The sequence below is a fragment of the Chironomus tepperi genome, unplaced genomic scaffold (assembly GCF_022539635.2).
Source record: "Chironomus tepperi strain 1889 unplaced genomic scaffold, CSIRO-AGI_Ctep_v1 contig_34, whole genome shotgun sequence".
Classification (NCBI taxonomy): Eukaryota; Metazoa; Arthropoda; class Insecta; order Diptera; family Chironomidae; genus Chironomus; species Chironomus tepperi.
In genome coordinates this window covers 1654627-1886316 of record NW_027226156.1, presented here as the reverse complement: position 1 = coordinate 1886316, position 231690 = coordinate 1654627, and the positions used below count along the sequence as shown (strand labels likewise).

Sequence of the window (231690 nt, the reverse complement as noted above, 5' to 3'; positions counted from 1 at the left end):
TTATTTGGTTGAATTTGAAACAGGTATGGGGATTGGGAAGTGGGGACAAGACAAAGGTGGCTGTCTAGAGGCTTCAACACGTTTCGGTAAGCTGAGGCAACCACAAAATCTACGAAAATCCACCAAATTCAACTTCAAACCTCTTAACCAATCCAATGTGTCCGGTAAAAAATTTAAAAAATTTGCATAATTTACCATTGGTTTTTCCAGAAGTTCCATCTTTAATATTGCGTTTCAGAATTCTTTTAAAGCTTGCTGTTATTACATTCCTTGTAAATTCCATGACAATCTTCACACCCAGAAACAGAATTTGTAAAAATTTCTTAACTTTCTTGATTTTCCGACCGTAAAATTCGTAAATATTTAGAGAAAGTGATCAATGTTATCCAAAACACCTCACATGACACAATGAAACTGAGCAAATGCTGTAAAATACCGAAAAAGAGTGACACAAACACATCAAAGAAGACAGACATGCGAAATGTGTGAAGATGCTGAGATAACTGGTTTAATAAAAGACTTAATTGCTTGTTCACGTTTGATTTTTTCTTGAAAGTTTTTGAATAGTTTATGATTGTTTCCAATGCTGGAGCAACAGATGTGCTGTTCATTTGATAATCGTGAATGCTACAAATGCGTCATCGACAGTTTGTCTTAATGCCAAATGAGACTGCAAACTGGCCTGAAGTCGAATTTTCAGCCCATTTCTTCCTTCAGAAAAGATTAATTTGATTTATTTATCAAATTGATTAATATTGTTAAACTACAGAGTAGTTTTGACCCCAACACCTCTCCCCCTTCCAATACACCCCTGACTTGAGATTAATTAAATTTACAAAAATAAATCAGTTTTAGTTGAACAATTTTTTATTTTTTTTTTGTCTAGAATCTTTATTGACGTAGCCATGAGTCCGTACATTATGATTTTTATATAACTGTTGCTGTAATTTCAGCGCAACCTTCAAGGGAACCGCGATCCCAAAGTTGGACTGTAATGAAGTAATTTCAGGACATTATCAGTACCTTTTCATATCAAATAGTCTCAATACTTACATTGTACAATTGAGTTTTGGAATGTAGGTGTAATGGCTGGCACTTCTTGCTCAACTCTCCACTCATATTGAACATTTGGTTGTGTTGGACAGAATTGTTGAACATTGTTGACGAACAAGCTGTTGCATCCACTGGAAAAATTAGGAAATTCATCTTCAGTTTACCAATTCTTATCCATAATATTCCTACACTCACTTATCATGTGGTGGAACTGATGGCAATCTCACACGAATTCCAAAAATCCACACAAAACTCTCAACCATCAACTCTTCATGTGTATCTGTGGACGATATGAAGACACTAGCTCTCATAATTTCACCACGATGTACCAAGCATGTATTGGTGACTGTCGAGCAGTCTGGAGACTCAACACGATCTGGTGCTCTCAACGTTGAGTTACATGCACGCCAGAATGCAACCGATGGTGTTGGCAATGCAATTAAGATCACCAAGAAAATTGCTAGGCTTGCAATTGTGGCTGATTTGTTCATTTTTTGTCCTTGAAATTGTGACACTGAATGAGAGGTGAATTGAAGTGCTTTGGTGTTTTATTAAGGAGGTTTATCGAAATTGAGGATTTGCCTATCAGATTGTATTGTTTATTTTTAGTGGTAATTGTTGATAATTTTGATGAATTTAATGCAGAATTGGATAAATAGTTAAGCTTACTTACTTAAATGCTCTATTAATAAATTATTATTATTTTTTGGAGGATTGACCTATGAGTCCCTCCCTAAATACCCTCTTAGCTAAGCTATGGCAGCTGTAGGAATTGCGCATCTCCTAGGTATCAGAGGTGATTTTTGATTGTCAACAAATCGTAAATGACACACGACATAAGAATTGTTCCGACTTGATATCTGTTATAATGAGAAATGCAATCTAAGAACTCTTGGAAAGAGGGCCAACGATGGAGATAATGTTGCAGTTGATATTGGGAATTGGCAAGTGGTAGGCAGTGGATAGAAGTCAACTTTAGGTGACATATATGGAAGGACCATGGATCACAATTGCTTTGTATGGACAACGAAGTAAGTAACTAGGTAAATTGATGCCAAATGAGGCTTCAAATTGACCTGACGGTGGATAGGGGTTCAAACTTCAACTTATACCTTAATCCCCTTACCTCTTCAGTCCATTGATTCAAAATTAATCAAATCAACAAAAAATACTCAATTTTATTTGAATTTTTAACTTTTTTTTTATTATTTTTCTGTCCAGAATCTTTATTGCTGTACTTAACCAAAATGTATTTTTAATCTCTCGTAAACTTTTGACATAGCCATGGTCCATGTATATTCAGTATTTACACAACTGTTGCTGTGACTTCGAGGCATCCTTCAAGGGATCCACGATCCCAAAGTTGGACTGTAATGACAAAAAATAAAAATTGTAAATAAATTGCTCCTAATCACTAGAAATTTTTATCGTCGACCACAAATATTTTCGGTATCTTATCGCAAAGGAAGCACTCAATTTTTGTGTGTTTTACCGACTTTTAAAATTAATCGGTAATTAATATTCTTGTCTTATCAAATTTAAATTTATTAAATCAATTAAACTTTACTGATTAGATTATTTTTGAAAATATTTACATGCAGGTGTGCATTTATGCTATCTCTGAGGATATATATAGCATGTCAACTTTGGAATTGACAGTTGTTACGTAAGGGAGTTGAATGTTTATCAAAAATGGGCAGGTTCGGAGTTGACAGAGGGTCAGTTTGGAGGTATCTCATTTAGAGGCCAATTTTGGGTTGAGCAAGGCATAGAAGAGCGATTAGGTTTGTCTTAGTCTGACCTGAGACCAAATTTCATTGAATCTGACTCACAGCCAGTGTTACTCTAGCCTGACATCCGATTTATTGTCATTTCAACGCCGCATACCTTCCCAAACTGAACCAATCAACTCTTGACCACAGAATCAATAGGAGACATGCTCAGTTCCTTTATATAACAACAGTCTCAATACTTACATTGTACAACTGAGTTTTGGAATGCAGGTGTGATGGTTGGTACTTCTTGCTCAACTCTCCATTCATATTGAACATTTGGGGTTGTTGGACAGAATTGTTGAACATTGTTGACGAACAAGCTGTTGCATCCACTGGAAAATTCAGAAAAAAATGTTTTGAGGTTAGATTTTTTGAGGTTAGAACTGAAATTGCGGTTAAATTGGAAAGATATGTCAAATTTCCTTTAATTGCAATCTACAGTTGATCAATTCTCATTCATAAAAGCCATTGAACCTTTCTACATCCATCTACAACTCCCTGCAATGCCGTACGTCCCTATATTACCACCTATACCCCCAAAACTCACTTGTCATGTGGTGGAACTGCCGGCAATCTCACACGAACACCGAAAATCCATACAAAACTCTCAACCATCAATTCATCATGTGAACCAGGTGATGAGATGAAGACACTAGCTCTCATAACACCGCCACGTTGTACCAAGCAGGTATTTGTGACTGTTGAGCAGTCTGGTGACTCAACACGATCTGGTGGTCTCAATGTTGAGTTACATGGACGCCAGAAAGCGACTGATGGTGTTGGCAATGCAATTAAGATCACCAAGAAAATTGCTAGGCTTGCTACTGCGACTGATTTATTCATGTTGTTGATTCCTTCAATTTTTGACACTGAATGAGATGTAAGTTGATGTGCTTTGGAGTTTTATTGAGGAGGTTTTATCGGAATTGAGGATTAACTGGATGAGAATTGCTGATAAACTGATAGTTTTGTGACGTTTTGTTGGCTGTGCTATCTTATCATGGTTTTGGGGGTAATTGCTGATAATTTTTGGAGAGTTTAAGACAGAAGTGGGTAAATAATGGTTGAGTTGACTGCAAAGATATTGGGTGATGAGGAAGGGGGTCTCTGTGGGGGTCAACGTCAATAAAACAGCCTTTATTAAGCTCATCCATAAATTTTATTACTTTTTGGTATAGTCACACTTAAATACTAATATCCAATAATCCAATATAGTCCACAAAAGTGTCCACCCCTTGGCACCCTTCTTAAGCAACTACACAGCTATTATTCGGCCTATACAAGCACTGATCAACATCCTCATGATAATAAAGACTTCCAGGGCAGTTCATCAAGTATTTATATCCATTGGCACACATATAGAAGGTCCTGCAATTCATCACATTCTGATAATTTCCATCAGCCCGTCCACGACATGAAAATTCAACATTTGGTGTTGTAAAATTAGGTGTCGGTTCCGTTCCAGTTTCAGTTTTATTGAATAATTCACGTCGTGCGGCATTAATCAATGGAAAATGTCCATATCCGCAGTTGTTAGCTGTAAGAACAACAAAAACAGGAAATAATTTATTGATCCAATTGACATTTACAGTCACAATTTACCAAAATCATCCATATCGAGGTCATAAAATGCAATACCGCCAAGGTTCTTTACAGTTATCGCAAAATTGACTTTATCAAGTACTGATTGGACATCATCAAAGCTAATCCACTGATTAACATCATAAACAGCATAAGGTGAACGTGAATCAGCATGATAAAGTCTCCTCCAATTTGAATTGTGCTCTAAATTATAGCAAATTTCATTATAAGGCAGAATTGATGTCTTCCTGATATTTTCAGCTCCGTAATCACCACGATGTCCATTATTGGTGACTGTAGCTCCAACACCATAATTGTAGGCATTTCTTAGTGTATATGAACGTCCATAAGTTGGTATTCCTGGGATGATCTTGTCTAGTGGAAATGCTGAGGATATCCAACTGGATATGATTGATTCGACGGCAAGAGTTGGTTTGTATGACAATGGTCGGAGTGGGGCGTGTGGGACTGAAAATGGATTGGGGTTAGAATATGCTAGAATATGTTCCAGGACGGTGTTAGAGTTGGCTGGACTTTGGGAGTCCTGGACTCCACATGAGACACCTTTTTGGAGTCCGGACCGCTCCACATTAGAATCCTACAAACTCTGGACATAGCCAGATGGCCCCTAACCCTTATATACACCCCTAATAAGTCAATCCTACCTGCATAGCTATACATCCCATCAATATCATACAGCCTCGATATATCCAAATAAACAGAGTCAACCAACTTGTCAATAGCACTCAATTCGTACATGTTTAATGGATTCTGTCCATTTGGTGCCACAGAGATTGTCAAACTTTTATTATAAGCTTTCAAAAGCTTGCTGACTTCTGCTAAAAGCTTAACAAAATTAGTCTTATCAGTTGCTTTTGGGTACGGCCAATACAAGTCGACTCCATCGAAGCTGAAATCTTTCACAAATTGGAAAACTTTGTCAGCAAATGCAACACGTTTGGTGTCGTTGGATGAAAGCTGCTCGAAGATGTTTGATGGAAAGTCGGGACCTCCAATTGAGGCTATTATTTGAAGGTTTGGATTTATTTTTCGATGATACACAAAGTTGTAGATGTAAAATTCATCGACATTGCCGAATTGGGGTTGGTAGATTGTTCCATCGGAATCAGCACTGAAATATCCGTAGACGATGTGAGTGCAGAGGTGGGGGTCGATGTTCTTGACTGTGAATATTCCGAGGCCGTTTCTGTTTGATGCCTGGAATTGGGAATTATTGTATAAAATTTAGGATTTTTTAAAAACTTTAAAACTTAAATTTTTTATATTTTTAATTTTAACTTTTTAATTTTTTTTTTTTTAAATTTTCAATTTTTTTACATTTTTCAATTTTTTTAATTTTTAATTTTTTTTTTTAAAAAAATTAAATTTTTTTTATAAAAACTTAAAATTTAATTTTTTTAAAAAATTGAAATTCATTTTTTTTTTTAAATTTAAAATTTAATTTTTTTGAAATCAAGCAAGTCACACTTACCATCGGGTTCCAAAAGCAAACAAGTTTTTCTAAAATATCAAAGAAAAATTCACATTATTTGAAGTTGAACTGACTAATTGGAAACATAATTGGCATTTAACAATCAATGTTGAAGCTACTGAAACTGAATTTTGTGATTATTGTCACTTACTATCTGCACCGGCGGTCTTCATAGTCGTTAACATAAAAGTCGCAAAAATTAGTAAATATTTTAGGGAATTCATGACTTTTTCTTGGCACTAAATTAAGTAAATTTGAAGTTTTTTCAATTTTTTTAAACCTCTTTAAATTTTTTTAAAATTGCTTTTTTAAGTTTTTAAAATTTTTTAAAATATTTTTTAATTTTTTTTTAAGTTTTAAGATTTTCACGATTTTTTGAATTTTTTTTTAATTGTTAAATTTTTTAATTTGAATATTTTAAAATTTTTAAAATCTTTAAATTAGTTTTTTTTGATTTTTTAAATTTTTTTTTTTTTTTCAAATTCAAAACTTTTTGAAAAATAAGTTTTTTAGTTTTTCAATCAAATTTAAACCCAAACTTTTTATTTTAATTTTAAAAAATTCTAAATTTCACTTTTTTTATTTATTTTCTAAATTTAATAATTTTTAACAAAACTGCAAACACGTTCGACTTTATCGAAAATTTGTAACAGAATAAAATCGAACAAAACAGTATTTTTGCTTATATTGATAAAGAATCTACAAATGAACACATGAATCAGTACAATTAAATGTTTACGACATGCATTGTGTCTCATTTATAGGCTTGCTTATTTCATCAGAAGAAAGAAGAAAAGAACGGTGCAATATTTTGCTTGATTTTGACCGATTTGTTGTGCCTGATAAGATATAAAAAATCACTAGAAATTCCTGTGTCAACAAATTCGCCATTTGAAAAATTTTCGTGGATTTTATTGAGCTGTTTACAAATTTTTTTTTTTTTTTTTGTTTTTTTAATTTTTTTAAAAATTTTTAATTTTTTCAATTTGTCAATTTTTTCAATTTTTTTTTCAATTTTCTTCAACAAAAACAGAAGCAATAAAAATAGATTTTTTTTTTCGATTTTTCTTTTACTATTTCCGTCTATAAAAAGAAAAACTAATTAAGGAAAAGAAAATTCTTCCGTTTTTTTGATGCACCATTGATTGTTCATTGATAAAATTAATTAAATTTACATAGAAAATGAAGGAAAAATTTCGAAGGTTTTTCATTTACTGTTTGACATTTGGAGATTTCGGATGTGTTTTGAGGAATATATTTGAATTAATGAATGACTATATAAGTGGATAATTTGACGAAAATGATAATTTTTTGGAAATTGAAAATTTAAAAAAAAATTAAAATTTTTAAAAAGTTTGAAAAAATTTAAAAATAAAAAATTGATAAACTGAAGTTAAAAAGTGATTTAAATTTAAAATAATTAATTATTTTAAAAAATTTAAAAAATTGAAAAGATTTTCATTAAAAATTAAAATTTTAAAGGATTTTAAAAGAAATTGTTTAAAAAATTGAAATATTAAACAAAAATTAAAGAAGTTTCAAACCAAATAAAATTTGGTTATTTAAATAGCTAATTTAAACCTTAAAAATGGGTAACGTAGTAACAAATGTGCAACAAATCATATCAGGTGACAAAGAGCCCATAACCCCACCTTTAAAACCATTAACAGAACGTCAAATTGAAATTATCAAGAGAACATGGGCTATTCCGTACTCAAAGGTAAGACATTGATAAATCTTAATGACCAAGAACTCCATAACAAGTTGTTAACTCCACTTCAAACTCCCCTCAACTCCATCTTAAAATCAAGTAAATTGAGCGTTTCTTAGAATTGAAAATGAAGCCCCTTAGGTGGAAGGGGTCAATAATTCCCATTTTCTACATCACCTAATATCCAAATAACTCCAAATAATCCATTTTTTACATAAACTTCAGCCAGGAGACTCGGGAGAGATCATCTTATACACATATCTGGAACAATATCCAAATAATCAAGTCAAATTTCAAGCATTCCGAAATACACCACTAGTTATGCTGAAAGGAACTCCTGGATTTCGGAGTCATGCTAGTAAAATTATGTAAAATCTCTTTCAAATTATGCTTAATTCTGAATAGCACAAGTTGGTTAATTTATCCAAAATCCTGCTGACCAGGCTGATTTGACTCAGCCATCAAGTCAGAGTCGACCTTCGGCACGGATTTTGAACAATCAACAATTTGTGCTATTCAGCATAAATAACCAAAATTTCTAATTCTTTCCCAATTTTCCCCAACCAGGGACGTATTTGCAACAGCAATCAACGCCTTAGGAACAGAAAATGGCATTCCAGCCATCGTCAGTCTTGTCACAGAAACTGGAAAATATCACAGACGTCGAGGAATATCAAAAAGGAATTTTATGGAGCTTCGTGGTGTGATTATTCAAATATTAACGACTGTTTGTAGACTAGATGATGAAGGAAAGCAAGCTTGGAGTGACTTAATGGACGTTTTGTATCACATTATATTCAATGTGCTTGATGAGGCTAAAAAAGTGCCTGCAAAGAAGTGAAAAATTGGAATTTTTTGGAAAGAATTTTGGGGAATTTTTGATGAAAAAGTGGAAAATTTTTGGATTTTTGGAGTTATATTCAATAATTAGCAGCAGGTTGAAGGCAGAATTGTGAAATCTTGCAATTTTATAATATTTTTGGATTTTTAAAATTAATTTAATTCTCATAAATTGAAAATTTTGCGTACAAAAATTGTAAAAATTGTGAAAATATGAATATTAAGTAATAAATAAAGCCTTTCAGGCGCTGTCAGTGATTTTAAATAGTTTGGACAGTAAATGTTGACTTTTCTACAAAGTATCACATTTAAGCTTATTGGCAGAGTTCCATTTTAGATCCCGACTTCAATTGGAGTCCACTGGAGTCAGACTTTGGTGTGCAATTATTGTCCAAATCCCAGAATCCACTCAATTCTGCTTTAAAGTCCAGATTTGACACTCCAAAACATCTCCAGCATTTCTAATTAATCAAGACCAATTCAATGATCTCGATTATATCCATAAAGCCAACTTTCAACTGATGAGTCACTAACCAAATGACATAAATGAACGTCATAAATTACAATTATGGAATTCCAACATATTATTGGTTTTTCTGACTATAACAAACAATTGATCAGTCGATTATTGATGGATGGGATATTTTATGTCAAAAAAACTATAAATTCATTCTATTTTAAGCAAGTTAAGGTATTTTTGGAATCGGAACAACCGAGAGGTCGATTTTTAAGTCAACCTAGGACATCAATTCGAGGATATGCTCTAGGACGCCCTTGAATTCCGCCTCAGGTTCGAACCCATCCGACTTACATGACCCACCCAGAGTGTGTGACTGCAACGCACAAATCTTGATATGATTGGGACCTTACTGACTGCATGTGCTGCCCGGAAAAGTCCCAATAACCCCTTAAACACCAATCTAGGTCATCAATAATTCACTCAATTCAGTCTAAAGTCTTTCTAATCAGTCAAAATTCCTTTAAGTTTTCCTTTTTATTACTTCCGATTGCTTCCGTTATCTAACTAAATTGATCTGAAAAAGAAGAAATTGACACCAAAAATGTACAATTAATTTATTCTTTATTTACATAAATATAATTTGTTTACCTCAAAGTTTGTTATTAACCGTTCAATGCTCTGCCCACTTCCTCTATTTAAACGTCTTTCATTGTCATTTTCGTGGAAAAAATCCTTAAAAGAAAGTAGTTTTAAGGTGGAAATGCTCAGTTGTCAGTCAAATTTTGGTACAATAAGTTGTTCATTTGAGTTTTTGTGGATTTTTTGAGATTTGAATCGAATCTACCTTAATAGGCTGTTTTTAATATGAGTGTTGTGACACCAGCGCTGAAATGTTTGACAAATCGTCAAATTGAGCTCATCAAGTGCAATTGGCAGGCGTTAAGTGAGAATGTGAGTAATTGACCATATTTTTGGTTTCAAATGCAAGTTCAGACTTTTGGCGGGTCTGAATTATTATTAGAAGTCGATGTGGACTCGATGCTACATTTCTATAGAAGATCTTCACCGACTTGAGCCTTTCTAAGTTTGAATTTGGTACAAAAACTCACAATTTACTCTAAAATTTCATTAAAGCCTGAAGAATCTGGGCAAGCAATATTTTACACATTTTTGCTGCGTCACCCAGAACATAAGCAACGTTATGCAGCATTCAGGAATATTTCACTCGAAAATTTGAAGGACACTGCTCAAATCAAACGGCATTGCATGAAAATCATGTAAGTTTTTCAAAATTTGTTCAGACATTTCAGACATTTTCCAATTCCAGGACTGTATTTGGAACCGTAATTGATGCGCTCGGTACTGAGAACTGCAAAAGTATCATCTACGATGCCATCGCTGACAATGCTGATTTTCATGGCAAAAAAGGAATCGAAAAAGAGCATTTTAATCAAATTCGAGACATTTTGGTTGAAGTCGTCACAGGAGCTTGCAGTTTGGATGATGAAGGTCAAGAAGCTTGGAATGACTTGATGGATACGATGTATCACATTACATTCAATGTTTTGGATGAATTGAGGAAGTAAATTATTGTGAATTATTAATAGTAGAAATTTATGAATATTAATAAAGGATTATTGAGATTTATGTTGAAATTGTTGATTTTTTGGATTGATTCCCTTCCTTTTCTAAGCATTACTAGAAGCACAAGACGTACAAATGGAATATCTGAAGTTGGAGCCACGCTATTCTTGATATGAGTGTCTACAATAGCTAAAACGTGTGCCTTGGGGGTTCTAATACGTAATGGTGTCATGATGGCTACGTGATGGCTGATTTCGGCCATTCTTGCTTGTTTTTCAGTTACCCAACCATTAAATTGTAACAATTCTCAATTTTTGCAGTCCAATTTGGCAAAAAATCGTCAAAACAGCCTCTGACAATGCACTTTGATGTCTCAAGTTCATTTAATCATATTGACATCCCCTACTAACCTTCAATTCCTTCAATATCCCAATAAATTCCTCTCATCACCCAAAATTCACCTTTAAATCACCAATCGCGTGAATAACTGAACATTTCTTCCAGAACTTTACTGTCTTTTCACATCCTTTAAGTTCCAATTTTCATTATTTTTATTCAATTAATTCCGTTTATCTTCCCAATTTGATCTATAAGACTGAAACCTGACTCTTTTATATTTCTGTAATTTAATTTAACACGATAATCATCATTTTAATGTCAGTCATTAAGCGTTGACATTTTCATGCAATATTTTTGATGTGTTTGGCACTTTTTTGATGATATTTTAGCAAAATGTTTCATTTGATGTGAGAATTTTGTGAGAGCTGGTCAGGATGGTGATGAATTTGAATAAATTTTAAAGATTGTTGAATAGTTGAGTCAAAAAATACCAAAAGTACAAAATGTATCCAAAATTTCCAAGATATTTATGGAGAAACACTCAAACTAGAGTTAATGTAATCAGAACTCCACCTTTAAGGGTGTTGACAGATCGTCAAATCAAAATTATCAAGGATAATTGGAAGATTTTGAACGAGCATGTAAGTTGATGCTTATAGCTTCTTTAGAATCAATTAGAACTCAATGCAGTTAAGCTTTGAAAGGCTATCAGAAACCCGGAAGGTCCATGGTGTTGAAATCCGAACCCAGACCGGCGTGACTACAACCTGAATCTCGATATTATCGATTAAACCTAAGATTAGAGTCACACGAACCCTATGACCATTTTTTGACTCCTTAAGCCGTGTGCCTTCCAAAATTATCAATCTTAAGAAAATTCATCATCAATTTACAGCCAATCTATAACAGTACTAACATATCATTTCTAGCCCATCGAATCAGGTCAAGCCATTTTCTACACCTTTCTGAAGCGATATCCAGAACATAAGAAGAGATATCCAGCATTTAGAAACATGACACTCGAAGAACTCAAGGACACACCACAAATTCGTCATCATTGTGGTCGAATCATGTAAGTTTACCTGAATTCTGCTATGCAATTGCTGATGACGGCAGCTGGCCCCGATCTAGTATCTAAAGAGGAAGTAGGGTGTTGCTATGTCCTCTAAAAGGGTCTCTGAGCTCCTCTGGGTAGCCTCTAAGTCAACTTAATTCAAACTGTAATAAATTTTTCCAGGGAATTCTTCGCCGCAGCCATCGACTCCCTTGGCACAGAACATCAACGCGACGTTCTAGTCACAGCAGTCTAGGACAACGCAGATTATCATGGCAAAAAAGGCATAACAAAGGAACATTTTATTCAAATGCGTGACGTCATGTTGGAGATCATTGCCGGTGCTTGTAAATTAGATGATGAAGGCAAGAAGGCATGGAGTGACTTTATGGATATTTTATATCATATTACATTTAATGTTTTGGATGCATTGAACAAGTGAATTAATAAAGAAATTTTAGGGGGTATTTTGTGAGGTTTTGAAAGTTTTATGATTTGGGGTAATTGTGGCTTAAACTGTAGCTTAATTCTGCATTTTGAGTCCATATGTCATTCAAGTCGACAACAAGCCTTTTTAAAAATCAACCAAAATCTCCATTCCTACTCAAATTTCATCTCCTAAAGCGCCGCAGACACTAAAAATTTTTATTTATTCCAAAATGATCAATTTACATACAGCATAAGACGTAAGTGACACCATAAAATAAGATTAAGAATGAAAAATGAGTAATCGATTGTTGATGTTTGCCGGATAATTTTTTTAAATAATTATTTATAGGAACTAAGATGACTTGACTTTCGTTTGATGTTTTATGAGTCACGAGATCGGCGTGTATTTAGATGATGTAAGTGATTAATTGATAGAGGAAGTATTGGACTTGGTATTGGGATATAGGGGGTAGAAGTGGGTTTCGATGGTAGTTAGGGGGTGTTATGTGAGTTATGGGAAGGTCATGAGCCATGTAAGGGTCACAATTGATCTATAAGGCCAGAAAAGTATGTGAGGGGATGAGAGGGATAGAGTTGACCACCTACCCCACCCGCCCTACCAGGTTCCACTGTATGAATGCGTCCCAGGTGTTGGATAAGTCATCCTAACGGTCGAATTTTGGAGATCATGGCAAATTCAGAATTTCAGAGCAATCCGGCTTCTGTACCGGCGTATTCTGGGGTTAGATGGGGATCAGAGTATATCAGGAGGATCAGGAGGGCCGAATTGATAGAAAAAGCATCCAAAAACATGACAAAAGCCACCTTAAATTTATTAAAAGTATAAAATATTGTTTTGTTTTGCACAAAAAAAAGTGAATTATTTACTGATAAGATTACAGAACTAACGTCTGGAATATAAGCACATGTAAATGCATTTGAGAGCTTCATCGATTCCTTCATTTGTTGTTGCTGACGTCATCACAATTCGATACTAAAAAAACAACAATTTTCATCATATTAAGCCATAAAATAGTCAAATTTATGTCCATACCTCCCATTCATCCTTCTGATTAAGTCCCAATTTCTCAATAATCTCATTCTTATCCATCACATCCACTTCATCAATTTTATTTCCAACAATAATCAACGGCATTGACTGCACATCGTCCATAACCTGCGACAACAGCCATCGTGCATTTCCAATACGTTCTTTGTCGCTTGCATCGATGACAAATACGAGAGCATTTTTGTCTTTGAGATATGAATTGAAGAATTGTTGTACGGGAGCGGAACTGCCGACATCCCAGAATGTCATGGGGAGGTTGTTGAAGAAGATTGTCTCACAATTGCAGCTGAATGTTGGGATTGTTTGGATGAATTCGGAATATTTGAATTGATAGAGAAGGGTTGTCTTTCCGGAGTTTTCGGGGCCAACTGGGGGGTGGGGGAGAGGGGGTTAGGGGTGTGGGATTGATTGAAATTGAAGGGAAATTATTAAAATTGATCAAAATTAAATTCAAATATGATGAAAAAAATTAGAAAAATTTCAGTTTTAAATGTAAAAATTTAAAAAATTTAAAAAAAAAATTCAAATTTTTTAAAAACAAAAATTTCAAATTTTAAAAAAACATAAATTTCAAATTTTAAAGTACAAAAAAATTAAAATTTATTTTTTAAATTCAATTCATTTTTTAAATTTCAAAATTTCAATTTTTCTATCTTTGAAAATTTTAATTTAAAAAATTTGAAAATTTCAATTTTTTTAAACTTGAAAATTCCAATTTTTTTTAAATTTGATAATTCCAATTTTTAAATTTTAAAATTCAAATTTTTTAATTTTAAAAATTCAAAAAATTCAAATTTATATTTTTTTTTAAATTTCAATAAATTGTGAAATTCTTTTAAAAAAATTCAAAATTTTTTTTAGTTCCATTTCCACTTACAAATCAATACTTTTGGTGTAACAGCCATTATTTAAAAACTTGTATCCGGAGTTTTTTCAGTCCTAGGTCAATTTTAACTTAAGGTTTTTGATTGTTTTTCTGTTTTGTTGCAAAAACTAAGTCAATGTTCAGCAGTATGTAACATACGACCTCCAAATTCCTTATCTAACCGGTAAGTGAGCAAATTGTTGTTGACAGCTTTTTCACTCTTTTTTTATTGTCTTTGATTAAATTTCATTTTTTTATTGAATTTTTTTCACTTTTTTTTGTCAAAAAAATTAGATTTGTTTTTTGCAATTTTTGTCAATTTTTTTAAATTTTCTTCAAATTTTGTCAAAATTTTGAATTTTTTTAATTTTTTTTTATTAAATTTAAATTTTATAAAATGTTAAAAATTCTTAAAAAATCAATAAATTAAATCTTAAAATGTCAGCACTTTCTCTGTCAACCGTCAACCAAGGAATACTAATTTAGCTCCCGATTTTTCGTGTATTTCAACTACAACTGTGTGCAATCAGCGACAGCAAATTGTAGCAAGATTAAAAATATTTTTTATCTTAATCGTTTTGCGATAAAATAAACAAAAAAAGCATGTGAGTGAGGAACAAAATTTGACAGTCAAAAGTGTCATCTTTTGGGAGCTTTTTAAAGCTTTTTGAGCTTTTTGGCTTACATCATTATTACAAAACATTACATTCCCTATAGGATTAGTTTGCGATCAGATTCCGTGTGACTGACAATTTTTTATCGAAATTTATCAAAAAAGATAATAAAAAAAAGTTTATCACGATTTTAAAAACTATCGGAAGCAAGGCTAGTCGGGAGTGTGACTTGTTATTAAAAATATTAAAAAATTTTAAAAATTATATAAAAAGTGAAAAAAATTAAAATTGCTAAAAAAAGTTAATAAAAAATAGATAAAAACAGTTAACAAGGTCAATTAATTTAAAAAAAAAAAGTGAATAAAAATTTATGTTTTATTGTTTTTTTTATCAAATACAAATAGTCGATAAGATAAAAATTGCGAGAAAAAAATCTTAAAATTATGGCAAAAAACTTAAAAAGCGAGTATTTTTAAGTTTTTTTAAAATTTTGTTTTAAAAACTATTTTGAGATTTAAAATTAAAATTAAAAAGTTTTTATTGTTCTATTTTTAGTTCAGTGCTAATTAGTTTTATGACGTAAAGTGAAAAATTAAATAATAGAATTTACTACAATGAATTTATAAAATTAGTTATGTTAAAATAAAAGTGAATTTTATTTAAATTAATTTTGAACTTTGTTTTTTAAAATTTAACATTTTTAAAATCATTTAAAGTTTCATAAAATTTTTTTAATATTTTTTTATATTTTTTTAAATTTTTCAAATTTTTCAACTTTTTTCAAATTTTTCAATTTTTTTAATTTTGTAAATTTTTTATATTTTTAACTTAATTTTTAATTATTTTACTGTTTTAATTTAAACAATTTTTTAAAATCTATTTATTTTTAAAATAATTTTAATTTTAAACTAAATATTTGAATCTAAATGCTATTTTTGAAAATATTTTAATTTTTAGAAATTAAAATTAATTTTTTGTTAAAATTTAAATTTTTTTAAATTTTTTTCAATTTAAAACTTTAAATTTCAAACTTTTCTCTTACTTTCTGACACTAAATTTATAAAATGAAAATTCCGACACAACCATTTTAACTTTAATTCCTCTTCTATGTTCAACACTTCCATCTGGTCTATAGAATGTCACCAAGACATCAATATCTATGTCCTGTGGTCCAACGATCACCCGCGTTGATGCCAAAAAGAATCCAGTTGAAACTTTTTGAATTCTAAAAATAATTTTCATTAATTTAAATTTTTAAAATCCGTTAAAAATTCTAAAAACTTACACAAAATCATCAAATCCAGCTTTTTTGATGCTTTCCTTTGTGCTATATGCTCGAACATCCTCAATAACTACGTCATATCGATAATGAGTAGAGATATTCAAATGGAAGATATTGCTGGCTGTACAGTTAGCAATCCTTGATGCAAATGAGATAGAATACAGCCACGGCTTATTGCAATCTTCATCGTAATCGTCATCACCACATGGTGTCCTTAGATGACAGTATCTGGGCATAGAATTGAATTTTAAGGCATTAAGTTATTAAAAATTTGAAAGCTTTTACCTTTCACCGTTACGTTTAACAAGCTTATAGCCTTCATCACACTTGATATTCATGCATTTGTATGATCCTGGAATGTTTAGACACCGACTTGTCTTCTTGTCACATATGCCAGGATATTCTTGACATTCGTCAATATCTAAAGGAAAAAGAAGAATTGTATTTTGAGGATAAGTTCAGTTTCAAGGATGAGTTCAGTTTAAGGATAAGGATCAAGAGTTCAGTTCAGTTCAAGGATGAGTTTAATTTTTCAGTTCGGAGTTAGTTTGAGGACAAGTTCAGTTCAAGGAGTTCAGTTTAAGGAGTTCAGTTTGAGGACAAGTTCAGTTCATGAATGAGTTTAGTTTGAGGATAAGTTCAGTGAATAGATAAGGACAAGTTCAGTACTCACCCGTGCAGTAAGATTCCTCCTTCCTAAATCCAGCAGGACATCTACATTCATAGCTTCCCAAAGTATTAACACATTCACCCTGACACAACTGCTCCCCATGTTCCCTACATTCATCAATATCTTCACAAGTCCTTTGATCCACATTCAGCCTATATCCTTTATCACAAAAGCATTGATATCCACCAATTTTATTAACACATCGATGACTACAATCGTGAATATTCTCAATGCATTCATTGATGTCCCTACAGTAGTTATTGTCATCCTTTCTAAATCCAGCCTTACAATTGCACGTAAATGATCCATTCGTATTAATGCAGTCAGCATTACGACATAAATTCTTATGGATATGACACTCATTGACATCCTCACAACGTCCATATTTATCAATTATAAATCCACGTGGACATATCTTCATCCTACATGCATACGAGCCATGAGTATTGACACAATTGTGCGTGACTGGACATGGATTACTGTCACATTCATTGATATCCACACAAGCCCTTCCTTCAGGTCTAAATCCAGCATCACAATGTGACACCTCACACGTATATCCACCATTACGATTGACACAAATTAGACCTTGTTCACATGGATTGAAGATGCATTCGTCGATGTCTGTAAAGTAAAGTTTAAGTGACTATATATTGGATATGACATCATATTAAGCACATACCAACACATATTCCTTTGTAATTCCTCTCAAATCCTGGATAACATGGCTCAACAGTCACTGGTGTCGTTGATCTTGTTGTTGGCATTGTTGTTACCACAAGTTCCTCACATCGTGCCTTAAATTCACTGAATGAATCCTCACAAAAGTAACTTCCGACTGTGTTGTTGCAGACTTGGCCTATTTCGCAGATCTTTGGGTCTTCATGGCACTCGTTGATGTCTGTAAATTAGGAAGAATAATCAAGAATTAGGTAGAAATTGACAGAAGTAGCACGAATTGGACTCTCATGCCAAGACAAGTCAGTCGAACAATACCAAAACCCGGCATCATGTCAGCATGACTCTGACATGGTGTCGTACTAAACCAAACCCAGCGTAAAGTCAGAGTCACGCTGGATTGGTGCCGGATTCAAACAGAACTTGGCATCAAGTCAGAGTCTCGTCGACCTAACCTTTGCCGGATATAGAGCCGGTCACTTATTATGTAACGATCTTGAAGAAGGGGGAAGGGGGTGAAGGGGGTGAAGGAGGTGAAGTGGGTGGAGGGTGTGAAAGGGTCACGCTCTTGAATAGGCAGGAGGGATGGACAGCCTTATTAAGTAATAAGTCAGCCATTCCCAAATCAAATTCCAAGTCCAACCAACCTTCACAAACTCTCAGCTTCTCATTATATCGATATCCAGCCCTACAAATCTCCAACGGAATGCATTCATAACTTCCAATTGTGTTCCTACATATAGCCTTATTACCACATCCATTATTCTGTATCCGACACTCATCAATGTCCTGACAGTCACCAAAGTCATTCAAAAAATGTCCACCCGGGCATCGTTTCTTTGTCCTCCTTATTTCTTCTGGTGGAAGTCTTGAACCGTCAGCTTTTAAGCATGTCCGTCCATCACGTTGCAGGATGTATCCTCTATTGCATGAGCACTTTTGAACGCCATGCATGATTATGCAGCTATGATCACAGTATCGATTCTCACCGCATGGTTCGGGATTGTTGCCGCTGTTGCGACTGCTTGCCTGGAATCTTGATGGATCTAAAGGTTCACGATGTGCTGGATATTCAAAGTAGTAATTGGTTCCTTTTTGAGGATTTGTGCTGTTTTCGGAACGTAAAAAGACTAAATAGAAATTTGGTGGCTGCATAAAGGATCTTTGTGTCGTTGATTCTTCATTTGACAGCATGAACAGCTTGTCAGTTGTTGCTTGATGTCTATATTTTGGTGGAGATCTTCGGGTTGTTGTTGCTGTGTCAACTTCATTAGTTTCAAAGCTGTCATAGCCAACCTTTAACTTTGATACTGCTTCTGGTAGGAGATAAGGTGCTGGTGTTGTTGGATATGCTGCTGTTGTGGATGTAAATTCATCATAGTCAGCTGGTTTGATTGTTGTTGTTGTGGTTTCGGTTGTTGTGGATTCAGGAACTGTCGTTGTTTGCTGTGTAGTTGTTGTTGGTTCTGACTGAGTAGTTGTTGGCTCTGTAGCTTCGGAACTGGAACTGACTTCATGATATGACGTGTCATTGTCATCATCGCCGTAATCATCGTCGTCGGGATTTGCCTCGTCGGTTTCTTCGTCGTCAGGTAGGAAGACTTCTTCCCGCTTTTTTTCGCAGCATGTCTTTCTGGCATTGATTTCAAGCAGTTCCTCGCCATTGACTTTACTGTTGCAATCGTGACCCTTGGTGGCCATTTGTATGCCGAGGATGCATGCTTTGTGGCATATCTGAAAGGGAAATAAGTATAAAATTTGGTTAAGGATGTAAATGGAACTGGAATCAAGTCAGCACAATGCTGTCCACAGTTGGGAGGCATCCACTTGCGGACGTCTCCAAAATGTCCAAAAGATGATTCTGATGACTTACCGTATATTTAGTGGATGCACTTGGACATGAAGTTCCATTTTGTGCAGCTATGATGCCTTCATTACAGTCTTCCGTCTCGCGTTGCTTCCGGCAACAATATTTGATTTTACTTTTACATTCAATTTGCAAACTTTTGGGTACCGAATGAAGATCGAATGAGGATGCATCGCAGGACTTTTTGGATCGGTTTCTGCCGAAGCTGCAGCAGTCGTTGAGGACTGTTGATTTGGGCTCTAAATTGGAATATTTCAGAAATTTTGAAAAAAATTGAAATTGAAAAAAAAATTGAAAATTTTTTAAAAAAATTAGAAATTCAAAAAAAAATTAAAAAATTGAAAATTTAAAAAAATTACAAAATTTTAAAAATTGAAAAAAATTCAAAATTTTTTAAATAAATTCACCAGAAAAAATAGCTCAAAAAAATAAAATAAAAATTTGCTTGTTGATCTAAAATTTCATATTTCAGTTAATAAATATTCTCAGATTTCATTCAGCTTTTCCTTTGAATTTATTAGAATTTTTCGCTGACATAAAGTGTTATGCTGCACAAATAATGCCGGCTTTTGTTTAAATTTAATAATTTTGATAATTTTAAATTCAAACTGTTGATTTTTTATGTTTTTTTAATTAAATTTCGGAACTATTAATTCAATATTTTGGATTTTTTTAAAACAAAATTCAATTAAGTATCAAATGGGTTTTAAATTTTAAAAATTATATTTAAAAAAAAATCTAAAAAATTCAAATTTTGTTTCACATTTTTTCAAATTTAAATTTTAGTTTTTTTTTATATTTTTTAAATTTTGTTAAAATTTTCCAAAACTTTTCAAGCTTTTCATTTTCTTTGATTTTTTCATTTTTTTTTTTAATTTTAAAATATTTTTTCAATTTTCTTTGAACTCTATTTCAAATCTTTAAATTTTCCACAAATTTCACATTAATTCCACAATTTTTCTAACTTGTCAATCAAAATTGACTTAAAATTCACTAAAAATCCATAATTTTTCTATCAAATCCACTCACCAAATGCTTCACATTGATGCATCCAAAGTGCAAATGTCAGCAGTAAAAGAAACTTGAACCACACCGGATGGGTCATTTTTCAAAAAAAATTCAATTTTTAGTGCTATTCTGACTTATAATTTAAAACTTGTCTTATCCACTTGAAGGCTGAAAAAAGAATAAAAATTTGTAGACAATTGCCGTGCAATTATGTGCAATTGTTAAGGTAATGGAGGTGGTGGGGACAACAAATTTCCACTTTTGTGACTTTGTGCTGAATTTTAAATTTGAGAGAATTATCCTCGAAGAGAAAATTAAATGAAAAAAAAGAGAAAAAAATTAAGAAAATGTAAAAATTGAGATCAAATCGTAAATTTTCAAAGATCACAAAACAATTTTTCTCATCATTTATTATAGTGAAGTGAGTCGGGTCGGTTCCTTAATTTAAATTGTGTGAAATAAATTTTAATTTTTTTTATTTTTTTTTTATTTTTTATTTTTTTTTGCAAACAAATTTCAATTTTGGAAAAAAAAAATTAATTTTAAAAATTAAAAAATTTCAATTTTAAAAATTGAAAAAATTTAAATTTTAAAAATTAAAAAAAAATATTTGATTTAAAAATACAAAAATTTTAATATTAATATAAAATAGTAAAAAAAATTAAAGATTTAAATTTAAACTTAAAAAGTTTCCATTTATTTAAAAATTTAAAAATAAATAAAAAGAATCTAAAAAATCTAAAATTTTTAAAATCCAAACCTTTATTTTTCCCAAATTCCAATAAATTATTCCAATTTTTCCATCTCAAAAAATTTATTAAAATTTTGCAAAATAAAAAAAGAATTAAATTTATTTTTGTCATGCAATTTTTATCTCGTCTCGAATAAAAATAGAAAATAAAATCATCATAAAGTAAACAGAAGTCAGCGTCACTCGAGTGTGCCAAATGTGTAAATTTGTGAAATAATTTCAATTTTTTAAATTGCAAAAAGAAGAAATTTTAAACAAAAAAAAAAAAAGTAATGTCGAAAGTTGAAAAGTTGTTGATTGTAGTTGGATTGGTGATTTGTGCATTTGGATTATCTTGTGGACAAATAGATGCTAACAGTGAGTAAGCCTTTGATTTTTTAATGATTTGGTCAAGTTCAAGTTCAAGTTGTAAATGTCTTTAAAATTGAATTTTTAAAATTTAATTGTTTAAAATAAAGGTTTTTTTTTGAATTTTTCAAATTTTTGAATTTTTAATTTTTTTTTTAAATTTTAAATTTTTAAATTTTTAAATTTTTAAATTTTTAAATTTTTAAATTTTTAAATTTTTAAATTTTTAAATTTTTAAATTTTTAAATTTTTAAATTTTTAAATTTTTTTAAATTGTTTTAAACTTTTTCAATTTTTTTTTTTAAATTTTTAAATTTTTCAAATTTTTAAATTTTTCAAAATTTTTAAATTTTTCAAAATTTTTCAATTTTTTAAATTTTTTCAAATTTGTTTTTAATTTTCAAATTTTTTTTTTATTTTTCAATTTTTTTTTTAATTTTCAAACTTTTTTTTTAAATTGCAAATTTTTTTTTAAATTTTCAAAAATAATCAATTTCAAATTTTGTTGAAGCCAACGATGCCTACAATGACTACAATGACTACGATAGAGAAGATCCAACAAAAGCACAACCAGTCCAAGAAGAGGAAGCAGTTACTAAACTTTACTATACAGTAGGACAGACACCGTCAATAGAGGAACAAATTTCTTGTCATTTTCAAAATAAATCCTATCGAGAAGGTGAAGAATTTCGATTGGGTCCAAACAATTGTTCAATTTGTATGTGCATTGACACTGAAATCAAATGTGATGATGATGAATGCATGGCGGACGTTCCGGAAGTGCCTGAAGTTGTGGAACCTGAACCTGAAAATGGGAATTTTAGTGATATTGTGAGTAAAATTTGCAATTTTTAAAATTGAAAATTCGTTAAAAATAATTCAAAAAAATTGACAAAATTTGCAATTTTTTTCAAAAAAATCCGTTAAAAAAATTCAAAAAAATTGTTAAATTTTGAATTTTTTTCAAAAAAAACCGTTAAAAAATTGAAAAAAAATCAAATTTTATTCCAAAATATCCACAGATCCCCAAAGAGAAGCTTAAACTGCCCGAAATCAACACAACCATAGCCAGTCTCATACCAGAAGCTCATCCAGAAACTCCAAATTCCGAAGGTGAGTTCATTAACATTACACAAAAGTCAAATAAATGTAAACATTTAAATTTATAAAAAATCGAGCTCAACCTTCACATGTTCAGCATATAGTTCAACCTGTATCTATAAATATTTTCTCCAAAATCGCCGGATTATTGTACAAATAAATTGCGCAATAAATTCCCACACAGATGAACTGATCAATTGCGTCTCAATTCTTAGCTGTAGATGGCGACACGGAACCAAGTTTGACATAAAGCTTTAAAGTTCTGACTGAAAATTCTCGAGCATAAATTTGAATCGCGTCATTCGATTCGGTCTAGTCAAGCGTTTCGGGTGGATAAAAGTTGAGTTTTTTTGGAATCAATTGTTGTGAATTTTTGGAAGATTTGTGACCAAAATTTGGTGAAATTTGAATATTCTTGAATAGAACCGGACTAATTCCATACCTGAGTACCAGAAGCTAAGTGACGGATTCTGGATTAATTACCCGACATGGTTAACCAATCCAAAATCCGGCACTAGACGTGCGTGACTCTGGTATTGATTGAGTACGGATTTGAACCAAAATTCGACATCAAGTCAGAGTCAAGACAGTCTGGAGCCTGATATTTAGTCGAACAATCCATTTGTGGCCTTTAAAGCTGCTTAATTTTTAGACTTCACAAGTTTCCTTAGGGGTCAAACAACCCTTAACTCATCTGGATATAGTCATTCCGTGATGCAACCATGATTTGCACCATTGCCTTGGTCTAGCAATGGACGGAAAACTTACCAAAATTATCTATTCGGCTTAAACGATCCAAAATCCAGAGCTAGGATGGCATCGGACGACTCTGGATGATCAAACTAAGTTCAACTACCATGTTAGAGTCATGCCTTATTCAAGTTTTTCAATCAATCATTCAATTTGTCCCATTCAACCTGCATCAAAAGTTCATCAAACTTTCGTCCAAAATTCCAAAATAACAAATTTATTGCTGTTCCGATCAGAAGATTCTTATTTGACAAATATATCACAGTCAAATTAGTGTCAATTTAACAAACATTTTGAATCAATCTAATATCAATTGTGAAACAAAAACAAAAAATTTGGCACGCAAAAATTTATAACTGAAATGCGTGCTGAACATTAAAGTTTGACAATGATTCATGCATAATTTGAGGATATTTTGAGTATTTTGTGTTTTGTTACTTGATGCTGAATATGATTTTGTTTTGACTGGACTCAAATTTGTTTTGGATTTTGGTGATTTTAATAAGTTTGTATCTACTTTCAAACACCAGTAGCAATCTATCGGCATTATATCTCTAAAAGGCAATGTTCATGATCTTTAGAGCTTTGTAACTTATTTGAGTGCAGCGACCATAATTTAAGGCGACGCCTCAAACATAAAGTGTTGATATGGAGAATCGCCTAATCTTTCAGATTTATAGCTCCGCCTCATTTTAAAGCGTTGCTTCATTTTTAAAGCATCGCTTCATTTTTAAAGCGTCACCTCATTTTTAAAGCGTCACCTCATTTTTAAAGCGTCAACTCATTTTTTAAGCATCGCTTTTTGAGGCATAGATTCATTTTGAGGCATCGCTTCATTTTAAGGCATCGCTTCATTTTTAGGCAACACTTCATTTTAAAGTGACGCTCCATTTTAAAGCTTTGCTTCATTTTAAGGTGACGCTTCATTCTAAAGCATCGCTTTGTTTTGATGCATCGCTTCATTTTGAGGCAACACTTCATTTTGAGGTAACGCTTCATTCTAAAGCATCGCTTCAACGCTTCATTCTAAAGCATCGCTTCATTTTAAGGTTATTATTTTGAGGCAACACTTCATTTTAAGGTGACGCTTCATTTTGAGGAATCACTTCATTTTAAGGTGACGCTTCATTCTAAAGCGTCACCTCATTTTTAAAGCGTCAACTCATTTTTAAAGCATCGCTTCATTTTTAAAGCATCGCTTCATTTTGAGGCATAGATTCATTTTGAGGCATTGCTTCATTCTAAAGCATCGCTTCATTTTTAGGCAACACTTCATTTTAAGGTGACGCTTCATTTTTAGGCAACACTTCATTTTAAGGTGACGCTTCATTTTAAAGCATCGCTTTATTTTAAATTTTCACGACTCGCTTCGCTCCGTTCAGGCTCCATTTGTGAGCTTTAAAGCTTTGCTTCATTTAAATTCGAGCTCGGATCACAATTTCGCTTCGTCCGACTGTTCATAGAAAGGGGTTGTCGGATCTCGCTTCATCCGACTTTAATCACTAGTTGTGGGAAAATTTTCAGCTATGCTTTAAATTAAAGCGTTGCCTCATTTTTGAAGTGTTGACTTGAAGCATCGCCTCAAAGTTAAATTTGCTAATTCCTGAAAAGACTGTCTAATCAAAGTCAATTCCACACTTAAATCAATCTTATTTAAAATAACTTAAACAGGCTAAAATGTCAAATTTCTCATCAATTTTGATCATAACAATCATTGCATTTACAAATTCATCCAATTGTTCGATATTTGGTGAGTCAAATTTCAATTTTCATCAATTCCTGCAGTACATAAAGCAATCCACAAAATAAATTTTCAGACAATGAAATCGTCTATGACTTTGCAACTTACGTGGATTACGATGATAACGGCTCACTCACATATGTCGAAGTTCCAAAGCAATTTACATGCATTTATGAAGGCAAATCACTTCGTGAAGATGAAGAATTCAAGTCAGGACCTGATGGATGTCTACATTGTGTCTGTAGAAATAATGAAGTAAATTGTCAGAATATCAATTGTCCATATCCAATTGCTGCTGTTGCTTCAGAGATAAGAAAAGCTGAACAAAAAGTGTTCATTAATGCATCGGCGTTGAGTGCCTTGATTCAATTGGCTGAAGATGAAATTGAGAAGCTTAAAGGAGTTGAGAGTTTTGAGGAACTGTTGAAGGGTTTGGATAGCTGTGAGTATTGAATTTTGCTGGGGAATTGAGGAACACAGGGGTATTAGGTGGGAAGATTTTCACACCTTCACTCGCTTCGGTTCAGGGCAAAATTTAGTGATTGCTCAACCAAGTCCGAACTTCGTTCGAACTGCTTCGCTCGGATCACAGGCGTTAGGATGATTGAGGGTTTATAGCAGGGTAGGCAGGACTCCAATGTAAAGACTGAAAATACAATTCACTCGCTTCGCTCCGTTCAGGTCGCAAAAATTTGTGAGCTTCGCTCAACCAAGTCGAACTGACGTTCGAATTATAAGAGCTCGGAGGGGTAGGTTTAGGGGTCAAACCTTCCCCTCCCCCACACCTCATATCCTTTTATTTGGACAAAATTCTTTGATTTGCTCGAGGTTTTCGAGACATTTTTTGCTGTTTCGTTGGAACCAATCCAAAATTCCATAAGCAACCTTTGACAATTTTTTGTATTTTTTCGCAATAAAATGATCAAAAAATCAACAAAATCTCTAAACAATCGAACCTTATATTCATTCAACAATCACATAATTTGCATAACAATCAAGCAACAGAAAATTGAGAGTGAGTAAAGCTCAAAATTATTGAGAGAGCGTCAAGCATAAAGCTTCATAAAAAGCACGTCTAATATTCTCCAGCACACAATCATTTTTTTTTTCATTCCTTCTCATTCATCTCGTTGATGTCGGGCGTTTCGGTCGGTTGGTTTAAAAATTGATTTATGTGATTAAGTTTGTTGTGGTGAATCGGATTTTGTGCCTTGTTGTGTAAATTTTGGGAGTTTTTGGTGGAAAAGTTGATGAAAATTTTGAGAATTTTTAGGAGTTTTGTGAATTTTTGTCAGTTTTGAAGTTAAATTTGTCATTTTTTGAGGCAAATTTGGATTTTTTCTTTGAAAAATTTTGTGATTTTTTTTTGAAATTTTGGTCATTTTAATGAAAATTTTGACTTTTTTTGTAATTTTTGACAGTTTTTTGAAAATTTTTTGTCAATTTTGAGACAAATTATGAAATTTTAGTGGATATTTTAACAATTTTTCATGCAGATTTTGTCAAATTCTAATCAAAATTTGTTCAAATTCTTTGAAAATTTTGAATTTTTGCTTAAATTTCGACAATTTTCAATAATTTTTGTTGAAAACTTTGAGTAAATTTTGACAATTTTATTGAAAATTTTGCAACAAAAATTTAAAAAATCATAAAAAAAATTCAAATTTCTAATCTCAAAATCTTCTTAAAACTCAACAAAAAATCAAAAAAATTATTGCAAAATTTCTAAAACAAAATAATAAAAATTCATTTCTTCAACATAAAAATTCACCAAAAAAGAAATCCTATCAAGTAACATATGTTTCAAAATTCAAAATAACATCATAAAAAAAACTAAAAATTTTGTCACATAAAACTTATCCTCGATTTTAAAGCTAATCAATCATTTCGTGCGAAAAAAACCAAAGACAAAACTACAAAAAAAAAAAAATATTCGAAAAGATCAAACGAAACTGAAATTTCAAGAAACAAAAAAAAAAAAAATAAAAAGAATCTGACCTTGTTCTATGAGCTGAGAATTCAAGTGACTTGTGGCTGCGTGCTTGACAACTTTTAAAGAATTTTTTACTAAGAAAGTAAACAATTATCGATGTCATAAAATATTTTTTTATAGCTCTTTTATGTGAAAAGATTGTGGTTTTGGCTTTTATGTGCGATTTCTAAGTCAACCCCGATAGTTGGTGAAGTTTTTGAAAAAATTAGGCAAAAAAAAAAATGAAGAAGATTGAGCAAGTTTTGGTCGGTTTAACATCAATTCTATGGATATGTAGTGCTAGTATTATGTGTGAGTATGGGATTCATGTTTGTTGAATGACAATTTTGAGGGATAGGAATTGTTCACTATTTAATGGACCCCCTCCCCCCAACCCCCTCTCCTCGGGTTCTTGGGTTCTTAACTCTTCCTTCTTAACATAATTTGTTCACAAAATTACAAATATTAATGAAAATCGAGCCAAAAATCAGATCTAGATCAGTTTACTTCCCACCCACGTTTGTGTTTTATAATAAGCGACCAACCCAAATGCAAGCGCAGAGGCTCACACGGAGGCCCATGGCTGCGTTTAAAGAACGTCTGTAGACAGCTTAATCTCTCGATAACTTCTGCCAGTTCAAGATATTGACTAACTCAAAATTACAAAACAATTAAAGAAAAAAAAATCCCAAAAATATCTTCATTACTCCATTCATTCATTAACTATGATCTCATGCTTAAATAAAAAACTAAAAAAAAATAATTTCATTCATTCACTGGTGTTTAATCTGCAAGAATCATAAACAATATTGACATTAAAATATTGCCATTAATATTTAACGAACCAGAACCCGACTAGAATTCCTTTAGACTTGTGATTTATTAATTTCCTGTAAGTTCATTTAATGACATTTTTATAGCTGCTAATTTTTGAAAGTTATGGATTTGAGTCATTTGTTTGGGATTGTAGGTTAGGGTGTGTTTGATCTATTACTGCTTGTTGTGAACCCCCAACCCTCCTGCCCCACTTAGAAATTTGTGATTTTGACAATTTTAGAGCATTTTATTGATTTTTTATACAAAAAATTGAAGAAATTTGAGGAAATCTGAGTTGACCCTGATTTAGATCCTTCGAACACTCCGATGCACCCATTTACCCTTGACCCCATCCCAAGAAATCTCTGAAACAGCTTTAAACTATCACAATATCCCGTTTGTTGAACTATCTTAATTACCTCAATAGATAAGCCCATAACTAGCAAAAAAGAGAATCTTAAATTAATCAGTAAAGCAAATACAAGTGAAGCTTAAAAGAAATTAATTACTTTGTTTACAACTTCACACTCCGTACAGTCTACAAACAATAAGATGCAATAAGAAAAGAAATAATAATAATTTGATAAGGATTTGGAGTGTATGATCATGTGTGGGATTAATCATTAAGTGCAATGCATTGTCACGCAAGAATTGGATGCTGAATTGTGTTGATTATTAGGTGATTCTAGTTGCTTGCTTGGCAAAGGCATGAAGAGGGTCTATTGCCAATTTGGATTTAGAGCTGGATCTGAATTAGTTCCCTTTGATTCATTGTACATCGTAAGGAGTTGATGAAACGATTGACCTGTTGGCCTGACTTAAACGGTTCAGTTCAGGCTGGTTACTCTTTTGGAATCAAAGACGTACATCCCTTTAGTAAAGGAGACGTATCCATGTAGAATGAGGTGGAGGAAGGGTTGAGGGTTGGCATGCCACCCTCCACCTCTCCCTAACTTGATAAATCCCTCCTGTCCATGATGATTGAAGTCATAAAGTGTAATGAGAATTTGGAAAGCCAGAGTAATATTTCAGAATATCCGGCTCTAGGCCAGCATAACTCAGTCTTCAAAGTTAAATTCGAAGAATCCCGGTCTCAAGCCAGAGTCAAGTCAGCCTTGAGTTGGATTTTTGACAAATTCTACACCGTTTGCCTTCTGGAAATGCGAATATTTGGCGAATTTGCAAAAATTAAGACGTTCAAATTTACTTTTTCAATTAAAATTTTAAATTCTTTTATTGAGGATGTTAGGTCAAGTAGTAAAGACAATAACAATTAGTCCCTCAATCCTCAGTATTATTTTTATAGTTTTGACATTTTTAACACTAATTTATCAACTCTATTAATAGTTTATATTGCCAAAATTTATGCGAAAAACTGCGCAAAAATTTAAAAATTCACATCACATAAATTCAGACTCTATTTCCATAAATTTTGAGCAACAAGTAGCTTAACATGTGCGTCAATGTACAGCGTAACATTCTCTGTTGTTTCAGGTGGCTTTTATGAATACAAAAAAATAATAAAAAACGTTTAATTATTGTACAATATGCGTGCCTACCCGCAGTTACAATGATCGTAATGAAATTTGATATGGGCATAAAGCATAAAAGTACTGAAATGAAATGAAGCGAGATGCTAAATTGGCCGTTAAACTAGCTAATTTGTTAGACATTAATGTTTATTGTTGAACATTATGTTGGAACTAGAAACTATCAATTAATCATCAAGAATTGCTTTATGTAAATTAGCTGTTGATTGATGTAAGCTTTTCTGACTCATTTTTTGCGATTGAATTTGCGATTATTTGTTTGAATAATTTATGCAGCTTGTCGGTAATATCAATGGATTGACGAGTGTTTGACAAGTAATATTGCTGTTAATGAATGGAAAACAAGTCATGAAATGAGTAATGCTGATTGTTAGCTATTGGCATTTACATTATTTCTTACTTATTTCCTTGGTTAGGGGTGCACAGGGAACGATTGCCATGTTTAGTGAATGTCTGAAGACAGATCTATCTAACAGGGGTTTCCAATGCAGGGGTACATTGAGGAAGAAGGAGGAGGAGGGATATTGAAGAGTTTAACCTTATTTTTGGACAAAAATTCTTTAATTTTCTAGCATTTTTAGGGACAAAAATCCATAAAATCCCTTCTAAAGTGTCACCTAACCGCCAATGTTTGTGGTTACCAGGGGTAAAATAGCTAATTTTACATAATTAGTAAGCATCCCCAAAAAATCGGTCCCCAAAAATAACTAAAAGTCATCATCTTTTAATATCAAATTTTAAGTATCAATAAAAGTTTACATGCCGCTGATAATTAATATCATTTGATGGCATTTAAATAGTTCTTTTTTTTATTAATATATTACTTTAACATTTTCCGCATCTAGTCTGCCTTAAAAGTCACAGATTTTATTTTTATCTATGATAATAATTTTATTTTAGTCCATAAAAAAATAGTTTTAGTAGCAATTAAAAACCTGTGAAACTTTAATGATTATAAATTATGTTTTGTTGCATAATTAAGGAGATTTGAGGAAGTTAGGGAACGATTAAGGCAGTCGTGGACAATCTTATTTAAAAATATACTGTTACCCACCACTGCCTTTGTTCTATAATGGATTTAAGGGGTCTTAAGCTATGTTTATAGCGGTAACGTTCTCATAAGCATGAAATTTTGTATCGACGTAAATTTATCGACATGAAAATCTCAAAAATTCGTATTTTAAACCAATAAATTCAAGTTTATCCACATCAACCATTCAATCCTGAGAACTCCTTGAATTCTGACAACCCCTGATGACCCCTGACGATCCCTGATGATCCATGACGATCCCTTAAGGATCTTTGATGATCCCTGATGACCCCTCTCCCTCACTATGCTCCCAATCCCTCTCCCTAACTCAAATTACACCCAAAAGTATCACGTAAATCCCAAACATTCCACCATCCAACCTTCAAACTTCTGAAAAATTGTAATAAAAAACTTTTCAGAATTTCATATTTAAATAAACAAAAAAAAAAACCTTTTTTTTAAAAATAAATCTCACTTCAATTAAAAACAAACAGACTTCCAGTACATAAAAAAAAGAATATTCAGGTCAAAGTCTTATCACGTAAAGTGTCTTGAACAACATATACGGGTCCAATAATTGTCTAAACATTAATTCAGTCACATCGCATCGTACGCTGAATGAGAAAAAAGTGAAGAATGAGATGCGATAAGGTACGAAAAGTAAGAAATATTTGCACAATGAAGCAATAAAGTATATAAAATATAAAATAAGCGAGGAGAAACAAACCAGATGAGAGAATTTCTTTTTAAGAGCATCGACAACAGAAGCTGTGCAAATAGCGGAAAAAAGTTGAATGAACTAAATTTTATTGAGCAGCGCTAGTTTGGAATTTGAAACGATTTTTTTTTTGGAACTGGAATTTTATTGGCGTAGAAAATTTGATGCTAATTTTTTGTGTTTATGGATCATTATTGGGATTGGTGATTGATGGCAAGGGTTGAGTGATTTTGAGGTGAATTTTAGACATTTTTGACAAATTTATTAGGGTTGAGCAAAGGATGTCAAGAAACAATGAATAGATGAGTTCCGCCTGATAGGGGCACCCAATAAAGGAAAGTTTAGCAGAGCTTTCTTCATTTTGAGGGACAATTCAAGGCTAGTAACCTCTCTGCAGTAGCCTCTATCCAACCTAATATACGAGAAAAAGCTCAACGTTAGTAAGCATCTAACTTGTAGCATATGCAAACAATAGTATGTAAATAGTAAATCTAGGGATATGCTAATTTCATTTAGTCAATCCGCTCTGTAGTGTCACAGCCTATCCGACAGAGCCCTAGTCGCAATTTCCATCGCTTGTCATTCAAATCATTAACAATAAATTATTAAAAATATTTATATTGATATTTTGAAGCTCATCATCCCATATTAGCAAATTTAAACAATAGAATTCGCACAAAACGGTAATAAATTGTTGAATGACTTTTTTTTTGTCCGTCCAAAATTGAAATTCTATAGCAGAGGTGGGCAACCTGTGTGCTGTGGTACACTAGAATGTCTCGGTACACCATGAACCATATGCCGTGTGCTGCTTTGATCAGAAATTGCCATCAAGGTGTGCTCCTAAAAAAAGAAAAGGTTACCCACCACTGGATGGATTCTATCCAATGAATTTGAATTTTTTTGACGATCGAAAAAAAATTCGAAATAAAATAAAAAATGCAAAAAATGTTGATGAGACTATTGACATGTGGCAATGAAAGCATGTGTGTTGGGTGTGATTTAATAGAAAAAAAATAGATGAATATTGAAATTTCGTATTAGACGTGATATGATGATATTATTGACAATTGTACATTGAATTTAGAGGTTTAGTTGGATGGAGATGAAATGTAATATTTAATTTAATTGTTTTAGACTTGAAATGTGTTTTTTTGTGCTGGAGATAATGTGGAATATTAGTTAGAATTAGCAGATAATTTTGTAATATTACTGTTTTAATACATTTAGAATTTAAAATGTATTAAAATTTCAATTTTTTCAAAAATTTTAAATTTTTTTTTTTTAAATTTTTTCAATTTTTTCAATTTTTTAATTTTTTCAATTTTTTCAATTTTTTCAATTTTTTCAATTTTTTGAATTTTTTTTTTTCAATTTTTTCAATTTTTTCAATTTTTTCAATTTTTTCAATTTTTTTTTTTTTCAATTTTTTCAATTTTTTCAATTTTTTATCATAGAAATTCATTTAAAAACCTATATTTAATAGTAAAAATTCATTAGATCTGTGATCTTGTAACCTTGTCAAATAAAGTGATCAAGCCAATAAAATAAAGAATGAAATTCAGACAGCTGAGCTGAATCGTTTTCATGTCAAATATTGATCAAATTAAAAACATCTTATTCGATATAAAAATGCCAATAATTTTGTTCAAATTGTTTTTTAATTTAATGTTTTTTAAATGAATAAAAATTTAAATTTAATTGACAATTATTGAATTGTTAATAAAATGAGAAGCTGCACGAGTTGTTGCATATTTTATAGCTGACTAAACATATCGTAAAGGTTCAATTAGCAATCTGAAATGCAATAAAATGTGAAATTGATAGTTAAATTTATTATTGAATTGTTTGACATTTTCTAAAAAATTGCGGTCAACTAAAAAAATTATTTTTTTGATTTATTATTTTAAAATATGTTTTTTTGTTGATGATTTACGAGACAGGCAATGACCGCTTAAGTGTCAAAAAAAAGTGTGAGATTTTAAAGCCTAATTAAATACAGATTTCAATTTTTTTTTGATTAGAAATTGTGTGGGAAAATATTTTTTAACATTTTTTTCGATTAAAAATACAAAATAAAGAATTTATTTAATGTTCAGCTGTAGTTTTTTGAGTGAATTATTTAGAGATTAATTGAATTTATTGCGACAACTTGAAGACTTTTTCCATAAAGAAACGATATAAATTTTTATAATTCCTTAAAATTTATTCAAGAAATTAAATTTTAAAATTTAAAAAATTGAAAAATTGAAAAAATTTGAAAAAAAAAATTGAAAAATTGAAAAAATTTGAAAATTTAAAAAATTGAAAAATTGAAAAAATTTGAAAATTTTAAATTTCAAAATTTTTAAAAATTAAAATTTCATCCAAAAAACAAACAATCATCAAATTAATTCACAATCATTCACTTAAGACTCAAAAAAAAATATGATAATTTGTAATTTAATGTCAGTGACTGAAAACATTTTTAGCACGGCAATAATTGTAAAAATCGTATTTTTACGACCAAAAAGATAAAAGTAAATAAAAATAAAATTCTTACCCATGAGGCACATAGTCGAGATCTGGAATCATGGAAGTGTCTACAAGATTTAGGGCTGAGGGTTTAGGCAGAGCTTGAAGTCAACTCGACTTAATATAAAATTCCAGTCGATTTTGAGTTCTAGATTTATAGGTGCTGTTAAAGTACTTTCAATCGATTTAGTACTTTCAGCATAAATTGTGCAGCCTATTGATCCACAACCCAGTCTCTCAGCTCACAATGTACCGCAATACCCAAATTTGCAACTAACACAACTTCCGATGCCTCAATGTCTTAATTTAAAGTCCCCAAATGATTCAAATTGCAATCTCACATAATATATCTTATTCTAAGCTTGACATTTGTGGTAATTGCGATATAATGTCAAGTTTATAACTAGACACACAGCCGACTAATCGCAACCAGCTTCATACGAAGTCGTTGTGGTTATTTTTATTTTTATTATCATGATGAGTTAAATTTTGTTGACTTTATTGTGCGAGGAATAGAATTAATTGTTTATGTGCAATTAAAATAACCAGTCTGATGTGACTTTTAGTAAGCCCGAGTAGTGCATGATAGTCATTGGTGCATGATTTTGTCACTATTTTGATGGTAATGGTTCGAATTGTCAGCAATTTGGAAGCCAAACAGTCTTCAAAGCAGAGTTGGTTGGACTTGACTGGAGTCGGACTTTTCAGACCATTTGGAGTCAGGAGGACACTGAAAGTTGGACACCAAATGGGCACTAGAAGTCCAACTCCAATGGAATCCTGCCAACTCTGCTTTGTGAAGCAATAAACATCAAAAATTCATTCACAATCTACTCCACAAAAATTCAGTCATTAACTTAATCCTCACCCAATTCAAAAATTGTGTTTTTCATCATCAAATTTTCTAAAACGACCTTGATTTTTAAATTCTTCATTTTTATTTTTCATTGCCATGAGAAAATAAACTTTATTTTTTGCGATCATTTTGCCTTCTTCTTTTATGCATTTTTGCGCCATCATGTTCAGTGTCGTTTTTTGTTGTGATTTAATCTCAATTTTGAATTTTCTTCCGACAATTTTAATCTTCGATAAAAAGAAAAATTTGTCTTGTTTTAATTATGTTTATTGGTATGACGGTAGATTTAGTTGATTCTTATTAAATTCTGTTGACTCATAAGTCGGTCTATTGACTCATAGGTCGGTCTATTGGCTCATAAGTCGTGTCCATTGACTCACAAGGTGGTCTATTGGCTCACAAGTTGGTCTATTGGCTCACAAGTCAGTCTGTAGACTCACAACTATTGTCTATTGGCTCATAAGTCGGTTTATTGGCTCACAAGTTGGTCTATTGGCTCACAAGTCGGTCCATTGACTTAAAATATTGTCGATTTACTCACAATTTAGTCAGTTAGCTCACAATAAAGACCGTTGGCTTACCCAGTCTGTAATATCCACATAGTAACTTACACCAAACTCAGTCCCTTGTATTTCAAAATATTTCAAATTTCCTGCAGAAAAGAAGACACAAAAAAAATTAATATTTGATATTTCAATATAGATACAGCATGCTGACATAAATACACGCGAAATATTATACACAGGACGTTAAAAAAAATCAACAATCGATGGATGGAGAATAAATCTTTTTTTAAAAAGTATTACGTCAGTGCTACTTTTCCTTCTGTTGATTTATTAAATCATCTTTTGATTTATTTTTGGCATAAATTTTTTACAATTTTCTTCCATTTTTTTGTGTGCGAATTTTGCTTTTTTTTTCCTTCCCAAATGCTCTAATTAATAATAAAATATTGATTGTTGTTGTTGCTTTTTGGGATATATAAATATAATTGTTATCTTACGCGTTGATGCAGCCTTTACAACTTTCGAGAGATTTGATCTTTAAAAATGCCAGAAAAATGCTTTTATTTTCCCATTAAATCACTTTGTTCTTTTCACGTTAAAGGCATTTGGACTTGAAGGGGGTACTTAAGATTTATGATGATCTGTACATTTATCACGAGATTAGTGCTTGGTGATTAAGTTATTTTGTGTGATTGTGGTATCATGTGGGTGACCAAAGGAGGTAGGGGAGGTAGTTATAGTCATTGTTGTCAATGTTTAGGTTTAGGCAGAGCTTGAAGTCGACTTAAGCTGACTCTAGGCTCTGGGTTTAGGTAATGACAAGATAGTGATCAGCCAGGGTGTAAGGGAGAGGGCTAGAAAAATGAATTTCTCCAAAAAGACGAGTTCTAGACATGCCTACACGTAGGTATTGCCTAGACTGAGTCAAAAGCTACCATACTACAGCTAGACATGAGACCTATCTCCCCAACAGGCAAAAAGACATCGAAATGGTCTTTCTATACCAAAAAGCATGCTCTTTGCTTGCTAGGGTCAGACAACTTTAGCACCAAGTCAGCATAAGTCAAGATTTTGGATCGATTAACCAACTTATGCCATTCAAGATTACTTATGACTCAACAGGGTGGCAACCGACATCTAACAAGCACTTCATCATATTTTGATACTTCATTGACGCTTCATCACGTAAATATTTGCATTTATCATCAAGATTAGCAGATAATGTATGATAATTTTCATCCAAACTAGCCAATTCGATGCAAAAAAACCCAAAAAAAAAATATTTTCAAGCATCTGCAGATTAAATAATAAATATTCACAAAAAATACACAGCCTGACTTATGTAAGACTGAAGAAGAATTCTTCAAAATAAACAGCACAACGTTACGCAAACAATTCAACAATTCTCAGTCAACCACGCGATAATTGCAGCCATTCACATCGTAGACACTCAACTATTCATACACATAAATGAGTGCGTAGTGACACCATGACAAATTAACGAAATCATTGTATACGCAAATTGTATGAGGAACTTGATTTATTGTCGGAATTCTTCGACATCTCTTTTTTCATAAAAAATATTAGGCACATTTACAGCTTCTTTTTGTTTTTGTTTTGAGAGACGAGGAGACACGTGCGTGTGTAATTTTACCGCCAATTGTTGATGAATTGGAAGTGATGCTTAAGGTGAAAAGAAAGGGAAATTCTAGGGAGGGCCCCTTGCTGGTCAACTTCATGTCTATGAGCTATATGAGCCAACAATCCAACTAGTGAGCCAATGGTATGAACTGTGAGTAAAAAGACCATGTGTGAAGTGGGAAACTACATATTTGGGGAGGAGGAGAGAGGAGTGTGGTCAAACTGCCTGTGATTGCTCTCATGTCTGGTTTATATTCTCATATATGACAAAGACCATAGCCAGTACGGTTTAAAATGCATATTATTATGAGCTCCTGTATCAACATGTTGATGACTAAATGTCAAAACAACTCAGAGCTGACTTGGTAATAACATTCAGGAGTGATACTTGACTGAAGTCAGAATTCACCAAATTTAAGTTCATGTCGAATGCCTTACTTACTTCGCTAGCCGTACATATCAATTGTGATCCATTTTCGCTCATAGTTGGCATCTGAACCTGATTTTATCGCTGCCTGCCCTTTCCCAATTTCCAATATCAAATGCTACAATGTCTCTTTCAACAGTCTCATTCCAAGAATTCTTTGGCCGTTCCTTAGTCGACTTGTCATGACGCCATGTACCTTCCGGGTTTGTACACGTCTAGACAATATTTTGCTAATTTTGACAGTTAAAAATGAGATTTTAACTCAATGTTGCGTTTGGGACAGTTTATTTATTACGTAACGTCTCTTAGAAATGAGGGGAAGGGGCAGGAGTTGGGTTATAGCTTTAACGATGACTTTATTACAGATATTGAGCAGATGTAGATTTATTGCGTTACATAACAATTGAACGTTCCCTTTTGCAACACAATTCAAAGCCAATTCTCATCCATTTTACCATAATCCAGCATTATACATCTCAACAATATATCACAAATTGAAAAAAGTCACTCGGATCACGACTCTGATGACATTTGCGACTAAGTTTGATATTCGCACAAAAAAACAGTTAATGATATATGCCAATATTTGTATAAATAACTGGATTAAGTCTTTGATAGAATTTACATTCTAATTTGACATTTATAGAACGTGTCTTCGCACCTGATTATGCCGACAGTCAATCCGCATAAATCCGCTATTCCTCCCAAAATGGTCCACAATCGGAATTTAATTAAATTTTTGTGTTTACATCTGATAAAAATAATTCAATTCAATTCCATTGACATGCTAATAAAGTTCTGTGGATGCATATAAAGAAAATTGACACAAAAAGAGAAATAAAAATGTTTGGCAGAGATGAAATAAAAAATTAAATTTATGTTAATGCAAAACAGCACACAACAAAAAATTTATTTTCGCTTTGAAAGTCATAAAATTCTCATTTATTGATGCTCAAAAAAAATAAAAAAAAAATTTGAATTCGCTAGTCACAAGTTGAAACTAGGAAATTAAAAATTTGAAGAGATAAAAGCATTGAAAATGAAGAAATTTAAGAGAGATCAAGTTTGGGAACTGAACTATTGTGAAGGTTTTGAGCGCATTTTTTAAAAAAATTAATTTAGATTAACGTTCAGCCTTAGAGTGACGTTTAGCTTAAGCCTGATGCTAAGCTTGAGACTGATGCTCAGCTTGAGATTTACATTTAGCTTGAGACTGTAGCTTAGCTTGAGACTGTAATTCAGTTTGAGACTGATATTCAACTTGATATTGGCGCTGAGCTTGAAATTGACGCCGAGCTTGAGATTGACACTCAGCTTGAGATTGACGCTCAGTTTGTGAATCTTGCTCAGCTTGAAACTCTTGCTAAGCTTGAGATTGACACTCAGCTTGAAATGGACGCTCAGGTTGAGATTGAAGCTCAGCTTGAGATGTCCGCTCAGCCTGAGATTGACCCTCAAGCTTGTACTTACGATCAGCTTAAGATTAAAACTGTCGCTCATCTTGACAAACCGATTCAATTTCAACTCAAACTCTTCAAAATTAGCTACATAAACAAGCTCATATATCAATAAATTAAAATGTCAACGGTCTCATTTGCTTCCAAAAGACCGATGCTTTGGGGTCGACTTCCTATGACGTAGCACTTTCAAATAGCTTGTCATATAACAACAATCATGACAATTTTAATGAAATGCATGACAATCGATGAATGAGGGATTAACAGTTGTTCCTTAATGTTATCTATCAGATGATCAGTTCCTTATTGTTACCTAACATGTGATCAATCCCCAAACCATTCAATGTTCAAATTCTTCAAATTTTTATTTCTGTCTATTTTTAGCACACAGTAAATATGACACAACGGATCTATTGATTAACTGTTGTAATATCGGCACATATATGCCAAATTGTAGTGATACAGGCATCGATAGTGTTATGGTTAATCCACCAGCTGGTTTATGTCGATCAACAATTAAGCACTGCTGTATGCTTAACAATAAAGAATATTTTGATTCATCATATTTTAAATGTGATCCACAAGAAGAAGAGCTGTTGACATGCTGTGCGGTCTGTAAAATTGGAAATAAAATCAGTGATGTGCCGGCTAATTTTAAATCATTAATGACACATTGTTGTGAGGCACCGCAACCGTTGATACAACATAAACGTGAAAAGCACTCCTGTAGCTTAGGCTATACGTGGAACGACGCGACATCAGCATGTGAAGATGTAGATGAATGTAAAATTAAGAATAATGGATGTTGTGAGTCACAAGATTGTGAGAATACTGATGGCGGGTACCGATGCATACCAAGGCAGGTCTGTAAAGTTGGATATGAGCTGGATGAGGACCTGATGGAATGTCGTGATTATCGATATACAGTCGTTAATGAAACTGAGGAAGTTGAACCAATTCCAATTTTGTCAGTGACTGAAGCTGAGCGTGAAGATCCATACGTTAATGAGCCAATTAAAGTCAATTTGGATTTGGAATGTGAACTTGGTTACCGTTATGACTCAGCAACTGAAAGTTGTCTTGATATTGATGAATGTCTTGAAAGTCCATGTCAGCATAACTGCAAGAATCTTGATGGAAACTTCCAGTGCTTCTGCAGACGAGGCTATAAACCAAATGGAACACTTTGTGAGGATATCGATGAATGTCAGAAGAATCCATGTTCGCATGATTGTGTCAATGTTATGGGATCATTTAGATGTCGTTGTCCAGCTGGAATGGTACTTGGATTTGATAGGAAGAAGTGTATTGGTGAGTAGCTTGGCACTCAGCTTGAGTGATGCTCAGCTTGATTGATGTCCTGATTGACTGAAGCACAGCTTGACTGACGCTCAGCTTGACTGACGCTCAGATTGACTAACGCTAAGCTTGACAGATTCTCAGCTTGATTGACGCTCAGCTTGACTGACGCTCAGCTTGAGTGATGCTCAACTGGACTGACGCTCAGCTTGAGTGACGCTCAGCTGGACTGACGCTCAGCTTGAGTGACGCTCAGCCGGACTGACGCTCAACTTAATTAAATTTCATAATTCAATTTATTTTGTAATTTCAGAAAAAGTATTGAACGCAACCTGTCCAGTACAGTACAAAACTCATAAAACTGTCGATGACAAAGCCTTCCTGTAAGTTCAAAAAGTACCAAAATCTGTTCCTTAATAATTAAATCAAACTTCTTATCTCATTTTAGAAAATGTGTTCGCACGCCATGCGAAGGAGACATTAGCAAATGTAAGGCAATGCCAAAATACTTGACATATAAGAACTTGATACTTCCGAGAAATTTTAAAGTATCTCCACAAGGATATCAAATCTTTAACATTAAAACCAAATCAATTAAAGTCAAAGTTGAACACAAGACGAAAGTGAATGTTGAGTATAAAGGAACGAGAGTCAGGCCGGCAAGTGTTAAGGACTTTAGGTAAATTTTGGAAATTTAATTTAATTAATTTAAGTTTTTTAAATAATTTTTTTTAATTTTAGCATCAAACAAGAGCCAAATCGAATTCTTGTATCGCTGATGCGACCCCTCAGTGGACCCCAAATCTTTACCCTTAATATTAATTTAATTAAAGATGAAACTAAAATAATGGAATCAATTGAGATTAAAATCACTGTTGAATAAAATTAAATAAAATAAAAAAATGTTAAATAATTATTGAAAATTTTTAAAATTGTGTACTAATAAAAAAAAATATTCTAAAAATTTAATTTGAATTTTTTGAATTTTTTATTTAATTTTAAATTTTTTTATTTGATTTCAGAGAAGTTTTCAGGTTTAAAATTAAATAGAAACTTAAATTTAAGGATATTATAAATTTGTAATTATGAAAATGAATTTTTTTTAAAAAATTAAATTTTAAAATTTTAAAATATTTGATTTTGAAAAATTGAAATTAAAAAAATTTAAAAATTTAAAAAATTTGAAAAATTAAAAAAAAAAAAATTTAAAAAATTTAAAAAAATTGAAAAATTTAAAAAATTTAAATAAATTTTAAAAATTTGAAAAATTTAAAAAAATTTGAAAAATTTAAAAATTTAAAAAATTTAAAAAATTTGAAAAATTTAAAAAATTTGAAAAATTTAAAAAATTAAAATATATTTTAAAATTAAAATCTTAAATTCTATTTTCTGAGTGTATTTCAGACTTAAAAATCATTTAAATTCAATTCAGCGTCAATTTAGTGCCAAAAATGCAAGAATTGCTCAACAATTTAAGTCAACTTCACCATACAATTCCATAAATTTCTTCGAATTATCTTCCAAACGATTGAATTTATTATCAACACAGGAATTGCCGATCAATTCAATAATGTTGGCAGATTTCAAATTCTTAATGAATTTATTGGCAATTTTCTGCAATTTATTTTCACTGCCATAAAATTCCTTGATTGAATTTGCAGCAGGCAATAAATTTTCACCAAATGACGTGAGGAAATTTCGATTTAAATTCAAAAATCTTAAATTGCTCAAATCTGCAAAGAGATTTTCGGGAATTTTTGTGATTTTATTGGCTGACAAGTCGATGTGTTGGAGTTCCAGTGCATCTGCAAATGAAAAATTGTCAATTTTATCCAAATTATTGCCAGTGATTCTGATCCAGTTGAGGTTTTTAACAGTTGACAGCTTTTGCAGGTTCGACGACACAATTTCCAGCTTTGAGAGCTTCGGGAAGAAGTTCTGAAGATTTTGTGGAATAAATTGCAGGTTCTGGTTGGTGGACGAGAACTTTGTGACGTCCTTGATGGTCTTTTGTGCTGCATGCTGTCCTGAGATTCTGGCAATCTTCGTATTTTCGCTGCTAATGTCAAAATCTACAGCAATGCAGACATAATCTGAGAATTGAAAAAATTGAAAAAGTTTAAGAAATTGAAAAAATTGAAAAAATTGAAAAAATTGAAAAAATTTAAAAAATTTAAAAAATTGAAAAAATTGAAAAAAATTGAAAAAATTGAAAAAATTTAAAGAATTGAAAAAATTTAAAGAATTGAAAAAATTTAAAGAATTGAAAAAATTGAAAAAATTGAAAAAATTGAAAAAATTTAAAAAATTGAAAAAATTTAAAAAATTGAAAAAATTTAAAAAATTGAAAAAATTTAAATAATTGAAAAAATTGAAAAAAATCAAAAAAAAGCCACTAAGACTTACCATCGCCATCAACCTTAAATTCACACTTCAGGTCAACCTCGACTGTGCAATTCTCAACAAAATGCTCAACCATCGATTCCATTGTCTCATCAGGATACTTCATATCCACACAAATATTTCCAGTCAAGTCCAAAATCATCAAGTTCCTCTGCTGTAAATTCGATCCAATTTGCTTCAATCGATTCTCACTGACTCTTAGTTCCTCTAAATTTCCAAGATTCTCAAATGTTTTCCAATTCAAAATTACAATTTGATTCTGTTCCAGGTTGAGTTCCTTGATATTATGCATAGCTGATATCGCATCTGGAATCTCAGTGAGCTTATTGCCTGACAAGTCCAAAAGTTCACAATTCTTCAAGTCACTAAACGCATTTTGATGGATCACTTGGATCCTATTTCCAGTCAGTGACAAGCTGACTAAGTCACCAAGTTTTTCCAACGACTTTTCACCAATTTTCGTGATTCTTGTGGAACTGATTGTCAAGTTTTGAAGATTTTTGAAGAAAATTCCCAACTTTTCAGGCATAAAATGAACATTTTTACCACGAATTTCCAGTTCCATGACTTGAGCCGGATCAATTTGACTTCCATTGACAATTCTTACAGTTCTTGGTTCCATATTCTCATGCTGTATGATGACGTCATTGGCAACACATGTTGAGTCATAAAAGTCATCACATTCGATGTCAAATTTCTTGACAATTTCCGTCAATTTTTCATATCTTGCCTCACATGGATCAGATGTTGTTGTTGTTGTAGCAATTGCTGTCGTTGCTGGAATTTGTGTTGTGACATGGACTTGACTGTCGGCTTTGCAGGTTGCCAATTCGAGTGATTTTTGGTCTAGAACTGATTCAAGCTTCTCATAAGCAACTTCGAGGTCAAAAAGTGACTTCATGTCCACAGTTGATGAGCAATTTTTGTGGATTTGTGCCTTTAAAGTGTCAATTTGTGTTCGATTCTTGGCTGTCATGTTGATGCAAATGTTTGTCTGAAAATGGACTTCCTTCAGGTCATTCAATCCATCAAAAATATCCTCAGCAATGCTCGTGACTTTATTGAAGAAAATTGAAAAAATTTGCAATTTTTGGTTGTGTTTAAGCAGCTCAAATCCCAAAGTGACCAACTGATTGCTGTGGAACGACAAGCTCTTTAGTTCCGTAAATGGCTTCAAGTCATTCCGTCTGATAACCTTAAGTTTTGACTTCTGTATAGCAATTCCTTCAAGTTTCGGGAAAAATTTCTCAATTCCACTTGGAAAATATTCGCAAGTCTGTTCAAAAATCAGGAAGGCATTGACTCGATTATTTGTGTTGGCACCGACATGCTGACCTTCGACATTTGTTATCAGAACCTTTGATTGGAAATTGACTGACTTGGCACGACACATGTAAGCATCTTTAACGGCAAAGTCCCATCCATCGGAGATAAAGTTGCATTGTAGGGTGACGGAACTGGATACTGTGATGGTGTGGAGGATGAGGAGGAAGATGGTGAGGGTGATGAGGTTGGGTCTGTATGGATATATATAAAAAAAATTTAAATATTTTGAAAAATTGACTAAAAATTCAAATTTAAAGACAAAACTTACCGTCGCATTTTCAGTTCCTTTATTCCAAAATTCCTTTAAATTTCACTTCTATTTCCCTTAATTCAGCAAAAATTCCAACTTTTTCAAAGTCAATTCACAATTAATCAGCTCAATTTCACAGACAACTTAATTCTCGATCTAATCAGCACAAATAGCCGGCAATGAATGAAATGAGAAAGCCGGGAGCATCAAACAATTCATCATACGCGAGAGAAGCAACTCAGAAAGAGACAGAAAAGAGTCATGAATCATGTAAAGAAAATGAGAATGAAATTTGAAACACACTCAGAAATTTGTTGAGACTGTACTGACTGGGGAGATAAGGAAAGAATGCATGGTCAATTAGTTTTAATTATGTGTCGAATAATTTTTGAGATTATTTTGGTGTTTTCTGTCAATTTGGAATTTGATGATCAGATGTGTCGGGTTTCGGGAAGGAATTTTGAGTGCTGGATAGGATTTGGTTGCTTAATGATGTCAATCTTGGGTCTAGCTATAGTTAAGGGAGCCTAAGTACTTGAAAATGACAGAAAAACGCATATTTCAAGCATCTCAAGTGACACATCATGACTTTGACGTTGAAAATGCAATCATCATGACTTCTTGGCAATGTCAGTTCGATTGTAAGTTTTGTGACGCTCATTTGACATCAGGACATCAAGATAAACTTGCATTTACTAACAATATTGTCGTAATTTTGTGTCGTTCAGCCAAATTATCTGAAAAAATTGCCAAAACGTCGTTAAGTAACACAAATAAATAGAATTTGATTCCTTAGGCATAAACATTCAAATATTTCATTTCTTATGAAACAGATGTGACTCAGATGAATGATGTATTGTACATGATATGTGATTTTAAGGTTTATTTTCAATAGTTTGTCGTTTGAATTCAGATATGTTGGTTCCTGAAAAATAAGAAACTGAAATTCCAAAGCGACATGAATGAGAATAGCTTCTAGGGTTCATGATCGTATTTTACAGGATGAGGTCCAATGTTGTAGTCAATCCGGCCTGGAACCTGGCCAATTGTGACCATTTGAACCTTTTTTGAGGTAGCTTTAACATAAAATCCCAGACAATTTTGTTAAAATGACCAAAAATCAACTCATGGTCCAAATTGACTCTGATCCTAGACTAGATTTAATAAATCCAGACCCAGAAGCTTTTTGCTGGATTTCTGGAACGATTAACCAATTTATGATAATGTGAGCCATCCAACTCCGACTCCCAAATCCACCAAAACTCTTACAATTCAATTCAAATTTCTAAATTCTATCCACAATCATAAACACATCAAAACTCTAATTTTGTTTATAAAAACATCGACATCTGACACTCCTTAAATGTTTCAAATGTACAAAAACACACATTTAATTGACTTGAAGCACATTGTAAGCACATTTATAAGGCACTTAACACTGTCGAAAATATGGATTAAAACAGAGCACGTCTGAAGCGTGATGTCATTCCTATGAGAAAATTTAAAAACTTTTCTTCACAATTTACATTCTTTTCATGTTTCTTTTGTGTATTTTTCTTTCAAAAAAAAAAAATTAAAAGAAAAGCATATAAAAAAAAAATCTTTTTTGTTTTGTTTATGAAGAGAAAAAATTTTTATGACGTTCAGTTGCGAGAGAATGATGAAAATTTTCGAATTTGAACTCTTTTTTGGTGACGTCACTTATGCAGGATCGTGTTTTTAGAGGTGTATTCTATTATTTGGCAATTGATTTAGTCAAATTAGTCCAAAATCATAGTCAGTACATTAAGAAATGCCAGAAATAGCATTTTAAAACGTTTGAGGGGATATGGAAGGCTGAAGGGGCTTGTTGACTCAAGTTCCTTACATTTCAAGCCCTACCAGGAGCATAACCTGAAGAATTCAACCTCAAACCTCACCTAACCCACCCTTTGTTCTCCAATCCTCCATCAATCCTAATAAATCGGATGTATCTTCGCATATTCAACCTTTCTGACCATCATAACCTCCTCAACCCTCCTTAATGGCCTTACAAACAAAATCATTACTTCAATCCCAAAAGCCACAACAGAAACTCCACAAAATCCCAGCCAAATTACAAATCCATAACTCAAATCATCAACTGTAAACCTCATCGGCTGCTTATGCTGTTGAAACATTTTAGCATTTCCAATTTTAGAGACAATAAGCTTGTCCATAATTCCACCTTGTACAAAACGTTGAATGACTTTATCCAGCGGATACAAAAAGAAGTGATTTCTCATCATTCCAATGCCGCACTGACTTGTTTCGACCGAGAAGTCAGGCAAGATGTACCAATTTTTTGCAACTCTTCTGACCGACTCGTAAATGTCAATTGTTTCAGGTCGAATGACTAATGAAATCTTGGCTGAGGCATTTTGTGATTGGGTGATGAAGTAGCTGTTGTAGATTTGTTCGGTTGTGTTGGTGATGGTTGGCCTGTGGGAGGGTAAGGAATGGGGGTATTAGGGTTGATAATTTAGAATTTTGAAGGGGGTCGTTCACTTGTTATATAAGGTAGGTGGGTGTAAAGTAGGAGTTAGGAGGTGGCAGGGATGACCCTCATTCCAAGACTCATTACCCCTCAGACCCCCTCCCTTCTCCTTAGCTTCCCCTCCTTAACATCATAACATAACAAGTGAGCGATTCCTTACTCTCACCATGTCTCGTCATCACTACTGATTAATTTGAGTACACGAATAAATTGCGGTCCATCTTTAGCATACAATGTGTAATTCGTGTCCCTCAAATCCTGCAATGTCTTCGGCAGTGAGTGTCTCGGTGCATTTGTCATGAATTCAAACAATTTACTTTGATAGCAGGTCCGAAAAATTAGGCAAAATATGATGAATAGAATGAGAATTAATCTGGCAAAATTGGTCTTTGGCAGCTTGTGCTGAGAAATTCCATAGAATGTGCTGACAATGTTCAGTGACGGAGTTTGAACTTTATGGCCATAAATTCGATTCTGAATGAATTTTGGCATCAAATTGATCACAATAATGGCACAAAAAGCTATGAAAAATGTCAACAGCAACAACATCCATGTGCAGTCATCAAAAGGCAGCCATAGCTTCTCATATGACGTGTACAGCTCGCCAGGTGTAGCCACAATTATATCACGAAATTCAAAAAATGACGTTGTGTCCAGCATTTCCTTCCTTAGATAATTTGTTGCTGTATGTGAAATTTCCATGAACAGCTCAACATTTAAGTCACTGTCTGTGCTGTATGGGATATAATCTATGTTAAAATTAAAGTTCCTTGAGATGCTTTCAAACAGCATCGGAATCATCCCATATAAATGTGTATATCCTGTTTTAGGGTTAATTATGGCTGATCCCCAAATTGTTCGTCCGAATGGCAAAATAAGCTTTAAGGAACAGCCATAAAAGTTTTGAAATTTTTCATAATTTTCCAACTTTTCGGTCCATTTTTGTGTGATTTTGTTGAATGTATTAAGGATGACAATTTGTGGCTCGTTGCATGCTGTGGACGTGAACCATTCAATTGTGACTAAATAAAGGAACTGCTCGTCATTAATCAGCATAAATTCGTAAATTTCAATATGTCCAGACCAATATTTGAGACTTGTGGCTCGAATAAAGGAATAAAGGTCATAACAAAGCAGCTCAAATTCAATATTTGGTAGATAAATCAGGAACTTGAGTGGCTGACGATATTGATTGACTAAAATGTAGTTTTGATGCAATGCAAAGTAGTCATTAGGGGAATCAATCACAAATACAGCAGAATTTGTCAGCTTGTAGGCACCATCGTATGACTTCAATTTATATGAAAATTCCAATGAATTTGTGCTCAATAAATCGGAAATAAAGTCCTGTGGATGTCCATCACTCAAAATAATGTCAAATCTGATTTGATTTTTCACATAAAATTCATCAATAATTTCATGAATTGGATCCGTAATTTTGAAATCTTTCACAATTGGCTTCAGGATTTGGCTGCTTAATGCAACGCAAATCAAAGAAAATTGGAAAATTTCTTGAAAATTCATAAGGAAAATTGTATTTTGGATGGTATTTATTGAACGACTGAAATTTGTTATTAATTAAATATTTTATTAGACATATTTCTTGTGTTATGCTTATCATGTTATCAGATCTGAATTGTATAGGCTGTTTTATATGAGGCCTAGTAAGGGATCTACTCAGGGGGGGAGTTGAAGAGCTTTTTTGAAATTATGGAATTCAATCCCAAAGGCACATGGGGTGACAGAATGGGAAATGAGTGTCTACAGCAGAGTTGGAACGACTTTGAGTGTCCGGACTCGAACAAAGTCCATAGAGTCCCTTTTACTAGAATTTAGACACCATAATGGAGTCCTGTCAACTCTGATCTACGGATCACAAGAGTGTTTTCAATATTCCTGCAAGAGTCAGCCCTCGTTCCCATTTTTTGTAACAAATTCTTCAATTTTCTAGGGTTTTTCATGATTAGGGGTGGAGGGGATTGTTGATGATAGCAATGTTGGCAGGACTCCAATGTGGATACGCCTTAACTGGAGTCTGGACTCCAAAAAAAAGTGAAGTCCGACTCCAAAAAGTCCGAAGAGACAGTAAAGCATTTGCTATTGGTTGCTGGCAAAGGGCTACCATTGATACAGTCAGTTATAGACACCATCTAAAAGAAGCCATGGATACACAGCTGATCAGCATAACCAGTGAAGTAATTAAGTATGTAAATAACCCCATGATTTACCCAAAATTTCACCACAATTCATCAATAACTATATAATTATAAGGATGAATTTTAGCAAATTTCATTTTTCTAACTTTTACTTCCTTAGTCACATCTTTAGATCCTTTCTCAACCCACCCAAAAATAACCTCCCCAACAAAGCAAACCCCACAAACCCCACAACATCCAAGCCAAATTATAAATCCAAAATCCAAGTCTACCATCTTCAGCACTGACCATTCCTTCTCAACAATTACGTCTTCAACATATCTTGGAAAGCAGTCGTCTATAAAATGATCGATTATTCCACCTGACGTCAATTGTTGAGTGATTTTATCGACAATGTCAAGGAGGAAATTGTTTGTTGCAAAGCTGAATCCAACTTGATTGACTTGTAGGGTGTATCTAGGAAGCTTGTACCAATTTATTGACTGTCCTAGGACACTTTTGAAGAGTTTAAGTTGCATTGTCTGAACTATTATGGCTGATTTTGCTGATGCGTTCTGGGATTGTGTTGATATTAGGGATATGAAGGTGTCTTTGGTGATGTATTTGATGTCTGGCCTGGAATGGGATAGAAAAGGTTCAGACAATTTTCTAAAATTCCAAAAATGCCAATTATTTCCAAAAATGGTCACAAAACCAGCACACAACCCCCAATCCTCCCACCTACCATTTCCTTACCAATATTCCTTCTCACTCTCCACAAGGATCTTAAAGAACTTTGGATTCAACGCCGTGTAGACCTTATATCCACCGTTCTTCAGACCCTCAATAGTCTTTGGTGCTGGACGTCTCGGCTCACTTGTCATAAATTCAAACAGTTTACTTTGATAGCAGGTCCGAAAAATCAAACAAAAGAAGACGAACAGTGTGAGGATATATCTAGCAAAACTTGTGTCCGGTAGCTTATATTGAGGAATTCCATAAAATATTCTCACAACATTTTGAGCTGGTGTTTGATTATTGTCACCATAAATTGTCATTTGGACATCATTTGGCATGAAATTTATGAAAAAAATGGCACAAAAAGCCACAATAAAAGTTAATATCAGCAACATCCATGTCCACTCATCAAATGGCAGCCATAGCTTCTCATATGACGTGTACAGCTCACCAGGAGTCGTCACAATTATGTCACGAATTTCCATAAATGTTGATGTCATGTGCAGCGTATCCAAATCGTCTGTCGTAAAGCGAAGAACTTCAAAAAGAATTTCTGGAAGTTTTTCGACTCTTTTGCCATTTTCTAGTGCCAGTATTTGACCTTCGAAATTGACTTTTTCGGATAAAATTTGAAATATTTTCGGTTTAAGTCCAACGACTGTAGATTCCTGGTCATTATCATCAGGTGGCTTGATTGCACCCCAACAAAATCCATCAAGATCCGTTTGCAGACCCATTTTGATGTTGCAGCCATGAAAATTTTGAAATTTTTCATAGTTTTGAAGCTTTTTGCCCCATTTTTGTGCTGTTTTGTTGAATGAATTGAGGATTATGAGTTGTGGCTCATTGCATGCTGTGGCTGTAAACCATTCGATAGTCGCTAGATGCAGGAAGTCAACGTCATTGATGACAATGAACTCAAATTGTTCCATTCGTCCAAATTTATAATTCAATTCTTGAGTTTTTATCAAATTACTAAGGGTAGTGTTCATCATCATCAAGTCACAATCGGCAACAAATACCAAAAATTTCAACTTTTTATGTGCTTCATTAAGCAATTCCGCTCTAAAATGAAGCTGTCCATAGTCAATGCATGTTGATACAAAGAATATTGTGGATGTATACATGCTTATGTCCTTTTTGAGACTTAAAGTGATGGAACTAAGACTCAATGAATGACGATCACTGACTGATGCAAGGAAGAAGTCATAAAAGTCGTTGTAGGACCTAAAGTCCTTCTTAACAATCGCGACTTCATACTGAAGGTCAAGCTTGACAAAAAGTTCATCAACAACGTCACCAAAAGCTGTCAAAATTTGTGAATTTTTTAAGCTTTTATCCTCACAAAAAATAGGAAAAATTAAAGAAAATTGAAGAAATTTCATTAAATTCATATTGTGCCTTACTACAACAATTATTGAACAAGAAGTAAAATTCATATTGGATTTTTTAGGGAATATATTATAAAGGAAATTGATGTACAAGGCCATGAATTAGATAAGATTGATACAATTTGTGATAATATAATGTCAACATTGTCCTCATACTTCATAGGAAACTTGAATTCAGGAAGGAAGGGGAAACTAGGAGTCAATATTATACCCCATATTGTATATATCATGACAATGACGTTGTAAAAGCATTTGGTTTATTTGACGATTTTTCGATGACGATAATCATCATATTATTAACCAGAATCAGGACTTCATTTTGGATTCGGATTCTACAGTAAAAGAACTCGTGGATGACCAAAGAACTCTTGGAAGGAAGCTCTCGATAGAGATAGTGATGCGCTTGGTATTGACAAGTGAAAACCAGCAAAAGAACCAGCTTTAGGCGACCTGCGACTACTGTGGGAGGTTATGGATCACACTTGATCTATCCAAATGATCAAAAACCAATGATAGAGGCAAACTGACCGAGGAGTAGAAAGATAGTCTTTTTTGAGGGGTAGGGAGGTGAAGAGTGGAGGGGATGAAGGGATGAAGATATACTTTCTTGGAAAGACCGGACAGGGGTAAACACTAATTCCTCCTTGAATACACCCCAGGTATGTCCCAGAATACACACCAGGTATATCTCAGCAGCTTGTACCAAGACAGTCATCAATGATGAAAATTCTAAAAATTCTTATAATTTCTCAAAATATTATTCTTTATTCCTAATTTCCATCCTACATCTCTACACACAATTTATCACTTCTGATTTATATTAACATCCCTAATTTTACTACCTTTAGTCTTAGAAATCTGCTTCAAAAGTCCAAAAAATGACTTAACTGCTCCATATTTGAAGTATTTTACATCAAACTCTTTACAAGTCTTCTCCAAAATGTCCTTCAACTGCGGAAGCACAGCTTGATCTAATGTTGGAAATAAATGATGCAATACATGATCGCCAAAGTAGAGAACTGCAATAGGAAGGTTTAATGCTGCTTCTTTTCGGTCGAAAGTTGTCAACATTTGATAAATTCCAAAGTCCATGCTTTTGATGTCGTCGCCTTCATGAACAATTGTTGGACTATGATGACCTCCGCTTACTGCCACTGCGACGAAGAGGAAGCTTGCGAATGCAATAATGATGTTCCATAGAATTAGTGTGTCCAAGAGGTTTGACAATGAGTAGGAAGAACTGCCAAGAAGGAACATGAAGATTGGAGGTAGGAAGACTAAGATTTCATCCCAATGAAGCTTGTAGTTCTTGGCGTAAAAGATTCCGAGGTATCTAAAGGATATAGTAATGGTTATTGGTATTCAGAGCTTAAGTGGGCAGGTTAATTGAATGTCTACTTTTAAGGATGACTAGTAACGTTGTGCTGTGACTTATCATCCTTAGAATCAGTCAAATAGAAGCTTGTTTACTCGGAAATAAGCAGACTCTACATACCTAAAGATGAAACCTCCATGGAATGGAAAGAAATATGAGACAGGCAGAAGCAAGTAGTTGAGAGTCATTTCCAACTTTGACCGGCCGTGAACTGTAAGGATGAATAATTTTAACATTAATACTAAAGAATCAACACAAATGAGTGGTAAATTGGGATTAGAATAGACAAAAAGTCATGACGCAGCCGTGACCGAGACCGAGAATGATAACAAGACTTAACCGTAACCGTGACATCCTCGGTAAGGGTCTCTAGAACTCTTAGACCGATTAAAAACTCATTCGACTAATTACAGCCTGTTCTACTCAACATTACTACCATAAATCCTATTTGTCATAGTTCTTACCTGGAAGCAATTGAACAAATGGTTCAAGGACCGTAATTTCCATATCCGTAAATGAATTTGAATACATATGATGAGACTAAAAGAGATAAAAAGCAACAAAAAATATGTAAAATATTCAAAATATAAACAAAAAAGGTGATTTCAATGTCAAATCGAAATTTGACCATTTGGCAAGGTTAATAGCCTTGTCTTGATGAATAAAGATGATATCAAAATTCAGAGCGATAGGACAGAGTTGATAGGACTCAAATGGGTCTGCATCCGAACTTCATGAAGTTTGAGTCCGGAATCCACCAAGCTTGACCCTGTCTTGAGCCTGACACCGGTTAAATCGTATTTTTTAGACTATTTTAGTCAATACTTCCCGGAATTGTTTGTGACCGACTTCCACAAAACAAGTCATACTCACAATAACATGTGTTGTCCTCCACGTTCGCCATCCAAGCATAACAAAATTAGCATTAAATCTTCGCCAATTATTTCTTTGATGATTAAAGTTATGTGACGTTGGAATGATCCATGCACCGAACTTTGCTGCTAAGGCTATCAACAGTAATTTTGTGTAAAAATCTTCAGCTCTAGCTGCTAATATCGATGCAATGAAGAAGCCACAAAGAACAGCATCAGATGTGGCTTTTGATATCCAAATGACACTTGTGTCTAATGTTGGAAGTGCTGCCATGACTCGACGTTTTAATGTTTTATAGAAGCCGTTCTCGTCATATGTTAAATTGTAGTTCCGTGGTGCATCTGCGTCTTTTTTGAAATATTTTTCCAGTAATTTTGGTGCTATTGGACTAATATGATGTGATTCAAACAGTTCTGTGATGTCTGTGCCCTAAAATTTAACAAATTTCATGAAATTCAGCCTTAAAATCATTCAAAATTCACCAACTTTTGTCATCGATATCCACTCATGTCCACCGGGATGAGTCAATTCAAATCCTTCCAAATCATACAGCTTATCATGAACCCTCCAATACCCTTCAGCATTGTCATCCATCCGTCGACCCTCAAGATAAAGCCAATAACCTTTAATTAGGCTGTCACGGTACGTCGGATACTTATTGAGCACCGATGAATGATCCATTGCTAATTTTTGGATCTAAACACACGAGAAGATGAATCTAAACTGAAGATGATAAAGCATACTAAGCTGAAAAATGGAAAGTATGTGAAACCTGTTTGGTGAATTAATTTTTGCACAGATGAGACAAATATTTTAAGCAGTTTCGGTATAACTGGTAATAAAATAACAAGTTTTAAGGCATAAACATCTTCTTTTATTTATTATTGGGTTACAGTTCTGTTTTGATCAATATTTGGATAAGTATAGGAATACAGCTTACTAGGGGTGATGGTTAAAATAGGAAATGGAGGAAGGTTGACCTCGGACCTCATCGCAACCTTCCTAACGTCATCTTCGCCCTCCTAAGACCATCTCCTCCTTCCTAACCTCATCCGCTCTGTCCTAACGTCTTACCCTCGATCCTAATGTCATCTCCCTCCATCCTAATGTCATCCCCCTCCTACCTAAAGTAATCTTCTACATCCTACTAACGTCATATTCTCTGCCTCATTAACGTCGTAACCCCATTCCGTCTAAAATAGATAATTCCTATGCTTTCAAGTTACTATGAATCCACTACAGTACTTTCATCACCCCCCACAGTCCCCATTTGATCCCCCTCATTTTCTGCTTGCCTTTACCTTATACCTATCAACCCGTTTAACTTCAACTTTTCCTCTAATATCTTTAATCTTACCAATTAACTTCTTAATCTTTGAATATAAAGTCTCACCAATAAACACAACAAAACAAAGTCCACAACATACAAGCCATATAATAAATCCAAATTCCAAGCTTGTTATCCTCAAAATTGACCATTTTTTCTTATCATTAGGCATTTTCATTCCGTTAAAACATTGTCGAAACATGTGATGCATAACACCTGTCGATGTCAATCGCTCAGTTATCTCATTAAATGCATGATATGCATAATTATTGGCTGCAAATGCAAATCCCGTTTGACTGACTTGAAGTGTATAGTCTGGTATAACATGCCATTTACCCTCAACACCATAATTGAGATAGTACATCTCAAGTGTCATTGTTTGTATGATGAGGGCAAGTTTTGCTGATGAATTTTGTGATTGTGTCATTAAAAGGTGTGAATAGTAATCGGGTTCGACTCGAAAGATGTTTGGCCTGTGGAGAAAAAAATGGGGTTAATTGGTACATGTGGTGTATATATTTATTGGTTGATGCTGATTGTTTGCCCACTGACATTTTCCCACTAATCTTTTTACATGCCCACTGGGCCCATTGATTTTTTCCCCATTGATTTTTTCCCACTGGTACGGTGTTTTGACATGGTACTTTTCCCCACTGAATGTATTTTTCCCCACTGGTACGTTTGCCCACTGATACGTTTGCCCACTGATTATATTCCTTCAAAAGCAATGCGTTTGAAGCCCTGCTATGACTGGCTTCATGGCTAGACAAAAATTCTACGCAGGAAGCACTTAGAGATTTGGGGTTTTTGCATTCAATAGCTCAAAATTCGTAGAGGAGGGCTTTATTGTTTTTAGTTGGTAGGATAATAATTGGCGAAAATTCAATTTAAACTCAAAATTAAGACTTTGGAAAGTATAACCGATTATTTTAAAACACACGTCAGAAATAATCTAGAATAACCAGTCACATTAGTCAAGAAGTTAACTTCCAGACACACTATGTCCTTAAAAAAGATCCCACCGACATGCAATACTTACATTCTCGCCTTTTTGCATTTATTGGCTACAACAATCCTTGAGCAATTCTCAGTATGATTAGAGCTAGTGACTATACATTATGGCTATGGTATTCACGAGAGAATTTAAGAAGTGGGGCATGGAATGAAAATGGGCAATCGACATAATCCCGTACATGAGGTGTACATGAAATGATCAGGGGGTCGGTTGGTAGGATAATAATTGGCGAAAATTCAATTTAAACTCAAAATTAAGTGGGTATAACCATACAGTCTATTACCCATCAGAACTTACCAATTAGTCGCATCTTCCTTAAGTAAAGGCACAATATATCTTTCAGACAATTGCGTCACAACACTGTAATCATTTGCATTTAATTCAGCAATAGATCTTGGTGGTGGATGTCTCGGTGCACTTGTCATGAACTCAAATAATTTACTTTGATAGCATGTCCGAAAAATTAAGCAAAAGAAGACAAACAAGATGAGTTTGAATCGTGGAATATTTCTGAATGGTAGCTTGTAATGCGCAATTCCAAAAAATACACTAATGACATTCAGTGCTGGCGTTTGAACTTTATCGCCATAAACTCGTTTTTGTACAAATTTTGGCATATATTTGACAACAAAAATGACAGCAAATGCGACCAGAAATGTAATTTTTAGGAGTTTCCATGTCCAATAATCAAATGGCAGCAATAGCTTCTCATATGATGTGTATAGCTCACCAGGTGTGGATATGATGATGTCACGAATTTCCAAAAATGTTGTGGTTATATGCAGCCATCCCTCTTCTGCTGATAGAATCCTACGAACATCAATGTAGACGTCAGCATTAAATTTAGGTCCAACATTAATTGCAGCTTGATAATTTAATATTTTTGATGCAATTTGAAATAATTCAGGTATAATTCCATAAGTTTCAAGTGTTTTTTGGTCCATTCTACGTGGTTTTAATGATCCCCAACAGAGGATCTTAGTCTGCTCAATCAGACCCAGCTTGAGCGTACATCCGTGATAGTTCCGATATTTTTCATAATTTTCCAACTTTTCTGACCATTTTTGTGTGGCTTTATTGAATGAATTAAGAACGACGAGTTGTGGCTGATTGCATATTTTGGCTGTGAACCATTCGACAGTTGCAAGATGCAGGAACTTACGGTCATTGATGAGGATGAATTCAAATGCTTCCAATTGACTCTGCCTAAATGACAATTTTTGTTCCTTAACAAATTCCCGAATACTTTCATTCAAAAATCCAAGCTGACAATTTTGTATAAAAATTAGAAATTTTAGATTTTTTGGAAATTGATTTTCCAGCTGTGTCGTAAAATGGATGGTCATGTAGTCAATACAATTGTCGACGAAAATAATTGATGGATATTTAATTCCAAATTTAAAATTAAGATCCGATTTCCAAGTATGTAATCTGTATGAATTCAATTCCTTTATTTCAGCTATAAGTTCATTGTCTAAATCATGTCCAAATGTCTCTTTAGCGACTATAATGTCAAATTGTATTTGATTTTTGATGAAAAATTCATCGACAACTTCTTGAAATGGCTTTAATATTAAAGTATTATTTGGAAATGGCTTCAATTTTTGCTCACACGATGCAATTGTAATAAGAAGTAGACACAATTTCCAACAATTCATAATGTCTTCTTTACTTTTGAAGGTTCAAATGAAGAATAAAATGAAAAATCATTAATTTAATAGGTATATTTTAGGCATTGTTAATGATGTTGAACAATATATCTTTAATTTTGATAATGCATGTATAACTAACAGTTTCATGGAAGTAGTTGAATGACCAGGTACTACTTTTGAAGTTGAGCAATGTCAAGTAAGGTCAAGTATGAATGAATAAGGTCAGGTACGGCCAAGTAGGGTCAAATTAGGTCAAATAGTATTAAATTTGGACAAATAAGGTCAAGTGAAGTGATATAAGATTAAATATGGACAAAAAGGGGTCTCATATTGTCAAATATGAGTAATTATGGTATCTAAATAAAATTAGATGCAGTCAACTAGGATCAAGTTTAGTAAAATAAGGCCAAATATGATCAAAAAGGGTTAAGTACGACTAAATAAGGTCACGTGTAGTGAAGTAGGGTCAGATATGGTCAAAAAAAGTTTGATATGCCCAAATAAGGTTCAACTATGGACAAATAAGGCTCAGGTATTTCCAAATAGGGTTAGTTCATGTCAAATAATGTTAATAATGACTAAATAAGGATACTTATGGCTAATTAAGGTCAGATGTAATCAAATAAGGTCAGATAGGGCCAAATAGGGTTTGATATGGTCAAGAATGGATAAATAAGGATCTGGTATATTCTAATAATGCCATATCTTGTCAAATATGAGTAAGTATGACTAAATTGCGTAAGATGAAGTCAGATATGGGTGAAAGGGATCAGGTGGAGCCTAATAGGGTCCAGTTTGGTCGAATAGTGATAATTATGGCTAAATAAGGTCAGAAGCAGTGAAATACAGTCAGGTTTAGTTGAAAAGGTTCATATCTGTTAAAATTGGGTCAATTTTGGTCAAAAAAAGTTTGGTCTGGTTTAATAGGGTCTAATATTGTCGAGTAAGATCAAATATGGCTAATTGTAGTCGTAAAAACTCATGTTTACCTTACTTAATGATAAAAACAGTACTCGAAGTCCACTTGGCTCAATTAAGACGCGTATTCATAGGAGTTGGGGTCAGAAGTCAGACCTTGAGATCACCGTACATCCTGATAACTAAATATCCAGATAACAACAGCAATATTTAAAGCATTTTCTTTGTAATAAGTAAATATTGTTTATTAAATGATAAAAAAAAAAGAAACACAAAAATTGTTTGTCATCATATTATATATTTAAGGGATTGGGTTGTAAGTTGTGCTGTAAACATTCATAATAAATTAATATTTAATATTACATTTTGAAATTCTCATGAAAGTTATGTATTCAGGGTTGGTGAGACACAACTTTAGGGTCGGTCTGCATTGGAGTTTACTGCCTTGTCTCTTAGTTTAAGATTCATCAGACTTGACAGCTTAATTTCCTCAATATCCGTTAAACTTTCGTCAACTCGACACTGACGTTTTACCCGAAAAATGCTCAAATCTGTCAAAATTCCTACCTCATAATCGACTGATCTGGCATTATTGGGTCGAATTTTTGCAAATTGTACCCTTTTGTATGGAATTTTTGACAATTGACATCTCCTTACTAGATGTTCACCAATAAATGCACACGTACAAATAATACAACATCCAATCCATATAACAAATCCAAATTCTAAACTACTAAATTTCAAAATTGACCAATTTTTCTTATCATTTAATTTAAATTTTTTCAATTTTTTACAAGTCGATATCAAATGTTCAAGTATGCCTGCCGATGTACATCGTTGTGTAATTTTATTGAAGTGATTTAACAAAATATGATTTTTACCCAACATAAATCCATAATGATATGTTTGAATAATAAAATTTGGCAATTCATGCCATTTTTGCTTATAATTTGACAAAAGTTTGGACAGTACCGATGCTGAAACAATTACAGCAAGATTAACTGTGCTGTTTTGTGATCTTGTTAAAAGAACATTTTCTATGTATTTATTTTTCGGTTGACCGAAAACGTAAACTTTTGGCCTGTTGAGGAATTAAAGCTTAATTAACATTAATATAGATCAGTTGTGGATGTACACATGCACATGCACACGTGTCAGCTAAGCAATCAAATTTAAACTTACAATTTTTTAAGATCAGATCCAATTAAGCTTCTTAATTCATTGATGTCTAAATCTGAAAGCATTTTATAGTTTCTATCCTTTAGATCCTGAATCGTCTTTGGTGGTGGATGTCGTGGCTCACTTGTCATAAATTCAAATAATTTACTTTGATAGCAGGTCCGGAAAATTAAGCAAAAGAAGACAAAAATGATGAGAATGAACCTTGGCATGTGCCTGACTGGCACTCTATACTGACTAATTCCAAAGAATGTACTGATGACATTCAGCACCGGCGTTTGAACATTTTCACCAAAAATTCGTTCCTGAATAAATTTTGGCATACGTTTAATTATAAATATAGCAATAAATGTAGCCACAAATGTAACATGAAGGAGCTTCCATGTAGCACTATCAAATGGCAACAGCAGCTTCTCATATGACGTATATAACTGTCCAGGTGTCGTTACAACAACATCCTTTTCCATTCCAAATGGTGCTGTTGATTGCATCCCCAAATATTCTACCAATGGTCTTGACATTAACATAACTAATTCAACATCTTGAGCTCGCCATCTGCCTGCATATGCTTCAAAATTGTAAATTTTTGATACCATTTTAATAACATCTGGAATTACTCCTGTCACATTAAAATTTTTACTAATATTGGCAGTTCTTAGCCAACATGTATCAAATAAGCCTTCTTCAAAACCTGCTCTTATTGGACATCCATAAAAGTTTTGAAATTTTTCATAAAATTTCAATGTTTTGTTCCATTTTTGTGTGACTTTATCGAATGTATTTAAGAGGACGAGTTGTGCCTGATTGCATGCTTTTGGTGTATAAAATTCAATTGTCGCTAGGTACAGCTGATTAAGGTCTTTGATGAGTAGATATTCATAATTTTCAGTTGTTCCATAAAGCGATAATGTTGATGGATTTGGAATATAAATATCTAAATTATCTCTAAGGAGGTCGTAGTAGCCCCTCTCAAAAACAAACAAATTCCGCAATGTTTTTGGATATTTATTAATCATTAAGTAGTCATGAGCTCTAACATAGTCATACATTGACTCTACAAAGTATATAACTGATGAACTAACTGTTTTTAAATATAAATTTGCATTTACATCCTTATATTGCAGCTTAAATGGATACATTTCGTTCAGTACAGCCAAATTTATATCATTCATGGTACTAACTGTCTTAATATTACGACAAATTATTTTAACATCAAATCGGATCTCATCTTGGACATAAAATACATCAACAACATCACGAAATGCTTTTGAAACCCAGGAGTAATTTTTTATTGGCTGCATTTTTTTGGCCGCAAATTTGTTACAAAATACTGCAAAAATTAAAGAAAAATGAAGAACTTTATTAAAATTCATTCTATTTTTAGTGGCTTATTTGATGTTTCGACGGTGACTGATTGGGTTATTCTTTGCATTGACAGACACTGCTTGGATTGTAGATTGATAAATAATTTATAAGTTAATTAAGAGGGTTGTTTGCTTTTTATGTGACGGTCTTAGGAAGGGAGAAGGGATGAAGCTGCAAATACTTACCCTAACTAGATGAGCATGCTCATGTGCGTCCTCAACTTAAATATTCTAGAAAGATCATGCTCATGGGAAATCGGAAATTGGCTAGTAGAAGTAAGGGATAGAGCCAGGTTGACGTCAGGTGACTCTTGTGGGAGATCATGGATCGCAATTGATCTGTACAACCAGCCAAGTATGCTTGCAAGCATGCTTTCAACTTACTCTACTCTTGAAAGCAAGCTTTTTGTCAGTTAGGGTCAAATATCCATATCCCAAGTAAACCAATATGCATTAGAATCAGATATCAACTAGAAATTAAGTAGTTATAATGTATTTTTGTTCAACTCGAGTTTCTGTCGAAATTCTGTTACTGACAGGGGAAGGGAGTCAATTTTTCGAGTCACTTAATAAGTAAACTATCCCTAATTATGGTTAAAAAGTATCATGTTTTTATATATCTATCAAATTAATATCAGAACAGTTTCTTTTATCAGATGCAGTGGCGCATGTGCTCTTGAGAGCTTGCCTTACTTGGATGTATTAGTTGAGCATGCTCGCGAGCATTACTCTTTCCTCCCTCTGCTCTTGAAAGCATGCTGATTGCTTGCTAGGGAATCCAATACTTCTTTCCTCTCATATTCCCTGAATATACCTCTGACTGACGACAAAACATGTGCCAGACGCTTGTTCCAACTTTAATTCACAAGATGATAAGTAAAGAGTCACCAAATTTAATATTGAAAATTAATTTATTAAATCAATTAAATTTACATTTAAATTTATAATAATTAAATAAAGTTATTTTTTTTTTTATACAAAATTTTCAAAATCCATCGGCGTCACATCATAATCAGGCTCTTTCTCTTTCGTAACCACCTTCTTACCCTTTAACTGATCATAAAGTGATCCAACAATATACAGACTATAAATCTCAACTGCCGTATACAGCAGTACAAGTATTGCATCACTTATATCAAACATTTTAACCATTGATCTCATTCTGATGATTATAGCAAGGGATATGATGAATAAGATGCATGTGGTTGTGCGTGCTGTGTATCGATAACACTGTATTGACTCCACCTGACGCTATTTAAGAATTATAAAAAAAAAATAGGAAAAAAAATTAAACAAAGAAAAAAAGATTTTGTGAAAATTGATGGAAGTTAATGTGGTGTGAAGTAGAAATTGAAATGTTTAGATTCTTTTGTACCTTATAGACGAGTTTATGAGGAAATTTTCAATTATTTGTTTATTTTTAATTCTCTTTTTTACTTCTTCTTATTTTTCATTCCCCGCATGTAAATTGAGAGCTTTTTACACATGTGTGTGAAATTAAAAGAATTCCCCCAAAAACGACTAAATGTCTTCCTTTTTTTTTGTGTTTCAATGAAGGTCAGGGTTTGCTCAGCTGGATGCCTTCGAACTTCAAACGATTTCAATTTTTTATTACATCTTTTTAATTGTTTTTATACAGTTAATTGAGTTTTAATTGGGTGCTGGGTTTGAAGTTTAGTGCGCATTTTTCTTGATTTCGATGTTTGAGATTTTAGCTTAGAATTGACTAGGAGATGGTGTAATTTGGGGAACATTCGTGAACTACGTAATGCTAAGAATGTCGGTTTTGAGCCTCTCCATCGCTTTAATGCTTACCCACACCCCACTGTAACCCTTTGTTACAAAATCTCGTACCAAAATGTGTAATTGTCTATTGGGTTCATCCACAACTGCAGTTCTGAAGACAAATGACGCATTCCGATAGCCTGGTCAAGATATAAGGTACTGCCATACTCTCTGCCGCTTGCGCATCTAGAATGCAAGTAAAACAGGCCTGTTGTTCTTAACCTGCATGTTATATAATTTCCGAATGTTCTGTGGAAACGCAGCATGACAATATGCAAGGAAAATTGTCATTTAACTAATTGTCGTCAAGAATTCGTAACGGTAATGATGGAATACCTATGTTAGATGTCATAACAGAGAATTTGTGCATGCTTTGAGATTCGACAATTCTGCAATAGAGTTAGATGGAAAGCATTTTGTAGCAACCTAGGCTCCAAGTCGAAGCATGGTTCCAGTAACTAAGTAAGTAAGACTTCTTAGCAAGTTCATTTACAAACTTCGTCATTATGATGTGTTGCTTAAAATGAGCTGAGATGCTTCTGGAAGGAAGCTGTCGATTGAGACAGTATTGCATTCGGTATTGGCAATTGACAGACGGAAGCCAGCGATAGAGCCAGCTTTAGGCGTCATTTGATGGAGGCAATGGATCACAGTTCAGAGGTAAATGTGTAGAGAGGAGTTGAATGATGTTAAAAACTCATATTTCTTGTAACCTCCCGCATCAAGGAAATTACCTCAAAAGGTAAATTTCGATTGAATCAAACATTTATTCCTCAATATTCCAGCTAAAAATGTATTTAAAATTCCGACTCAATTCTTCTTAAAAAAAAAAGGTGAAAAAACTTTAAATATAAAATTTTTCACAAACACGTCCTGCAACTCCTCAATTTTCACCTTAAATCGTTCAAATAAATTTTCAATTTCAATTCAAAATTCACATCCAAAAAAAAAAGAAGTTTTTTTCATTAACACAATCATCAATTTTCCATCATTTATCGAAAACATAAATTTGGAATTTTTTTTTTTTTATCATTTCTCACCTTTAGAACGCCAGACACAAGCAACGCTGAACTTAATCCATAGGCCATAAGTATATAAATTCCAAAATAAATTGATCGAATTGCGTCTGCTTTATTTTGATCTGAAATGTAAATTAAAAGAAGTTTAAATTTCTGTGCGGAGGTCGTTAAGGAGTGCGAAATGCGTGATTATTTTATGTGATTAAGTCTCGATGCTTTGTGGGTTATTGTGAGAAATTGTTGAGGAATTTTCATTTTTTTTTTTGGATTTGATTTGGAAGTTTAGAGGATGATGATGAGGAATTTAAGAGATTTATTGATTTTTTTTAAATTTAAATTGAAATTTTTTAAATTTAAATTGAAAAATTTTATTTTTTTTTAAATTTAAAAACATTTTTAAAAAAAAATGATTAAAAAATTTTTAAAAGTTTAAAATTTAGAAAAATTTATTTTTAAAAAAATTTAAAAAATAAAAATTAAATCCAATTCCATTTTTTCAATTTTTTCAATTTTTCAATTTTTCAATTTTTCAATTTTTCAATTTTTCAATTTTTCAATTTTTCAATTTTTCAATTTTTCAATTTTTCAATTTTTCAATTTTTAAATTTTTCAATTTTTCAATTTTTCAAATTTTCAACTTTTAAAATTTTCAAATTTTCAAATTTTCAATTTTTCAATTTTTCAATTTTTCAATTTTTCAATTTTTCAATTTTTCAATTTTTCAATTTTTCAATTTTTCAATTTTTCAATTTTTCAATTTTTCAATTTTTCAATTTTTCAATTTTTCAATTTTTCAATTTTTCAATTTTTCAATTTTTCAATTTTTCAATTTTTCAATTTTTCAATTTTTCAATTTTTCAATTTTTCAATTTTTCAATTTTTCAATTTTTCAATTTTTCAATTTTTCAATTTTTCAATTTTTCAATTTTTCAATTTTTCAATTTTTCAATTTTTCAATTTTTCAATTTTTCAATTTTTCAATTTTTCAATTTTTCAATTTTTTCAATTTTTAATTTTTTATAAATTCTTCAAATCTAAGCCCAACTTACATTCATTAAACAAAAGCGTAAATCCGCCAGTAATTTTAGCAAATCCATCAATGCACGCCCATATAAGTCGAACTATTCCAATCGTAAATGCACCAAATTCCAAACTAAAGCAGCAACAAAACTTTCTGATGCTCATTTTTGATGTTGCGGAGCTCATTTAGATGCTGTTTTTTATTAGAGATATAATTCGAATTTTTTCATAATTTTTGAATTTTTTATAATTTTTTGAATTTTTTTTTTGCAATTTTTGAATTTTTGTATTAAATTTTTGAGTTCAAAACTTTAAATTTTGAATTATTTTTCACAATTCATCAGTCATTATTAACTTATTTGAGTGTATTTTGAGCACTAAGTTCTCTTTTTTCTTGTTTTAATAATTCACTTCGAGTTTTGTTTATGTTAAATTTATTGAAATATTTTATTGCGCCCGTTTCAAACATTTTTCGGAAGTGTATTCAATACTGTGGAAATTTTTGTTTTTTGAGAATGATTTTTTTTACAATTTTTGCAGTCATTTTTTTGGATAATTTGATCCAGATTCACACATTATTGGTGGAAATGTAAGGTTTTTAAAAATTTGAAAATTTTATTTTTTTAAAAGTTGTTTTTAAAATTTTTAAATTTTAACTTTTTGAATTTTTTTAAATTTTTTTTTGTTTTTCAAATTTTTTTAAACTTTTTAAATTTTTAAAATTTTGAAATTTTAATTTAATTTCACTTTCAACGTTAAATTGTTATATTTTAATTGATTTTGTTATAAATTTTTATTTTTTTTTTGTTCACAATTTCAAAAAATTCCACTTAATTTTCAATACTAAGTGTCGATTCTGCACCGATCGATGTTCATCTGAACAATTTTCATCTCAGGAAAAAGAATTTTCATTTTTAATAATTTGGAAAAAGAAAATTATTTTCTCAGAGAAAAAACTTAAAATTTTTCCACTTTTTTTGAGAGTTGAGAAGATTTATTTTTTGACACCTGTTAAGAAATTTATGCAAAAATAGAAGAAATTTTGAGATTTAATAATAAATTGGTCTTTTGTGTTTTTTTGTTATATTTTTAACTTTATTAATGAGATTGTCATTATTTGTTATTTTTGGTTGAATATTTTTAAAATTTATTGTTGAATTGATCAACTAGAGAACTAAAATTATTAAAACATATTTTTAAATAAATTTAAATTTTGAAAACAATTAAACATAAATATTAAAAAATTGAAAAAATTAAAAAAAATTGAAAAAATTAAAAAAATTGAAAAATTTAAAAATTTGAAAAAATTGAAAAATTGAAAAAATTGAAAAAATTTAAAAATTTGAAAAAGTGAAAAATTTAAAAAATTGAAAAATCTGAAAAAAATTAATTTCAACTTGACTAAAATCAACTTGATTTAAAAAACTTGAAAACCACTTTTTCCTCTCAAATTCTCAATTTATTAATTCTCTCACGAATTTTTTTTCTTTTTTAATATTTCAAAACTCCAACGTTTTCAGGTCTCTCAAAAATATGAATAAACATGAGCACCACCAGAAACACCGGCTACACAGAGAAAAAAAAGCATTAAGTTTTAAAGCAATAAAAGCAGTTCTTTGTGTCGATCTCAGCACTTTTTTTAGTTAATATTGTTTACTTGACGGCAACAGTCGCGAAAACAAATCGGATAAAATATTTTAATTTTGAAAAAATATTGGTGAATTTGAAAAAGGTCAAAAATTATATTTTAATTAAATTTTTAAAAAATGTGGAATTTGGAAAATTTTTAAAAACCTAAAAAATTTAAAAAAAGATTATAAAAATTTTAAGAAACTTTAAAAAATTAAAAAAAAATTTAAAAAAATTAAAAAGATTTAAAAAAAAAAAATTTAAAAAATTTAAAAAAAAAATTTAAAAAATTTAAAAAATTTTAAAAAAAAATTTAAAAAAAAATTTTAAAAATTTAAAAAGATTCAAATTTCCATTCAAAATCATGTCACAATCCATAAAAAAACACGTGTTTTAAGACAAAATAAACTTCAACCATCTCTGCTCTTAAATATCAGAATCCAATACAAATTACGACCTTAACATCCAATCATCTTCACATTAAATCTTAAAACCGGAAAATTAACATTTTCGATATTTCTTTCTTGCACATTTGACCTTCAAAACAGGCAGTTCTTATGGCTCTCTGTTCAAAGTGTATGATTTCATTGTCAAATCAGCTGTCCATGCTGCTTTGTACCTTGAGTTGCTTATTTATAGATTCATAAATGCTAATTTATTGATATTGCATTTAAGATAATCAGAAAAGTTGAATTTTGTGGCACAGCAGTTGACAAAATATGAAGATTTGGATGTTAAGCCATTCTGGTCAATTAGTTGAAATCGTGTTCTGTTAATTAGTATTGCCAAATGCAGTGTTGACTTTATCAACAGTCTTCTGGTTAATTATATCATGGATTACTTACTTACTTCCTTGACGAAGGCGCACAAGGAGGGTCATTGCCTCGTATAGAGCTCGGATAGACTTTAGATGACTTCTGTTAGTTTCTAATTCCCAGCATTTTTGCATCGTTGCTCACACAGTTACCCCATGAGCTTTTAGGTCTACCTAGAGATCTAGTTCCATCAAGAAAATTGTCAATTTAAATATCGAGGCATCATCTGGCCATGGATTAAATCACTAAAAGCTACAATCTTCTCATTTATATGAAAATAATGAATTCAAATCAGGAATGAAGTCATTTTTGTGATGTGAAAGGAAGGAAGGGAGTTAAGGAGTATTTTGTCCAAAGAGGACCTCCTCCCCATTACCTCTGAAGACCCCCTGATGACTCCCTAGATTTGAATATTCAATCAATTGTCAATAATTGGTCAACTATCAAATCAGAGTAGTTCATAATTGACATTTAAGTCTTTCTCATTATCTCGAAGAATTAATTCCTTATTTGATATTTGCATATTTAATGTCATTCAACTTCACATTCTAGTTACTTCCTTGATATAGAATATTCTTTGCCATACTTACTTACTTACTTACTTCGCTGACCGATCAGATCAAGTGTGATTCATGAACCTCTTTCAGTCGGCGCCTGAAGTTGGCACTATCGTTGGTTACTTACTTACTTCCTTGGCTGGGGCGCACGGGGCCCATTGCTGCTTTTAAAGAACGTCTGTAGACAGCTCTATCTTTCGATAACTTCTGCCAATTTGGGATATTGAGAACTCTAGCATCCTTATCAACACAACTAATCCAGGACCTATCGCTGGTTACCGCTTGCCAATTTCCAATTTCAAGTGTGATACTCGACAGCTTCTTAGCCATTTTTATCTTAAATACAGTGTTTCAAAGTTTGTAGATTCACAAAACATTCTAATTAAACTTCTAACATACAAACAGCATGCCTGCATTAATGAACATACTCAAATCATGCGTTTTTCATGCAAATGGACATGCTCACAAAAGTGGCTATACCCAGAATATGCTCTTTGTCTCTTAGAGAACTTCTTAGTCATATCTCAACTTCTTTTGTGTTTTTTTCTGTTTATAACTCAGTTGCTGCTTATTTATTTATTTAATAAGCACAATCGGATGGACGTACGTGACATGACGTAAATAATTATTCATTAAAAAATCTCATTTTATTCTAGTCAATTTAATGAATTAATTAATTTTGTTAGAGTTGTTGGAATAGATTCACATTAATGCTGTCATTCGGTCAATTGAAAAGACTTGACAAGGCACCAGGCTGGCGTGACACTGACAAGGTATCCTAAGCACACACCAAGTCATTGCCACGCCGTCTTGTGGTCGAATTTCTGATCAATTAATCAATTTATGCAATTTGGGTTAAAATCATTCCAAAATTTCTAAACCACAACTTTTTTTAGAAAGCTTAAAATTCAGTGAAATTGAGGACAAATAAGATGAACTAAAAATATTCCAAAAAAAAACAAGAACCACTGTCAAGATCAAGAGCACCATAAACAGACATCACAACGGCAAATCAAGTTCAACAACTTGTTAAACATCATCATCAGAATAGTCAACATAATAAAAAGAATAAACATCAGCAAAACGGCAACTGTACTTGATATTTAATTGTCGACAATTTAATTCACAAGGACGATCACGTCGTGGCTGCTTTTTGTGTTCTTGAAAGTAAATAACCTGAAGATTGAAGGAGGAAAACAGTCATAAATTTATGTGAGTATTAAGTGAATGTTTAGTGACTTTATGGACGGTCTGATAACCTGATTGCATAAAATTAACTATAAATGCATAATTGTGAGTATGTTGCTGATGCATTCAAGGTCATCAAGTGCAACAGATTTGGAAAAGTAACTTTTAGACGTGATTGACGGTTTAAATTAAATTGGAATTAAGTATGTCAGGTCATGGGTGGATTTGTGGCGTATTTAGAGGTTTTAACCCATCTGCACTAACCCCTCCTCCCCCCCTTCCCGCACCATCTCATTCATTCCCCATTTTTGGACAAATTCTTCACCAAAATCCGACATTAGAAGCTCATGGCGTCTATCGACCATGAATAGCTCAAGTTGTCAACAATGCTTATAAATCTCCCATGGCTCTTATTTTGGTGTGTGCCCGTACGGCTGATTTGACTGTGACCTGAACCGTATTTTATCAAATTTGACCTGGAGTCATAGCCGCACTGGGCCAGGGCTGGATATTCGGTCATTTTTACGCTGTTTGTCTTCTGAAATTGAGCCACGGTGCATTCCTGGCACGGCATAGTAGTACACCAAATATGGTAAAGCATGAAACCCAGAACAATCTGCCCCTGGTCCAGGCTACTCAAATTTCAATCAAAATCCCAAAAAAGCAACATCAATTTCAAAACTAAGATCTAAAATGCAGAAATCACAAGACCACAAAAACTCAATCGACCATGAATAGCATCAAGTTAAGTCAACAATGCCAAATTCGCTAATTTTTTTTATCATGATAAAATAGACTCTTATTTTGGTGTGTGCTGTTTATGATCTCATTTAGACTTTATACCTAATGGAGGGAGATTCAGTTGTTATGTAACGCTATTTGGGGATGTTGGAAGGGTTCAGATTTGGATGAGCCTCAAATAGTGAAATATGGAGAGTTAGAAGGGAGTTTCAAAGTGCTCTTGGAAGGTAGCTGTCGATAGATTGCTGAGATACTGTCGAATATTGCATTTGGTATTGTAAATAGGCAGACGTAACCCAGCAATAGAGCCAGCTTTAGGAACGATCTGGGGGAGGCCATGAATCCAAATTGATCTGTCCGACCAACGACCTAAGTAAGCAATTAGAAGAAGCTATCAAAAAAGTCAATTTCCCACGTTACGTAACACCTGCATAGCCCCTTAATCCGATGCTTAACACAGACTTATTTTAATTCTTCGTTGAAGGTCAAACGAGAGACATTTTTTCCGTCATAAACAACTAATTTGAAAGCAATGCAAGAGAACATGTTTTTTGGTAAATTGCTGTATATTTTGGCTGCTGTTGAGGCATTGAACTTTTTTGGAATTTTTATATTTAAATTTTTTTGTGACAAAATTAAAATTTTTATATGCATTTCTTACATAAGATAGTTGGAAGTAATTTCTTGTTATTATGTCCCTTTCACTCTAATAATCAAGGACATCAGGCAGTAAGTGTCAAAAATTAATGTTGTTTTACATAACAAATTATGTTGTTTTTGGACGAGTATAAATTGTTTTATAATTTTATACATGCGACACTTAAGCTTGATGCATTTAATGACTTGATGACCTTTTTGTTGAAACTTGCTCATGTTCTTCGCTGGCTGTACAGATTCATTTTGGTCCATGGTCTATGTCATATGATAATTAAACCTGACTTTATTGCTGGCTTCCGTTTGTTAGCAATTTGTCTACGTTTTTGTAGAAAATAACCAAGAAAATTGAAGAATTATGTTCAAAAATTGAAGGATTGACCCCAAATCACCCTCAAAATATTTCTTTGAATTACATCGGTCATCATGATGCAGTTTAGTCGTCATTAGAATGAGACTAACCAGCAGTCGACTGGAATTGACTTTTCCAGCAATTCTCTACCAAATTGAAGAACGTACTCCAAAAAAGGATACACGGTGGGTAGGAGGTTACCCTGAACAATCCCCTGAATACACCCCTGCAGCATCCTCATCCTCATCCAACACTTCATTCATTCACATTTAATTAAAAACTACACATTAAGATGTGTTTCTGCAGATGTTTAACTGTTTTTACGTTTTAAGTTTGACCCAATTTATAAGACTGTATACTCAACGTTAGTGAACTTCAGCAAACAATTATGTGTCTTTTGCCACTTTTAGTTCAATGACTTGGTTCACTAACTGCGTGATGTTTGTGAAAATATTATGAACTGTGGCTGTTTGCTGAATTTTGCTGAATTTTTGGCAAAATATTTGAACATTTTTGAAGGGTCAGAATGGATTAATTTAGTCAATGAAGTTGGAATTGTGGACAAATTTTTCAGTTCTGGTATTAGAACTTGTCCGAATTCCGGACACATTTTGGTCAGTTTTAAGAACAGGAATGTAGCAAAACTAGTTAAATTACATCACAAAATTGCCAAAAATAGTCAAAAATTCTACAAAAATCTAAATTTCCACTCAATTCCAAACATTCTGACTGCACTTGACCAAGCACTTCCAAGGCCTTTCTGCCAAAACCAAAAAATTGTCATCATCACAATACCAATCATGTCCAATTATGTCCGACATCGAGTATAATTCAATTATTCTTCAATGTCAATGACAAAAATTCCAATGAACTTCCTCTTGGTGCCGAAAAATAATATAGCTGATTTATTTATGTACTTTAAATCCAATACAATTATTCAGCATGTTTTCGTTTGTATTTTAACGGAAAAAATAGTGAAAAAAAAGAGCTGTTGTCAAGGTTGTGTGACTGTTGAGTTTGAGGTTTGTGATTATTTTGCAGTTGATTTGCTGAATGAATTTTGAGAATTGAGAATTGAGGTTTTGTGGATTTTTGGGATTTTTTGAGGGGTTTAACCCCCAGGGGTACCTTTTTAGGCAAAATTCTTCAATTTTCCACAATTTCCTTCCATTTTCTTATGATGGAAGTATGGAGGGTACTTAGAGTATGCGGGTATGTGAAGTATGAAGGGTATGAATTGTATATGGGGTTTGGAGGGTATATGAGCAGATGAGAGGGTAGAATAGTGTGTATGTCTAATTTGACTCAATCTTTCCATTTCAGAATGAAGATTTGCCTCAAAATTGGATCAGATTGTGACCACAATCCAGATGAAGTCATGATTCCATTCACAATGGTTTACTACCTTACAGTATCATTTGTAGTAAGTTCCAATAATTCTCATAAAATCCTCAATTTTTAACCAAAATTTCCAATTTTTTAGGTCCTCATCCAGCTCATCATAATCAGGAAGCTCTTCTACCGTCTCCCAAACAGCGTCAATGACCTCATAATCCTCAAAGCCATCACATTTGCATCATTTCAAGTCATAATATTCAATATTGTTGGCATAGGCGAATCACATGATGACATGCACATCAACTTCCGAATCTTTATTCTCGCATTTCAGCTATTGTCAATTACATTGTTGAGTATTTTGATGATTGTTGGATTTTGTGAGATTCAAAGGGTCAGAAAGTATGATCAAATGGCTGTTACAGATGAGGATGAGATGGAGAGGGGAAATGGAACTGATTTTTATTTTATGAAAGTCAAATTTGTATTTATTGCATTTGGTATGATGTACAGTGCTATACTTGTGGTGAGTTGAGGTTGAATTTATGTCCAAATTTCTAGAAATTAAATTCAAAATATTTTTTAGGTCGGAGTGTCTTTAATCTTCAAATTGATGGAGATATCAGAAGAAACTGGAAATTCGCTAGTGTCATTAACACCATCGATGGAATTTGCTAGGAAATTGACACATGAGGATATTGATATTAGCTTTTAGGATTGGAATTAAATATTTGATAATTAAATCGGGTTTTATCTGGTTGCCTTAGTTAGGATTAAGAGTATAACATGCTTTAAAATACAATTTATGACTATGTGGTTGAAATAGTTAATGATTTGGGTCTCCTGAGGTCATAGTCACGATATCTTCTTGTAATCCAGACCGATACCATGACCGAGACTACCCGGAAGTCTCAATCTCAATCTCGGCATCAAAAGACCTTGCTAATGATGTCTAAATGATCAAAAGATGATCATTATTGAGGAATTAAGAACTGTTAAATTTTTCAAAATTGATGATCCACAGAATATGAATAACTGTCCATATTTAATGTGATACAGCAGAGCTTAAAATCGACTCGTATTTTATATGGAAAAATCGACTCCAATCGACTTAATTTCATATGAAATTCAAGTTGACTTCAAGCTATGTGATATATGTAGTGACCATATGAACCATAAAATAATTGAAAAAGTCGTTTAAAATTTTTAATTGCGAACTATTTTGAATATATGTTTATTTTTATAATAATTTGTAAAATATTGATATGAATAAAATTATACTAATAAGAATTATAATATTGTCTTAGATTGTTTTAAATTTAGTTATACATTAAGTACATAGTAGATTTAGTTTAAAGGTTTTTTTCAGCGCAGACATCCATTTACATTCAAATATGTTAATTATTCTGATTGATGCTAAATAAAAGATTCAAATTAGGAATCTGTCAATAAATCTTTGAAAATCATGCAATCGTGAATTGCTCTTCACTTATTACGTTACGGGAAAAAATCGACTTTTTGACACCTTTTTCAAATGAGGCTTAATCATATCTCGACCCCCTCTAAGAACGTTACATAATAAACATGGATCAGACACTATAAGGCAGTGATGGACAGATGTTCCTTTTTCACGTCACATCTTGATGGTAGGCCTCAACCGAGACTGCACACGACATGTAATTCTTGTCATTTCCTTAAATTCCACTCTCCCTAAAAGGCAATGTGCATACTCACCTAAATGAGCGTGCTCATGAGTTTACTCAATCAATATGACTGGACATGCTCAATTTTGTGAGTATACTTGTAATCATGCAATTTGTCTCTTCGGGACTAGTATGCCGCGACACGCAGATTGCACACCACTTCAATAGTGTCTGACCATGATTATTAAGTGAATTAAGTGAGTTTCCTTTCATATTTGATAATTTGACTAATTTTTTAAGTACATAATATTAATTAAAAATCTAAAACTTAAACCTTTAAAGTTATTAGATAATATTTTGAAAATAAAGCTATTGATCAAGAATCTGACACTGTCCAATTTCGAGAAAACCGTTGAAGTCTTCAAAAAATGCATCAAAGTGTCAGACTCTTGTAACTGAATAGAACGGTGGTGAGCAACTCTTAAGTTTAAGTCACCCACCACTGGATTAGAACTACAAATTATAATAAAAAGCTTCTATTGGGCATCATTTGAGCTAATTATTTTCACTATTTTAATAAGACTTAAGTGCTAATAAGGATTGATAAGCATGGCAGGGTGCGTCCTAAAGGTCCTGATTCCAATAAAAGAAATATCTATATTTCTGACCTCACCACTGTTGATTAAGTTGTTTAATATGACAAACATTGAGCTATTATTAGTTGATTTTGGGTAGTTCCACATATTAGATCATCAATGTGTTGTCAATTTGATTCCAGAAGTCAACTGCTGTATGATCGAATGGGTCATCAAATTTGATGGACATTTTGTCACTAAAGTCCACATAATTGCATCGTAGCTGCTTTGATCCGTGATTGAATTGTTCATTCTTTGTGCATCTGTAGAGTGACTTGTCCTTGATTTTGAGTGGCTTGCTGAAAGGACCTTGGACTCGACCATTTATTAGTAACTCGACCTTCGACCTAGACTCGACCTAAACTCGACCTAGACTCGACCTAAACTCGACCTAGACTCGACCTAGACTCGACCTAGACTCGACGATCTAGACTCTAGACTCGACCGACCTAGACTAGACTCGACCTAGACTCGACCTAGACTCGACCTAGACTCGACCTAGACTCGGCCTAGACTCGATCTAGACTCGAACTAGACTCGACCTAAACTCGACCTAGACTCGACCTAAACTCGACCTAGACTCGACCTAAACTCGACCTAGACTCGACCTAGACTCGACCTAGACTCGACCTAGACTCGACCTAGACTCGACCTAGACTCGACCTAGACTCGACCTAAACTCGACCTAGACTCGACCTAAACTCGACCTAGACTCGACCTAGACTCGACCTAGACTCGACCTAGACTCGACCTAGACTCGACCTAGACTCGACCTAGACTCGACCAAGACTCGACTAGACATGCCCAAATGTATGAACTTACCCAGTAGTAGCAAAGTATGTGAAGTACTTGACAAAATCCTTCCTGAACTTAGCTTCCTTAGACTTTTCATCGAATTCTTGATAGCTCTTAAAGACGGCCGGTGACTTGATCAGATAGACAAGCTCATCACAATGTACAGGCTCATCGTACTTAAATGTATAATCTCCAGCATAAACTCCTGCATACGATAAATTGCCTTTAAATGAGAACTTGTAAAGATATCCGAGACCTTTTTTGTTGCTTTCAGTCATTTGCAGCAGTGTGTTGGCCATCGGTGCCAAGAATGAACGGTCAGTATAAAGTTGGATTAAGCTCTTCATGTCCTCTTTAGCTAACTTCATCCGTCCACCCAAATATCGATCAGCAACCATTTTAAGATGCTCAGCTGTGACAATGTCTGATTTATCCTCAATGTCCAGCAATTTTGGAAATAAATCCTTAAAATTTTCATTCAAAAATTGCAGCAGTGTCGCATTTGAAAAGTATGACAAGGCACGAACACCTCCATCGCCATTCATTATTCCAGTTATGAATGGAACTCGACTATAATTTCCATTTTTCCACATTTTAACTGGATTGTCACATAAGAAGCCTTCCGTTGTGCTGCAATCTTCAATGACTGGTTTTGAGATCACAAGTGGATCAATTGACCAAATTTTAAAGCTATCGGTTGCATCCAAAAGTTTTGTGACATCAACATTTCTCAGTTCCTCGGTTAAATTACTTATTGACATGCCTTGAGCTCCTTGGATTCCGGCAGCATTTGCAAAGTCCCTGGCTTGCTGTAGTGGATCATTAAGGACATACAAATATGGTGCAATTCCATTTCCTGACAGCATAATAGCTTTATTGAATAGATTTTTACTCATGTCGCTCATCATGTGAAGATGGACACTTGATGCACCTGCTGACTGTCCCATTAGTGAGATGTTGTTTGGGTCACCTGGATTAAGTGGGGAAATGATACTTTACTGGATATAATTTAATGATTAAGGCACTGGAAACTGTGCATCAATGCCTTAGAATGACTATTTTGGTCCATTGCAACCCAAACTCACCTCCAAACCTTCCAATATTCTCCTTAACCCACTTCATTGCCATCGCTTGATCTTTTAATCCAAAATTTCCACTCATGTTGTCGTCACCAGTTGATAAGAAGCCCAACGGTCCCAGACGATAACTCATTGTCACAAAAATTACATCTTCAGTATCCATAAAGTAGTCGGCTCCAGTAAATGATGGTCCAGCGTATCCGGCAAAGAATGCACCTGGAAGGGATAACTGTTTAGTTTTACTGGCATTAAAGGTGGGAGATAATAGCGAAATTGTGGATGATTCTGAGGAAACAACTTAATGGTTATGTCTAGCTTGAGCGTATCCACAAGGAAGAGATGAGTTTGTCAAGTTTCTATTCATTTTGAACAAAATGCTTCAATAAGAGTGCTTTAAAGCTAGCAAGATTGAGGCATAAGCTAGACAAATCATCTAACCGAATAGCACAAATCGGATGATTCTGACTTGGCTGCAATCAAGCACCATTCCAGAGTCAAGACATCCCTGCAACGGACTCTGGATCGATTGACCGATTTGCACTATTCATGCTAGTTATCCACCCAAAAGTGAGATCAGCAACTTAATATTTACCTCCATGAATGTACACAATCACTGGCAACGGTCGTTGACATTTTCTGATGCTCTGCTTACACTGTGAAGTGAAGATGATAATAATTATTAGTAAACAAGTAGTTCTATTATTGACATAAGACTTTAAGACAGTGGGTAGCCCTTGTCGACAGTTGAATAAATATTGCTATTTTAAAGCGATTGTGGTTGCGGAGGTTTGAGGCGAGATTTTATATAAGTTCATATAGTTTACTTTCGTGTGAGTGAGGAGCTTGTGTACAGTATTTGGAATCGATTGCTCAGGAAAATCAAAATTGTCTCATAAATCTTGGGCATGTATCTGATTGGATCATGCTAGAGCCCGAAGTAGAATATAAAAAAGTCAACCAAATTTGGCTCTACTTCATGTAAAATGCAAGTTGACTTCGTGATCTGGATCATGCAATTGATCTTGTCGAATAGCACAAGTCAGTTAATCAATCCGAAATCTGGTTCCAGGCCGGCGTGAATCTGTTATGATGCCGGATTTATATTGAACTTTCAAAGGCATCAAGTCAGCATCAAGTCGGCCTATTGTTGAATTTTAGATCGACTAACGGATTTGTCCTAAGCATTCCCATCACTCAATAACTCAACAATCTTAATTTAATTATGCAAAAAAATAAATTAAAAAACAATAAATAACACAGGTAATTTAAATCCATGCGAATCAGGCACAATGAGATGTTAATTATGATGTTAAACTGTAAAAAGGCAGTTAAAAATCAATTAATTCATTTGTGCCCGATGATTTTCATTCTCTCATCTTCCTGTGTGCTAACGATGAAATAAATTGCACGCATGTGAGATATTAAAATTTATTGTAAATTATTATTGAATTATTTTGTGTCATATTTCCGTCTTTGGGATTTTAAATTTCAAATTCAAATTTTAAGAAATTCAAAAAATTTAAGAAAATCAAAAATTTTAAAAAATTTAAAAAAAAAAAAATTCAAAAAATTCAAAAATTTTTAAAATTCTAAAATTAAAAAATTTAAAAATTAAAAATTTTCAAAAAATTTCAAAAATTCCAAAATTTTAAAAAATTAAAAAAAAATAATTTTTTTAAAAAATGTTTAAAAAATTTTAATTGTCACTTCAAATTTCAAAATTAATAAAATTCCAATTTAAAAACTTTAAATATTTTCACTCTAATTCCCGCTCACTCAGCTCTTTAAAAAGTTCAATAGAACGAGCCCCCAAAAACACTTAAATACGTCTAAAATTACGTCAGTAAAAAATAATAATAAATAACAATTGTTTGTTTTTAATTTGGCGTTCAATGCATTCATCGGAAGTTTTGTAATGTTTATATTTATTCGATGTAATATGAGTCAGTTAATAAATTCAACACGTGCTAATTGTAAGCTCATGTCCAATCAGGAATGTTTAAATCAATTTAACGGATTTTTATTTTTATGAGAGTTAATTAAGTGTTTATTGTTATTAAATTAATTAAAATTATTGACGGAAATTAAAATAAATATTTTTAACAAAATTTAAATATTAAAATTTTAAAAAAAGTTTAATTAAAAAAAATTTAAAATTTTGAATTTTAAAAAAATTAAAAATTTGAAATTTTAAAAATTTAAATTTAAAAATCCTTGTTCAATTCAAATTTAATTTTTTTAAATTTTCATTCAATTTAAATTTCAAATTAAATTTCCAAAAATACTCAAAAACCAAATTTTAACAAATCTTCAAATTTCTCTTAACGCAGCCACAATAACCAAATTTCATATATTCAGCATAATTTCAAAATCTTCTTTGCCGAGCCCACAGTGACTTCACATCCATCCACTTAATATGCCTCAAAATTATTCATTCAACAAACAGTTTTAATGACTTAATTTACGGGTTTTTAACTCAAAAAATCTCAAGAGTCACTTGACGAGTTCCACTTGATTTAATGTGAAGCTGAAAACTTACCTTAGGTCGGTAAACGTAGAGGTACAGGCAGTCTTCGACACCCATGACGAACGGATTTTGCAGCAAGTAATTTTTTTGGATGCAAAATGTTTTTTCTTCCGTTGCTAAATAAGGATTGTGTTCGGTGAACTTGTCCGTGAATGGCTCGGGGTCCTGGAAGGAAAAATGGAAATTTTTAAATTTTTTAAATTTTTTCAATTTTTTCAATTTTTTCAATTTTTTCAATTTTTTCAATTTTTTCAATTTTTTCAATTTTTTCAATTTTTTCAATTTTTTCAATTTTTTCAATTTTTTCAATTTTTTCAATTTTTTCAATTTTTTCAATTTTTTCAATTTTTTCAATTTTTTCAATTTTTTCAATTTTTTCAATTTTTTCAATTTTTTCAATTTTTTCAATTTTTTCAATTTTTTCAATTTTTTCAATTTTTTCAATTTTTTCAATTTTTTCAATTTTTTCAATTTTTTCAATTTTTTCAATTTTTTCAATTTTTTCAATTTTTTCAATTTTTTCAATTTTTTCAATTTTTTCAATTTTTTCAATTTTTTCAATTTTTTCAATTTTTTCAATTTTTTCAATTTTTTCAATTTTTTCAATTTTTTCAATTTTTTCAATTTTTTCAATTTTTTCAATTTTTTCAATTTTTTCAATTTTTTCAATTTTTTCAATTTTTTCAATTTTTTCAATTTTTTCAATTTTTTCAATTTTTTCAATTTTTCCAATTTTTTCAAATTTTTCAATTTTTTCAAATTTTTCAATTTTTTCAAATTTTTCAATTTTTTCAATTTTTTCAATTTTTTCAAATTTTTCAATTTTTTCAATTTTTTTAATTTTTTCAATTTTTTTAATTTTTTCAAATTTTTCCCTAAAAATCTCATTATTTAAAAATAATCAATTGGACATGAATAAACGATTATTTTTAGTATTTACAACTCAATATTGATCCACAACTTGACTAGTTCAAACAATCGACAGTTAGTCGAAAATAAAGCTTAAAAAATATGAATGGAAATTTACTAGACACGGAAGCAACAAAAAAAAAGAGGTAAAAAAATAGTGCCAGCTGTTGCTAATGCGTAAAGGCATTGCACCACATGTTTTATCAGCCGTTGGCATTTTGAGTAGTTTTTTTTTTTTTTGCTGCATTTTTTTCTTCTTAAACCTGCCGGCAAAAAATTGAATATTTTGAAATAGAAACTTGAATTTTTAGCGTCTTTAATAATTTAATTCTGACTTTTCTTTGTGCTTGCTGTCTGTTTCTGACGTCTTGTTTGATAACGTCAATGAATTGGAATTTTTGAATATTTTATTGCTTTTTTGTATTAGACAATTTAAAAGCAAAAATTGATAAAGGAATTTGTATTAAAAATTGAGAAAATTGAGAAAATTGAAAAAATTAAAAAAATTGAAAAAATTAAAAAAATTGAAAAAATTGAAAAATTGAAAAAATTGAAAAATTGAAAAAATTGAAAAATTGAAAAAAATGAGAAAAATGAGAAAATTGAAAAATTGGAAAAATTGAGAAAATTGAAAAAATTGAAAAAAATTGAAAAAAATTAAAAAATTGAAAAAAAAATTGAAAAAATTGAAAAAATCGAAAAAATTTGTAAATAATTAAAATTTAAAATTTTTTAACTTCAATATTAAAAAAAATATTTTTAAAATTCACAAAATCCTTCAATTTTAATCACCAAAAATCACTTCCAACTCACCCTCAATCTCAAATTGCCAACAGGAGGCTTAGCAAACGGAATTCCCAAAAATCCATCAAATTCAACCAAATTCGATGTCTTAAATGTTTTTCCAACAATCCATCCATTGCCAGTTTCCACTTTCGGTGCCTTACTTCCCACAATTTCACAATTAAATTCACAAAAACTGACAATTATCAACAAAAAAATTTGCATATTTTTCATAATTTTAAAAAATTGATAAATTGACAAATTTTTTTTAAAAAAAATATTTTTTTTTGTCTTGAATTTTACGTTCTTATTACATGAAGCACTGAATTATGAATGAGAATTCTCACAACAAAACACATTGTTTTATACACAAAAAAAATAATCGAAGAAAAATTGAGCATTTCAGATATTATTGAGATATCATGTAGGTGTTAATGCGTGTGTGTGTGTGTGGATGTGGATAATTTAAATTTTCAATTTTTCCTCATAACTGTTGCACCGTGTAGGAATAACTTAAATACGGATCATGATGATGTTATCAGTCAATATTTTGTTGCCATTTTTATAAGTTAATCCACTTGAAGAAAAAAGCTCATTTTATCAATGAAATTAAAAATAAATATAGATATGAATGAAATGTTTGAAAACAATTGAAATTGCTGTTGGATGTGGGGGATGGAAAGTGAGTGGCGCGTGTCGTTTCTGACTACGTTGGTTCGACTACTGATCTCTTGTTCCTGATCCAAACCCACACCCCCTTTGTTGGACCAAATTCAAGATTTCCCCGCAAACAATTAGAATCGAAGCCAAAGTAAAGCTGTGGAAACGTTCGGAAATGGCGTCTCGACAATTGTGAGAGGGAGGATGGGGATGGATAACTCAGGCTGTTCACTATTTTAGATTTCATTCCTCCAAAACATCCCCCAAATTCCCAACTATCAACTCTGCCAATATCACCTATATTTTTATATAATAATCTCAACTTAATCAACCAATATTGTAATTTTTTGATGATTTTATGCATCCCCAATCCATATCTTATTCACTCAATCTTTCATCATCACCTCACATATGCAGATGCAGATGCAGATCCTCACATGGAGACTCGCTCACATGCAATGAATAATTTTTGGTTTTGTCAAAATTGAAATGAGCAGCATAGGGGTTGACCGATTATTAAATAACACAAAAATGGTTGTTTTGATACCTTGACTTTTTGTACTGAAATGTGTTTAAAAAATAAGAATTTAATATGATACGCATCAATGGCAATAGGAGGCAACACTCTTACCCTAGATTTGAGGATTGAGGTTTGTATCGACCGTAAATTCAGGAGATAAGGGAGGATACCACAAACCATAAAAAATTGAGAAAAAATTCCAAAATAGTTTGATTACCCAAATTAAGAGCGTAGCCAGAAATTGATGGGGAAGGCAAAGGAAGGGATACGAGATTTTTAATGTTTTTTATATAGAATGCAATTATTTACGAGGATATTGAAATTTTTGTCTCGATCCTAGGATCAAAATTGAGAATTTTTTCCATTCACCCTAAACATCCGTCCTTTGAATGTATCCAGGTAGTAAGGAGGGTCTACCAAATAATGTGATGATGAGCACTGTCAATAAAATAAATTTATTATAATTCTCACATTTTTCAGTCTTACTTGATGTAACGTGATTTCTCTTTCTGTTTCATTTGACATCTTGAAAGTAAAATCATTTTTTTTTTGGGTCAGACGGAGATTTTTTTTTGTATATTGATTCTGATTTATTGAAAAAAGGCTTTTTGTGCTGAAATTTATCTTCTTTTATTGAATCTTGCATTTTGATGTGTGATGAGTGTGACGTGTGATGAGATTGAAAGTTGTTGATGGCTTCATTTTGAGATCCTTAAATAAATGTTGAATTTTTGAGTTTTTTGGGTTTGAGAAAGTGGAATTGGAAGTGTGTTTAGGGTATGAGTCACCCCTTACCACCTTCCTTTCCTCACAACACATCAATTGGTGTTCAGCAGCTACTATACTGACCGACATGCTTTCCAAATAGCACACAGCATACAATCAGCAGACTCTACGTCTGAGCCACTATGATTCGAAGACCACAGCACCCAGATTACCCACTACTGCTCTTATAGGGTTCTAACACTGCTCAGTGTCTGTTTATCTCGATAAATCTTCAAAATTCCTCAATATTAACTTCCAAAATTCAAGATTTTCATCAAACTCTAAATCTAACCCACTATATTGCCCACCTGGACACCCCATCCTATGACATCACAATTATTGATTTTAATTCACCAATTTTCAATAAGAAATGCCATAAATCACGCGTGTTTGCATTACTGACACTATTTTAATTTATTTATTATGTTTTAAATATTTTTCAACAATTTTCATTCTTGTAACTTGATCACGTTTAAAGTAATGTGAAGACGGTTAAATTTGTCGGCTTGTGGAAGTTTTTACTTCAAGTAAATTTTGCAATTTTAAAAACATGAGTTTGATAAAATTTAGGTCAACGAACTTTTTGGGGCTCTAGACGATAAAAAGACATGCGGTTTGTTATCTATTTACGCTGATGATTAAGTTTGGATGTGCACGTGAGAAACGTGGACATGAAGTTGTTTGTGAATAGTTAGAGTTTTTCATACAAACCAGCTTGGCTATGGCTCCTGATGATCAATACCAGTTTTTATTCGCATTTTACCATGCCAGTTTTGATGATTATCAGGCAGAAAATAAGAATTGACAGGACTTTGGGAGTCTAGATACCAAAGGTCCAAAATGACGTCTTAACTAGAGTTCAGTCTGCAATGGATGCGCTTCTACTGGAGTCTGGACTCTAATGAAGTCCCTTTCATGATGGATTCCTGCCAATTCTATTTGAAAGTTTGTCAAAATAAACCCATAAAATCTGATGAACTCCTCTAACCCCTAAAACACTTTTGAGCTACAATACGTTTGATATTCTAATATTTATTGATGATTAACAACTGGTAGCTGATGTTTAAGTACAAAAAATTCACGTACAATACAGAAATACCTTCCGTGTTCCACGCAGAAGCTAATACAAGATTGTGTAGATAAATCTACTACAAATGTTTCTACTTATGTTCAACAATTGAAGACAATCAACAGCTATTCGGGTTGTTCGTTGATTAAGGAACACAAGATAATTGTTCGATCGTGAATTCGGCTCTAGGCTGACGTGACTTGGTGCCTGATTCAGTTTATATCCGGAGCAATAAAGTCGACAAATTTGGTGACTACAATCAACCTTGTAGCAACCTAGGATTCAAGTCGGAGTCATCCTTACTTCGATGGTCGTATGCATCAATTGTGATCCATGATCTCCTTCAGATTCCACGTAATGCTGGTGTATCGCTGACTTCCGTTTGCCAAGTGCCTCATTGTCTCTATCCAAGAATTCTTGTGTTATCCACAAGTCATCAACAAGAGGTCATAGCAATTCCATTGGTCCTAGATTATGACATTTTGAGCAAGTCTGCAGCCAGGTGTGAGGGGAGTGTAGTCAAAGTATAGTAAATCATACAGTACCATTACATAACTTTCGAACGATCCCCATCAATATATTAATATAAATATACTAAGGAACTACCTTAACGACTACCTTATGTCGTTTTAAGACATTTTTAACAACCACAATAAAGAATAAGGAATGAAATTTTTTCAATTTTTATTGCTTTCCATCATAAATTGCGAATTAATTCTCAAAGAATATCCAAAAATACCAGCAATTTCAAAAGCACTCAATGAAGTATTTGAGACATTCTACACAACTGATCAGATCCAATTCGACATTGCCATAATATCCAACAAATTGACAGTTTTAAATGAATTTTTATCACAAATTAAAGAACAAAATTCAATAAAATTAAAGTTTTGGGATCCAGAATTGAATGTTGGCATTCATCAATCAACAATTTTCTCAGTGACGTCATGCGAAGATTACGCTCTGGTCCATAAAAATGTCGAATTAAGCAATAAATTTACAAAAAATTTCAAATTCTTTTTTTACATCGAAAATTGCGAATTAAAAATTTTTCAAAATGCTCTCAAATTTCTGATCCGAAAAGTCAACATTTTTGAGGGTCGACTTGAGCATTTTGAGTATCTGCTGATTAATGACGGTCAGTTCCTTCATCTAGCAACAATTGAATGGTTCACAGAAGTCACATGCAATGAGGCACAGCTGAAAATCCTTAATTCATTCAACAAAATCACTCAAAAATGGTCAAAAAAGTTGGAAAATTATGAAAAATTTCAGGATTTTCACGGATGCAAGCTTAACATTTGGATCACAGTCGGTGAAAATGGCGCACTTTGGAGTCGATATGAGTACGATAAAGCATCAAGAACATTAAAAGCTTTTGGATTAATTCCAAATTTTGCTCAATCAATTTCCAAAAATTTAAATTTTCAAATCAGATTCCAGGCAGTCGTCGACAATGCGGAAGTGTGCTTTGAAATTCACAGATTTGAGACATTTCCTGACGAAATGGTTCACATGACTTCATCATTTATGGAGGTTCGTGATGTTATTTTAGCGACTCCAGGCGAGCTTTACAGTCCATATGAGAAGCTGTTGCTGCCATTCGATGACGTCACATGGAAATTGCTTAATTCCACATTTTTAGCTGCTTTTATTGTCATTTTTATCATCAATCGACTGCCAAAATTCATCCAGAATCGAGTTTATGGTGAAAATGTTCAGTCACCGGCCCTGAATGTCGTCAGCACGTTCTTTGGATTCGCACAAATTAAAATTCCAAAATCAATTTTTCCGAGATTTTTGTTAATTTCATTTGTCTTTTTCTGCTTGATATTTCGGACATGCTATCAAAGTAAATTGTTTGAATTTATGACAAGTGAGCCTAGACGTCCACCACCGAGGACTATTGAGGATCTGAGGGATAGAAACTATTCGTTATATTCAACTGGGACGATGTATGAGGTTGAGAAGAAGATGGGTGTTGAGTTGTGGAGATGGTAAGGGGGTGTGGGGGTTATTTGGGGGTTTTTGGGTCGGAAATTTCAAAATTTTGAATTTTAAAATTGAAAAAATTGCATTTTTTAAGATTTTTGAATTTTACAATTGAAAAAATTGAAATTTTCAAGATTTTTGAATTAAAAAAATTAAAAAATTCGAAAAAATTCAAAAAATTCAATTTAAAAATTGAAAAAATTCAAAAAAATTCAAAATTTTAATTAAAAATTCTCAAAATTTCCAATTCCAGGCCACAATACCAAAACATATCCGACAGTCAATTCACCTACTATTTTGTGACTCAATCCCAAAATGGATCAGCCAAAATTTCACTATTAATTCAACAAAATTCGATAATAAATTACGATTCGAAGCTCAAAAGACCTAAATTTTGGTACAAATTAAAGGATTTTTCAGTACAAGTTTCCCAACTTGGATTTGCGTTCCTTGCCAATAATTATTTCCTTAAAATTGCTGAAAAATCAGTTCAGCGATTGACATCAGCTGGAATTATGTTTTGGATGATTGAGAATGAAATTGGAGTTGCTTACAAATTTACACTTAGGAATGAGCCGAAAAAGCTGTCAATTGACAATTTAAATTTTGGATTCATGATTTGGCTTGGATTTTGTGGAATTTCATGTCTGACATTTTTTGGTGAACTTTTTTGGGAATATTTTAAAAGAAAAATTCGAATTTTAGCTGAAAAACGAAGAAATAATGCAATTAGGCTTCAAAATCAATTAATTAGAGGTAGAAATAATAAATTTAGGAAAAGGATGACCAAAAATCGAAGAATAATAATTAAAGTTGGAACCAAAAGACCATTGAATGTCAAATGAATCAAGGTTCTTAATGCAAAGATCAATTCTATTTGAAAATTTGAATAAATTAATGGAATTTTTGAATATTTTATGACTAATTATTACCTTATTGAACTGTACTGAACGGAACTGAGCTGTACTGAACTTTATCGAGCTGTTCTGAACTATATTGAGCTGTTCTGAACTGTACCGAGCTGTTCTGAACTTTATCGAGCTGTTTTGAACTTTGTCGAGCTGTTCTGAACTGTATCGAGCTGTACTGAACTGTACTGAGCTGTTCTGAGCTTTATCGAGCTGTACTGAGCTGTACCGAGCTGTTCTGAACTGTATCGAGCTGTACTAAACTGTCCCGAGCTGTACTGAACTGTATCGAACTTTTTTGAACTGTATCGAGCTGCACTGAACTTTGCCGAGCTGTTCTGAACTGTATCGAGCTGTACTGAACTGTACCGAGCTGCCCTAAACTGTACCAAACTGTGCCGAGCTCTTCCGAATTGTACAAAATTGTATAGAACATTCGAGCTGTTCCGAACTGTCACGAATTATGCCGAACTCTACAAAACTATACCGAATCATAACGAACAATAACGAACGATGCCGAGTCGTGAAGACTTGTTCTGCAATTGATCCAAAATACATTGTAGCATGATTGATTGAATCAATTGTCCTCGAAATGAGCTTTGATACATGCCATATGTCAAAAAGACATGCTGAATCATTTAATTATATTTAAATTTAGAACTATTTTAAGGTTTACCTTTTTATGGTCTATTATCACATTCATGTCATCACAAACACGAGCGTTTAATTGCTGTCTAAGAATATTCAATTATATTGATATAATTTTTCATTCGTATGAAAAACTTGATGGAAAACAGAAGTTTAAATTTAATGAATTTAATGAAATTTTTTTATTTTTCATTAATTTTATTAGCAAATTGTGATAAAATAATGCGTCCAGTGACTGATAATAATGAATTTAATATAATATCAAGTGCATTTCGTGATGTTGTCGATGCTTTTTATATAAAAACTCAAATACAATTTGATGTTGTACTTAGTCAAGAATTTGAAGTTTATTTTTTAGATATATTTTCAAAATTTTTAATGAAAAATCGTGAAGAATTTTCATATAAATTAAGAATATTGATGAATCGTTACATCTGGCTGGATAAATCAGCAATATTCTTTGTTGAATCAGTCATTGACTATAAATTACTTCATAATCGATATCAAATTATTAATTTACATCCAAAACCATTAAAATTTTTAATATTTATTGACAGTTGTAGTCTTAGATATTTGAGTGATAATCTTAGTGTCTTTATACAGACACAGCAAGTCTCATATACTTCCGGAAAACTTTCAATTTTTGAATTTTTGGTCATTAATGATGGAAATTTCTTACATCTTGCGACAATCGAGTGGTTTACTGAGGTTGCATGCAATCAGGTCCAACTAATTGTCCTTAATACATTCAATAAAGTCACACAAAAGTGGACAAAAAAGTTGGAAAATTATGAAAAATTTCAAAATTTTCATGGCTGTGAACTGGATATGGGATTGAAATATCCAGGTAAAATATGTTGGGGATCATTTGTTAATTCATCAATACCCGGCGAGGAAATGCACATAACTGGATTAAAACCAAACATATTTCGTGTATTATCAAGTAAACTCAATTATGAGCCATCCATAAAATTATTAATGGATGATATTGATGCACCGTACATCTATTTTGACATATTAAGAGTCTCAAATTATTTAACTGGATTTTTACACATGACATCAAGTTTTTTGGAAGTACACGACATTGTGCTGATTACACCAGGTGACTTGTACTCACCATATGAGAAGCTATGGCTGCCATTTGATGACACAACATGGACATTTCTATTATTGACATTTCTTATTGCTTATGTTGCCATTTTCATCATCAATCGACTACCAAAATTCATACAAATTCGCGTTTATGGTAAAGATGTTAAGACACCAGCCATGAATGTCATCAGTACATTTTTTGGAATTAATTTACCAAAATTACCAGTCGAGAGCATGCCGCGGTTCATCTTTATCAATTTTGTCATGTTCTGCTTGATATTTCAGACATGCTATCAAAGTAAATTATTTGAATTTATGACGACTGAGCCAAGACGGCAGTCACTTAAGACAATTGAGCAGTTAAAGGATGAGAATTATACAGTTTATCATACATTGCCGGCTAGTTATGTTGAGGAGTTGATTGCTAGTGAGAAGGATAAGTGGTGAGTTTGATTTTGGACAGATTTTGGTCAATGTTGATCAGATTTTAGTCAATTTTGATTAAATTTCAGTCATTTTCCCTCAATTCCTTCATAATTTCCCCTAATTATCTCCTTTTAGGCCCCAAACCGAAGAAATTGAAGAGCCAGACTTCATCACACTCCTAGCAACCCAATCCCAAAATGCATCAGCCAAGCTAGCCCTCATCATCCAAACAATGAGCCTCAAACTCTTCGAACGACTTACACGACAAACTTTAAATTGGAATGAGATTCCCAACTACTCGTTTCAAGTCAGTCAATCAGGATTTGGATTTTTGGCAAATAACTTTTTCTATGCGAATGTGGACAAAGCCACACAGCAGCTAACATCGACAGGCATTATGGATTATTTGGTTGAAGACTGTCTGCCAGCAACAAAAAATACAATAATTGATGATAATTGGTCAGTTTTGACTGTCGAAAGTTTAGGTTTTGGTTTTGTAATTTGGCTTGGATGTTGTGCAGTTTGTGTGATTGCATTTACAGCTGAGTCATTATTTTGGATATTAAAGCATAAAATTGAGAGATTTAGACAAACATTTAGATTGAGAAAGATTAAGGCGGCCAAGGTATATCCAATGAAATTCAATAATGTTAATATTAAGAAAAAATATCCAAATGATAAGCATGTATTTAAAAAGACATCATGTATTGTTGAGGATCTTGAAATTGAGTCTGATATGATGAATGTGACAACAAATGAGGCAGCATGTCTTATTAATAATGAAAAGCTTTTTGTTAAATTGAGGTAGATTTAAGGATTTAAATATCAATTAATTATTGGCAATTTAAAGACATAAATAAATGAATTTTTTGTTGTTGTTTCCAAAATATTGTTGAATTTGGACTTGGTGGCTGCTTTTAACCATAGCAGGCAGAGAGCATGCTCTTAAGAACAGAATATGTTCTCAACATGCTCATAAACATGCTTGGCTAGTATATTTAAGTAAAGTACGCTCATTGAAGCATGCTTTTGGCTGCTAGGGCAACTAAGCACTGTCTGAGTGGCAGGGGTGTATAAAAGAGGGTAGGGGGTGCTTGTGGGGTCAATACACCCTTCAATTTGGAATAATCTTCAATTTTCTATGATTTTTATTTAAAAAAATCACAAAATCCTTACTAAATTTGAGATTTAACCCTTCTGCCTTCCCCTGACTACCACACCCTTACCCTATGTCACCCCTACCCCATTCTGACCCCACCACACCCAAGCGTCAATCCTAATCTCTCAACCAATTACTTTTTTCTTCTTAAATGTAACAAAAAGATCTGAATTAATGATAATTAAACCTAAAATGTCTGTAAACTTGATAATGATCCAAAAATGCAGCACGTACGTGACTTTAGCTTACATTTTCAGTGAAAAGGCAGAAGCTAGTAAATCAAGAAGCAATGAAATTGACAGTTTTACTTCATTTTTTGATTATTTTTGTAGGCTTTAGTGAATCTTCAAATTTGTTGATTAAAAATATTGAAAAATTTGATTTTTCGACTGCCTTAAGTGACGTAATTGATGAATTTTTCATGAAATTCAATGTGCAGTTTGATGTAGTAATTATTAAGGAACATGACTGTCAATTTTGCAATGAAATTTTATCAGTAATAAGTCAACTTAATTCATATTATTTGAGTTCCTTTAGATTAGTGTCACTAAAGAAACGTGGACGGATTGGAATCCTAAAATCTCATATATTTATAATAAATTCATATGAAGGCCTTGGAGCTCTTCATTCTCAAGGTGAATTGCTTAATTTTTATGCAAAAAAGTTGGTATTTTTGACTTATATCCATTACTGTCCATTGGATTACTTAATGAAATATATCAGCCAAATGATTCGAACACAAAAGCTCACTTACGAGCGTGGAAATATTGAGGAATTTGAGTTCATTCTCGTCAATGACGTTGACTTCCTTCATCTTACGTCAATTGAATGGTTCACAGAACAAGCATGCAACAAGCCACAACTCATTGTTTTAAATTCATATAATAAAATCACACAAAATTGGACGAAAAAATTGGAAAATTATGAAAAATTTTACAATTATCATGGCTGTGTGCTTGAAATGGGTCTTCAAAGTACAACCGATGATGTAGGCCAATGCTATGGTGTGGCAATACCTCATAAATATAGCGCCGAAATAGTTGGAGTTAAACCAGAAATATTTAGAGTTTTAGGTCCAGTATTCAATTATGATCCACTAATTGTCATTGTAGATGTAAATGAAGGAATTGGAAATGTTTCCGTATTTCTCCAAATTGCATACGTGCCGATGTTACAGTCATTAAAATTTCATATGACATCGACATTTTTAGAGGTTAAAGAAATTGTCCTTACAACACCAGGAGAGCTTTATACGCCTTATGAGAAGCTATGGTTGCCATTTGATGACATGACATGGATGTTGTTGCTGATGACATTCATGACTGCATTTATATCAATTTTTGTCATTAATCAGTTGTCCAATTTCATCAGATTACGTGTCTTTGGTGAAAATATTCAGACACCAGCCCTAAATGTCATCACGACCTTCTTCGGACTGACTCAATACAAAGTTCCAATCAATGACATTGCCCGCTTTATTCTCATCAACTTTGTGCTGTTTTGTTTAATTTTTCGGACCTGCTATCAAAGTAAATTGTTTGAATTTATGACAAGTGAGCCAAGACGTCCATCACCAACATCCATAGCTGATTTGAAGAACAGAAGCTACAATTTGTATTATCATTCATTCCCAACAATTGTTGAATCATTTATAGCAGATGAAAGGCATTTATGGTGAGTATTTAATGTCTATTTATGGCTATTTAATGTCTATTTGTGGCTATTTAATGTCTATTTATGGTTTCAGGCCTAAAATCCTAATAATTGAGTTTGAGGAACTAACAACATTACTTTTAACTCAATCAAATAACGCATCAGCCAAGGCTTCAATTATTTTAAATACACTTACCTATAAATATTACAGACGTAATTTTAAGAATTCATCAAATTGGAATCAGATACCAGACTTTTCACTTCAAGTCAGTCAAACTGGATTTGGAATTTATCGAAATAATTTCTTTTTAAAAAATCTTGAATATGGAGTTCAAACTTTATTTCAATCTGGTCTAATTGATGCTGAAATTGAAGATTGTTTTAGAATTAAATATAAGAATTTAATCCAAAAGGACTGGTCCGTGCTGACAATTGAAAGACTTAAATTTGGATTTACTATTTATATTGGATGTTGTGTCATATCTGGAATTACATTGCTGGCTGAGATGGTATTTTGGACATTAAGACGAGCTTGTTGTAATATGTGGACAAAAATTAAAATCCAAACTGAAAAGTCGAGTAAAAAATATGCAAAAATTCATCCAAAAGCTGAGCCGGTTGACATTAAAGGCTTTCCAAAGGATCAAAATGTGTTTCGTAGTAGTATGAGGAAGAAGTTTGAGAATTCGAGGCTTGCTAGAGGCGATGTTGTGCATCTGAAAGTGAAGCAGACAGCCAAGCAAAGACCGAGTGACTTTCAAGCTCAACTGTCGAATGTCATGGCTTGTAAGCCAAGCTTGAATATTGAATAGATGCAAAATATTTGAATGATTGGAATTTGTGACTTAAGAGCGTATTTAGATGGGTTTTGCTGGTCAACTCAAGCTTCTCCACTTCCTTTCCTCATGGATTTCTGACTTGACAGCAACAATTAACTTCCTAAGCACTTAATTCTGTCTAAAAGACAATCTTAATCTCAACTAACTACTGTTTTCTATTTAAATGTACAAAAAGATCCAAAATTATTGATAATTAAATCCAAAATGTCTGTAAACTTGATATTGATCCAAAAATGCAGCACATTCGTGACTTTAAGCTACATTTTCAGTGAAAAGTCAGAAGCTAATAAATCAAGAAGCAATGAAATTGGATATTATTGTGTATTTTTTGATCCTTTTTGTAGCTTTTAGTGAACAATTTACGAATTTGTTGATTAAATATTTTGATTATTCCAAAGGCTTTATGGACGTAATTGATGAATTTTTCATTAAACTCAATATACGCTTTGATGTTACAATTATCGATGAGGAATCGATTGAATTTCACAATGAAATTCTATCACAAATCAACAAGCAGAACACATATGAATTAAGCTCATTCAAGGTACAGTCACTAAAAGGCGGTGACTCGTTTGCAAGCTTGAGATCCAGTCTGTTTTTGGCAAACAGTTGTGATGGCTTTATTGTCATTCATTTTCGAGGTTTAATGATGAATCAATATGCTGAAAAACTGAAATTTATGACATTTACTCAAAATTGTCCATTGGAATTTTTAAAGGAATTCCTACTTAAGATGATTCCAACAAACACGCTTACACATCGGGATGGACAAATTGAACAATTTGAGTTTATTCTCATCAATGACTTTGACTTCCTTTATCTTGTGACTATCGAATGGTTCACAGAACAAGCATGCAACAAGCCACAACTCATTGTCCTCAATTCATTCAATAAAATCACACAAAATTGGACTAAAAAGTTGGAAAGTTATGAAAAATTCCATAATTATCATGGCTGCTACCTTGTAATGGGCCTGCATAGTATAAACTTACATAGGCAAGGAGCATGCTTTGGTGTTGTTTTCAAGGATGGAACTAATGATGATGTAGTTGGCTTAAATCCAGATTTATTTAGAATTTTATCAAATAAGCTCAATTATCAGCCTGGAGTAGTTCTTTTAGAGGAAACAATACTAAATGTGACTGTGCACTTTTCAGTTATGCGACTTACGACCATTACAGAGAGAAATTGGTTGCACATGACATCGACATTTTTAGAAACACAGGATATCGTAATGACAACACCTGGAGAACTTTATACGCCTTATGAGAAGTTATGGTTGCCTTTTGATGACATGACATGGATTTTGTTGCTGTTGACATTCATGACTGCATTTATATCAATTTTGGCCATTGCTCAGTTGTCCAATTTCATCAGATTACGGGTTTTTGGTGAGAATATTCAGACACCAGCTCTAAATGTCATCACGACCTTCTTCGGACTGACTCAATACAAAGTTCCAATCAATGACATTGCTCGCTTCATTCTCATCAACTTTGTCCTTTTTTGTTTAATTTTTCGGACCTGCTATCAAAGTAAATTGTTTGAATTTATGACAAGTGAGCCAAGACGTCCATCACCTACATCTATTACTGAATTGAAGAACAGAAGCTACACAGCGTATACATTAGAAAAAATGAAACAAATTGATGTGTTATTAGAAGATGAAAGGCATTTATGGTGAGTATTAACTATTTAAGGCTTTGTGAATCTCAACACCTCAGTTAACCTGAACCTTCCCTATTTTTCGCAGGCCCAAAGTCAAAACAATTGACATTGACATGTTTTTTAATCTAATTTCGACTCAATCGAACAACGCTTCTGCCAAGATTGCAATCATATTACCCTTAATGGTCTATAAAGCATACGAAAGTAATTACGAGAATCCATCAAAATGGTATCGATTACCAGATTATTCACTACAAGTCAGTCAATCTGGATTTGGATTTTTTCCAAATAATTTTTTCTTTGAAAATTTCAACAAAATTGTTCAGCAGCTGACACCGTCGGGAATAATTGAATACAAGATCGGAAGATGTTACTCGAGACAACAAAAGCATTTAAAGCAAAAGAACTGGACTGTCTTGACAATTGATCGACTTAGTTTTGGATTTATCATTTGGCTTGGATGTTGTGGATTGTCTGTGATTGGGCTGCTTGGTGAAATGGTAGTTTGGACATTGAGAAGAGCTGTTGAAGATTTATGGAAAAATGTTAAAATGAAGACTGAAAAGTCGAATAGGAAGTATGCAAAAATTCATCCTAAAGCTGAGGTTAGAGTTAAGATTCAAGGCTATCCAAAAGATCGAAATGTTTTCCACAGCATTTTTAGGAACAATTCTGAGAACTTGATCCTTATCAGTGGAGATGATGTCGATAAGGAGATCAATTAAGCAGTCAGATCAGAAATTCAGAACCGAGCGATTCTCAAGCTTGGTTATAACTGGCACTGTGATTGGACAGCTATTTTGAACCGAGTTCTTGGCGTATAAAAGGAGATCCAGGAGCACAAGGTCGACTCGCCATGGATCACACTTGATCTGTACCCGACTCAATAGAGTGCCAGCGAAGTAAGTAAGCGATTGAGCCAGCGATAAGCAGGAGCCGACTGAGGGAGGTATCCTTGCTTTCTGTTTGGGGTTCCTACTGACCAGCTTTCTTCTTCTACCAGTGTTATGATTGACATACTTCGATATTCCAGCTTATGTATTGAAAAGTATAGCATTTGACCAAATGTTCTTGTCTTGTCACTGTGTCCTGTACGTATCCTAAATCAAATAATTATTGCTTTCTTCTTATAAAAATGTAAAATTAGATATAATTGAAGCTATAAATGTAAAAAAAATTAAATTTACATTTTCAGTGACAAGTCAGTAGTTAATAAACCAAAAAGCAATGAAATTGGATATTTTTGTGCATTTTTTGATAATTTTTGTACCATTTAGTGAGCAAAAAGCAGATTTGCTGATTAAAAATATTGAAAAATTTGACTTTTCGAATGCCTTAAGTGACGTGATTGATGAATTTCTAATAAAATTCAATGTACGGTTTGATGTAGCAATTATTAAGGATCATGACTGTCAATTTTGCAATGAAATTTTATCAGTAATAAGTCAACTTAATTCATATTATTTGAGTTCCTTTAAATTATCGTCCCTAGTGGGTCGTTTACAGTTTGAAAGCATGAGATCCAATATTTTTTTGACCAACAGTTGTAACGGCTTCACGGCTGTCCATTATGAAGGAAAACTTATGAATCAATATGCAAAAAAATTGAAATTTTTAACAATTGCTCAAGACTGTCCATTGGCATATATAAAGCAATTCTTGAGTCGAATGATTAAATCCTATACTCTTTCATATGAGGAAGGACATATCGAACAATTTGAGTTCATTCTCATCAATGACTTTGACTTTCTTCATCTTACGACTATCGAGTGGTTCACAGAAGTAGCATGCAACAGGCCACAGCTGATTATCCTAAATTCATTCAACAAAATCACACAAAAATGGACAAAAAAATTGGAAAATTATGAAAAATTCCAAAATTATCACGGTTGTGAGCTTCTATTGGGCCTACATAGTGTACACGTTAATGCACATGGATTGTGCTTTGGTATTGTTATCGACAATGAAGATGATGATGTAGTATTTGGCTTGATTCCTGATTTGTACAGATTTTTAGCAATAAAACTCAATTATCAGCCTGTAGTTGTTGTTTTAGAGAAAACATATTATTATCCAACCGTGCAAATGGTAGTCATGCGACTTACAACCATAACACAGAAAAATTGGTTGCACATGACATCTACCTTCTTAGAGACACAAGACATCGTAATGACAACACCTGGGGAGCTTTATACGCCTTATGAGAAGCTATGGCTGCCTTTTGATGACATGACATGGATGTTGTTGCTGTTTACATTCATGACCGCATTTATATCAATTTTTGTCATTAATAAGCTGTCCAATTTCATCAGATTACGTGTTTTTGGTGAGCAGATTCAGACACCAGCTCTAAATGTCATCACGACATTCTTTGGACTAGCTCAATACAAAGTTCCAATCAATGATATTGCTCGCTTTATTCTCATCAACTTTGTCCTTTTTTGTTTAATTTTTCGGACCTGCTATCAAAGTAAATTGTTTGAATTTATGACAAGTGAGCCAAGACGTCCACCGCCTAAAACCATTGCTGAATTGAAGAATAAAAGCTACACAGTGTATTCCTTAATTGAAGGAAAATACCTAGATTTATTGCTAGAAAATGAAAGGCATTTATGGTGAGTATTTACGTCTGTTAATCACAAATTGGTAAATTGATCCAAAATCCAGTATCAGACCGGCGTTACTCTGACTTGAAGGTAGATTCAGGGTCATTCCAAGCCGACATGACTATAGCATTAAGTCAGAGTCACTCTAGCATCAAGCCAGAGTCAAACCAACCAGATGTCAGATTTTGGATCGATTTACCTCCTTATTCTATTCAGTCATTGACCTATCCTAATTTTCGCAGGCCAACAGTCATTCCAATTGACGGTGACTTGTTTTTTGTACAATTTTCGGCACAATCGAGCAACGCAACTGCCAGGATTGCATTCATATCATCTTCAATTGTGTATAAATTAGCCAAACGGTGGTTCGAGAATGCCTCAAATTGGCATCAATTACCAGATTATTCACTACAAGTCAGTCAATCTGGAATTGGATTTCGTCCAAATAATTTTTTCTTTGAAAATTTTAATAAAATCATTCAGCAGCTGACACCATCTGGAATACTTGAATCTCTGATTGAGAGATGCTTCCGCAGGGAACGAAAACTTGTTAAGAAAAAGAACTGGTCAGTCTTGACATACGATCGACTTAAATTTGGATTTACCATTTGGCTTGGATGTTGTGCATTGTCTGTGATTGGGCTGCTTGGTGAAATGGTAGTTTGGACATTGAGAAGAGCTGTTGAAAGTTTGTGGAAAAAGGTTACAATTAAGAATGAAAAGGTGGAACAAAAATATGCAAAAATTCATCCTAAAGCTGAGGATGAAGTTGAGATTCAAGGATATCCAAAGGACCAAACTGTTTTTCACAGGATTTTTAAGAACAATTCTGAGGATTTTAGCTGTATCAGTGAAGATGTTGTCGATACGGAGGTGAAGGAGACAGTAACGGTAGAACTTGATAATGAAGAAGGTTTGAATGTGCTTTGTGACATGCTCCTTAAGAAATCTAAATAGTTGAGTAGATAAGAGCACTTGAGGGGTAGTTAAACTGGACGGTCAAATGGTATCAAAGGACTAAATGGTAGAGGTTTGGCCTTACGTTTTAAATTGACCAATATATCGATTCCTGCCTCATAGACTGTCTTAGAATGGCGGAGAAGGATCTAAAAATCGATTTTTCACGTCTTACTCTTATTCATTGTTCTATAATTATGTCAATTTATCTTCATATTTAAGAGCGTGTTACTCGAACTTAGTAACATAAATGGCCTTGCTTTACAGACCCCAATTCTGCACGCGTGTCCAATCTTAAATCAAAATAATAATTGATGTTTTCTTCCTTATGATATTCAATAATAAAGTGACGCATTTGAAGCTATAAATATGAAAGACTTTAACTTACATTTTCAGTTACAAGTCAGAAGCTAATAAGCAATGAAATTGACAAATTTGGTTCATTTTTTGATCATTTTTAGAACATTTGGTGAACAAAATACAAAATTAGTGATGCAAAGTGTTGAAGATTATGATTTTATTCAAGGAATTATGGACGTGATTGATGAATTTCTACTAAAATTCAATATTCTATTTGATGTTATAATTATTAAGGACAATTCCAGTGACTTTCACAATGAAATTCTATCAAAAGTCATCAACATTAATTCATATTATTTAACGACATTTGACATTGTGGATTTAATGAAGGAGAAGAAATTCTTCGTCTCTAGATCATGTCTATTTCTAACCAACACATGCGATGGACTAGCTACAATTCACTATCGTGGATTTTTGAGGAATCAATATGCAAAAAAGTTAAGATTCTTAACATATATCCATAAATGTCAAATGAATATCATTGAGGATAATCTGGATGAAATATTTTATACAAAACACATCGATTACCATCCAGGAACGATTGAGATTTTTGAGTATATTCTCATCAATACCTTTTTTCATCTCTATCTTGTGACTGTCGAATGGTACACAGAAGAAGCATGCAATAAGCCACAACTAATAATTCTCAATTCATTCAATAAAATCACACAAAAATGGGCAAAAAAATTGGAAAATTATGAAAAATTCCAAAATTATCACAACTGTACACTTCGTCTGGGTGTTCAAAGTATAACTTTAGCACCAAGGGGTATTTGTTGGGGTTTTATGTACACTGAAGGACAATCAGCTCTTAAACCTTGGGGCTTAATACCCGATTTATTTAAAATCTTATCAGAAAAGTTCAATTTTCGTCCTGCATTCGTTATGCTTAAAGATGAACTTTTACTTTTGAATGATGTAAATGTTTACTTCCTTGTTATAAGAATTGCATCCCTAGCAGACGAATTTTGGTACCATATGACATCGCCATTTTTAGAGGCTAAGGATATTGTCATTACAACACCAGGAGAACGTTTTACGCCTTATGAGAAGCTATGGTTGCCATTTGATGACATGACATGGAGTTTGTTGCTGTTGACATTCTCAACGGCATTTATATCCATCTTGGTCACAAATCAGTTGCCGAAATTCATCAAATTACGTGTTTTTGGTGAGCAGATTCAGACACCAATTCTTAATGTCCTCACGACTTTTTTTGGACTAGCTCAATACAAGGTTCCAATCAACAACATTGCACGCTTTATGCTCATCAACTTTGTACTGTTCTGTTTAATTTTTCGGACCTGCTATCAAAGTAAATTATTTGAATTTATGACAAGTGAGCCAAGACGTCCACCGCCTAAAACCATTGCTGATTTGAAGAATAAAAGCTACACAGTGTATTCCTCAATTGATGTGACATACGTAGAAAAATTATTAGAAGATGAAAAGCATTTATGGTGAGTATTTACGTCTGTTAATAATTTAAGGCTGTCTAAATAATCCTCGAGACCTCAAATAGCAAAAATTGGGTAATTAGTCCAATATCCGGTATCAGGCTGTCGCTATTCTGACTTGAAGCCGATTTCAGCTTCACCCCAGGTCGGCATGACTCTAGTATTAAGTCAGAGTCATTCTAACATCAAGTCAGAGTCACTCTAGCACTCAAGCCAACCTGATGTCAGATTTTGGATCAATTAACCTACTTGTGCTATTCAAATTGACTTCAACAAGCTTTTTAGTAGACCCCTAATGTGTCATTGACCTTTCCTATTTGTCTTAGGCCTAAAATTCAAGATATTAACATTACAACTTTTTCGAAACTTATTGAGTCTCAAAGGAACAACGTTTCAGCCAAGATTTCACTAATAACAACTTTAATGACTTATAAATCATTTATGAGCAATAAGGATGAAAAAATAGATTGGCAAAAATTACCAGATTATTCACTACAAGTCAGTCAATCAGGATTTGGTTTTGTACCAAATAATTACTTTTTTGATAATGTCAATAAAATTGTTCAGCAATTGAAACCGTCTGGAATACTTGAATCATTGATCGAGAGATGTTTGGGAAACAAGGCAAAGCATTTGAGGAAGAAGCACTGGTCTGTCTTGACGATGGATCGACTTAGTTTTGGATTTACTATTTGGCTTGGATTTTGTGTCATTTCATTGATTGGGCTGCTTGCTGAAATGGTATTTTGGATATTAAGGCGAGCTGTTGAAGATTTGTGGAAAAAGATTGCAATTAAGTATGAAAAAATGGAACCAAAGTATGCAAAAATTCATCCTAAAGCTGATAAAGTTGAGGTTCAAGGATATCCAAAGGACCAAAATGTATTTCGTGTCATTTCCAAGAAGACTTCTAAGGACTCAAGCTGTATCAGCGGAGATGTTGTCGATACTAAGGTCAAACAGACAGTAAAATTTGAGTCAAAGGATTCTCAAACTTAAGTGGCAAGTGGGACAGCTTGTAAATTGATTCTAGGTATTACAATGTTGGATATAGAGGAGGAGATGACTCGACCTTAGTAACATAAATGACCTTGCTTACCACACTTAATTCTGTACGTGCTACATATCTTAAATCAAGTAATTACGGCTTTCTTCTTATAAAATTGTAAAATTATGATATCTGGATATAATCAGTCTGTGATCGAAGCTATAAATATGAAAAGCAATGACTTATACTTTCCAGTAACAAGTCAGCAATGAAACTGACAGTTTTACTTCATTTTTTGATCATTTTTGTAGCTTTTAGTGAGCAAAAGTCAGATTTATTGATTAAAAATATTGAAAATTTTGACTTTTCGAAGGCATTAAGTGACGTAATTGATGAATTTCTAATAAAATTTAATATTGTCTTTGATGTTACAATTATTAAGGAAGAAGCTATTGAATATCACAATGAAATTTTATCAAAAGTCATCAAAATTAATTCATATTATTTAAGTACATTTGACATTGTGGATTTAAGGAAGAAGGCACAATTTGTCGTCTATAGATCATGTCTATTCCTAACCAGCTCATGTGAAGCACTATCTAACATTCATTATCGTGGATTTTTAAGCAATCAATATGCTAAAAAGTTGATATTTTTGACATATGTCGAGTCATGTCCATTAAGCTACTTAAAAAATCATATCAGCAGTATAATTCACACACAAAGGCTTACTTACGGTCGTGGAACTATAGAGGTATTTGAGTTCATTCTCATCAATGACATTGACTTCCTTCATCTTACGTCAATTGAGTGGTTCACAGAAGAAGCTTGCAATAAGCCACAACTTAAAGTCCTTAATTCATTCAATAAAATCACACAAAAATGGACAAAAAAGTTGAAAAATTACGAAAAATTTCAAAATTATCACAACTGTGAGCTTTTTATGGGTCTGCAAAGATTAAAGTCATCTAGTGCTGGCGACTGCTATGGCTTTGTATACAGTCATAAAAATTTAAGACGAACTTTTGGAATAATACCAAAATTATTTAAAATTTTATCAAATAAGCTCAATTATCAGCCTTACGTCATTGTTTTAGAAAAGGAAGCAGTAAATGTCAGCGTATTTTTTGTAATGACACGATTGTCGACCATAACTGATCATGATTGGATGCACATGACGTCAACATTTTTAGAGACAGAGGACGTTGTTCTTACAACCCCTGGAGAGCTTTATACGCCTTATGAGAAGCTATGGCTGCCATTTGATGACATGACATGGATTTTGTTGCTGTTTACATTCATGACTGCATTTACAGCCATTTTTATCACAAATCAGTTGTCTATTTTCATCAGATTACGTGTCATTGGTGAGAATATTCAGACACCAACGCTTAATGTCATCACGACATTCTTTGGATATGCTCAATACAAAGTTCCGATCAACAGCATTGCACGCTTTATTCTCATCAACTTTGTCCTCTTCTGTTTAATTTTTCGGACCTGCTATCAAAGTAAATTATTTGAATTTATGACAAGTGAGCCAAGACGTCCACCACCTAATACCATTGTTGAATTGAAGAACAGAAGCTACACAGTGTATTCAATAACTGGAACTAACATCGTTGAACAATTGATAGAACACGAAAAGCATTTATGGTGAGTATCTGCTCGAAAACTAGCTTTGAGGATGCATTCGAGAGCTTAAGTATACCCGATGAGCATCTCTGCTCTCGAGAGCATTCGCCATGCCTGCTAGTGTCAGTCAGCTATCTGAAAATTATCCAAAAATTTATTAATTCCATTTCAGGCCCGAAGTCAATGCAATTAAGGAAGAAGATTATCCAAAATTCTTTTTTCAGTCCAACAATGCCTCAGCTAAGATTGCAATCATCACAACGTCCATGATATTGAAGTCATACGAACGGAATTGGGATCAAACGACAAAATGGCATCGCATACCAAATTATTCACTTCAAGTCAGTCAATCTGGATTTGGTTTTGTGCCTAACAACTTCTTCTTGGAAAATGTCAACAAAATTATTCAGCAGCTAATTCCAACTGGACTTATTTCATATCATATTGAGTATTGTTTCAGATATCCACAAAAATATTTGAGGAAAAAGCACTGGACTGTTTTGACAATTGATCGACTTAGTTTTGGACTTAACATTTGGATTGGATTTTGTGTCATTTCCGTGATTGCGCTGTTTGGTGAGATGGTATTTTGGACATTAAGACGTGCCATTGAAGAAAATTTTGGAAATAAAACTGAAAAATCAAAACAAAAATTTGCTAAAATTCATCCTAAAGCTGATGAAGTGGAGATTCAAGGATATCCAAAGGATGAAGATTTATTTCGAATGATTAAGAGAATATCAAAGGAACAGATTGACAGAATTGAGGCTGAACTGTTTGATTAATCAATAAGTTAATCGGATGGACAACAAATTAGACTTGAGTATGTCCAGTTGATATAATTGATAATATAAAATAAAGAAATATCATACCCAGCCATAATCGTTTTTTTTAGGGACCCTTACATACTCTGCATCTCTTTCAGCCTGAGGGGTGTCTTACCCTTCATAATCCGGAATATCCTACACAACCCTTTTTGGGGTATCCTACTCTAACCTATCTGGGGTATCCTACCTTACAATATTCGGATTATCCTATCCTACCAAATCTGGAGTATCCTACCCTGAACTATCCTTGATATTCTGCACAACCTTATCTGTTGTATCCTACACAATCACAGAGTATAGTAGGATTACTAGAGTAGAGTTGAGAAAATTTGCTATTATAGGGTAGGGTAGGATATCCTGGGCTATTCCTTCATCATAGCGATGATTATACTTCATTGCGGCTATAAAATGTATTAAGCTTTGAATGCTATCAGTCATTAAAATGTGAATTACATCATTTTTGCTTGCTATTTTCAACTCATCTAATACATTTGAGTAAGCAGTAGTTATTAAAGTTTACATGCCCATATTGAGTCAAAAACAAATGCAGGAGTAGATGGGAAGGTGTGAGTTATACCAAACAATCCATTTCCAGTCACGACCATTTCCAAAATTCCATCCATCAAACATATTTTTCAGTTTATTTTAATAATTGTCAATAAAGTCACAATGAATTTATATAAAAATTTAATATTTCTAATTTTAGTCACACTTTTAGCCTCAAAATCAACATCAGCATTGCCTATACAATTTGCAGATGCCATTATTGACATAATTGATGTCTTTTATGTCCAACAAAACATCACATTTGATATAACAACATTTGGTGAAATATCATCAGACATTGCTGACGTCATAAGTGAAATTGGAAGTCGACAAAGTAAAATTTTAAATTTTTTACTGGATATCCGTCATGTTAGGCATATTAATCCATGGGATCTGACCTTTAATCAGTCATCTATAATTATTACTGATCGTTAGCATGTTGAGACAATTATAAGCCATGCCAGGTTCACAAATGAATTTCCAACGGACCTAAAATTTATCATTTGTCTTGAAAATGTCAATGATTTTGAGTATGAACAGCAGTTGAGGCTGAAAGAGCCAAGAATGTCACAATTTGTATACTTTTTAGCTGATCAGAAGCTGAAAATTGACTTGATGACTTACGAATATTTTGGCGGGATTAATTGCAATGAAAAGTCACTAATGGCACTAAATTCCTTCAATAAAGGAACTCAAAAATGGACAAAGGAACTGAAATTACACAAAAAGTACCAAGACTTCCAGAACTGCATCATCACCGTCAAGTCAAGTCACATTTACTACAATCGACGTCATGATGAACTGTTTACAGGATTTATATTCGATTTTATGGATTGTGTTGGAAAATTAAGAAATTTTAAGGTTCACCGACTGCCGAGTGACTTGAGCCTTAACAGCCTGCAAAAATGTAAAGTCAAATACTTCCGACGACCTGATGTATACCTGATTATAGACTCACTTCAAGGAATTATTAACGAAGATTTTCACATAACCTCAACATTCGCTGAGTCCATCAACAGCTTCATCATCACACCTGCCGAGTCCTATTCAAGCTATGAAAAGATCTTATTGCCATTTGATACCGTAACTTGGTGGATGATCTCATTCACCTTCATATCAGCATTTGCTGTCATTTTTATCATCAATTGTACGTCAATATCAAAGAAAAACATCCTTTATGGACTAAACATCAAAATGCCTGCCCTAAATGTCGCAAGAATATTTTTTGGAATTTCATTGACACAAACACCAAAAGAGTCATTTCCAAGGATTATTGTTGTTGTATTTACATTTTACTGTCTAGTTATTAGGACAGCATATCAAGGTGTATTCTATGAAATGATTACAACAGACATGAGGCGGGACTTGCCATTGACAATTGATGATCTATTTGTGAGGAATTATACAATTTATGTACAAAATGGTTATGGTGGACCAGAGCATTTTGTTGAGACTGTAAGGAAGATGAATGGGTGAGTGTTGGGTTATGGAATTGAGGGTTTAAGGAAAGCTATGGCATGAGTCTGTAGTCAGTAGCTGAAATGCGCCCCGGGGTACATTAGGGCATCAAACCTTGATCTTCCAGAGTCAATAGCTAGGCTACGCCCCGGGGTATGTCCAAAAACTCAAACTTTGCTCCCCAAACCCCAAAAATACCAAAATCCTCACTAAAATCCTCAAACTCTTCATTCCAGTTCCCTCAAAAACATCATCAGAATCAAAGGCTTCGCATTTCTCACGGAAGTCCTCTGCTCAGAATTCTTCACTGGATCATCAAAAAAGGCAGCATTTGCAGACCAGTTTACCCTCGGATACAGTGCAGCAATGTGCAACAAAATGCCATTAATACTCAAAGAAATCTACATGACGTCATCAATGGGAATCACCGTACCAAGAAACAATTTTTTATACCAATCAATTGAAGAGACAATGCAACGTCTAATTCCAGCTGGAATACCACAATATTTATGGATGTATCATTATCAATATTTTTATCGTATTCCACAATATAAGGAATTAAGTATTAAGCCACCACATCTGCTTACTTGGAATGAATTGTCATTTGGATTTGTTTTGTGGTTGGGATCATGTGGAGTTGCTGTTGTGTGTTTTGTGGGGGAATGGGTTAGGTTTTTTGTTTTTGGAATGTTTAGTGGTAATAAGAGAATTGTTGGGCATAGTTTGAAATTTAGGAGAATTGAGAAGGCTTAAGATTCATGTGCGGGAGGCATAATCAGGGTAAGGTAATAGGTTGTCCCACAGGATGACCCACTGGGTGACCTACAGGATAACTTACAGTGTGACCTACAGGGTGATCTACAGGGTGACCAACAGGGTAACCTACAGGATGACCTACAGGGTGACCTACAATGTGAACTACAGGGTGACCCACAGGATGACCCACAACGTGACCTATAGGATGACCTACAGGGTGACCTACAGGATGACCTACATGGTGACAGACAAGATGATCCACAGGGTGACTCACAACCCCTTCTTTTTGGACAAAATTCGTTAATTTTTCAGGAATTTTTCAAGAACAAAATTCAAAAAATAAAACAAAAATTCTTAAAAAAACCGTTAAAATTCAAAAACTTCAATTTTCGAACAAAGCGCTTTTCAACTTTTTCCATTCCAATTCCTCTTCAACTCACAAAACCGGGCATGTCAATAACAAAAGAAAAAGTAAAAATTCCATAGCACAAAATCAAAAAAAGACTCAAATTTAATTTTTATTATTTTATTTGCTATGCGATTATTGTACAAATATTTAATAATAATTTGCATTAATTTAATTTGTTACTATCAATCGATAGACGGTGATTTTGTGTTTGATGACTCAGTGGCTATACTCAAAAATCGTGATGTTTATGAGGGTGAATTTGATAGGAAAACAATTGAGGTAAATGATTTTGAGGATTATTGAATGAAAATGGTGAATTTTTGAGGATCTGCTGCATGTCTACCTGAAGGGTTACCCATCAGAACCTGAATAAAGCTTCAGATGCAGTTTTGGTTCCTAAAATCCATTTTTCCCAATTCTTTCAGAACATTTTCATCTACAATGACTTCTGGGGCAATAACATAACTAAGAAGGACTCCCACAAGAGCTACCGACCACTCACAATACTCACATTCCTAATTGAACGTCATCTAAATGATGGACTCGACAGTCATTCCATGAAACTCGTTAATCTCATCATTCACATTGTCAATTGTTGTCTACTTTTAAATTTTCTACAAGCAGTATTAAGCAGCCGTAAAATGGCATTTATAGCTACAGTTCTGTTCTGTGTTCATCCAATTCACACCGAAAGTGTTTGTGGAATTGTCTCGAGGTCCGACTTGATGGCCTGTTTTGTATTTTTATTATGTGGAATTTTCTATTTTTATGTCTTTCATAAAGGTGAGTTTGAGACTTAATAATGCCTAATCTTATGCTGATCAAGTGTTTTTGCCAATTCCAGACAGTACTGCTATACATTTTAGTCATTCACTCATCTATTTGATAATCATAGGATTAATGTCATTTATAGGAATTTTATTCAAAGAAAATGCGGTCACGATTATGGTAAGGAACAAGTAGACCTCGACTAGACTTCGACTAGACCTCGACTAGGCCTCGACTAGACCTCGACTAGACCTCGACTAGACCTCGACTAGACCTCGACTAGACCTCGACTAGACCTCGACTAGACCTCGACTAGACCTCGACTAGACCTCGACTTGACCTCGACTAGACCTCGACTAGACTTCGACTAGACCGAGACTCAATTTTCCAAGCCTTTTAATCCCCTAACATCTCCTTACAGCCAACCCTTGCCGCACTCGATATAGCTAGAAACCTAAAATCATCAAAAAAATTATCAATCTGCTTCCGATTAGCTTTAATGTTCGTCTTTACATCACTCATTGTCGTCTTTCGTTTATGGATGCAAAATTTTACAACGCCTGAATTTAGAGTCGAAGATAATCCAATTGCAGCTACTGATGACCAAATGACGAGAATATTGAGTCAAAATTTTTTATATTGCTTTAATTTCTACCTTTTATTGATGCCTGATTGGTTGAGTTTTGACTGGAGTTTTGATAGTATTGAGAGGATTGAGGGCATCCAGGATGTGAGGATGATTGGAATTGTGGCATTTTATGGAATGTTGGGAGCATTGGTTGTAAGGAGTTTCAGGAACAGGTAAGAATAAATCAAATGTGCCTTCCTAGTTACACCTGGAAGTTCAAAATTCCCTTTAATTTCAGAAAAATCATGGCAGCCTTAGTCCTACTGATTGTGCCATTTACACCAGCCTTAGGAATCATAAAAGTCGGCTTCGTAATAGCCGAGCGGATCCTTTACATCCCATCAATTGGATTTTCAATTCTCATCGCAATTGGAGCCAAAAAGCTCATCGAAAACATCAAGTATCTTCGACCATACCTTTACATGTTCATAACACTCGTAATCATCATTCACAGCATGAAAACATACACAAGAAGCCTTGATTGGCGAACTGAAAGTCAACTTTTCTTCTCAGCCTTAAAAGTTGTACCAAAAAATGCCAAAGTTTATTACAACATTGCCAGAATCTCATCAGAACATAAGCAGATTGACATGTCGGTCAAATTCTATCGATATGCAATCAGACTGCATCCAAACTACGAGTCAGCACACATGAATCTCGGCAATCTTTATCGTGAATTGAATGAATTTGAAAAGGCAAAATTTCATCTTAAAAAAGCTGTGGAAATCCTCGAAGAATTTCCAACGGCATGGATGAATTTGGGAATTGTTCAGGCAGTCTTAAAGGACTTTGAGTCGAGTGAGCGGAGCTACTTAAAGGCACTGTCATATCGTAAGAATTATGCGAACTGCTACTATAATATGGGCAATTTATACATCGAAATGAAGAACTCAACAGCAGCAATTGAGCATTGGAAGCGTGCAATAACAATCAATCCAGGACATCGTAAGGCATGGTCAAATATTTTGGCATTTTATGACAATCAACGTAATAATCATGAGAATGTCTTGAAATATTCAGAAATTGCATTGACTTATCTGCCAAATGACACAAACATTCTATTCTCAAGGGCCAATACGTTCGGTAAAATGGCAAAGTATGAAGAAGCTGAGAGGATTTTTAAGCAAATTATCGAAGCTGAGCCAAAAAAGTCAATATTTTATGCAAATTTGGGTGTTTTGTATCATCGATGGGGCAAGAAGGAACTGGCTAAAAAGTATTATCAATCAGCATTGGCACTTGATGCGTCATTAAAGAATGCTCAGAGTAATTTGATGAAATTGCAAGGATTTGGAGAGTAGTGATGGAGTCTGGAGGATATGCAGCATGGAGAGATGGGGGTTTGACCCCCTGAATACACCCTTGCCTCATTGGAATCATTCGAAATTTTACAGTATTTCACATTTAAGGACTCAATTTGATATTAATTACGAATATATACTCGACGATACTCGATACTTATTTTTACTAGATATTTAAGGATATTCAACTTTTTTGTATGTAGTATTCAAAGCAGCAATAAACAATTTTGAATCAAAATTTTAACCATGTTACATTGGCAAGTCATTCGAAGCTCATAAGGGTCCATTGGAGTCCATTGTGGTCCATTGGAGTCCATCGTGGTCCATAGAAGTCCATACGGGGTTCATTGGAGACAATAGGGGTCCATTGGAGTCCATAAAGGTCGATTGGAGTCCATAAAGGTCGATTGGAGTCCATAAAGGTCCATTGGAGTCCATAGGGGTCCATTGAAGTCCATACGGGGTCCATTGGAGTCCATACGGGGTCCATTGGAGTCCATACGGGGTCCATTGGAGTCCATACGGGGTTCATTGGAGTCCATACGGGGTTCATTGGAGTCCATACGGGGTCCATTGGAGTCCATACGGGGTCCATTGGAGTCCATACGGGGTCCATTGGAGTCCATACGGGGTCCATTGGAGTCCATACGGGGTCCATTGGAGTCCATACGGGGTCCATTGGAGTCCATACGGGTCCATTGGAGTCCATAGGGGTCCATTGGAGTCCATACGGGGTCCATTGGAGTCCATACGGGGTCCATTGGAGTCCATACGGGGTCCATTGGAGTCCATACGGGGTCCATTGGAGTCCATACGGGGTCCATTGTAATCCATAGGGGTTCATTGGAATTCAAAGGGGTCCATTGGAAGTGCACTTAACCCTAGAAAAGTGAAAAATTGTTTCCAAATCCTAGTGAGAGATGGGAAGAGTGACCCTGCCCACCTCTAACACCTCCTTGTTCATTTTAAACAGCAGTTTTGTATGTCATCTTTTAAATTTCACTAAATTTTATTCGAACAAAAAATAAATATGGAATTTCATATAAAATTAATAACATAATAACAGGAACGTAAAAGGGAAATACAATAACTCTATATGTACAAAATAGTCAGGGGTCACTCACTAATGCTAATGTCAACCTTCATGTCAATCAGTCAACGACCCCCAAATTTTAAGAAAATCTTTATATCACATTTCAATTCTTGTGCATTAGAGCTGAACATCACAAAACTTTTAGTTTTTATCAACTCTGGGAACTAGAAAAGGTCCTGCAAACTACAAATTTATCCTAACTACATCCACATAAAGCTCATCAACATCCATGTCAGCCACAATCATAATCTTATGGCTTCACCGCCTGATCCGGAATTTTCATCATCTAATATCAATGCGGAATGTTCATCGATTGTCTCTTTTTCAGCTAATAATGGAACTTGATATGGCAGTTCACTGGTTGCCCAAAGGTACAAGTCGAGTGTCTTCTCGGTACACTCAGCAATGAATCGTATAAATGGCCGGATGTCACCTTCGTTGGCCATTTGGAGGTAGTTGTAGTATTGAAGCCTTAAAAGAAATTGAATATTTAAGGTCAGTTCCTTTACAAGTCACTCATTATGCTCACCTTTGCTGCTTCTGAATAACAACAGGCGGAAATCCATATCTCATCAATATTGTATTCATCAACAGCCTTGATGTTCGTCCATTTCCATCACTAAATGGATGTATATGCACCAGCTTATAATGTGCAATTGCTGCTTGCTTCACTGGATGTAAATCGTTTGTATAATCGGAATTCAGCCATTGTAGAAAGTCGTCCATAAGCATGTTCAGTTGTGATGGCTTCGGTGGTATGTGTGAACCAACATAGACCTGATTCCGTCTAAACATTCCACCTTCGATTGGATCTACGTGACCTAGGACTCGCTTGTGAATTTCGAGGATGTCGTTGAGGGTTAAAATTTCACTTCTGGAAATGAAAGAGAATTGGAGATTATAGTAAGTGATGTGGAGTTTTTAATGGGGGTGTGGGGACGGCTGCTGGGTAGAGCCAGGGGAAAGAGTCTGGATAGAGTCAGGAGGAAGGGACTGGGCAAAGTCAAAAGGGGAATTGAGTAGAATCAGGGGAATGGGACTGAGTAGGGCAAGGGCAACCAGGGCAAGGGAACTGGGTAGAGCCAGATGAGGGGTACTGGGTAGATCTAGATGATTTGCATTTTAAGGACCATCCCCAAATCCCTCACATCCTACTTACTTAACAAGCGTCGCATTAACATATTTCATAGCCGAATCCAGTCCAAGAATCTCATTATGCTCCTCAACACTTCTGCCACTAACAGCCATATGTGTCTCAAGTACTGATCTAGTCTCAGCTAATGTCATACTGTTGCCCTCAATACCACAGGAATGATAAATATGTAGAATGTATGCCTCTTTTGTAGCTCGCTTCATTGCCGCACTTCTGGCATCAACTTGTGACAGTAAATCACGTTTTTCGTCCAGTCGACGGAGTCGTTCCTCATCGATTGACTGAACGACGGCTGCTGTCTTGTGACGTCTTTCCAGTGCACGCTCGTAATTTGGATCGAAAGATATTGCGCGGTGGTAAAAATGATCAGCTTTAATTATGTCACGTTCCTCTAAAAATAGACCGAATTCGGTTAAAATTCGTGGATTATTTGGCGCTAAGGACAGCGAATGTTGAAAGACTTTGTAGGCTTTGTCAAATTTTCCAGCCTTTTTTAGTTCCATTGCAGCTTTTAAGTTAATTTCCGCCTCCAAATTATTTTCTTCAATTTTTTTAATTTTCTTGACTTTTCCCGGAACTTCAAATCTTAGTGGATCGTAATTAATCTGCAGCTCATGCTCCCGCGGCAGCAAAAACTTTGTTGGCGGTTTTTTGATGTAATTTAACAAAATAAATATCAATATTGAAAGTCCACATATGATGATTGCTAAAATTATTGATTTCTTTCGTTTTGGATATAAATTTTCACTTAGCAGTTCCGTCATTGTGTCCACAACATTCTTAACTTCCGTTTCACTCATGATTTTATCACATTTGGTATGAAAAACTTAAATATTGACTTTTTTTGTGACTTTTTTTATGTCTTAAATACTGAATCAGCTGTAATTGTGGAATGTCAAGTTTGACTTGTTTGGATGGAAACTTTTGAGGTATTCGAACATGCGAAAAGGAGTAATGGCTGGCATGCATGCTAGCATGGGGTCGCATGGAGTCGCATGGAATGGTAATTCTAATTGGAATGAGATATCTAAAAGCCTGAATGTGGTCTAAAGTTCGGGTGCCTATTTAATGCCTTTATTGAGGGATTATGGACAATATCACTTATTATCACATATAGCACAAGAGAGTGCCATGCATAGACATTCTCACTCACACATTCGCTAATTCCGCTCATTTCCAAAAGTCAACGAGATTAATTTTTACCAACATTCAGTCTGTGTCGTCGTCTCTTGACTGTACATTGTAATATTGTCAACTTAATTCCCAAAAATCACAAAAAAATGGACGCTCTAGACTTCACCAAGGAAATCCCATCCTGGCTGGATCAAAACCTTTTCGACACAGCCATCCGATCCTTTGAAGCCGATCCAAATGCAAAAGTAAACAATTTTGACATAAAACCGGCTACAAAACCGGGTGAAAATTTTGCAAGTGCTGTTTTTCGTGCGACAATAAAATTCACATCCAAGTACCAAAAAGACGAGCAGGAAGTGTCGGTGATCATTAAGACACAACCGGTAAATGTTGATTTACCGAATATGGATCATCTTAAAGATCCAACGCTGTTTAGGAATGAAATTGGTGTTTATACAAATGTGCTGGAGAAGATGCAAGAGTTGATAACATCTGTTGGATATACGGATATCATGTGTCCTAGGTATGTGTGGGATAAGAGATGTTGCAGGTCCATAAGTGTCCTAAACCCCCCATAAGTCTCTTTTGAAGTAGCTAGACAATTTTATCCGACCTCAGACTTAACTTTCACTCAATTCTTATCACCAACAATTTTCCAATCACCAGTTCCTTATCACATACCCAATTGTTATGTCACAGAATCCAATCAAATTTCTTATCAAACAATTCAAAACTTAATCATTAAGATATTGCAATTCTGGTAAATTTATGACTCACTTTCCATTTTGTAGACTTGTTTATCAAACAATGACACCAAAGCCGGTGATTATTCTTGAGGATGTAACATCGTCTGGATATGATACAGCATTTAAGACAATGCATGATGATTTTGAAATTTCTAAAAGAATTGTAAGACGATTGGCGAAATTTCATGCTGCAAGCTTTTATCTACAGGATGAACAGGTTTGTGGAGTAATTGATGACGGACTCTAATAGGGAAAGAAAGTGCTTTTGAGGGTTTGATGACCTAGAATGTGTTAGATGGGCATTGGTATCAGCTAACATTTTAATTGAAAGCATGCAATTTGTCTGTTAGGGTTTGTGGTTTGAAGGTTGATGGGAGAAGGATGGGGAAGGATGGAGGGAAGAATGGAGGGAAGGATGGAGGGAAGCATGGAGGGAAGCATGGAGGGAAACATGGGGGGAAACATGGGGGGAAGCATGAAGGGAAGAATAGAGGGAAAGAAGGAGAGAAGGAAAAATGCTGAAATTATCCCCAATATTCTATTTTTCCCCCCAGAAAATCGATGCATCACAATTTGACACATCAATCTACAAACACGACTTCCTACTTGACTTAATGTTTACTGAAAGCTTCGACGTCATTACAGAACTTATGTCAAAATGGGAAGGCTTTCAGCAATTTGTTGAACCAATCAAAAAGTTCAAGACATGTTATGCTGAAATGGGTCTTAAATCATACACACCGACATCAGGCTCAGGTGCATTCAATGTATTAAATCATGGAGATTTTCATTTTAAGAATGTGCTGTATAAGATGACGAATGATGGTAAGGAGATTGAGGATTTTATTGCTGTGAGTATAGAGATGATGAGTTGTTGATATTGATGACTGAAAAGGGTAGTTATGCCTTTCAAGGCGTAAACGTCGACCTCCCACACCACCTGAATACTCCCTTGTCACTTGTTAATGCATATGATTGCCAGAAAGAGATGATTTAACCCTTAACCCTAACCCCTTCATGTCTAACCTCCAAAATAACTCCTATGAGTCCCAGACCCAAAATCCACCTAAAATCCCAAAAAAACCATCAAAAATTCAAAAAATCTCAATCCTCATTTTAGTACGACTATCAAATCTGCTGTTATGCATCTCCAGCCATTGACCTCGTCTACATTCTATACAATTTTGTGTCTGATGAAAACCGGTTCGCACGTTACGATGAATTTCTTGACACTTACCACAAACAATTTGTCGAAGCTCTCAAAAAATTCGGCTACCTTAATAAACCACCAACTTTACTCGACCTTCAAATTGAGATGATGAAGAATGGAAATTTACAGGCACAAATTGGAATTTTCACATTTCCGTACCTAATTCTTGATGTTAGTTCATTTACGGCTGATGATTACGCGGCTGGACCGAGGATGATTAAGATGAAGGCATTCGAAAATGAACGATATAAGAGAGTGATGAAGGAAGCACTTCCAATATTTTTAAGGAAAGGATTTTTTGGAAATTAATGTTGGCACTAGAATGTGATTTGTGGATTTAAGCAATATTTTTAAAATAATAAAGATTTTTTTGGGTATTTTTGGAATATTTTGTTTTATTTATTGGATGTACAGGATGAATTGAAGGCACATAAATGTAAATTTTGGATGATTTTTGGGTTTACAGCAGTTGAACGTCGGTTGATACTTGCCTACTAACTGGAATCATGCTCAAAATTGGAGTCTAGGTTGCTACAAAATGCTTTCCATCTGACCACATCGGTCGATGGCTCTTCGTACAGTTTTAATAGCCTAGGTTCCAAGTTTGAGCATAGTTCCAGTAAGTAGTAAGTAATGTATGCTACTTCATATTCTCTACCAGTACCCCCTTCTTCCTAGCAACGTGTGTAACATAATGATTGAATCTATATCAATATTTGACTTGTCTTAAGGACCAATAAGTGTGGATTTTAATTCATTTAAGCTAGTCTAGCTTGACATTGTATGATTTCCATGTTTACGAACCTAAGTCAATCTAGTTACCCTTAACAGACAAAAGACTTGCTTTGAAGAGCTTGTTCTACTTTAATATACTAGTTAAGCATGCTCGTGAGCTTCCTTTGGTCTCAAAAGCATGCTTTATACCCGCTAAAGTACTCAATCTTAAATCTACGAATCTACAAATCATATTACCCTCAAACTATTCCTCCTTTAAGAGCCTTAAGCTTGCTCTTTAATGGACGATAATTTGAATATTTTGAGGCATTTAAAGTTGTTTCAAAAGCTTCCAATTTTTGGGTGAAATTTTGAGATTTTGATTCCCTTTCGAGAATTTCAAGATCTACTTTAAATCCAGTAAATACTGAATTAATGCATCTTGAGTTGACTTTATTAACGAGTTTTCTGACTTCCGTTGTTGAATTTTTCACACCGTCGTAGATGCAAGCGTTCTTTTGAAGAAGTAGGAAGCTTAATTTACTCATGTGATCAAAGATGTTAGGCTCAATATGAGCAATGTCATTATCATCAAAGTCAATATATTCAATATTTGGATTAAAGTCAAAAAGACCTTCTTCGAGGACTTTAAGGAAGTTGCTGTACAAAATAAGCTCAACCAATTTTGGAAATACCTTTAAATCTTCCTGATGGACTTCCCTTAATTTACTATTTGATATTTGTACCAACTTGATATTATGAAAAAATGACTCTAAATTACGCGGGAAGTAACTGCAATGAAAAGTCCAAATAAAAATAGAATCAACATCCGCATTAGATTTGCCTCGTCTATGTCGTCCATAAACTGACTCTATTACTGCTGATTCTGGATCTCTTATTGCATCAGCGTCGTTGAACTCGCAATGATATGAATTCTTTACGACATTGAAACTGCGAATATCAAAATTACATTCAACTTCTTCTAGGGATGTTGATAGCTTCAAATTGATTCCAATCGCACAAATCACGAATCTGAGGAGAAGAAATTTAAAATTCAACTAAATTCACTTAAATTGACTATAATTGAGGTTTAGCAAATTTACAGAAGAATTTTTGCCATTTTTGTTCCTTATTTTCACTTTTATACTACTTTTTTTCTGCTGACTTTTTATAAATTTCGCTTATTCGCTTATTAGATGCACAAGACACAAACTGTCACAAATCCAGTTGAGACAACACACGATTATAGAATGAACATGAAAATGAAAATGAAGCTAATTTAAATAAAACAAAAAAAGATTACACTTAAACGTGAGCATCAATGAGAGAAAAGAGAATCTGCGGTCATCAAGGGAGTCGGTCATTTATTACTGAGCTCGAATAGTCGTATTTTGACACCCCTGTCCCTCCCTCATTGATTGAAGCTTAACAAAATCTCACTCCGCTGCACTGCTTTTTGGATAAATCTATAATTTGCTGGAACTTTTCGTGAATCTCAAGCTCACATTTGCTACGACCTTCTCGCCCATTCCCTGACTAAACCTCTTCCAACCTCCACTCCTCCTAATTTTAAGACCGTTAAGAAATAAGTGAACGATCCCCAAACGAAGTGTGACTTCTTATCTAACTTGGTTCTTCTTATTGTTTACATACTTTAAATATGGTAAAATTAGAATAATGAATAGCACACGAAGACACTAAAGTCAAAATTGATAACACTTGACAATCAAGTTGTTTTCATAATATTAAATGAGCATTTCTATGGAAATTTGATTATTTTTAAATAATAGATTTCATGTAACCTAAGACCTCTTGGCTATTCACGTGCAATGTGGTCAATTTAGCACATTTAGTCTACTTCCTTGAATATGATAAATTTTGAGAGAATAATCAAAAGTCTGAGATGCAAGACACATACAATTGACAAGTCACAGCCTATTTCAGTCGGACTAGGTCAGTGGTGGACAACCTTTTACTTTTCGGGGCATACCTTGGCACACCTTGAATGGAAGTCGGAAGTCGGAAACGGCATACTGTTCAAGGCATTTTCAGGGCCACAAAAGCAACCATAATAGTGTGCCGCGGCCCTCAGGTTGTCCACTACTGGACAATATCTATCCAAAACTACTTTTTACCGACGAATTTTACGAATCTTTATTTTTTTACATTTTTTCCACATCTTAGTACATATCTCCTTAACCTTCTTCTTAATACTAATTTCAACAATAAATGCAACAGTCGAAAAACAACAACTTCCAAGCCACATATTAAATCCAAATGCTAAATCCTCAATCTTTAGCACTTTTGGTCCACTTTTAAATTTTTCAAATTTTAATTTTTTTGTATAATATTTTTCAGCCAAATACTTCATAATGCCTGTATCAATCAGGCTGTCAATAGTCTTCTTAAACATCCGAAAATAAAATGACGAATCTGAGAATGTAAAGGCCTCATGGGATGTGTAGATATTTTCATTAAGTTGATTCCAGTCAAAATTTGTCCTTTGGTGATTCTCAATGTCATTTTGAAAGAACTCATCAACCCACAGTGCCAATTTTGCTGATGAATTTTGCGATTGTGTTGCAAACATTTCATAAAATTCGAGTATACTTATATCGACTATGTTTAATCTGTAATGGATGATAATAGCAATTAGTAAGGGGCTGTTCACTTATTTGTAGCATTTTTATGGGGTTAGGGGGTCTCTCTAAAGGGGATAGGGTCTCTCTAAGGAGGATAGGGTCTCTCTTAGGAGGATAGGATCTGCCTAAGGATGACAGGGTCTCTATAAGGGTCTAAAAATGAACCACCCCAATACTTACCTTATGTTCTTCCCCCTTTCATACTCATTAATCATATTATGATATTCTTCCCCCTTTCATACTCATTAATCATATTATGATAAAACATAGCATATACATTGTAGTTCGATTCAATCAATTCCTCAGCTGTTCTTGGTGGTAATCGTCTAGGCTCACTTGTCATGAACTCAAACAGCTTATTTTGATAGCAGGTTCGAAAAATCAGACAAAATATGATAAAAAGTGTCAAAATAAATCTCGGAAAATTTTCTTTTGGCAGTAAAGTCTGTGAGATTCCAAAAAATACAGACACAACATTCCATAATGCATTTTGAATTTTACGTCCATAAACCACTTGTTGTGTTGCTCTTGGGAGTCGATTAATGATAAAAATGACAAAGCATGTTGTAAAGAATGTCACAAATAGCATTATCCATGTATCTCGATCGAATGGTAAAGACAGTTTTTCATATGGCGTGTAGCTATCAGCTGGAGTTACAACAATACGTGAACTAACGTCCACAAATGAATTTGACAGTCTTGCATGCCAATCGACGATGTTAATTGAGTCGACATGCAAGAATACTTGCGGTATTTTATAAGTTCCATTAATTGTTACAAAATGGACATTTTCAGGTGAAAGGAAGTACGAGCTGTACGTACTGACAGTGACTGGCTGGTACGCGACCCGAAAATTGTTGACTTTTGATACAATTTCAAATACAATTGGCGATATTCCATGAATATTAAATTGCGTTTGATTTGATGTGACAAAGGCATAGCCAGACACATAAAATACATCAGTTCCGCGCACAGGAACAGGCAACATCAACACCAATTCACATCCATGGTATTGAAGGAATTTTTCATAATTTTTAAGTTTTTTCGTCCATTTCATTGATTTTTTGTCAAATGTATTAAGTCTATTAAGGTGCGCACGATTGCATGCTTGTGGACTAAACCATTCGACTGTTGATAATGTGACGGTATTGACGTCATCATTCGTGATGAAGTAGGAATGGTGAAAGATTAGTGATGAAAAAAGTGTCAAAGTTTCAACTTTTTGGAGCATCCAGTGTGAATTTAGTGCTGAATATGTCAAATTTGGTGCAAATATGAGGAACTTGAAGGGTTGATTTTGGTACCGGGAGATGTAGTAGTGATTCTGAAATAGCTCAAAATTGTTCATGTCCTCTAAAAAGAAGATAGCTGAACGTGGAATTCTGTAATATTGATATAGGTCGTGACTGCCGAACAGCCTTACAATTATTCTGAATTTTTCGTCATTTTTTGATAAGAAATTTGAGAAAATTTTCAATGAAATGTCCGTGTATGTCTTAACAAAATAGACATTAAACTCAATCTTTTCTTTCAGCATAAATTCATTGACAATCTCATGGAGAATATTTGAAATTATTGCAATATCCCTGCTGTTATCGACCAACTCTAGCTGACTAGTTTGACAAAATAAAGTCAAAAAAATTATTTTTAATAAATTTATTTCCATAATGCACGGTCTGGAGCTTAGTTCCTTACTAAATGGATTCTAAAGTCGGACTGAATAAGTATTTTTGGTATCTTGATCAACTTGAAGGATGTCCAACAAATGTTGATGAATTTTTAATTCAAAAATATTGTAAATACTTTTGTGTCATCAAGTAGGGAAGTAAATTGAGGATCAGACAGTTGAAATTGCATTTAGAGTCCATGCTTACATCCTTGGCTGGCCGGAAAGATCCAAAGACTCTCTTAAATGGTGTTTGAAGCTGACTGTATCATTGTCTACCGCAAATACACTGTTCACAGCCAACAGCCTCAGTCCAATAGTTATTTGGTCGCCAAGAGTCCTTATTGAACTAAAATTAGGGCTGTAATCAGAGATTTAAGACTTGAAAGGATAGACTTTTGATCAGACTTGGCAGCTAGCCAAATGCCAAGTGTTCAATTGACTTTGCAAATTGTAGAATACCCTATGGACGGTCAATGACCTCTTGGAAGGAAGCTGTCGATATATTGCCGTTATATTGTCAAATATTGCACTTGATATTGGAAATTGACAGACGAAAACCATCATTAGAGCCAACTTTAGGCAACATCTAAGAGATACCATTAATCACAATTGATCTGTACAGCCAGCGAAGTAAGTAAACCATAAGCAACACATACGCAACATTCTGAGAGCATCGCAAGCAACGTACAACATTTTCTCAGCATATAAATGCTCACGTGAGCAACATTGAGCGAATATTGAGCAGCCACAACAAACTTGACCTTGACTTTATTTTTTTTGCCATGTGCTGTTGTAGATTTATTCGGTCATTCACATGACTTGTTTGATTTCATCTAAAGTCAACTAAATCACACGCTCTATTTTTAGCAACTTTTATGCGAATTATTGGACGTGCCGTGACACACAGATTACTCTTTACAGATCAGTTGTGACTCATTATTCAGCATTAGACAGAATAGTAGACAATCTAGGGACAAATGCTGATTTCAACATAAAGCTATTGTCAATTAATAATTTACTATCTTTAATCTAAGGTATCTTGTGCTTGTTTGTGGCTTTAATTATTATTATTATTATTATTATTTATTTTATTATATTTCTAATAATAAAATAAGTAAATTTCTTTAATATTTAATAAATTCGAGGAATTTTGTTAATCCGATTAATTTTACAATATTGTGTGATTAGAAGCTATTTATGCTCATTCTGGGAAATTTACTTGTTTTACGCATAATGATCGTGAACCTGTTCCTGTACAGAAATAGCTTATTGTGTTTTATGTGGGAATTACAGGTAATTAATCATAGGTTTTGGGTAAGCAGACAATAAGGCATTTGGTATCGATAACTGGCAAAAGGCAGCCAGCAATAGAGCCAATTTTAGACACAATCTATAATGGATAGCAATTGATCTATAAGACCAATAATGTAAAGTAAGTCTCATAACACACTCAGCGTATATCCAAAGATCAAACAAACCCTCACTTTATTTCACATATTTTTTTCTCTTCTCTTTAAGCTTCATATTTTAACGTTTATTGATCTAAAGCAGGCTGTACTTATTGGAATTATTATTTTATTTTGATTTTAAAGACTTGTACTTAGTCGGTATCGATACTTCATGCTTAGCGCATTGAAAATAAAAATAGCATTTAGGTGGAAAAATTGAAAGATTTTATTAAAATTGAAAAAAATTTCAAAAATTATAAATTTAAACAATTTTTGAAAAAATTGAAAACTAAAGAAAATTAAATATTAAAAAAAAATGAAAATTTGAAAAAATTGAAAATTTGAAAAAATTGAAAATTTAAAAAAATTGAAAATTTAAAAAAATTGAAAAGATTAAAAAATTCAAAAAATTAAAAAATTCAAAATTATATAAAGTTTTGAAAAAATATTATAAACAGTGATTTTTCCATCAAAATGCAATAAAATATGCAATTAAAAATTAAAAATCAATAACTTAAAAAATAGCAAATAAATTAAAATAGTGAAAAATTAAATTAAATAAAAATTAAATTATAATAAAAAGTTTAACAAAAAAAATGGGAAACATGATTGAAAAAATATCAGATTTTTGGATAAATGAAGCTGATCCAAGAAGCAAGCAAATGTTCATCATCAAGTCACCATTCCCAATCATTTCTATACTTGTGATATATTTTGTAGTACTTAAGGTAAGAGTATTAAGTTAATGTTTGGAATTTTAGGATTGTAGAGTGGATTTGGTTCTTAATTATTGGATATTTTGGTCAATTTTAATAAAATTTTGACCATTATTGTCTCATTTTGGCTGATTTTGTCGATTTCTAGTCAAAAAATCCCTAAAAACTCAAATTCCAAGCACATTCCCATCTCCATCCAACCTAAAACAGCTCCAATACCCAAAAATCCCTCCAAAACCTCCAACATAAGCATTAAATCCAATAACTAAACATCCATAATACCAAACATAGCCAAACATCAATATCAAGTCAACATTGAACATTCTCTCATTGATTTTAATTCGTTCTCGTTGACTTGATTTTAATCATAATTAATGAAACTTCGTCAACACGTGCACAACATAATTATAAGGCGGTAAAGCAACTCGATCTGCATTTTACTGCTGCATTCTGCATAGAATTGAATGAATTTTTGATTGACATATGACTAACGATAGCTGTTCTGTGGGAGTAGTGAGAAAATTGGGATTTTAATTAGTTAGCCCGAGCAGCACAGTGCGGCGATCCATAGTAAAAAGGACAAAATTCCAGATCATAGTGTCGTCATGACAGCTCTGCATCTTACCTTCAATACGACGACAAAAAAGTCCTCAACCAAAGCCAATGTGCTGCTCGGGTTAAATTTGAACCAAGAAATGATTGAAAAATTGAACAATTTTTAATTTTTTCGTTAATTTCAGCTCATAATCCCATTAATAACCAACAACAAGAAGCATCCACACCTCAGGCATATTTTATCATTTTACTATGTCATCCACAGTGTTCTTAGCATTGCAATAATCCTAATATGGTTTATCGTTGCATTTAAGACGGGTTACAACTTAAGATGTGAGCCAATTAGCTACAGTGATGATTTTTATACTCGACTGGTTAGTATTAAGCATTGTTTGGGGTTTGGTGGGCATTTTTTAGGAAGTTCCTGGCAAGGAGACAATCAGTGGAGAAGTAAGAAGGTCAGGCACCAACCCCTCCTTCCTGAATGTACTCTAAGAATCTATATTTGTGTCTGCAGGACTTTGGGAGTCTAAATTTCAGAAGGAGTCGAGACAATGAGCATATTCACATGATATGGATATGCCATCATGGCACCATGTCTACCTCACAGCCTGTTAAAAAATTCTCAAATTTCACCTCATTTTTTCAGATAATTTTCATGTCGGAAGTCTTTTTATGGTTTAAATTTTCGGAAATGTTGGAGACATTTTTACTGGCAATTGTAAATGGACGTGCACCAATTTTTAACATTCTTCATCATACGCTGTATCCATGGTAAGTAAACATACATACCAAAACCTCAATATTAGGCATAATTTGCTTAAATGTCAAACATTTGCTGATAAATTCAAACTTCCTCTAACCAAAAAATTATGTCAACCTTGCAAATCCAACGACACATGTTAAGAACAAGTTTAAGTATCCAGGGTCGATCCTCTAACTCCTTCCTCTATTGTCACATTTGCCTCATCGACAATTACTCAACTTGAGCATCAAACAGCAAATTTCCTACATGATAATAAAAGTCACATTTGCGTATGAATTTTCGCACTGATTTGCAACAAGTGTGCTGTAATGTATGTGCATTATTGACATCATGTCCGAATGGTAAACAAAGAAAGTAAACATTAAAATGATGCTCAATAAATAGCAGTTAAGTGCACTTCAAAGTTGTGTAATTTTAAGATTCTTCGACGCTTGTTTATTGCGACTCTTGTGTGCTGATTAGGTGCAATTGGCATGTTGAGATGATTGAGGGGATATTGAAGGGAAGTGAAAGTTGGGACTTGAAAGTTCTTTGTCCTGGTGGCAGACAGGGGATCCCCCATCTCCCCTCCTTTGTGGCTATACCCACGACCAATGGAATATCCAAAGATTAGACGATATTTTGGATATACTCTAATATTTGCATACCTAATTCAATGAACGGAAACACTCAGCGATACAGTAAATTCCTTTAAATATTTGTCTTTATAAAAATAAGTCAGAATTTCGAGTCTTATTTGAACTTCAAATTCATTTGTTCCTTTTGTATCGACTGCAAATAGACCATGAGAATTGCGGCAAATTGAAGCTTGTCTGGGCAAACAATTGATGTGTCTCGAAGTCTATATGACGGTATGTGCCGAGACTAAGACAGAGTCCGAGACAGAGACCCGAGACAGAGACCCGAGACAGAGACCCGAGACAGAGACCCGAGACAGAGACCCGAGACAGCGGACCGAGACAAAGGACCGAGACATAGGACCGAGACAGAGACCCGAGACAGAGGACCGAGACAGAGACCCGAGACAGAGACCGAGACAGAGATGGAGAACCGAGACAGAGTCTAAGTCCGTCAATTTAATTTCATAATATCCAATCGACCCCCCAAATCTATAATCTCAAGGTCAAGGTAGATCCAGCATATTCACGATCAACAGTTAATCTTCAATTTACACTGGGTCTTAATGGTTCTGCAATAGCTTAATTAATGACACAATTTTTAACATGCAGTGAAAATTTCAAGAAAAATCTTCGTCAAGGTCACCGTCTGGGCGACGATAATTGAATTTCTCAACATGCTGCATGAAAATAATGGAAAAATATTTTCATTGGAATTAGCTGCTGATTAATAAACAATTAAATACTGTAAATATTTAAGTACATTACTTGTATTGACAGTTATGAGCTTAATAGTTGTTACACATTCTGATGTAATCTGGCTATTGTGCTTATATAACAATGAAAAGAACTCAAATGTGATGATTGCTTGTATAAGCATGTTAAGTAACATGTTGTAAAATGAAACGTGACTAAAATGTTGATATGTTCACGTGTGATGAGATTTGAGTGAGTTTAAGTGGACAATTTTGGGGTTTTTGGGCTTACTGCGAGTCAGAGCTCGATGACAACTTGAGTACGGTCGGGTCTGGACCCTTAAACCCTTTCTATCTATCTGAATATGTCTCTAAGTCAGACAATATTGCACATTGTAGTACATTGCAGTCGCTAAGTCATTATTTGGTCACCAGGTTACCGGCAAGATGTTAAGAAGCCCTGACGGCAACATAACTGCTGTCTTCGATCCATTTTAGGGTCTATTCTGTCAATTCATGCCAAAAACTCCCACGGTAATCACAGCAATCACTCAAAAATTTGTCCATTAAGCAACTATGTAGTTATACACAAATACACCAATTAATTAGTATAGTTATTGAACGTAATTACTTAACTGCTTTTCATGCAGACTATTTTGTTGTACAACAGCTGTTTTACAGCTTGCTGTGCAAAAAATTTTCCCACATTTTCATGCATAATTAATTTTTTTTTTCTCTTCAGCATGCTTGCCATTGGCATTCGCTTCTATCCAGGTAAGTTCATTGTCAAATGTTTCTTGGCGACCGAGGCCTTCAAGAAAAGCTTAGGCTTGGCTAAGCAAGGCTCAGACATTGATTTGAAGACTGTGTGGATGAGTGTCTTAGTCTTAGGCTCAGAACAGAGGATAAAGTGGAATCGACTAGCAAAAATCGGTCAATTCATCCAAAATCAAGTCGGCGTGACTCAGATTCTGGAACACATAATGTTAGGAAACGGATTCGGCTGATATCCAGTACAATAACAGAGTTACTCCATCCTGATGCCGATTTTGGGATCAATTAATCAACCGACTCGTGCTATTTAATTTAATCAAAAATTCATTAAAATTTCAATTCTGAAACCAATTAATATCTAATTTAAGGAGGTAGTCCAGCATTCTTTGCGCTAATCAATTGCATTGAGCATGCATTACTCTACACTGTACTGGCGATGAGGCAAATTTCCAACAAATTCAAGAAATCATGTACATGGTTCAAAAAGTTTCACATCATTTTGTCGGTAAGTGTTTAAATGTTGACTAGTTTTAAGGACTTGCCTGGATTGCTGCACTGCATGTAAGCATCTTAAGTCCCAAGTGAAGCTGTGAAGCAGATTGCAGGACATCAGGATTAGTTCCCAAAAATGACACTAAATGACAACTCAAGATGCAAAACTGAAAAATTTAATATTAACTTTCATTTCGTAGGTCAGTGCTATGCTTGTAAGCATCATCTTTTATATCCAAATGGTAAGTACTTGTGTAGTCTGACAGCATATCTATGGGTGACACTTGACACTGCTATCATTGCTTATGTTGTCACGAATCCGAACAGCACAAAGTAGTCGGCAGGGTCACCAGTGCCTTGAATCGACTGTAAGGCGTGAACTGCCTTTTTGCTCATTTTAACTCAATTTCACAGCAACTCCTATGATTCCAATTCACTAATCCTTATCAAAAAATCTTCCAGGAAACCCGACCCGACTGTGACTTTACAGTTTTCCGCTACTACGTCCTCACATGTCTCTTCATATTCAGTTTCGTTGGAATTTATTTCCGTTGGTCATACATCTTGCAGTCGGACGCATTCGGTGACACTTGGATGATTAAGGCAATAACGAAGGCAAAGATTGAAGGAAAAGGTGCAATGCTGATTTCAAATAAAAATTCATCGAGATTATTTTAGATTTTTTTTTGTAAGCTTTAATAACTTTATTGCCTCAATGGCTTTATGGCTTTAAACTTTAAGTTCTTGCAAATGTAAAATTGTAATCTAAAAACCTCAAATAAAGCATAGATTTTAATGAATAAATTTACTATTGATCAGTGAAGAGGGCGTCTGAGGGAGTCGAGGGCGTCGAGGGCGTCGAGGGCTGGTAAGGGCGTCGAGGGCGTCAAGGGAGTCGAAGGAGTCGAGGGAGTCGAGAGCGTCGAGGGTGTCGAGGGAGTCGAGGGTGTCGATGTAGCTGAGAATTGTCAATTTTACGATAATTATCTGAGCATGTTTTGTAACTGACTCACAAATCATAAATAACAGCTTATGAGCTTTAATGAAAACTCATGTTTTGACTGTCATACTACATGCTGTAGCTCACATGTCTGCAATCATCACGTTCAACAATATGTTTTGTATAAATATGAATAATTTTAATTTAAACAATTTTCAGCACATTTTGAAACATTTTTGCATTCAGTTCATTTAATTTGATCAAATTGTGATGATCAGGCACTGGCTGTGCTTATTTAGTCAAAAATTAGTGCTTAAAGTGAATTTTAATTTCCAAAATTGTTGACATTTCTACCTAAACATGTGGAACATAACCTCAAAATTCAGTTCTACATACCATGACATCTTCTATACCAAAGCAGACCCAAGAATCCGCGATAAATTCCTTATGGGAGATCCAGTATTAATTGTCATAATTTACACAATTTACTTCATTCTCATCAAATTCATCATGCCAAAAATCATGGCTAATCGACAGCCATATCGAGTTAAACATTTTGAGAATTTTCTCATTTCTATACTTTTTGGATCGTCTTTGTACTTCTTTATTGTCTGCGGTAAATATTGGTTATTCCAATATAATTGGAGATGTGAGGCATTGGACAGAAGTGAGTCGCCGATGGCTATGCTGGTAAGTAGAGATTGATATGAAATGGGTGGGAACATAGAGGAGGACCACAGGGGTCTAAGGGGTCGTTGTAAGTCAATGGTGGGCATCCTGTGTGCCGAATATGTTTGGAAATGTCATGGACCGTATGCCGTATGCATATTTGGTCAAGGCTTACCACAGAGATGTGCCCCCAACTCAACCAGTCCATGATAGACTCCAAGCTACCCCTATCCCTCTCAATACTTCAAAGTAAGACCCTAACTCTTCTAATTTTCAACCCCAATTCTCCTTCCACAGCTAGTCAACACATGCCACCTATACCTTATGTCCAAATTTCTCTACATCTTCGAGAGCGTCGTCCTGTCATTAAGGAAGAATCACTCATATATGGAAAATTATTTACTGATTCATCACATTTTCTATCCAATCAGCATTTGGAGTTGCATCAATTATTTTCCAGGCGGTCATGCGACATTTCTTGGATTTGTCAATTCCTTTGCACATGCTGTGATGTTTGGATATCATTTAATTGTTAATAATTTTTTTATAAAATTGAAGCTTTATCGGTACAAGGGTACAGTCAGTGGATTGATGTTGGTGAGTGTCTCTAAGTCAGCTTGACCCTGACTTCATGTCATGACTAACCTTCCTTTCCATTTCAGCTACTACAGTTGCTTCTATTTGTGCCACATGCAGCACAACTATTCTTCAAAAATGACTGCAAATTTCCAAAGGAATATCCAATTTTGGTCTTTTCCATCATATCATTTGCATTTCCATTTACCATGGCTCTTGTGCTGCCAAGTGCAATTAAGTTCCATAAAGGAGATATTACAAGAAGTCACGATGTACAGATGATAAATAGTAATTTGGAGAAGTGTGGGCAGGCATGATGATTGAGATTAGGGTTGGAAGGGATACGGGAGGGTGGATTCCAAAGTCCGACTCTGTTGGAGTCTAATTCCATCAGAGTCGGATCCCAAAATGCCAACTCTGATTGAAATATTCTAAAAAAATTGTACAGATTTGTAATAAATTGTGAAAATTACTGGTTTTATTACTAAGAATCATATTGACATTTGTATTGATCTACAGCATCAACAGAGGAACTAAACACAAGTCGGTTAATCGATCGAAAATCCAGACCTAGTCCGGATGTGGCTCTGACTTGATTTTTGACTATGTCAGGCTCATCCCAGTCTAATATAAAATTTATGATCCATCAACCAACTTGTACTATCAAGCATCCTTAAGCATATTCATCACATCAACTCCACTTCCTTAACAACCATCCGAATCAAATTTATAAAAATCAACACCAACATTTTCTGTAAATATACCAAAGATACAACATGATTAAATGCTATCCATCCCCAATGTGGCCTAACTTACCTTTATTATTGTAATCATAAACCTTAACTCCAGCATAAGCAGCTTCATTAACTGAATACTTTTTCACAGCTTTTAAATCAACGCAATATTCAGTTCCATCAACAAAGTCTTCATAGTAAATATTTACGACTGTTTCCTGCCTTCTTGTGGTTACTTCCTGTAGATGAAATGAGATTATGTTAGTAGATTGTTGTATGAAGTACTAGATTGCTGCATGAACTACTAGATTGTCAACTAAAGTACTAGATTGCTACATAAAGTACTAGATTGATACATGAAGTACTAGATTGTCACATAAAGAACTAGATTGTCACATAAAGTACTAGATTATTACATGAAGTACTAGATTACTACATAAAGTACTAGATTATACAAACCTTAATTTTTTTATCTGTAACTCCAAGTTCCACATGCGACTTGAAAATATATCCACTTGGCATTTCAACTTCATAAACAACATTAACCAAGACAGGATACATTCCAATTTTTCGACGATACGTCACACAGAGTTTTAAGACATCTGTAATTGGATTCTGTGTTTCTCGTCTTTTTGACAGTTTAAGACTGAAAGCATTATCAACGACAGGAACAGTAACAATTCGTTCAAAAATGACAGACAGCGTACAATAGCCACGACCGGAAACAACAGATCGAACTTCCTCAGAACCTTGTGGCATTTCAAGAGTTTGTGGAACGCCTGAATTACCGCCATCAATGTAGATGTCTTGCTTAAATGCACCCTGATTTTTGATTGTGACTTTTAAGGCTGTATTATCAGTTGCTATACGAACACCCATTTGAGCTATCGGTTCCGTAACAACTGATAGATATTTTGTGTCCTGTTTATAGTCATAAACTTGCTTTTTACTCATCAAATAGTATACAATTGGTGCAGCTGTGTTTGTCTCATCCAGTGCGAGGTAGGCTAATGCGACATAGGTTGTGTGCCTGACATCACATTCCTTATCTGTTACACGTAACTTGTAACATTTATTTTTCTCATTGAGCTGTATATAAGCCTTTTCGACGTCCACAAGCAATTCTCGAGCCTTTTCTGGTTTATTGGCTAATGCATACACATATGCAGCTATTGATAATCCATGACGTAATACTTTAAGACGATGTTCATCCTTATCTAAATATCTAAATCCTTTTTCAATAAACATATCATATCTGTCGCCCAAAAACTCACGATGTCTAAGGACGGGAATTAAGGTATAAGCAGTAGCAAAGTATCGTTCTGTGTACACAAATTCAGGTTCACTATCGAGTGCCAATCCATAGTAAAACTTGAAATCATCATGTGAAAATGTTCCGTTACTGTCTTGCATATTCCGTACCATATCAAGATTCTCATATACAGTTTTTAGATCCTTTGGAACTGCACCGATTGTCATAGCTGTTGCAAATATATTTCCTATATTGGATCTGAATGATGCTGTATTTCTATATTTCTGGTGGATGAATGGAATTGAAATTAGAATATATTAGGATATGGCATAGAGGACGTCCTTGTGACTTACATAATTTTGTCCTAATCTAAAAAGCACTCTTTGATACTGTTCAGTTAAATGCTTCTTTGATGGATTCTTCTTTTTGACCTCTAAGTAGCGGAATGTATCAACATTTCTCTTAAACTTGACGGTTCGTTGTTCAAGGCAGTCAAATGGGCTTATGCTGTGGATAATAATAACAATGGAAGTATTTTGGAATTAAATTTGATTTGAAGATTGACGGTTAATCAATTGACGTTGAGACCCTCTGGGTAGAAACGCCTCCCAAATGAGTAGACACGCCTCCCTCTGGGTAGACACGCCTCCCTCTGGGTAGACACGCCTCCCTCTGGGTAGACACGCCTCTTTCTGGGTAGACACGCCTCTTTCTGAGTAGACACGCCTCCCTCTGGGTAGACACCCCTCCCTCTGGGTAGACACGACTCCCTCTGGGTAGACACGCCTCCCTCTGGGTAGTATACGTCTCTTGATAGACAAAACCCTCATCTTCCTGAATATATCCCTAAGTCGAGTTACTAAGTCCTCACGACCCAGTCCTCAGGACTTGGCAACTCGACTCATCCCACCACCCACCCATCCCAACCCAATCAAAACCAAAACTCATACTTACTGCAGCTCTCTTTCCAAATTCATTGTGTCAGTCAAGTAGTCTCCAGTCACAATCACATCAATATTTGATAAATCTTGTGTAAAATTGGCCGTCTGTGTATTTGGATTAGTAGTTCCACCATCCAATTTATAAAAGTCAGACAACACCATGTAAACCTTAATACCAATTGGATCAACAATCAATTTCTTTCGTAAATGATCACGATAAGTTCGTCCACTTGTGCTTCTTGCTTCTGCCTCAACATCAAGTGTCATTAATTTCTGTTTCATTCCTTCAAAGTCATTGTTTAATGGATGTGATCGGATGTAAAAGTGCGTTGTAGCTACACCTTTTGGACCAACAGTAACTTTAGTTGATGCTACACTTCCGTCATTATATTTTGGTTGACATTGTGCATTATATTCAACAAATTGGAACTCCATGCCGTCATTTAAGTTATTAAGTTTCAGGTCAACTGTTATTGTCTCTTTTGTATCGATATAGTTGAAGACGAGGATTTCGAGTTTAAGGACTTCCGTGTATCGGATGGAATATGGCAAGTTCATCTCAACAAAGAATTCGTTCATGACAATCAAGTCCTGTCTTGGTGACAATGCAAGTCCATAATCACTGTTGACAGAAAATGCTGAAATCAGCCACGTGGTCATCGAGTCAGGTGTGATGAATGACTTATCAATCTTTGACTTGCTGCCAACTTCAATTGTCTCGAATATCCAAGTTTCTGGGAAATATTCACGAAGTAAACCGTCGGTGGTTTTTGGGAAATTTGTGGCCGGAAGTCCATTCTGGGTAGGGCTCATATCATCGTCCTTTTCAGTCGGATAATACGTATCAGTTCCACCTTGATTAATAACATAAGTCATTCCACTACGAACACGTGTAACTTCTTCTGGTGTACATACAGTCCACGATGTCATATCATCAATAAGAATCTTATTTTCACCATCATAATTAGCAACAGTCGTAATCACATCTTCCTTTACTATGTCATTGCCATCACGTAGGAAAGTCAGACGCTTGTCAAATGCCAGCATGTAAATTTTAGATTTTGATTTTGTTGAAAATTTGAATTCGACTTCCTCCTTTGTCTTTGCTTTGGCTGTTGAGAGGTCAACTGTGAGCTGGAATGGAAGGGGTAAGGGGATGAATTTAGATTGTTCGAATTTTAGCCCGGGGCGTAGTTGGAAATAGTATGTGGGGGAGTGGACAGGGTGCCGTCAGGGTGAGTATTGAGATCTTGTCTTTAAAAGCCATAGAAAATTGAAAATTTTGGTTTAAAGAAAGAAACGGAGGTGTTAAGGGATGATAGGTGGGAGGGGGTGTTGGTGCATGGAGAGAGGGGGACGGTTCATTAGGTCAGAAGGTGTTAATACCGGTATGGAATTGGAATTTCTCTAAAAAAGCGGAACTTAACCCTAAAACTCAGAAATTTATAGCTCAGTACCCCAGGGAAGTGATCTAACCCCCTAACCTATTCCTACTTACAAAATTAATTCCCAAATTCTCCGTCTTAATCTCATCTTGTCCTTGGTATATTGTCTGTTGATTTCTCACATCATAAACCAAAATTGTTGATTGGGGCATCATCTTGTCATCAACTTCGATCTCAAAGATGCACATTTTTTTCATATTGCACTTGACTTGCTTTGTTAGTGAGTTACCATATCTTGTGACAATTGAATAAACTATGTCATTGAGTGGTTCATCATGAGAGACGTAAATTTTGACAATATCGTAGAGAGCTGGGCTGAAATGTGATGGATGTTAATTAATATGTAGTTAAAAGGTCGAAGGCAGAGGGTGTAGTCAGGGTTATTCAATAAGGAGTAGGGAGTAGGTGGAGAGTGTGGGAAGATTGAGTGCAGGGTGGCCTGGTCATGCGCCTGGAGCTTAAAAGACACTTATTAATGTGAATTGGCATTTCTCAATCTTTTTAAAGTAAGAAGTAAATCTAGCCGAACATCAGCGCATAGGGGGAGGGGGTTGGGGTGTGTGGGTGAGCAGGGTTGGTGTGTATGGATGAGAAGTGGAGCTTGTTACCTCCTAGAGCATTGTACAGCTCTTAATTACTAATCAAACTCAAATTTTAGCAGAAGAGATGAGAACAGAGTTGTCAAGACTCTTACCAGACACACCTTATTAAGCTGAAGAGGGGTGGGAGGTTGAGCATGGGTGTATAACCCCGCCAGACAATTCTAAAGCTAATACTTACTTTGTTGGCGTATGTCTAACATTCAAGACATTAATTCCAACACTAACTTGTCCTTTCTGAATTACTTTACGATACGGTGGACTATTTGGAAACTTAACATCAACAGACAATGCCGTGTAGTCCATTGGCACTTCAAATTCATGCTTATAAACGCCATTTCTTAATATTCCAAGAAAGACAGTATCTCCATATGATCCATTAGCTAATTTATAGGAATAAATCAGTTCTATTTTCTCAAAATGTCCCATAATCTGCTCATTTTTCCAGTTATTGATCATGACCTTTAATGTGAATGGAAATCCAGGTATGAATCTGTCTGTATGTGATACTTTTAATATGTTTTGTTCATCAGAGTGTGCATGGAAGGCAACGGTCTTGTTAAAATGCATTCCACTTGATGGTTCCGTAAAAACGACATAAGCTTCCAGCTCAACTTGAGTATTGGTCTGAACTCCTATGGACCTTAAATTTTTGACGACGACTTTTGGTTCGTAGACATTTCTGAATATTTCTGTTGAATACACGTGCTTATCAATTTTACGTCGTATGGTTACTTCCGCAGTTCCTTTAACAAATTCACCAAATGAGTACTTTGCATAGACTGAATACATTAGGTCTGCATCCTTAAGGACATGAAGCTCTGGTAAGTCAATGTATGGTGCAAATAATGGCAATATGTACTTTTGGACAGCAAATATCTTTGATACAGCCAAGTGTTCCTTCTTATCAACAATGACGGTTATCATCCAGTCACCAAGTGACGTCGATGTGCTTAATGTAAAGTTGTCATCAAATACACCAAAATATTTGTCTTTTTGATTGACAAAATTATAAATTGGACGACCTGACGGGTCAGTGACTGTAACATTGATGCTGTTACGGTGAAATGGATATAAATTCTTGTCGACTGTCAAAATCCTGAACTGCACAACATCTCCTGGCTTATAAATTGGCTTGTCAGTTTGAATAAAATTGTAAAAATTTCCAGTCTTAGTTTGGACGTCAATTTGCTTGGTTGAGCAACGCTGTTCGATTCCAGAACTTGTTGTCACATTTCTCAGTAATGTCATGGTCAAGTCAAAGGATGTGATGTTGCCAAAGTTCCTTTGTATGCTGCCGTACTCAACAGCACCGACTTTTCCATCGACCATGGTGAATGATGCATTTGACGAACGGAACTGAACACCAATATCAGTCTCTTGGGATAATCCAGTTGGAAGTACGGAAAGTCGATAGGCGGCGTCTTCCTGGACAAATTTTGGTGTCCATAAAGTGACAAATCTGTGGAAATTTGAAATATTTGTAGGAAAATTGTGAAAAATGCTCCTATAATTCACAGCACTTACTCAGATTGGACATCTGGAATGTCCACAAACACAAAAAATGCAAAAAATATCAAAAACTTCATCATGTCTGTACTGACTAAATGTAGACACGAGAATGATGTGAAAAACTGTTGATTCATTTTATATTGATGAATTTCCTCAACCAATACACAAGTCACAAGCTCAAATTGCTTGCGTACAGATTAAAATTTCACTTCCTTACTGTTGCTTCAAGCCTTAATCAATAATTATTCAGGTTAATTGATCGATTATCTTACATTGTATGAGAAAAAAGATGTGTAAATGGGCTAAGGAGTTCAAGGAGTAGATCAGTGTATAAAGTATGCACAATTTCACTTTGTTACACAATGTAGATTAGCTGTCATCGACATTATCAAGGTTTAATGAAATGCTTGAAGTTTGGAGAGTTGAAAGGAAGTCTGATGAAGTTGATACTAATGGTAGCTTCAGGTTCTTTTGATTGCAATGATGTCTGGAAGGCACACAACATAGAAATGCAGAGTCTAGTCTCAGAATATCGTGGATTTGGCCTGTATCTGCAATTGGTGATCCTCATGTTTCCTTTTAGGAGCTTCTGTAGCCGAGACCAATATATCCTGACATTGGTCTCAATTATAGTCAATTCCGAGACTTCGATAGAGCAGCTGTCTACTTAGAATCGTTAGAGCAATCTAGTTAAGCATGTGATTTCATCCTATAAATAATGAACATCTGTGCAGGCATTAGAATATATTTGTATAATTTGAAAGATGTAAACATTCAATTCAAGTGTGTAAAAATCAATTTGACATCCCTTCCCACCAGTATCCTCCCACTTCCATTTACGTATATTTCTCTCTTCCTGGATCAATGACCAGAACATCAAAATTGACAAAGTAATGAATTATTAGTGATTATGAATAATCAGCATTAAATGTTACTAAGTTAATTATCACATAATGCTGATACTATTTATATTCTCTATAAAAAGAGGAGTTGTTTGTACTTTACATTGTATTAGTTCCATATTCACTCCGTGTACTATCAATCTCTATTAATTTAATTTTGTATGAAACAAACTGGAGCAATACGATTTAAGAAACAGCAATTATCGCCTTGAAAATTGGTCGAGGTCAGCCGTCAAGGTGCCATAAAATCAGATTTGCAATTGACCATTGATAGGGTGCTCTAGCAGACACGGCGATCGGAAAAATTAATCGAATTCACAACGAAGATCTGAAATTGATCAACAATGTGTAGAGCTTGAAAGTAGTTTGGATCATATACATATGATTGTAGGTCATAAGGGTTGAGTGCAATTTATATAACATTAATCGCAATAATTCCAGTCAGATTTGGTTAGGATCAAAGGTAAAGGCATCTCCATAGGTGTCCGGACTCCCTAAATCATGCCATCACTGCCTCCAACTCATAAGACATGGTCCATTATACATCATATACATTATATTGAAGTTAAGCATCATAATCCCAAAATTAACAGGACAAACAGACAAACTCGATGCATTTCCAACAACTATTATCTCCAACAAATGCAACAAAAAGTGCAAAATCTATAAAAATATACAAAATAACAAGAAAAACATCATTAAGTCATGCAATATTGTAAAAGTCATAATCGCCTTGATTATAAAGTATTTTTTTAAAATCATCCTTGTTTCAGTTCACTTTCTCAGCTTCAATCAATCAGATCAATATGAAGTTGATCCTGAAAATTCTAATTTTTATTGTGGGCTTATCAGTAAGCAAAAGGTATGGATTCCATAGCTTAATATTTATTGTTAAATTTTAAATAATATTAATCCACAGCGAACACGTCTCATTGATTGGATCTCATCATATGCCAACTAATTCTGACTACAAAGTATATTTAGCAGCTCAGGATCTTACTGAGGATTCAATATTAAATGTGACGCTTGAGTCTGATGGTGATGATGGAGTTAGTAAGGTGTTTGAGGGAGTATCTGGTGATTTGTCACAGGAAATTGATTTTCAGGTGAGTTTTGAGTGTAGTGGGGTGTTGAGGAGAGATATAAGGGGTGTGGGTCGGGTTACGTGGCCTGTTCCACTCGGGTATCGAGTCCTGCAAAGCACAAGACACAGAAATGATCAAAAATATGTGACCTGGTCAACGGGACTATTGTCTAGTGTTAATTGACCCAATATCCCGTGCCAGGCTAGCATGACTTAGGCTCCAGGTGGCTCCATACCAAAGTCACACCAACCTGGCTTCATCCTTCCTCAAAATCTCCAAATAAATACCAAAATGTCCAAATCAACATCATTTAACTGACAATTTCATCAATTTATCCCCCACAGCTCCCAAGAAACCATCCGTCATCCTACAAACTCAACATCATCCACAAAAGCAGGACCACAAATAAATGCATGAGACAATCTGTTACAGTCGGTGACACCCGCAATTGTCATATGATTTTTATTCAGCATGACAAGCCAGTCTACAAAAATGGCGACGTAATTAAATTCAGAACTTTTGTATTGGACCGTGACATGCTTCCTTACAGATATACCAGCATGACTGTCACAATTATGGACGGACGTAAAAATGTCATTAAAAGACTTGAAAATGTTCAAACGACGAATTTTGGTGTCTTTGAGGATTACTTGATAGTTTCTGAGTCACCAAATTTGGGCATATGGAGGATTGAGGTTGTTGTGGACGGAATGACAAGATCCAAGCATTTTCCAGTAAAACAGCAGCAAGAAAGTGGAATTGATGTCCTCGTTCAGTCAATGGACAGAGAAGTTCCATTTGATGACATGTATGTGTTACTACAAATTCTAGCCAAAAGCTCCGTCAACAAAGTTTTCACTGGAACTGCAAAAATTTCATGTTCAGCAAGATTCGATGGCAAGGATGAACGCGTGATTGATCGATTCATCAAAAACGTCACACTTCCAGTTGATAAGAATATTGTGTCATTGAGAATTGATAATGATTTAGGTATACAAAGTCCAACGGCTGATATGATTGCTACATTTAAGGTGGAAGTGCTTGAGGACAAGAAATTCCATTTTGAGACGGTCACAGTTGATGTTCCATTGAGAATGTATAGGAATAGATTGGAAGTCGAGCGAAAACCATACTTTAAACCAGGATTTGACTTTGACATGACTATAAAGGCTAAGACACTCAATGGAGATCCTGACAAGTCACTTAGAACACTCACGATGACTGTCGATTATGAAGAATTTGATGAAGAAACTCACAAGTCATCAACAAATAAGCAGTCGTTTAAGTTAATCCTTAAAAATGGTGAACTTTACGTTCCTCTACATCCTACAGAGATTACAAAGTCCATGAAAGTCATCTTTGAATTTGGAAATTCGGAACTGATTGAAAGAATACCAAAAATGGACAATAATGGAGTTGATGAGTATATGCAGGCTACTATTGAGAATAAGAAGTGAGTATAGAGACTTTGAAGGCAGGGTTGCTCAAACTGTGTGCTACGACATACCTTGATGATCAGACACGACCGAAACCGCACACGGCTTATGGTTTATGGCATTCTAAGTGTACCGTACCACACAGTTTAGACAAGCTTGCTATAAAGCATTCTTAATCTTTATTCCCAACCCTTCCATACCCCACAGGCAATCTTATGACACAACTGACATCCTCAATTTAAAAGCAACATCAAGTGGCTCACTTCAGACCTTAAACGTGTTAATCATTGGATCTACAGGTCTCATGTACTCTAAAAGCTATCCAGAAGCACGCGGTAAATCAAATTTCAAGTTCAACTTGCAATTGTCATCGCAAATGAGCCCCGAAGCTTACATATTCGTGTTTTATGCCCGAGCTGAGGATGGAGTTATTATTAGTGATGAACAGCAGATTAGTTTGAAATATACGACTGGAAATATGGTAAGGAGTGGGAAGACGGGAGTTGTTCACAAGCTACGTAACGCTTAATGAATTATGCTTGATAACGTATGCTGGTATACTCAGTATCGTGTACTACCATACGCAAAACCGTATACTAGAGCACTTAATACTGTATAATTGCATACTTAACGCTCTTAGCGGTTATGGGTTACCATTAAACGTAGGGAAGGGGTGTGCAATACACCGATCCTTCACGTTACGTAATTTATGAACGTCCCCTTAATAATCTTCAATTTACATAACATTCTAACTCCAATTCTCATCCCACAGTTGGAAATAACACCAGTAACTCAATCATCAAAACCAGGCGGTTCAGTCACATTCAATATTAAATCAGCAAAGGATTCTCGAGTCTTCCTTACAGCAGTCGACCAAAATGTCGCACTTCTTGGCCGTGGCAATGAAATCTCTCAATTATTCGTATACAGTGAGGTTGCTCGTTATATGAACCAGAACATGAACGGCAATTACAGTGTTGGACGATTCAATTCCTTTGTTTTACAACCATTGGTATCTGGAGTTCCATGTGATTCTAATATGGATAGTGATGTTATGACCAGTCGTCCCACAGGGGATGCAGAAGCTACATTTGAAGACCAAGTAGCACAACAATATTTCCCAAATGTCTGGTTCGACGGACCAATTGACATTAAAAGTGATTTTGGTCAAACAATCCAAAAGCAGGTTCCAAATGATTTCACATCATGGATTGTCTATGGAGTATCAATGCATCCAACAAAAGGATTCGCTGTTGTCAAAAAAGAAGCATCCGTGTCAGTCTACAGTGAAATTGGACTTAGGGTTTACACACCAGAATCAATCGATGACGGTGAGGTACTTAATGTGGAATTTAATGTCTATAACTTCCTTACGACCACACAAGGTGTCCAAGTCATTGCAACTGTTGAAAATGGCGACATTATGGACGAAAGGACAACAACTATAAATAAGAAAACTTGCAAAAAATACACACGCAGATCAAGTCAAACAGCTGTATTTAATCCACAAGTACCAGCCACTTCCATGTCACCAACTCAAAATCTTTTCATTCGACCAACTGGATTAAGTGCAATGAGAATCAAAATCATAGCTACAACCTCGAATGGTGGACATGATGAAGTTACAAGAGTTGTTAGAGTTGAGGATCGTAGGAACATGAAGGAATCAGGAGTTGAGTCGTTTTTGATTGAATTAGGTGACAGCGGATCAGTTCAGCAGAATGTTGTGATGAATTTATCTCCAAATACTGAATTGGTCGATGTCTATGCCATGTTTAGTGGAAATTTACTTGGACCTGTGCTTAAGGATTTACAAATGTATAGGTAAGTGCTGAATTTAATGAATTGTACTCAATATAGTGTACTTGTATACTCAAAAGGGTATACTAGCATACTCAGAAGCGTGTACTAGTATACTCAAAAGCGTATACTAGCATACTCAAAAGCGTATACTTGCATACTCAAAAGCGTATACTGCTATACTCAAAAGCGTGTACTACTATACTCAAAAGCGTATACTACCATACTCAATAGCGTATACTAGCATACTCAAAAGCGTATACTAGCATACTCAAAAGCGTATACTTCTACTCTAATTATTAATCTCAATCCATAATTCCTTCCAGTAATGCCGCTCCAAAAACCAACATGTTCAGGCTGTCCATGATTATTGCCCAGTATCATCAAGTAAGACACGAGACAATTCCAATTGAAATTATGGATGAGATGCTTATGGGCTACCAATATACACTTGAAACCCTACAAAGAGATCAATCACAAGCTGATATATACAAAACATCTTTATTCGTTGCCAATGCTGCATGTAACCTCATTGAGGCTAAGAACTACATTGATGTTAATGATGATGTGATTGAATATGTCCTGGATTTCTTGAAGACTAAACAAACACCAAATGGTGGTTTTGATGACGGTCGTAGTGATGTGATAGATAGTGCAGATGGTTCCTATGGACATATTTTGACAGCTCAGGTCACTTTGGCATTCATTAAGTATCAGAAGTACTCACATAGATACGACGATGTGATTAATAAAGCAATGAGCTTCTTGGACTCATCCAAGCCACAGTTAACAACTGACTATGAGAAGGCACGTATTGCTTACACATTCTCAGCACGTGGTGATCAAGTATCAGCAAAATATTTGACATCCAGCATGACATGTATCTTCGGAAATAATGCAGATTTCCAGGATAAGACGCCATTGTATGTGCAAGTAGCTTCATACTTAATTGAAATTAAGATTATTGATGGTGAAGATCCAAGAATGGAAGTTGAATGGCTGTTGAGACAGAGGAAGCCAGATGGAACCTTCTTCTCGCCACATAACACGTTGGAGGCTATGCGTGCTTTACTAACTTATGCACAGCATAGAAACATCAATGGAATGAACATGCGTGTATCAATTGATGGACGTAATGGAATCGTCACTGATGAAATGGAAATTGTTCGTATGAAACTGGCTCGTAAGGATCAATATAGCCTTAGTGCAACTGGTACTGGACTTGGATATGCAACTGTATACTACACATATGTCCAAAAAGAAACAACAAATCAAGCAAACAGTAACTTCATAGTTAAAGTTGATACCAAAGAAATGAGGGATACAATGCTCGAAATCACTGTTGATGTCAAGTTGGTTGCTGCTGGCATAAGCACATGTAATTTGGCAGTTATTGAGATTGAAATGCCAAGTGGATATCTTTATCATGGACATACTAATGGTGCTCATATTAAGGTAAGTTATGGGTTTTGGTTTAAATTAGATTTGGCAAGAGCTCGACTGACAGGAATAGTAGCTCGACTGACAGGATTTTTAGCTCGACTGACAGGATTTTGAGCTCGACTGACAGGAAAAGTAGCTCGACTGACAGGATTTTTAGCTCGACTGACAGGATTTTGAGCTCGACTGACAGGATTAGTTGCTCGACTGACAGGATTAGTTGCTCGATTGACAAGATTAGTTGCTCGATTGACAGGATTAGCCTTAAAATGAAAGGGGAATTCAATACCCAACAATCCCCGAACCCCTCAAATCAATCAAATTATCAATTTTTATTCCAACTTTTCAGAAAGTCGATCATATGAATGGCAGAACAGTGGTTGTATTCTACATTGGATCATTGGAAGCTAATCAAGTATACAGACATGTCATGCAAGGAGTTAAGATGTATCAAGTTGAAAATACTTCAAAATCAACTGTCTCAGTCTATGACTACTATCGTCCTAGTAAGTATTGAATGTGTAAATTTTGGGTTTTGGTGAAGAGAAAAAAAAGTTAGATGCAAATAGATGCAAATTTGCAAAAAAAACTGCCGACCTGTGCATCTTGGCGAACCTTATTATTTTAATTAGTTTTTGATCATTTTTGCCAATTTTTGATCAATTTTTAAACGGATTTCTTCTAAAATTTTCAGCAAAATTGAAGAATTTCTTCAAAAAATGAAGGGTTGGGTATGGATTGACCCCTATTCGCTCCCATTTCCCCCCTTCTTCAATCCACCTCTGCTTCTATCAATTCAACACCCTCCTTCCATGAAGTTTACACTAATTAATTTTTTTAATTTAATTTTAGGTATAAGAGACGAAATTCAATACGACTACGACGTTAATCAGATGAACTGCAATCCAAGATATTCTGAAGATCAAGCTACAGGACAGAAAAAATCATTCTGGCAAAAAATTGGATAGATTTGAATTTTTAGAACATTATTGTCAATTTATACGTCTAAAATGAACTAAAATTAACAAAAAAAACACGCTTTTAAAAAAGACTAAAAAACTTAAAAGAAAAATGTCCTAAAAAGTAGTAAATAAAAAAAAACGTTTAAAAAAACTTTTTAAAAAACACGCTTTTAAAAAAAACTAAAAAACTTTAAAAGAAAAATGTTCTAAAAAGTAGTAAATAAAAATAAAAAAAACTTAAAAAAATGTTCTAAAAAGTAGGAAATAAAAAAAATCACGCTTCTAAAATAAAACATAAAAATAATAAAAAAAAATTTGAAATTAAGAAAAGAAGCTAAAATATTTTTCCAAAATATTCTTGTGTAGTACAAGAACACTATGACTTAAAAGCGTGGGGCGTTCGAAAGAAGAAGTTAGTGTTAAATGCATAGTAATTTCGCCCCACGCTTTTAAGTCATAGTGTTCTTGTACTACACAAGAATATTTTGGAAAAATATTTTAGCTTCTTTTCTTAATTTCAAATTTTTTTTATTATTTTTATGTTTTATTTTAGAAGCGTGATTTTTTTTATTTCCTACTTTTTAGAACATTTTTTTAAGTTTTTTTTTTTTTTTATTTACTACTTTTTAGAACACTTTTCTTTTAAAGTTTTTTAGTTTTTTTTAAAAGCGTGTTTTTTAAAAAGTTTTTTTTAACGTTTTTTTTTATTTAATACTTTTTAGGACATTTTTCTTTTAAGTTTTTTAGTCTTTTTTAAAAGCGTGTTTTTTAAAAAGTTTTTTTTAACGTTTTTTTTTATTAACTACTTTTTAGTCTCGTTAATCCAAGGAAAATTTTTATTAAACTATTTTTCTACAATCAACAGAAATGTTCAGTTTTCAAGCGTGTTGGAAAATTTTCACGCCTTCACTCGCTTCGCTCCGTTCAGGTCGCAAAAATTTGTGAGCTTCGCTCAACCAAGTCCGAACTTCGTTCGAACTACTTATGTTCGAGCTTCGCTCGAACTATTTTTTTACTAACGATGATGCATAGAGTTTTCTTACGTGTTGGAAAATTTTCACGCCTTCACTCGCTTCGCTCCGTTCAGTTCGCAAAAATTTGTGAGCTTCGCTCAACCAAGTCCGAACTTCGTTCGAACTACTTATATTCGAGCTTCGCTCGAACTATTTTACTAACGATGATGCATAAAGTTTTCTTGCGTGTTGGAAAATTTTCACGCCTTCACTCGCTTCGCTCCGTTCAGGTCGCAAAAATTTGTGAGCTTCGCTCAACCAAGTCCGAACTTCGTTCGAACTACTTATATTCGAGCTTCGCTCGAACTATTTTACTAACGATGATGCATAAAGTTTTCTTACGTGTTGGAAAATTTTCACGCCTTCACTCGCTTCGCTCCGTTCAGGTCGCAAAAATTTGTGAGCTTCGCTCAACCAAGTCCGAACTTCGTTCGAACTACTTATATTCGAGCTTCGCTCGAACTATTTTACTAACGATGATGCATAAAGTTTTCTTACGTGTTGGAAAATTTTCACGCCTTCACTCGCTTCGCTCCGTTCAGGTCGCAAAAATTTGTGAGCTTCGCTCAACCAAGTCCGAACTTCGTTCGAACTACTTATATTCGAGCTTCGCTCGAACTATTTTACTAACGATGATGCATAAAGTTTTCTTACGTGTTGGAAAATTTTCACGCCTTCACTCGCTTCGCTCCGTTCAGGTCGCAAAAATTTGTGAGCTTCGCTCAACCAAGTCCGAACTTCGTTCGAACTACTTATATTCGAGCTTCGCTCGAACTATTTTACTAACGATGATGCATGGAGTTTTCTTACGTGTTGGAAAATTTTCACGCCTTCATTCGCTTCGCTTCGTTCGTCCGACTGTTATTAGGTCACAGGAGTGTCGGACTCCACTTCGCTTCGCTTCGTTCGCCCGACTGTTATTAGGTCACAGTAGTGTCGGACTCCACTTCGCTTCGCTTCGTTCGCCCGACTGTTATTAGGTCACAGTAGTGTCGGACTCCACTTCGCTTCGCTTCGTTCGCCCGACTGTTATTAGGTCACAGGAGTGTCGGACTCCACTTCGCTTCGCTTCGTTCGCCCGACTGTTATTAGGTCACAGCAGTGTCGGACTCCACTTCGCTTCGCTTCGTTCGCCCGACTGTTATTAGGTCACAGTAGTGTCGGACTCCACTTCGCTTCGCTTCGTTCGCCCGACTGTTATTAGGTCACAGGAGTGTCGGACTCCACTTCGCTTCGCTTCGTTCGCCCGACTGTTATTAGGTCACAGGAGTGTCGGACTCCACTTCGCTTCGCTTCGTTCGCCCGACTGTTATTAGGTCACAGTAGTGTCGGACTCCACTTCGCTTCGCTTCGTTCGCCCGACTGTTATTAGGTCACAGGAGTGTCGGACTCCACTTCGCTTCGCTTCGTTCGCCCGACTGTTATTAGGTCACAGTAGTGTCGGACTCCACTTCGCTTCGCTTCGTTCGCCCGACTGTTATTAGGTCACAGGAGTGTCGGACTCCACTTCGCTTCGCTTCGTTCGCCCGACTGTTATTAAGTCACAGGAGTGTCGGACTCCACTTCGCTTCGCTTCGTTCGCCCGACTGTTATTAGGTCACAGTAGTGTCGGACTCCACTTCGCTTCTCTTCGTTCGCCCGACTGTTATTTGGTCACAGTAGTGTCGGACTCCGTTATTATCTCTGTTATTAGAACACAGTAGTATATTTTTACACTCAGTTTACTCGTGATTTGCGTATATTTATAACGCTTTGCGTATATTTATAATGTTTGGATCGGGTTGGAATTTCGCTCGAAAGCAATATATAAAACTCCAAAACAAACTGCTTTGTCTTGTGAAGTATAATCAAATTTGTATTAAAACCGTACAACAGTCTTATACTTATTTCCATACTTGATATTTATACAGTATATTAAGATACAGTAACATCCAGGACCATATTTATGCAGTATATTAAGATCCAGTAACATCCAGGACCATATTTATACAGTATATCAAGATCCAGTAACATTCAGGACCATATTTATACAGTATATTAAGATCCAGTAACATCCAGGACCATATTTATACAGTATATCAAGATCCAGTAACATCCAGGACCATATTTATACAGTATATTAAGATCCAGTAACATCCAGGACCATATTTATACAGTATATTAAGATCCAGTAACATCCAGGACCATATTTGTACAGTATATTAAGATCCAGTAACATCCAGGACCATATTTTTACAGTACATTAAGATCCAGTAACATCCAGGACCATATTTTTACAGTACATTAAGATCCAGTAACATCCAGGACCATATTTGTACAGTATATTAAGATCCAGTAACATCCAGGACCATATTTATACAGTATATCAAGATCAAGTAACATCCAGGACCATATTTGTACAGTATATCAAGATCCAGTAAGATCCAGGCCCATATTTATACAGTATATCAAGATCAAGTAACATTCAGGACCATATTTATACAGTATATCACGATCCAGTAACATCCAGGACCATATTTATACAGTATATCAAGATCAAGTAACATCCAGGACCATATTTTTACAGTACATTAAGATCCAGTAACATCCAGGACCATATTTATACAGTACATTAAGATCCAGTAACATCCAGGACCACATTTATACAGTATAGCAAGATCCAGTAACATCCAGGACCATATTTATACAGTATATTAAGATCCAGTAACATCCAGGACCACATTTATACAGTATAGCAAGATCCAGTAACATCCAGGACCATATTTGTACAGTATATTAAGATCCAGTAACATCCAGGACCATATTTTTACAGTACATTAAGATCCAGTAACATCCAGGACCATATTTGTACAGTATATTAAGATCCATTAACATCCAGGACCATATTTATACAGGATAGCAAGATCCAGTAACATCCAGGTTATTGAAATTGAACAAAATTAACGAATTTTTGAAGATTTGAATGTAACGGTTTTTTTGGAATTCAAATTTTTGTTAAGAATATCCGCGAGAAAATCACTTGTTATATTTTTTGTCTTACTTAAATATCCTGAACAGATTGATATTATAATATAATTAACAATTTATATTATTAATCGATGTTTAATTAATCATATGAATTATTTTCCAGTTTCATAAACAGTCTGGTTAATGTAAATTAAAAATATACATAATTGACAATGGATTTTTTTCAAATTTTTTCCCATATAAAAATTTAAATTAATTAATTAAAATATTAGGAAGCGAGTTAGCGATTTAATGATGACAAAATATCAAATTGCTCTCCGGAACACATACGTATAAAAAAATTCAGCATTATTGGAGCAGTAGAAGTGGTCGAAAAAAGGGTCACAAATTTTGAACGTGACAGAAGGACAGACAGAGCAAGTCAAATAAAAGCGTGTAAAAAGTGGACAAAAATACATTAAAATTAGACATTAACTAGTTTTAATGCATTTATGTCCATTAGAGTGTCTATTGAAATTTGACTGGATTTAATGATTATCCCAAAAATTTATAAAAATTGTAAAATTTCAAAAATTTCGATAAAATATCCACAAAAATTAAATAAAATTCATTAAAAATGCAAATTAAATTTTTTATTCATACTTTTTTTTGTATTTTATTAAATATTTTTTTTTTGATAATAATTTTTTTAACATTTTTAATTAAATTATATTTAAAAAATTCATATTTAAATAATATATAATCCAAAAATATGTTTCTTTTCACTAAATTAAGATCAAAACATATTCAAAATTACTTAATTATTAAATAATAAAATCTCTATTAAAATTAATTTGGTAAAATAATAAACTAAAAGTACTGCTAGGCTGTAAAATTTTATCTTTTTTTTTGTCTACACTGTTGAGGCATATTTTGTGTGTTAGAAAAATAATAATCAAATTATTGGTGTTGAAAATTTCAATTTTTACAATTTTTCTGTATTTGATACTTGGTTATGAGGGGGTCATCAGTAAGGGTTTCAAGAAGTCGAGAAGGTTTGGACGAATTTTTGAGACCGAGACCGTCACTGAGAGCGGGAACGAGAACGAGACTGAGACTGAGATCGATACCAGAGCTGTGACCGAGATCAAGACCAGGACCGAGACCGAAAACAACATAAAAATCGTTACATATTCAGTCTACAAGAGAATTCTTCAAAGTCTCAGCCTTGACAAAACCCCTAGAAGTCTAGATCTCAGTCTCAAGAGCTCTTAGATACCTGAACATTCATTATCGAATGGCTGATACCTAGCTAGACCACTGGATACTCTGTTATATGTAACAGATTATTTTTAGATTTTATTAAACTAGATTTTGCTAACATTTTGGATTATTCCAAAATTTCCTTGAATTTCTACCAATAGAGCTATCTTATCCCCTTGCATCCTCTTCCCTAACGTTGGAATCACCACGCTCAACTGATTATCCATCGACAATTCACCAAATTTGTGCTTGACCCCCTCAAAATACACTCAGTTTCCCCTCATCCTCACATCCAATCGATCCCTCAATATCAACATCCTACTCTCTCATTCCCATGTAATCAGAATGTTCCAGAATGGACCATATGTAGGCTACATGGGTTAGTTCCTAACTCCAAATTGGTACATAAATGAAATGGCTGTCATAATGGTTTGCTATAATTTTATGTTTAAATTTCATTTCTGTACAGATTATGCTTGTTTTGTTTTGTGTGCTTTATGTCACATACTAGATAATAATTCTTTTTTGTCTTACTTACATGCTAAAACCTTAAAGGATATAAAACAATTATTTCCCCGCCCGCAAAAAAAAAGCCACTTTAATTAGCAAAAAATTCTTGAAGTCTTTGAACGGTGCTCTTATCCAGCTGTACCAAGTCAAAGTCAAATGTTGATTTTGTTATCTCATAACATCCAGTTGATGCAATCAGTCTCACTACATGCTGTAAATGATCATTATTCTTAAGTGTTGTGATTTTATGCTTCAAATCCTTCAACTCATCGAGATATTCGGTCGTGACTTTTAAGTCATTTGGTGTGTCGGGTTGCTTATTATTATTTGTGGATTTTGAGGATGAATTTGATGTCGGTGACGGTGACGGTTCCTTTTTGTTGGACTTTGTCGGTGGCGGTGATGCTGATGAATCGCGTTCTTCCTTTTCAGCTGCACGTTTGCGCTTTTTGTCCTCTTTTTCGGTTGATTTTTGGGGTTTTTCGCGGGAATTCTTTGTGTGATGTCTGTCCGGTTCCGGTTGGGGTTTGAACTCGACGACTGGTTCCTCTGGCTTTATTGGAGGACTTTCAATCTCAGAATCACTTGAATTATCACTGACTGGTGGCTTTTCAAATTTAGTCGTGGATTTTGATGATGTTGGGGTTTGGGTACGGACAGGTGCTGGTGCTGGAGCTGGTTGTGGTTGACTTTTTGCTGGTTTTTCCTTCTTTTCCTTTTCTTTTGACTTTTCCTTCTTTTTGTGCTTGTGCTTCCGTTCGGGTTCGACATTTTCATGCTTTTTGACTTCCGGAGGTGCTTTTACTTCCGATGTTGATGGTTTGGGTTTGAAGTTCTTCTCGCGACTTTCTAGTTTACTGCTTGACTCCTCCTTGGTGGACTTTTTAGTCACCGGACTTTCGATATTCTTTTTTGTCTCTTTCTTCTCGCGATCCTTGTCGTAGTTCTTCTTCTTGTTGCTCTTTTTTGTACTCGATGATGTTGGTTGTTGTGATGGCTGCTCGACAACGGGTGGCGGTTGTTTAGGTTGTGAGGATTTTTGGTACTCCTGTGGTGGTTTTGATGGTACTGGCTGTGAACTTGATGGTGGATTTGCTCGAGAGTTTGACGACACTGGTGACGGCGATGCTGCACGTTTTGCTGACTTGTCCTTTTTCTCACTACGGTCTCGGTCGCGTGACTTGTCCTTCTTTGGCTTTTCAGCACTACTTTGGGCATTTCGATCATCGCTCTTTTTAATTTTACTGTCTTTTGGGTCGACGACTGGACTGTGCTTGTGTTTTGACTTTTCCTTGTCTTTGTGACTTGAACTTGATGTCGGTGGCGGCGGTAGCTTCTCTTCCTTTTTATTTGTCACGACTTTTGCACTTGACTTTTCAATTGGATCTCCAAAAAGTTCTGTAAAATAAGATTTTGTTTTATCTTCCGGTCGTTTTGGTTTCTTGATCTCCTGACTGGCACTGCTGCTGCTTGGCTTATAGTCTTTGTTTTTATAGTCACTACTGCCTCCGGACACTTGACATCCGCCTTTCATGCACTTCCTTTTAAAGTCATCTGATGGATTATTAACAATAAATTCCTTAACTTCACTTTTGAACGGCTGGAGGTCGAGGTCGTATGGGAAAGTTACTTTCTTTGGATCGTCGCGGTTTCGTAAGTAGATGTCGATTGTGAGCTCAAAGCCTGCGTAGCCAGATTCTAAAATGGAAATGATGAAATTGTTAGTTTTGGATGAATTAGGTGCTGATTTGAAGCATTGACTCAATATTAAGCATTGACACAATTTTAAGTCTTCAATTTGAAGCATTGACTCAGATTTGAGTCATCAAATTTAAAGCATTGACTCAATTTTAAGTCATCAACTTGAAGCATTGACTCAATTTTAGATCATCAACTTAAAGCATTGACTCAATTTTAAGTCATCGATGTGAAGCATTGACTCAATGTTAAGTCATCGATTTGAAGCATTGACTCAATTTTAAGTCATTAAATTGAAGCATTGACTCAATTTTTGGTCATCGATTTGAAGCATTGACTTAATTTTGAATCTTCAATTTGAAGCATTGCCTCAATTTCGAATCATTGGTCCAGAATAAAGCGCCACTTTAAAATCCAAAAATGAACTAAAATTTCCCAAATGAAAATGGTGGAAAATTGTTCAAATTTTCCCTCGTCGAATATTTTCACCATAGCATTTATCAAAACATAAACAAAGACTTCCGTGCTGGATCTCAAACACATATTTTTATCCGACTCACCTTTAACAACATAAGGAGGCTCCTTAATCACCCGCTTCGGCTTCGGAAATGAATCATGCAAATTAAACACAACCTTCTCGACAAACTGACTAATTTCAATTGAGTCACTTGGACTTTTCACAAACAATTCCCAGTCCTGCAAACAAAAAATATAAAATAATTATAATTTTTTTCCATTTTTCATCGATTTTTGTGTTGATTCTTACGTGCGTAAAGCCGTGCTTTGATGGCTTTGCCTTTCTCTCCGCCGAATGACCAATCTCAAAATGTAATTTTATTGACGACATTTCTCATTGATTTAAAAATTTCTAATTTAACATTTAAAAAAGTTCAATTAAAAAAATATAAATGATGAAAAATGAAATTTCTCTTTCCGTATTTTTGAAGTGCGATGCGGAATCGATGTCAATGTTCTGCATCATCAAAATATTTTGAGAGAATTTACAATGTTTCGGTAGTGATGCGAGAGAGGATTTTGGAGGTTTGAGAGAGGATTTTTGGTGAGAATTGAGAATTGAGTATTGAGGATGTAAACAGAGAGGATGAACTGTTGAGAGTGTTGGATGTAGATGACTTATGTGTTGAATTAGGTAGATTGGGATTCGGTAAACTATTTTGTTTTTGGAATCGATCAAGAATGATTAAAAGTTGACTGTTTAGTTCTGTGATTTACTATCAAGTCACAATATGCTCTCTGCTGCCTCAATCTCCACCCTTACCCGGTATGGAGGTTGCCCGGGGACTAATGCAGTGGTGAGCAACCTTTGCACACCTAGGTTGTACGCCTCAACTGAAACCACACACATCATAAACTGGTGTTTCCCCCGGCACACAGGTTGCACACCACTGACCCAATCCAATCCATCTACTTACCGATCCAGCCACGATTCAAATAAACCTAATCATGATTTTATGTCTTTAAATTGTCAATAATATAATATTTATTAATAAATTATGAATCTACAGTAAAATTTGATATTTATATTTTTTGGGTATTCTTGATACCACAACACGTCCATCCCAAGAGCATGAACAAAAAATCCATGGATCAGCGCTACACCACTCTGCACAATAGACTGAAAATGAAATGGAAATGGAAAGATTTTGTTAATTTTTGAGGTTAAGTCATGAATTTTTAGAGGTTAAGTCATGGATTTTTGATGTTTAGTCAAGAAAATTTGAGGTTAAGTCATGAATTTTAAGGTTAAGTCATGAAAATTTGAGGTTAAGTCATGAATTTTTGATGTTAAGTCATGAATTTTTGAGGTTAAGTCATGAAATTTTACAGTCAAACCATCAATTCCTCACCTGAATCTTCATGCTGCTCAAACTTCTCCAAAACTCCATCCTTAAGTTGACTCTTCCTCGTCTTCAACTGAAATTCTTCCTCAATGTCATCATTGTCATCATCATCCTTATCATTTATGTCCCTCGACATGGTTGACACATTTGTCTCAGAACTACATGAAGCAGCACATGTCAGCAATACCTTCCCATCACTTCCACTTGTGAGAATCAATTGATCATGAAATTTATTGAATGAAACTGAGAAGATCCAGTGCTGATGATCCCGTCGGGAAAACACTGGAGTTTTGTTGTTGCGGATGTCCCTGGATTATGGATAGAAAGTTAGGAACTGTCCAAAATGTTGTCCATAACCTCAAAAAATACTCACCAGATCTTCAGCGTACAGTCATCCCCAACAGTCGCAATAGTAAATGCCTTATTCGGATTCACATCCAAGTCTCTAACAGGCTGTATATGAGCATTCGGTATCTCCCATGCCACATGATTACTCTCCCTAGTGTCATAGCTCTTAACGCCATTCTCATGCATGACCACAAACTGATTCGAGTTGTTCCACTTGCCTCCTGCAAATTTTGCTGAATTTTTACTTGTCATTTCAGCCACAACTTGAGATTTTGACTCAGCACGATTAAAAATCAGCACTTTTGAGTCAATGACGGTCGCCAAAACATTTGTGTTTGTTGGATGAAATTCAGTCGTTTTTATGTCAGTTCCATGTGGTTCCGTTTCGAGTACCTCAACATCCTCAAAGTCTAATGTCTCAACCGATGGATCAAGGAATATATTTTCAGGAATTTTAAGCACAGCTGATTTCATCACTAAATTACTGCTGTAAACAGACGCAAGTAGCTTGTCAGTCGGACAACTTGTCAACTTCCAAATTTCACCTTGTTCATGTGAGAATGTCTTTGTCTTTAACTTATTGTTGTCATCGTCGACTTCCAGGAGATGAATTTGATTCTTACCGTTGATCATTTGAGTTCCGATGAAGAAGCGGATTTCTTCGGCATCTTGTTGGGAGACGAGGCTGCGGGCTTGGAATTCTATGCCGTAGATGATGGACTCCATGTTGAGGGTGGGTGGGGTGTTTGGAGGGTGAGAAGGGAGACTAGAGATGAAGTGGATGTAGGCTGATTTGTCGGGCTCAGCTTGTGATGTTCGGAGATACTTCAAAGAGCCAGTTTACAGGCACGGATCAGTCTGACAGTCAATTCAGTGTTCTGGGGCAATTTGTTGAATTTTCTTCCAATTTTTGATACAATTTGCTTGGAAATTCGACCAAAAAACTCAATTTTGGAGTTGATTCCAGTAATTTACTTGATTCTGAGTTGTAGATTGATGACTGGCCTTATTGTAGTTTGATGAAACCTTATTGCACCTGCTTATTGATCAATTGTTCAGTATTTATGCAAATTTTCCGATTTTTCGTTGAATTTTTGAATGTTTTGCACAATTTACAATGTTTACTTTGACTTAATCTGACTGTTCTTCAACAAAACAGGTTGCTATGATTTCTGATTACAATTTTTATGATGACATATTGTCTTAAATCCTTCAAAATGACAGATAAGATCCAATCTCAACTGTATTATGACTTCAATCCCTAAACTACTTCAAATTACAATATTTTGTACAATTTTTCATTCCAATTTCTCCTTAATTTACTTCATATATTTATTGACAACTTGGTAAAAATTTTGTTCAGAGCTAATTTAGTAAACAAGGGGATTGCGACTTTCTGCATCAATTCTCTCAATTTATTCTCTCTTGATTGACAATATTCTCTCCTATTTTCAATTCTTACGAACAGTTGTTGCTAGAATAAATATTATAAACAATAAAAATTTGTAAAATTTGTGGTTTTTGTTGTCAATTTTTGAGTTTTAGTTTCAAAATTGGGTTTAAAAATACAACAGCTTTTGTCTTGGGTAATCTTTATAAAAGGCAGGGCATAGACTCAAGTTACCCCAAAATATACAGTTGACATATCCAAAACAAAGCAAAACAGGAAATTTGATATAAAATCTCAAGCAAATATTTGTAAATCAGTTCAAAAATGTCAACAAACTACAAAACTTGGTGCCGACTTTGTGGTGATTTAAATGCACAAATATTTGACGATGAGAATTTGTTGGAAGTTACAAAAAAGTTTATTGATGTAAGTACTTTTGATGCATTGTATGATTAAGTGGAATTGACTGATAAGAATTCTCGAAATCGAGACCAAGACTTCCTGTGACTTCAAACCTACTTCGGTCAAATTCCTTGTAATCCGGGTAGGTTGATCTATCAGGAAACTCAAATCGAGTCTTCGGTAGACCCAACTTGAATTTGCTGGAAATCATATAGATCAGAGGTGTCATTAACCACCATAGCCTCTTATAGATGTCCAATTCTTGGATCATTAAAACCTAAATCGAATTCAGAATTGAATTTACTAAGCCTACTTAGATGTTCCTCCCTACCCTACTCTCTCCTGGTAGGTTAAGCTATCCTAGGGTACCATAAGATTGTCCATCCTCTCAGGTCATTTTAGGATTTAGACACTAAAATTGACCCATAGTAAATCATATCCAACTTCATTCCTTAAACCTAAATTTTCACCATCTTTCCAGATCCCCGCCACCCCTCAAATTCTCATTTGCGACGACTGCAACGTCCAACTATCTCAATTCCTTCTTTTTACCATACGAGCCAAAGAAGTCGCCGAAATGTTTAAAGGACTTGATGATGAAGATCCAAATGATTTGTGCATCCGTCGACTAAATGCATACAGAAGTCACTTCAAAATGTCAACGTTTATATCATCAGAAGTTAAGGATTACACTCAGGAACCAGAAATTGAAGAAACATTTGAATTTATTGACGATTCAGACAGTGTTGAGGTTCTAGAGGAACCAGATGGAAATGTTGAGGAAATTTTAATTGAAACTGTCGATGACGATGAGGAACTGGAAGAGATTGTTGAGGAGTATGTCGATGAGGAACTCGAAAATGACGAGAGTCTCGATGATGATAAGACTTTTATGTATCACATGTCCAATTCCAACAAATTATTGAAGCTGTTTACATTCAAATGTCATTTATGTGATCAACCTGTGTATCCAAATATGAAGCTACTAACGGAACATTGCCAAACTGTCCACAATTCACAACCGAGTGTAAAATGTTGCAGCGATGAGTGCGGTAAGATGTTGCAGACTTGGAGGAGATTGTTGATTCATAAAGAGAAGCATTTTCCAAGTGAGGAAGCGATGACTTGCGGGGTGTGTCATACTGTCTTTGCTACTAAGGCTGGATTTGAGAATCATAAGAAGGTAAGCGAGATTGCTGAACATTTCAGCAACACTGAATTCAGCTAAATTATTCAGCGTTGCTGAATTCAGTCAAAATACTAAGCAGTGCTGAATTCAGCTTAGTTACTCAGTTACGCTGAATTCAGCTAAACTACTCAGCTACGCTGAATTCTTCTAAACTACTTAGCAGCGTTGAATTTAGCTGAACTACTCAGCAGTGCTGAATTCAATGTTAAACTCGACCTAATCCGATTTAATCCCATTCAAATTCCAGACCCACGAACGTAATTTCATCTGCAGCTTCTGTGCCAAATCCTTTTCCGAACAAAAAACTCTCAGATTCCACGAAGAGACTCACAGAACTCCACTCGATGCCAGAAAATCCTTCGAATGTCCTCACTGTCACCATAAATTCATTACAAAACAAGCCTGCCAAAATCACATCAGCATGAAGCATGAAAAAGTTGTGACTGTCAATTGTCCTGTCGATGGCTGTGGGAAGGGATTCTTTACGAGAAAAGCCATGTTGGAGCATCAACGGACACATAGGGACAAAACCTTTAGATGTAATAAGTGTAATTTTATGAGTAAGACAAAGTCACAGCTGAATGTTCATCTGGAGAAGCATGTGAAGATTGAGGACAGTGAATTGGGATGTGAAAAGTGTGGAATTGTGTTTGGGAGTGTGAAGAAGCTGAGGATTCATATGAGTGAGTATTGATTGGAAGGTAGAAGCCATAAAATACCTCAGGACATAGTCATGTCTGCTTGAAGTCGGGTTTACTGCTTTCCCAAAGTCATGTGCTGTTCAAGCTGTTTTTTAATGAATTTTGTCCTTTCAGCGTCTCATGATGGTGAGGATTCCTACAACTGCAACAAATGTGATGCCAAATTCAGTGAGAAACAGGAACTATCAAGTCACTATAACATGCATAATGAGCTTTAACGGGTATTGTTCAAGTCTACTTGATTCTGGATGGAATATAGCTCAAGGATTGGTTTGTAAATAGTAGAGGGGTACTAGTGGGGGTTGGGGGTCAATCTCCTACCTCCTACTACCTCCTGTATATAGTCAAATGCTCAATTTTTACCTAAAATGTACTAAAAAATTAGTCAAATAAATATTTAAAATTTTCCAAATTTATTCAAATTTTAGTTCCAAAATTCACATCCCCCACCCTACCCTACTGTGCCCCAAATCCAAGTGCATAGACCTCCTCATCACTCATATTATGTACCCTCCTCAAATGTGTCCTCAATCCTTTATGTTCCGTAAATGCCGATGGACATTTCATGCACTTCTTACTCTTGATTCCTTTATGATATTTCTGATGTGACGTCAGCCATGCTTTTGACGTAAATGCCTTGCCACAAATGTCACACATGAATTTCTGCTTCTCAGCATGCTTTGCTGTGCAGTGCTTGAATAGCTCTTGACATGTTTGGAACTCAATGTTACATTCGACACATTTATTGCCGTCAATTTCACATCCACTGTCGGCCCATCGTAGTCGATCGACTTCCTCCTGTGACATTTGATGGGATGTCCGTAAATGTGAATTGAAGATTTTACGCTGAACGAAGCCTTTACCGCAAAATTTACAATTAAAGTCATTTTGTCCTTTATGCTTCTTCATGTGTGTCTCAAATAGACTCCAAATTGTGAATCGTTTGGTGCATCCGGGATGTTTGCAGATGTATCTGGCTGTATTGAGATGTTGGAGTTCCAGATGCTCTTTTAGGTAGCGCTTGTTGGTAAACACTTTGTTGCAGATCTCACATTGAACCTTGCCTTGGGGTACGACGACTTTTTGCTTCTTTTCTCGCGGTGGTTTGAGGTTCTTCAGGCTGTCGCGTGTCTGTGGATGAGAAGGATTGGAAATTGATTGAATTTTTAGGCTACGAATTGTTGGGGTTTGAGGTTATTTGGGTAAATTGGTCCATTTACCCATCCTGGATTTGAATCTGCCCTAGAGTCCCCTTCAACCCCTAGACCAGGTCAATATCAGCATCAAATTGGTCATAATCCGGGATTCGAACCAAGAACTCCATCCAATTCAATCCCTGGATTCGAACCCCATTTGTCAATCCAGAGAACAAATTAGTCAAATTCCAGGATTTGAACCCAAGACCACATCCAATTCAATCCCTGGGGATTCGAACCCCGCCTATCAAAAATTGATCTAAATTCCCAAATTACAATAATTAATTAAATTTATTCTTTATTTTTTTAATCAAATTTAATTTAAATACAATACTTTTTTTTAATAATTTGCACTATGAAATAAGTTAGTAAGTTAAGCTTCAATTCTCAAGATCTTGTGTATCCTCATTAACATTCCTGCCAAAATGTTCCTCCTGCACCACACGTGGCATATCAAATTGTGGCTCCATTTTCATCATAAACTCATTATTCGGTCTATAAACTTGTGGATTATTCATCCTTAAACTATTATCATCACACATGTTTTTGTAGACAACATCGCCATCCTTGTCCTTAACTCGATGCTTGGCATTTTTAGCTTCATGAAATCTTCTTAGGAACGTGTAGAGCGCAATTGATGCTTCTTCCATATTTAAGTAGGTATTTGGTGTGTTTCTGTTGACTATTTCGTAGAATAGAGAGATGTGACCGACCATGTCTTTGATTGCTAGGCGACCTGAAAGATGGAAATGATTATTGGATGGGTTTTGAGGTTATGTGGTCATCTAAGGTGTGGGTTGGGTCGGGTTTTGTGCCATATAAGGTCAATTCAATTGCAAATCCCTCAAAAATACGAAATTATGCCTCAATCAGCTTGAAAAGCTCTAAAAATTGCAATTTTGAGTGCTAACCCCTCAACTTGACAATATCTTACCCTGAACATTCGTCCATCCAATGGTGCTGAGGAATTCAGGTGCGAAATACAGATTTAGCAATGATCCAACTAACCCAATCTTTGGATTCGTTCTCTTGCTTATGTTTTTGATTTTAGCTGCATAATGTTCAATCTGTAAAGTAAATCGTACAATTAGGACTAAGTTCAAGCCAGCCTCATCCTCCAAGGGTTGGAACTGATCAAATTGACCAAAACTGGACCAAAATTGATCCAAAACTGACCAAAAATGCTCAGCGTGACTCTGACTTGGTACCAGATTCAGTTGAAACTCAGAGCCATGCCAGAATCATCTAATCCAGGTTCCGGATCGATTGACCAACTTATTATCAGTTCCACAACCTCCCATATTTCAAATTCCTTACCATTCTCTCCCTCTTAATTGAGAATTCACTCGAAATTAACGGATTCCTGTCATATTCAATCAAATTTTCTTCCATTTCTGTCAATTCTTGTTCACATGAGATTGCCTTTGGACTTAACTGATCTTCTTCTAATGGATTTTGCATTAATGACACTCCAGTGCCTCTACCTTGCACCATATGCATCAAATAATTGAGTTTTTTCTTGAGATCTCTTAATTGTGTGTTGAAATTTGATTCCATTTGTTTCATTTTCTCGTTTTGGAGTGGCTGGATGTTCTGAAAGTTGATGGGAAAATTATATTAATTCAGGAATTTTAAGTAATCAAGCAGAGTTGGAAGTCAACTTGAGTTTTGTATGGAGTCAAGTATACTTGAGTCAAGTCTGATTGTATAAAATTGACTTGAGTTAAGTTGACTTAAATCAATTCAACTTGAGTCAAGACTACTTAAGTCTATTCAACTTGAGTCAAGTCAACTTAAATCAATTCAACTTGAGTCAAGTCGACTTGAGTCAAGTCAATTTAAGTCAAGTCAACTTGAGAGTCGACATCGAGCTCTCTTATTAAGACACTTACCATTTGAGATTGAGTTTGGAATGATCTTTGTAGATAATTTTGCCTTGAAAATCCCATTGGAGCACCAAATGGCCGATTGTTGAATGAAAATGAAGGCATGAAGTTTGAAGAATGAGGCTGAAATCAAAAGAATTTGTCAAAAATTATCAAAATTAATTCAAAATTTTCAGTCATTTTTACCAGTATTGAAATTTTTATAAGCTAGCAGTTCAGTGGTAATTTTCTTATTCTATCAAAATTTTGGCATGTCTCAACATGACCTCCTATCCATCAATAATAACCTCAACCTCCGGCATTTTCTTATGTCGAACTCTTTTGACAACTTTACCCAATTTATTGTCTTTTGATAAAATTTCATCTTTTTGCTTTTTCCAGCGTTTAATTTGCGACGCATTTACGCCATAATATTCAGCTGCTTTTGACACAGACGTTGCTTCCGCGTACACAATTGCATCGAGTTTATGACACAGTGTGTATGTTCGTCGAGATATTTTTGGTCTTACTGTGGTCGGCGTGTCATTGATGAAAACTTCTTCTGATTCTTTGTGTTCCTGAATTGGATGATTGATTGGAATTTGGAGTTATGCTGGATTTTTGGACAGATTGTCTTCTTTATAAGCTATTAGCCAACAGTCTGAGCTCTTCTGAGTATTTAGATCAGTGTTGTCCAAACTGTGTGCCGCGGCACATCATGTACCATGTCATGAATTGCATGAAATGTGCGGTTTTGGTCGTTGCTTACCATTAAGGAGTGCCGCGACACACAGCTTGACCAACACTGAATCTAAACCTCAATTATCAAGTAAAATTCAAAATTTTGTCCACTAAAGAGCTCAGAAACATTGAATAAAAGCATTACAAATATCAACAACAATTTCTCATACTTGACGAACTCCACTGAGCTAGTAGCTTATAACAAAATTAATTATGGAAAACATACCTGTTGACTATGAGATGAGTTGCTAAAATCTGATGAAAATTTTGTCTTTTTGGCTTGTGGACCTGAATCTGGCTTGAGGTTTCTTTTCTGTAAACGCATATTTTGGAGACGTTTGGTGAGCTCATATGAAGCTGGAATTAAAGAGATTTTGTTACTTTTTTGGAATTTTGGCAGTATTGAAGTGAACAACCTCCTTCGATCCACTTCGACCCTGTACGACCCTAAACGATCTTTTTTGACCTTTCGGTCCTTCTCTGACTCTCTTAGATATTGTCCGATCTTTTTCAACCTTCTACAACCTTCTTCGACCTTTTCTGACCATCTAAGATACTATCCGACCCTCTACGACTTTCTCAGACCCTAATCGAACTTCTACATCACAAAATATCTAAGAATTTAATTCAAATCAACACTTACGAATCTTCTGCCTCAGTATTTTCACTTGATACTGCACCCAATCATCGCCAGGCTTGTTAAAGAATTTAGCAAAATTTTCCGGTTGTTGGAGTGATGGCGGTGGATAGTAAATGTATGGATTTCCATCCTTTGAAAACATCCAACTACTTCGGACCACATAAACGCCTTCACTGTCTTCGACTAATGCAAATGTACTCTAAAATTAAAAAATATGAATTAGATAAATTAGCAAAAATTCAAAATCAGGTATTAACATGGCATATATTAAGGTATGTAATAATATTCAGATAAGACTTGTGCCCTAAACTTCCTATCATTTGAATTTTTGCTTTGAAAATTTTAAAGACACTTACCAAGAAAATTAACTTCTGTTCCTTATCATTTGATTTTAGAAAAATTCACTTGAAAATGTAACAAAAACTCAAATTTTGACTGTTTCCGAGGGCATACTCAGTTCAGAGTTGGCAGGACGTCTGGAGTCCGGACTCCAGTTCTCCAACTCTGACTCAATTATACTAAGTGTCTTTACAAAGGTTGGGTTTGGTATTAATGCCATATTTTAGGGATCTAAGCAGGATATGTAGTAGCTAGGTTCGCAAAGATGCGCAAAGCTTAAGGTTCTATTGTTCAAGGTGCGCTTCTTGATGCGTAGACCTACGCACCCAGGTGCGCAGACCTGCGCATTTACTTTTGGTTTTGGCAAACCCTAGTACTAACCTAGGAACCAGTGTTAACCTAGTATTTACTACTAAAATACTAACTAGAAATTTTCTAGTAGGTAGTATTGAAATGGTAACTAATACTAACTTAATAGCTAGTAATTAGCATCAAACAACCTAGTTTAAAAGCCCAAATACCTTAAAATCATAATCTTCAATTCCCTAAACCTTCAAATCCGAATTCCATGTCCAAAATCAAACCCAATAAATAACTCACCTCATTAATCTCTTCCTCATCAGCATCATGAACGTTCCTCAAATGCCTCGTCAGTCTGTGTGGCACGTTAAAAGCTGAATTACATCCAGGTCTTGGACATGAGTAAAGCCTCTCATTTCTATGTTCAGCTTTATGTGCAACAAGCCTCGATCTCTTCGAAAATGCCTTTGAACATTCATCACATTCGAATTTAGCTGACGAGTCATCATAATCTGGATCATTATCATTAGTTGTGGACTCATCATCATCAGATATTGGTGGATTCATGTCCTCATATTGACCAAAATCATCATCAGCCGTTCCTTCATAATCATCATCATCTTGATTATCAACATGAAAATCATCATCGTGGGTCGACTCATCATCCTTGTCATTGTACGACACAGTTGACCGATTTTGATCAAATTCATTCTTTACAATTGAAACTTCGGTCGATTCCAGTGGATTTGCAAAAATTTTCTCCTCAAATGGCTGTCGCTGCGGGGTGTCTTTGACTTGATTTGAACTCGTACCGGGACTGTAAAGGCTGTAAATTTCGTGACATCGTTTTTTAAAGTTGTAGCAAGCTTTAAGCTCCGATTGACATGATCTGCAGATTGTGTAGTGATTTTGGACTGAAAATTGAGAAATTTTTGTGAATTTTTTTTGTTGTTTTTGACATTTTTAAAGTTTTACCTTTCAATCCGGTGACATCGGTGAACATTTTAGACACCAGACCTGATGATGGCATCGATATTGGACCCGGCGACTCATCGCATGCAACACAATTTGTCTGATTTGACATTTTGACATGAAAATTTGTCAAATTTTTACACTTTTTTAATCTTCTTATGGTTTGTTTGTGACTGAAAAAATTGAAAAAAGAAGCGATGAGGGGTGGGAAAAAAAAGTTTGTGAATATTGAAAGAATTTGTGAGGTTCTGGTGAGAGAGAGAGGAACTGGGAGAGAGAGGAAGACATGAATTCTCTCAATTTACTGTACTGATGATCTGTTTGGTAGATTGTATGAATATTCTTTACATTCCTGAGTATGGAGTATGATTGGTTCAGCTAATGGACTTCAGGTTGACCCTATGGGTGTCCAAAGGTCCTAGGTTCAATCCCAGATCACGTCTAATTTTCAAATCTTTTGTTAAAAATTCATCGTTTTGGTCACAAAGCTCTTTTCGTAGGTTTAAGTGCAATTTTGAGCATTTTTAGGCACATTATGAGTCTTCACTGCAAAGAAAGGGTGGGCAGGGTTCAAATTGTACATTATTAGGCGTTACATCATTATTGAACGTCCCAAAAAATAACCAATTTCAATTTTTTTGTATAATTTTTATTCAATAATTTACGAAATTTGTGTATAAATTCTTTAACATTTTGGACACCAAAACAGCATTAAATTTTGATACATTTATTATATAAAAAAAAGCATTTGATTCACTGGGATTTAATATCAATTTTTTTGATTAGAAAATAATTTAGAGTTTGCCTTAATTTAACTGAATCTCATTTACCTTGTTTAAGTTTGTCACGTCTTATAAAATTGCGATAATTTGATTTTTTTTTTGTCGATTTATGCTCTTGGGTTTTTAATGAGATTTGATAGAGTTTTGTGATATTTTGAGTGGTTTTTGGGACATGATTGGAACTTAGTGGTCACTTTTTGGTGATATTGACTGGATATTCGTCAATGTTGGGATGTAAAATGGTCAATATCGATCAAATTTGTCAAAAAATGATCAAAAATTTGACAATTTTTATGGAAAATGCCAGAAACTGATCAATTTTGATCAAAAATGACCAAAACTTGGACAAATTTGATCAAAAATGATCAAAATTGACCAAAAAATGATCAAAAAACCATCAAAAAATCATTAAAATTATTCAAATTGTGATTTTTAAGTTCCGCAGCCTCATTTGACCCTTTAATTCGGAATCTACTTGACCAACCTTCCAATCAAACGCAATACACCACATATCACCCTCTCAAATCCCACCCAAAATCCTCAAAACAACGAATTCATCAAGAAAATATTCTGAAAAATGAGCGAAATACTCAAAAGCTCCTGTTTCGGTACACTATACCGTCTTATCATCTCCGGAATAGCAAAATAATTTAAAAATATTAAAATTGATAATGAATGAAGCCAAAAATTTTCATCATCATATTTCGTACTTAAGTACATTAAAAGCACACATTGTGTTATTATAAAGACATCCAAAAATAATTTCCAACATTTTTCAATGACTATAAATATGGATAATGTAAGTGATGTGATGATTATAAGGTTTTTAAGATGCCAATAGTCGACATTGTATATTGATAATAGTTGAATATTTATAAGTGGTACATATAAGCAGTTGGACACAAGTGATGATGACTTTTCGTGGAGTAATCTGTGGGATGGGAATTAAATATTGAATTAGATCCAAATTCAGGTCAGAATTTCAAATTGAATTAGAGTCAAATTTAGTCAAAACCCAAAGGTCAAAATTCGGTCAAAATTTGTCGGTCAGAAATTCGGTCAAAAATCAGTCAAGTCCTAGCCAAAAGTTAATCAAAATCTGTCAGTCAAAATTCAGTCAATCGTCAGTCAAAATTCGGTTATAATCAGTCTCGGTCAAAAATTTCAGTAAGTAATTCAGTCAAAAATTCAGCCAAGTTAGTCAATCTGCCATAAATCCACCAAACGGATACTCACATAAGCTTATTCGATGCAATAGGATTAGAATAAATGATCAGTCCCAATAGGAAATGTAATAGAGAGTAAATCAATGTTGAGGTAGCGAAGATCAGCTCATTGTTGCTCTTTTTGATTGCTGTAAGATAAAATATCATAAAATTTTCATTTTTGGGGAATTTAAGGCCAGTTTTCCTTCAAAATATTGAGAATTTCTACTCAAAATTGCAGTTTTTTGTGCAATTTAAAATTTAAATTTGAGAAAAATTCAAAAAAAATAGAAAATTCTTAAGAATTCTCATGAACTTCACTAAAATCCAGCAATTTTTGTCAATATTTCCAATTTTTCACTCAATATTCTACAAAATTTCATTAAAAATTCATAAAATAATCGAAAATTTCCACCATACGCAATTGAACTTCATTAAAATTATCAAAAAACTCCAAAAATCCCATCAAAAACTCACCAAATCCACAAACGCACACGCCTATGACCTGTATCAATGAGGTCTGAAATGAGATTTTCATGACTCAATCCGCTACATGTAGGCAGTCATGACTAAAGATCAACTACAAATTTTGACTGTAACTAAAATTTGCAAAAATATTTGTAAACAAAAAAGTCTCTCCCAAAGGGGCAGGAAATGGTATAAGAGAGAGTCCAGAACCTTACAACTCAGCTGTACCGTTCCACAACTCGTTTGTATTTGTAAAATTGACAAAAAAAAAGAAGAAAAAGAAAAAAAAAGTTTGAGAAAAAAATTGCACAATTTTTTAAAAAAATTCCATGAAATTCGCCAATTTCATGTTGATTTTCACCTAGTGACGTAGATTTTATGGACATTCACGACGTGCAGTCAAAGTTGACGTGAAAAAATTGCATAAAAGTTGATAATTTTACAAAAATTCCACAATTGTTGTTGTTTTTGGAATTTATATTTTTTTTGAAAGATTTTTGTGACTTTTTCTATCGAAAAAGTGAAGCATAAACGACTGCAATCATAATTCTGGAGCCGAGTGGGAGCACCAGGTGAGGATGACGTCCAGTTTGACATTAAAAATTGTCAAATTTGGGGATTTTTTTGCTCTTTTTTTGGAGTTGACACAAAGTTCAGTCACCTTTTCACCTTTAAATTGGTGAAAATTTGCATAAATGAGTCCAAAATTTGCATTTTTTGGACTTAAATTTGAGAAATTTTAATAAATTTTAATCAATTTTATTGGAATTGCCATAAAATTTGCACAATTTGAGGTGATTTTTGGAGATTTATTCAGAAATTATTGATGACATTTATCGATTTACTTTGGAAAGTTTCAACATTGAAGGAATTTTTTTTTTTCATGAATTTTTCAGCCTGTATTTGAAGTTTTCATGACTCATTAATGTTACTGTCTATTTTTTTTTGAGAAAGTACTGTGCAGACTTAGTGCTGCTCAACTAAATTTTTTGACATTTTTTTTTGTGACAAGTGGTTGAATTTTGAGGATTTTTTGGGGAATTTAATGTGAAATTTGGTCTAATTTTGAGGAGATTGTCGAGAATTTATTGAGAGTAATTAAATGTTATGGCAGTGATTCGTGTTTTTTTCTTTGTGGGTGTAACAGCGAGTTTATGTTTGCTGGCAATGCAGAAAGTTGAGATTTATATGAAAATAATGGCAATTTTTTGAAAGAAAATTCAATAAAATTGCAATAAAAATCCAGAAATTTCTTGAAATTTTATGCAATTTTCTACTAAATTCTAAAGTTAAGCACTTAATTCCACATATTCATACCAATTTTCAAAAGTCAGTACCTCAGAAGCCAATAGATACAATTATATAATTCCTAAACACATCATCATCTCCGTTCATCAATCCGTCTAAGTTCTGCTTTCTAGAATGTCCCAAAAAAACCAATTTAACTAGTCATTAACTAGACATTACTTACTTATTTACTTCGCTGGCTGTACAGATCAACTGTGATACATGGTCTCCCTCAGATGTCAATACCTAAATGCTATCCAAACTGGTCTCTATCGACAGCTTCCTTTCAGGAGTTCTTTTAGACATTAACATCCCTTTAAGTAGCTAATACGTTTACTTGAAACTTGAAATTCTTGATATTTAGATGTTTAGTTCGATTTAGTCTCATAGGAAATTTAAGTAGACCTCGCTCTAGTTCAACCTAGGAACTCATGAATCATTATTAGTTCAGTAGCCTAGCTGCCTAATTTTAGCTGAGAAATTGTCCAATTATGTTGAGTGAATTTTAACATAATTTGACCCAAATTGCATCAAATCAGCAATAACTCTGAGACATAAGAATTAATATCCAAATTAACTATCTAGAACGGCTGGCTCGAAAATAGAGCCGTTCACTTATTCAGTCAGGATACATCTTCCCTACGTCTGCTAGTAAGCAGTCACTCATTCAGAGCTTACTTTTGACTCACTTACTAACTTACGTCCTTGGCTGGGCGCACGAAGTCAATTGCCCGCATAGGGAATGTCTGATGAATGTCTTATGACTTTTCATCCAAAATTTAAGTTAAATTAGAGTCACTGATGATTATGCAACGCTTTAAGGATGTTAGAAGGGCAGAAGGTCTCGGTGATTCTCCAAATTACAGTATTAAGCAATCGACCCTTTACCAGAATGTCAACAAAGATTTTCCCATCAAATAATATCAAAATTCCTTCCAAAAAAACTAAAAATCTCATTTAATTTCAGCCCATTGGAGCTGCATATAGCTCCAGAGGAGCATGGTGACATCATAATCGAACTACCCAACGATGAAGTCCAACAATATCCCGTTGAAATGCCAAGTCCATCAATTGACCCGCTAGAAGTTCAACCAGTTCGTAAACGTCAACGACACAACCTCCTCGATGTCTCCAATAAGCCTATTATGCCATCACGAACAAGTGGTCGTATTCGTGTTAAAATGGAAGCAGCTGCCGCAGCCGAACAGCAAAAACAACAAATTCAACAGCAACAACAACTCGTGCAGGCAACGACAGATCAGTCAAAGACAACAGCTGGTGCACCACCCAAGCCACAAGTTGTAATAAAGCATCGACGACGGAGACGGCAGAAGCTGAATGGCGATGCCCTCGGCGAGATACAAATTGACGTTAAGAGACCAAATTCAGTTCTTGTTGATACATCAATTCGAGCACTGCTGACAAATTTTGCATTTTCCCAACTGTCACCAGAAAATCAAAAAATTTTAGTTGAATCACTGCCATTAGTTGATCGACCCGTGTCATCAAGTGATAATGAATCGATTATATTAAATCCGTCGAGTATTAATAATGAATTTTTTAATCGTGCATGTATTGAGTGGCGTGATCGTCTTGCTTATGGTGAATTTACAAATGAACATCAGACGAAGCTTAAAGCTGAACAGGAACGTGACAAGTCAAAAATTGATCCGTGGAAGGCGAGAAATTTTGAGGGTATTTGGGGTATTAAGACTATAAATAAGGAGAATTTGGGTAAGATGCTTGAAAAGAGTGCGATGGAAGTGAAAGGTCGAATGGAACAAGATGATTTTGAGATTCCGGAAGGATATATCAATGAAATGTGGAAAACTGAGGACGAGATGAAGCAAGATCAACAGATGCAGGATGAAAGTGAGCAGCTTGATGACTCTGAGCAGCCAGAAGAGTCAAAAGAGGATGAAGAAGAGGATGAAGATGAGGACGATGAGGATGATGAGGAAGAAGAGCCTGAGATGATGGATCAAGAAGCTGATGAGGATGTAGAAACTACAAACCTTAACACAGTGATGATGGTGAGCTATTTGTAAAGGATCGTCAATGGTTCTTTGTATTAAGTCTTGTGTGAAGGCACCTGAACATTGAGGAATCTTGTATCTAGTGTGAAGGCATCTGAACATTGAAGTCTAATGTGAAAGCACCTGAACATTGAGTCCTTATGCGAAGGCACCTTAACATTGAGTCCTAATGTGAAGGCACCTGAATATTGAGTCCTAATGTGAAGGCACCTTAACATTAAGTCCTAATGTGAAGGCACTTGAACCTTGAGCCCTAATGTGAAGGCACCTGAACTTTGAGATCAAGTTTGAAGGCACCTGAACCTTATTAACAATATTAAACCTTTAAAAATCTTCAAAATTCTAACATATTTCCCAATTTCCTCATTTTAGCCATCACCATCACAGAATCCATCAGTATCAACATCCGTTCCAACTCCACCAGAGACCGTGACATCAACCCAACCTGATATGAATGATACACCACCGCGTAAATCACCATCACCGCCACCACCCATGCAAGTATCAACACCAATTAAATCACTAGAACCACCACTACATCAGCCAGTTATTGCCGAGGCAACAAGTAGTGCCGACGATATACCAACGATCTTAGAAATGGACTCACCAGAACCATCGACATCGAACTTTATAGCTGATGATGATGATGACATAGCAAGTCATGTTGAATTGTCTAGTGACGGTATGCCTACTCAATGGTATCATCAGCATGAACACGATTACCTTAAGAATATTCCTGAGATGGAGCCTGAATCAAGTGGAATGGATATGGAAGGTGTCGGTGACATCATTGATGATACAGCTGGAATTGAACTTATTGAAAATGATAATGCAATTGAGAGTGTCATAAGTGAGAACTTTTCATCGTCATCGCCATCACCTGAACCTCAACACATACAAGAACAACCTCAACAGCAACAGCACATTATCACGACACCAGCAGTCACACGAATCACAAACTATGACACGGAATTACCACAGGAAATTTTCCATAAAAATGAGCCACAGCAGATGAATGCAGCCTCAACATTCTCACCGAATAGCGGTGTTTTAATCAATAATTATATGAAACAGACACATGAGGAGCAGGCACCCGTTGTGGTTGTTGCTGATCCATCACCACAATATAATCAAGTTGTTGTACAAGATGATCATAATGAGGCACAATATACAGATACATATATGATGGATGAGGCTGAAATTGATAGTGGAAATGCTTTTCATGGTGAGTTGATAATTGTGTGAAGGCACCTGAATATTAGAACTCTAATGTGAAGGCACCTGAATATAAGAATTCTAGTGTGAAGGCACCTGAACCTAGGAAATCTAGTGTGAAGGAACCTGAATATTAGAACTCTAGTGTGAAGGCACCTGAATATTTAGAATCCTAGTGTGAAGGCACCTGAACTTTAGAACTCTAGTGTGAAGGCACCTGAATATTTAAAATCCTAGTGTGAAGGCACCTGAACCTTAGAACTCTAGTGTGAAGGCACCTGAACTTTAGAACTCTAGTGTGAAGGCACCTGAACTTTATAATTCTAGTGTGAAGGCACCTGAATATTAGAACTCTAGTGTGAAGGCACCTGAACTTAAGAAATCTTGTGTGAAGGCAACTGAATATTAGAACTAATGTGAAGGCACCTGAACCTTTAAATCTAATCTAACCTCATTTTCATCCTCAATTTTTTCAGAAGAGATTCGCGTTACAATGCCCAAAAATGTCAAACTCGTCGCCTTTCCATCCGGTGTTAATTACATTAAAAATGACAATTATATAATTGAAGAGGTAAGCACCAAACAGAACCTCAACGACTACAACTACAAACCAACTAATAATTTTCAGACACCAAATCAACACCTATCCCAACAAGCCACATCAACACCGACATTTCGTACAAATGGTGCAAATATTCAACCAATTCAAAATTCATATTTTGTTGGAAGTGGAAATACATTTACGTACATTTCGGATATGGGTAATAAGATTGATACATCTGAACCAACGACGAGAATTGTTAAGCAAGAGTCCAACAGTGGACAGGGTCAACCGATGAAGCAGCGAATTATTTATGAAATATCCACTGAGGTAAGCATGGCATAGCTTAAAAGCCTTAAAATCACTAAAAATTGAATCTATTTGTAGCCGAAAGTATCCTACGATCAATCAACACACCACGTAACCTATGCAACACCACCTCAACCAGAAATATTCCATAAAATGGTCAATCATAATGGCACAACAACAATCTATACCGAATCAGCTGGTCCACCGCAAAAGAAGACAATAATACAGCGGAAAAAGCCAAATGATCCATACACCGTCCAAGTGGCACTACAAAGTGTCACAAATAATAATACAATCATTCTCAGACCAATTGGTAATGCAACGACACAACAAATGCAACCACAACCACAAAAATCAATTGTTCATATACATCGTGCACCACAAATAATGCAGACAACGTCACAGCCTGTTCAATTTTTCACAACAACACCGCAACAGACATTCTTGAAGAAGCAGACAGTTATAATTCCACAAATGGCACCGACATCGACAATTAAGACACAACCAAAATACACGACAGTTATTCGTGCACCGGTAGCACCACAAGTCATTACGGCGCCACAACCACAACAACAAGTTACGGCACAACAGTTGACGCCGGTGACAAATTCAAAGATACAACGACCGATACAGAAGCAGAAGGTAATCATGAGTACGAGTAGTTTGCAGCAATATCGAAGCTTTAATCATAAACCAAATGCACATGGATCGAGGAAGCAACTACATCCGCAACATATTATAAGACCAGCACCATCAACGGCTGTTATACCGACGACAACGGTGATTCATCATTCAATGGCAACTGAGGCTAAAGGAAATCAAATTCCAGTGATATTGCCAAGTAATGGGGTAAGTAATATGAGGGGTTTGGATGGAAGGGTGTGAGGGGAGGGAGGGGTTGGCCGTAAAAATTGGGAATTTACACTATAATATTTCAAAATTGCAAGGATTGTCCATGAAAATTGGGATATTTGCCTGCAAAAGTCTTCCAATTTAGAAGGGTTGGCCGAAAAAATCGGGAAATTTCAAAAAATCTATAGTGTCAACATTGATGGGAATGTCCATGAAAATCAGGAAATTTATCACAAAATAGACAAAATTCAAAGGGTTGGTCGTAAAAATAGGGAAATTTACTCAATATTAACTAACATTTTCTCAATAATTTCAGCCCGAGACGTTCACCCACCAAATCCCAGTGAGTCAAGTAGTGTCGGCATCACCGACCGTCGTCACCATCAACAGTGCACCGAATAAAAATATTTTTGTCCGACAAAATCGACCTCCACAGCAGATATTTCAGCCACAACATAATCAACAGATTTTCACCACAACCCAACCAACCCAAGCGACCGTCCTGCAGCAACAGTCGCCCCAGCTACAACAACAAAATCAAATTCAACTCCAAAATCAGTTCTTACAAAATCAGCAAATTTCGCTGCAGCCACGAATGAGAAATTTAAATCATCAACGACCACCGCCAGGCTCGGTGAATTTGGAGCGTAGCTATCAAATTTGTCAAGCTGTCATTCAAAATAGTCCGAATAGACATCAGCTGAATTGTCATTTAAAGCCACCACCGACAAGTTTATTGGGTGGAAGTGCGATGCAGCAGAAGAAATTTTGAGATTCGAATAGAAAAGTTGTGAAAATTTTCGTTGTTAAGTGAGAATTTAAAAAATTGTTGTTAAAAAAATGAGATTTTTTAGTTAAATTTTTTATGGGGGGGTTATGAGGATGGAGTGAGTGTGGGGGACAAAGTGAGATGAAAATCAAAAAGGGGATAAGGAGAGTTGTGAGATTTAGTAGTGAATTTCGAGGAGAAATTTAAAGATTTTAAAAAATTTGAAAATTTGAAAATTTGAAAATTTAAAAAAATTTGAAAATTTTAAAAAAATTGAAAATTAAAAAAAATTTGAAAATTTAAAAAAATTTGAAAAAACTTAAAAACTAAAAATTTTTAAATTTTTTTTTAAATTTGAAATTTTTTAAAAATTTAATATTTTTTAAATTTAAAAATTTTTTTAAATTTTTCAATTTTTTTTAAATTTTCAAATTTTTTAAATTTTTAAATTTTTTTAAATTTTAAATTTTTTTAAATTTTTAAATTTTTTAATTTTTAAATTTTTCAATTTCTCTTTAAAATTCATTTCTAAAACTCACACAAAAAATATAAAAAGTTGTTTTTGAATGCAAAAAATTATAAAAAAATTGAAAGAATTTTTCTACTTTGTGTGAATGAAAAAATATTTAAAAATCTTTTTTTTTGTTAAAGTTTCAATATTTTTACACGAAATAATGTAAAAATTTAATAATTTTTTAAATTCTGTACAAAAATTTTTAAAAAAATTAATAATAATGAGAGAAAAAAATTTATAATTTATGTATAAAAAAAAGTGTAAAAAAAATCGTTAAAAATTCATGAAAAAAACTCCTGATTGTGAAATTATTTTTGCTATGTTTTGCAGACCTGCATTTAAATTAAGTTAAAAATACGCACTAACTATCAAGGCTATCAGTAATAAAATATAGAAAAATTGCAACTTTTTGTACTAAAAATTTGACAGTGAAAATCAATTAAAATTAAAAATTTTGAAAATCCAAACCAGTGAAATTAAATTTTGATTAAAAAAAGTTAAAATTGCTTTCAATTCAGTGCGGTAAAAAAATTCTATAAAATTATAGGAAAAAATATGAAAATCTGAAAAAAATTTAAAATTTGTAAAAAGTAATAAAAATCAAATTTTTTTTATTGTAATTAGCAAATTTATGAATCTTCAATTAGAAAATAATAAAGATAAAAAAATGAATTTAAAATATTAAATTTTATTGTTTTTAAAAAACTTTTTGTTTTATTTTTAATTTTTTTATTTTTTTTTAAATTTTTTTTAAAAAATTGAAAAAAAAAAAAATTTAAAAATTTTAAAAAATTAAAAAAAAATTTAAAATTTAAAAAATCTAAAAAATTTTTTAAACATTTAAAAATTTAAAAAGTTTATGTTTTTAAAAATTTAACATTTTTTTTTAATTTTCAAAATTCTTTAAATTTTTTTTTATATTTTTCAAATTTTTTTTAAATTTTTTTTTTTTTTTAATTTTTTTTATATTTTTTTTTTGAATTTTTGAAATATTTTAATTTAAATTTCTAAAAATTTAAAAAATCTTTTATTTTATTTTTTATTTATAAAAATCTATTTTTATTTCAATTTTTAAAATATTTTAACAATTTGAAAAATATTCAAAAAAAATGTTAAATTTCATGGACTATAAACTATTTTGTGTTATTAATGAATGCATTCTGGTCCATTTTCTAGAAATGTCTCAATATGGAATGGTGAACAAATATGATTGACTGATGGGTCGGGCTACAACATAAGTTAAGGTGCATCACAAAAATCATACAAATTTCTTGTTTATCGTTTGAATTCCTTCAATTTCCTCTTTTGGTAAGTCTGTGTCACCTGAAATTAGACATAATAAATTAGTTGACTTTTGTCTACTTCTTGAATGCCTTCCCGAGCAGCACAAATCGGGTAGTCGACCAATAGGTCCACATGACTCTGGCTTGGTGCTGGATTCGGTTCAAATTGCACCATGCCAAGATCATGCCGACCTGGTACCGAATTTTGGATCTGATGACCAATGTCTGCTTCTTGGGTCTATCCCTTGATAGGAGCTAGACACTCAGCTAAGAATCTAATCCAATAATCCTTACCTAATCCCCAAAACACCTCTGATGGTGCCTCACTGCACTCCTCCTCAGCACCACAATTATTATTCAAATAATCCTCATTCAATTGCTGCTTCTTAGCTTCCTCAATAGCAAACGGATGACTTCCATCACCAGTCCTCAATACTCTCTTCCTGATCAAGTCTTCAGATGCAACCTTCAAGTCTGTCGCCCATCCAAGCCATGCAAAAAAGTCAATAAAAATCATACCAAAATTGTGCCTGTATAATGGCTTCTCAGACACTTTATAATCCCATGGGAATGTATGATGGAAGTTATGCCAGCCTTCACCAAATGTAAATGTTCCATTAAGTAACGAGTCAGATGCAGCAATTGTCTTATCATAAGGCTTCCAATCTCCAATATGTGCAATTGAGTTCGTGCACCAGACAATGTGAAGTGAGAGGACATAACGACAGATGACGGCACAGAAGGCTTGCCAGACTGTAACTTGCCAAAAGTACATGGATATTGCCATTGGGATGAAGAAGCTGAAGATGAAGACTAGCTGGTAGTAGTATCTGGAAGAAAATGGATGGAAATTAGTGGAAAATTGGGGAAAATTGCGGAAAATTGTGGAAAATTCGATAAAATTCAAGAAAATTCGAGAAAAATCATTGAAAAATTGAGGAAAATTCTGGAAAATCCAAGAAAATCCACAAAAATGCTTCAAAATTCCCCAAAAAACCCAAACTTACTTCCTCTGAAACTGCAATACCGGCTCAGCCTCAACATCGCTCATATCGATCTTTGCACCAAACTTTTTCACATCAGGATGCTTCTTACACATCAACCATCCCATATGCGAAAAAAAGAATCCACGATTTGAGTTTGTTGGATCTGCATTAGTGTCGCTGTACTTATGATGAACTCGATGATCACGTACCCACTCAATTGTGTCATTTTCCATTGATATTGTCTGAAGAATCATGAGAAAAACTTGAAGTGGGAAATTTGCTTTGAAGCTACGATGTGACCAGAGCCGATGTGCACCGGCAACAATACCGTATCCAGCGATGAATCCGTAGATTGTGTCTGTAAAAGAAAGGGGAAGAGTTTGGGAATATTTAGTAAGGTTTGGAGTGACTTTTGGATTATGTGGAATGGGAGATTTGGTGAATTGAGGGGTAAGGAGTGGGGTGGGTATGAAAGGGGAGGGTATGCAGGGATAGGGTAAGGGTCAGATGCTCAAATGTACAGTACTGTACTTTCATATAAAAGCAACAATGTACTGTTACAGTATGGCACTTTAGGAGTGTCTGACCCTTGGGATGGGGTACAGGGTTGACCTCCTTACTAAGGTTAAGGAGCGTATTAAGGGGATAGGGGAGCTTGGGGTTATTAACCCCTTCTTTATTGACCGAATCCCCAAATGCACAGCTATTCCCACATGTATCAGTTTCACATAAATGACTCCAACCCACCCTACACCCTCCTGATCATCATCTAGGTATGCCCCTGCCAAGCTTAAACCCCTCAACCTCAGACCCTCCTGATCACTCAATTCATAAATCTTTAATATTGATAAAATCAATGAATCACTTGATTCAGTTTCATAACAGCATATGTCGTAGCTTGTTGCTTGGATTGTCACATAACAGCAACATCGAATATCATAAAATAACCGAAAATTGGATATTAAATATGCGGAAAAGGCCGAAATTGAAAATTACAATATATGATGTCAGGTGTTATGTTAAGATGTGCCAAGGAAAGGAGGGCAAGTCTGTTAATTATACTTTAATTAAGTACAATTGCGTAACTTTTTGTTGTTCAAAAGCTTTTAATGAAAATTGTAAATTTAATTTTGGTACTTACGGAATATAAATAAATCACGATTAAAGAAATGGTAGACTTGAAAGGCACAGTAATGAAGGAACACGAAAGCTGCAACATTTCTCCAAACTATTTCGGTTTTGAATGGTTTTTCGTCAATTTGTTCTGTTGGAATGTGATGGTCGACCTGGAAATTGATTTTAAAATATTTTCACTTTTTTCAAATTTTAAAATTTTTAAGATTTGAAATTTCAAATTTAATTTTTTTTTAAATTTTTTATGATTGATATTTTTTAAATTTTTAAATTTTAGAATTTCAAATTTTTTATATTTTCTAAATTTTAAAAATTCAAATATTTTGAATTTTAAAAACTCGAATTTTAAATTTTTAAATTCAAATGTTTTAAATTTTCAAATTTTAAATTTAAAATTTTAAGATTTTAATTTTTTAATTTCAGTTTTTTAATTTTTTTAAATTTTGAAATTTTGAAATTTTAAATTATTAAAATTTTAATATTTTAACATTTTTAAATTTAAGTTTTGATTAAATTTGAATTTTTAAAATTTTATATTCAAATTTTATTTCTTTTTTTAAGTTGAACCAACTTTAAATGATTTTTTTAAATTTAGAAGTTTTGAATTTTTAAAATTATTAAAAACTAAATTTTAAATATAATTAAAATTTCAATTTTTTCAAAATTTAAAATCGTTATTTTTTTAAAATTTCTTTCTTTTTTTCACTAAAAAAACTTAAAATATCAATTTTTAATTAAACTTTTCAAATTAGTCCAATTATAACTTTTCTAATTTTTCACACCTTATGGCTGCTTATAAGCACATCACGTTGTCGATTTTCTTCTGATCTTGGTGCCATTTCTAGATTTAATTATTATTTAACAATATTCAGTCCAACTTTTCCACTCTTAAAATTAAATAAATTTCCAAACGAGCTTCAATGAAGCCCAACTGATCACTTGTGATGCTCGCGTAGAAATGAGATGTAAGAAAAACTTTACAGCCTGTGATTGTTCAATCATCTTGTTTATGGAATTAGCTCATCTGTCGTACCTTCGCACATTTTTCGGCCTGTGAGAACCACCTGACAATGGAAAAGGCTAGAAATGGTCGTTGAATATTCATGACAATAAAAAATAAGTTACAAAGATTTTTTTCTTCTTCTTCTTCTTCTTCTGTTGATGATAAATGGCTGGCAAGTTTAGTGATTTCGTAAGAAGTGCAATTTTTTGTGTAAAATTTTGAGACATTGTTATTGTTTTTTTTTAGTGGTGTAGATCAAGGTGTTGATTAACTGTGTAATTTTGGCACTAATTAGGGCAATCATTTGGATTTGAACTTGAAACAGACGAGACTGACGAAGATCGACGAAGGCTGACGAAATTTACCGAAGTCTGGCGAAGATTGTCGAAGACTGACGAAGATTAACGAAGACTGACGAAGACTGACGAAGACTGACGAAGACTGACGAAGACTGACGAAGACTGACGAAGACTGACGAAGACTGACGAAGATTGACGAAGATTGACGAAGATTGACGAAGATTGGCGAAGATTGACGAAGACTTACGAAGACTAACGAAGACTAACGAAGACTAACGAAAATTGACGAAGACTGACGAAGATTAACGAAGATTGACGAAGACTGACGAAGATTGACGAAGACTGACGAAGACTGACGAAGACTGACGAAGACTGACGAAGACTGACGAAGACTGACGAAGACTGACGAAGACTGATGAATACTGTCGGACATAATACTTCCAAATCAATCAATCTTCTAAACAACATCTTCTTAGCTGCTGCCAAGGATTCTAGCTCATGTAACCATAAAATTTACATATTCGAATATTTTATTATAATTTTTTACATTTTGCCAATAACAGAACTTGATCTCTACCAACGTTTTTAATGGCACGTCTTCACATTTTTATCATCAGAATTTTTACATAAAGCCCCAAATCAAGTCCATTAGCTTTCCTATTAAATGCTTTTTAATATTCACAAAAAATACAAAAATTTCTCGATTGCCTTGGATGGCGATTTTATTTTTTACATCTTTCTGCTGCTCTCGTGTAATCTTAAAATCGAAAGAATCAAACTATTGACGAGACACATGGCCATGTAAGATCTTGTAAATGTCCGGAAGAAAATCACGTTTTTTTTGGTTTTTTCCCTTCGATATTTTTGATTATTATAAATTATAATTTATATATTTTATGATTTCTGAGAAGCTTTTGAAGATGATATGACAAAAAGTGAATGGAATCGACAGTAACTGAGGAGAAGGTTGGTTCAAATGTTCACAATTTTGATGTAAACCATTAATCTCGTCACATTGTCTTGGATAAAAGCTTTAAGATTGATAATTTTACACAAAAATCCACAAAACTATGGATGAGACGTGACAAAGACTTTATGACTATTTTTTATGTTTTTGCATAACCGAATCTTCTGAATGAATTGTTGTTTAAGTGAAAGTTGTGAATCCGAGTGACACAAATTTACGAGGATGAGTTGATTCGCAAGCCAAATGTACCATTTCTATCAGGAGCGTATCCAAGGGGCTGGTTTCTTGGGATACACTTCGCTAACATCTCGCCAACAGCGACGCATACCCGACGCATACCCAGACGCATACCCGACGCATATCCAGATGCATACCCAGACGCATACCGGACGCATATCCAGACGCATATTCAGACGCATATCCAGACACATACCCAGACGCATACCCCGACCATATCCAGACGCATACCCAGACGCATACCCAGACGCAAACCCAGACGCATACCCAGACGCAAACCCAGACGCATATCCGACGCATGTTAATGGGAAGTGGGAGGTGTGAACTGAGTAGTCTGATTCCCAAATTTCCTGTGACTCCCCAAATGAAGACCCTTAGTCGACCGGGTAACATCTCTCAAAAAAAATCAGATTTGACTTTAAACATTTTTGTTTTGTTTGAATAAATTTGCAAACATTATGAAATGTTTTGTTGTTATGCAAACAAATGCACGTCGTATCTATCCGACTAGATATTATCCACAAAAACTAGGACTCATATTTAAAATACCAAATCTTTTATTCATACGTTCATAAATTCTCAGACTTTGTGGGACACATATGACATGTGATATTCGTTGAATATTTTGAGACTTTTGATGCTTTTGTGGATTAATGTGCTTTAGAATTGAGATAATTGATGAATAATAATGAATAATTGAACATCCAGTGTAGGGATTGATACTTTAGTCGCAATTACTGCATGAGGGGTTGGAAAACTGGAGTATTAATTGCTGATTTTTGCTGGATTTCAATCCCTGGATTTTCTGGAGTCCTGACTAGAATGACACTAGAATGATGACTCACTATGCTCACATTTTGGCAGATTTCGAAGACAAAGCGGATTTTATATGGCATTAAGTAAACTTTTCTATACAAAATTAAGGTCGACTTCGAGATCAATAGCCTATTTCACCATCGATGGTAAGACGTATTACGATAAGCCATGGAACGGTACGGTAAAGTGGTACATCTGATATGGTGCAATACTTACGTTATTTTCACATATACCGTCCCTATATCTATGTCTCTACCCACGAAATCGACTCCAAAATGTCTATTAGAATATCCGAACCTAAAATTCTTATTAATATCACACTTGGTATTGGTAATTGGCAAGCTGTAGCCAGCAATAGAACCAGCTTCAATCGCCAACCGAGGGACGCCATGGACGACACTTGACCTATACAACCACCGAATTAAGTAACTAATTAAGCATCCAATAATTCACAATTTTAAATATTAACTTTATTTAAATCAAATCTAATTTTATTGTAAAAATTTACAAAAAAAAAAAATGTCTATAAGTTGGCGTTTATTAAGTTGTATAATAATCTACTGATCACCAAATTCTACATCCAAATACTTCCTTAGGTTTCACTTCTGTTTAACACCAAATATATTAATCATCAAAAAATAATTTATAAAATATGCTATTGACTTGCTACATCTATCCAACACGTTTTTGAATAAATTTATTAACATCCGTTGGTTGGGGGCTGTGCGGATGTTACGTAACGCAATGAGATTTTGTAAGAATTTGAGCAATTCTTGGAGATTTTCATTACAAAGGGGAAATGGGGAGAATTCAAAATGTCAAAATTCCCGCGTTACGTAACATCCGTACAGTCCCCCCATTTTGTGTCAGCGACATTTAAATAAAAACAAAATGTGATAAATTGAATAACCAAAAATGAAAAAGCCTTTCACTGTCAAGGTTGTAGCTAAATCAGGTTTTGTTTATGTTATTGATGTGTTGCATATTAAGGCATATGTCCAAAAACTGGATGGATTTTTTTGACTTATAAATGTATATTTTATTTTGTAGCATCTGATCATGAATCATATTTCTTGCATAATGTTGTTATGCCGTCGATTTCTTCTTTTGGAATGTCTTTGTCGCCTGTAAAAATTAGTTCAAAATAAATTTGGAACTTCCGAGAATCTTCAAGAACCAAGCATGCTTACCAATTCCCCAAAACACCTCAGACTCTGGAATATCTCCATTTCCATCCATTTTAATGTTATTATTACAATAATCCTCATTCAACAACTGCTTCTTAGCTTCCTCAATAGCAAATGGATGACTTCCATCGCCCGTCCTCAAAACTCTCTTCCTGATCAAGTCTTCAGACGCAATTTTCAAATCCGTCACCCATCCAAGCCATGCAAAAAAGTCAATAAACATCATTCCAAAATTGTGCCTGTATAATGGCTTCTCAGACACTTTATAATCCCATGGGAATGTATGATGGAAGTTATGCCAGCCTTCACCAAATGTTAAGGTTCCATTAATGCGTGAATCTGATGCTGCAATTGTCTTATCGTAAGGCTTCCAACTTCCGACATGTGCGACTGAGTTTGTGCACCATGTGATGTGCAGTGATAAGACATATCTGAATGTATTCATGTAGAATGACTGTAAAAATGGATATGACAACAATCTCCATGTCACATAAATTGGTATAATGACTGCCAAGATGAGGACCATTGGTAGGTAGTACCTTAAATGAGTCACAAAATTACTATAAAAATATTCATCAATTTACTTCCTTTTACTCACTTTCTTTGGAACAGCAACAATGGATCTGACTCAAGATCACTCATGTCAACCTTTGCACCATACTTCCTCACATCAGGATGCTTCTTGCACATCAACCATCCCATATGTGAGAAGAAGAAGCCACGCTTTGAGTTTGATGGATCTGCGTCAGTGTCACTGAATTTATGATGAACTCGATGATCACGAACCCACTCAATGATGTCATTTTGTATGCAAATTGTTTGGAAGATCATCATTAATACTTGGAATGCGTAGTTTGCCTTGAAGCTTCTATGTGCCCAATATCGATGTGCACCTGAAAATTGATGGAATATTTGAGTATGTTGTGGATATGACAAGATTTAGTCAATCAGCACAGACAGTCAGACACAGACAGTCAGACAGACAGTCAGACAGACAGTCAGACACAGACAGTCAGACAGACAGTCAGCACAGACAGTCAGCACAGACAGTCAGACAGTCAGCACAGACAGTCAGACAGACAGTCACACAGACAGTCAGACACAGACAGTCAGACAGACAGTCAGACAGACAGTCACTAAGATGAATACTGACCCACAGGAATTCCAAATGATGCTATAAATCCATAAGTAAACTCTGCAAAATAAGACACAAAAAATTTATTAATTTTCATTAAGGACATCCATAACATGCAGTCACTAACGCATAGCAAAGAGCTTCTTGTCCCAGTTCACAATTGCTTTGTAAAAGAAGTAATGCAGCACAATGAAAATGATCACATTTCTCCATACTATCTCCATTTTATAAGGCTTTTCCTCCTTTGTTGGCTTCGAGTCTCCATTGCTGAGCTAAATGTGTGAAGCATAAAGCAGAAAAGTCATCAATTAACCTTGAAAACCTTAAGATTTGTTAATTTTCCTGTTTTTTTTCGGTTAAGAAAGGTGCAATGGCTTAAAAATAAAACTTGATAATCTTGTTACGAGAAGATGTGCTTAATTTATGATAATTAATTCCGTAGCTTTTATAATCTTGTGAATCAGTTCCATTTATGAGATTTTTCAGCATCGTTAATGCTTTTTTAACATTGTCCAATTTTATGATAATTTTTATAAAGACAGTAAATGTTTTTATTTTGAGGGAATGTGATGTTGTTGGATGTGACTAAGTGTTGTGGTGGAATTTGAGGAATCGATGCATATTTAGGTGATTTTGGTCAGTGACAGTGGTCGAGTAAATGGTCAATAGACAAGAATATTGTAACTGAGGTCCAATACCCACCAGTCAGCTGACAGACATTCTAACCAAGTGTTGTCTATACTGTACACCACAGCGCACTGATGGGTCATAGAACAAGCTAGTCTAAATGTCAACAAGAATTTTCTCGAATAGTAACAAGATCCAAAACAAGATCGCATAATATATTTAAATTAACACGGATTTTAGAGACAAAATGTAAAATGAATCGATTAATAACGAGTGCGGTTGGATGTCTGCTTCGATGGATTGAATTTAGGAATTTTGGCATGTAAGACCAACGTCAACTAACATTGGGTCAACTAATGCCATTTCAAAATTGAGTAACATTGCTTACTTAATTTTCTGGACATACAGATCATGATCCATGACCTATCTCAATTGACGCCTGAAGTTGGCTCTATCGTTGTCTACCGTTTGCTAATACCCAAAAAAGTGAGTGTCCTTCCCCTGTATGCACACTGGAGTCAATATACTCCACAATAATCAAAGTCTACATAATTCCACAATATCTTTGGATTAAGTCTCCAAATGTCACTTCTGAATTATTTTAATAGATTCTAAGGTGCAACGCCTCATGAATCCACAAATCATATTTGGCATTTTTTAAAAATAATCCAGACAGACTCAATCTAATCAGATTTATTGACCGACAGTAAAAAATATGAGGAATTAATTAGCATATCCGTTTGACTGCATTTAAGATGACTTTTGGTATTTTTTAATAGAGTCGTTCCAAAAAAAAAAATTTGCAGTAAAGACATTAATGATTTATTGATGAATAGTTAATATCAGCCAATAAATGTTAAAAATTCTTGACACAATTCGTCAATAATCGGTCAATACATATCAAATTTCAATTGCTAAGAATTCAAACGGGGAATGGTTGGTAATGACGTAACTTTTGTGGAATTTGTCAGGTAAGCCTGTACCGAATTTACAGACGGCAGATATCATAGTCATTGCTCAGTCGACACGGTATCGACATTGGAATATCTTTGGACTGTACGATCCGCACTTTAATCCTCAACAAACAATAATGCGCTCCAGCACACAGGCTGCTCACCTATGCTCTAAGAGGATAAACGATGCAAACCCGTTAATGGAATGGAATAACAAACTTGTTTCATTGCCCTTGGTTGGATTCCACAAGTCAAAAGGCGCACTGGTGTACTAAAAGCAACATAGCAGGGAACATATTAGGGAATTAAATCCAGGGTCCAAATCTCGATCCCCAGAAATTACGGTATTGGAAACCCAACATAGGGCATTAATGCAAGAGTGTCAATTAGGTGTCTAAACAGAAAATTTGTGCATGCCTTATCATTAAGGCCAGCAATCAGAGTCAGATGGAAGGTTTGTTGTAGTAACCTAGGCTCCAATTCGGTACATGGTACAAGTAAGGAAGCAAATAATGAGGGGGATAAGAGGGTATGGGATACAATTTGGTCACAGAGTCTAAATTTTGGTTCACAATTGTCTAACAAAACATTACGGTGAGAGCAGTTAGGGGACCAAAGCTAGAAGTCGACTGGGATTTATATGGAGTCAAGCCGATATGTGTCAACTTCCAGCTATGCCAAAAACTCAATTTTTCACATCACATAATTCACAAACATGCCCCCCAAACGCAGAGTGATTTTTCATTATATCACATGTGATTGCACTTATTTAGCACTTTTCTCATTGACGTATTTTTCTTCTAATTTTTGTAACAGCACGCAGAATTTTTCAACAATGCAATTAATGCAATATAAATTTGTTGTGAACTTTGCTCACCTTAGTGTGTCCATTAGAGCTCACCATTATTATTTTAAATATTTAATTATTTTATTCCAAAATTAAGTTTTTATGGATTTATTTTTTAAAACTTAAATTATTTTCACTTTTTTATTCAATTTATCCGAATTATGACAGCTTAAAAATTGTTCCTTAACTTATCACAACGACTGCTCCAAAGAAACTGAAGCAACAGGTCTGAATATTGATACGAAACGAAACTGTCATGCAATAAAATTTTTACAAATATTTTATGTATTTCGTAGCTGATTTTTGTGTTTTAATAAATTACCATAATGAACTTGTGATTTTTTATTTTGTTGAATGATGGCTACTTTGAAGGCAGGGTATTGATTAATTATTTTATAAATAACAAATTTTCTGGATAATTTAAATTATTTTGTTTATTTTTCTTAAACTTTTAAGAACAACAACTTGTTTTTTGGGTAATTTTTTGTTGGATGGACCATCTTGGCAGGGGTGTATTGAGGGATTTTGACACTATGCAGGTTAGTGTATCGCTTCCTGCATCCCTCTTAACATCCACTGCTCTTTTCTTACCGCATTCCCATTTTTGGACCTAATTCTTAAATTTTCAAACTGGGAAACTTGAAGACGGAGAGACTTGAGGACTGAGAGACTTAAATTCATGGTGTCAGCCCTCCTCCCCCTCTCTGACCCATGAAGGCCAACATAATCATCCGAACAACCGGTAAACAGTTAACAACTTGCAAATGAATAGCCCTAGCATGCAAAGAGACCGCTTCTAGGTACCATATTGACCATAGTGTTCTTTCTGCATCATGAAAGCATACCCTTTGCCTGTTGGGGTAGGTAAGCAACCAAACCTGAGTGTTGATAACTCTAGTTTCAATATTTTCAACAAATTTCCTACTACACTAGCTTGTACCTTACTCTGAGTTCCCCATGGTACACATATACTATCTACTTCTGCTGAAGAGTCATTCCTTCATTATATATTGCTATTTGGGAATATGGAGTAACAGTTGAGAATTTGCTAAGGTTTGAAGGCCTAAAAAGTCAATTTATTCCCGTTCCCTAACAAATGATCGACCCCTAAAGCAAAATCAATCATCTCCTAAATCACGCCAAATGTCTTCTTTTTAAACAAGCTTTGTCAACTGACTGTTAAGCTTCCTTCATTCAATTATTAGTCTCAAAATGTCATAATATCTGAATACGCTAAAATCAATGCACGTAAAGATGAGAGCAGAAACGGAACATCTGTTAAAAATTTCATTAATAGTTTGTGTCGCCACTGCATTAGTGGCTTATTACACGTGTGTCCGCTTGTTGGAGCCGGTTTTGAATTTTAAATTTTTTTTCGTCTTACGTGCCTTTTTTGTTAGAGAATTTAGATGAAATTGTGTGTTTACAATGTTGGGTTTTGGATGATGGATGATGAATGGGTGATGCATGATGCATTATCAGTAGCTTAGTTTGAGGATGTAGGGGAGAAGCAGGAGGTGCTACTTGAAATTTGCTTAAATTTTAATGCATTTTGTATCAGAAAATTCATGAAAATTTGAAAAATTTGAGAGATGAGGGGCTATGTGGCTGGGTTCAGTTCACCTCTATACCCCCAAACCTGAATACACCCCTGATCATCGCTATGATGATGAAAATTATCATTATTTGTATTGATCAAGATTTAAGTGCCTTGATAGAGCAGAAAATGTTGGGAAATATTTTTCATTAATTAATTTTATTGTTAAACTATTTATGAAAATTCAGCAAAAAATTAAGCAATTCCTCTAAATTAGCGTAATATGCTACACGCACATAAGTCGACACAACATCTGAGCTGAGATAAGTTAGAAATGTGTCAATGAAAATCAACCAGATTATTAATTAATGTAAATTTTTTGTAAAACGTGCAAAACGGCAAGCTTTATGTTGATTTTTACATACTTGTTGTTTCCCATCGATTCCGAAGAAATTGTTGTCGATTTTTGGGTTCTTGGGAATTTCAGAGAATTTTATTATCATAAAATATAGAAGATAATATCTATCGATAAATTAGAAGACTTACAGACTATTCTTGAATGTCCACTTGAATGTCAATTAGAATTAATTTCAGACAATTTAAATTAAAATCTCGTGTGATGTGTTAAGTGGATTCACTCATAAAGTGTTAATCAATCTTTCTTATTTTTGCAATATTTGCTTTTCACGTCTGAGCACGTACATTTAGGTAGCGGGAGGTTAGGATCAATTAAACTTCCTCCTTCTTCTTGAGTTTCTTGAAACAAAACAGCACGTCATTGTGACAAGCTGGAATGTCGTCATCATACTAATCTGCATTCAAATGGATGTTATACTGCACATAAACAGGTTTGAATTCAGGTTTTGAAGTGTAAAATTAGAAAAGTAAGTTCAATAATCTCCAAAATCTCTAATTGTATTGATTTATTTATAACACGAGAGTTTGGCATGCGTATAGATACAATATATAATATCCTGCGGAATTCCGACTTTCTCAGGTCACATCAAATCACCGATGACTCTATCCACAGGTGGTTGCCTTCTGCAGTTGACTTCTTAGGAGCTTACGTCGATATCAGTCACCAGGAAGTGATCATTTCCATTAATTGACTCTTCCGCAGGTGGTCGGCTTGTGCTTGTAGTCTTTACTTGGCTTTTGCTGATATCAGCCACAAAGAGGTGGCTACATGTGCAAATATTGGCCGCCTTGTGGCAAACTGAGCTTTTGTCGATGTCAGCCACGAATAGGCGCCCATTTTCTTATCTCTTACCAATCCACCTTCCAGTGATGTCCCTTTTTCTGGCAGATATTGGCAAAAAGCCCTCAGGAGCCATCCTCAGAATGCCTTCACCTGCGGAAGTGCTCACCAACGGAAGTTAGATTAATAATCGTCAAAACCCAGCATCTTCCAACTCTCTTTCCTTCACATGTGCTTCATTCCACGAGAAATTTCTACAGCAACCTGCATCAACTTATCTCCTAATCAACCTGTCTCGAAAAAACAATTAAAATTCTTGCATATCACGATGATGCAGACAACTGACGAGTAGAAAAGCACAAAGAGAGTCAACAAATAAATTAGCAAGCAAAGCAAACAACTTTTATATCCTCAAAAACTTGTCCAATGACGTTATGATTCAAAAATTGATACGTATGTGATCAACAGGTAGAGGTGTAGCCAGGATATCCAAATGAAATTCAAATTTAATTTCAAAAAATTCTAATTTTATTATTCATCAGTTCCTTATCATCCCTACATTTCCCCATATGTCGAATCCAAACTCGGCTCATTCGAGAACAGCTCCTGCGGTACCGTCGAGAATGTCGATGCCATCATTTCATTTTCCAGTGATTCACGTGCCTGCAATTTCTCAATCATTGCTTCTTTATCGTCAATATTTGAACTAACTTCCGATTTATCAATTGCCATGACTTTGCGTCTTTTTATGTTTAGTCCACTGACGTTCATGGATTTATCGGCTGCTTTGCGCTTTGGTGGTTCCTCCTCAGATGAGGATTCTTCGTCGCTTGTTGATTCGAGGGGTTTTTCATACTTGAGGAGACGATCAATGAGGAAATTCTTATCTCTGGTGATTTTTAGCAGGCGTTCCTGGTTCTGACGGAGATTTTCTTGGAAAAATTCATTTTCCTGGATGGAGAAAATATTGCAAAAAATTAGATTTAGATGGTTTTAATGATAAAGCTGAATGTAGAAAAGAGGCACCCAATTTCCTCCCAATCGAACTCTGATCTAGCTTTCCAAACAGACATTGATGTCGCTCTCATGCCGACGGGATATGAATCTAGGTCATCCTCAATGTCTGTTAGGGTTTAGCAAAGTCAGTGACTGTACTAGTCTTAATTGAACCAGGTTGTGCAATTTCTCTACCGTATGACTAGCTACAAACTTGACAATTCATGGCAAATTCCACAAATGTCTAGCTCATACCTAGACGATGGGTCGACTACCCTCAACCTGATCCAGTCAACCGACATCATTACTCAATCTTTCTACTCTAAACTAGAGTTCCGGACTTTTACAAAAGTTCAAAAAGTCTGGACTCCATGGAGTCAGGCTCCACTGTCTTTTGGGAGTCCGGACTCAAAGGATTCCGTCTCCGCTTTCTTTTGGATCTCTAGACTTCATTGGATGTGCCTTTCACAGAATTATGCTGACTATGCTCTAAACTAATCCAAAAATTATCCAATTTTACTTACAAATATCAAAAATTTCAACTTCCTCTTTAATTGCTGATACTGTGTCTTGTAATTTAGCTGTCCTAGCTCGTTTGCAGTTGATTCATCTGACTCATTGACATCAGCTTCTTCGCCATTTGAGTTTGTGTTTAGTTGACTCCAGGAATTTAGCATTTTTGTGGTATTTTGGATGGTTTTTGTTGATTTCCTGGGTTTTTGGTATTTGATGAGCTCAATTTGATTTGTATTGAATGCTATTGACGATGCTTGATGAGTCACAATATCCTTAAGTGATGCTACTTAGCTATTTACCTTAATTAATTGTAATATTGAGATAAAATAGTAAATACAATTATTTATAAACAAACAATCAGGTAGGTACAGTGGGATTTCCAAAGATTTCAAAGTTTCGAGCCCCTTGGCTGTTTTGTTTACAAATTATTGTTCTATAGTTTTGGTAAAATCTTCAAAATAAAGCAATTTTTAATAAGAGAATTAATAAGGAATTGAACTAAATTGCAATTTAGCATGCAAATGTGCTTATAATTGACTAGATAAGGCTCTGGATTACTTGCAAAATTGACAAATCTTCCGAATAAGTGCGAATTTTGTGAAAATATTAAGCAATTCAAGTTGTATCCAAAAATGTCAAGTTTTATGTCCAAATAATTGAACAATTTGAATGAAAATTGAGCTCATAAACAAGATTCATCCTTACACATTCACCACTGAATCACTAAACCAGCTCAATCATGATTACATGCATATTATGCCTTGGTGGAACTCGAGAAAATAAATTGGTGAAGTTATCTGAGTTCATCAGTGCAACAATAACGTTAGAAGAGGCGATTCGACAGCAAATTCCATATTCTGATGTAAGTCGAGAAGTGTTGAGGTTTAAAAGGTTCCTAGATGATATTCGGGATTGTAACAAAATCTGGGATTTTCCCTCTATTACGTTTCTACCTTATCAATATGCCATTTGATCTCGAGAATTTGTCGATTTTGAGCCACTGCACCACATATTTTGTTAATTAGTTCCAATCAGCACAACGGAGTCGCTAACTCTTCGCCACGTCGCCGTAGAAATGACAAGATGTGGCGATGTTCTGCAGACTCCATGACAGCTGACTTCTATCAATTTTTATGGCGAAATATCCCGAAAAGGGCAATACATTTGATCTAACTTGATGTCGGAATTTCGTTGGATTTTGGATCAATTAACGACTTGTGCTATTTGGCTGCTCGGGGTTCATCCTTCCCACTAAACTAATCCATTCTTTTAATTTCCAGACATTTCTCTCAAATCCAACATCAAATCGAGTCACATGCACAACATGCTTCAGAACATTCAAAGCCTTCTATGAACTTTTAGCCAAAATCAATCAAAATCAGACATTCAATCTTGAAAATTCAGTCAAAACAGAAGCTGACGAAGAGCCTGACAACTTCAACATTTCAGCCCTTGCTAATGATGAGCCACAAATTGAATACAAGCAATTAAAATATGAACTAGAACAAATTAAAGTCGAGCCAGAATTTGTCGGCGAGCCAGTCAGGTCCAAGACAAAGCAGGATGACGATTTCGAGTGGGAGATGGATGATTCTGAATTTTGGCGGGAAGATGATGTTGAAAAGCTAGAATCCGATTTTGAAGCACCCGAAAAGTCAAAAAAATCAAAAAATTATGTCCGATACCTAAAAAGATCTCAAGTTACGACCGAAATGCTCGAGTCAGGCAAAGATTTTGTCACAATTGACGGTGTTGAGTACAAAATTCCGAAAAAAATTAATAAAAAATTAGAAAAATCCGATCCACAACCGCCAAAAACGAAAAATACACCAGAAGGAGATGAGCGTGTCCGTCAATTTATGGAAATCAAGTGTGAGCTGTGCGGTGCTGACTTCCCAACATTCTTTAAGCTTGGAAAGCATTTCAGACGTTTTCATGCCGGCACAGAAGTCTTTTTGAGATGTTGCGGACGTAAATTTTACCGTCGATTGACACTTTTGGATCATTTGGACTCACACGATGCCTCAGTCATCCACGAATGTTCAGAATGTCACAAACAGTACAAAACTGATAAAATTTTAAAAGTTCACATCGATAAAATTCACAAAAATAAATATCAGGAATTTATATGTAACATTTGTGGACGAACGTTGAAAAGTCAAGGTGCACTAAAAAAGCACTTGCTGGTCCACGAGGAGGACATCCGACAATTTGAATGCTATATATGCAAAAAGTCCAAATATAAAAATTTAAAACTCCTTCAAGTTCACTTTTCCGTCTACCACAATCCTAACAAGCCATCCAGAAGTGTCTGTCATATTTGTTCAGCTGTTGTACGTGCTGGACATTTAAAGAATCACATGACACAACGACATTCGGATGTTGAAATTGAAAAAGTTCAATGTGAGATTTGTGATCATTGGATTATGAAGACACGTATGCACATCCATAAGCGGAAGCATGCAATGGGTGGTGTGACTTGCAAGATCTGTGGGAAGTACCTCAAGAGTTATGGCTCACTATATTCGCATATGAAAATTCTCCATGAAAATTGCAAAAACTTTAAATGTAATTATTGTGACAAAGCATTTTATAAGGAAACGAAGCTTAATGAGCACGTGGCTGTACGACATACCCGTGAATTTTTATTTAAATGTCGCGTGCCTGGATGTGGACGTGAATTTCGCGCTGAAGGTAATTGGAAGATGCATGAACGTAAGGCACATCCTGATGAGTATGAGAAGACATTGGCACCATATTACAAGAGAGCACCTCAGGAGCAGAATGATGAGGATAATGAGAATGAGGAAGGAACTGCTTTGCCACCGTTTAGCTATTTTTAAGGTTCAAAATGATTTATTTGACGGAAAAATAAAATTTTTATAATATTCACATTATATATTGTTTTTGGTCTACCACTGAAACCACTTTTTCAGCACCGGTTATAATGGATGTGCCTTAAATGAATGAATTTGATTGAACTCACTGGCAATTAATGGTATAAAGATCAGATAAAGACTTAAGTGCCGATTTCAATTAATAGAATTGAAATATCAGTTTTGCATGAATGTAAATTCAACTTACATCCAGCACAAAATGGAAGCATTGAAGCTTCTTACCTTTTTGTCGCTAATTTACAAATCACACTGCCATATTCCTTACAATTATAAAAATTTAACTTCCCAGAACTCATCAAAACTACCAAAATTCATCTGCAATGTCATTAAAAGTGCAAAACATGAAGACTCAAGCATGAATACTTTGGCATTTGTAACGACTGAAAATAAACTCGAACAGTCGATGGTCAATGACGTAATGCGATGCACGCCGATGGAAATTTCCACAATTTTGATTGATTTGAGGCAAGTTGAAGGTAAAGTCGATGTGAAGGCTCAAATTGTTGTCATTCTGGGCGATCAATTGAATGTGGCAAGCTTGAATTTCGATATAGCCACACCAAAGCCAAAACAAGGAATGTCCTCAATCCTGTCTGCAAATCATTTATCCAAACTCATCATTGTCACATCAGATGCAATAAGGTTGAATCCACAGAATGTCCAAAAATATCTCAATTTAAATGGAATTCAAAATTTTGCAATATTTTCTGAAGGAACTGACTCAGTTGTTGTCCAAAGACCTGAAACATTCAACGGTGAAGTCAAAACTGTCGAAAAACTTCAAAAATCGCGACTTTTTGACCAAATCTTCCCAGACAAGTTAAAAGACCTTAATGGCTTCATGTATAAAGTTGCTATTGACTTTAGTTCCTATGAAATCACAAGCAGACACAACAGAATCGTTCGACGAGCATCACTCATGTTCCGTACATTCGCAGAGACACAGAATGCAAGCACCAAGATAATTCGAGTAAAGGAAGCAGAAACTTTTGGTCATGAAAAGTTTGACTTTATATTGGACGGAAAGTTGTCAGTTCGGAGATTACCAATTTCAGCAGTGCTGTATAATAGGAACAAATTTTGCATGCTATTACCAAAATTTGACAAAATAGCAGTCATAAATGCCATAGCTTTACAAAGTACAGACTTTAGTGTCGCTATCTGCTCAATAATCACTTATGTAACTATTTTTATAATTTGGAGGTTATATGAAGGACGTGGAGCTGTCGAGACAGCAGATGTGATTGTATTTAAGATTATGGTTGCTTACACAGGTCAAGGTTCTCATTTCAGGCATGGTAATCGTTTGGTGCTGAAGATATTGATACAATTAATGATGCTCATGTCTGTATTTGCCACAATCATAAATCAATTGAATATTGGAACTTCCTTAGCCTATTCCTACAATGAATTAAGTATGGAAGAAACATACAAAATATTTGGTGCTCAAGAAGGCTCAAAAGTTGCAATTGATGCCATCATGGATGAATTTATGACAATACAGGATCCAACATATCAAGCCACAAAATCAGCAGATCGAATCATCCTGTTTGATGAACGAAACTTCAATTTTGACACATTTGATCGACAAAAAATGGCCGTAATTGGACAATGTGAATTTGTCAAGATTATGGCGACTCCAAATCAGCATTTTTTTGAATATCCATTTCCATCGATCCTGTCATCAACTCAAGTCAGTTATGGACCTCAAAATCCATTTAAAGAGAAAATTGATGAACTCATCAGCTACTCAATTGAGGCTGGTCTGCCTGACATTTGGGAAACAATGGTAAAAATGAAAATTTTCGGACCAAATTACCAAAAATCGGAAGCTGAACAGCACAGAGATATTTTTGATATTTTGGGATTTGATAAGCTGTCGGCTTTATTTTATTCATTATTTCGAGGAATTGGTATTTCTTTTGTTACATTGATCCTTGAAATTGTGTATCATGACTTTTTACGTCACTTATCATGGCGATTAATGCGATATTGGACAACGTCAATGGCAAATAAGCGGCAGAAGACAAGCATTAATTGGCATAAAGTTGGACGTATTGAAAGGTTTTGGTACTTTTGGAGACAACGGAGGAATATGAAGGTGCGGAGGGTGAATGTTGGGACTGTGGATGTTTGAAGTTGTGGTGTTGATGATTTAATGGGTTTTGTAGCTTGAAGGGTTCTTTTTCAGAGAAAGGATGGGGTTTGACTTGGGACAGCGTACCCTTTCCTGCCATTTCTCACTTGAATATGGCTCTGTTAGCCACACGAGCTCATTGTGTGGTTATGCTTTGGGGCTGTTAACTGACTAAATAATGCTCTTAAGGGCATAGAGAGCAATGGTGAGTAGATTGAGGCTTTGTAACGCATCAAACCAGAATTGACAGGAGATTTGAGAGTTTGGACTTCACTTGCGCCTAGACTATTTGCTATGGAAGAGGGTTAAGGGTCAAAAAGTCGATGTTTCCCATTACGAATTGTGGGCATGGACGCAATGAAGTCCAATTAAAAATGATTCAACCTCTAATTCTAATAAAAATTACCTTAATTAATCAAAAGTGATCACTTCCTTTATTAATCTAATGCATTTTATACCAATCCTCTTAATGAATTGATTCCAAATAATCGACAATCAAGTTTGACCATTTATTCCTGACTTTGACTTTACATCGAATGGAGTTGTCAATGTCTCTGATTTATATAGCTACTGTGTCATTGATTTGTGAAGCTTTGACACTTGATTGTAGCGTCCTGACTGCTTAGCATTCATCAAAACTACCAGAATTCATCTGTAATGTCATCAAAAGTGCAAAACATGAAGATTCAAGCTTAAATACTTTAGCATTTGTGACGACTAAAAATAAACTCGAACAGTCGATGGTCAATGACGTAATGCGATGCATGCCGATGGAAATTTCCACAATTTTGATTGATTTGAGACAAGTTGAAGGGAAAGTGGATGTGAAGGCTCAACTTGTTGTCATTCTGGCTGATCGTTTGGATCTGGTAAGCTTGAATATCAATAAAGCCGAATCAAGGTCAAAGCAAGGAATGTCCTCAATCCTGTCTGCAAACCATTTATCCAAATTCATGATTGTCACATCAGATGCAGTAAGGTTGAATCCACAAAATGTCCAAAAACGCCTCAATTTGATTGGAATTCAAAATTATGCAATATTTTCTGAAGGAACTGACTCAGTTGTTGTCCAAAGACCTGAAATATTCAACGGTGAAGTCAAAACTGTCGAAAAATTTCAAAAATCGCTACTTTTTGACCAAATCTTCCCAGACAAGCTAAAAGACCTAAATGGCTACAGATACAAAGTTGCTATTGACTTTAGATCCTATGGAGTATCCAACAGGAACAACAGAATTATTCAAAGGACATTTCTTTTATTTCGGACAATCGCAAAATCTCAGAATGCAGTCTCAAGAATTATTAGAATTGACGAATCCAGGCAGTCTCATGTTATTAAGTATGACTTCATAATTGACGGTAAATTTGCATCACGGCGCAGTTCAACATCCTCAGTGCTGTACAATCGCAACAGTTTTTGCATGTTATTTCCAAAAGTAAGGAAGCTTTTACCAAAAGATTATGTATTTCCTCAAAATATGGATACACCATCAAGGATATGCTTAATAAGCACTTATCTATTGCTATACATAATTTGGAAGCTGTACAAAAATCGCGGTGCTGTTGAGCCACCTGGATTGATTGTCTTTAAAGTTCTAATGACTTATCATGGCCAAAGTGTATACTTTAGTCGTAAGAATCGCTTAGTGCTGACTATAGTCCTTCAAATCTTAATGTTCATGTCCATATTCACGAATATCATGTACGAAAGGATTATTGGACTTACTTTAGCTAATCCACAAACGGAATTAAATATGTTTGAGTCACACAAAATATTTCGTCACCAAAAAGACACAAGAATTGCTGTTGATTCCACTCTGGATCGTGTTATGCCACTGGCAATGAGAGACTACCTCAAAGTCAAGGCAGTCAATCGGATTGTCTTATTTGACGAAGAGAAATTTGACCAAACTAAGTTTAATCCACAAAAATTTGAATTTGTTGGACATTGTGACTTTATTAAAGTTCTGGCTACAGCTGATCAACATCTTGTTTTATATCCAGTTGACTCCGTCATGTCATCAACTCAAATTCATCACGGTCCACAAAATCCATTCAGTGAAAAAATTCAAACCTTAATCAGCTACGCATTAGAAGCTGGATTGACTGAAATTTGGGAAACAAAAGTAAAAATGAGAATTTTTGGACGAAATTTTCCAAAATCGGAAGCAAAAATTAAGGATAAATTTTTTGAAATTTTAGAATTTCGTAGACTTTTTCCTGTATTTCATATATTATTTGCTGGTACAGTCTTTGCTGTTGCTGTCTTAATTTGGGAAGTCTTTTATGACAGTGTCATTTGTAGACTGTCATGGCAGCTGGTCAGGCCTTCAAAAAGGCAAAGAACGAACATAAATCGGCATACATTTGGACGAATTCGACGATTTTGGTACATTTGGAAGCAACGGAGGCATATGAGGGTATTGAAGGTCAATGTTAGGCCTGTAAATGTGTAAATTTGGGGATGCATATTCAAGATGGGACGGAAGTTGACCTACAAGCAGTCAGATCCATTTTAGGTCAATTTTTGAGCTGTAATTGACCAAATTATCAACTTTAAGAATTATAAATCAACAGGGGTGTATTCATGAGGGGGAGGGGGTGCTTTGGGGTCATCCCCCACTTACCCCACCACTCCTTTTGGGGACAGCATTCAATTTTTTAGTATTTTCATAAATTTTGATACAATTTAGTACATTTTATTTAACATATTCAACATGTAGCCATAACTCTCATTAGGAGATGGTTTAAGGGGTCAGAACTCCTTACAGCTGCCCACCATTAGCCTCCAACATCTCCTCCAGCTCCTGCAACTCCTGATCATCTCGCATATAAAATGGCTTATAATATTTATTATATTCCTCCGGATGTGCCTTTTTCTCATGACTCCTCCAATTTCCTTCAGCCCTAAACTCCCGTCCACATCCAGCAATTCGACATTTAAATGGAAATTCACGTGTATGTTTGACAGCAATGTGTTCCTGCATCTTAACATCCCGATGAAATCCTTTATCGCAATAATTACATCTAAATTTAAAATTATCACTATGGACGGTCTTCATGTGTGTTGTCAGCGAGTATGTTGACTTGAGGAACTTGCCACATACTTTACAATTCACACCCATGTCCGTGTGCTTCATCATGTGAACCTTAAATGTTGATTTAAGTACCCAAATACCACAACGTTCACAATTAACTCGTGTACGGTCACTGTTGTGGAGAGTCCTCATATGTGTTGACAGATAAGCTTCCCTAACAGATGCTGAGCAGATATGACAGATGACTTTGTCGGATGATAAGGCATGAGACAGTTTAAGATGTCTTTTAACATTATGAATATTTCTGAATTTTTTGGAACAAATGTAGCACTCGTAGGACTTTTCGGGATCATTCTCGTGACTCAGCAAGTGCAGCTTTAAGAGATTCGAATTGTTGCAGATCTTACCGCACTCATAGCAGATGACCTTCTCGCCGCCATCCTTAGGATGATAAAATCTCATGTGTGTCCTTAGACATCCTTTCGTCTTATACACTTTATTGCATATCTCGCACTTGTGAATGGCTGACTTGTCATGCTGCTCAATATGATCCAATAAATCACATCGTCGTCTAAAGTTCCTGTTGCAGCACGTCAGGTAAACCTGATTATTTGGATGAAATCGCTTAAAATGCTTCTTAAGCTTGAAAAATGACTCAAATTCACTTCCGCAGACATAACATTTAATGTCCATAAAATTTTTAATCTTTTCTTGACCTTCCGGGTCGTGTGCCGGATGACTTCGTCGGGATGCATCTTCCTCGCGTGTAAATCCAGCTGACTTTTTCTTCTTCTTGGGCTTTGCTGTGCCTGGCTTTTGTGGAATTCTGTACTCGACACCATCAATGACTACATAAAGTTGACCGGAATCAATCATTTCTTGTGTTATTTGATCTCTTGGGAGATAACGGATGTAGCCGGTTTTGGATTTTGCTGGGAATAGAGGAAGTGGACCATTGGGGTCTGGAAGTGATGGTTTGATGTCTGCTTTGGAGTCTTCTGGATCTGTTGGATTTGTAGTTTCGGATTTTATTGGTTTGGCAGTTGGATCTGATGAGTTTGAAGGGTCTGGCAATGCAGTTGATGCTGATTTTCTGGTTCTGGATGTTGAGGTTGTGGATTTTTTGGGTCTTGGCTTTTTGGGGGTGTCTGAAGAATTTTGGGATTTTTTCTCAGGACTTTCGGGTTGGGATGTTGATTTTTTGGTAGATTTTGATTGAACTTTGGTTGATCTTGAAGATTTACGGTTCACCAAAGGTCGATCATCTTCAGAATCGTCCATATCTTCATGCTTAATCTCAGAATTATCCAACTCATCATCAGAATGTTCAATTTTAATGTCTGAGCTGTTTGAGCATTGATTTGAGTTTCTTGTTGATCTATTGGAGGCTGTGTTCGACTTTGTAGTCTTTTCTGAAGGATTCTTACTGTTGGAACTGCCAACATGACTGCTGTCTTCAGTTTTCTTCACTAATTCACTGTTCTGATTGCTCTCCGACTTCTTATTTGGCAAATTACTGCATTTTTTGGACAGTTGACCATTCCATTTATCATTATCAGCCTCATTATCATCAATTGAATCCATCGGATCATCGTAACTCCATGCAAAATCAGAATCATCACTAAATCTGTCATTATCATCATCCTTAATAGCTTCAGGCTTATCCTCAACATTCTCTTGAAAATTACTTTCAAAAACATCAACTTTAACCAAACCTTCATCACTTAGCGTCAATTCAGGTTCAACTTTGATTCTCGGTAGCAGAATCTGTGGTTCCATTTTGAGCATCAATACATTTGGTGGAACATAAATTTCTGTACAGTCTGGTGTGATTTCAAATGTATTTTCAGTTTTGAAATTGTTTAAATTTAGGTTGACTTTTCTGAGGAATTTGAAAAAGTTTTGGAAAGAATTGAGGCATGATTTGCATGTGAGATTTGATGATGACTTGGTGTATGGTAGGAGAATCTGTAAGATAAGGAAAGAAGGTGGTTTAATTTGATGTAATTGACGTTTGGGAATGTGTGGAATCTACTTGACGACTAAGTGGGAAGAAAGGTGAGCCTTCAACCTTCAAACTAGTAAGGCAAGGCTCTCTAAATATTGTATATAAGCTATGTCAAGAGTATGGCTCGACAACAGTTACCCAAGTAGTCCTATGAAGTCGATAGAAGACTAGAATGTGGCCTCATTGACTACAAGACGTCAAAGTCCCCTGATGACAACATAACAGCTGATCATGGCCCTTATTTACGGTAAAAAATGAATTTTGTCACTTTGGACACTTTGGGTCAGAGTTGGAAAGACTCAATTTGGTCATCTGACTCCAGTGAAGTCCCCACCTCTCATCAATAGACTGCACAGATCACTCTTCATGTCACTGAAGTCAATCATCGGATTTCAGTGTATTGCAACTCCAATTCTGCTTTAGATTGACTGAAAACTTAGAACTTGATCTAAAATACTCACATTTGACCTAATTTGCTGCCTGAGTGCATCGCCCAATGTAAATGTGTCGCAAATTGGCTCTGATAATTTCACTGATTTTCCTTTTTTGAGTTGTCCGAGACACAGGATGCAGGTTGTCATGTTTGTGGATATTTTCATGATTTTTGAATTATTAGTCTCTTCAATTGAGCTCTATGTTGGTCACTTAGAAGGATTAAGGTCGAAATTGTTGAAAAATTCCCAATTTTTATTCACTTTTCTGTCAAATTTGCATTGTTAAGCTTGGAATATCCAATAAATTCACTCAAATTTCATGAAAATTTATTTTTGTTTTTAATTGTAATGTTTACAAATTTTATGAGAATTGCTGAGGGGCTGACAACTTTGTGTAAGGGATTTTATGAAGATTTCAATGTTTTTGTTTATGTTTTTCAATGTTTTTTAATGTTTTCATTCAACAATCTCCAAAATTAGTGATCAGTTGTGAATGAACTCCAAAATATTGAAGATAATAACTGAAAATGTGTTCCTGATTTCCAAATTGAAGTAGCCAAAGATGATGTCATGTCTGCTGTGCATAGAGTCAGTCACAGAACTGAAAGCAGTAGAAATTACACAGGAAATTTGTCTGAATTTTACAATCAAAGATGCAATTGAGGAATATTTTACGTGTTCTAAGGTAAATAGGCAGAATTGTTGTTTGATGGTTCAATGCCTCTAGTGGAATAGACTATTAAGTGTTGACTAGGGAACCGAAATGTGACTACAAGAAGTTAAGATGCCCTGACGACTACATAACGGCTGATGGTGGAGCTTAAGTTACAGTATCTGACTCTGTTGGTATCTTTGTCACTCAATTTCACGTCCGAACAGCACAGTGTACCCACTAGGACCTCTGTACGTGACCGCAGTAACTGTAACTCTCCCTAAGTTGCACTAACGATCCCCTGGTGGCTGATTTCGACCTACTTCATTACAAATCATGCAATTCACCGCATTGTGCTGCTGAAGATACTTTTCCTTACAATCTCAAGCATTTCTTATATTTCCAGGCAATCCTCGAATCCCACCTAAAGTTCATCTGCAACTCCTGCTACAAATGCCTTGAAAATTTCCACATTTTCGCATCAAAAGTCAATAAAATCTACAAAATTGATTCAAAGCATGAAGATTCAATGATTTATCCATCAAATGACAGACACAGCATAGCAGAAGATGCAGACAGCTTTGTTGATGATCTCATTGAGTATGATGAATATGAAAGTGTTGAATTTGAGGATAATGATGGATTGTGTGATAATAATGATGATTTTAATGGGCAGGAACTGAATAATGGAATTAGAGCTGAAAATGAGGATGATTTAAGAATGGCGCAGCCTGGAATTAATGAATTATCAATCCAAAGTCCAAATTTAGTCAGTCAAAGTTCATCAATTCATGTGATTTTAGCCAATAATTTAGTCAAAATTTCGGATGCAAATTTCCAAATTTTAAGCACAGAAAAGTCAAATTTGGAACCAAAAAGTGACTTTTCAGACTCATTTCAAGAGTTATGCTCAAAAAATCTAGAAAATGACAGCTTTAGACCTCAAAATTCAGGCGAATATCCAAGTCCTAACCTCAATCTTGTGTCACATAACCAAAAAAATCTCCAGTATATCCAAAATCCCCCAAAAAATGATCAAAATCCCTCAAAAATTCTCCAAAATTCTTCAAAAAATCTCCAAAAATCCCCAAAAAATCCCCAAAATTCCCCAAATTCAAAAAACACCCACAAGTGTGAAATTTGCATTAAAAACTTCAAAACATCAGCAATTTTAAAGTCACACATCCAAAAAATCCATTCCGACACTCAAAGCCCATCAATCTGCCAAGAATGCGGCAAAGTCTATACCAACAAGTACATCCTTAAGACACACATGCGGAAGCACATTGTCGATTTCGATAGAATTTATGAATGTTACATCTGTAAAAAGTCATTAAAAAATCTTCCACATTTACTTGATCATTTTAAGTACAAACATGATCCAGCTTATTCGACATTGTCGGTCTGTCACATTTGCTCGAAAACAGTCACAAGACTTGATATTCATCTTAGACAAATGCATCCAACGGAACCAATTGAACGAATTAAATGTGAAATTTGTGGACATTTTATGAAAAAGTCATCATTTAAAGGACATATGGCAAGTCATACGCAGACTGGATTCAATTGTGAGGATTGTGGAAAGTATTTGAAAAATAGAAATTCACTTTTGTGTCATATGAAGCGTGTCCATACGTCTGGAAAGTACAAATGTGAGCATTGTGATAAGGCATTTCATCAGGAGGGTCGGTTGATGGATCATATAGCATGTGAGTTATTGAAGATTTTTTGGATATTAATCCGACTCAGTTTATCCGACTGGCCGACTCAGACTGGCCGACTCAGACTGGCCGAATCTATTTGTCCGACTTAGATTAGCCGACTCAGACTGGATGATTCAATCTGGCCGACTCAGATTGTCCAACTCAATCTGTCGGACTCGGACTGGCCGACTCAGATTGGTCGACTCTGATTGACCGACTCAGACTGGCCGACTCAAACTGGCCGACTCAGACTGGCCGACTTAGACTGGCCGACTCAGACTGGCCGACTCAGTTTGACTGACTCAGACTGGTCTAGTCAATATGGTCGACTCAGACTGGCCGACTCAGACTGAATAATTTAATCTGACCGACTTAGACTGACCGACTCAATCTGTCTGACTTAAACTGGCCGACTCAAACTGTCCGACATAAACTGTCCGACTCAAACTGCTCGTGTATAACATAATAATAATCATGTACTATTTCCACCCCAGGTCAACACACAGGAGTATTTCTTCACAAATGTCGAATTCCTGATTGTGAGAAAAAGTTCCGAAATGCTGGACGAAGACGAATGCATGAACGTCGGATGCACCCGGAAGATTATGACAAAAATTTCAAGGCTTCATATTTGAGAGAAAATTTAGAATTTCAATAAAAAAAATTGTTAACATTTTTCATCATGTCAAGTCGTTAAAAATAAAAATGTACAAAAATTTTACAAGACATAATTTTTTTTATTGTCAATTCCACTTCCGATTTTCAGGCTTGTGTGACCAAATTTGAGCCATTTCAGTCTTTTCGCGTATGGCAAATAAGTCAAAGATGAGAAATTTTATCATAATTTTTGTATTGCAAATATTAATTGACATTTCAGCATCAGATTATACAGCATGGGATGCCAGCACATATGTACCTGATGTTTGTGTCTGTGCACCAGCTGGAAAGTGTTCATATGCTGGAGGTAAGGTGGATAGATGGGGATTTTTGGGGATAGTTTATGATAAAATGTTGAATTGACTGTTTGGGAGCAGCCTAAAGTCAGGATATAGTCAGGATATAGTCAGGGTATACTGCACCGAGCTACCTAACCACCCTTCCCAACTTGTGGTCTCCTTGAGTCCCCCTTGTAGCCTCTTAGGAAGGGTTTTTTGGTCACTTGATCTGACTTGACCATTTGAACTCCCAAAACTGCTAGAAACTGCATCCTGATTGCCATAATCTGCTGTAATTCTCCTTCCTTAACATCCCTTAGTACCTAATCTAGCTCATTAGTTCCATTTCCATGATTCATAATCAATTGCTCTCATTTTATTTCACAGAAGCACCGAACACAGATGGTTCCGGCATTATTGAAGCGAGAATACTTACAGTAAGTAGAGTTAACAGTGCTGGTGTTGATATAGGCTCAGTACTAATGCTTACTTGTCTTATTTATATAATTCATCTCCTTAAACTCAATTTCAGCTTGGTGAAAATCCAAAGGACAATTTAGGAACGAATAAGACACTCTGTCAGCCTGTATCTACTGGTATACCCTTAGGTGAGTCACACAGACTGTTGATTTTGGCTATTTTGACTGATTAATCAATTCCTTGAAGTTGTGAATGACAGACAAAGCTGTGATGCTGGACTGGAGCTCTGTTGTCCTTCTGTTGGATATTCTTGTGGTAAAATGATATAATTAGATGAAATTGGGGGTTTAGACTCGGAAGGAAGACTTGGATTGACCTTTTATGCATCTCTGCCCCCCTAATACCCCCCTGGGGTCGGTTACTTAATTTACTCGGGATATCTAGCCCTACCTGGTATATCTGTACATCATACCTTATCCTACATAGGATATCCAACCCTACTCTACCCGACATATCCTCTCTCACCCTACCAACTCTTCTTTACCCGACAAATCCTACCTTACCCTATCCAGAGTATCAAACCCTATCCTAAACGGTTATTTTAACATACCTCACATACCCTACTCCTCCCTCAGCCTAAGGGTTCATAAGATAAGGTAAAGCTTAGTAACCTAAAACACCCCGCCTACCCAGGTCTGCCCTACCTTAGAACATCCCCATGTAAATTAAGCAACCGACCCCTGCTTACAACCAGAACTTCACCTCTAAACTTTCAAACAACTTCAGGCATTCGATATCCACCAATTGAAGGATCTCCAGTTCCAACAGGTGAACAAGCTCCTTATGGTGCATATCCATATCAAGCTGTGTAAGTTCCAATAACATTTTCATCAAAATTGATACAAAAATTTGTTAAATTTTTAGGATTCTTTCATCATACAATCTGTATATAGCATCTGGTGTCCTTATTGATCAGTTCCATGTGCTGACTGTGGCACATAAGGTCTATAATTTGTAAGCATAAAGCCATTTTTGAATATTTATTTTGGAATTAGAACCAAAACTGTATTTAAAGGTCATCAGGCGTAAAAGTGCGAATGGGTGACTGGGATGCAGCATCTTCATCGTATGTATCTTATGTGTGACTTGATATGGATGCCTAATGATGTGATTTAAATCCACAGTGAGCCACTTGAGTCGATTGAAAGGAATGTGACAATCTTTATTCATCCTAACTTTACATTACCAAATTTAAAGAATAATATAGCAATATTAAGGCTGAATTCGATGATTCCACTTGGACAATATCCAACAATTGGGACTGTTTGTCTTCCAAGTAGGTTAATGAGACCGAACGAAGCCGAATGAGACCGAATGAGACTGAACGAGACCGAACTAAACCGAATGAGGCCGAACAAGACCGAAAAAGACCGAATGAGACCGAATGAGACCAAAAGAGACCGAACTAAACCGAATGGAACCAGACCAACCAACCGAATAACCAGCATGACTGTCATGCTTTGACAATTTTCCTAACTCCATCCTCACAACCTGACTACTAAATTCATAATTTTCCTTCCCATTCTTAATTCAAGACACAACACTTGATGATCTTAGATGCTGGGTTAGTGGATGGGGTAAGAATGCAACTGGCAAAAATGGACGTTATCAAAGGATAATTAAGCAAGTTGATGTTCCACTTATTGATCAATCGACATGCCTTAATATGCTGCGTGCTACTGTCTTGGGTAGTCGATTTGTGTTGGATACGATTTCATTTGTATGTGCAGGTGGTGAAAAGGGCAAAGGTGAGTTAAGCTGCTGGTTACTTGCTACATGATGAACCCCACTTCTCCCTCAATCGGTTACGCAATTTGTGAACGACCCCAAAAATCATTAAATTACAATTTTTCCTTAGATGCCTGTACTGGTGATGGTGGAGCTCCTCTAAGCTGTTTTGTCGTAAGTGTCATACCCAGGGGTGCATCTAGGGGGTCCCTTTCCACCCCTGGTCCAATTCCCCTCATGTCTTAATATTCTTATCTCTTATTCAGGGTGATAGATTCTATCTACAAGGATTAGTAGCATGGGGCTTAAAATGTGGCTCACCAGGCATTCCCGGTGTTTATGTTAATGTTCGAAGCTTCATTCCATGGATTCAAAATATGACAAAATGGCTGTCATCACAAAGGTCATCAACAACAACTCTGAAATCGACACCAAGAACAACAGTTACTGTTAAGAATTTTGTGACGACAACAGCAAGGACGGGAAGTACATCGAAGACTAGAACGACACCGAAAGGAACAACAACGACTGGAAGAGGTACAACGAATAGACAGGCATCAACAAGTAGACAGCAGAGTACAACTAGACAGGCATCAACAACTGGACGACAGCAAACAGGAACAACCAGACAGCAGACAACAACACAACGTAGATCAACTACAGCAGCTCCAAAAACGTCCACATCCATGTCCTTTTCAACAACATCCAGACCCAAAAGTACTATAAAAGGTACAACAACAAGCAAAAAGCTGAATTCAGCAACAACTACATAGAAGACAAATGCAGCAAATATGTTGGGAAGTTCAGCTGATTGAAAAGTTTTGGTTTTATGTCCAATTTTGATGAATTTTAATAAAAATATTCAAATATGTTGCAGTTGCTTAATAGAATCTTGTGGTCTGTAATGTATGCAATTGGACCCTGACTCTCCCTCGACTCCCCTCGACTCCCCACGACTCCCCTCGACTCCCCACGACTCCCCACGACTCCCCTCGACTCCCCTCGACTCCCCTCGACTCCCTCGACTTCCTCGACTCCCTCTCTCCGTGCAGCTCAAGATGAGTTGTCCGTCACATGACCACACGAGATTTGATAAAATTTGTGGTTTTTTGCCAGCTACAATGCGATTCATTGACTAATGCAGTGGTGGACAACCTTTAATTCTTCTCGGCGCATCTTTCTGGTAAGCCTCAACTAAAACCGCACGCGACATCCATTTCATGCCATTTTGGCGGGATTCTAAAGTACCGCGACACACAGATTGTCCACCACTGCTTGGGGATTCCACGATACTCAATTCATTCATCATGTTTTACATCAAATTTACATCCAAAAAAATACCTGTCGGATGTACAAAAAATTTTACAATTTAAAGGAAGCATGAACATGTTCCTGTCCATGTCATAAGCCTTTATAAGGCAGCTGATTGTCCACAAAACCTTCATTTGATCATCAAATAATGATTAAGATAATTCTAACGTGTCTAAGCTTATTAAGCATTGTGTCATGTCAAGTGACAAGCACCAACTTTACAGACGGAACTAATGTTCCGAATGTGTGTCTTTGTGCTACATCTGGACAGTGTCCATTGGCTGGTGGTAAGTTGGTCATAAATGTGTAATATTTGGATATTAAAGGATCTTATTGACAGGTGGTGGAGCTAATGATGGATCTGGAATCATCAATCCAAGGATATTGAATGTATGTTGGTCAATTGTGGACGGAAAGTTTGGGGATTTTGGGGATTTTAGTGATTGTGACTTGGAAAAGCTGTGTCAAGACTATTAGCTCATTAGAGCTTCAAAATTACTGTTCTAAGTGCTTATGGACTGACTTGGGGTTGACCCCACTCTCCCGCTTAAATGTTTCCATACTGACTCGAAGTCTGACTGACTGTTATGGCTTCATTAGGACTTATTTTGACCTAACAGACAATAAGTATGCTCAAGCCCCATATGCCCCTCTACAGAACTCTGGCTACTCCCATGACCAATTGATCATGCTCAATTGAGCAGGTAGGCAGGAGGGGTCACTCATGATCATGAGCGTGGCCAGATGGAAGGGTGGGCATCGATTACTTGGACATAGTTATCAAATTGTATACCCTCTTTGAAGGGTAAGAAGAGAGAGGTGTGGGGTAGAAAGTGAGCGTCCCCTTGACAAGCCAAACGGAAGTCCAGACTCCTAAATTCAATATTAACTTTCTAAATCATCTCAGACAGGTGGAGTTAATGTAAACATGGGAACCAATATTTCAATGTGTCAACCAGTAACAACTGGAGTTAAATTGGGTGAGTTTATGTATTTTGAGAGGACCAGAGTTGGCAAGACTCTAAATTGAAGTTCAGCCAACTCCAATATTGTCACTAATGTGTCACGTCACACAGTTTGGACAGCACTGCTGTAAAATCATAAATCATTTCTAATACTTCACAAAATCATACAAAATTGCAGCTGCAAGTGATCAAAGCTCATGTGGAGATGGACTTGACTTATGCTGTCCAGAAGTTGGATATACGTGTGGTGAGTAGAAATGCCCTAACAGGCTCGATAGAGAGCTTGCATGCCTTAAATATACTATGCTAATCAATGCCATTTTTAGGTGTCTCATATCCACCAATAGCTGATGCACCTCAAGCAGCAACAGGTCAAGCACCCTATGGTGCATATCCTTATCATGTTGCGTAAGTCCATTTGACTTTTTCATACCAAATTCTAAACTTAATTCAACCTTAAAACAGGATTTATTCAGCTGACAACAAGTACCTGGGTGGAGGTGCTCTGATTGACAATTGGAATGTCCTTACTGCTGCTCATATTATTGCTAATTCGTATGTGATTTTGATCATATTTTAGTGCAGTGGTGGACAATCTGTGTGACGAGGTACTCCTTGGTGTCAAGCTTTGACCAAAACTGCACACGACATGCGGTTCTTAACATTATTGGGTCATAGTGACACACAGGTTGCGCACCACTGGGTGTAGTGTCCCGCGACACACAGGTTGTCCACTCCTGCTTCACAATAATAATCATCTCAATCTTCATCTCACAGTTCAAAGCCAATTACGGTCAAAATTGGATACTGGGACTTGACTGCAAGTCAGGAACCGTTGGACCGCGTGACATTGACATCAGCAGCTATCATGATGCATCCGAACTTTACAGCTGCAAGTTTGAGAAATAATATAGCAATAATTAGACTAAATTCGGCTGTTGCTTTGGGACAGTTGCCAACAATTGGAAGTATTTGCCTACCAAGTAAGTTGAACCTAACCTCAAAATTTCGGAACCTAACCTAAAAATCAGAACCTAACCTCAAAAATTCGGAACCTAACCTCAAAAAATCAGAACCTAACCTCAAAATTTCTTTCCAATTTTTAGGTGCGCCAATATCAGGAATTAGGTTCAAATCCTCAAAAATTAGTCATCCTAGTCTACTTTTAACCAATTTCATTGTTACACAGATGCATGCTCAGTGGCTGGGGTGGACAGGGTGCATCGGCACCAACCAACATCTTAAAACATGTGGACCTTCCGCTTCTCGACAGTCCGACCTGTCAACGCATGCTGAGGACAACAAGATTAAATAAGACATTTACACTTGATACTAATTCCTTCATATGTGCTGGTGGTGAGAAAGGAAAAGGTGAGTTTGGTGGATCTGGGAGGGTCGACCCCGATTTACTGGACATACCCCAATTACTAAAATTGACATTATTTTTAGATGCATGTGCTGGTGACGGTGGATCACCATTAAGTTGCTATATTGTAAGTTCATTGCTATTAACCCTACCCCAACTCTACCCCAACCCTACCCCAACCCTACCCCAACCCTACCCCAACCCTACCCCAACCCTACCCCAATCCATCTTGACCTTGCTGGTCGTGGATTACCATCAAGGTGAGCCATGTGTGCCACGGCACATAGGTTGCCCATCACTGACTCAAACCCTAATTTAACCTCTAATTTCGTATCTTTTACAGGTTGATCGGTACTACTTAGTAGGTAAGTTCCTTTAGACAGTTCCAAAAGAAATCCCCAAATTTGATCAAATCTGAATCTAGGTGTTGTGTCATGGGGAATTGGATGTGGACAACAGGGTATTCCTGGTGTATACACAAATGTCATCAACTATATTCCATGGATACAGAAGACAACAGCTCAGCTACAAAGTTCAAATCCATCAAAATTGACAACAACTGCAAGTGCAGCAACAACTAAAGGAACTACCTCAACAACTACAACAACAGCAACGACAACAACGGTTGATGGAAAAGTTACCAAGTCAGCACCGTCAATGACGGATTCAACAACGGAACGAACAACTCCAACAACAACAACATCGACAACTCCAACAACAACATCGACTACAAAAACAACAACTACAACAACAAGTCCTACAATCAGTTCCATTTCAAGTACTTTAAGTACTGTGCTGAGCACAATTGCTAACTCATTAAGCACAACGATTGGAACAACTGCTACAACAACTGGCTCTTCAACAACAAAAGCATCTGATAGTTCTACCACATCAACAACTGCAAGCCCAACTGTGACAACAACAACAACGCAATCCACAACAACTAAATCTGAACCTTCAACTTCTAAGTCTACAACAACATCTACATCTAATACTACTAGAAATGCAACAACTACAACAACCAGTGGCTCAACAACACAAAAGTCAAATGGTACAACTTCAGGAACTCGATCAACAACTGCAAATTCAGCATCAACAACTCGATCAACAACTTCAAACGCAGCATCAACAACTAAGTCATCTGGTGCTGTAAACTCTACAACATCTGGCTCAACAACATCCAAAACTGGAACAACAACACCTCAATCGATAACGAAAACATTTGGATCAACAACTAAGTCATCAAATGGAACAACAACAAATGGATCGTCGAGTAGATCTTCAACAACAACAACCAAGTCAGCATCCAGTGGATCTACAACCACAACAAATTCTTTTGGCAACGGATCAACATCAACAACTAAATCAACATCCAATGCAAATTCGACAACAAGAACATCAACAACTACAGTCAAGGGAACTTCCTTGTCAAGCAACGGAACTGCCACAACAACCACGAAAAAGACTAATTCAACTGGATCAGCAACATCAACAACAATTACTCCAACAACCAAATCAGGAAATAATTCAGCAACATCAACAACAAAGTCTGGAAATATTTCAGCAACATCAACAACAAAATCAGGAAATAGTTCAGCAGCATCAACAACTAGAAACCCAACAACATCGAATAACAATGGAACAAGATCAACAACATCAACAACCAAACCGTCAAATGGAACGACTGTTAAGTCTGGACCAACAACAACCAGATTGGGAAGCTCAACAACCCTATCCGGTGACTCAACAACGAGTCAAGCTAGAACAAGAACAAGAACAAGGTCAACAACCAAAGCATCGAATGTGACAGTCAAGGGCACACCAAAAACAACAACAAAAACAACAACATCTGGCTTCATGGGAATGCATTAAGCCTCATTTTGACTAAATGTTGTCGATTTATTTTGAAAAAAATAAAAAGCTTAATTTTGACTAAATTTTAATGATTTTATTTCAATTATGCTGATTGTCAGTTACAGCCATGGACGTCATAGTTCAATTTCCGTGCTAATTAAGCCTGCTTTTAATTACGAATTTTTTTGGATATAAATAATTGAGAATCGTTGTTGTGAACATCACAGTGTGCTTTGACATTTTCGTGAATTCAGGTAAGCTTGAGCGACATGTGTGTGACATTCATGTGACATGTATGTGACATGTATGTGACATGTGTGACATGTGTGACATGTGTGACATGTGTGACATGTATGTGACATGTGTGATATGTATGTGACATGTGTGTGACATGTATGTGACATGTATGTGACATGTATGTGACATGTATGTGACATGTGTGTGACATTCATGTGACATGTATGTGACATGTATGCGACATGTATGTGACATGTATGTGACATGTATGTGACATGTATGTGACATTGATGCGACATGTATGTGACATTCATGTGACATGTATGTGACATTCATGTGACATTAAAAATCATCAAAATTGATTCAATTTCAGATATCCATCCACAAAACATCCAGCATGAAGCTCATCATCCTCACAATCTTAATCGTCACCCTCGTCAGTTCCAATGATGCCGGAAGTCCACAAGAATGGGCCGATGACACATACAACTTTGTCCATAGCTTTAAAGGATCTAAGCAGCAATTTTTCCCAGCACTAACTAAACGAGTCATGGACGAAATGAAGACTATGAAGCCTGGAACAATGACTAAGCAGAAATGCGTCGAGGGAGTCAATTTGGTTGCTGATAAGCTGACAAAGGATGATGTCGTGACTGGCGATGAATTTCGGGCATTTTTTGATAAAATGATGAAGACATTTCCGTTGAATTAAGAGGGGTTGGGGGGAGTTGAAGTTGGGGTAAAGAGGGGGTTGGGGAGGGGGGTTAGGTGGGGTATTTTGGAACTGATTAATCGGACTTTTTGACCGTTTTTGGCAATTTTTGAATTTTTTCGATCATTTTTGGACATTTTTGGTAAATTTTTAACCGGTTTTAACCGGTTTTTTCCGGTTTTTGGCCATTTTTGGTCAATTTGTGGTCAATTTTGGTGAATTTTGGTCAATTTTTGTCATATTTCACCCAAAAAATGCCAAAATTGACGAACATGCTTCAACATCCACAACAGCACCTAGCTTCCTCCTAAGGTAGCTGCTAAGTCAACAGCCAAAAATGTCAAAAACCCAACAACCGTGCCTTATTCAGTTCCATTTTCATGACATAAATTTGCAGCCATGATTTTTTGACTTACCGACCCACATTTTATATATTTTTCCACCCGAAATTTCAGTTAATTGCACATAAAAAAGAAGAAAGTCTTAAAAAAGTAGTCAGCACAGCCATAAAAAGTCACAGTCAGCCACAAAATTCATGACATCTTTAGCCTTGCACGACTTGAACTTAACGATATGCTCGTGTCTGACTTTTTTGGGCATTTTTTGGGTATAAAAGTCGTTGACAAAATTTAAAGCAAGTCATCAATTCCAGTCAGTTCCAACCGTGATCAGTTCCAGCACAAAAAATCCACAAAAAAAATGAATTTTAACAAAATTTTTGCAATTTTTGCACTTTTTGTCGCTCAAATGACAAGTTTGGCATATGCTGGTTCCGACACTCATGTTGAGTCATCATCCGTTGATGTCCCGTCACCAACAATGACTGAAATATCATCAAGTTCATCTGTTTCATCATGCTGAATAGATTTACATGACATTTAAGTCTTTTTTTTTTTTGTATATTTTTAAAATGTTGTTAATAAAAATTGATTAAATTGTGTTGAAATGGCGACTTAAGCTTAGTTCCTGGATTTTATGACTGGATGGGGGTTATGGGAGGGTATGGGGTTGGGGTGTTGAGGGGTTGGGTGACGACTCAAGTGACAAATGACAAGAAATTGACTAAAATGTGACAAAATTATTAAAAAATGTCATAAAATGTAGCAAAAATTGGCAAACTTAGTGCCATGTACAGCACAACGTATATCACATGACACGTCAATGTGCGTAAATTGTAGTTTTTTAATTTGTAAATTAACACAATTGTCCACACAACAATCATATGATTTAATGATGCGTAGTTGTTGACTGACCTTGACTGACTATTTATCATACACAAATATTATTCAATTTTTTGGTATATTCCAGATTAGACTTGATGATATCTATTGACATCCGGTCGTCTAATCGCAGCTTGTTATACTTGGACAACTTACTTCAAGTCAAACTTGTTTTTCTGTTCCTGGGATGGAATCTACAAGGGCAAATGAGCCCTTATTTACTACTAGAGTATCGGAAGCACCCGTGGCGCCCATCTCAAGAATTTTCAGCTTTACATAGCATCACGAGGCATCACATTACACCTCCATTCCCCTGATACCCCTCAATTTTTGGCTTCACATGGCTTAACACAGCTTCACATGGCTTCCGTTCTTGTATCAGCAAAGGAATTGGGTGTTTATAATATAGATACTGACCGTACAGACCAAGTATGTTCCATGACCTCTCTCAGATGACCCCTAAAGCTGGCTTCCGAGCATCCTTCAAAGTGCTTCAAAAGCAACATGTCTTAGAACTTGACTGTATTTACCTTAAGTCAGAGCTCAAAGTCAGTCAATAAACTTGTTCAAGTCTATTCCGGTAATCGTTGGTTATAAGCTAGTCTGATTGTTGGACTGTCACCCTTCAGGCAATGTGTTTTGGACAGGCTTTTGCTGTATCCTTTAATGTCCTTATCATGGCACATAGTTTAGTCTGGCGATGTATTAACTGACATCAGGACAGGAACACAAATGTCAATTAGGTCAACTTAGGAGTCTGACTTTGAATCATCCCAATTTCCCCTCAGGCAGAGGCATATCCAGCTGGGCATGCTCAATTAGAATTGTTAGAAAAAAAACCAGTTCCATGAACTTGAAATTATTTCTCAATTTTCATATAAATCGTAAACAAATCAATTACAAATTTTTGTCGGATATCAGCTATTCGGTCTATAAACACAAAAATTAGTTCCAATTTTGTGTCTTGTATATGCAAAATCTATGGAACTTACTTTTTTTATGTTCTGCATAAATCATGCTTAATGAGATCAAATTATTCAATTTTATTTAAAGCCACAAGAAATGCCACAAATTTTTATGGATGTAAAATTGTATAAAATTAATGGAACTGCATAGACGATGTTGGCAGTGATTTTGAGAATTTTGAGGTGAACTTGTCGGAAATTGAAAAGGAATTTAAAGGAAATCCATCAAAAATCGAAGAAAAATTTAAAAAAAAATTCAAAAAAAAAAATTCAAAAGTTGTCAAAAAATTCAAAAAGTTCAAAAATTGTCAAAAAATTCAAAAAGTTCAAAAAGTTCAAAAATTGCCAAGAAATTCAAAAAGTTTGAAATATTGTCAAGAAATTTAAAAATTGTCAAAAAATTCAAAAAATTCAAAAATTGTCAAAAAATTCAAAAATTGTCAAAAAATTCGAAAAATTCAAAAATTGTCAAAAAACTTAAAAATTGTCTAAAAATTCAAAAAGTTCAAAAAAAAAAATTCCAAAAAATTCAAAAAATTGTCAAAAAAATTGTCAAAAAATTCAAAAAATTTCAAAAAATTCAAAAATTGTCAAAAATTGTCAAAAAAATTCAAAAAATTCAAAAATTGTCGAAAAATCAACTTAACCTCCAAAAGTATGCCTCCATCCACAACAATAATCACTTCCATTCTCATCATCATCTCAATCCTTCCATCACCAATCAAACCACAAACCACAACAACAACAACAACATCCCCAAACATGCCAACAACAACAAAAAATCCCGAAGAATGTGCAGCACGAATATATTCAACAATTAAAGGCTTTAAAGGAACCAAGGATGAATTATTTAAAAAACTTGAGGCACAATTTAATATGGAAATGAAAGGCATTCGAGTCAATGAGTTCAGCAATGAGAATTACAAAAAAGTCACTGATTCCGTTGCCAGGAAATTGACAAAAGATGACATAATCACGATTGATGATTTTAGGAAGTTTGCAGACACATTAATCCAAAAATGGAGAGCAACTGGACGATAGTCAGGAATAAAAATTAAAAGACTTAGTTTTAAGGCACTTGATGCAAATTTATTGGTTGGCAATTCATGCACAATTGAAGATATTAAGGAAGATGGAGCTTGAAGTCGACTCAGAATTTGGATGGAATGGTCAACTTGAGTCAGGTTCTTCATGTGAAATTTGAGTCGACTTCGAGCTTCTGGGGATGATTTCTCTGGTGATATGAAGGTACGGTATAGGTGCAGCATTGGTACGGGACGGATATACAACTTTGTGATACCTGGTGTGGCCATTGTGCCGTACCAGAGGTGTATCTGTACCTTATTGTACCTTATTTGATCTTATTGGACCTTATTGGACCTTTTAGACCTTATTGTTCCTTATTGTAGACCTTCCTATACCTTATTGTACCTTATTTGATCTTATTGGACCTTATCAAACCGTTCCGTACCACCACCGGAGTGAATCAGCCCCAGAAATAAGATAATGAGTGGATTAAGGGATGATGTACTTAAAAATTAATAAATTTGTGTAGCTAGAAAGCTTGAAATTTAGATAAAATTTGACTATTGATTGTGAGTCTACCTTAGGTCCCCTAACAGGCAAAGAGACAACTTTTAGGTACCGTAGATGTCTTCTTCAGGCTGAAAAACTAGGCAGCATAGCGTTACTTGACGGTACTTGACGATATTTGGGGATATTTGTATGGATACTGCGGCTATCCTGCATAGTTTCTCACCCTGTGATCTTTTGGTATCATAAAATCATGCTCATTGCCTGTTAGGGGTCCTACATCAAAATTAGCAGTCAATCTGCTCTGAAGAATCTGCGTTGATGATCTGAACGTTCCATAAATCCATAAGCACGTCCTCCTTCCCCCATCCTGACTATCCCCAATTTAATTCAAAATTCTTCCTGCTTTTAACATTTGTGTATTGACCAAAGTCGTGAAATCCGTGCATGTAATTAATTTTGTTGACATTTGTGAGCAAGTTCCAGTACAGAAGTAATTAACATCATTTTGTGAGAATGTCAGCTGTTCCTTAGGTCCTGGATTATTAATTGCGAATGAGATGCTGTCCTTTAAGTCTTTAGCAGTTCCTGGAAAGGTGTTGATGATTGCAGCTACTTCTTTGATTTGTGCATCTAAAATGGACCTGATGGATGGCTTTTTAGTTGTTGTTGTTGTTGATCCAGCACTATAGACTGACGAGATTAAGGCAAATGCAATAAAAGCGATGAAAAATTTCATTTTTGATGATTTTTTGTTTGATTTGCTGCTGTTGAGGAACTGGATGAACTGATGTCAAGTCTGTGATTCCATTGGAATTATTTGAACCTTTTATACAAAATATTTAGGTGCTGAAAATCCAAAATTAATGCTTTCAAGTCATTCATTAAATTTCGAGTGACTTGAAAGTTGTAATTTTGGAATTAAAATTGTTGGTTTTGTGGAACTAAAAAAAGTTTGGACTTAAATGATTATTATCAAGTTTTGAGGTCTGATTCATGATTTTAGAGACTTTTTTTGCTGTTGGAAATTGAGGAATTGAGTTAAATTTGGATGTATGCTGTAATGGGACGTATGCTTAGAACAATGATGATCCGTGGTTGTCCGGGTACGGTACGATATCTCGGATACGGTGCGATATCCCGGGTAGGTTAAGAAACCGGCCTCAGAGTCCAGTCGTGAATTCTTACGCTATGTGCCTGTATGCTATTCAGGAAAGGAACTAAGCCAAATCTGAGTTTTGCAAGGATTCAAATGGCATTTTTGATTTTCTGTACATTTATAGCTTTTTATTCAATTTTGATCAATTTTAATAAACTTTGATAATTCCTTGGTTCTTGGTATTTTGATGCCAATTGGCACATCCAACAAACTCACAATATAATCTTATTCCCACTCCGCAGCTCATCATTAACGATTTTCTTAAATTGATCACAATTTATAAGATTTGTCGTTAATTTAGTGCATGTAGCAATCATAAACATATCCACTTGTGACTGCTTAAATGGACCTTGAATGTGCTCAAACTTTTCAATAATTTCACTTTTTAATTCATCAAAATTTCCATTAAAATTGTTAATTGAGTCTGCAATGTCAGTTATTAATGCTCTTAATTTGTCATGCTGCATACAATTTACAGCAATTAATGATGTTAGAATTAAAATTGCTGCTAGAAACTTCATAGCTGAACTGAAATTATTAGTGGATATAGCTTACAATTCATGTCACTTTATGGGCCGAAATGGACATGAAAAAATAATAAAAATTAAATTTATTGAATTTTATTTCACGACTTTCTTAACAATATTTGTCAAAAGCAGTGGTGCTCAACCTTTTGTTGATCACGGAACGCCATGGAAGTAAGCCTGGACCGAAACTGCTCACGGCATTCGGTTCATAGTATTTTAAAGAATATTTAGTGTGCCGCGACACAAAGGTTGTCCACCCCTGGTCTATATAAGGCTTAACAAGCGATTTTACTACTTGCATGCCTTGATTTAATGCCGTTCCCAAACAAACAATACTCATGAGCGTGTTCCTTGTTTGTTCATAGTCTGGTGTCGTTTAGAGACAATTAAACAGCTAGACAGCTTTGACATGCTCAAAATATTAACAAATTAGGTCATGTAGAGTCGGTAGCGTCGGTAGCGTACACATGCTGTAGATATTTCGCCGTTAGAGGGGGCAATGATCATTGTGAAGCTGGTTTGGGGTCAAACTACCCTAATAAGTCATCAACTACCCCCTACCCCCCACCCTTTATCTTATATCCACTAAATACCTTAATTAATGCTCATTATAAATCCTTTATTTCAGTTTTTAGTGCAAAAAATGGGAGAAAAATCAACTTTATCTTTAACAATTTGCAACAGCAGCCTTAAAGTCATCACATTGATAGTCAGAATTAGCCTTAATAAGCTCACAGACAGCATTGTTAAATTGATTCTTTTGTGCCTGTGTTAATCCTTCTGGTGCTTTTGAGCATCGATCACGAATAGCAGCTTCAAATTGATCATCATTTCCACTGAATGTATTCACAAAAGTTGCAGCTTCTCTTGCCATTTTTTGAAAATCTTTTGGACCTGGTTTGTTGCCAGCATGAACTACGACGATTAGGACAATGATGAAAATTGCAATGAAAGACTTCATGTTGATGATTTGACTTTAGAAGTTGAAGGAAGACTTGGAAGAGAATTTGAAATGTGGATGAGATTTATAGGATGTGCTGTGGATTATTATAGCTTTTTTTGGGACTTGAAAGTGGCAATTGCACTTTATTTGACATTCAAGTCTCTAAAATCATGAATCAGACTTAAAAGTCAACCTCAAAACTTGATAATAATCATTTTAAGTCCAAATTTTTTTTAGTTCCACAAAACCAACAATTTTAAGTCCAAAATTACAACTTTCAAGTCACTCGAAATTTAATGAATGACTTGAAAGCATTAATTTGGGATTTTCAGCACCTAAATGTTTTGTATAAAAGGTTCAAATAATTCCAATGGAATCACAGACTTGACATCCAGTTCATCCAGTTCCTCAACAGCAGCAAATCATCAAAAATGAAATTTTTCATCGCTTTTATTGCATTTGCCTTAATCTCATCAGTCTATAGTGCTGGAACAACAACAACTAAGAAAGCATCGACAGCACCTCAAACAGCACCAGCCGATGCAGTCACAGCAATATTAAACTTTATCAACAATTATTCCGGAACTAACTTAAAAGGAGATATTGGAAATATGGCAAAAAATGAATCTGGCAAATATCCAGCACAGTTCATCAATGACTTCTGTGATGGCGTCTGCAAGCAATTGACAGCCACGTCTAAAATATCTTGTGCTGATTTTACAAGTGCTGTTAAGTCAAACTGCTTACCAGCACCAGCAACAAAGTAAGCTGAACTAAAAATGTCCATTTTAATGACGGAAACGGCAAAACTTTCATGGATATTCTCAATATTTTGCACATGGATTTAGGAACTAAGTGAAAAATGGGAGAAACAAAAATTGCACAAATATCTGAACAAAAATAAATAAAATATTTAATCTGCATCCACAAAAGTAACTTTTTATGTCTTTTAATTTTAAGGTTGACTTTTAAGTCTGATTCATGATTTTAGCGACCTGAATGTCAAATAAAGTGCAATTGCCACTTTCAAGTCCCAAAAACAAGCTATAATAATCCACAGCACATCCTATAAATCTCATCCACATTTCAAATGCTCTTCCAAGTCTTCCTTCAACTTCTAAAGTCAAATCATCAACATGAAGTCATTCATTGCAATTTTCATCATTGTCCTAATCGTCGTAGTTCATGCTGGCAACAAACCAGGTCCAAAAGATTTTCAAAAAATGGCAAGAGAAGCTGCAACTTTTGTGAATACATTCAGTGGAAATGATGATCAATTTGAAGCTGCTATTCGTGATCGATGCTCAAAAGCACCAGAAGGATTAACACAGGCACAAAAGAATCAATGTACAGATGTTCTATAAACTGTGCCCCACCTAGAAGGGCATGGGGGTATTGGTATATGGTAAGTGGCCTGCGGTAGAGTCAGTTTCCGGTCTTGATTTCCGATCTCTTTGGAAATAGCATATTGGATAGGAACTCAATGTATTCACATCGTACTATAAAAGGTCTTTCAAGGAATCAACCTCAATGTGTAGACCATGGAGGGTTTAACCCCATCCAAGTGAGTTCCACATTTAGTGAACAGCTCCTTTATTGATGTCTCATTTCAAGGTTTCAAGGTTACAGCCAGCAATTAAATTTGGCATTCATTATTTTAATCTTAATCACATTAAGCATTTAGTACGGTCGGAAATATTTAACCAAATTAACGTCAATTATGACTGGAAATTTTTTTAGTATAAAAGGTGCCATTGGAATCAACAAATGTCATCATAGTTTCAACTATTGAACTTCTGTCAAGTCATACTTAATCCAATAATCATGAAGACATCAGTCATCGCAATCGTTTGCATCATCAACTTCATCTCAGCCCAACCACCGCCAATTCCGCCACCAATTCAAGACAAAATCAATCACATTGCTGACTTTATTAATAATTTTAGTGGAAGTCGTGATGAGCTTGAGAAGGCATTAATCTCAAATATGGATAAGGAGCATGGCAAGGATATGGCACCAAATTTTCCACCTGAAAAAATTCAAATGTTTATTGATGCTGTTGCAAGTAAATTAAATGGTAAAGTTATGAGTGGCGATGACTTTAAGGCTTTTACCAATAAGCAGATTAATGCACGGAAAGGAGCTTAATTGTTGTGGATTTATATTGTGACTAAGTTGATTAATGAATAAATTTTTTTATGAGCATTTAAATTTGATTAAGGTTGTCATGAATAGCTTATGTGATCTCATTATATACAGTACAACAAAAACAGTTTTTGGATGTTTTTTTTAAAGAGTAATTTGACGTCAGGCATTGAGTAATAGAATGATGATATAATGTGATTGACTGCGGTTGACTGACTAGCTTAGTAACTGTTATTTGGGGTGTCTAAATCAGTGATGGGCAACCTTTATTTTGCATACTTGATGACTTTAGTTTTTTTATGCTGACTCTCTTTCCTGGCTTGCTGACTCTCTCCTGGCTTGACTGACTCTCTCTCCTGGCTTGCTACTCTCTCTCCTGGCTTGTGACTCTATCCTGACTTGCTGACTCTCTTGGTCTGGCTTGCTGACTCTCCCCTGGCTTGCTGACTGTCTCCTGGCTTGCTGACTCTCTCTCCTGGCTTGCTGACTCTCTCTCCTGGCTTGCTGACTCTCTCTCCTGGATTACTGACTCTCTCTCCTGGCTTGCTGACTGTCTCCTGGCTTGCTGACTCTCTCTCCTGGCTTGCTGACTCTCTCTCCTGGCTTGCTGACTCTCTCTCCTGGATTACTGACTCTCTCTTGACATGCTGACTCTCTCCTAGCTTCCTGACTCTCTCTCCGGGCTTGCTGACTCTCTCCTGGATTGCTGACACTCTCTCCTGGATTACTGACTCTCTCTTGACATGCTGACTCTCTCCTAGCTTCCTGACTCTCTCTCCGGGCTTGCTGACTCTCTCCTGGATTGCTGACACTGTCATGGATTGCTGACTCTCTCTCCTGGCTTGCTGACTCTCTCTCCTGGCTTGCTGACTCGTCTGATTCCAATAATTGTTAGCTTCTTCATTGTCTGTCAAGGAAAAACCTTCAAATTATCATCAAAGTGTCAAATTTAGATGAAATCTACGTCAATCCATCAAACAGTTTTTGTGACTACCTAGGTAAAAAATTACAAAAGTCCTCGTGTTATTGATCGAGGGACTTAAGCGCATTTTTGTCCCAGCGATCAGTATTTGATTAACAAGTCACTTCCAGACCTAAAAACCAAGATCCGGTAAGATCCAGGTCACTTCCCAACCAAAAACTAAGATCCAGTAAGATCCAGGTCACTTCCAGATCTTAAAAACAAGATCCATGTAAAACTTCCAAAAATTTAAGAACTTCATCATTTAACGGATTTTCATAATTCAAACCTCATAACGGTCACCAAAAAAAATTCAAACATTGTTCAGTAAACACTGTAAAAACATCGAAACATTGAAAAACACTGTAAAACAATGAAAAAACGTGTTGTTGTTTTTGTTGTTGTTGTAAATGAAAATGAAAAACTGTTAATTATAGTATTTATGCGTTGATTTGAAACTTCTAAATGACCGATAACCCAATAACTCGATAGAACTAAGCTATTAAAACAAACTAGAGCTCTCTACGATGTCTAGTTTTCGAGATCTCGCGTTCCAGCCGAACAGCCGACCGAACGAACGAACGAACGAACGAACGAACGAACAAAGTGCATTATTCAAGGCTACCAAAGTGTTTTGAAAACAAGTTTCAAAAATGCGCTAAAAATGCTCAAAATTATCACACGCCAAATTGACCATAGAAAAAGTTAATCAAATTAAGAAATTATTACATCATTCGCATGTGCCAAAAACAGTATAAAATGTGGAACCAGAACTACTAAATTATCAAGTTATCATTCAACTATTACAGTAGCTACAACAAATCAGCCTTAAAAAAATGAAGTACGCAGTCGCAGTTCTTATCGCAGCATTCATCTACATCGTATCATGTGAGTCACAAGAGGATATGATCAAGAAGGTTGCTGATGATGCCAATTCATTTAATGGAACTGTTGATGCATTCAAAGCATTCGTTAAGGAGAAGATTACAAATGATCCACACCAATATACATTGGAGGAATGCAACAAGTTCCTTGACGAGGTCTGTAAATTATGGAAGGCATCATTCATGAAGTGCAGTGACTTTAAGGACTTTGTTATTGAAACAAAGAAAGCAGCTGGAAAAATTAAGGCATAAATTTCATTTTAATGAGGACTTTTTTTGTTGTTGTGGCTGTTGATGACCTACGGATATTTAACCTAATTATTATGGCTTAATATGCACTGAGTAGACAAAAAAAATGGGAAAAAAATTTGCACTAAAATTTTATTTTGTCAATAAATTTATGAATTTTGGAAACGTTTTCATTGGAAAATTTGGATATTCTTACTTACTTAATTACTTTGCTGGTCGTACAGCTCAATTGTGGTCCACAGCCTCTCTTAGCAGCCGCCTGAAACTGACTCTATCGCTGGATTCCACTTGCACAAGACGGAACCAAGACGGAACCAAGACGGAACCAAGACGGAACCAAGACGGAACCAAGTCGGAACCAAGTCGGAACCAAGTCGGAACCAAGTCGGAACCAAGTCGGAACCAAGTCGGAACCAAGTCGGAACCAAGTCGGAACCAAGTCGGAACCAAGACGGAACCAAGTCGGAACCAAGACGGACTCAAGTCGGAACCAAGACGAAACCAAGTCGGAACCAAGACGGAACCAAGTCGGAACCAAGACGAAACCAAGACGGAACCAAGACGGAACCAAGACGGAACCAAGACAGAACCGAGACGGAACCAAGACCAATAGGAGTCTGTACTTTCCCAGAATTTCCCGTTCCCCAACATCAAGTAAGCATAACTCTTTCATTTGTATCATTATTACACATTTATTCATCTGCGCAACAGTTGGTTGTTGCTACAACATCACCACACGTATATCATCAGAATTAGTTTCATTCTATATTTTATTCAGTACAGACGTGCGAACTTTAAACTGTTGAAGCTAAAAAATGTGAAATAAATTATTTTATTATGACTAAAAAGGCGCAGTTGATTTTAAATTTGCTGTTGATGCTAATAGTGGATGTGGAATTGGGTGTAGCTGGAGAGTGTGAAAAGGATAAAATTAAAAGTAATAAATGTGGAAAATATCAAAGTCTTTACAATCAAGACCCAAAGTTAGATTGACTGTATCTACACTTGGTGTTGACCCTCAAACCCCTCAATATGCCCTTTATATCCAGCACCAAGTCAGAGTAACGACAACTTGACCCTGGAATTTAAAATCGATTAGTCAATTTGTGCTATTCGGGATATATTGGGGATAAAACTCAGAATCAGAACCCCCACGACTCTCCTCTATATCCATTAAGTGCTAAGCAAATGACTCAATACTGTCTGATCCTTGCTATGCACATAACTCATTCCATAATTAAAAGTATACCAGGAAGTACAACAAATCCCATCCAAAATTGACTAAATTACTTCAAATACAATTCAATTGCAGACATAATAATGATTTTGTCAACAATTGTCACTTAATGTCATTCAAATCATGTTTCCATATCAACCATGACCTTCCATATAATCATCTCAGTTACCATATGATACTGCAATATTGTACATTTTTTTGGATGACGATAAAAGCTAAAATCATAGTCTAAAAACTTCCATCATGTGGAGTGGATAATGAATAATCATATGAAGAGATCACATGATTGCTATATGGAATCACCCGAATGACACAGAACAGTTTAATGATCAAAAATTTGGTTCTAGTCAGCCAAGACTCAGAAATGATTCTGAATTTGATTCAAATCAGGTTGCAGACAGCTGAGAGTCTGACTTGATACTGGACAGGGTGTCGTGGCTCTAGGTTGATGCTGGGTTCGGTTTGAATTCGGTTCAAGGGTGACGTACCTCCGACTTGATGCTGAATAAGACTCAAATCAGGTCGCAGGCCATCGTGACTCGGACTTGATGCTAAATTCGGTTCAAACCCATTGCTAGGCTTCCGATTTGATCAAAATCCGACATCAAGTCACACAAGCATGATCCCGAATTTTTACCCAATTAACATGCCATGTGCTGTTCGGGTCACATCATTGATTACCGTATCCTAAACTTAAAACTCAATTTTTTTCTTTATATCCATCACATTCGTACAGATTGCAACAAAATTTTCAACTCAATTGACCAATCAGATGGCATCATAACAAGTCCTTGTTATCCATCAAACTATCCAAACGAGACAGTCTGTAAATTTGAGTTTATCGGAAGGACAAACGAGAGAATTCAATTGAATTTTATTGATTTTTCATTAACCGGAAATCACACAGAATGTTATTACTCGGATACGGTTGAGGTAGGTGCTGATGATAGGTAATTGAATTCTATTCTGTTGACATTGAACTTGATTTACAATGTTGGATATGACTGTGATGTGCTTTAAATTAAATTCTATTTCTATTTTATTACTTTAATAGCTTTTTATGTTCATTAAGGATAAATATCAACCAGTTCAGTTACTATGTGGATTACATCGACTGCCAGGACCAATATTGTCATACAATAATAAGATGAAAATTGAATTTCGTGGTATTTATGGTGGAAAATTGGAAAATGCACGTGGATTTAAATTGGAATTTGCATTCATAAGAAGTAAGTTGGAACTGGCTGGAATTCCACTTTGAGGGTCCCCTTCCTTTAAGAGCGATACCAATTCTGAAAATTCATATTAAATTCTTTAAATTTCAGATTACGGCATCAAGTCTGGCAAGCAGATTGACGACAAATGTGACTTTATTTACAATTCAAATGAAACTAAAATTGGTGTCATTAAGTGAGTAATTATAAATGATTTTAATTAGCATGTTAATGATGTAAATTAATGACTAGAGCGGCTGCTCGTTAAGTACAACAGGAATGGATGTATTTGTCTACTTACTGTTCCTACCTACCCTAATGCTAGCCTCCTATCCTACCTCCTATCCTACCTCCTATCCTACCTCCTATCCTACCTCCCTACTATCCTACCTCCTATCCTACCTCCTATCCTACCTGTATCCTACCTCCTATCCTACCTCCTATCCTACCTCCTATCCTACCTCCTATCCTACCTCCTATCCTACCTCCTATCCTACCTCCTATCCTACCTCCTATCCTACCTCCTATCCTACCTCCTATCCTACCTCCTATCCTACCTCCTATCCTACCTCCTATCCTACCTCCTATCCTACCTCCTATCCTACCTCCTATCCTACCTCCTATCCTACCTCCTATCCTACCTCCTATCCTACCTCCTATCCTACCTCCTATCCTACCTCCTATCCTACCTCCTATCCTACCTCCTATCCTACCTCCTATCCTACCTCCTATCCTACCTCCTATCCTACCTCCTATCCTACCTCCTATCCTACCTCCTATCCTACCTCCTATCCTACCTCCTATCCTACCTCCTATCCTACCTCCTATCCTACCTCCTATCCTACCTCCTATCCTACCTCCTATCCTACTCCTATCCTACGTCCTATCCTACTATCCTTCCTCCCACCCTACCCAACCCACTAACCCCAGCGAACATCACAAGTCAACTAATATTGAAAATTATATAACTAAAAGTTTTTCTATTATTTTTCAGTTCACCAAATTTCCCCGGCATATATCCAATTAATATAGAATGCAATTACTATTTCCATGGTAATGATGATGAAACAATTGAGATTTTATTCTCATATTTTGACGTTGAAGGTGTGTTTCCATGTTACGGTGACGACGTATCTAGTGATTCGGTTGAATTTTCTAACTTTCCATCACGTGATAGAAAATTAAAGTTTTATTGTGGCAAGGTATGAAGGGGAAGGATGGGGTTAAAAAGTTGAAATTAATTCATTTCCAATTTTTCAGGTTAATCACTCATTTAAGTTGAAATCAGACAACAAATATTTTCGTGTGACATTCCGGAGCAATGATAAACTGGATGGAACTGGATTTAGAGCTACTTACAAGTTTATTGGACCTGATAAGATTGAAAATCGTACTCAATATATTGAAATTAATATCAAAAATTCAACAATTAAATTAAATAATTCATTTTTATTGATTTTTATAGTAAAAATTGTCAAATTTTATAGTTCTTAATTTGGTTTTAATAAAAATTTATTTTATCAAGTTTAAGATACCCCAGGGGGTTGGTCGCTATGTGTTATGGGAATAGGGGTTGCATTGGAGGGTTTCACAATTGTTTAGGGCTACATTCGGTATTTTTGCCTACAAAAGCTCTAGAAAATTGAAGAATTTATTTCAAAAAAGTAAGAGGGGGCGTGGAGGGTTCAGGGGGCATACCCCCCGAACACATGCCTGCCTTGTTTTCATCTAGACTGAGGTACATACATCCAAATCCTAACCATTCCCTAACCCTAGTTAATAAATAATTCTACTTAACCAACTTTGTCTTAGCATACCCAATGAGACTGTCTATGCACAGCTTAGTAGACAAGACACCCCAGTAACCCATTTCCCCAAGTCTATAGCAACCAACCTCCCCCATCTTACAACTTTATTACACATTTCTCTTAAGATTTACATGCAACAACGTCATTCAAAACCTTTGTCAGGAAGAATCTCGCATTATCCTTAACAGTATCAGTTAGATTAGCAACAGCAGACTCAACATAAACAGCAATTTGGAATTGACTTAAAGGTGTTGTCAATTTTAATGTTGTGCATGCATCATCAGCAATTTCCTGCATTATTCTGAGCTTTCCATTCATATTTGAATTTGTGACACCAACTAAGGTGGCATTGAGTTGCTTTAGAAGTTCATTCCAGTTGCCAGATGGTGTAGCTGTTGTTCCTGGTTTAGCTGTTGATGTGGTTGATATGTTAGCTGATGTGTAAGTCACGAATAATCCAAAAATGGCAACTGTGAACAGTTTTTGATTCATTTTAATGAAAATCTTTTGGGAAGTTTGATTTTTCAAGTACAAAATTTATTAAAAACTGAATAGAAGCTGAATATTAAGCCTTAATTTATACAAAATAGTTTCCATTATTAAAAAGTAATTTGATTAAGTGTTATTTAATTGAAATAAATTAGTTGAACATGTCATTAGTAATTCGAATGTTGTTCCTCATGATCGTAGTCAGAAGCTCACATACCCTGCTCCTCCGTTGTCATACTCCCCTGGTCCTTCCCCTAGTTTCTTTCCCAATGCTCCTGCTCCCCATGCTCCTTCCCCCCATGCTCCCCCCTTCTTCCTGCTCCTAACCCTTGCCCCTTCCTCCCCTAAACACACGCCTGCTATTCCTCATCACTCGATGAATCCGTCGTCGATGACAGTCGGAATGTTTCCTCGTACGTAGGTGGAAGTGCTACAAAAGTTCAAACTTAGACATTCGTCAATTCAATGCTATTGTGTTATAACTTACCGCCTTTTTTATGCCAACTATCCTCAAGCAACACATTCTGATTCATTATCGGAATTGTTCCAATTTTAATTGGAATTTTCAGCACAGGACTTTTGTTCCATCCGATTGTCTTTGCCTTAATTCTAAGTTCATATGTCACACTAATGATTTCACAATTTTCTATGTTTGGTGGAACTGGAGGAATTGAAATGGCACGAAGAAAGTCTCGATTTGTTTTGGGTGGAATTTCATGATAAATTACTTCTTTTACTTCATTTTCTGAGACTTTCTTTTGTTGATTCTTTGGTTTGAGGCTGGAAGTAGTTGAGAAAAGGGGTGTGAAATTATGAATTGAGATTTAAAAGGGTATGCAACTATGAAGTGAGGCCCAAAAGGGTATGAAACTAAGAATTGAGATCCAACAGGGTATGAAATTATGAGTTGAGATCCAAAAGGGGTGTGCAACTATGAATTTAGATCCAAAAGGGGTATACAACTATGAATTTATACACAAAGGGGTATGAAACTATGAATTAAGAACCAAAAGGTAAGCAACTATGAATGGAAATCCAAAAAGGGGTTTGATACTATGATTTGGAACCCAAAGGGGTACGAAACTATGAACTTACCTAGTAAGCAGAACCACCTTTTTCAATGATATTTTCAAGTATTTCACCCTCGTCTTACCAAGATTCTCAACCTGAATCAGCACTTCAATTGACTGTCCAACAACATATCCACCTTGTGGTATGACGGCAACCAAGTTAATATCACTAGATGCAATATTAAAATTAAATGACTTTGACAATTCCTGTCGAACAGGATCTTTGAGTCCTGGTGCTATTTCATTCAAATTTATTGGACAAATGACGATAAACGGAAGTTCAAAAAACATTTCCGATTTTGATAAACTCTCAAACTTCAAATCAACTTGAATTTTATACTTTATCATTCCATACTTTGACTTAAATGATGTCGGAAGTGACGACGGAAGTTCGAATGAAAAATCAAAGTTGTTAAGACTTGATGTGAGTTCAATGCCATCGCTACTTGGATCGATAATAGCTATTTTATGGTTTAGATAGTCAACACGACTTGAGTACTTTTGTAGATTATATCGGGATATGTCAATGTTCCATTCACATTTGGCAAAACCGATGATTTTACAGATTATAGCTGAAAAATGTGAATGCTTATAATGTTTTGGATTGTTTAGAGCAATTGCAGAGTCAGTGGGGGGTTTGGGGAATATAGAGGGGTAGGGGAGGGCTCACCTTAATGAGGATAGGATAGAACCTTATGAGAAGTAGGATATGACTTTATGACTGTGAGGTCAGAACTTAGGGAAGGCTAAGTGAAACGTCAAATTAAACAAAAATGCTAGTCAGGGTAGGAGGTATGGAAGGATGGTTCATGTCAGAGGATATGTCTGAGGGTTGAGGTGAGTGTCTGAGAGAGGGAGGGTAGAGGAGAAGGTAGGGAGAGGGTAGGGAGACAGGCAGTAGGGAGATGGTAGGAGAGGGTAGGCAAAGGGTAGGTAGAAAGGGCAAATTCTCCAGGATGTCACTATGCCACTGCAGAGTCATAAATTACCATTTATTTTGACACATTCTGTTAAATGTATTTCAACAGTCCCTTCAAGTAGACTACCCGCATAAAACACACCGTTTATGTTCTTCAGAAATTTGATTTCACAATTCATATTCAATTTTCTATTGCTAGTTCCTTAAAACGTTAATAATTCATCAAGGGGTTAGTCCCAGGGCTACTTCTGCAATTTAAGTGACCCTCGCAATTTCTCAAAATTATTGTCAACAATTCACAGCCTGCTTAACAAAACAGTAAACACAAAACTGGCTACCAACAAAAAAAAAATCTAAAAAAAAAAATGTGAGATTGATAAGGTTTAATGGTGATAAGATAAATTACCCCAAAATAAATCATTTGTTGATATCATCAGTATCGGAAATATGATTCCGTTTGTAAAAAAAAGAGAGCTGATAACCGAGTGAAATTATTTGATTTGGTTTTATGGATGAGTGCATAATTTATACGGAATGTTATCACCCTTATGTGAGTTTTGTGGGATTGTTTTTTGGAATGTTCAAGTGAAGGAGGGATAGGAGAGGTAATGGGTGGCATGGGAAGGGGGATATGAGGGGATAGTGCGGTATAAGATGGGAATGGGGCGGTATAGGAAGGGAATGGGTGGTATAGAAAGGGAATAAGGAATAGAAAGGGGACGGGGCGGGAGAGGAAGGGAAGAGGGGATGGGAGAGGGACGGGCCCGGTACTATTCCCTCATAGTACCCCTCATAGTGAAGGAGATAGGAAAACTACAAAGCGGTATAGGAAGGTAAGGGGGTTAGAAGGGGGAAAATGGGAGAGAAAAGTGAGATTATAAAGTAATATTTTGGAACAGTGATGGACATCTCAATACTAGACACATTAGCACCACAAGTTGCCCACCTCTGCCTTAAAAGCTTAATTTTTTCCATTTTTTTAAATATTTAATATTCAAAATTATGTAAGAAATCTACACAAAAATCAATAAATATAATTCAAAATCAATCTTTATCTTCACTAGTCATGCTACACACACATCCAATTCTAGCAAAAATCAGCATCCTTTTTACACATTTCGATGTACCACATTGTCAACCATTTATTATCATCATTCAATGTATTTAAATAATTTGCATCCATATTTTCAATTAGTTTCTGAAAATTCATTACATTAAATTACATTTTTTGGACAGTAATGTCAATCAAATACTCACCGCTGGTGCTGGAAAGACACGTTTCATTGCACCACGATTTTTAGTTTCACGATATGCCAAATGAAGTTCGTGTCGTCGATTGTTGTTCATACATCCGAGACATAATTGACAAATATCATTGGCGTCACATGTCTCGTTGCATGGCTTATTAATGCATGTTTCTGGTAGAACTGTCCAGCTCTCTTCGTGGCCTATCATGGCTTCGACTTCAACATTGCTGGGGATATTGAGAAAATTTTGTCAGAAAATCACAAAAATGACTAGGAATAGGACACTAGGATAATGCATGCTGTAATAAACAGAGAGCCTCGTTTGACTTCACCCAGCTATGTGGCTTGGATTGACGGCTTTAATCACAAGAAGATGAGGTTGGGACATTGATGAAAATTGAACAAATTGTTCCAAAAAGAGGAAGGATTGACCCCCCAACCCATTCTCTAATTAAGCTCTTATAAACGGCTAATTACAGCTAGTCATGTCAGCAGCACTGCTTGAGTCAGACCTTACCTTAAACACCATCATACTCAAATTCCTACTCACCCAAATCTAAAGTCCTCCTTCGGCATATAATGACCAACTCCAATAAGAGTAAATACATTATACAGAAGATTTTCGAATAGTCTCTGATCTCTGGATAATAAAGCTGACGGATTCACATTTGGACTTTGATTGACTTCAATAAGGAACAAGTCCAGATTATTGTTGAGTATAAAGTCAAAGCGATAAAGTTCAAAGAATGTATGCTTGAAAGCGTAGCGGTGCAACTGAAAATGATTTGAGTAAGTGAGATTTAAATTAATTTTGTAGGCACTCTAGGAACGGTAATGGAACATAGGATGCTAGGTAGGAACAGGACATGGAAGGAGGTGGGAATGGATTGGTCTCATGAAGCACAGTCACACCTAGCTAAGCTGGATCTCAGATGAACTAACTTTGATTATTTTGTCCCTACTTCCAGTCTTGTTCATTTATCCCTTACATCCATTCAACTCACCCAATACTTAAAGTTGTCCTCCTTCGACACCACAATCTCCCTAATACAATCATCAACTTGTGTCCAAATTCGACTGACGTCATATCCATTTTTAGTCAAATATGCATTCATTGCCTCTTTATAGCTATAAGATTGATTATAATAAACTGAAAGTTCATCAATCTCCCATGGAAATGCACAGGCATCCGAAATGACATAAGTATTGACATTTGTGTAGTTATTCCTGTCATAGTCTTCAGCACATAAACGAATAAGGACATTTTTTTCATAGATATAGATCCTTAGTGGACTGACAGAGGATATAAGGACATAGACACCAAAATCAAACTTCCGTCCACCAATCAGTAATGGATCCTCAATATATTCCTGTCCAAAATATTTATATCCAGGTCCAAAAACTTTAAAATTCATTTCCTCAACTTTTCTCAATGAAATTCCACGATTGCTCCATAATTTCTGTAAAAATCGCTTTTCTGGATGTTTTGCTGCATATTCCTTCAACTTTTCAGTATCATTAAATCCCTTTGGGATGTATTTTGAGTCTGTATTAACAGCCAAATTATCCTTCATAGTAAGCACAAAATTACCCGGAATATGATTAATCCTTTGATGATATTTAATATTTTTCCAATCCAATGGAATCTCATTGTGATAATCGTAACTCCATAACAGATCCCAATCGAGTGTCACTGGCTCACCATGCTTTATTTCAACATTTATCTTCTCAAGACCAAGACGACGTAAGACATTATCGACTGAGAAGAATATCCACATGTATTGACGTGCCATATAGAACCAGTACTTAGGTCTTCTAGGCTTGTCGACTGTACAATTGATGGCTGTTTCATTATCTACTTCTGTATCGCCAACTGATGAGTTTAGTTCCTCAGACTGTGGCTCCAAGTCAAACTTGATCTTATCCCTAACATTATAGATCAAAAAAGCCACGTAAATTCCAACAACAGCCACAAAAATTGACTGAAAAACAGGCTTTAATTTCTGTAAACGTGTCTTTTTTACTTTTTTAGCCATTACGGTGTAGACTGACTGACTTAATATTATCGAGTGATTGAGTTTGGTCGACAATTGAATTTATGGATATGACTTTTGAAGTCGGTCATGATTGCATAATCGAAAAGTCGTGAGGTATTAATAAAAAATTAATTTTATTTGCAGTTGGATGTGCATTTTAATGGATATTTTGTAGATATTTGGTTATGGACTTGACCAGGGTTAGTCTAATCTTAAGAATGTCTTATAAAGTGGACGATTTTGTCGATTTTGAGAGACACAGAGATCAATTTTAATTCATAAGTGACTGAGGCACACGAGGGGCCATTTCCTGGGGTAGAGACTGCTTTAAGATAGCTATATCCTTAAAACCTTCTGACAGTTTTGGATGTTAAGGGCTCTAGCGTCCGTTTCAACACATCGAATACAGGAATTCTTCGGAATTCATTTTATTTTGATCCATAGACTGACTATATTGATGCATTTTGCTTGGCAACATGAGTGTATGTAAGAAGGCGGGTGGGGAGTTGGGTTTTGGTCCCTAGAGCTGATATGGGGTCGGGTTTCGGTCTCCTGGTGGGTTCAAGCTCCCTATTCCCTCACAATCAATGCCTGATCACGTCTATTAACCATGTTTAAGACACTTGACCGCCCAGTTGTTCTATATGATTCAGAACCTGAAATAAGACTGCTACAGATGAATCAATATATTCTATTCGAGTACTTACCTACTTACTTCCTTAGCGAAGGCACATGAGGGACAATTCCTGCATTTAGAGTTCATCGGAAGCTGGATCTATACGAGTACAGTGCCTGTCTAAACAAAAGTTTGAGAATCTTTAAGTTTGTTGCATAAAACTCAAAAAAATTCAAATATTCCCGCAATTTAATCTTCAGAGGGGCTGACAACTTCTGTCCACCAACACAATTACTTTCCCATCAGTTCCTCTATTTTTGTAAACATTTTGAAGTTATCTTTAAAGATAAAAATTAAGAGAAAAGAAAGTCCAAAAATATACTCGACATGCTTGACTTACTGCCAAAGGAACTAATTATTGAGATCTTTAATCTACTGCCATCAAATAGCCTTATTGCCTTAACAGAGACTTGTAAATTATTTAATGAAATTATTAGTGAAAATTTACATCTGACAGCGAATCTCGAACTGCATTTTGTGGCTGAAAATCAGATCCTTAAATGGACGGGATATCGAAAGTACTCAAAAGTTTATTTAGAAGGAAGTGCTGTAAAATTTTATCGTGAAATTTTCATTGATATTTCTGATAATTTGAAGGAACTTCAAGTGATCTGTTTAAGCATGGATGCAGCAATTTTAAAGGAAATTTTACTAAATTGTGTAAATTTAAAGAATCTTTTAGTCAAGGACAATAAAATCAGTTATAAAAATGAGGATTTTGAGGAGCCACTGCCACAATTGTGTCTACATACTCTACATTATCGGAACTTTACACTTCAATCGACAGAAATATTTAAAATTTTACTAAATTGTCAAGTTCGTGAGATGAAAATTGTTGGATTTTCGTCATCATGTGAGACACTTCGGAAGTTTATTAAGGCACAGACTGATTTGCAGTCATTTGCGTTGCATGATGCTGACAAAAATTCATCAATTTTCAGCACTGATGTCCTTAATAATGTGAATTTTAGTCTCACGAAGCTCACACTAGATAAATATTCTGATGACTGTGATGGACTTGAGAACTTCCTGCAGAATCATCGTGGTTCCTTACAGCAAGTTGAACTGAATGAGGTCAAACAGGATGTCCTTAAATTACTACAAAATTTTCCATTTATTCGAAAATTAAAAATTTTTGAAATGTTTTTTCGAAAGGAATTTCCAACTGTGATGAATAATATTGAGGAACTGACAATTGGATATGAAGTTACTGGCAGTTGGGCTGTAAATTTTCCAAATTTAACAAGTCTCAAAATCACATGGATTCGATTTAAAAGAGATTTAATTCAAATTGAGCAGCTTAAAAGACTTGAAAGACTTGAAATTGAATTTTGTTGTGTTCCTGAATTTTCAATTCCGTCTGTGCGGACCTTGAAGCTGTCGGATGTTGGATATTCTGCCGATCGACCATTTAAGCTTGAAAATAATCAAATTGAAGACTTGACGATCGTTCATTGCACACATGCTGAATGGTTGATTGAATTTTTAAAGTTTCATGCCAAAAAATTAAAGATTTTAAGGATTAAGGAAACGGACTTGAGTGCTGATTGTCGGAAAGTTGTTGAATCTGCTGGAAATAGATTTGTTGTACAAATGTTCAATTAGTATTCTCAATTTTAGTATTAATAAATATAAAGTTGATGTCGACTTTAATGTGATATGAAAAAATATTCGTAGTTTTGTACCCCTTTTTCAGATTTTACATAGTTTCTGCACCGTCTTTGAAGAGTTCAAAATTCTACAATTTTGCATAGTTTTGCACCCTTTGAGGTTCAAAAATCTAGAATTTTCTCAAATTTTGCATTGTTTCGTACCCCTTTACCATCAAATTTCCAGCCTAGAGTCTAGACAATTATGTCATTATTGTCAAATTATTACCAAATTCAATATAAATATCGACATAGACTAATTGAGCATCAATAATTCAAAAGTTTAAATTCTCATCATGCTCAATGCCTTCTCGATCCTATTCAGTCGTCAATCATTATTCGTACCAAAACAATGAAGGATATTTTGCTGTCAATTCAGCCACTATTAAATATTTGTAAATTTTTTGGATTTTTTCCACTAAATATTTTAAATGTCAATGACAGGAAATCCACAGCTGTTTATGTCCTGATAATTACGCTGTTTATATTGCTGTACATATTTGTGTCACATGCCAGGATGGTTTTTCAGTTCGGTCAAGCAACAAAAGGATCAAATTTGTCAAAAATTGCTTATTATCTCAGCATTACGCTGATGTTCATCATGATGATTATGCTGAAAATTGGAAATTTTTTAAAACGTC

General features: G+C 34.9%; 32 protein-coding genes, 4 long non-coding RNA genes and 1 pseudogene across 41 annotated transcripts; 13 read left to right on the top strand and 24 right to left on the bottom strand.

The window, feature by feature from the left end:
- Positions 1 to 845: 845 nt before the first annotated feature.
- Positions 846 to 1590, bottom strand: LOC139096291 (uncharacterized). Its single transcript, XM_070647993.1, has 3 exons — positions 1249 to 1590; positions 1054 to 1184; positions 846 to 989 (listed from the first exon to the last, which is right to left on the bottom strand). Exons 1-3 carry the CDS (start codon positions 1542 to 1544, stop codon positions 928 to 930), a joined length of 489 nt encoding a protein of 162 aa, XP_070504094.1. The 5' UTR covers positions 1545 to 1590; the 3' UTR covers positions 846 to 927.
- A 639-nt stretch (positions 1591 to 2229) lies between these two features.
- LOC139096177 (chitinase-3-like protein 2) lies at positions 2230 to 6277 on the bottom strand. The gene is made up of 7 exons (XM_070647855.1): positions 6053 to 6277; positions 5902 to 5930; positions 5075 to 5627; positions 4431 to 4877; positions 3376 to 4365; positions 3030 to 3160; positions 2230 to 2421 (listed from the first exon to the last, which is right to left on the bottom strand). The coding sequence occupies exons 1-5, from the start codon at positions 6123 to 6125 to the stop codon at positions 4076 to 4078; spliced, it is 1392 nt and encodes a 463-aa protein (XP_070503956.1). The 5' UTR covers positions 6126 to 6277; the 3' UTR covers positions 2230 to 2421; positions 3030 to 3160; positions 3376 to 4075.
- A 1212-nt stretch (positions 6278 to 7489) lies between these two features.
- LOC139096929 (globin CTT-VI-like) lies at positions 7490 to 8454 on the top strand. The gene is made up of 3 exons (XM_070648687.1): positions 7490 to 7621; positions 7838 to 7980; positions 8180 to 8454. Exons 1-3 carry the CDS (start codon positions 7490 to 7492, stop codon positions 8451 to 8453), a joined length of 549 nt encoding a protein of 182 aa, XP_070504788.1. The 3' UTR covers position 8454.
- A 1271-nt stretch (positions 8455 to 9725) lies between these two features.
- LOC139096575 (globin CTT-X-like) lies at positions 9726 to 10529 on the top strand. The gene is made up of 3 exons (XM_070648315.1): positions 9726 to 9863; positions 10047 to 10189; positions 10240 to 10529. Exons 1-3 carry the CDS (start codon positions 9777 to 9779, stop codon positions 10496 to 10498), a joined length of 489 nt encoding a protein of 162 aa, XP_070504416.1. The 5' UTR covers positions 9726 to 9776; the 3' UTR covers positions 10499 to 10529.
- An 809-nt stretch (positions 10530 to 11338) lies between these two features.
- On the top strand, positions 11339 to 12344 carry LOC139098047 (globin CTT-X-like; annotated as a pseudogene).
- A 554-nt stretch (positions 12345 to 12898) lies between these two features.
- On the bottom strand, positions 12899 to 14708 carry LOC139096142 (uncharacterized). Of its 2 annotated transcripts, XM_070647805.1 has the most exons (4): positions 14265 to 14708; positions 13373 to 13755; positions 13207 to 13312; positions 12899 to 13143 (listed from the first exon to the last, which is right to left on the bottom strand). In XM_070647805.1, the coding sequence occupies exons 1-3, from the start codon at positions 14290 to 14292 to the stop codon at positions 13223 to 13225; spliced, it is 501 nt and encodes a 166-aa protein (XP_070503906.1). In that variant the 5' UTR covers positions 14293 to 14708; the 3' UTR covers positions 12899 to 13143; positions 13207 to 13222. The 2 variants fall into 2 exon arrangements, with proteins under 2 accessions (XP_070503906.1, XP_070503898.1); XM_070647797.1 differs by having other exon boundaries at positions 13121 to 13312.
- A 1196-nt stretch (positions 14709 to 15904) lies between these two features.
- On the bottom strand, positions 15905 to 20468 carry LOC139098037 (fibulin-1-like). Its single transcript, XM_070650153.1, has 8 exons — positions 20393 to 20468; positions 19370 to 19602; positions 18144 to 19230; positions 17501 to 17719; positions 16822 to 17442; positions 16434 to 16569; positions 16152 to 16376; positions 15905 to 16091 (listed from the first exon to the last, which is right to left on the bottom strand). Exons 1-8 carry the CDS (start codon positions 20466 to 20468, stop codon positions 15905 to 15907), a joined length of 2784 nt encoding a protein of 927 aa, XP_070506254.1.
- Positions 20469 to 20802: 334 nt separating this feature from the next.
- On the top strand, positions 20803 to 40817 carry LOC139095539 (fibulin-1-like). 3 transcript variants are annotated; one of them, XM_070646927.1, is made up of 8 exons: positions 20803 to 20822; positions 21266 to 21479; positions 21982 to 22301; positions 22493 to 22583; positions 38934 to 39860; positions 40162 to 40231; positions 40297 to 40527; positions 40590 to 40817. In XM_070646927.1, exons 2-8 carry the CDS (start codon positions 21395 to 21397, stop codon positions 40729 to 40731), a joined length of 1866 nt encoding a protein of 621 aa, XP_070503028.1. In that variant the 5' UTR covers positions 20803 to 20822; positions 21266 to 21394; the 3' UTR covers positions 40732 to 40817. The 3 variants fall into 3 exon arrangements, with proteins under 3 accessions (XP_070503028.1, XP_070503035.1, XP_070503044.1); XM_070646934.1 differs by lacking the exon at positions 20803 to 20822 and having other exon boundaries at positions 21252 to 21479; XM_070646943.1 differs by lacking the exons at positions 20803 to 20822; positions 21266 to 21479; positions 21982 to 22301; positions 22493 to 22583 and adding exons at positions 24980 to 25071; positions 25139 to 25504.
- A 424-nt stretch (positions 40818 to 41241) lies between these two features.
- On the bottom strand, positions 41242 to 44003 carry LOC139095785 (leucine-rich repeat-containing protein 15-like). Its single transcript, XM_070647256.1, has 3 exons — positions 43846 to 44003; positions 42255 to 43768; positions 41242 to 41941 (listed from the first exon to the last, which is right to left on the bottom strand). Exons 1-3 carry the CDS (start codon positions 43851 to 43853, stop codon positions 41313 to 41315), a joined length of 2151 nt encoding a protein of 716 aa, XP_070503357.1. The 5' UTR covers positions 43854 to 44003; the 3' UTR covers positions 41242 to 41312.
- A 7348-nt stretch (positions 44004 to 51351) lies between these two features.
- On the bottom strand, positions 51352 to 53587 carry LOC139095678 (cytochrome b5-related protein-like). The gene is made up of 5 exons (XM_070647122.1): positions 53341 to 53587; positions 52855 to 53283; positions 52446 to 52521; positions 52102 to 52192; positions 51352 to 51939 (listed from the first exon to the last, which is right to left on the bottom strand). The coding sequence occupies exons 1-5, from the start codon at positions 53533 to 53535 to the stop codon at positions 51411 to 51413; spliced, it is 1320 nt and encodes a 439-aa protein (XP_070503223.1). The 5' UTR covers positions 53536 to 53587; the 3' UTR covers positions 51352 to 51410.
- Positions 53588 to 61281: 7694 nt separating this feature from the next.
- LOC139096542 (uncharacterized) lies at positions 61282 to 64743 on the bottom strand. Its single transcript, XM_070648282.1, has 3 exons — positions 64163 to 64743; positions 63135 to 63235; positions 61282 to 61560 (listed from the first exon to the last, which is right to left on the bottom strand). The coding sequence occupies exons 1-3, from the start codon at positions 64317 to 64319 to the stop codon at positions 61282 to 61284; spliced, it is 537 nt and encodes a 178-aa protein (XP_070504383.1). The 5' UTR covers positions 64320 to 64743.
- Positions 64744 to 65738: 995 nt separating this feature from the next.
- On the top strand, positions 65739 to 72702 carry LOC139096112 (uncharacterized). The gene is made up of 5 exons (XR_011544924.1): positions 65739 to 65865; positions 68031 to 68346; positions 71393 to 71492; positions 71553 to 71930; positions 71991 to 72702. It is a non-coding gene; the product is annotated as an uncharacterized lncRNA (long non-coding RNA).
- Positions 72703 to 74912: 2210 nt separating this feature from the next.
- On the bottom strand, positions 74913 to 80000 carry LOC139098028 (juvenile hormone esterase-like). Its single transcript, XM_070650142.1, has 6 exons — positions 79806 to 80000; positions 78096 to 78248; positions 76149 to 76200; positions 75563 to 75772; positions 75007 to 75447; positions 74913 to 74941 (listed from the first exon to the last, which is right to left on the bottom strand). Exons 1-6 carry the CDS (start codon positions 79998 to 80000, stop codon positions 74913 to 74915), a joined length of 1080 nt encoding a protein of 359 aa, XP_070506243.1.
- A 25215-nt stretch (positions 80001 to 105215) lies between these two features.
- On the top strand, positions 105216 to 108108 carry Tmtc4 (Transmembrane O-mannosyltransferase targeting cadherins 4). The gene is made up of 5 exons (XM_070647624.1): positions 105216 to 105452; positions 105599 to 105956; positions 106018 to 106121; positions 106363 to 106742; positions 106808 to 108108. The coding sequence occupies exons 1-5, from the start codon at positions 105300 to 105302 to the stop codon at positions 107868 to 107870; spliced, it is 2058 nt and encodes a 685-aa protein (XP_070503725.1). The 5' UTR covers positions 105216 to 105299; the 3' UTR covers positions 107871 to 108108.
- Positions 108109 to 108846: 738 nt separating this feature from the next.
- Positions 108847 to 111000, bottom strand: Fic (FIC domain protein adenylyltransferase). The gene is made up of 3 exons (XM_070647418.1): positions 110123 to 111000; positions 109493 to 109837; positions 108847 to 109434 (listed from the first exon to the last, which is right to left on the bottom strand). The coding sequence occupies exons 1-3, from the start codon at positions 110914 to 110916 to the stop codon at positions 109206 to 109208; spliced, it is 1368 nt and encodes a 455-aa protein (XP_070503519.1). The 5' UTR covers positions 110917 to 111000; the 3' UTR covers positions 108847 to 109205.
- Positions 111001 to 111320: 320 nt separating this feature from the next.
- On the top strand, positions 111321 to 113592 carry LOC139096351 (uncharacterized). The gene is made up of 4 exons (XM_070648052.1): positions 111321 to 111773; positions 112042 to 112213; positions 112551 to 112847; positions 113117 to 113592. The coding sequence occupies exons 1-4, from the start codon at positions 111397 to 111399 to the stop codon at positions 113513 to 113515; spliced, it is 1245 nt and encodes a 414-aa protein (XP_070504153.1). The 5' UTR covers positions 111321 to 111396; the 3' UTR covers positions 113516 to 113592.
- LOC139096361 (uncharacterized) lies at positions 113572 to 115161 on the bottom strand. Its single transcript, XR_011544966.1, has 2 exons — positions 115024 to 115161; positions 113572 to 114952 (listed from the first exon to the last, which is right to left on the bottom strand). It is a non-coding gene; the product is annotated as an uncharacterized lncRNA (long non-coding RNA).
- Positions 115162 to 120082: 4921 nt separating this feature from the next.
- LOC139096302 (very long chain fatty acid elongase 7-like) lies at positions 120083 to 125062 on the top strand. The gene is made up of 7 exons (XM_070648004.1): positions 120083 to 120407; positions 121136 to 121324; positions 121600 to 121724; positions 123771 to 123802; positions 124171 to 124307; positions 124495 to 124536; positions 124757 to 125062. Exons 1-7 carry the CDS (start codon positions 120276 to 120278, stop codon positions 124970 to 124972), a joined length of 873 nt encoding a protein of 290 aa, XP_070504105.1. The 5' UTR covers positions 120083 to 120275; the 3' UTR covers positions 124973 to 125062.
- Positions 125063 to 127140: 2078 nt separating this feature from the next.
- LOC139095325 (uncharacterized) lies at positions 127141 to 127782 on the bottom strand. Its single transcript, XM_070646653.1, has 3 exons — positions 127673 to 127782; positions 127296 to 127452; positions 127141 to 127231 (listed from the first exon to the last, which is right to left on the bottom strand). Exons 1-3 carry the CDS (start codon positions 127772 to 127774, stop codon positions 127185 to 127187), a joined length of 306 nt encoding a protein of 101 aa, XP_070502754.1. The 5' UTR covers positions 127775 to 127782; the 3' UTR covers positions 127141 to 127184.
- A 1880-nt stretch (positions 127783 to 129662) lies between these two features.
- Positions 129663 to 133096, bottom strand: LOC139098020 (CD109 antigen-like). The gene is made up of 5 exons (XM_070650130.1): positions 132978 to 133096; positions 131632 to 132912; positions 130905 to 131166; positions 129735 to 130540; positions 129663 to 129690 (listed from the first exon to the last, which is right to left on the bottom strand). Exons 1-5 carry the CDS (start codon positions 133094 to 133096, stop codon positions 129663 to 129665), a joined length of 2496 nt encoding a protein of 831 aa, XP_070506231.1.
- Positions 133097 to 134670: 1574 nt separating this feature from the next.
- LOC139098016 (CD109 antigen-like) lies at positions 134671 to 140593 on the top strand. Its single transcript, XM_070650120.1, has 8 exons — positions 134671 to 134726; positions 134784 to 134970; positions 135294 to 136402; positions 136593 to 136866; positions 137158 to 138209; positions 138512 to 139640; positions 139975 to 140131; positions 140478 to 140593. The coding sequence occupies exons 1-8, from the start codon at positions 134671 to 134673 to the stop codon at positions 140591 to 140593; spliced, it is 4080 nt and encodes a 1359-aa protein (XP_070506221.1).
- A 4795-nt stretch (positions 140594 to 145388) lies between these two features.
- On the bottom strand, positions 145389 to 148968 carry ear (ENL/AF9-related super elongation complex transcription factor). The gene is made up of 3 exons (XM_070648016.1): positions 148784 to 148968; positions 148578 to 148713; positions 145389 to 148017 (listed from the first exon to the last, which is right to left on the bottom strand). The coding sequence occupies exons 1-3, from the start codon at positions 148862 to 148864 to the stop codon at positions 146408 to 146410; spliced, it is 1827 nt and encodes a 608-aa protein (XP_070504117.1). The 5' UTR covers positions 148865 to 148968; the 3' UTR covers positions 145389 to 146407.
- A 517-nt stretch (positions 148969 to 149485) lies between these two features.
- LOC139095760 (EARP-interacting protein homolog) lies at positions 149486 to 151603 on the bottom strand. The gene is made up of 3 exons (XM_070647229.1): positions 150253 to 151603; positions 149886 to 150187; positions 149486 to 149653 (listed from the first exon to the last, which is right to left on the bottom strand). Exons 1-3 carry the CDS (start codon positions 150951 to 150953, stop codon positions 149538 to 149540), a joined length of 1119 nt encoding a protein of 372 aa, XP_070503330.1. The 5' UTR covers positions 150954 to 151603; the 3' UTR covers positions 149486 to 149537.
- A 97-nt stretch (positions 151604 to 151700) lies between these two features.
- LOC139096797 (zinc finger protein OZF-like) lies at positions 151701 to 154325 on the top strand. The gene is made up of 4 exons (XM_070648555.1): positions 151701 to 152043; positions 152501 to 153202; positions 153456 to 153891; positions 154024 to 154325. Exons 1-4 carry the CDS (start codon positions 151942 to 151944, stop codon positions 154125 to 154127), a joined length of 1344 nt encoding a protein of 447 aa, XP_070504656.1. The 5' UTR covers positions 151701 to 151941; the 3' UTR covers positions 154128 to 154325.
- Positions 154326 to 154365: 40 nt separating this feature from the next.
- LOC139098008 (zinc finger protein 560-like) lies at positions 154366 to 154818 on the bottom strand. Its single transcript, XM_070650108.1, has one exon. It carries the CDS (start codon positions 154816 to 154818, stop codon positions 154366 to 154368), a length of 453 nt encoding a protein of 150 aa, XP_070506209.1.
- A 559-nt stretch (positions 154819 to 155377) lies between these two features.
- Positions 155378 to 160160, bottom strand: LOC139096790 (uncharacterized). Its single transcript, XM_070648543.1, has 8 exons — positions 159966 to 160160; positions 159291 to 159904; positions 158355 to 158550; positions 157938 to 158068; positions 156998 to 157114; positions 156423 to 156698; positions 156040 to 156172; positions 155378 to 155841 (listed from the first exon to the last, which is right to left on the bottom strand). The coding sequence occupies exons 1-8, from the start codon at positions 160072 to 160074 to the stop codon at positions 155486 to 155488; spliced, it is 1932 nt and encodes a 643-aa protein (XP_070504644.1). The 5' UTR covers positions 160075 to 160160; the 3' UTR covers positions 155378 to 155485.
- Positions 160161 to 160626: 466 nt separating this feature from the next.
- LOC139096883 (uncharacterized) lies at positions 160627 to 162585 on the bottom strand. Its single transcript, XR_011545009.1, has 3 exons — positions 162427 to 162585; positions 161981 to 162098; positions 160627 to 161675 (listed from the first exon to the last, which is right to left on the bottom strand). It is a non-coding gene; the product is annotated as an uncharacterized lncRNA (long non-coding RNA).
- Positions 162586 to 162636: 51 nt separating this feature from the next.
- LOC139096751 (polycomb group protein Asx-like) lies at positions 162637 to 169619 on the top strand. Of its 2 annotated transcripts, XM_070648511.1 has the most exons (7): positions 162637 to 162989; positions 164672 to 165737; positions 166113 to 166965; positions 167432 to 167526; positions 167584 to 167826; positions 167884 to 168654; positions 168974 to 169619. In XM_070648511.1, exons 2-7 carry the CDS (start codon positions 164760 to 164762, stop codon positions 169427 to 169429), a joined length of 3396 nt encoding a protein of 1131 aa, XP_070504612.1. In that variant the 5' UTR covers positions 162637 to 162989; positions 164672 to 164759; the 3' UTR covers positions 169430 to 169619. The 2 variants fall into 2 exon arrangements, with proteins under 2 accessions (XP_070504612.1, XP_070504604.1); XM_070648503.1 differs by having other exon boundaries at positions 167432 to 167826.
- Positions 169620 to 171067: 1448 nt separating this feature from the next.
- Positions 171068 to 174518, bottom strand: LOC139096808 ((11Z)-hexadec-11-enoyl-CoA conjugase-like). The gene is made up of 6 exons (XM_070648565.1): positions 174469 to 174518; positions 174126 to 174407; positions 173351 to 173495; positions 172231 to 172567; positions 171518 to 172053; positions 171068 to 171263 (listed from the first exon to the last, which is right to left on the bottom strand). Exons 2-6 carry the CDS (start codon positions 174180 to 174182, stop codon positions 171199 to 171201), a joined length of 1140 nt encoding a protein of 379 aa, XP_070504666.1. The 5' UTR covers positions 174183 to 174407; positions 174469 to 174518; the 3' UTR covers positions 171068 to 171198.
- Positions 174519 to 177113: 2595 nt separating this feature from the next.
- Positions 177114 to 181771, bottom strand: LOC139096816 (delta(9)-fatty-acid desaturase fat-7-like). The gene is made up of 6 exons (XM_070648576.1): positions 181445 to 181771; positions 179115 to 179259; positions 179006 to 179047; positions 178451 to 178745; positions 177856 to 178391; positions 177114 to 177790 (listed from the first exon to the last, which is right to left on the bottom strand). The coding sequence occupies exons 1-6, from the start codon at positions 181469 to 181471 to the stop codon at positions 177723 to 177725; spliced, it is 1113 nt and encodes a 370-aa protein (XP_070504677.1). The 5' UTR covers positions 181472 to 181771; the 3' UTR covers positions 177114 to 177722.
- A 2069-nt stretch (positions 181772 to 183840) lies between these two features.
- On the bottom strand, positions 183841 to 186046 carry LOC139096872 (INO80 complex subunit E). Its single transcript, XM_070648631.1, has 2 exons — positions 185670 to 186046; positions 183841 to 185100 (listed from the first exon to the last, which is right to left on the bottom strand). The coding sequence occupies exons 1-2, from the start codon at positions 185820 to 185822 to the stop codon at positions 184705 to 184707; spliced, it is 549 nt and encodes a 182-aa protein (XP_070504732.1). The 5' UTR covers positions 185823 to 186046; the 3' UTR covers positions 183841 to 184704.
- A 7231-nt stretch (positions 186047 to 193277) lies between these two features.
- Positions 193278 to 196547, bottom strand: LOC139096768 (zinc finger protein 37-like). Its single transcript, XM_070648522.1, has 2 exons — positions 196203 to 196547; positions 193278 to 195701 (listed from the first exon to the last, which is right to left on the bottom strand). Exons 1-2 carry the CDS (start codon positions 196338 to 196340, stop codon positions 193461 to 193463), a joined length of 2379 nt encoding a protein of 792 aa, XP_070504623.1. The 5' UTR covers positions 196341 to 196547; the 3' UTR covers positions 193278 to 193460.
- Positions 196548 to 199344: 2797 nt separating this feature from the next.
- On the top strand, positions 199345 to 207258 carry LOC139098002 (mucin-5AC-like). Its single transcript, XM_070650095.1, has 23 exons — positions 199345 to 199494; positions 199853 to 199902; positions 199998 to 200073; positions 200132 to 200200; positions 200672 to 200753; positions 200810 to 200899; positions 200961 to 201011; positions 201070 to 201221; positions 201481 to 201693; positions 201804 to 201847; positions 201940 to 202431; positions 203118 to 203271; positions 203325 to 203374; positions 203892 to 203964; positions 204128 to 204196; positions 204276 to 204357; positions 204415 to 204504; positions 204727 to 204932; positions 205056 to 205077; positions 205139 to 205320; positions 205399 to 205442; positions 205659 to 205680; positions 205740 to 207258. The coding sequence occupies exons 1-23, from the start codon at positions 199356 to 199358 to the stop codon at positions 207185 to 207187; spliced, it is 3900 nt and encodes a 1299-aa protein (XP_070506196.1). The 5' UTR covers positions 199345 to 199355; the 3' UTR covers positions 207188 to 207258.
- A 4112-nt stretch (positions 207259 to 211370) lies between these two features.
- Positions 211371 to 212623, bottom strand: LOC139096890 (uncharacterized). The gene is made up of 2 exons (XR_011545010.1): positions 211755 to 212623; positions 211371 to 211673 (listed from the first exon to the last, which is right to left on the bottom strand). It is a non-coding gene; the product is annotated as an uncharacterized lncRNA (long non-coding RNA).
- A 6642-nt stretch (positions 212624 to 219265) lies between these two features.
- Positions 219266 to 222679, top strand: LOC139096838 (suppressor of lurcher protein 1-like). 2 transcript variants are annotated; one of them, XM_070648605.1, is made up of 7 exons: positions 219266 to 219641; positions 220678 to 220874; positions 220996 to 221170; positions 221267 to 221351; positions 222150 to 222208; positions 222260 to 222357; positions 222416 to 222679. In XM_070648605.1, exons 1-7 carry the CDS (start codon positions 219542 to 219544, stop codon positions 222647 to 222649), a joined length of 948 nt encoding a protein of 315 aa, XP_070504706.1. In that variant the 5' UTR covers positions 219266 to 219541; the 3' UTR covers positions 222650 to 222679. The 2 variants fall into 2 exon arrangements, with proteins under 2 accessions (XP_070504706.1, XP_070504699.1); XM_070648598.1 differs by having other exon boundaries at positions 222150 to 222357.
- Positions 222680 to 223478: 799 nt separating this feature from the next.
- LOC139096828 (arrestin domain-containing protein 2-like) lies at positions 223479 to 225754 on the bottom strand. The gene is made up of 4 exons (XM_070648587.1): positions 225512 to 225754; positions 224548 to 225094; positions 223940 to 224232; positions 223479 to 223882 (listed from the first exon to the last, which is right to left on the bottom strand). The coding sequence occupies exons 1-4, from the start codon at positions 225618 to 225620 to the stop codon at positions 223812 to 223814; spliced, it is 1020 nt and encodes a 339-aa protein (XP_070504688.1). The 5' UTR covers positions 225621 to 225754; the 3' UTR covers positions 223479 to 223811.
- Positions 225755 to 227234: 1480 nt separating this feature from the next.
- Positions 227235 to 228724, bottom strand: LOC139097997 (probable tubulin polyglutamylase ttll-15). The gene is made up of 2 exons (XM_070650080.1): positions 227693 to 228724; positions 227235 to 227462 (listed from the first exon to the last, which is right to left on the bottom strand). Exons 1-2 carry the CDS (start codon positions 228722 to 228724, stop codon positions 227235 to 227237), a joined length of 1260 nt encoding a protein of 419 aa, XP_070506181.1.
- Between the last annotated feature and the right edge of the window lie 2966 nt (positions 228725 to 231690).

Bases quoted from the DNA above. Each gene is read 5' to 3' on its own strand.
- LOC139098020 (XM_070650130.1), bottom strand. From the start codon at position 133,096: ATGAATCAACAGTTTTTCACATCATTCTCGTGTCTACATTTAGTCAGT. The intron at 132,913-132,977 runs GTAAGTGCTGTG...AAATTTCCACAG, and splicing joins ATTCCAGATGTCCAATCTGA to ATTTGTCACTTTATGGACAC. The intron at 129,691-129,734 runs GCACTTTTACAT...ATGACTTTGAAG, and splicing joins CCAAAAGGTGTAGCTACAAC to GAATGAAACAGAAATTAATG.
- LOC139096142 (XM_070647805.1), bottom strand. From the start codon at position 14,292: ATGGCTGTTACACCAAAAGTATTGATTT. The intron at 13,756-14,264 runs GTAAGTGGAAAT...CCCACCCCCCAG, and splicing joins TACACCAAAAGTATTGATTT to TTGGCCCCGAAAACTCCGGA. The intron at 13,313-13,372 runs GTATGGACATAA...TTGTTTTTTTAG, and splicing joins ATCAGAAGGATGAATGGGAG to TATCGAATTGTGATGACGTC.
- LOC139096768 (XM_070648522.1), bottom strand. From the start codon at position 196,340: ATGAAAATATCCACAAACATGACAACCTGCATCCTGTGTCTCGGACAA. The intron at 195,702-196,202 runs GTGAGTATTTTA...CTTATCTTACAG, and splicing joins GGCAGCAAATTAGGTCAAAT to ATTCTCCTACCATACACCAA.
- LOC139096790 (XM_070648543.1), bottom strand. From the start codon at position 160,074: ATGTCAAATCAGACAAATTGTGTTGCATGCGATGAGTCGCCGGGTCCA. The intron at 157,115-157,937 runs GTATGTTTTCCA...TTTTGATTTCAG, and splicing joins ACTCATCTCATAGTCAACAG to CCTCATTCTTCAAACTTCAT. The intron at 156,699-156,997 runs GTAAGTGTCTTA...ATCAACTTTCAG, and splicing joins TCCAAACTCAATCTCAAATG to AACATCCAGCCACTCCAAAA.
- LOC139098016 (XM_070650120.1), top strand. From the start codon at position 134,671: ATGAAGTTGATCCTGAAAATTCTAATTTTTATTGTGGGCTTATCAGTA. The intron at 134,727-134,783 runs GTATGGATTCCA...ATTAATCCACAG, and splicing joins GGCTTATCAGTAAGCAAAAG to CGAACACGTCTCATTGATTG. The intron at 139,641-139,974 runs GTAAGTTATGGG...CCAACTTTTCAG, and splicing joins CTAATGGTGCTCATATTAAG to AAAGTCGATCATATGAATGG.
- LOC139096291 (XM_070647993.1), bottom strand. From the start codon at position 1,544: ATGAACAAATCAGCCACAATTGCAAGCCTAGCAATTTTCTTGGTGATC. The intron at 1,185-1,248 runs GTGAGTGTAGGA...TAATTTTTCCAG, and splicing joins TCAGTTCCACCACATGATAA to TGGATGCAACAGCTTGTTCG. The intron at 990-1,053 runs GTAAGTATTGAG...ACTTCATTACAG, and splicing joins CCAAAACTCAATTGTACAAT to TCCAACTTTGGGATCGCGGT.
- LOC139096838 (XM_070648598.1), top strand. From the start codon at position 219,542: ATGACTAAAAAGGCGCAGTTGATTTTAAATTTGCTGTTGATGCTAATA. The intron at 219,642-220,677 runs GTAATAAATGTG...ACATTCGTACAG, and splicing joins TGAAAAGGATAAAATTAAAA to ATTGCAACAAAATTTTCAAC. The intron at 221,171-221,266 runs GTAAGTTGGAAC...TTTAAATTTCAG, and splicing joins GGAATTTGCATTCATAAGAA to ATTACGGCATCAAGTCTGGC.
- LOC139096872 (XM_070648631.1), bottom strand. From the start codon at position 185,822: ATGCTAAATTCCTGGAGTCAACTAAACACAAACTCAAATGGCGAAGAA. The intron at 185,101-185,669 runs GTAAGTAAAATT...TTCTCCATCCAG, and splicing joins AGTTGAAATTTTTGATATTT to GAAAATGAATTTTTCCAAGA.
- LOC139096302 (XM_070648004.1), top strand. From the start codon at position 120,276: ATGGGAAACATGATTGAAAAAATATCAGATTTTTGGATAAATGAAGCT. The intron at 120,408-121,135 runs GTAAGAGTATTA...CGTTAATTTCAG, and splicing joins TATATTTTGTAGTACTTAAG to CTCATAATCCCATTAATAAC. The intron at 124,537-124,756 runs GTAAGTACTTGT...AAAATCTTCCAG, and splicing joins TCATCTTTTATATCCAAATG to GAAACCCGACCCGACTGTGA.
- Tmtc4 (XM_070647624.1), top strand. From the start codon at position 105,300: ATGCGATTATTGTACAAATATTTAATAATAATTTGCATTAATTTAATT. The intron at 105,453-105,598 runs GTAAATGATTTT...CAATTCTTTCAG, and splicing joins TTGATAGGAAAACAATTGAG to AACATTTTCATCTACAATGA. The intron at 106,122-106,362 runs GTAAGGAACAAG...ATCTCCTTACAG, and splicing joins AAAATGCGGTCACGATTATG to CCAACCCTTGCCGCACTCGA.
- LOC139098028 (XM_070650142.1), bottom strand. From the start codon at position 80,000: ATGCAAATTTTTTTGTTGATAATTGTCAGTTTTTGTGAATTTAATTGT. The intron at 75,773-76,148 runs GTAAATATTAAG...TATCCCTTCCAG, and splicing joins GATTGTGTACATTCATGGAG to GTGCATTCTTTGCCGGATAC. The intron at 75,448-75,562 runs GTGAGTTTGGGT...CACTTAATCCAG, and splicing joins GAATATTGGAAGGTTTGGAG to GTGACCCAAACAACATCTCA.
- LOC139095539 (XM_070646927.1), top strand. From the start codon at position 21,395: ATGTCGAAAGTTGAAAAGTTGTTGATTGTAGTTGGATTGGTGATTTGT. The intron at 22,302-22,492 runs GTGAGTAAAATT...AAATATCCACAG, and splicing joins ATGGGAATTTTAGTGATATT to ATCCCCAAAGAGAAGCTTAA. The intron at 39,861-40,161 runs GTGAGTAGCTTG...TTGTAATTTCAG, and splicing joins TGATAGGAAGAAGTGTATTG to AAAAAGTATTGAACGCAACC.
- LOC139095678 (XM_070647122.1), bottom strand. From the start codon at position 53,535: ATGGATCATTCATCGGTGCTCAATAAGTATCCGACGTACCGTGACAGC. The intron at 53,284-53,340 runs GTTGGTGAATTT...GTTAAATTTTAG, and splicing joins AGTGGATATCGATGACAAAA to GGCACAGACATCACAGAACT. The intron at 51,940-52,101 runs GTATGTAGAGTC...TATATCCTTTAG, and splicing joins CATGGAGGTTTCATCTTTAG to ATACCTCGGAATCTTTTACG.
- LOC139096828 (XM_070648587.1), bottom strand. From the start codon at position 225,620: ATGAATTGTGAAATCAAATTTCTGAAGAACATAAACGGTGTGTTTTAT. The intron at 224,233-224,547 runs GTAAGTTCATAG...AACTACTTCCAG, and splicing joins AAGGTGGTTCTGCTTACTAG to CCTCAAACCAAAGAATCAAC. The intron at 223,883-223,939 runs GTAAGTTATAAC...GAACTTTTGTAG, and splicing joins TAGTTGGCATAAAAAAGGCG to CACTTCCACCTACGTACGAG.
- LOC139096351 (XM_070648052.1), top strand. From the start codon at position 111,397: ATGGACGCTCTAGACTTCACCAAGGAAATCCCATCCTGGCTGGATCAA. The intron at 111,774-112,041 runs GTATGTGTGGGA...TCCATTTTGTAG, and splicing joins ACGGATATCATGTGTCCTAG to ACTTGTTTATCAAACAATGA. The intron at 112,848-113,116 runs GTGAGTATAGAG...TCCTCATTTTAG, and splicing joins AGATTGAGGATTTTATTGCT to TACGACTATCAAATCTGCTG.
- LOC139095785 (XM_070647256.1), bottom strand. The intron at 41,942-42,254 runs GTAAGTCTTAGT...TTCAATTCTCAG, and splicing joins ATTTAAGGTTGATGGCGATG to ATTATGTCTGCATTGCTGTA.
- LOC139097997 (XM_070650080.1), bottom strand. From the start codon at position 228,724: ATGGCTAAAAAAGTAAAAAAGACACGTTTACAGAAATTAAAGCCTGTT. The intron at 227,463-227,692 runs GTGAGTTGAATG...AATCATTTTCAG, and splicing joins AGGACAACTTTAAGTATTGG to TTGCACCGCTACGCTTTCAA.
- LOC139098008 (XM_070650108.1), bottom strand. From the start codon at position 154,818: ATGAAGAAGCATAAAGGACAAAATGACTTTAATTGTAAATTTTGCGGT.
- LOC139095760 (XM_070647229.1), bottom strand. From the start codon at position 150,953: ATGGAGTCCATCATCTACGGCATAGAATTCCAAGCCCGCAGCCTCGTC. The intron at 150,188-150,252 runs GTGAGTATTTTT...TCCATAATCCAG, and splicing joins GACTGTACGCTGAAGATCTG to GGACATCCGCAACAACAAAA. The intron at 149,654-149,885 runs GTGAGGAATTGA...TTTCATTTTCAG, and splicing joins TGAGCAGCATGAAGATTCAG to TCTATTGTGCAGAGTGGTGT.
- LOC139096751 (XM_070648503.1), top strand. From the start codon at position 164,760: ATGCCAAGTCCATCAATTGACCCGCTAGAAGTTCAACCAGTTCGTAAA. The intron at 166,966-167,431 runs GTGAGTTGATAA...CAATTTTTTCAG, and splicing joins TAGTGGAAATGCTTTTCATG to AAGAGATTCGCGTTACAATG. The intron at 168,655-168,973 runs GTAAGTAATATG...CAATAATTTCAG, and splicing joins TGATATTGCCAAGTAATGGG to CCCGAGACGTTCACCCACCA.
- LOC139095325 (XM_070646653.1), bottom strand. From the start codon at position 127,774: ATGTATCCTGTCTTGGTTAATGTTGTTTATGAAGTTGAAATGCCAAGT. The intron at 127,453-127,672 runs GTTTGTATAATC...TTTCATCTACAG, and splicing joins TTACAGATAAAAAAATTAAG to GAAGTAACCACAAGAAGGCA. The intron at 127,232-127,295 runs GTAAGTTAGGCC...GTATATTTACAG, and splicing joins TTATGATTACAATAATAAAG to AAAATGTTGGTGTTGATTTT.
- LOC139096816 (XM_070648576.1), bottom strand. From the start codon at position 181,471: ATGGTGAGCTCTAATGGACACACTAAG. The intron at 179,260-181,444 runs GTGAGCAAAGTT...TCACACATTTAG, and splicing joins GCTCTAATGGACACACTAAG to CTCAGCAATGGAGACTCGAA. The intron at 178,746-179,005 runs GTCAGTATTCAT...ATCAATTTTCAG, and splicing joins ATCATTTGGAATTCCTGTGG to GTGCACATCGATATTGGGCA.
- LOC139096177 (XM_070647855.1), bottom strand. From the start codon at position 6,125: ATGAATTCCCTAAAATATTTACTAATTTTTGCGACTTTTATGTTAACG. The intron at 5,931-6,052 runs GTAAGTGACAAT...TTGATATTTTAG, and splicing joins GAAGACCGCCGGTGCAGATA to AAAAACTTGTTTGCTTTTGG. The intron at 4,878-5,074 runs GTAGGATTGACT...ATCCATTTTCAG, and splicing joins TGGGATGTATAGCTATGCAG to TCCCACACGCCCCACTCCGA.
- LOC139096808 (XM_070648565.1), bottom strand. From the start codon at position 174,182: ATGGCACCAAGATCAGAAGAAAATCGACAACGTGATGTGCTTATAAGC. The intron at 173,496-174,125 runs GTGTGAAAAATT...ATCAATTTCCAG, and splicing joins TGCTTATAAGCAGCCATAAG to GTCGACCATCACATTCCAAC. The intron at 172,568-173,350 runs GTAAGTACCAAA...TTTCTTTTACAG, and splicing joins TCGTGATTTATTTATATTCC to ACACAATCTACGGATTCATC.
- LOC139098037 (XM_070650153.1), bottom strand. From the start codon at position 20,468: ATGACCCATCCGGTGTGGTTCAAGTTTCTTTTACTGCTGACATTTGCA. The intron at 19,231-19,369 runs GTAAGTCATCAG...TTTCCCTTTCAG, and splicing joins GTGCATCCACTAAATATACG to ATATGCCACAAAGCATGCAT. The intron at 16,570-16,821 runs GTGAGTACTGAA...TTTTTCCTTTAG, and splicing joins GGAGGAATCTTACTGCACGG to ATATTGACGAATGTCAAGAA.
- LOC139096542 (XM_070648282.1), bottom strand. From the start codon at position 64,319: ATGAGCTCCGCAACATCAAAAATGAGCATCAGAAAGTTTTGTTGCTGC. The intron at 63,236-64,162 runs GTAAGTTGGGCT...TTTACATTTCAG, and splicing joins TACGCTTTTGTTTAATGAAT to ATCAAAATAAAGCAGACGCA. The intron at 61,561-63,134 runs GTGAGAAATGAT...ATTCTTAAATAG, and splicing joins TTGTGTCTGGCGTTCTAAAG to CGTCAGGTGGAGTCAATACA.
- ear (XM_070648016.1), bottom strand. From the start codon at position 148,864: ATGTCGTCAATAAAATTACATTTTGAGATTGGTCATTCGGCGGAGAGA. The intron at 148,714-148,783 runs GTAAGAATCAAC...TTTTGTTTGCAG, and splicing joins CAAAGCACGGCTTTACGCAC to GACTGGGAATTGTTTGTGAA. The intron at 148,018-148,577 runs GTGAGTCGGATA...TTTCCATTTTAG, and splicing joins GCCTCCTTATGTTGTTAAAG to AATCTGGCTACGCAGGCTTT.
- LOC139096575 (XM_070648315.1), top strand. From the start codon at position 9,777: ATGAGTGTTGTGACACCAGCGCTGAAATGTTTGACAAATCGTCAAATT. The intron at 9,864-10,046 runs GTGAGTAATTGA...ATTTCATTAAAG, and splicing joins GGCAGGCGTTAAGTGAGAAT to CCTGAAGAATCTGGGCAAGC. The intron at 10,190-10,239 runs GTAAGTTTTTCA...TTCCAATTCCAG, and splicing joins CGGCATTGCATGAAAATCAT to GACTGTATTTGGAACCGTAA.
- LOC139098002 (XM_070650095.1), top strand. From the start codon at position 199,356: ATGAGAAATTTTATCATAATTTTTGTATTGCAAATATTAATTGACATT. The intron at 199,903-199,997 runs GTAAGTAGAGTT...ACTCAATTTCAG, and splicing joins TTGAAGCGAGAATACTTACA to CTTGGTGAAAATCCAAAGGA. The intron at 205,443-205,658 runs GTAAGTTCATTG...TATCTTTTACAG, and splicing joins CACCATTAAGTTGCTATATT to GTTGATCGGTACTACTTAGT.
- LOC139096929 (XM_070648687.1), top strand. From the start codon at position 7,490: ATGGGTAACGTAGTAACAAATGTGCAACAAATCATATCAGGTGACAAA. The intron at 7,622-7,837 runs GTAAGACATTGA...CATAAACTTCAG, and splicing joins GGGCTATTCCGTACTCAAAG to CCAGGAGACTCGGGAGAGAT. The intron at 7,981-8,179 runs GTAAAATCTCTT...TTCCCCAACCAG, and splicing joins AGTCATGCTAGTAAAATTAT to GGACGTATTTGCAACAGCAA.
- Fic (XM_070647418.1), bottom strand. From the start codon at position 110,916: ATGAGTGAAACGGAAGTTAAGAATGTTGTGGACACAATGACGGAACTG. The intron at 109,838-110,122 runs GTAAGTAGGATG...TTTCATTTCCAG, and splicing joins GTTAATGCGACGCTTGTTAA to AAGTGAAATTTTAACCCTCA. The intron at 109,435-109,492 runs GTGAGCATAATG...ATTTCTTTTAAG, and splicing joins GTTATTCAGAAGCAGCAAAG to GCTTCAATACTACAACTACC.
- LOC139096797 (XM_070648555.1), top strand. From the start codon at position 151,942: ATGTCAACAAACTACAAAACTTGGTGCCGACTTTGTGGTGATTTAAAT. The intron at 152,044-152,500 runs GTAAGTACTTTT...CCATCTTTCCAG, and splicing joins TTACAAAAAAGTTTATTGAT to ATCCCCGCCACCCCTCAAAT. The intron at 153,203-153,455 runs GTAAGCGAGATT...TTCAAATTCCAG, and splicing joins GATTTGAGAATCATAAGAAG to ACCCACGAACGTAATTTCAT.